The sequence below is a fragment of the Mus caroli genome, unplaced genomic scaffold (assembly GCF_978045245.1).
Source record: "Mus caroli unplaced genomic scaffold, Mus_caroli_1 scaffold_20, whole genome shotgun sequence".
Classification (NCBI taxonomy): Eukaryota; Metazoa; Chordata; class Mammalia; order Rodentia; family Muridae; genus Mus; species Mus caroli.
This window is the reverse complement of record NW_028227275.1, coordinates 24,138,950-24,373,672: the sequence shown is the minus strand read 5'-3', so window position 1 is coordinate 24,373,672 and position 234,723 is coordinate 24,138,950. Positions and strand designations below refer to the sequence as shown.

The following is a 234,723-nucleotide window of genomic DNA, read 5'->3' as shown; positions in this document are numbered from 1 at the left end:
ATCCCCAGAGTCTACAAAAGTATTAAGCTAGGCAGCTTTAGGAGTTTAATGGGAGATGTCAATATTCAAAGTATTTCTGAATGCTGGCAATAAGAATTTCATTTTTTAATATTTCAAATGTAACTACCAAAATCCATAAGACAGGTGCACTTCTTACAAAGTATGAGAAAATATACGCTGAGCCTTCTCGGACAACAAAAAAATGACCTTGAGAAATGGAGCTATACCATGTTCATGGATTAGATACATAACTGGGGCTGGGCATATAGCTCAAAGTATGCTCAAGATACTGAGTTTAATCTCCAGTGCTAGACACCGGAGTGTTCAGAAAAAAATATCGTTAGAATTCCAAATATGTATAGATTCAAAGCAATTACATTCAAAATCCCAGTAAGACTTTTTTTTAAAGAGCTGATTGTAAAGCTAAGAAGGCAGAGGGAGACTTGAAAGACTTTTCATACCCTAGAGGAAGAATGTTGCAGAGGGGCCTAAAAGAAGCTTGGACAGGCAAGCAGACACCAAAATAACAAAAAGCAAGAAGAAAAGCTAGATTGCTGCATGCCCAGGTCAGAAAACTCACTGCCAGATCTCAGCAACCAGGAGCAAAGAACTGGCATAAAAAAGACCCATGGGATGATCCCGTGGCTGCCTGCAAATTCACTCTGCTTATTGCTTGGGTTTTCTTCAATGGAGAAGGGACAGTCTCCAAAACTTGGGTCTATATGCCTTAAAAATATCTACAGATACATGTGTGCGTGTATGACGCCGTGCACATTCTAGCTTGTTCATGAATATATATTCTAAACTAAAATAATAAAACTTAGAAGGAAGCACGGGGCTTGGGATGTGGCTCAGTTGGCAAAAGCAGGCAGGAAGCCCTGGCTTTCATTCCCAGCATGGTGGCAAACGCTTGTGCTCACAACACTCAGCAGGCAGAAGAAGCAAGGGAATTTCAAGGTCATCCTAGGCTACCTACTGAGTTAGCCTGGGCTACATGAGACCCTGACTCCAAAGTATAAAAAAATAAAAGGTTGAACATGGTTTCTTAGACATGACATTTGTGACATCTCAAGGGAAGCTAAGGCAGGGGCTTGAGGAGAAACTGCAGGGTCACATTCAGCTAGTTTTACACACACACACACACACACACACACACACACACACACACACACACACCTACTTACCTACCTACCTTACTAGCTTGCTCCTAAGCTCCTAGGCTCACCGGCAGCTAGTTTTACAGCCCAGGCCCACCTGTGTAGGGATGTTACTGCCCACAGTGGGCTGGGCCCTGCTTCTACAAGTAACAACCAAAAAAATGCCCAACAGACACACACTGGCTAGTCTGATGGAGTCTATGCTTTAGTTGAGGTTCCCTCTTCTCAGGTATGGCAGATTAACAAGATTAGCCAACACAACTTCCTTTGCAATTTATTAACCAGTAAACCCTTTATAAACCCGGAAAGTGGGTTGTGTGAACCCAAGCTTAAAGCTGCTCAGTCAGAAGCTGAGACTAGCAACTGGTATCTAAAACTGGGGAAGATGGAGGTAGCCTTGAGGGCTGACTGGGCTCTCAACCTGTGGAAGCGGATGCTATCTCTAGGCAGGCAGTATGTGGCAGAACTGAATTGAAGCTCCCAGCTGTGGCCACCGCAGGTTACCACACACCTGATTGTCAGGAGCAGCTTGGGTTTCAGATTGGGGAGGGGGGGGACATATCAATCATTCCAATAGTTTGGAGGTTGGAGCCGGAGTTGTTGCATGCTCTAAGCTAGTCTGGGCTACATGGCTCGTACCAGATCTGCCAGGGTTAAGACCCTGTCCTAAAAAGAATTAATGCACACAAAAGGCAAAGGAGTACGCAAGACCTACACAAGGCTCTTCAAAAAAAAAAAAAAAAAAAAAAAAAAAAAAAAAGCGGGGTGCTCACTGGTGATGGATGCTTCTGGAAAGCATCCCCTCCGCCCTCCTCCACCGGCTCCAACAGTCGGGGCCAGTGCTGACCAGCTGCCTGCCGCCCACCAGCCCATCAGAGCTAAATGACCAAACCCAGAAGTTTCTGTCTCAAAGACACCTTCGCATACTTCCTCCCGCTTCAAGTGGCAGGGCAGCACATCAGATCCTTTTTCTGAAGGGACTAGTGCAGGTGTCCAAGGCAAATGGGCACCCTGAAGAGAGGACTCAGTTTGTTCCTTAACGTGTGGCTGTTCGTAAAGTAGACTTCAAAGGGGGCCCACCTTGGAGCGGTGCTACGGGCTCCACGGCTGAAAGCGGCCCACAGCCACGGCCACTCGTGGAGAACTTAAGTGGCCGTGGCTGTAGCCACACAAGGTAAGGCTAGCGCTCTTACCTGCAGGGCTGGGACACGGGAACCGTCTGGGACACGTGGAGGGCGACTTGGGCTGAGGAGTGGGCGGAGCCACGTGGGGGCGGCAACCAGACACAGAGGCCCCGCCTCCCGAGACGCCCTTCCGGTTTCCTTCCCTCCCTTACCCTCCCCATCCCGAACTGCGTAATGGACCATGCGTGATATGGGGTGGAGAGCCCGGAGCACTACAGTCCCGCATGCTCGACCCCAGGCCTTAGTACCGAACTGAACCGCCCTGGGTTCCGCATCCTTTTCCCAGAGAAAGCGTGCAGCAAGACCAGAATCCACGCCAGTTTTTCCAAAGCCCCATTTTCTGAAATAACTTAGGAGACGTTGGTATCCTTGTGAAAGCATAAGATGATGATAAGGAATTAGGCCTCAAAAGGCAATGGACTGGCAGTCGGGTGGCATCGGGTGGGGTGTGTGTGTGTGTGAATAGCTCAGGGGCAGGGCTCAAATTTACCTTGCCTGAGGCCTAGAAAGCCATCAACAGCACACACCCCCTCCCCCCCATGCGTATCACCTGAACCTACAAGTACCTTTCTGTTTCAAATTTCCTTGTGCATTTGAAAGTGTGGGCTCTGAGAGAGTGAAATCTGGTGGAATATGTGAACTGTTTGAAGACCTGGGGTTTTTGTTTTGTATGGTGCAAGTTAGGATTTCCTGATGGAAAGTAAACAGACGGAGATAGTCCTTAGCAAAAGATGACACGTGTCAGTGCTTCGTACAACTAGATTTAATAAGTTGTTATTACAGAAAAAAAAAAGTCCAAACTACAAAGTTTAAGCAGTTAAGCGGTAGCTGCGAGCGCTCCACGTTCAGTCACAGTAGCGAATCCGTACAAGCAGTGTTAGTCCAAGCCCCAGGGCAGAAGCCGAGGAAGGGTTACCAGCAAAAAACAATCCAAGAGAACAGGTAGGAAAAGATACAGTACATTTAAAATTAGTCGTTAGTTGGAAATCAAATACAGAGATCTGAGCTGTGAACATCTAAAATCATGTCCATCATTGCCACGGCGAAAATACAAACACCTAGTACTTTATACCCCAACAGCACTAATGTCCAGGAGCAGGCATTCCCGTGAGCACCCAAACTCTCTGAGTCCCAATGAACTACTGTAATCTTACAAAGTCAACATAACATCCCTGGATCCACTTCCTGACCCACTCTGGGGTATAAAGTCAACGGTATCAATTATAAAATACTCTGGTGGGATGGAAACTATGGCAGCTGAGTTTGACAAGTTTGGATATTAGAAAAGAAAAGAGAAATGTTAGCAGACACAGCATACAAACCAGCGAGAGAGGATTGTCCATACACATAAGCCAGTTTTAACAAAAAGACACTTTTGTTTTGTTATCACTAATCTGTGACTACCCTTTCATTCAAACCTTGCAAGCTGAGATGTCACAATACTCAAAATATCTAGGTAGGAGCTTTACCCAGTTAAATGCCACTTTGTTGCTAATATAATAGATAAAATGAAAACTAGCAGTTATTTGCTAATTGCATAAATGCAGTACACTGCATTAGCCCATGCCTCACTAACAAGCGATAAAACACAAGATATAGGCAGAGACCTACGCATAATCTATACCACTAAACAATAATTTCCCCAATTTCTCCTGTTCCTAATCATTTATTTGTAGTTAATGTAAAATTCCAACCAATAGGACCCAATTTGAGTTAAAATTTTACATCACAACTTGATCTAATCTATATATTATTTACAAAACTGAATACATAGAGCGAACCCAAGAGCCACCTCTGGACACACGCTTATCTGTTATTGATTGACCTCTCCACTTCAACAGAACTAGAAGAGGCCACCAACAACTAGCAGAAATGCACCATCTATGTAGAGCAAGTCCCTGGATGGCCTGTTTACACAACACCAGCTCTGCACTCAGATGTCTCTGCAGTAACTGCAGTGCCTTGGCAACAGCTGCCTTCCACAGTGCACTCCAGGGGGGTGGAGGGGGAGGGCAGCTGGTGGGTCGGGGGTGGGGTGGGGGTAGGGAACTGGGGAAGCAGCAGCAGGAAGGCAGACAGATCATGCACAGAGTGGCCCAATGTCACCCCAAGGAAAGGCAAACAAGGGGCACCATTACAGAGAACAGATGGGGAGTGAGAAAGATGCAGCTAACGCATAGACAGTGGTGACCCTATGCTTCCCCAGGCCTGCTGCCAGCCCTGCCTGGGGACACGTCAGGTGAGGCATTCAAGTCCTGCCGCATACAAGGTGGGGTCTTCTCACACATGTCACCACTGTGCATGCGAGTGAAAGATCTGGGGGGGGAAGGCACCAGCTCATACATACACTGACAGCAGTTGGTGGTGAATTCTCATTCTCTCTCTCTCTCTCATACACACACACACACACACACACACACACACACACACACACACACACACGCAGCATATTTTAGGGAAAGCACTGGACACTGCTGGCCGAGCTAGGCTTCACACCCAATGCTATTTCAGGAGGGGTGACTTTGTTATCTGGCCACAGATTTGGCTGCTTGACTGCATCTGGTGTTGTATAAACCCACTGTGACATCCTTAGAGACCTGTACTGTGACATCCCTAGTCTTACACTGAACACTGTAATAAAGGAAAAGGCTTGTCGAGATCTCGCACGTTCTGCTCATTCTGTCGTTTTATTATCCAATTGTCCGTTACAGTCCCAGTCACGTTACAGAACCAACCGTTTCCACCCTTGTCATATTGTAAACCACATCGGCAAGTTAATACATAAAGCTTTGCATTTCAAAAAACTAGACACTTTAGTAACAATATTACAAAGGTTTTTAGCTTCAAAAATAACTGAAATGAAAAAAATAAACCTTTAAAGAATTAGCATCATAAAATTAATTTATTCCAAGTAAAAATACAAAATAATATTATGACGTTGACCAGATATGAAAGTCCCTCCCAGAAACAACTCTAGTAATGATTGAGAAAGCACTCCTTAAAGAAAATACGAAATAAAATGAAAAATATGTAAATATGTTTAATTTTTTTTCTTAGCAAAAAATCTTTCTAAAAATAACAATGAAAATTTGTCTCAGTACAAAGGCTACGTTACTATTGAAAAAATACCAGCATGAGGAAAAGGTACATATCTGACAGTAGAAAATGAGTTCTGTGAGTCACAATGTCTAAAGTCTGCAATGAAAATAAGTCTGCAATAAAGGTTTAGGCCTTTTTTCTTGTCTTTTTTTTTTCTATTTTTTATACAAACAGTACAAACAGTATTGCACATAACAACAAAGAGTCGAGGTTAGTTACAGCCTTCAAAAAATCCACTAGTTCAAGTGTCCCATCAAGGAAAGGCCACAGCAGGACCTGTGTTACCCAGGGGCTTCCCAGTCAAGTTGCAGGGCAGAACACCTCTGTGTTTTTTTTTTTAAAAATAATTTTTTTGAAGGACCCTCTCTTTTAATATAACATTAAGAACTGGGGGGGGGGCACATTTATTTACAAAACAAAAGGGAACATGTTATAATTTAATAAACTAAAAAAGTTCTCTTTAAAAAAATACAAACAGAAGAGCTCTTTCACAGTCCTGGCCAGTCACACGATCAACACTTGATTATAAATATACAAATTAAGGGAAAGCAGTTTCCTAAGCCACAGCCCTCAGCACCAAGTGGAGTCTCTCTGACAACCTGGTCTCTGCGACACTGTGGCCTTCGCGCTGCGTTAGCTTACGCTGCGCAGTCTTCTGGCTCCTCTCGAGCTCAGGGTTATTTTAGTACATGAAAGAGGGGTGCTTCTTCCAAACATCTGCATGTTTCACATAATTAGGTAGATTTCTGTAGGTTAGATATGATCTTTAATATTCTAGTTATAAAGCTCTAACTTCTTCATTTTCAAAAAACACAAATAAGCATGAAAAAAATAAAGTTACCCATCTGTTAAATCATTTTCTTGCAGAATTAAATTAATATATATTTTCTGAATAAACTTACTTAGAAAATATCATTTTCTTTCCTATATTTCAAAATTGAGGTATTGCAAAAGATCATGTCAGTCAGAAAGCATGCCTTTTTCCTTAGAAACAAACAAGCGAAAATCATCAGCCAACTTTTGAAAACGTTCTAGAATATAAAAAGTAGTAGTGCGTAACAAAATTTCCCATACAGATGAAAACAAAGTAAAACACAAACATAGAAAAGGGAACCAAAGCAAAGCAAAGCACATCCGGGCTGCAGGAAAGCAGTGTTACCAAAGGGCCCAGGGGAAACCCGAAACGGGGAGGGGTCTAATAGGCATCTTTTAATTCAGTAAAAAACTATTTTGTTTCTCCATTTTTTTTTTTTTTTGAAAACAAACTGTAGCTGGAGAGCCAGTATTCACAATTAAACACTGGAGAGAAAAAGAGAAAGAAAGAACAAACTATAACAAAACCACACAACACTAACTTCAAGACAGAACAAGGACATCACAGCACAAAAGACACATTGACTTCTGTCTACTCTGCAGTGCCACATCCAGTCAGATTGTCCCCAGAATGCAAAACAAAGGAAGAAGGGTTTAAAAGCAAGCGTTACAGAGTCTTGCAATCACCACATGTCTCCGTTACTCTCTGCAGCCCAGGAGTGAACACTAAAAGGTCCGCGCTAGCACGAGCAGGGCTTCACTCTAGTCAAGCTACACAGGATGCATCCAGGGAACTAAGCAGTGACTGTCTCACAGAAGGCCCCTCTGCCCAGGCCGGCTCGCTTGGTGCAGACATTTCTTTAGCATCACCCTTACGTGGCCTCCTTAGCTATGTGCCTCCGTGTCAGTCTGCCGACTTATTCTAGACACTGTGTGTGTTCTTAGTGTTTGTAAGCTAAGATGAGCTCTTTGGCTGTCTGGACAAGGTCTGAAGCTGGGTGAAGTGGTGCGAGCACCAGGAGAGGTCCTAACTCAGAGCTCGTGTGTTAATACACCAGTTGTGAATGGTCAGGCTCATTCACGGCTGACACAGAGGCTTCAAACAGTTACGTTTGATCACAGTTAGACATAATCACTTTACTATATAAAATAAATTGCACAATATGTAACAGAGCACCGCAGTACTTCATCTTCCCCCACCCCACCCCCCACAGGGTTGCTGGAAGAGCATCCTACACTAGGTTGTCTATTGGTTGTAATAATGGTCGTCCTGCTACAGGCTCTCGCTGTCCACGGGCAGTCCACCCACTGAGGCATGCCTTCTTCCCACAGATTACCAAGTCTTTGAATGAAAAAGAAATTCTTTTTAAAAAATGAGTATTTTATAGCTTATATAGATTCTTAATTTGTGCACTGTGGGAAGGTTTTATACTAGACATTGGATATAAAATTTATTGCATGCAGCAACCGCATTAAGTAAACATGCAGTCAGGAACGGCGGCCTCTGATGGCTCTCTCTGGTCTCATATGATCTCCCTCCGGCAGCTGGCTCTATCCCTAAACCACAAAAGTGTGTTGTTGGGTTCTTGTTTTTGTTTTTAATTGATACCTTATCCTGAATAGAGTATTATGGTATCAACAATACCATTTTAATAGCAGCAAAAGCTATTGCAGCATAAATTTACATAACACTAAAAGATCTAACCCAAATCCTCAGCAAAACAAAAATCAAACATGAAGGAAAATGAAAGGCCCAGCCTGTGAGGTATCCATACACGTCAAAGTACAGAGCAACTACAGGCTTATTTTCATTAAGGGCTACCCTTACTCTACGTGACCCCATTGAGTGCTGATTGTAAAGTGTTTGCTACATCGGCCTCTACGTACATGTGTGGCCTTTGGTAAGTCTTGTCCTAGGGGTGACTCTAAGTCTCTGAAAATAAGCGTGCTCCAGTCAAGACCGATCAGAGCAACGACAACACAACATCAAACACAGAGTCACAGACGTCAACCTGACGGCTGCGGATGAGAATGGCAGTCTACGGAACTGTGGAGGTGACAGACAGATCAGGTGTAAGAAATCAAGGTACCAAGCAGACAAGGTGTGAGTCAAAGGTGCAAATGGGTACCAATACACACTCTGCGATTCTGCATTATACTGGACGCTGAGTTCAGTAATATGACTGTAAATGATAATAATAATAATAATAAAAAGACCCATTTCTTCTTTAAAAATCGAGAACGAATGCACAGATTTCCAGAACACCGTGAGCCCTGAGGCAGTGCCCTCTCTTCCTCCTTGTGATCTACTCCAGTACTTGTAGCTGTGGCGGCCTGGGGCTCAGCTCCAGCGGAACGGGACGTGCCGGGGGCGGTCGCCTCCCTCCTTCACCAGCGGTTTGTGGAACTCACGGCCGGCTCGGGAGTGGATGCTGGCCCAGCAGTATTCACAGTAGTACTGCAGACAGGTGACGTTGGCACAGAAGAATGGGGCAAACTTTCCCCCGCAGCGTGTGCCCTGACACTCGTCACACATCTGATCATCCAGCACGTACGGCTTCACTTCCACCTGGACCCAAAGAGGAGAGACAGGAAACGGGTCAGCGGGGCTTCCTTAGTCACAGCCTTGAGTCTGCTCATCTGAAGCTGCGTGGGCTCGCCTGGCTATCTCACTTGTAAAGCACACAGCCCACACCCACAGCTGTGCACCCATACAGGGGACCACGAGGCTACATCTGACCTTGTGCAGGACAAAGAACACTCCAGAGAGAAAATGCTTCAAAGGCCACCAGCTTGAAAAGACATCCATGTAAGTGACATCCGCTAGAAGCAAGCCTGATGGGGAGGTGGCAGGCTGAAGGGAGGCTTTGGGCTTCTGTTGTGATGGCAAGGCTTTTCAAACAGTCCTGATGCTATCCTGGACCCCCCGGACTGCAGGGGTCCTGGGGACAAGGGGACAAGGGGCCATGCTGAGGCGTCACTGCAGAAGCAGGCTTCTTACTCACTTGGATGTGCTCTATCGTCTTACTCTCTCCATCACAGGAAACTACAACAGAAGCTTATCGCAGCTCTTTAGGGAACATTTAATGGACCAAACGAAGCCAAGCTACAGGACATGAAAGCCTTTCAAAACCAAAGAAGAAAACACCTGCTTCCCTGTACCTCTTTCTAGAGCCTAGAAGACTGACTGACTTGTGAACTTCTGTGTCTTGAACATCAGCGGGAATAAGCACGGACTCTGATCAAGTCCCTCCTGCACCCGTGCTGGAGCCAGCCCCAGGGGAAGAGTGACCTGGGTACTCCAGTTCAGTCTTGCAAGATGGCTCAACTGTCTGACCCCAGAAGCCTCTGTGAGGGCAGGAGCCAGGGAGCTCACCAAGGGTGTGGAAGAGGGGAAGCAGGCAGGGTGGAGAGGTGGGGGGCTAGCACAGAGGCTGGGGGTTACCACAGTGCTCCTCTCTGTAGGCTCACTGCTCGCTGTGAGCTCCTGTGTCCAGGTCTGGCTAGCAAGGCAGACTTGGAGGGCTGTCATGAGAAGACTCACACCTTTGGTCACCCAAGGGGAAATATCTTTACTGCTGCCCATCCCACCCCCAGCAGAGGATTGAGTGAGGAGACTAAAAAAAATCCCTTCTCGTCATCTCTGTGTTAGGAGTCACACATGCCTGCCTGGGCTCACAGCCAGAAACCTGTTCCTCTCATCTGCACACCGGGAGAACAAGACTTTTCCTACTTCCCAGAGTCCTTACAAGGAGGCCGTGAAGTGGATTGCCCGGGGCTCCCCACACAGGAGGCACAGCTGCAGTTCCTAGGGCTTCCTGAGGCCAGGCCATCACACTCTGTGCTTGTATGTACTTAGTGTCCCTGTCCACATCTGCCACCATGATCTCTGTTTTCTCTGGTCTAGTTCTCTCACATATATGTGCCATCTCAGTAGTCCCTCACAAAGGCCTCCTCCTTGGTCAAAAGGTTCTGTACTGCCCACGATGCTGAGCCCAGCTACCTCAGGGAAACAGTCGCTTCCTGTCTTCAGTGGCCTCAGTGGGAGCCAGTCTGTAGTCACAGGCTCCCTCTCTAGGGACTTCCCTAGCAGACTCTTAACTGCTCCCTTACATCGCCAAGTCGGGCTTCAAACTCAAGGTCACCAGAGCTCAGCCACCTCCCACACTGGTCTTCCCTGCCTCTGTCCAACTGAAAAGCCGCCTCGTGCCTGCTGTCAGTACTCTGAAGCATTGCAGCCACTGACACACAACCACTATTTTCTTTTCTCTCTCTTGCATAAAATCAACACTGTGCATGTGCGCCGTATGTGCTATATACACTATTGTGTGTTCAGATGCATTGCCCAAGAGTATGCAGGGAAGCTCGAGGAGAAGGTGAGGTGTTCTGTTCCCCGCTTTATTCCTTTGACACAGGTCTCTCCCTGAACCTGAGCCCTACAAGCAGTCAGCAAGCCCAGGGAACCTCCTGTCCTCTCTCCTCCACCCAGTGCTAGGAGTACAGGATTATATTCCTGCAGAGATCCAAACTAAGATCCCCACACGTGCACATCAGACACTTTACTTAATGTGACATCTCCCCAAGTCAACCATTTTTTCCTTGATTTTGTGGAGCTTTGAATGAGAAAGGCTTCCATGAGCTCATATTTTGTGCTCAGTCCCTGGCCAATGAGCTGCTTTGGGAGGATTGGGGGTGTCCTTGGGAGGAAGTGAATCCTTGCTAGAGGAGGTGTGTCACTGCAATGGGTTTTGAGGTTTTAAAAGCCCAGACAGGCCCAGTGTCTCCCTCTGCCTGCTGCTTACAGACCAGGATGTAAAGGTCTCAGCTACTGCTCCAGGGCTATGCCTGTCTACTTGCTGCCATGAGGATCATGGACTGGCCCTCTAAACTAAGCAAGCCCCCACTTAAATGCTTTGATTTTTTTTTTTTTTTAATAAGAGCTGCCTTAGTCATGGTGTCTCCTCACAAGAATAGAATAGTAACTAAGACAGCAGCGCTGGTTTGTTGTTTTGAGTCAGGGTCTCACTATATAGTGCTGGCTGGTCTAGAACTTGCTATGTAGACCAGTATGGCCTCAAGCTCACAGCCTCGGAATGCTGGGATTAAAGGTGTGAGCCACCATGTCTGAAATCAACAATCTTAAAGTGTGCAATTCAGTGTTGCCCAATACCTTGACACCATGTGAAGACATTACCTAAGGTTACAAAGTATTTCTGACAGCTCAACTGTATTATGAAATCCTGTACATATTTTCTACATCTTTATCTATTCTGGAAAGTCTACAGAAATGGGTCCCATATGTGAGATCTGTTTCATCTAGCTTTATCATGTTTTGAGCTTTTCTGTATGCACAGAGCTCCAGACTCCACCTGAGTACATGTCATCCCCACTGCAGTGTGGAGAACACTCATCTCCTATGACTATGAGGTATTCCACTGCATGTTTTAACTCTAACATTCTGTTTGCTCATCTGTTGGGGACATTAGGTTGTTTGTAAACTGCTGTTATTGGTCTGCTTGGAGAGTGCATGCATGCACATCTGTGAGAGCACACACATCTGTGAGGGCACGGACATCTGTGAAGGCACACACATCTGTGAGAGCACACACATCTGTACACACATCTGTGAAGGCATGCACATCTGTGAGGGCACGCACATCTGTGAGAGCACGCACATCTGTGAGGGCATGCATATCTGTATCCACATCTGTGAGGGCATGCACATCTGTGAGGGCACACACATCTGTGAGAGCATACACATCTGTAAGGGCATGCATATCTGTATCCACATCTGTGAGGGCACACACATCTGTGAGAGCAGCTGTTTCCAGTGTTTTAGGGTAGATACTTAGGGAAGAACTTAGGCAGACAGCATCTGATTTTAACTTAAAAAAAAAAAACTTATGTGTGTTATTTATAGATGTCTATGTGTGTGCATGTATGTGTGGACACGTCTCTTGGTAAAGCTGGAAGCTAGCAAGTCTCAGCAATTCTCCTGTCTCTGCCTTCCTTGGAGCTGGAATTACAGGCATTTGTGTGTAAGTGCTGGGATGCAAACTGGTCCTCATGACTGTGAGACAAGGGCTCTGAACTGCTGAGCCATCTCCAGATATTCAATGTTTTAGTTTCTGAGGAACTCTCAAGTTCTTTTCCACAGCACTATAAAGTATTTTGCACTCCAACTCACAAAATAGCAGGGTGCCAATTTCTACACATGTGACAATAATTCAGGCTCCATTTCTGGGCTATAACCATCCTGGTGGGGAAGATGTGGACTGTGGACTCACCATGGCTATGATTGGTATTTATTTAATAACCAAGGATATTTAACTTTTTTCATCTGTTCGTTGATGGTTTGTATATGCATAGCCCAGGGAGTGGCACTATTTGGAGGTGTGGCCATGTTGGAGTTGATGTGTCATCATGGGTGTGGGCTTTACTACCCTAGTCCTAGCTGCCTGGAAGCCAATATGAAGCTAGCAGCCTTCAGATGAAGATGTAGAACTCTCAGCTCCTCCTGTATCATGCTTGCCTGGATGCTGCCATGATCCTGCCTTGATGATACTGAACCTCTGAACCTGTAAGCCAGCCCCCAAATAAATATTGCCCTTTATAAGACTTGCTTTGGTCATGGTGTCTGTTTACAGCAGTAAAACCCTAAGACACGCTCATTATTTATTTATTTTAGGGTAAGTGTGCGATCCATTTTCCTCAGTGTTCTTGGGACAGTGAAGGGCAGGTATGCACCAGTACCCCAACCCCAAGCGTGGTCATGTATGTACCTGTCCTCTATGGAGAAAGGTCTATTCAAATCTGTTGTCTTTCTGTCGTTGAGTTGGAGAGTTCTTTATATATTCTGGATTCAGCCTGGACAATGTCTGTTCTATCCTGTAAGTTGCCTTTTCAGTGTTTGGACAGTTTTCTTTGATACAGAAAAGTAGGACACGCAGCATAGCTGAAAAGACAACGTGATGTGACCAGAATGGCTTTTCTGGCTACTCGACTGGCTTCCAGATGAGCTCAGCAGCAGTAGTCTTTGTGAGGGTTTTGCAAGATCTAGTCAGCTCTTTGGATCTTTGTGAAGACCTTCGGGCTGGGCACAGACAGGCCTTATTATCAGCTGCAGTAGCTCTCCCTCAGCTACTTTTCCAGAGGACAGGCTTTCCCCTTGATCTTGACTGAAGAGGTCTTGACTTAAACATTGCGATGTGCCAGGCATGGTCACATGTGGATTCATCCATGTGGCGTATGTTCATAGGCTCACTGGCAGATTGCTGATTACCAGCCAGCATTGCTATACAGTGGAGAGTAAGACACAGCTCCTCCCTAAAAGAGTTTTTGTGGCTAGACGGTGGCTCAGTGATTAAGATGAACGTCGCACAGCATGACAGCCTGAGTGTAGATCCAGCACCCACATAAAGCCAGGCAGTAGTCATCTCCACACGGAAGATCTTTAGGGCCTGCTGCCTATTAGCCTAACCAATTAGTGAGGTAAAGGGTTAATGAGACACTCTGTTTCAAAAAAATAAGGTGGAGAGTAACTGACACCCCCAACACATCAACTTCAGGCCTACACAACACACACACACACACACACACACACACACACACACACACACGAGAACATGTACACCCCCCAAAAAAACAGTAAATTGAATCAGGCAGTGGTGGAGGTGGCAGTGTATGCCTTTAGTCCCAGCACTTGGGAGGCAGAAGCAGGTGGATCTCTGAGTTGGAGGCCAGCCTGGTCTACAGAGTGAGCTCCAGGACAGCCAGGACTATACAGAGAAACCCTATCTCAAAACAAACAAACAAGCAAACAAACAAATATACTAAATTGAATCAATAACATAAAAGTTTCCTAAAGGCATTAATTCCCCAATTCTCTGTAGTTTCTGGCATATCCCAACACCATCTGACTATTGTCTAGTATTTTGGGTGACTATCCAAATTAACTCTACTTTTTCTTTTCTTTTCTATTTAAAGATTTATTCATTATTACACATAAGTACACTGAAGCTGTCTTCAGACGCAGTGGAAGTGGGCATCAGGTCTCATTATGGGTGGTTGTGAGTCACCATGTGGTTGCTGGGAATTGAACTCAGGACCTTCGGAAGAACAGTCAGTGCTCTTACCCGCTGAGCCATCTTGTCAGCTCCTCTACTTTTCTTTTCCTTTTTTTTTTTTTTTCCTGTCCCACTACTTTTCTTGATAAAGAGATAAAATAGAAAAAAAGCTGGTCTCTCTGTCGGCCACCTAAATCACTTAGTTTTAGGGTATCAATTCAGCCATGACACTGATGACATCAGCATGGTAGGAACTGAACTACAGGTCCGTACTACCACAAAAGCCCAAATTCCCAAGTCCTAGGTAGAGCCAACCACACAGTCAAGTTGACCTTCTATTTCTAGGAGACTCAAGGGCATAGGACATGAGCATGACATACAGAAATAGTTAGATCCACTACCATATGGGCTGACCAGGCCCAAGGACACAAAGTACCGGTGGTGCAGTAATGCTCTCCGACAGGTAAGGAGAGCTGAGACAGAGCCTTGAATAGGAAGAGACTGCAGGAAGCTAATTATGAATTCTACAGACCAAAAGAATGTCAGACATCACAAAAATGATCTCAATGCTTGCTTTGTCTCTAGTGATCAAGATACTGACCTCCCAAATTAAGTAGACAAAATGCAGGAACTCCTAGAGGCAGAGATAAGTCACTAGGGAGACCATGAGCAGGTGCGGATTCCTCTCTCCCTGTGAGGGAAGGTTTTAGTAATGAGGTGAAGCCCTGGCTAGGGTCAGCTGCAGTGTGGCTTATGTTCTAAAAGCTGTATTAAGGGCGACCACAACTGTATACCCTTGATGAGAGCTATCACTCAGATAAGCCAATCAGATATCTAGCCATCCTGGGGCATGTAAGGGATGCGTCCAGGTGGCTGGAAGCCAATTAAAAGCAAAGATTGCAGATGAAGTGCAGGTGGACAAGCCAGGGTAAAGAGGCCAAATGGAGGCATGAACCAACCAGAAATGGATGTGAGGCTCGTCTCTGGTCATAATCATGTTGGCATGACTTTAGAACGGGGCAGGTCAAGTCATCTCCATCGGAGCCACACATGGAATTTCCAAGGTAGACACTGGTGGGGGTTGGAGAGGGGTAGGGAGGTGTGACAAGTAGGAACACATCAGATTCTTTAAGTCCACTATGTGAGGGTTAGAAGAGAGCAGTGTTGACACCTCAAGTTTAATATAATTGGAAAGTGTTGTTCGAAAGTTAAGGATTAGGTATAATGGTCCCTGTTTCCACACTGGCTTGAATGTGATTAGGGTATTCCATGATCAGGCCATGAAAGGCCCCTAGATCTCTTAGTAGGTCATTTCCTATCATCTTGAACAACATGTCGTCGTCGTCGTCGTCGTCGTCTTCTTCTTCTTATTATTATTATTATTTTTTTTGGTTTTTTTCGAGACAGGGTTTCTTCTCTGTGTAGCCCCGGCTGTCCTGGAACTCACTTTGTAGACCAGGCTGGCCTCAGACTCAGAAATCCGCCTACCTCTGCCTCCCGAGTGCTGGGATTAAAGGCGTGTGCCACCACTGCCCGGCACAACATGTCTTCTAAGAAGAAACATTTAATGGGAGTACCTTTAACATAATGCACTCAAAACTTGGCTCGAAACAGAGACTCTATCCAGACTTAAAACCCACACAGCCCATTAATACTCCCACTAGTTACCATAGCCACCCAGCGCTAATGCAGGTGCCCTGCTAGTTACCATAGCCACCCAGCGCTAATGCAGGTGCCCTGCTAGTTACCATATCCACCCAGCGCTAATGCAGGTGCCCTGCTAGTTACCATATCCACCCAGCGCTAATGCAGGTGCCCTGCTAGTTACCATATCCACCCAGAGCTAATGCAGGTGCCCTGCTAGTTACCATATCCACCCAGCGCTAATGCAGGTGCCCTGCTAGTTACCATAGCCACCCAGAGCTAATGCAGGTGCCCTGCTAGTTACCATAGCCACCCAGCGCTAATGCAGGTTTCCCACTAGCAGGCTGGCCAGGAATAGCTAAATATAATGCTAAGTTTCAACTGTCTGTGAGCTGAAATCTCACCGCTTAAAAAGCAGATGGCAGATGCCTAGGAAATGAAAGGAGTGATGTGCAAATAGATTTTTGCTAGCAACAAAAATCACCCACAACCTTCCAGATATAGCAAATTCACAGTTATTAATTTTAGAGATGCCCTGAGATAAGCTGAAAAAATCTGTATGGGGAATGGATTGGATTTTATTTTCTTTTGCTTTATAAAGGATAATAATTCTTACCATTTTTACAATCTCAGGTACTAGGAGATGAAAGGTTGAAAATGATCCTGATGTCATCTCCACAGTTCAATATGCCTGATTACACAACATGGACCTCTGTGTTTTATTGGGCGTGGAGCTCTGTGAGGTCTCTGGCTTTAAGATCATCGCTTTAGAAATAATGCATTTGAAAAATTCACTTGTGTACTGTGCCATGGCATGCTCACAGAGGTCAGAGAACAATCTGTGACAGCTGACTGTCCTTCCACCATGTGGGTCCCAAGGATGAAACTCAGGTCATCAGGCATAGTGGTAGTTGTGTTTTCATGAAAGACAGAAGAAAACCCAGCTAGCAGCGTCCCCGACAGCATCTGGGCTACTCCTGTCTTGCTTCTCCATGCTGCTTGGGAATGGGATTCAGATGTGAACATAAATCAGCTAAGACTGTACCACGTGGAGGACAAAAACCAAGACATTTGGTTGAAGTCTGCGAGCTAGATGACTGCCACAGTGTCTAGGCACAGAGCACGCTGGCTGAGCTAACTCAGGCCTGTTTCCTTTACCCTCGTGGGTGCTTATACAGCTCTTCCATGTAAGAGTAAGCACCCGCCAAGAGACTGCCAGCTGGCTGACGCCACCTACCTGTGAGTTTGGAGACCCTGAGTACTGTGCTAAAGTAAACAGCTAGGAAAATGCCGATGGTCTTTTGCTGGCTGGTCATCCCATAAGCCACGTCTATACTCAAGTGTGAGCTGGAAAGAGAGAGATTGTTTTGATGCTGCCTCTTACTGTGCTGCTCTCAAAGCTGTGAGTCGTCTTCCTCAGCCTCCTGAGTAGCTGGAATTAAAAGGCCTGCACTACCATTTATAGCAAGAACAACATATTCATCCTGCTAAAACAGGGTATTCACACTAAAAATGACTGCAAGCCTTGAGACCTGGAGAGACAAGAGAGGAGAAGCCAAAGTTCACAACTAGCAAAGAGAGCCTTGACAGAAAGGTCCCATGCCATTCCAAAATCTCACTGGACCACACAAATCAGTTCCCTTTAAAAAGACTTTCTAATCAGCGGCTGTGAGAGCCTCTGTGTTTCAGAAGAAGCCCACGTTGCATTTGTTCCTTGGTTTGGGGGTGCTGATTCCTCCCCAGAGGACCCACATAGACACAGCTACAGCTATAGTCAGGAAGTTTTTAAACCAGATCAGAAGGGACAAGTCCTAGCAGGCTGGGTTACAGGATCACAGACCTCAAGTCCCAGCAGAAAGCACCTGAAACAAGTCCTCTAAACCCTCAGACCTTTTGCTATTGAGTCATTTTATATATTCCAGGCCAGGAATAAATTGTAATATCAACACTGCACTTAGTATGGCAACTAGGTCATCTTAATGTTCAAGGAGCTAAAAATACAGTGCCTCTTAGCTCTCAGCAAAGTCAGGCTCCGTATGCTTCCAGTAAAGAAGATTAAAGACATGAACTACTTAAGGTGCTTGCAGAAGAAAGGCACAATAGCACCTCATGAAATGAAAAGGGAGTTGTTTTAAAGAATGTGGAAGCAAGCAGTATGTGCGTAGCTGTTACAATGTTCTTTAAACCAAACTATTTTTAAAAAGCCCCAATTTGGTTAATTGACATTCAGTGTCTCTAGCCCTCAATACTAAGCTAAAATAGTAAAGAAAACATTCGTCAATGGGATTGTGGCTGTAGCTCAGTTGGTAGAGTATGTGAATAGCATGTAGAGAGTTCTGGCTTCAGTCCCTGGCACATACCTGTCATCCCAACACCAAGAAGATGGAGGCAAGAGGATCAGAAGTTCAAGATCAGCCTTGGCTCCAACCAAGTTTGAAGCTGGCTTGGGACATATGGGATCCTCCGGGTCTCAAGGAGAACACAGACAGAGGGTCTTGTTGGGATGAGAGGGAATGAGAGGGTAACAACGGGTAAAGCAACCAGAATACATACACGTGGGCTAGAGACGGCTCAGTGACTAGCTATGTGCACTAGAGATAGTTCAGTGGTTAGCTATGTGCACTGGGCTTCTAGAGGACAAATTCTATGCCCAGCACCCATGTAGGACAGCTCACATTACATACAGGTGTGAAATCACCGAGGAACAAAGTAAATAAAAATAATATGGAGCCAGTTTAGATGCCTTAGGAAAAAAAAGCACCAGATAATCTCAAGTAACCAAAGAAAAGAGGTTAAGTTTTCAGGCGGGGACACAGCTCCATGGTGAAACTCACACCTGGTATTAAAGAGGCCCCAGGTTAAATCACTAACATCACAAATACATCATAAACCAAAGGCTATCAACTACACCTTCAATGTCCTGTCATCATAGACATGCCCAGAATGTTCTTGCCTTGCCCAAATAATCTGTACCTGGAAAGGCTACGGCAGGTGAAACAAAGAAGGAAAGGAAAGGAAAGGAAAGGAAAGGAAAGGAAAGGGGAAAGGAAAGGAAAGGAAAGGGGAAAGGAAAGGAAAGGAAAGGAAAGGAAAGGAAAGGAAAGGAAAGGAAAGGAAAGGAAAGGAAAGGAAAGGAAAGGAAAGGAAAGGAAAGGAAAGGAAAGGAAAGGGGAAAGGAAAGGGGAAAGGAAAGGGGAAAGGAAAGGAAAGGAAAGGAAAGGGGAAAGGAAAGGAAAGGAAAGGAAAGGGGAAAGGAAAGGAAAGGAAAGGAAAGGAAAGGAAAGGAAAGGAAAGGAAAGGAAAGGAAAGGAAAGGGGAAAGGAAAGGGGAAAGGAAAGGGGAAAGGAAAGGGGAAAGGAAAGGGGAAAGGAAAGGGGAAAGGAAAGGGGAAAGGAAAGGAAAGGGGAAAGGAAAGGGGAAAGGAAAGGAAAGGGGAAAGGAAAGGGGAAAGGAAAGGGGAAAGGAAAGGAAAGGAAAGGAAAGGAAAGGAAAGGAAAGGAAAGGAAAGGAAAGGAAAGGAAAGGAAAGGAAAGGAAAGGGGAAAGGAAAGGGGAAAGGAAAGGGGAAAGGAAAGGGGAAAGGAAAGGGGAAAGGAAAGGGGAAAGGAAAGGGGAAAGGAAAGGGGAAAGGGGAAAGGAAAGGAAAGGGGAAAGGGGAAAGGAAAGGGGAAAGGGGAAAGGAAAGGGGAAAGGGGAAAGGAAAGGGGAAAGGAAAGGGGAAAGGAAAGGGGAAAGGAAAGGGGAAAGGAAAGGGGAAAGGAAAGGGGAAAGGAAAGGGGAAAGGAAAGGGGAAAGGAAAGGGGAAAGGAAAGGGGAAAGGAAAGGGGAAAGGAAAGGGGAAAGGAAAGGGGAAAGGAAAGGGGAAAGGAAAGGGGAAAGGAAAGGGGAAAGGAAAGGAAAGGAAAGGAAAGGAAAGGAAAGGGGAAAAAAAGGAAAGGAAAGGAAAGGAAAGGAAAGGAAAGGAAAGGAAAGGAAAGGAAAGGAAAGGAAAGGAAAGGGGAAAGGAAAGGGGAAAGGAAAGGGGAAAGGAAAGGAAAGGAAAGGAAAGGAAAGGAAAGGAAAGGAAAGGAAAGGAAAGGAAAGGAAAGGAAAGGAAAGGGGAAAGGAAAGGGGAAAGGAAAGGAAAGGAAAGGAAAGGGGAAAGGAAAGGAAAGGAAAGGAAAGGAAAGGAAAGGAAAGGAAAGGAAAGGAAAGGAAAGGAAAGGGGAAAGGAAAGGAAAGGGGAAAGGAAAGGAAAGGGGAAAGGAAAGGAAAGGGGAAAGGAAAGGAAAGGGGAAAGGAAAGGAAAGGAAAGGAAAGGAAAGGAAAGGAAAGGAAAGGAAAGGAAAGGAAAGGAAAGGAAAGGGGAAAGGAAAGGGGAAAGGAAAGGGGAAAGGAAAGGAAAGGAAAGGAAAGGGGAAAGGAAAGGAAAGGAAAGGGGAAAGGAAAGGAAAGGGAAAGGAAAGGGGAAAGGAAAGGGAAAGGAAAGGAAAGGAAAGGAAAGGAAAGGAAAGGAAAGGAAAGGAAAGGGGAAAGGAAAGGGGAAAGGAAAGGGGAAAGGAAAGGGGAAAGGAAAGGAAAGGAAAGGAAAGGAAAGGAAAGGAAAGGAAAGGAAAGAAAGAAAGGAAAGGGAAAGGAAAGGGAAAGGAAAGGGAAAGGAAAGGGGAAAGGAAAGGGGAAAGGAAAGGGGAAAGGAAAGGGGAAAGGAAAGGGGAAAGGAAAGGGGAAAGGAAAGGGGAAAGGAAAGAGGAAAGGAAAGAGGAAAGAGGAAAGAGGAAAGGAAAGAGGAAAGGAAAGGGAAAAGGAAAAGGAAAGGGAAAAGGAAAAGGAAAGGAAAAAGGAAAGGAGGGAAGGAAAGGAGGGGAGGAGGGAGGGAGGGAGGGAGGGAGGGGGGAGAGGATTGAGGAAGGAAAAATAATCAACTGTGTATTAAATTGTGTTCTTCCTTCATGTAATTTGAACATGAAAGGAAAAAAAAGTTGAAAGCAGTATTTTTTTTTCTTTTTTCTTTCTTTCTTTTTTTTTTTTTTTTTCCGAGACAGGGTTTCTCTGTGTAGCCCTGGCTGTCCTGGAACTCACTTTGTAGACCAGGCTGGCCTCGAACTCAGAAATCCATCTGCCTCTGCCTCCCAAGTACTGGGACTAAAGGTGTGCGCTACCACGCCTAGCTTAGTATTTTTTCTAGAACATTATTCTCCATACACTATATCTTAGAAGAGTCCTATGATAAAAAATTGTGAATATTTATGAAAATGTCACAATGAAATCGTTATATGTTATATGCTAATTAAAATTTTAAATTTCTTTTTTATAACTTTTTAAAATTTAATTTATAATGGGGAAACTATTTGTGTGAAAACTTGTCTCTTTCTTGGTTGTTTACTATGAAGTTAACATGTCAAAGATTCTAATATGTCCTACATAAACTAGATACCTAACTACCTTAAGCAAGCATTCTCAAACTTTTTTGATGCTTAAACAGATTTTTAAACAAAAGATAGATTTAAAACAAATCCCTAGACTCATGGTTCATGGAACACACTTTATGTAGAAATGGTAGACTAGAGAGCTAATCACAGTGACATCCTGGATAGGCCAGACCTGCCTTCACAAAGTCCTCCTGCTTAAAAACTGAAAATCAACACATTCGTCCCTCGCCTGAAATTTGTGATTCCATTTATTATGCAAAATTCTAATTATAGCCTTTAGTAAACAACTCCCAGGTGATCTCTGATACCAACCATTCAGAGTCACAGAAATCAGTGTGTTATCAGTGCTACTAAATGTGGACAGTGCTTTATGGTTTTCCAAAATGCTCTCTCTCTCTCTCTCTCACACACACACACACTCTCACTCACTCACGGGAGTGGGGAGCCACTGTTCTTTTAAGATATATAGAAGAGCTAGGGAGATGACGCAGTGGATAAAGTGCTTATTGAACAACTCTGAGAACTGGCTTTGGATCTCCGGAAGCCATACATGGTAACTGCCTGTAATTCAGAGACAAGAGATTCTTGGAACAAGCTGGCCAGGTCTGCTAGTTGGATTGGTAAGCTCCAGGTTTACTAAAAGACCCTGACTCAATAAACCAGGTGAAGAATGACTGAGGAGCGTGGCCTGATGCTAACTGCGGGCCTCCACACACATGCATACATACATGCAAACATGTATACAAACCACACCCATGTTTGCACACCATAAAACAGGTCTGTTAGGACTAGAATGAAGACCTTATATTGGCTGGTTCTAATCTAGATCCTTCTCACTAGGGAAAAAGCCTTTCTGGGTTGAGATGGCAGAGCTTACCCAGTGTCTACCCACAACACTGTTCAGGCCTCCCAAAGCCAGCTTAGGCTCAGATTCTGACAAACAGACTACTCATGTCAATCCAGCCAGAGATTTTGCTAGACCGTGATTCAACTGACCTTTATAGTCTTTATACTGTTTATAGTCATCATAAAAAGCAGACAAGAGAGTAGGAAAACCCCATGGAAAAGAGTCCCCATTTTTAGTGGATTTCTTTCCCCATGGCAGCAGGAGTCCCTTAGGTGTGAGTGACACAGATGTGAGCTATGCAGAGGACTGGATTGCAGGGCTCTCTAGGCCTGGAAGCATTCATTTGTCATCACTTCTAAAAACACCATTAAAACAGACAGGAGGGGCTGGTGAGATGGCTCAGCGGGTAAGAGCACCCGACTGCTCTTCCGAAGGTCCAGAGTTCAAATCCCAGCAACCACATGGTGGCTCACAACCATCCGTTAACGAGATCTGGCGCCCTCTTCTGGAGTGTCTGAAGACAGCTACAGTGTACTTACATATAATAAATAAATAAATAAATAAATAAATAAATATTAAAAAAAAAAAACCAGACAGGAGCCCAGAGATCATCTTCTGCTCTTGTTATACTTAGGTAGTTTAAACTGGTTCAGTTCCCCCCTTCACACACACAAACATTAAAAAGAATAAAAGCAAAATTTAATACAAATTTCCACTCTAGTTAAGGTTCAAAAATCTTTTCATTACCTGAGAAAAGATACTGACTAGAAAAGCATTTCTTCTAAACAAGATAGAAAAGAAAACCCTCCAGTCCATTAAATGGTAAGTGAGAAGGGAACTTGAAATCCCTACTAGTGTGTCTTGGCTAATATCCAAACAGTGCTGGCACATTGATACCTAGGTTAAATGGTTTTAGTGCTATCTTCAACTAAGCATTTCCCTTGAACTAAGGACTCCACAGGTAAGCTAAAAGAGGGGGTAGGGCAGGGAGATGATAATTAGCTGTGAGCATAAGGTGAGGTATAGTTTAAGTGGGCCAGGTTCGTCAATAATACAAATAACATCTGTGTGCCCAGCAAGTGCCCAAACCCATCCATCTGGTCCTTCCTTCATCTCTGGAACACACTGGACACTTAGGCAGGTAGTCTATTACCACAGAACCCTCTGACCTTCCTTAAGGTCACACTACAACGGAGGAAAAGTCAGTCCTCAAGTTAGTAGAGCAATGATTCTCCATAGAGTAGAGACATGAGTGAGCGTAATTGATTATACCCTAAGGGTCAGAGTTCAGGGCCAGTCTGGAACATATCCTTAGACCTTGTCTACAAAAGATGTAAAAATCAAAATAACCGCCAAAAGCACAGGAAATCTTCAAACATATCTTGCTAATGCTCTAGGACATCCAGAAACACACTGGAGCTGTCCCAGCAATTCTCCATATCCCTTGTTCCACGCAGTAGACATTCTTGAAAAAGTTATTTAAATACTGAAACAAGTAAGAGTCATTTGTTGTAGTCTGTCCATCCATCTGTCTGTCTGTCTGTCTATCTATCTATCTGTCTATCTATCTATTTTTGAAGACAGGGTCTATCTATCTATCTATCTATCTATCTATTTTTGAAGACAGGGTTTCTCTATATAGCCTGGCTGTTCTGGACTTGCTTTGTAGACTAGGCTAGCCTCAAACTCAAGAGATTCTCCGCCTCTCAAGTGCTGGGATTAAAGCATATACTAACAGCACCCAGCTTTCTTTTCATTTATTTTGAAGAATGCCTCACCGTGCAACTCAAGTGGACCTCAAACTCACTACATAGCCTAGGCTGGTTTTGAACTTTTCTTCATTACCCTCCCCAGGATCATATGCACCTAACCAATGGTTCTCAACCTGTGAGTTGTGACCCTTTTGGCAAATCTCTATCTCCAAAAATATTTATGATTCATAACAGTTATAAAGTAGCAGTGAAAATCATTTTATAGTTTGGGGGGGGGTCACCACAACATGAGGAACTGTATTAAAGGGTTGCAGCATTAGGAGGGTTGAGAACCACTGTGCTAGACAAACACAAACTTAATAAGAGACCTATAGGCTTTTTGTTTTGTTTCTGTATTATGCTTTTTCAAGACAAGGTCACAGGTAGCTCTGGCTGTCCTGGAATTCGCTTGGTAGACCATACTGCCTCCCAAGTGCTAGGACTAAAAGTGTGAACCACCACCACCTGGCAGGACCTATGATTGTTAAAGTTAGGTTTGAGCCTTTATGGAGTTTGAAGAATATTTGGATCCTTAAGGGCGAGGTCCATGTGGCTCCATGGTAGAACCCGTTCCCTAGCACTGCACAGAAGGAACAAGTGGACAAATGACCAACAGAGTACTCGGCCTGAGACGAGCAGTGTGGCTGAGGCAAAGCTGAAGCAGCTCTGCCTGCCTTGCTAGTTACCTCAAGGAACTCTCTGAACATCTAGTCTACCCTTTGGTTGGTCAGGCCTATGGTTAATAAGGTTTAATACACTATTAAGTGCCAGAGAACACTTTATGATATTTAAAGTAGCAAAATCTACTTTTTTTTATTACTCAAGTGAGAATCTTAACGAAGCAGAAAAGAGAAGCTGAGAAAAGAGTGTGTGGTGGACAGACAGATATGCCGAAGGTTAGAAGAAAGGGATTTCCCATCTGGACTACCTCTCAATCAGCATTCAATCATTAGATCCCTCTATGATGGATATGCAACTGTCCACTGCATGTCATATTCAGAGTACACAGCAGCTACCCGACAGGACAGCCACTGCCCGTGTGGACTGTACAGTCTCTAGCAAAGCATGATTTCCTTACCCGATGCTCAGTGTCACAAGGGTGAGCTCTGTGGGCAGAGCTTTGAATTCCAATGACTAAATGATTTCTAAAATTACCACAATGATGGTGAGGCCTGAAGGAAAGGTATTGGTCAGATCATTGGAGGTTTGACCCTGAGAGATGGAGAACAAGGCCCGCTATGGCTGGCTCAGGATAAGGAAGGCAGGGAAGGAAGGTAAGTGTGTAGTGTATGAAGGGTCACTTAGGAAAGTTTAAAGTTTTTTGTTTGTTTGTTTTAATCTTCATCCAAAAGGCAGTAGAATGTAACCAAACGGTTTAAATAGGGAAGTGACTTATTTTAAGTTATGAGCTTGTTAGAATATTCCAATTTCTTTAGATGGGCCAGAAGAGGTGACAGATGACTATAACCTCAGCACCCAGTGGGCTGAGGCTAGGAGACTGTAAGCTTGTGGACATCCTGGGAGTCCTGTCTCAAAGCAAAACAAAAACAAAAATAGAAGAATGACTTAGAGATAGACTCTATACGATCAATGAGAGACAGCCCATTCACCTGAATTTATTCCACACACAATCAAAGCTCTTTCCTGTACCAGATACTCCCTGTACGTATGTGTCAGAGTCGAGATCAAGATGGGGGGTCTGTAAGGACTACCAGTCATGGCCCATTAGTCCTGTAAGTCCTCTTGTGGCTAGACATGCCACAGAAGTAACTCATTGTCGTGAGGATGTAGTAGCTCCTTCAACAAAGGATGCTGTCACATCTACAACAGGATTCAATACTTTGTTCCTGACTCTGAAGAGCACAATTAAGTAAGCAGGCTCCTCACCTGATGAGCCAAGTGAATACAGAGGATACAGGCAGTATGTGTCTGCTCCCTGTAGAGCTGATACACAGCTGATTCTCTTACCACACTCACAAGGTTGGATGTGAAAATATCTAAACCCCATCTTGGTGACAGGTGCACAATGGTACAAATATACTAAAGATATTTGATTTGTTGTTGTTGCTGTTGTTTTTGTTTTTTGAGACAGGGTTTCTCTGTGTAGCACTGGCTGTCCTGGAACTCACTTTGTAGAACAGGCTGGCCTCGAACTCAGAAATCCACCTGCCTCTGCCTCCCAAGTGCTGGGATTAAAGGCATGCGCCACCACTGCCCGGCTTGAATTTGATTCTTAAATAGGGTAATTATAGATATGAATGCCATAAAACAGCTAAATAAAGCTGTAATGACCCACCTGTCCTCAAAGATTGTAAGGTTAATGGTTGAGTGACAGGAAGGTGAAGTGAAGGGGACAGAATTGACTGTTTCAATGAATGTTGATACTGACATGTTTTACAGAAATACGTTGTCAGTAATTCTCTGGAGATGGCTAGAAAAAAAAAATTAAATCTACCAAGGTAATGATTCTCCATAAATTACTCCATCTGGAATATTAATCCTAGCAAGATAACAATAAACAAAAATATTGTCAAGAGATGTCTTTGCTAAAAATTTCAGTGGAAAGAGATGTATACTGTACCCATTTCTTCTTATGCACCTGCACTGATGAGAGCAGACACCAGCTACAGCCTCTCAAGGTTCCAGACACTTAATGATCTGTGAACCTGATGGGCAAACACAGCTGCTTTGAGGCTGGCCTCCATCATTCTTCTCTCAGAGTAAGCAGCACAAGGGGTGAAGGCTGCCAACACAAAGGGAGTGGCCTTAATGTGCCATTCTCCACTCAGTCTGCATTTATACCTTTGGAGACAGCAAAGGAGGTGATCAAGGCTGATGCTATTATTTAACACAGTCAGGGCTTAAAGGCAACTCCAGGCTCATAGAGGAAGGAAGGAGAGTGCAGCACCTCAGAGTCTGCAGTCGCAGCACAGATGGATTATGGGTAGTGGCGGACACAGCACCATGACTCTCTGCACACGTTTCAAAAGCTTGACTATGAGATTATTGCTAAAACCCTGGAAGGGTTATTCAGGAAAGATGTTCCCAGAACAGACAGTCTCTGTAAGGGCACTGTTTAAGGAAAGACAACTGTGCTTTTATATGGTGAAGGCTTTCTAGAACACTCAAATATAAAGTTTAGTAGAAAGAGTAGAAATAAAAGTATGAATGAGCCTAAAACACTTGAAGTGACAAGCATTGCGTGGCTATGCAGGGACAAGAAGGGACAGAATGAAGAGAAGGGGTTTGAATGTTTACAGGTCAACAATGGAAAAGAAGCCCACTCCTCCCAGTGAAGGAAATGGTCTTCACAAGGGTCAGGGCAAACAAAGACAGGATGAGTGGAGCTCCAAGAGAAGGAAGAGCCAAGAGGGGACTCAGTCACTCTCAATGACTCCCAATGCTCCCACTTGGATGACTATTGGAGAATAAATACCTCCCCACCCCTCATTTACAATCCTCAGAGGGGAACGAAGAAAGCTACTTTTGCACTGATGAGAATCTAATGTTCTCTGGGTAAATTTTATTGCCCAGATTTACCAGTGATAGGTGGGATTACAGTCTGAATGTAAATGTATCAGACTTCCAAATGAACAGGCATAAGCAGGCAGTCCTCAGAAACAGTAGCAGTAGTTAAGAGAACTTCCAAAAAGCACCACCATCTGTGAATTCAAAAAGGTTTATTGAAAATCTCAGACTGAACCAATCAATAGGTCCGCACTGGGGACAAGTCAAAGAGACACCGTGCCTCTCTTTCTGGAGATTAGTCTTGTGTGAGAATTACTGTTAGGAGAGAGGAAGCTTCGGTACTTGAAAAACCAGGAAAGTTGAATCTTTGTTATTTTTCTGAGTCTCCATGAACTCAGAATGTTTCAAGATTCTGAAAAAAAAAAATATTAACAAAAACCCACTACCACTTATTCTCAAGGAGGCCATGGAATATTTATTCTAATTTGGTCAGATACATGTGCTAACGAGACATACATCTTGGCATGGTAAGATGTGCCAACCGGTGCAGGAATGCATGACTGGTGGGAGAGTAAACAGTACTTTCTGGTTGAATTTAATGCCCACTCCATAAAATGGAACTCATAACCCATGACTGAATGAATATTCTGCTAAGTAGACAAAGCAGTAACTTGTCCTTCCATGCTTATCTTTACATCCACTGAAAATTGTATCTGCCAGCCCTCCCCACAGAGGCTTCTCCTGCAACAGATGGCAGTTAACACAGAGATCCATAGCCAGGCGGTGGTGGCGCACGCCTTTAATCCCAGTACTTGGGAGGCAGAGGCAGGCGGATTTCTGAGTTGGAGGCCAGCCTGGTCTACAGAGTGAGTTCCAGGACAGCCAGGGCTACACAGAGAAACCCTGTCTCAAAAAACCAAAACCAAAACCAAAACAAACAAAAAACCCAGAGATCCATAACTGGCCAGCATGCAGAGAGTAAGAGACTTGTGTAGTGCTCAGCTCTAGATGGGACATCTGTATCACACCCCCAAAACCCAAAGCTCAGAGAGCATCACAGAAGAGGGGCAGAAAGATTGTGCCAGAGGTAGCAGACATCTGTAGTGAAAGAGTGAAACAGTATGTGCTGGGCATGTATGGCCATCACACACATTAACTCATAGTCGCTGTGACCTGCATGCACAAAAGCCACAGGAGATCAAGCCAACCAAAATCCCAACACAGATGGGTGGGACTTCACAGGTCCCAGGCAGAGGAACTAGTGGCAACTGATGACTGCTGGGGAGGGAGAGTCAAGAGTTCTTCAGGGGCTATCCACGCTGTAGGAGATGGTTCTCCATCCACGCACAGATAGGCAGCACTGAGTGAACTCAATGGGTTTAAAAACAGGCACATGAAGTTAGGAGGGAAAAGGTTTGGAAGGGAATAGGGGAGGAGTTGGAGGGATGGCAGTGGAACATGTCTTTGATAAAAGCATTATTATAATGTATATAAGTTTAAAAAAAATCTAAATTCATATGAAATTAATCTATTCAGCTCCTTTCTCTTAAAAGTCTCTTTTAAAGACACTGGTACAGATTGGAAGCTCTTAACTGTTAATGTAGACTAACCTGAAGATGAACAGAATCATGGAGCAAGAACTACCTAAGAATCTCAGAAATTATTCAAGACTAAAAGTTCTTTGATAAAAATGAAAAAAAAATTAACAAAGAAACCAATACCACCCACTCTAAGAATATTATTCCATAGGATCATAGAATATTTATTCAGAACATGTTAACAAAACATAAATTTTTCTGAATATGAAAAGTATATCTATCCACTAAGATGCTAGGAACACTGCTACACAAAATCAGTCAAAGAGGACTGCAGAGCGTGTGCAAAGCCCCACAGGAGGATGCTACTCCATTCATTTCAGTGTAGTCAGTGCCTCAATGATCACCTCCATTTGAAGCACGAACAACACTGTACATTTCCATGGCAGGAAGTCAAGGCATGGTGCTTGCTCTCCTTTGTGCACTGTAATCAGATACATCCCTTCCATCCTCCCAACCTTCCTGACGGTGGAGAACTGTCTACAAAGCCATCAGAGCACACCAGCTCCCTCAAACCCCCAAGCAGGTGACAGCACTGAGTGAAACGGCAGGTGACGTAACATGCATGTGTGTCCCGAGCAGTAAAATTAGGTGAAGCTGGAGAGAAGACTGAAGGGAGTAGGATTTGGGTTCCACGATTGCTATTAAGTGTGATGTTACAATAAAAAAATGTAGGTTCAAAATATTATATATACTTCCAAAGATGTCAATTCATGTTTATTTTAAGAGCACGGCCTGGGTCCAACAGGTGACTGGCTCTCAGTCTTTATTAAGCCATTGCTACTGCTTTAGAACACTAAATTTTGCATATTTACTTCCATCACCCTGGGGAGAAAAAGAAGCAAGGCAGGAGGTTCATCCATATCTAAAACACTAAGGATGCTTTCTTCTTCAGACAACGTCCATGGACTCATAGCCTAACGCCATTTGAGGCACAGCTGCTCTCTTATGATCACAGAATACTGTCTGGCCCAGGGCTGCACAAACAAACTTCATTTCCTCCCCACCCTGAGTGGTTGCTTACCCGTTTGTCAATGTCGTTGTGTTGAAGTTGCACAAAGCGTGCACTGATGGCTGCAATGTAGCTCTGCTGATTGGAGAACGCAACACGCCCAGCACCTTTCGGGTACTTCAGCTCTGGGTCTGTGTCAATGCCAGCATAGCAAACACCACCGTACAAACGGTCCATTATCATTGCCAGTTCAACTGTAAGAAAATAAGCATGTCTGTGTTTAACTACTTGGAGCTACTCACCCAGGAAAAGGGGAACATGCAGTCTAACTACGAAAAGAAAACCCAGGAGAAGGCTGATGAGGAATAGCCACACTAGTCTTCCAATTCTGATCGAAGAGCCACTCACTGGATAGTTTAAAGTAAAATATAAACCAATTTACATGTTTGTACAGAGAGGGCGATGCAGTCACAACTAAAGCACAGTATTAAAGAAGCACTGTAGTGGTAATCTGTCCTAATGTCTAGAGAAACTATTTAGCCTACTGTCCTGGGCCTGGGAGGGGAAAGCAATCCATGGCCTAACAAGTTATGGCGAAGCCACTACTTACGAGCCTGAGACTGAACACAGCTTCTGATGCCTCCCTGCCTCATCAGAGCTGCAGAATCAAGTCCTTGCCCCATCTAGAGACAGTGTGTCCACAAATGTAGACGCTGGCATTGATAAAAACGAGAATGAAGAGTAGGTTCTATCCCAACTGAGAAATCTTCACAGCATCTCATACTGGATTCTAAATACTGACTAGTTAATAAGAATAGCAATGCATAGCCAGGAAGCTGTCTCCAAGCTGTTAAAAACACATACCCGGCAATCTTGTTAGAGGTCTAAGCTAATGGTCCGTCTACAGCCCTTGCCATGTTTCTTGCCTTGATTTTGGTATATTTACAAAATGCTTATAGAGAAGTTATTTTGGAATTGGAACATTCCAAAGGTCTGCTATTAAAAAAAATTACACCCACCGTCAATCAGGGCACCCCCGAGAGACATGTGGCACTTACCTGTGCTGCCAACTGCCTGAAGGTAACTGTTTACTTGAGCACCATCTCTGGCTATGGCCATCCCTTTTCGGGCCACAGTCTAAATCCAAAGACTCAGGCCTACCCCTCAGAAGTGACCTAAACCCATTCTCCTTCAAAACCTACATATGGCATTTGAAAAGGAGAAAACAGGAAAAAAAGAATGACCAGAGCCAATGCTGCAAATACCACCACATTCTTCTGGTGGGGTCAGGCAAGGGCTCTGTGGGCCCAATGGTGTGTTAGGATACCCCTGAGTTCTTCAAACAGATGTAAAACTAATTCATTCTGGCATAGTGAGGTTGCAAAGGCAGTAAAACAAAACAAAACAAAACAAAACAAAAAAAAAAACCTGTCATTGTGTCAGAAAGGCTGTCATTGCACTTCAATTTCTTTGTATACTAGACTGCCTAACACTGATTTTTTTCCCCCTAAATGCCCACTTTTTCTTTTTAAAGGAAGAATGACATAAAGAAGAAGTAAGTTTCAAGTGAGAAAATGAACTGGCACCAACTAGACCAAGAGTAAGTGGTATGGAAGTCCAAGCAGCAGAAAGCCATCCCAAGTGTCCCATTATTGTTAAGAGTTACTGAGTCCCAGCAGCTTGGGAGCACTGCTGGTTAAAGCCAAAAGCATTCACGTGCACAATGCAACGAGAACTGCACCTGCGCCCTGACTATCAGAGGTCAGTGGGTCCTCACTCTTCATCCTCTGATGGTTTCAACTTTTCCTCATGTGGACAATGTTATTATGAACAGAAAGCAGGCTACTGAAGGGAGTAATATAAATCATATCCATTAATGAATTTTTCTTGGAGAAATAAGTAATATGCAGGCCCAGGAAATTAGATACTAATTTTCCAAAGACCAGGTTTGCTGTGGAATAGGAAAGAGAGAAAACACTCCAGTGACCAGGCAAAGAAAGCCAGAAAGGAATCAAACAGCATTGTCTTCTATACTAAGTACTCAAAAGGGTACCTGATTACAAAGGAGGCGAGTAGCTGGGAGGTTAAAGCTACTTGCTCTGGTTAAAGAGGAGTTAGACTGTTTCTACATGTGTTTCTATACCACAGCAGTCTCCAAAGGGGCTGTAGGGGTCCTGATTCCAGAAGTCTCTTTCCATAAGCATAAACATTCCACTACTTTGTGAATCTTTCAGTTGAAAGTCATCTTCATGTGCCAAAGACTAGATCATGACTGGCATTACTGGCAGTGAACTATTTCTGATAAGAAGCAGGGGCTCTCATTCAATTATGCTTTTACAAAACTATAGAAAAATAATAATTTCCACTCAGGAGCTATCCAGTCATTGTTGTGTGTATGTGCACGTGTGGTGTGGTATGTAGATCACAGAGGTTAACCTCTCAGGGGAGGGGGAGGCGCATTCCGCTGGAGCTGTCCACTCTGGCTTTGATACAGTGGTTTCTTACTGGGCCCTAAAGCTTGCCTGGTAGGCTGGCTGGCTGGCCATTGAGCCTCAAAGACCCTCCTAGCACTGCCTCTGCACTGCTGAGATGTAAGCATCTATTACTGTGCCTGGTTTTCACTTGCTTACATGGGTTCTGGGGATCAAACTCTTGCTTTTGGATTGAGCTTTCTCCTGAATTCTACAGTATTTTCTTGGTCATCAAAATGTCTCTAGATATTTGAGCAATAATGTTTTACTGAAGTGAAAGGCAATTTGTTAAAAGGCAAATAAAAATAAAATAAACAAACCCGAAATAGCTAAAGGAATAGGGTTTTTTTTTGGGGGGGGGTGTGTTTCCCCTCAAGGAAACTGACACATTTTTATCTAATTCATGGGGGTTTTTTTTGGTTTGGTTTGGTTTTTTGGTGGGAGTTATAGAAGTGAGGGGCTAAAAACCTTTTTTTGTTGTTGTTGTTCTCATGTAGCCCAGACTGGCTTCAAACTTTCTGTGTAATCTTAAATTCCTTATCCTCCTGCCTCTATCTCTTAAGTACTATGATCACAAGTATGTGCCACCCACACCTAGCTTTAGTGGTCCCGAGGCTTGACCACAGGGCTCTACCAACTGAGTCACACCCTCAGCTCTCCATGTTTATATTTTAACTGCAGTAAGTCTATGTTATGATCACCTTTGAAGAAGAAGAAAAAAACAATAAAAAGCAAACAACTGTTTACAATGGGCTGTCTACTCGACTCACAAGTCTTCCTGAACTCATACTGAGCTTAAAAGCTAAAGTGATGCCCCTTAACTACTAACCAGGGTTTCCAATATTCAAGAGTAATCACCTTTTCAGTAAGTAATCCCTTTTCAATAATTTTAATACTAAAAGAAAGCAGAAAGAGAAACTTAATCCATCCTGTACTGGATGGGCGACTAACAGAAGCAGAATAATACACTTCTCTTAAGTTCTACAAATCTCCATTCTGCTAGTTTCCCATTTTTAGTATTTATTTTTATTTGTATGTGTTCAAGTGTCTGCAGAGACTAGACGAAGGTGTTGAAACCCTTGGATCTGGACCTGCTAGGCACCTGTGAGCCACCCAGTGTGGGTGCTGGGACTTGAACTCTGTCCTCATGATCAAACAGCAAGTGCTCTTAAGTGCTCGCTGAACTCTCCCTCCAGCCCCAAGTTTTTCTTTTCCTTTTTAAAATAGAGGATGTAAGTTTACCAGAAGTGTTGCAACATACAATTACTTTAGAGCATAGGCTTATAAGTTTCTCTACAGCGAGTATCGTTTGTGAATACAGGAGAGTCCTGAAAATGCCCCTTTCTTCTGATGAGAGGAAAGCAAGGGTGAAAAGACAGGCTGCCGTTTTGACTTTCTAGAAGGGAGAGAGGAAATTGAGACAATCAGTCATTGTTTAGACAGACAACTAAATCTTCATGGATTCCTTCATCTGTGTCCGCACAGACGAACCATAACCTTGCCGTGAAAACTGAGTCTTCAACCAAGGGTATGTCCTATTGAGTAAGCCTGAGAGTGAACCCCAGCCAAACCTCCTTCAGTACAGTGGATACGATAATTCCCTGGAAGACAGACAGTAAGAAAGATTAACCCAAGGAAGATGTGGGCTCAAGAACCAGGCATACAGACGAAGGAGTGTGGTGTCTACATGGCGGTTATGTAGGCAACAGGGAAGAGTCTACAAGGAAGTGCCTCAAACCGCTTCTGACCACTCCGAGTGTTCTCAGAGTCTGCCTGGTCACCACAAAAGTGAGAAGCTGGGAGGATTCACAGATGTGTGCAAGGGCATACTGCATTTTAGACCATATGCTCGTATCACTTCGTGGTCAGCTTCCATAGTAGCAGCAAGAGTACTGTGAGCCCTGTTCCCGTGATGGCTCCCACTGAGCTTCACTGTGTCACACACCAGAGAGGGAAGCAAGAATGATGTAGCTGTGGGAAGCATACAGTATTCTCATGAACTCTATTTTGTGGTGACTATACTTCTGAAGTTGAATCTGAACCCGTTATGGTTCCCTGGACCGGCTCCTGATTCTTTAGAGATTAAAAAAACAAAAACAAAACAAAACAAAACAAAAAAAAAACCCCAACCTTTCGTTCACCAGAAAGGAAGTCTTGCTGGTTCTCCCCACTCCTATCTACCTTGGGGTTCTGTTCCTCTTGTTTAGTTGCTGTTCAAAGCCGGCCTGAAGGGCAGTGTCTGAGACTGGGACACCGAGAACCAAGTAGGGCGGCAGAAGAAGGAGGATCCCGTGAACCCAGAAGTCCACCTTTTCTCTTTGGAAATAACACATAAAATGGGCAGGAACAAGACATGAAGCCCCTCAGGACGACAAGGCAATCCTGGCTTCTGGAAGGAAGGAGCATGCACATTCTGGGCTTCCCATAATCTTTATGCTAGTTCACGAGGGGTCAAGAGGAGGCATGTTCAGACCTGTACTCTGTCAGATGAGCCCCAAAACATTTTTAAATGGATGGCATTGAAGCACTCAGTCAGAAAGGGAACTTTAATTTCATTAAATCCAACTGGTGCCAAATTGTTCCTTTAACTAGACACCCTCCCAGATCTTCACTGGATAAAACAGTTTTCATCAGCACAGAAAGCCTGGAGCTGAAGCACAGAAACCAGAAAGACTTGACACTCTACTTGAATAATGGCTCCTACTTTCTAAAATGCCAAGTCTACTGCTTACAGCCTCTCAAGGTCATCATAAATGTGAATGGTGAACGAGCCGGCTCCAAGCACACAGCTGAGAACACAGTGGCACCTGACTGCTTAATTTTGTTTCTTCCCTGCTTGTAAATCTTTGCTTTGAATTAAGTTGGCTTCCTCTCTGCTCTATAAACATCAATTCATCCTAGCCTAACTTTGGCTTTATGCTGGCTCAGTCTGTAGTGGATATGACAATGTTTGGCAGGATCTGTGGGCAAAGGTTTGTTTGGGAAGAAGAGATAGAACACATACCAGCATTACAAAGTCCTTAGCTTTACAAGCACTTCAAACCTGGAGTTTATTTGGTCACTTCAGACTGAACTTGGGACTGGACAGAAAACGTCTACTGCTGAGAAATTTGATATCCAGCAATTTTGGTCATCTACCACCTCACAGAACAGAAAGGGATATGGTGACAAGTCAGAATGCGATCCCGAGTTCAGGTGAACTACCAGAACATTTGTGCAAAATGTCTGAAACAAATGATCTTGAGACACATTGAGATGTATACTCTCTCCAGCATTTATCTGGACCTAGAAGCCATCATACAGCATTGGGGGTAAGGAGAAGAAAACTTCAAGATCTGCCATGGACTATTAGCAGGGTGAAAAAGAAAGGAAAGGGGAGAATGATCAGAGCAATAGTTAACAAAGAACGAAGAAGCTATAATAGAGATGCCATAATAGAGACACCATAAGAGGCTCTTGGAGCTCAAGGCAGCAGCCTCTCCAGACGCTGCTGCTCTGCAAGGCCAAGTCTGATCAATGCTGGAAGAAGTCAAGTGAAGAGCATGGTTTGAAAGAAGAGATTCCAAAGCGTAGTTACTTTAGTCGTCCCCAAATCAGACACCTACATCAAGAAGATGGAATGAAAGAAGCGCACATGCAAATGAAGTCGAGAGCACTGGGGAGCGAGATGGTTCAGTCTCCTCCACTTGGTCCCTTCACAACCCTCAGCCTGACACTGACTTACTGTCTGAGTGAAGAGGTGTGCAGGCGAGTGTGTATTGGAGATGTCCTAATGCCGTAGGGCTTTTCCTGTATGGGCATTCAGGAAAAGATGTTGCTCCTATCACATGGCCAAAGGTCAGCATATGGTTGTCTCTGTAGCCAGCAGAAAAGCAAACTGCTTAGTTCTTTTGTAGACTCTCTAAAGAATATGCAAGCTTTAGCCACATGGGGGCAGGATGGATCTACCTACAGCTTTCTTCCCTCTCAAGGTGAAAGACATCCAGACCTAAGAAACACCGGATTTGGAGCAGCCACTCTTAGCTTGCTGCTATTACTCATAGGAGTAATAGAAAGGGGGCAAGAGATGAGAGCGATGTGCACTGACCTCTACCTACAACTGACGGATGAGAAATCTCATCCAGGTATGCTCTTCATTGGGTTTCTCCATGCTCAGGTTAGTTTCGATAGGCCTGTGACTTCCCCTACCAACCTGACCTGGGTATGACGGTTCATACCTGGCAGGAGGATTATGAGACAGTCACCAGAGTAAGAACCTGTCTCAAAAAAAAAAAAATAAAAAAAAAAATTTTAAAAAGATGAAAAAAGATTTTGTCAAAGAGTAGGAATATTTAATTAGATGGATACCCTAAGCCCATTCAGGACAGGACTTGCTTCTTAGAGGGCTTTCTATTAGGATGGATACAGGCTAAATTTAGGAAACCCATTAGTGATCACAGTTCCTATCTTACAATGTCAAAAGTAAAGCAAACAAGAACCTCAAAGGAGCTAAAGGAATAGTGTAGGTGGTGGCATTCCAATCACTCTGATGTGTTAAAGGACAGGTTTTGGCCAAGGATAAAGTGAAATTTATCCCAACAGCCAAAGCCTGACCTACTGAGTGAGGCCCAAGGAAGGACTTTAGGATACTTTGTAAAGAAAGCACTTATCATCTGGAGAGTGGCTCGGGGTTAGGAGCACTGACTGCTTGTGCAGAGGACCCGGGTCTGCTTTCCCAGCACCCATGTCACATGACTGAAGCACCTGTGCCTCCAGCTCCGCCCTCGGCCCCCACAGGCGCCCGTGAGCATGAGCTGCTCAAAACTCTGGCAGGCACAATAAACAAATAAACAAACAACAAACAAAAAACCTTTAAAAAGTCCAATATTTCAAGACCAAATTTCAAAATCTTAAAGAATATATATGACTCTGCTCTGAAAACTTTGGTTTCCTTTATTAAAATTTCCTGTTTAACACAACAGTGAGATACTCACTCAGTTCAGTATGGCACACCCTGGCTTATCTATTAAATAGTGGGCTTCCTATCCACCTAGCTACCAGCTGCCCTCTAGAAGTACTGTCAAGTATGCTGAGGGACACTTCCAGAAGACCGAGTGACTAGATCTCTGTTATATAGCCACCAAAACAAACTAATTTTAAGACAAAAATAGCTAACTTAAAAAAGAAAAGAAATCCAAGGAAAAAGAAAAGAAATCCAATCCTAATTTTAGGTATATTCTCTAGGCAAAGAACACAAATCTTATTTCTGATTAGATACCTGGATATGATTCTTTTTAAAAATACTTCCCCGGCCCTGCACTCTGAGAAGGCTTGTTTGAACTCACTATGCAGCTAAGGATAATACTGAGCTCTTGCTCCTCCTGCCTTCTTCCAAACACAGGGATTGCAGAGATGTGTCGCCATGCCCAGCTCCATAACCTAGCATCATTCTTGCCTGATCCTAGAGCTTGCAGCATCCTGCTGATATTGAACAGTGGGTATAATGTAGCTTATAAGCTGCACTTCTAGTGACTTAAAGACAAGGCCTGACTAGTTAAAAGCCAGTTGTACTTTTTATGATTGTGGGACATTGTTTTTAGACAGCTTCACTGAGGCAAGTTGGCCTGGAATTCAGGAGGCCCACCGTCTTCTGCTTAGGGTTCCAGGTGTGTGTCTCCATGTCCAGTTTCAGGACTTTTAAAGATTCTCATGTGGAAAGAGTGCAGGGGTCAAACCTTAAAACAACGTCCACTGCATTGTAGTCACTGCAGTGTACAGCAGTTGCTGTCCAACTGTAAAATCCATGTGCAGTGAAAGATATCATTGAGGTTTCCTGTCCTTCTCCAGCCTCGCACAGCGACAGTCACAAGGGTTTTAAGTGCTTCTTGGCACCCACCTGTTCACGTCACCTCTTTGTGCAAACACCCATCTAACTCAGACCAAAAGGCTGCGTCATGTTTCAGCCTCCTTGTTCCCAGTGAGGTGGCCCTTCCTAGATTTTACCAAGTGGTGCTGGCTAAGGAAGAGGGCTCTCACTGCTTTGCTTGCTTTCTTTTGGTATAGTTTTTCATTAGAAGAAAATGCAGACCCAAAAATCTCTGACTTTTAGAAATAATGTAAAATTACCATAATCAAAATATTTTAAAAGTTCCTCAGAATAGAATTATGATTATATCCCATTCGGTTTAGCCCAAAACTCAAAATCTCCCTGCTTCAATCTCTCAGCGCTAGAGTTACAAGTGTGAGCCATCAAATTTAGGAAGATACCTTTATAGAGTTATAAAGTTTTGTTTGTTTTTAATGTGTAGACTGGAGTTAGAATTCAAATAATGTTGAGAATTCTTCAGCGTTTTCTGTGTAGCTCAGGCTGGCTTTGTATTCACTCAGTAAGTGGTAGCTCAGGCAAGAGTCAGGTTTAAAAAGCATCTTGTGTCAGACTCCAGAGTACGTGGCTGACAGGCATGTGTCACTGCTCATGACTTGTCTCCAGGTTTAAACAGTGAAGCATCAGTTGAATACCCCCTCAAGTCTCTAGTTCATTAGGACTCAGCTTGCCCTCAGCAGCACAACTGTTTTATCCTTGGAAACAAAACAGCAGCAGCAGAGGTTGGGCCTGCAATCTCAGCCACTTGAAAGTTTGGGGAAGGAAGATTCCAAGGCCTGCCTGGTCTACACAGTGAGTCCAGGCCAGCCTGGCAACTCTGTGAGACTGTCAGAATAAATGCAGACTGAGGTGGGCTGAGGATATGAACACTTGTCTAGTTGTGTCAAGTCATGGGTTCAATCCCCAGTACTGCACCAAAAACCCACCACAAAACAAGAGCTTCTCCAAAATCATAATTAAAGAATTACGATTCATTTCTGGAACTCATAAGAACTAATCAGATCCCACCTTGCTGGGGAGGCTTAGAAGCAGAGTTTGATTCCCAGGCACAGTCCCCAGCCATAGCCTGGCTTCTGATTGCCTAGGCACCCAGACACATGGGCAGAATTCTGACAGGGTGCCTGTCGTCTGAAACAACACTAAGTGGCATGAGCGTACACACTGCCAGATATTATTATTTTAAACATGTGGGTATAAAGGAAAGAACTAAATAGACCTCACCCTTTCCACAGAATGGTTTAATGAAATTGACTCCCACACCATAAGAATACACAGCATTTGGGGGAAATTCTTAACCATAAGGCCGTCGCTCAGTGAACTGCCATGGCAGGCTTCCCTTTGGAGGCTGAGGGTGGCTGACTGGAGAGCCAGAGCTAAGGCATTGGGGACTCAGTGCTTTTGCTGTGCTGTTTCTATTTCCACTCACCAGCTCGAAGGGGTCGTGGAACTCCCCCAACAAAGATAGTTTTTCTGGGGTCCAAAGGCTGAGAGCCATCCATTACAAAGTCACTGTCACTTAGGTTCCACGGTCGGATTTGCACCTGAAAAAAAGGCGTTTACTTGGTCCTTACTTCATTTCCATCAACTCCAAATGAGAATAAGATGACTCAAGACACCCACTGTGCATTTCTACAACATCCAAGTTCCAAACAAAATCAAGTTAATTACTTAATACGGTCTGCATGAAGTGTCGTTAGTCTTGGGGAAGCCACTCAATGCTCCAGACACATACCATGAACCCCGCACAAACCACCCGTGTTATTAAGGGTGGTCTTCAGCAGATTCTGAGCTTTGAATCCAGGTCATCTGAACACATCACAGAGTGTTGATAACCATTTAGCTTTTTGTAATGAATCCAGCTAAAAGGAACAGAAACATTAGGACTATTTTCTGAGAATTATCTATATTCCTGGATTTTCAATTCTAATTACCATCCCAAGTTAAAATATTTACCTTTTAAACAATATGACTTAACACAGATTAACACTCAAGTTAGCAAACAATTACAGAGATGGCAAACCCTGACACTTAGAGAACAGTATCTAATTTAATTATTATACTGATTTTTCTACACAAGGTTGGTTAAATAAAGGCAAATGTTGTCTGTGTATGAACTCACATGCAAGAGACAAAGATGGACACATATACACACAGAGTGAGAGGAGAGGAGAGAGATGGAGACAGAGAAAGAGATGGGGAAGAGAGCTGTTGTTTGTTGCAGAAGTTGGCATTCTCGCTTTTTAGTATGTCAGTTCTAAGGCAGTAGCTGTTGTGGGAAGCACCTTTAACTGCTGTGCCATCTCACCAACCCATAAAAGTTTAAAGAATATAAAAAGAAATCATTACAACTTATTTTCTTTTCTAAATTTCTGAAAAATTTTCTTAATCAAGAGTGAATGTGTGTGTGTTGTATATGTATACATGCATAGGCATGCATGCATTCCAGGTGTGTGTGTATGTGTGTGTGTGTGTGTGTGTGTGTGTGTGGTGTGTATGTGCATGCATGTCAGATGAGTGTAGAAGTCAGAGGACAATTTTTGGACAATTTTTCTCTCCTTCCAGCTTTCTGTGGGTTCTGAAGATAGACCTCAGGCCACGAGGCTTGTATTCTGCATTGTCAGGTGGCAAGCATCTTTACCTACTAACCACTTCACTGCTTGCCCAAAGTATTTCTTTTTATTTGGGTTTTTAATTTTCTGCCCATAGTTTGTATTATTTTATCATTCACTAAGAAATGAAGTATATTAGCAGCTTACCCTTAAAACAAATTCCTTCTAATCATGACAGGATTACAAAGAACAGTTTAAAACAAACAAAGCAAAATCAATGCTACTCTTTCTATGCTAAAAGGTTAAGGGTGACACTGTCCCCAGAGGGGGAGTTGGCAAGTGGGTGGCCACTGGGGACCAACTGGGAGAAGCCACCTGGTGGTGTTTGCCCTTAAGGAATTAATGCCTTTCCCTGTCCCTCTCAGGTTAAGACAGGATACAAAACAGGTATTTTTTCATATTTTAACACCCACAGAATCCATTTCTGGTCTCAGTGGCTTAGCTCAGCATGCCTGGTGCTCCTGCCTTGCCAGACTCAGATTCTGTCTGCCTGCCCGCAGCTTTTCTAAAACTGGTACTGCTCCTTAGAAACAACCCACAGTCCTTCAAATGGCTAAGTTACTTTACCCCAGCCTAGGCTTTTTAAGTTTTTTTTTTTTATTATTTTACTGTTTCTCTTACTAGAAAGCAAAAAACCACCAAACTTTCAATTCTTCTTTAGACCCTGATGATGTAAGCCTGTTAGCCATTCTGTTAGTGCTACAGGATGTGGTCCTCCTTGCTGTACGAGAAAACGCAGTTATTTCTATAAGATGTGCTTAGCTGGGCTACATGACTGCTGCCCTGTCATTCCCACAAAGGTGGTTTCCTGCTTTCATGAGGGAGCATCACTAATTTTTAATTATAAACACAATAATTTCCTGATATTGGAGGGATGAAGGTTTAAGAAGAGGGATGTGCCTCTGGCATGGAACCCCTCTGCCAGCCTGACTTCTAACAAAGCTGTTATGGCAGCTCTGGACTCGCACACTGTTGGCTGACTTTGGTCATGGTCACTATCCCCCAACCCTCTTGGTGCTTCAGTTGCAGCCTCAACGTATTGCTCAGGGTGGTCTCAAAAACTCCTGGGCTCAAACATCCCCCAGCCTCAACTTCCCATCTAGCTAAGACTATCATTGTGCACTTCTGAATCCAGCTGGTTTTGTCAACTATTTAATATTACCCATATTACTGGGATTCCTTATAATCCTCAAGGACAAGGTATTGAGAAACCGGTAGTATGGAACTTTAAAACAATATCTTCATAAAATAAAAAGGGGGAGTTATATAACTATATACCACAAATTTAAATCATGGATCCATCAAAATGAAAATAAGTCCCATGACGTTTCCATAGAGATCTAGCTGGTTTCGTCTCATAAACATTACAGGAAACACATTGCACCTTCTGTAATAGCTGTAAGGTTCAGCTGGTCAAAGAATACTGCAGAAGCCTCAGAACCATCTCGATGACAGCTATTGTCAACAATGGTCTTCCTTCCACCTCCACTTGCTCTGCCCGCTACCTCATCACCTCACACACAGCTCCATGCCTTTGCTCTATTCTTGGCTTTACAGCTTAGGTAAAAACACAGGAAGAAGGCTTACAACACAGCACTGATCAACCCTATTCACCAAACCCGCACTTCCCAGCTGCTGCCAGGAAACAGCTGCTCAAAGCTGGCACCCTACAGAACTAAAGAAAAGTTGACAGGCCAGCATCAGTGCACTGTGAGTTGAGGCTTTCCCTCTCACAATGGCTGCTCTCTCTGAGATACAAGCTACTTCTACACAACTCGTGCCTCCCTGATGGTAGCAGTGCTCAAGAAGCACTTACAAAAGAAAAATACAAAACTTATTTTCTTTCAGTTTCTTTTTTGAATTATGCATTCCTATGAAGGCTTTCCTGAGGACCATGAAATTGATGTTTGGCTGAACTATGTGTCTTCTAAATTCTTAACGTTTGAATCAGTAATCTGCCTTACACAAAGCTTGCTGTTATAAACATTTATTTTATGCCACAGAGTAACCTCGAAGGAATGCGACACTAATAAAACCCACAGTTATTGGTAAACGTGTGAATCCCCCTTCTGAGGTCCCCAACGTGTCTTCTACAGAGTGCATGTCCTTGGGGTTGCTGTGTCAGACGACTGCTATTTGGGGAAAGCTGTAGATTATCTTCTTGGAGTTTCAGGACATTCATTGATGGACTTAATTGAAAACTCTAAGGAAGTCTACAGGCAAGAAATCTGCTAAACATAGCATATCCCAAGTTATTTCTATGCAACTTTTAAATATAACATAAACATAATGTTCAAATTTGGGCACCACTGTCCTACACCGAAGTACTCTACTGAGTGATGAACTGTTATTGTCTTGAAAAGGTTACTCTACAGAGATTAACTTTAAGTAGTTAAGAGTAAGTTTAATAGTAGCAAATAGTTAATATATTTAAATATTAAACAGCTGTCCAAAGAATTAAAAGTTATCAAACTAACCTTAAATATATGTCACCAAATCAGTTCAGTTATATTTACTATTAATAAAGAGCAAAATACTGGATCTAAATTAAAAACTAAAATTTTATTTACTGAAAACGAAAGGTGATTAATAGAATTAAGTGCAAGCCAACTACTAAGAAAAAACATTAAATGTGCAACATGGATCACTTGTTTAGACTTAAGGCATATAAAAATCACTAGCTAAAGAGTTCAATGAAAATTAACAAAAACTTTCAAATTAAAATGTAAATGTACATTTTTGTTCTATCTTTAATCACAGAATAAAAGAAAACACAATGGTCTTGCACACTGGCACAGGCCTTTAATCCCAGCATTTGGGAAGAAGAGGCAGGCAAAACTCCAAGTTTGAGCCTCGTGGTCTACATAGAGTTCTAGGCCAGCCAGGGCTGCATGGCGAGATCCTGTCTTGAAAAAAGGAAGGAAGGAAGGAAGGAAGGAAGGAAGGAAGGAAGGAAGGAAGGAAGGAAGGGAGGGAGGGAGGGAGGGAGGGAGGGAGGGAAGGAGGGAGGGAGGGAGAACAAACAGAAAAGGGCTTCAAGTTTTTTGTTTTGTGTGTGTATGTGTTCGAGTGTGTGTGCATGCACTCAAGTGTGTTTTAAAACATCATTTAGCCTTCCTACAATTGTAGAATTCTCTATTTAGATTCAAATTAGTGTAGATCACTAATTCTGGGCACTCATTTGGAACACCTTGCTTTATACTTCATCCTCCTGGTTACCACTGTACGTTATAAATGCCCACCACACAAATATTCTACTGCAAGGTGTCTTGTTCCATCTGTTTTTCCCAAAGGAACTCAAAAGTCAGCACTGCAGTTCCACGGTCAGCTCAAGTACCAGAGCTGATACTTCCTCCCCAGTCATCTGGCTATTAGCTCTCTCCTACAAAGCTCAGAGTTGAGACACTGTCAACTCTAACCCCCTTTTGTATTTCCTGGGCTTTCCCCACCATACCCTTCAAAGTCCCTACTCTTCAAGAAAAGGCTACCCCCCACCCCACCCCCATCCTACAATCCTTTCATTTTACGTGAAACAGAACAACAATAGTGCAGAACCATCAGGAATGCTCTCCACAGCAAGTGGCAGCATCCCAAACTCATCCAGCCAGGATGAGTCAGCTAAACCAAGTCCCCTGACATATAGCTGTAACGGGTCAGTTGAAGGGATGGACTCCGACCCATGTCAGCTGTCAGCAATTCTATTTTAAGTACCACAGCCGTCACCAAATCACTAAAGTGCGACAGCAGAAGCAGAAAGAGTCAGCAGAAGCAGAAAGAGTTTATAGTTTGTAAAGTGTCTTTGCCTCTTTCATGGTATAAGGGTTCTTTTTATTATTAAACACAGAAACTAACAGCCATAGCAGCAGTATTTGGGGAACTAAACTTTTCAAAGCACATATATATTTGGTATTTCATTTTGAGCTAATTTTCATTTCTTAGATAGTAATAAACAAATCAGCTAATTTCCAGGAGTAGATGCCATCTCTTAGTCTCAAGTGTTCTTCTCTACCAGGCGACAACCCGGGTAACTCTCAGGAGAAGGAGAAAGAACAGAGCCTGATAACTGATCAGTCCTTGGCTTTGGTAAGAGTTCTGTATTCTACATGGCTCTGGGGCTGCAGGCCAAAAGCTGTGACTCTAACCCTCTAACCCAGCTGTTCTCAACTTGTGGGTCACAACTCCTTTGGGAGTGGAATGACCCTTTCACAGAGGTCTCCTAAGACCTTCGGAAAACACAGATATTTACATTACGATTCATAACATTAGCAAGATCACAGTTGTGAAGTAGCAAACATGAGGAACTGTATTAAAGGGGCGCAGCATTAGGAAGGCTGAGAACCACTGGTCTAACTGATCCTCAGACAAGAAACAAAACAAAACAAAAACGCTCCAGGGAACTTCATCAAAAGAGCCAAAATTCTTTCTAGACAGGGAGCAATAAATAATACTGGGAAATTCTGTCTTGTGCTTCCAGAATGCTCCAGGTGTCCCACCAGGTACAGTAAGTTAAGCCCTGCAACGTGCACCAAGCTGTAGTGCTCACTCCATGCAAGGCTTCATAGCCCATCAGGGGCCGTCAACTACTAATGAAGCATGGCATTTTGTGTACTCTTTCATAGGGATGCTTAGCAAAAAAAAGGAGAGAGAGAGAATGAACAAATGATACTACAAAAGAGGTTATGTAATGCACACCCATGAGTTACTCTTGAGTTAGTAAAGTCATTATTAATGAAATACTACAGTCAAAAGACGCAAGCGAACACTTTCCTGACCAAGTCATAACCTCGGCACATTCTTCTCCATCCATGACTCCTCCCTATGGCATCTCTCAGAGTGCCTGCGGCTCCTTAGTTCCCTTTCCTGTCACACACCTATTTCCCACTGTTACAGCCAGGGTCCTTTGAGGCTGAGCTCATACATCTGTGTGTGGCCCAACTGCCCAGTAAAGTGCCCAGCCTTAATGAACTCTATGTGCAGATTTGAGGAATAATGGGTACTCTTTCTTCTGCACCCCCTTTTTGAGAGTGTCTCACTGTACAGCCCACTCTGTTCTCAACCTTGAGACCTTCTTGGTCTGGCCTCCCAAGTACTGGGATTACAGGTAGGCCCACCACACCAGCTTGGCTACTGCTCTTCCACAGCTCCTAAAACATGCTACTCATTCAACTTCTAAGGGCACGGGCATACACTATGTCGGTTACCAGTGGATACTGTAGGGCCTGGGCTCACTCTCTGTGCCTGCTTCTGATGTCGCTAAGTCACAGGCTAATCAGGTCATCAGAATGACTTTGGGCTCACCATCACCAAACGTCACTTAGAAAACATGACAGCTGATGTGGTTTGAAGCCACCAGCACTTGTCACACCCAAGTGCATGTCTGAGCTATACATTTCTTTCTCTTTTTGGTCCCCAAGACGGCACAAACTTTATTATGATTTCATTTTGGGAGGGTGGTTAAGATGATGAAACCCTTTTAAAAGATATTCACCTGTTTAATATGTATGAGTGCTTTCTTACACGTATGTGCCCTTTGTGCACGTGGGTGGTGCAGAGGGCAGAAGAAGGCTTTAGATGTCCTAGAACTGAAGTTACAGAGGGTTGTGAGTTACCATGTTGGTGCTAGGAATTGAACCCTAGTCCTCTGCAAGAACAGCCAGTCCTCTTAACTACTGAGCCGTCTCTCCAGCCCCTGGGTGACTTTTTAAAAGCATGTGAATTCCTTGTAAACTAATACTCACAAACACAAAGTAAGAGAAAATACATCCTATGTGTTTTCTAGCGTCACACTTAGCCTTACTAGAATTATATGCAATAAAAATGACTTAACAACCATGAAAATTAAGTCATTTCAAGACTGAAATCCAGGCTTTTCTGACTTCACATTAACTATCCTGCAAACCTGTGAGGTTTCCTGTCCTATAGGTCACTGGCTGGAGCCACAACTTCCTGGTGGGCTGAAAGTGTATTTCTACTAGTAAGCAGCCAGTTTCTTCCCTCCAAACTCGATTCTGCCTATCCTCTGTGCATTAGAAATGACCAGCAGTGGCTGAAGGCCCAGTAGCAGAGGACTTGCTTAGAATGACCGTGGTGCCCCATGCATGTGCCGGCACCACCAGAAAGAAAAAAGGAAATGGCTAGCAGAATATTCCTTGCTAGCACAAAACAGTCTCAGAGTCTCAGTCTCTCTCTCTCTCTCTCTTTCTGCCCCCCTAACTTAGCAATGGAACTAGCTCTGTTATTTGGCTAAATTCCAGACTCATGCCTCAAACAATGTTGTACCCAAGCAAAACATTTGGTCCAATGTTTCTATACACGTGTATTTACAGCTCCATGGTACTAAGAAGGGATGTTGTTAACAGTTTAGAGGAATTCACTTATAAACATTTGGGTTGAGGGTCTGGAGGAGCAATGGCTCAGTGGTTAAGAGCATTTGCTGCACTGGCAATGTTTGGCTGAGTTTGATTCCCAGAACCCACAGCAGACAGCCAGAAGTGTCTACAGCACCAGGGAATATGATGCCCTCTTTTGACCTTAGCATAGCACTACAGTTATGTGTATAAACCTACTCACTGATAGCATACATACACATAGTTTAAAAAAAAAAGAAATAGAAATAAAAATAAAACCCAATCAGGTTACGGAGTTTTTCCTGGGAGGCAGCCTATTGCTTGTTAGGGTTTCGGATAACTAATTTCACAGGGATCTATATAAGTGCCATGTCCAAAGCAGGGCTATACAATGAGGGTTAGAGAATAGTATACAATATTATATACATTTTTGTATATTGTAAGATACTTTTACAGCCTGAATAAAATCAATGTTTCTCAAATATTTTATGGATATAGAACTTTTAATTAAAGGAGAAACTTAACATAAAGTGCACAAGGTAAGTGCAATCAATGGTGAGACTTTCAAGATGGTCGTCGACTGGACATGTGTTCTTTAGCTTACATGTAGGTGAACACTGAATGCAGTCCCCGAAGGAAAGCACTGGCTGTCTTGTTCACTGGTCTCTGTGTGGCCCCCTGGCTACATAGAGCTGCCACTTTACCTTTGTGGAACAGGCATAGAGCATCTCTGAGAAGCTCTGGACCCACTTGCAAGTTCATAGACTAAGAGCAAAATAGGAGATTCCATACTCTTATTTCAGACAAGGATTTCCTTCTTTGGAGAAATTCTTGGAAGAAGGTGCCCAAATCATGATCAAGATTAAGAATTCAAAGAACAAATAAGGAAATTAAGGTAAAAATTGTTAATGACTTCCTAGGTGGCACATGACAATATGACTTAGCGGAGGGTTCTAAGATGGATTTACAAACCCAGATTTAACTGAGCCAAACCAAAACTAAAGCTCCGACTCAGAGGCAGTCATGAGGGGTGACGTGGTCTTAGGAGATAAGCAGTGAGCAGAGCTTTTACTTATTTTTCCCAGTTTCATTTTCTGGAAAGATTTTGCTTGTTTGTATGTTCGTTTTGATAGCTGCTATAGTAGGTATAATTTGTTATAGACAGTAACATAATCAGTGGAAAGTTCACAGCATTTGAGAAAGGTTTTGAAGTAAGGGTAGGAAATTGACCTTGAGACAGAAACAAAAATATTCAGTTTGATTAACATATGAGGGCACAGGAGAGGGAGATGGCTCAGTCATTAAAGGACTTGCTGTACAGACAAGAGGAGTGGCGTTCAGGTCGCTAGAATCCAGGTGGGCATGCCAGTTTGCCTATAATGCCAGCCTCAGGAAGTGGAACAAAGGAGCCCTGAGTAAGCTGGCTAGCAAGATCAGCCTTGTTGTTGAGCACCGGGTCTGACTGAGACACTGCTTCAAAGATTCAGTTGGAAAGTGATGAAGAAAGATTTTCACTATTTATCTTACGCCTCCTTATGTACACATTTGCAAACACACACATATCAAAACATTCTACATAAATGCATGCACTCCACACATACACATGAAAGAAAAGGGAAGGTAAATAAATATGAAGGTCAGAAAAAAAGCAAAAAACGGTTGGGAGGGAAACTGAAGCTAGACTGGAAAGCTCTCAATGCCTAGGGCAAAAAAATCTGGACTGTTTCTATAACTAAGGAAGAACAACTAACAGTGATAGAAATTCCACTGACAGGCACATAAGTAGGTCAAGAGAGACCAGAATGACAGACTAGACAGAATTAAGAGCTGAAACAAGGGGCCAGTCAGATGGCTCATCAGGTAGACACTTCACCACCACCTCTTGATGATCAGAGCTCCACTCCAAGGACTGACATGGTGGAAGGAGAGAGCTAAAGCTACAGAGTTATCCTCTGACCCACATGTGCCCCCCACCCCGTGCACACAAGCACACAAAATAAATCAATTAAAATATATTTGAAAAAGAACTGAAACAGTAATTAGCATCTAACTCCAGCTTCTCTGCCGCTATCATTCTTTCCGTTGAATTTTGTTTTTCAATGTGTAAGTGAATGGCCATGCTACCTGAGAAATAGTCCAAAAACCTAACCTACATAAGCACATGTCAGCTTGGTAATGCAGTTTAAATTCTTTTCAAGGTGTTTCCTGTCGCATAACTCAAGTCAGTCTATTTTAGAAGCAAGAATCACTGTCAGGCATGGTTGTTCACGTCTTTTGTCCCAATAGTTGGGAGGCAGAAGCAGGCAGATCTTTGGTATCAGGCTGATCTACAAATCAATTCCAAGTCAGCCAGAAGTCCATGGTAAGACCCAGTGCCCAATCTCAAGACAAAACAGCGAGACTCTTTATTATCTCCTTGCCCTCCTGTCTTCTGTCTGTGCTTCATCTCTCTCTGTGGACTCATCCAGGACACCTGCTCTATAGTTTGTTGTTTAGAACCTTCAGGGTCAGACTATTCATATTTTGTCACCTTCTTGGGAGAGACTGCTGTTCATGGCATCCCTTGCCTCACTGGAAGCACAGACATCACTGTCACGTGGGGTGCCTGGGACTGAGGAACTTGGAGCTCCTCTTTCTGTAGGAAGGAGGCAGTTACAGATCTTGAACCCACAGCAGCTCTGCCCTTGCCAAGCTCTCCTTTCCTTTGGGAATAAAGAGTCAAAATAACCAGGGAACCAACACAGTTCCTTCTGCCGCCTTTCAGACCCAAAGCTACACACAGACAATCTACACAGAATCACTTAAGGAAAGGAAACCACTGAACAAAACCACCTACCCCATATACCCTAAAACCCATCAGTTTGGGATTCAATTGATTTAAAACAAGCATCATCCTGGACAAGAGAGTTTAGAGCAGACTTTACTGTCGGGCTCTGTACTGGGAAAACAATCTAAATGACTTAATTCCCTAAACTGGAAGAGGGATTTGATTTGAGAAAAAGGAGAAAGGGTAGGAAAATCTTCAAGGTAACTTTGGAATCTGATATATCTCCACCCACTTTTTATTCTGATAGTCAGAAAGATTTAAATATCACAGTCAGGGCATTAGCATCCTGAAGAGTAGAACATGAAAGCTAGACAGCCTAAGACATGGAGCAATGAGGGGCCGTGAGCGCCTATTTCCAAGGTCCTCCACTGAGTCTGGAAGGCTAATTCCAGCCTTTGGGACATCCATCCGCATGAGCTGGGGTGTATATGAGCCACTAGCCAAGTGTGTCTAACTGAAGCTGGGAGTACTGGGTGGAAAGCTAACGCCCAGAAAGAAGTTGCAACACTAGCGACAAAAGCTCTGTGCTCTACCATGGAATGTATTTCATTCACAGTAGAGAAACCAATGGGGAGAGGTTCTCTTTCTATGTTTTATACCAACTATTAATGCTGGAAATTCTGAGTATGGCTGGATCAAATAAACATGTTTTTGGATAGTCACCATCAGAATTTATCTGCAGTACAACTCCTTCTCTAGCTCAGGTAAGGCACACTGTGATCAGGTGGAAATGTGAAGTAACAGTTGAAAGCTAGTGTCTCATAAACATTTCCAGGAGAGAAGATTATACTAACCATTTTCAAAGTCCTAACGTCTGGAGTAATGCACGTATTTAGAGTGCAAACACTAAGAAACAATGGTATTATCTCCATACCACATATGTTTGCAATGATTAATTTGCTCTGCTCTCAAGATACATCTTGTCCAGGTGCGGGCCTGCCCTACCGGACATCTCCTCCTCTAGCCTACGGAGCCAGTGACATGGAGGTTCTGAGCGCTGAGCTCATTTCGTCTCATCTCAGTCCTACAGTTTGCTCTCTAGTGTGGGCATGGTGATGTCACCATGCTCCTCTATCCATTTGCCTTTTTACATATAAAATGGGTTGTGCCCTCTCTGGCAATGCGTGGCCCCTTCTGCCATAGCCTTCCTAGTTCACTCTTGCTGCCTTCTCACTGAATACTAGGGGCATCTCTGCAGATTGACGGTTAAAGACAGCTCACTGCTATATTTGGTAGAAAGTTTCTAATCTCACACAACTCTAAAGGGACTTAAGTAGTTTTGGGTTTAATTGTTATTCAGATGATGAATTACAAGATCCTTCTCTCAGTAAGCCTTCACATCTCCCACACCATGCACGCACCTTTTAAATAAAGCTCAAGGTTAACACAGGTTCCCCACTTTCCCCCTCGCTATTGTCTCCCCACCTGTACAACATTCAACAATGTCATTACTGTTATCAAAATTTGGCAATGGACACAGAACCAACAATTACAATGACACTTTTATAATGTCTCAAATCCTTATTTCTTTTTCTCTATTAACTTTTCTGCCGTGACTCAATAGTCCCATTCTGTAGTAATTCCCCCTTCTACTTATATACAAATTCTCCTCTTTATAGGTGGTCAAGTCCCAGTGGGAAGCCCGTTCTTCCCAGAAGGTATGGCCACAGGGTTGAGCTCTAACTGACCTGTCCTGAACCACATCATTGTGACTGACTGACAGCACCAGAGAGTTATGTCTGTACAAGTACCTGCTCTCTACTGAGTGCTTCCACATTCATTTTTCTCTCAAAAAACCCAGCCAAGAATGACTTGTTTTTCCTATTTTCTAGTTTAGGAAATGACAGGATGGCTACTCAGAACCAAGCATATATTTAAATACTAGGTAATGGAGTCAAGACTCAAGCTCACACATCTAACCCAAGTCTTCACAGACACACGTCTGAGAATATACTTAGCTAAACAAGTGAGCCCCAATATCTCTGATGAAAGCGTGCAGTGGATGCTCTAGGTCCTAGATAGAGCTTTAGCCACTTGCCCACTCATTTCACATTGATATTTTTACTGTTTCCCACCCTAAGACTGAGCCTTTACATACAAACTCATCCCACCCTGCCCCTGCCAACTTCCCATGGATTCCTACCATTGCCAGTTAACTAGATTCCTTTCTTCTGCTTTGAACACAGTCTTGACCCTTCTCTACTCACTACAATAGCTCAGAAGTCACAGGCTCTTAGCCACAAACTCTGGACGAGCACACACTTGTTTACAGTGTCAGCGCCATGCTTTCTGCCCAGCCCTTCTCCTGCCCCGCAGAAACTGTCCATTTAGAGTGCGACCTGCTGGCCCACCCATCAGGTAGCTGTGATACAACCCAGAATAAAGCATATATTCAAGAACATTAAAAAATAAATTGTCCTTGATTTGAAATAATGACAGAAAAGAGCTGCCAGAACCACTAAGAGCATCGTCCACCTCAATTCGGTGTCTAAATAGCAGTTAGCTTACCAAGCTTTAAGTGAATGTCAAGGACTCATTTATTTACCCGTGGTCTCAAAAGAGAAACATGGAATTTGAGTACTTTTTACCTAACTTCTCATCATCAGCAACAATCTTAGCTCTACACAGCAAGGTCAACCCAGGTACTAGGCTCCTAATTACTGCATTTCTATGACCAGGAGAAGCTACATACACACTCTGGGAAAGCAGCAGCTGACTACACATCACTTACCGGTTTATCCTTGATGGTTGGGCTGGACACACACAGGTACAGTTTCCCATCCTCTTCTAGGCAGGCATCTATCAGAGCTTGCACTGAGCTCTCCTCCTGGAACAGCAGGAAAGCATAGCCTTGGGGAGAAAGAAACAAAAGGGTGGGAGAGATCAGTACTTCACCCTAAAAGCTGTAGTGAGAATATTATCTGTACTCTCAGTGCTCAGGAGGCTGAGGCAGGCAGGCACACAGGCAGGCATGTGTGCTAACCTGAGCTACATAAGGAGTTACAGACTAGTCTGGACTACAAAATAGGAAGCCTGTTGTATCACTGTTAGTAAATTCTTACTAATCCCTGGATGTTCAAGTGGGGCAAAGGGACCTAAGACCCTGCTGTGCTAGGCACTGTACTTGGTGCGTACAGACAATTATCTTGCTTAATTAAATAACATGCTACTATGACAGCTGGGTGCTCTAACATCACTTCGTTTAATTTTCAGAACTACTCAAGAGCAAGTTCAGATACCTTTATGGAATTTCCACAAAATAGGTCTCATCATTAAGGTACACTCTGAATGGTGCAAGCTACAAATAGTATCCAGGAAATAAGCATCATTTCCATCCAGCAAGCAACAATCTTGATTCGTGCACAGCAGGGAAAATACTAAAATACTGTACTAAGTGAAAGGAGCCAGACAGAAAACACCGTGTCCAGAAGAGGCAAATCACAATAAAACACAGATTAATGGCTACCTATAACTAGAGGAGTTGGTGTGGTGGAATTGATCCTGGTGACTGATGGCTGTACAAGCCTGAGAGCATATGGAAAACTACTGAATAACACATATTAACTTGATGAACTGTATACTATGTGAGTTATACTTCCCAAAGCTGCTGTTTAACCAGCCCAGCGAGCTGGTGCGTATTTGCACATTACTGGTGCTCTTTCCCCAAGGAGTATTCTCCTGAGGGAAGCTACAAACTACAAATGCAGTTTTTTCTCTTAAAGCTTTTAAAGATATATTTCATTATTATTCCTTCTTTGTAAGCTCCATACTTGTATACGATGCTTTAATTGTACCCACCTCCTCTCCTCCTCCAGCGCCCCAGACCCTTCCCAACAAGTCCCCACCCAGCTTATGCCGTTCTCTCCCTCTTTCTTCTTCTTTCTCCTCCTCCTTCTTCCCACTTCCTTCTTTCCTCCTGCTCCTTCTTCTCTCTTCTCCTTCTCCTCTCTCTCTCCCCCCCCCCTTTTTAAAACAACCTACGGAGTCCAATTAGGCATGCCCACATGTGTATAGGTGTGAGGCCATCCACTGAAACATCGGCAAACTACCAGTGGCAAACTCCGAAAGAAAAAGTAATTCCCCACGGCCAGTAACCACCAACGGCTAATAGCTCCTCAGCTGTTAGCTAAGGTGGGCTGGAATTTTGACTGGCTTAATCCTATGCAGATAACCAAAGCTGTGGTGAGTTCATGAGTGCAATGACCATGTCATATCCCAAAGACAGCAGTCATAGGCCTCTTCTCCATCCTCTGGCTTTTATATCCTTTCAGCCTGGAGTGAGATGTTCTCTGAGCCCTGGGGTGGGATGGGAGAGGACTTTGGTACAGATGTTCCATCTCTAGGGAATACCGACAGCCATTTACTATCTTCACTTTGACTGCAAACATCAATAGTAACTGAAGGATTTCCATGGACATAGCCAGTGGTGGGGGGTTGTTTTTCGTGTGTGTGTGTGTGTGTGTGTGTGTGATATTCCTTGTTGAGACAGGGTCTGGCTATACCAGGCTGGCCTAGAACTGGATGTGTAACCCTGACTAGCCTCAAACTTGACATCTTCCAGTTTCAGCTTTAGGAGAGTAGGCCTGACTAGCATGGGCCTTGACATCTTGTTTGCAACATAATTTTAAGCTGACATGGGATAGTTATATAGTCTGTGGTACCACGTGATGAGAAGCCGATGCATAAGCACAGTGGAGTGATCCAATTCTGAGACTTGGTGCCTCTCTCATCTTAAACGGTTTTTATTGCATTGTGTTCGGAGATCCAAACACTTCTTTTTCAGTTCCTTTTTTCTTTTTAAAGGAGAATTATCTTTCTGATCATCATGTCTATTGGCCATTGGAATGACAAATAATTATGGATTAGGAGTCAGGATTTGGGTGTAAGTCTTTTACTAACATTACATTTACTAGCTGTGTGATAATGGCGGCTAACAGTTAGTGAGCATTTAGATACACCAAGTACTGATGCAAAGGCCTTGTGCTTATGCGCTCATTCGGGCTTCCTGGCTTACAAAGAAGGTACTATTTTTAATTCTTTTTCACAATTCAGAGAACTGTATGTAGTGATTAAGTGGCTGGTTTAAGGTCATAAGTGATGAAAACATTTACTGTAATAGAAAACATTTGAATCTCATCGGCCTTTTTTCTGTAAAATGAAGAATACATTTGTCCTTTTATCTTACAGCAATATTAACCTGTTGGATAATATATGTACAAAAAATGGGAATATCACACTATCATACAAGTGTTGACTTTCTGTTATACATTATTTATTTTATTTTATTTTTATTATTCTTTAATCTTTTTGTTACAGTCCAGTCGTTATCCCCGTCCTGGTCTGCCCTGACTGTTCCTTGTGGATTGGTAAAATTAACAAAGTAAAAATGTCCATCCTACCAAAAGCAATCTATAGATTTAACGCAATCCCCATCAAAATTCCAACACAATTCTTCAAAGTCATGGAAAGAGCAATTCTCAAATTCATCTGGAAAAACAAAAAACCCAGAATAGTGAAAACAACTCTTAACAATAAAAGAACTACCAGGGCGTGGTGGCGCACGCCTTTAATCCAAGCACTTGGGAGGCAGCAGCAGGTGGATTTCTGAGTTTGAGGCCAGCCTGGTCTACAAAGTGAGTTCCAGGATAGCCAGGGCTATACAGAGAAACCCTGTCTCAAAAACAAAACAAAACCAATAAAAGAACTTCTGGGGGAATCACCATCCCTGACCTCAATCTATACTACAGAGCAATAGTGATAAAAACTGCATGGTATTGGTACAGAGACAGACAGGTTGATCAATGGAATAGAACTGAAGACCCAGAAATAAAACCACACAGCTAGGGTCACTTGATATTTGACAAAGGAGCCAAAAATATACAATGGAAAAAAGAAAAAATATACAATGGAAAAAAGAAAGCATCTTCAATAATTGGTGCTGGTGTAACTGGTAGTCTGTATGTAGGAAAATGAAAATAGATCCATATTTGTCACCTTGCACAAAGCTCAAGTCCAACTGGATCAAGGACCTCAACATAAAACCCGATACACTGAATCTAATAGAAGAGAAGGTGGGAAAGAGCCTTGAATTCAGTGACTCAGGGGGAAATTTCCTAAACAGAATTCCAATGGTTCATGATCAAGAATTGATAAATGGGACCTCATGAAACTGAAAAGCTTCTATATGGCAAGGGCATAGTCAATAGGACAAATAGGCAACCTACAGATTGGAGAAAAAAATCTTTACTAACCCAACATCTGATAGAGGGCTAATATCCAAAATATATAAAGAACTCAAGAAGCTAACCACCAAGAAACCAAACAACCCAATCAAAAAATGGGGTATAGAACTAAACTGAGAATTCACAACAGAGAAATCTCGAGTGGCTGAGAAGCACTTAAAGAAATGTTCATTCATTTTTCATGACTTTAAATTACATATGTGTATGTGTGTCTGCATTTGAGCAGTGCACATGAGTGGGGTGCCTGAGGAGGGCAGCAGTGCTGGCTTCCCTGAAGTGACAGTTACAGGTGGCTGCTGAGTCACCTAATGTGGATTCTGGAATTGAACTTGGGCCCCTCTGGAGGAACAGCAAGTACCCTTAACCACAGAGGCTCCTCCCAGCCCCAATTCCAATTCATGGTGTGTGTAAAATTAACATTGAGTTGTTGTTATGGCCTCATAAAATTGTAACTCATGTGAATGATATGTGCTCCTTTCTCTCTGCATTTACAAAGTATCTGGTGAATCGATGGAAATGATCTAGATATCAAAGTAAGCCTTAATTAAAATTACTTGATAGGCTGAATAGTACCAAACATTAAACTGGCTGGATATCTGCTTTCAATATCATTAGCCCATTTCCAAGAAAGAACTGACAGATGTAAGTTTATTTGCTAGTTTTAATATATACCCCTTAATAAAAGCCAATTATACCTATAAATAGTGTTCTGGTAATCACAAGTTTGATGGCAGGTTCTATTAGTTTGAAAGACATATAATGGTTTTTTGTTTAGTTTTGGCCAAAACCTCTCTTCTTTATTTCCTGTACTCTGAGTCAGTAACAGATACAAATTCATAAAACACCTCCAGTTTCATAAATGACAACTGAGGTGTATGGGGGTTTCTAAGACATAGTGGACAATGGAAAGCCCTCAGCTCAGAGCCAGTCTGAAGGATGAGAGGTGAGCCCTGGAGGAACTTGTGGTCACTGCTACTGTCATGACCCTAGGTTATAGACAGCATAGTTTGAATGAAATTCCTCATTTCCCACTGGTACCAAATAGGTTAGAAGTTCAGGGTTGGAACACAGAGCGAGTTTTAGATAAGCATGAATTGGCAGGAATAGAAGATATAAGGGCACAATTCCATTTTATTTGGCTAGGTTTCTGAAGGGTAAATTTAATTAACAGGACTTTTTCTTTTAATGCCTGAGAACATATTAAAAATTACCTCTGAAATATTCTTGGTTGGTTTTCAAATACAAAGCTTCCTGGGGTCTTAAATATCTTTCATGTTATAATTTAAGTATTTTATCCCTATGCAGATAGTACTTATTACCCAGCTTACTACCACAACTACCAGGCCGTGGGTGTTAGGAACCCACTGACTCATCTCACCCACACAGGCTCCACGCGGGAAACTCAGTTGTCATTATCCTGTCCCCAGGGATTCTTAGATTCAAAGCTAGGGGCTGAATTTGGAATTAAAACCTAAGCCACATCTGGAGCTCTCGCTGCTGCCCATTATCAACACTGTCTCGTGTAAACAGAAGATAAAGCTAATTACAATATCACTAAGAACGTACCTCTAACATGTTTTCTAATGTGAGAAGGACTTTTAGATGGTTCCTGGCAGCAACAACAACAGATGACAAGTTCTTGCCTTCTATCACCTAGGAATTCAGGTTGAGCCACACTAGACACAACCCAAGCAGGTTTCCTAGTGTTCCCTCTGTGCAGTCAGAACAGGCTGTTTTATGGCCACTGCTGTGCAAGTTACAAGGAACTGGTTATTGCTTGTTCACAGACAATGCCTTCAAGGAGATGTAAGGCAAAACTATTTTATCTCTTTCTCAAAGAACTGATTCAAATGGTATGTGAGTGGAAGACACAGGAAATAACATAAATTCGTTAAGTCTCTAAGAAATATGAAGTTAGATGCTATCTTTGGCTATATACTGAGTCTGCACAAAGGCTAGATCGGCTGTTCTCTAATGGAATGCCTGCCAAGAAGAACAGAACTCCAGCTGTGCTGAGGCTTCCTCTCCCATGAGGACATCAGTGCCACCTCTCACAACAGGCACATCCTTCTACCCATTTATGTAGTTGTTTTTGTGGCTTTCTAGCCAGATGCCACATACAAAGGTCATGACGATATTCAACAGCTCATCCCTTTCCTGCCATTAGTAGGTCTGAAGACATCTTCTGGGTCCCTTTCTCCAACTCAGGGCAGCAGACTCCTTAGCAAGGCCAACTCTCTGTGACTTTAGTCTCTGCAGACAGCATGGACCATTCACTTTCAGCCTAGACTGCTTCTTTGGGCTGCTTCAGACTCCAGTTCTTTCACTGGGAGTATCAGACAGCCTACAAGAGCTGGTGGATACACTCAGCAACTAGCTGGCCATGGGGGCCATGGAGGCCCAGAAAGACTTTCTAAATCCAAGCAATCATGCCATCTGACCAAGTGCCCTGGCCTGTACTTGCCTTTAAAATGTCATTGATTTACTTGTTTCAAGTAATAGCCACAAATGAGAAAAAAAATTCCAGTGTGTGGGGCTGTGTCCTGGTTTGTATTTATAAAATGGTAACCAACCAACATACAGACTTCTGATCAAGTCAGAGCAGCCTCAGAAAGACAGGCCCAAACCTTGGATAGTCAGAGAACTCTCTCTCACCTCACAAAATCCAAGCTCTTAACCACCAATACCCTTCCTAGAGTCTGAAGGGCACCGCCAGCCTGAGCTGCCTGGGTTCAGACCTTTTTTTAAATGACATAAGCCAGTCTGTTTCAAACATTCTCTCTGACCTTGAATTTCAGGTCATAGGACTTACCTGGTTTGCCTCAGGAGGTTTGTCTTTGGATTCATTTCAAGAGAACCAAAAATATCTAGGAGGTGCAAAGCATGATGGTAGGCATTGGCTCTACAAGGATGAATAGCAGCAAAGAAGGACCCTGCCCTGAAAGACCCAAGATTTCTATCTTCTGTGTATAAGGATGTAAACAATGACTGCTTTCATGGATAATATGGTGGTATGGTTATGTCCTACAGAACACTAGTAAGAAATACTGCAGCAGATTTGTCCAATCCAGAGAACTTACAGAGCAGAAGCCAGATCTAGCTGGAGAGGCCTATTTTTTTTTTTTTTTTTCCAAGAAGCGAGGTCATTCCAAGTTCAGGAAAGACAGCAGGCCACGGCAGGAACAGGCCGAGTTCAGACTCATGGTAAAGGAGCAAGTATGCGTCACGCCAGCGATCCCCTGCCTGCTGCCTAGAGCACTGAAGACCTAGCACTCCCATTTATTTTCCTGTTGGACTAGAAAACCTCAACTCTAAAATGGCTTGAACTCTTATGTGCCCTAGGCACAGGAACCTACCCATTAATATTCAGTGAGGTCATAGGGGCAAGTAGAGAGCTCTCACCTACAAACAGTATATTAGGGATTGGAGAGATGGCTCAGTGGTTAAGAGCACTTGCTGCTCTTCCAGAGGGACTGGGGTTCTGTTTCAAGCACCTAGGGTGGCTCACAATCACACCTGCATCTCCAGCTCCAAGGTCTTCTGTGACCTCCATATGCACACATGTGACATACACACACACACACACACACACAAATTGAAAAAAAAATACATTAAGTCCTTTAAAAAGGAAACTGCATTAAAAATCCAAAGGAGAAGCCGGGCATGGTGGCTCATGCCTTTAATCCCAGCACTCGGGAGGCAGAGCCAGGTGGATTTCTGAGTTCGAAGCCAGTCTGGTCTACAGAGTGAGTTCCAGGACAGCCTGGACTACACAGAGAAACCCTGTCTCGAAAAACCAAACAACAACAACAACAAAAACCCAAAACAAACAAACAAACAAACAATCCAAAGGATCAGTGTTTTAAACATATTTTTAAAAACTGAAGTTCACGGAGAGATGAGAGACTATTTTCAGTAAGCAAGAGGTGACAGAGACATCAGAAGCACACTCTGAGGCAGATGTCACATGGGCACAGCCCCTGCTCAAATGTAGAGATGGCCCTGCAAAAGCACTTGCTCACCTTCCTGGATTCCTAAACGTGCCCCTTGGAGTCAGACTACGTTTACTTCCCGGAGCTGAAATACACACTAGTTCCAGCCCATTTTCTGCTTCTTACTACACCAACAACTGCTTCTTGTAGGCTGCCTGTGGGTGAGCAGGGGTGGGAGCGGCTGGGAGTGACAGGAAAGCAAGATGCCTGAGAAGACGCGTGCCCAAAATGGAGACTGGTGGAGCACTTTCTGCAGTCTGGGGCAATGACGTGGAGAGTTAGCATTAAAGCTGTTTATGTAACTACACCTTCTCATCATAAAGAGGGCCTTGTGAAGCCTGCCAGCCTGTCCCTTAAAGTCACTGTCAGTTCTAATAAGCACCTGACCAGGGAAAACTGAGACCAGGCTGGGAGTTTAGGAGGAACTGACCAAACCAGTTGGGTGATTTTATTTAATAATAAAAGGTATTACATTTTCATGGAGGGCATATTATTTAACACCTACTGGTCCTAAAACTTGTGCTAGTGCTTGTGTGTACTGTCTTATCTAATCTGAAAAACCCAATGAGAGGCACTACCTCAGATGAGTACATTGGCATGCAGGGCTTAAATTACTCAATGCTAAATGTCAAATAGCTAGTAATTGTTGGCACCTCTTCCCGAGACATGATGTCTGATATCTGTCCACATATTTGTTGCTTTTCCTTCACCCTCAAACAATTGGCCAACTGTGTTTTCAGCAGACACATCCCTCAGTCATGTCCTCAGGCCTAAGCTCTGACACTAAATTCTTTTCTCCTCTGACTTTAATGTCCTCAGATTAGTTCTTGATTTCACTGACAATACATTTTCTCTCTGTACCAATTTCCCCTTCAAGACTATGGGCACCTACTCGGTTTAGAAGACAACCCAGGTTCACTGTTAGCATCAATAATTTTTACAGTTCCTCATAGCTGTTTCTCCTCCTCCTCTTCTCCCCACCTGTGTGGCTATGTGTTCATATGTGTGTGTGTGTGTGTGTGTGCACATGTGTATACATTTGTGCAAGACACAGGTCAACTTTGGGTGACCTCTTCCTGGCCTGAAGCTTGATGGTTGGACTACACAGGCTGCCCAACAAGCCCGAGGGACCCTCTTGTCTTCCCCTTTCCATGCTGGGATAAGAGGCACACCTGACCTTTGATGTGGTTTCTGTGAACAGATATCAGGTCCTCGTGATTACATGACAAACACTGAGTCATTCCTCCAGCCCCATGTTCCCATGTCCAATCCTTTTACTTAATATACTCTTTCTTGGTCATACTTTCAGTCTTGGTCCTACTAAAATCCTACAGTAAGTCCAGACCAAAACTGAAACATCTTCTCTCTTTCACCTGACAAATTTGCATTTCATTTCTGTTTCTGACAGGTGCTATCTTCCAAGCAGAGTCCTCATGAGGAGTACTTACAGCTTCCAAGCAGAGTCCTCACGAGGAGTACTTATAGCTTCCAAGCAGAGTCCTCACGAGGAGTACTTACAGCTTCCAAGCAGAGTCCTCACGAGGAGTACTTGCAGCTTCCAAGCAGAGTCCTCACGAGGAGTACTTGCAGCTTCCAAGCAGAGTCCTCACGAGGAGTACTTGCAGCTTCCAAGCAGAGTCCTCACGAGGAGTACTTACAGCTTCCAAGCAGAGTCCTCATGAGGAGTACTTACAGCTTCCAAGCAGAGTCCTCATGAGGAGTACTTACAGCTTCCAAGCAGAGTCCTCATGAGGAGTACTTACAGCTTCCAAGCAGAGTCCTCACGAGGAGTACTTACAGCTTCCAAGCAGAGTCCTCATGAGGAGTACTTATAGCTTCCAAGCAGAGTCCTCACGAGGAGTACTTACAGCTTCCAAGCAGAGTCCTCACGAGGAGTACTTACAGTTTCCAAGCAGAGTCCTCACGAGGAGTACTTACAGCTTCCAAGCAGAGTCCTCATGAGGAGTACTTACAGCTTCCAAGCAGAGTCCTCATGAGGAGTACTTACAGCTTCCAAGCAGAGTCCTCACGAGGAGTACTTACAGCTTCCAAGCAGAGTCCTCATGAGGAGTACTTACAGTTTCCCGGGATGAAGCACCTGCCCTTTTCTAGCATCTCTGCCCAGGCACAGCATGTACCACTGTGACCTTGTTCGTACACACTGTCCCTATTTCTGTAGTTGCTCAGGCTTTGTCCTGTGGCTTACATGCCCCGAATGCTGTTCTCCTTCCTGTACAGTTCCCTAAATTGTAAATGGTTCACAAAAACCAAGTTCACAGTTGGACTTTAGTACAATGCTGAGAAGACAGGTGTTTAATACCACAGTCTAAGTGGGAGTGTACTACGGTCTTGAAAGTAAAAATAGAAGCTTCTCCATCTGTCTAAGCAGGACAAGACAAAAAAAATCACCTCAGTACAGTCCAATGCAGGTTCAATGTTTTCACAAGAAAACACTCCTTGGAATGAAAACTGCAAGTATATAAAATGTTAAAATATATTCATAATTCACCAGAGTGTTAGAATTGTCAGCCAAGACCTACATTTATGAAAGGAAAATAAAAGAATATTACTCAAAGTATTTATTGTATTATAGAGTGTGAAAGATTAAATACATGCTAAATTCATTAGGCTTCCTGACTAATGTTTACATAACCCAGAAGGTGGAAAAACTTGGAATCTGAGACTAGATTTTATTTTCATTCAAATTATCTACATGGGGAAAAAATGACATTTGCAAATCTGTCTTTCCAAAGTCAGATTTTAGACCAACTGAAGGAAAATGAAATAGATGCTACACTCCAGCCTGCTATAGTCACTCAATGACCTGTTTGTCCCTTTCTTGTCCCTCAAACAGTATTACCTTAGCTGGCTGGTTCAAAGTGGATTGAATCCACGTGGCCTGCCTTATGCCAGGCTCACAAGTCATGCTGGTATTACATAAACCATCACAACTGCATGGCTTAGTCACAAGGTCAGCAGGCAAGCCAGCTTGCGCAGCATAGGGAACTCCAGGACTGCAGCTAAAAGCCGCTCAGTAGCATATGCTTCTGGTGCTCAGGAAATGGCTCTCTGCTAAAGAGCTGATGTTTCCAGAGGACCTGGGTTCGATTCTAAGCACCCACACAGCTGCTGTCAACTGTCTGGCCTCTTAGGGCACCAGGACATACATGATGCATGGACATACAAGCACAGAAACACATACAGGCAAAATACACACATAAAAAAAAGAATAAAAATATATGTTTTTTTTTTTTTAAGATACACATGCTTTTCTGAAAGTGGAAGAGAGTCTACACCTCAGTCACGGTATTACACTGCCTGCCTATGTCTACTTCTGTGCACCTGGACCTATGACCCAGATGGACAAAGCTTGTACCAGCTACCCGAGTAAGCTGTGGGTTATAGCCTCCTCCATTGCTGGCATCTCAGATTCTGCAGGGTTTCGGGGTACATAGCTATCTCTTGCCCAATATCTGAGGCTGGCTCCTGCCCCTGTGTTTGCCCAGAAGCCTCTGCCAACAATGGCGAAGTACTCTCTCTGGCTAGATTCTCTGTGTGGTCCCATGGGTTCCATTCCTTCCCAAGAGGTTAGATTAGAGCCATATCAGGAGCAGCTGCTTTGTGCAGAAAGGAGAAAAAGTCCAGGGCGGGGAGACATTTTTATAGCTCCAGAGGCAGCAACTTTGGACAAGAGACATTCTCCAGGAGATACTGAGAGAGGTTATACTGAATGTCTACCACTGCATTCATTGGGCCAAGTTATCTTCCCAGATGGAATATTCACAGCTCTGTGCTCAAGGAAGTTACGACCAAGCTTTTCCTTTATAGCAGTCATGAAATCCAGGGCTCTACCTTGGGAATAACTTACGTTATAGCCAAGTCTTCAAACACAAACTGGGCTAATCAGATGTCCTCTCTGGAACTCAAATAGAAACATGAGAACACTTGAGCTGACTCTCAGCAGAAGACTGCAATGGAGGATTAGCTCCCAGTACACACAGCCGAGCTGCCCTGCCACCCCTACCACAGCCTCCACACCACCTGCTCATATCCAAGCACCTCTTATACTCTGCTAGTCACTTACAGCCGTGCCCCTGAGCTGAGCCAGCACCTGAGCGTCTGTGATCGATCCAGGCAAAGGACTCCATCACAAAGCATCTCACCCAGGTCCAGAAGTGATGAGGTAGCACCAGAGGCAGAAGCCTATAGGTAAGCTATGGACAAAAGACAACTCAGACCTACTACACGCTTAAGACAGCTCTTTGGAAAGACTCCAGCTTATGTGAGAACAACAGAGGACCAGGCTATATAGCCTAAGCATGCTTTCCCTTCTAAGCAAGAATGAATTTAAAAGTTCACTTCCTTTATTTACTAGGTAAAATAACACCAACTACCGATATTCCAGGTTCAAGTCAGTCTAATAAAAACTGCACACTAATGAAAAGACATTTCTCTTCTATTTCAGCTTTAAATGAAGGTTGGGTAAAGTGATCGTAAGGAACTTTCCAGTTCTAGGATGTGATGGGCTTCGATTCTCTGAGCAAGGAATGAAACTATACATCACTTGCAATGCTGTAGTTCATTCATTTAAAAACTATTCGAGGCAAATGTGCCAGGGGTAGGAGGTGCTCAGTACAGAGCCATGAGTGAAACAAGAAGCAGCACCGGGCTCTTACATTCTAGTTTGCAAGGCAGACGATAGGTGCTTCAAAGAAAAGTAGGATGAGGTACGAAAGAACTATGAGGGGAAGCAGAGGGCAGGGGGATGGCTACTTTAGATATAGACGTTAGAACGACTGTTGTTGTTAAGGTGACATCTAAGCAGAGACCTGAAGGAAGAAAGGGAGCCTATTTAGAAACCTGACAAAAAGAAGGACCACTGTTCTAAAAGGATTCTTCTGTTCTGTTCAAGACAGTAGGGCTGGTCATAGTAGTGTACATCTGTAATATAAGTACTCAAAGCCGTTAGGACTTCAAGGTCACCCTAAGCTCCTCTATGAGACTCTGCTAAGATGGGCAGTGATGGCTGGAAGCAGCCAAGATTCAGCCAATCAGGCTGGATCAAAAAAAGACTGGATCATTTCAGTTACATGATTCATACCAGTGTGGCCAGTGTGGCCCTGGCTTCTGCAGAGGTCCATTATTTGCCGAACAAAGAAGCGAAAAGGTGAGTTCACAGCTGCAATGTGCCATTTATCTGACTTGGAACTAAAGAGAAAACTTGGTGCAGATGTCCAAATTAGCATAAACTTTACAAAGCGATTGCTTTGGGAAACCATGTGACATCAAATCCGGAGCCATTAAGATTTTCATCTCTACTTAAGTAGTTCTAATTTAGCCTAAAGGAAACAACTTGAAAGAAAAGGACACAGACAAGAATGCATGAACATAAGTATTATTACTAATGGGCTAAATTGCCATCAAGCAAATAAATTAGGGTATAGAATACGTGAAACAGCCAACAAAAGTCACTAGATGCTTGTGGGGAGATGAGATTGAAATGTGAACACAGACTGATCTCAGCTGTTATGCTACTGGCCCTGTGTACAGACAGATAGGTGTACGCAGCTAAAGCAATCCTACAAGGAAACAAGGATGCTGGCGATGAGTTCTGCTGAGGAGGCACCATCGTTCCTGTTGCTCACAAAGCAACACTTGCTCACTGAAAGCCAGAGTGTCTTGTTCTGGTCCCACTGCTCTGTCCACTTACTGGGCAGTTATAATACCAGGTATTTGACAAGAAGGCCACAGCTATCTCTATTTCCTGGTCTTAGTAACTGTTGCTATAAACTTTACTTATCTGCTCTTCATTTTCCTCTCCCTTCTCAAAAAAGATGACTGGAGACACATGCAATTCCAACCCCCGTCTCTGCTCCCCATGGCCTGACTGTAAACCAAGCACCCACCAGGGATCTCTTCTCAGATCAGATGTGAGGACAAGCCAAACTCTAAATCAAACTTTCAACACACCAGCCTGATTCCCCTCTGATCAACAATGCCAACTAGCAGCCCATTTTTTTATTATTTTTTATTATTATTAGGTATTCTCTTCATTTACATTAATGGAAGGAATGTCAGCACACCCTGCCATTGCGCCTACTGCCATTCCATCAACTACAACCCCCCATTCTTTTTTCTAATTTTAATATTTGTTTATTTATTTTATGTATATGAGTACACTATAGCTGTACAGATGGTTGTGAGCCTTCATGTTGTTGCTGAGAATTGAATTTTTAGGACCTCTGCTTGCTCTGGTCGGCTGCAACTCACTCCAGTCCAAAGATTTATTTATTATTATACATAAGTACACTGTAGCTTTCTTCAGACGCACCAGAAGATGGTGTCAGATCTCATTATAAGTGGTTGTGGGTTGCTGGGATTTGGACTCAGAACCTTTGGAAGAGTAGTCAGTGCTCTTACCCGTTGAGGCATTTTGCCAGCCCTTTCCCCCTATTCTTATAATATCTCATTGCTAGTATCCTAGGTCTTAAACTAAGAAAACCACTCCTCTGCTCACATAATCCTTCACTGATACCTGAGTACTATGTAAAATATTCATCTGCGATTTTGTTGTTGTTGTTTAAGCATAAGAAACGACATGAAGGCATATGTGTGGTTTGAATATGCTTGGCTCATGAGAAATGGCACTATTAGGAGGTGTGGCCTTGTTGGAGGAAGTATCTCTGTGTAGGTGAGCTTTCCCAGTCGACACCCCACCCCGGGGAAACCCCCTATCTCATCCCCCTGCTTCTATGAAGGTGTTCCCTCACCTACCCACCCATTCCCGCCTCCCTGCCCTGGCATTCCCCTACACTGGGGCATCGAGCTTTCACAGGACCTCTCCTGCCATTGATGCCCAACAAGGCCATCCTCTGCTACATATGCAGCTGGAGCCATGAGTACTCTCTGGTTGGTGGTTTAGTCCCTGGGAGCTCTGGGGGGAGGGGGGAAGGGGAGGTCTGGTTGGTTGATATTGTTGTTCTTCCTATGAGGTTACAAACCCTTTCAGCTCTTTCAGTCCTTTAATTCCTCCATTAGGGACCCCATGCTCAGTCCGATGTTTAGCTGCAAGCATCCACTTCTGTATATGTCAGGCTCTGGCAGAGCCTCTCAGGAGACACCTATATCAGGCTCCTGTCAGCAAGCACTTGTTGGCATCCACAATAGTGTCTGGGTTTGGTAACTGTATATGGGATGGAGCCCCAGGTGGAGCAGTCTCTGGATGGCCTTTCCTTCAGTCTCTGCTCTGCACTGTCTCTGCATTTCCTCCTGTGAGTATTTTGTTCCCCTTCTAAGACACTTTGGTCTTCCTTCTTCTTGAGCTTCATGTGGTCTGTGAATTTTATTTTGGGTATTCTGAGCTTTGGGGCTATTATCTACTTATCAATGAGTGCATACCATGTGTGTTCTTTTGTGACTGGGTTACCTTACTCAGGATGATATTTTCTAGTTCCATCCATTTGCCTAAGAATTTCATGAATTCATTGTTTTTAATAGCTGAGTAGTACTCCATTGTATAAATGTACCACATTTTCTGTATCCACTCCTCTGTAGAGGGGCATCTGGGTTCTTTCCAGCTTCTGGCTATTATAAATAAGGCTGTTATGAACATAGTGGAGCATGTGTCCTTTGTTATATATTGGAGCATCTTCTGGGTATATACCCAGGAGTGGTATAGCTGGGTCCTCAGATAATACTATGATTTTCTGAGGAACCGCCAAACTGATTTCCAGAGTGGTTGTACTAACTTGCAATCCCACCAGCAATGGAGGAGTGTTCCTCTTTCTCCACATCCTTGCCAGCATCTGCTGCCACCTGAGTTTTTGATCTTAGCCATTCTGACTGATGTGAGGTGGAATCTCAGGGTTGTTTTGATTTGCATTTCCCTGATGTCTAAAGATGCTGAACATTTCTTAAGGTGCTTCTTGGCCATTCGGTATTCCTTAGTTGAGAATTCTTGGTTTAGCTCTGTCCCCCATTTTTTAATAGGATTATTTGGTGATCTGGAGTCTAACTTCTTGAGTTCTTTGTATATATTGGATATTAACCCTCTATTGGATGTAGTGTCCTTTGCCTTACAGAAGCTTTGCAATTTTGTGAGGTCCCATTTGTGTATTTTCGATCTTAGAGCATAAGCCATTGGTGTTCTGATTAGGAAATTTTCCTCTATGCCTATGTGTTCGAGCCCTTCCCCACTTTCTCTTCTATTAGTTTCTGTGTATCTGGTTTCATGTGCAGGTCCTTGATCCACTTGGACTTGAGCTTTGTACAAGGAGATAAGAATGGATCAATTCGCATTCTTCTACATGCAGACTGCCAGTTGAACTAGCACCATTTGTTGAAAATGCTGTCTTTTTTCCACTGGATGGTTTTAGCTCCTTTGTCAAAGATCAAGTGACCATAGGTGTGTGGATTCATTTCTGGGTCTTCAATTCTATTCCATCGATCCACCTGCTTGTCTCTGTAATACAACTTGAGGTCAGGAATGGTGATTTCCCCAGAAGTTCTTTTATTGTTGAGAAGTTTTCACTATCCTGGGTTTTCTGTTATTCCAAGTGAATGTGCAAATTGCTCTTTCTAACTCTGTGAAGAATTGAGTTGGGATTTTGATGGGGATTGCATTGCATCTGTAGATTGCTTTCAGCAAGATGGCCATCTTTACTACATTCATCCTGCCAATCCATGAGCATGGGAGATCTTTCTATCTTCTGAGATCTTCTTCAATCTCTTTCGTCAGAGACTTGAAGTTCTTGTCATACAGATCTTTCACTTGCTTGCTTAGAGTCTACCTATCTCCAGAGGTCAGGATTTTATACATCCCACAGCAATCTCTTTTGAATGCCTAGAATAATTTTGTTCCCTTGATATGGATTACAGATTGTTCCATAGTTTAAAAGAAATACCATCATTTATAATACCATGTTATAAACAGAATTTACTCCTTTGAATTCTCATTACAGCATCATGAAATAGGTACTATTTTGTTCTTTCTTTGTTGGCAATACAACTAAGGCAGGGAAAGGTTAAATAACCAACTCAGGGCCATACAACACCTAAGAGCCCCATAAATCTACTGCCAGGATTCATACTTTACCACTCAAAGTTTACATTTATATCTTTGAGTACCTTTAAGAAAGTGCGGCCATTTAAAATCAAGAATGGTGTCTTCTCTAGATTCCCACAAGACCTAACACAGACTCCTTCAGAGACTACTAGACACATACATCTATACCCTGTATTCTGTTTGTACCAGGGCCCCGTCACTTGCCACTCCTTGTCTTCTCTGCCTCCCTTTGCCCTCCCCTCTTTCTTCTGTAACACCATGTTATTGTGGTACAGGCCTCCCACACTAGGCAAGGTTAGTTTCATCCCCAGCCCTTTTTGTCTATTTTATTTTGAGACAGAATCAAACTTGAATTTGCAATCCTCTTCCCAGAGGCTCCTCAGTAGCTATGGTTACAGACCTGTGTCACGAGCCTTGGCTCACCAGGGAGCTCCAGGCCAGCCAAGGCTACATAGAATCTGTCTCAAAACAAAACAAAACAAACAAAAACACATAAAGAAAAGTATTGGTGAAGCTGGAGAGATAGCTCAGAGGTTGAGAGCACTGACTGCTCTTCCAGAGGTCCAGAGTTCAATTCCCAGCAACCACATGGTGGCTCACAACCATCCGTAATGGGATCCAATGCCCTCATCTTGTGTGTCTGACGACAGCCACAGTGTACTCACATAAAATAAATAAATAAATCTTTAAAAAGTTGGTGATTTTACTGGCAATGCAAAAACCATATGGGCTTCTAATAGAGTGCTTGCCAGAAGACATGGAACCCTCAGCTTGACCTCAGAAGACGGAGGCCTGTGGCTGAAGGGCATCTTTAGCTATAGAGTAAGTCCATTCCAACCTGGGCTACTTCTGACTATCTAAAAGACAAAAGTCATTCATATAAAAGAAGTTTCCATAAAAAACCCAAATATCTAAAAGGTATCAGGAATTATTATCTTGTCTAACAATAGAAAATCAATGTGATAGTAAAGAAGGTTAAAAATAACTCCAAAAGTATAGTTTTTAACAATACAATTGGAAAAAATTAAAAAGGAATAATTTCCCTAGACTCTCAGCAAAACTGAGTTTTATAAACCAAGCACTAAGACTGGGAACAGGAATTTACCCTAGGAGGTAAAGACAGAACTGTAAGTCAGTACTGTTGCCCAGTGTACAGAGAAGGCCCTGGTTACAGCTTCAGCACCTCTCCCCTTGCAAAGAAAATTCAGAAAGGAAAAAACAAAATTAAAAATATAATACTAACAAGCATAATTTATGAGAGAAAAGAACTCTAACACCCACAGACTTGAATAAATAAACTATGCTCATTAATGATAATGTAGGTCGACCTCAGAAAGATGCTGACATTGTTAGAGGGAATATATAAAAAAAACAGCATACATTATATGTAATGTACATATGTAAAAAAACCCTTAAAATTCCATATAAATCTACATATTTATACGTACTAATAAGGAGGACATTTAGCAAAATGAGTATTTCTCACAGATATACACTTGGAATGAATATTTGAATGTGACCATATATATAATAAATTTCTCTTTTATTTCTCCAATGACCATTTGACAACTTCATGCAAGAATGATTTTCATTATCTTCTCAGTATGACTACTTTGTAACCTTTCATGTGTGTCATTTTATAAAGTGTATGACATATTCCATAGTGTGATAAACACATTCATTCATTCATTGATAAAATGCTGCATCACAGTATGTCCCACCACACCTGGCCTGAAAACATCTTTACATATACAACTTTACATAGTGTAGTTCACGCATCACAAGGTAGGGAACACATTCTTCCATTGAAATGATCAGTGTAATGATTTTTATCTCTTCTGATGAAATACACTTAATTTCAAAATGTAAAACTGTTCTGAGCCAGATATTGTTGTGTGCCTTTAACTCTAGCATCTGAGAGCTGAGGCACAGAAACACTGAGTATACTGCCAGCCTGGAATACAAAGCGAAGTACACATGTCTTAAAAAAAAAAAAAAAAACCTAAGAGGAGATATTAAAAAACCACAAGTAACCCTTCAGTGGCTAACTTCTTTTCATGGGCTACAGAGCAATGGAGGAGATGGCTAAGTGAGCAAAACCCCAATGAGTTGAGCACAGCAGGAAGCCAGTGGCTTCCCCAGCTTAAGCTCAAGTTTGTCCTGCACAGGGCACAAGGAAGACAAGGATGCTGACTTCCTCCTTCTGTGACGAGGAATGTTACACACAAAATGTATCACAAGTCACTTCTCAGGGGTGTCATCAACAAGATGAGTGGCACCTCTAAAACACAGGTTGCAGAACATAACACAGGAATGAGAAACCCACTCTCTTCAACCCAAAGTAGTCTATTATATGACTCTCCGAACACACTCAAACTGGGCATCAGCACAGACGTCCGCTGGACTCTGCAGCAACAACAATCTCTGAGCACAAGGCAATATGTTTGTTGGGCCTTAGTGGGAGAACCTCCCACAAGTTAAGAGAAGCGGGATGTTGTGAAGACTCTTTTCTAGTTAGTTCTCCACCTCTCAACAGGCCAAGCCACTCGGCATTTGGCTGCGGACAATGGGCACACGGCACAAAGCCATTCTTTAGCCACTAGCTTTCCCAATCCCCAGGACTGTGAGATCTATTTAAAAATTTTTTAAAAGCCACACAGCTATAGGAATACACATAAATCTAACTTTTACATTTTACCACTGCTGGCATCCTTCAAAACCCTAGGGAACTATAATCTTAGCCAAAGCTCCTCTATTACAGACTCGAAACAATCTCACTGATAATAAACTCAGGGGTCATCGCACACGGTACGCTCCTGGGGAGTGTCTCCACATGAAACTCACACATGATGATGAGCACTGTTAGGTTACTTGGGGAAATAGGGCCAATGGCTATTTCAAGACTTGGAAGACCATCTTATTTGGTACTGTCTGGCGTCTGACAGACAGAGGGACATCTTGAGTCCATTACCTTTAGGAGGGAAGTATGACTTGCTCTCGGCTTTATGAGGCCAGTCCACCACAAGGGGTCCAAACCTGCGAAAGCTGGCAGTGATCTCATCTACAAAACAAAGAAGAAATTTAGTAAAAGAGGGAAAACCTGCAATTGTGAGAAACATAAAATATATCTTTTCATTAAAAAATGTTCTAAGGGATCCCCCCCACCCGACTTTTACACTTATTTTCTTTTAAGAGCTTTTCTAAAGTATTTCTCAGAAGTAACTCTGCAGAATAAAATACCATTGCTAGGGAGTATATCTGGTTATTAGCGTCTAGTCATGAAAAAATACATTTCTAACTCTAATTCCTTTCCTTTTACTGCCAATAAACTTAATAAGAAACTTGGTAGAAAAATCTAGTTCTAGCTAAGGTGATCTTTATGTAAAGTAAAACAGATTTCAAAAACTGAGAATGTTTCTGTAGTTTTAGAAAAAAAAAGGTAAAGATGCAGAAGATGTTTCAAATATAATTTCACAGACAGAAGAGATGGCTCGGTGCATAGAGGATCTTGCCATGAAGCCTACCAACCTGAGTTCAATCCCTGGGACTCACATGGGAGCAAGAAACTCTTACAAACTGCCCTCTGCCCTCCAAGTACAGTGGCCTATACATATCACCCCAAAGTAAGAAATGTAAATTAGAGGAAAATGAAGTTCTGGCCACTACAAGTTTCATGTAGTGAGTCTAAAATAGCACATCCAAAGCCTATGAGAACTACAATAGCTTAAGTTAGCTTTGTCATAGTTTAATTTCATTACACATTCAACATGTGTTTACTGACCCTAGCTTGGAGAAGTGTCAGGGTATGGTGACACAACGCACAAAAGTCCAGCTCTTGTATAGTTGTTAATGAATGCATGTGGTACCTTCATCGATGTCAGGAGGAAGGCCTCCAACAAACACCTTTCTAGAGTAGCGTTCCACTCGTTCCCCATTTTGACATCGAGTAGGAGAACTTAAGCCAGATGATAAGGCCTGATCACCATGGCTGTCATCCAAGAAGGCGTCTTCAAAGGGAAAGAGAGAAGACCGACCTGAAACAAAGTAGCAGTTTCTGTAATCAGAATGGCTTTCCTAGAAAACAATGCTGTGAAACACATAGAACACAATGTATCCTGAGGCACGGCTTTTCCAACTGAAGACCACCAAGTACAACCATGTTTACATATAACACGGAAATGACTAGAATAGTATCTAAGGACAAAGCATCAAAACTGCATCTGCTTTCCTTGGTAAAAAAGATCACTGCATTATATTTATAGTCCCCATTGTAGCTACTAAGTACATGCCCTTACCAAAGAGGCACTCTCATGCCTAGCTGAAGAGCTGCTGGCAGGTGACGGCTGTATGGGGAGGGAAAATCATTTTTCTTTGGGGAAGTGTCCATTGGTAGGTGAAGGGACCCCACACACAATGAATGTGGTAAGCACTAGCTGGATTCTGACTTATTGAGGGGAGAAACATATAAAGTTGGGAGGTGCATATGTTGGGGATCTGGAGAAGGAGGGATAGGATTAAATATTATGCTAGTAAAAGAATGTAACCAGTTGGAGGTAATGGTATGTCTCTAATCCCAGAGTTTGGGAAGCAGAGGCAGATGGATCTCTGTGAGTCAGAGCTACACACAGAGAAACCCTGCCTCATATAACCAAAAAATGGAGAATGTACCCATAAGTTATTTTTTCCTTTCTTTAATCATTTTTAAAGTACATAGGATAAGCAAATAAATATTGCTCCACGATGATCTTTATCTGCTCTTGTTTATCCTATGTACTTTAAAAAATGATTAAAGAAAGGAAAAAATAACTTATGGGTACATTCTCTTCTAATAGCAGAGCCAATGATAGTTTTCCTGGCATCAAAGGGACTCCAATTTGAAAATAAGCACATAAATCAAGATATAGTAGTATGGGTGTGGCTATGACATATTAACACTGTTACTCTAGGCTGTATTTTAAATCTTTCTCTCTCTCACACACACACACAATGCAGATGATGGTGGCTCATGGATTTAATACCAGCACTTCGGAAGTCAGATGCAAGAGAATCTCTGTGAGTTCAAGGCCACCCTAGTCTACACAGTGAGTTCCACTTGAGTCAGGGCTATAGTGATGCCATCTCTCAGAAAAAGAAACAAACAAAAACAACAGCAACAACAAAATCCCTAAAGAATTATTTTCTGATTTGTTTTTTTGAGACAAGGTTTTTTGTGTAGCCTTGGCTATTGTGGAACTCAATATGCAAAACAGGCTGGCTTCAAATTCACAGAGATCTGACTGCTTCTGCCTTCCACTTGCGAGGATTAAAAGTGTGTACCACCATGACTAGAAATTATTTTCAATGTGGCATTCCAAAATAAGGCCCAGATTAAAAAATAATTTTTCTTGTTTTGAGTCTGTGAGTTCCTGATAAAACTTGCCACCAGTTTCTACTGTCTGAGGGAAGGTGGGAAGGAGGAATGGGGAAGAGAGAATAGATAAGGCAAAGGAGGAGGGAAGAGGAAGAAGAAGGACAGCAGAAAGGAGAGATGGAGGTAGGAGAACGTGAAAGGAGGGGGAAGGAGGTGGAGCAGCAGCAGGAAAAACAAAGGAGGAAAGCAGAGAAAGGGACAGGCACACAAAGGCCCTCTCTCCCCTCTCTTAAGTCGGCTCTACTTCCCTGCAACCCAGGCTTTGAGCCACTACAGCCATCATGCAAGAACAGTACAAACAGCCTTAGAAAAGTGGTAAACAACTTTTTGCCAAAAAGAAAAACGCTGCTAACATAACCATGTTATACTACAAGCAACTCAGGGGTATGAGCCTGGCGTCAGCAAAGGCCAAGGGTGGGGATAATGAGACACCGAAGGGTTCTTACTCATTCTTCCCAGCACTGCTACAAAGACAACGAGTTTCTCTCTCTGTGCCGCCTATCTTTACAGCTGGGTAGGAATGAACAATAGTAAATTCTCATCTCTTGAAGACTGTTTTCATCACAGGGAGTAAAAGAAACAGATCTGCAACAACTGCAGGCAAAATGAGCTTCCCATAGACATTTTCTGACAGCAGCCAGTTACATCTGCCATGCAGGCCACACTCAGGATCAAATTAGCAATTCCCACAGAATGTCTATTCCTACCTCTTAATTCCAATTCAAGAAACATGAGAGGTGCAAAAGACAAAGGGTGGTGGAGAAGAGGCAGAAATGAAATGAATGAAATGTGTGTCAGGCTCCACCTCGTGAGAAAGCAAGATGCTGCTCTGCAATAAAGAAACATTAACTCACTCCAGCTCCATCCAGAAGGAGGATCACAGGAGCCTTTAACACACAACACTCAGTGGGAAACATGGAGGGAAATGTTTATCCCCTTTCCAAGATGGCCAAAGTGCTTCCTGACAAAGGACTCTGTCTAATGAGGGACAGGCAAGTTAGTGCATGGTAATTATGAGAAAGCAGATAATGAGAAAAGCCAAGCAACACAGTTTGCAGGAGGACAATTTTCAGCAAAAATTTGTGGAGTGGGGATTTGAGTAAAATAACTAAAAACCATCACATAAGCTCCTGATCTTCCACTTTAATCTGCTTCTCACCAGCGTTCCTTAAATGTCAATATAAAGACCATACCTGGGAGATTGCTCAGTGGATATACCATACAAATGTGGGAGCCAAGGTCAGAACCCCAGCACCCACATAGATACCTGGTGGACATGGTGGCCACCTGTAACCCTAACTAACCCTTAGGAGGCAGAGAGAAGGGATCACTAGATCAAGCTGGCCAGCTAGCACAATCTGGAAGCTCTGGGCTCAAGTGAGACATCCTGCCTAAACAAGGATAGTTCAAGGTGGAGAATAATCAAGGGAGACAGGCAGCATCAACCTCTGACTTCCACGAACCTGCACACATGCACACATACATCCACACATGTGGGCTCACACACTGCACATTACAGACACAGCAAAACATAAATGCCTTTTATATATACCCAATTCAACCCAGTAATTTAGTATATAGCCTTCATATTCGTTCTCTCCCCCTCCAGCCCACCTCCCTCCCTCCCTCTCTATCTAAATCAATTTCTCACTAAATTCTGCCAATTCAAGCTTCAAAACACACTTTCACTGTAAGTCCTGTCATCACCAGTCCTAATGCCCTAATCCAAACCACTATCTTGTTCCTTAACTCACAGTCTGAGTAGCTACATAAACACCTTTTCTCAATGATTTCTACCTAGAATCCAGCAATGCTTTCTTAAGAAAGAAAGAAAGAAAGAAAGAAAGAAAGAGAGAGAGAGAGAAAGGAAAGAAGAAATGTGACTGTAGGATGGCAACCCCATCCCTCACTTGATGCCCTGTCTTCTTGCTCTATAAGAGCAAGAGGTGGGCTCTATAAGTTCCCTCTCTCTATTGTAGGGCATTTCATCTAAGGTCCTTCCTTCCCTTTGATTCCTGAGAGTCTCTTACTTCCCAGGTCTCTGGTGCATTCTGGAGGGTCCCCCCAACCTCCTATTTCCTGAAGTTGCCCGATTCCACTCTTTCTGCTGGCCCTCAGGGCTTCAGTCCTTTTCCCTCACCCAATACCAGATCAGGTTCCCCTCTCTCCCACACTCCACCCCCATCCCATCCACTTTCCCTCCCAACTTGTGATTGTTTTCTTCTCTCTCCCAAGTGGGACTGAGGCATCCTCACTTGGGCACTTAAGCTTGTTGACCATTTTGAGTCCTGTGGACTGTATCTTGGATATATATATATATATATATATATCTTGCTAATATCCACTTATCTGTGAGTACATACCATGCATGTCCTTTTGGGTCTGAGTTACCTCACTCAGGATAATATGTTCTAGTTCCATCCATTTGCCTGTAAAACTCATCCCTCAGTCACATCTCTGACCCATAATTGTTCCTGTCTGAAAGAATTACAGGGATGGAAATGGAGAGAAGCCTGAGGAAAAGAAGGTCCAGCCACAGACCCAAAGTGGGATCCAGCTTAAGGGAGGGTCCAAGACCTGACACTATTTCTGAGGCTATGGAGTGCTCACAAAAAGGGACCTAGCATGACTGTCCTCGGAAAGACCCAACAAGCAGCTAAAAGAGACAGCTGCAGATATTTGCACCCAATCAATGAACAGAAGCAGTGGACTCCTGTTGTTGAATTAGGGAAGATTGAAAGAAGCTGAGGATAAGGGCGATCCTGTAGGAGGACCAGCAGTCTCAATTAATCTGTACCCCTGAGATCTTTCAAACACTGGACCACCAAACAGACAGCATACACCAGCTGATATGAGGCCCCCAACACACATACAGTAAACTTCTTCCAGGTCTGTGTTCATTCAGAGATGAAGCACCTACCTAACCCTCAAGAGACTGGAGGCCCCAGGGAGTTTAGAGGTCACGTGGGTTGGGGGGTGGGGGCATCCACGTGGAGACAGGTGGGTGGAGAGGAGGTGTGGGATGTGGAGCAGTCAGAGGGTGGATGGGGGGGCAGGGAATGGAATATGGAGTGTAAAAAATAAATTAATAAAAGAAAGAGAGAGAGAGAGAGAGAGAGAGAGAGGGAGAGAGAAAGAGAGGGGGCGGAGAAGCTGAAGAAGTGATGTCCCTACATTAACCTGAACATGTAACCACACCCTACACTCCTTCTTCAAAAGCTCCCGATGGCATTCTACTGCCTTTTGGATCACATACAAAACATTGCTATGAACTACCAGGTCCCCGCTTGCTTCTTCCCTGAAGCAGCTGCTGCTCCTTGCTCAGTGACCTCTCTAATCAGAGTCCTGTGGGTTCCTGATTACTCTTGCCACCGGTGCCAAGGACACAGTGTTCCTGCTAACCTAAGCATTCTTTTCTCCAATCATTGCTAATTCTTATATTTGTACGAGTGTTCGACTGCATGTATGTGTGTTTATCATACTTATGCCCTGGTACTGACAGAGGCCAGAATATTGCATCAGATCCCCTGGAACTATACATACATACATACATATGTATATGTATACATACATATATATACATATGGTGGACACTGGGGATCAAACCCAGGTCCTTTGGAAGAGCAGCCAGTATCTTTAACTGCTGAGCCAGCTCTCCTACCCCATAGTTAATCCTTAATTCTTGAGGTCTCAGTAGCAAAGTCATTTTCTTGTGTGGAACTGTACTGAACCTTTAGATCAGGCTCCTCCAACCCATGCCTAACATCCCGTGCTTCTCCCTCCAAGCACTTTCCCCAGTTACCGCCATAGCCTTTCTTGGGTTTTATTGAGTATTATGCTTCCCCACTCCATTACATTATAATTTCCATTAGGATAGAGGAGACCAAATTAATCTTCTACCTTAGAGTACATTAGAAGGACCTAAAACATGTTAAATGTTTTCTTAGGCAACATCTAAGGAAACAAAACAGTGTGTGCAAAGCTGACCATGGTGGTTCACTCCAGTAATCCTAGCATTGGGGAGAATGGGGAAGGAGGATCATGAGTTCAAGGCTAGCCTGGACTACAGCATAAGACCCTATCTCAAAAACAAACAAAAGAAAACAGTATGTACAAAAACATGCATGCCTCTGAGCATATTCACTGAGTCTGAGAACGTGAGAAATGTGGCCATTCCCTAGGAAGGTGGGGCCCTAACTATTAATGCTTTCACATGCACAGTATTATGTCCCATACTTTGTATTACAGAAAGCAATTTTCCTCTTTCCAATGTAATACTTCAATCTAATATGCTAATACTGGTCTTTATTTTTTTTAATTTAAAGATGGTATCATATATTCCAGGCTGGACTCAAACTCTATGTAACTGAAGATGATCTTAAACTATTTATTTGTTTGTTTTTTTTCGAGACAGGGTTTCTCTGTATAGCCTAACTCAGAAATCTGCCTGCCTCTGCCTCCCGAGTGCTGGGATTAAAGGCGTGCCCCACCACGCCCAGCTGATCTTAAACTTTTTTTAAAAAAGATTTATTTATTTTTTTGTATGTCAGACACACCAGAAGAAGACATCAGATCCCATTATAGATGGTTGTAAGCCATCATGTTGCTAGGAATTGAACTCAGGACCTCTGGAAAAGTAGTCAGTACTCAACCTCTGAGCCATCTCTCCAGCTCCAACCTTTATTTTTAATGTCTGTATTTAGCCTGCATGTATGTCTATATACCATGTGAATACCCGATACTCTTAGAAGCCAGGAAGTCTGTCAAATACTCCAGGAATTAGAGTTATAGATGGTTGTGAATATACTGTGGATAATGGGAATTTAACCCAAGTTCTCTGGACCAGTGAGCCATCTCTCTAGTTTTGACCTTGAACTTCTGCTCTTCTGTCTCCCAAGTGCTAGGATGCACTACCACACTTGCTTTTCTGTAGTCTTGGGGGTTGCACCCAAGTCTCTGTGTATGTTAGGCAAGCACCATACCAACTGAGCTATAGCCTCATAAAACATTTTACACACAGGGCTTTTAACACACATGCCCTGGAGACTATTACACTTGCATCAACTCCATTTTGTCTTGCCAGAATCACTTCTCTGAGCTACCGCTGACTATTTTATGTCTCAAATCCTACAAAAGCTTTTATCCTCTCTACTGGCAGTTTGAACCCAGGGAGTAGGGAGATGCGTTGAGATTTTGAATAAGTCAGTGACTATCCAGATGGACAATGAGGAAGTCTTCAACCAGAGCAGTGAAAAAGTCACAGCGATTCCAGACATTCTTGAGCAAATAAAACCGTGTTTCTCATGACCAACATAACCACAGACAGCTTCCCCAGAGGAAAATAAAACCAGGAGCTGTAAAACTCTGGAGAGTTTTCAGAACCAGTCTGGGGAGTCAGGCAGTTCCTACGGCTTTAGAACAATGCTGCTGTCTTAGCAGTAGTAGTGTTTAGGGTGTTACTGGCCTTAGCAATGGAGGCAGCCTTGCGAACGAAACTGCACATGGCAAGCACATAGATGACGCTTCTCTAACTGCAGTGGGAACTAAGAATGTGGGTTCCAGAACCCAATCCTCAAATCCACTAATCTGAATTTGTGGAAGCCAGGCTTCAAGCTCTGCACCCCTATCCCAGTGATTCCTCTGCTAAAGTTTAAGAACCACGGAGAGACGATGTTCTCTGTCTGCCGCAGGCGGCCACTGAAAGAGATCTGTATGAAATGTATGAGCCTTAGAAACATCTGAGTTAAGGAAAGTATAGCCTCATGATTGAGAATAGGAGATCTCTAATCAGCTTTACTGTGACATGACGGCCTGGTGCCTAATAGGTGAGAAAACTGCTTCAGGAAGCAATTCAAAGACACTTTTGGGGATGAGGGAGAGTTAAAGGTATGGTTCAGTGGAGAGGACTTGCTTAGTTTGCATAAAGATCCCAGGTTCAAGACCCAGCAGAAAAGAGATTGTCAGCCTAGTACTTAGTTTACATAGCGAATTCCAGGCAGCCAGGACTACATTTTGTCTCAAAAAGAAAGAGAGAGAGTGAGAGTGAGTGAGAGAGAGAGAGAAGGGAAGAGAGAGAGAGAGAGAGAGAGAGAGAGAGAGAGAGAGAGAGAGATGCTAAGAAGGAGCACTTCTGTGGCTAGAGTGGTCCCACGCTCTGACAGCCATCTGTTTCCCTCTGCTCTAGTCATAAGCTCCTGAAGGACTGTTTACTTATTTACATTAGAATGTATGTGTCTGAGCGTCTCTCTGTGTTTGCCATGTGTGTGCAGGTGCCTATGGCCACCAGAAGAGGATACCCTGGAGGTGGAGTCACATTACTGGTTGTGGGTGTTGAGACAGAGCTTCAGGCCTTTGGCTCTGAATGTTTTGTTACTGTGAGGGGTGGTCTTGGAACAGGCCAGTGATGCGTTCATTGCTGCACACTCTCACCAGGGTAAGGTAGTGCAGTGGCATTCTGAGCAGTCCACTGAACCCTTGGGAGGCTATTATTCATATAGTCATTTGGTTGGCATATATCCATGCTCAAAACAAATTGTCCCAGATGGGTTGTTTGGCACATGCGGGAAACCTCAGCACTTGGGAGGTTGAGTAGGAGGCTCTCATGTCTGAGGCCACCCTGGCCTGCAGAGTGTACCTGAACCTACCCAGGATAGCAAGACCCTGCCTTAAATGTGAGCAGTAGTGACGGGGTCTGAGATGTGTGTTCGGGATGGACTATATGAGATACTGTCTCAAAAAAGGCTATTCCTAGCGAAACTGAAGTTTTAGTTTCTGGACATGTAACTAGTAACTGAAATCTTATGAAGCTGCACGGGAGCTACCCTGTAGTCCTGCCTCACTACCTAGCACCCCTCTGAAATATTTGTTTTAAGAAAAACATTCCCCAACACCAAAATGCTTTAAACAATCCATATTATAGCCTAAAAGATGTATACTCCTATGTGAAGATAGCATAAATCTGAATTAGAACCTCAGATACTTCCACAGAAAATTTATATACAATATTTCAACAGAAGAAAAAGAAAAGGCTTCTTGACTGTTCTACCTTGGCCATGTGGGTTTCCACCTGCTCCTGGTATATACTCTTAGTTATTGCTCAGAATGTGCAGTCTATAAGTCAATGAATAATAATATTTGAAAATGGCAATGACCTGAAGCTAAAAGAGCTGCAGAAGCCAGTGCCAGATGACCTGCAAAGTGCTAATACGCAAGGCAAAGCTTCAAGACTGTCCTCGCCAGAAAGCGTCTTCCCACAACAAATGAAGGGGAAACCAGAGTAATGACCATGTTGTGCTTCTAAAGACATCATACCAGCATTTGCTGAAGCCCCAGGACCGCAGCTGTCCAGGACATTTCTGGTCCAACTGTTCCACTCTCGGGTCCTTTTGGCTCAGTCTGGCAAGCGGCTCAGAAATCAGCTTAGGAATTTAACAAAAAGGGATGATGAGAAATGTTTCCTAAAACTAAATAAATAATCTCCACAGAAATTGAAATAGTTTCCAGCTTCATCTCCAGTCTTCAACGTTGGAGAGGACAGATCACCTCTCTGGGTCTTACTTTATAATGTAGTAAGAGACTCCAGACTCTCTTATTGAGCAGTTTGTTTGGCTTTGCTTCTTTGTTTTCACACAGGCCTCACTATGTAGCCCAGGGTGGCCTCAAACTCTTGACTCTCCTCCGGTCTATAAGTACCTCAGCATCAGTGTGGGGCTTGCCACCATGCCTTGCACAGAACTCTTACATAATAAAAACTAATTTTACTTTATATTAAAAAGTGGTATATCTGAGTCATCATATGCTTACTAGCAAATTCCTATTAAATAATTTTTGAGGCAATGTCTTATAGCCCTTGATGACCTGAAATGAACCATAAAGACCAGGCTGTTCTCAAACTCACAGAGATCTGCCTGCCTCTGCCTCCTGCATGCTAGGATTAAAGATGTGTGCCAACACATCCAGTTACAAGTAAACTCTCAATATCTACCCTAAATTCTGTTTTCCCACTGCCATTTCAAGTCATGGCATTACCATTCACCCCACAGCTTCTGCCAGATCACCAAGGTCACCTTCTGAGTGACTGCTGCATCCCACCCATCTGTGCAATGCTAGTCTTCTGGTTCTGCAGCGTCTTCTCTCTAGGATGCATCACTGTCAATGTCTCTACACCCTCATTGCCACCATACTAACCTACATCCCACCATTTCTTGTTATCTTGACATCTTCTAAGTAGACACACACTCTCCTTTCTCTTCCTCTCCAAGCAGCAGAGCCCTGTTTTCGAAACAAAGTTAATCACTAGGCTCTGCAATGATCTCCTTCCATACTTGGACCAAGCTCAAAATCCCTACACGAAGTAAAAGGTCAGTAAAAGCAGGCTCCCATCCTCCGTCCAAACTCCTCCTAACACTCAACGGTATCAGCCATTTCCTTGCCTCGAGTCTTCTTACAGTTTTGGTTGTGAGCCTAGTCTAACAGCTGAGCCAGCACCTCCCACCCCCTTTAAAGATTTGTTTGTTTTATGTATATGAGTACACTGTTGCTGTCTGCAGACACACCAGAAGACGGCATCGGATCCCACTACAGACAGTTGTGAGCCACCATGTGGTTGCTGGGATTTGAACTCAGGACCTCTGGAAAAATAGTCAGTGTCCTTAACCGCTGACGCCATCTCTCCAGCCTGTCTCAAGTCTTCTTAAAGACAACAGTCTTACTGAAATATAATTCACATGTCACATGCTTCATACATTTAACCAATTAGAAGTCACTTCTATTTTCCTACAACCACTCAGTTCTAGGTCATCACTATTCTTTGTGCTCAGTAGATTTTCTTCATCTGCAAATTCAGATGAGTAAATGCTGTGTGACTGACATCCTTTCTGGGCATAGAGTATTTTCAAGATCTTTTCTACAAGCTACTTCTGCCACCGTCCCTTCTTAAAAGCTGCCTTTATTTCTATTAATGGGTGCTTTACCTGACTGTATGTACGGGCATTGAATGCATGACTGGTGCCTGCAGAGGCCAGAGGAGAAGTCATTAAACTCCTCCACATTTTTATACGCTTGAAAGTTTCCATAATTAAAAAATTAAAAGCCATGCATGGTGGTATATGCTTGTAATCCTAATACTCTAGGAAAGACACTGGAGACGGGAGAATCCTAAATTCAAAGCCAGCTTAGAACAGACAGTGAGACACTATCTCAAACAAGAAGCCCCAGATATCTCCTCATCCTTTGTGCTTCACTTTAAATATCATCTGACCTCTCCATCGCTGAAATAGGTCATCTCCCATTCTGTCCTATTTAAAAACAGATGGAGAGAGGAGAGAATGGAAGAGTTAAAGTTTCCTGTGCCTCAGTCTGACCTGGAATTCACTATGTAGCCAAAGGCTGGCCTTAAACTCCTAATCCTTCTGCCTCTACCTGCCAAGTTCTATAGTTACAATCCTGTAGCACCATTGGTCTTTCTAAAACAACTACTTTACCTTCATTTCTGTGTTCTGTAGGCTCATGGGTGATGGTGCACATGTGGAAGTTGGGGACAATTCAGTGTGACTGGTTCTTTTTACATCTTTATGTGGGGCCTGGAAATTGAACCCAGGTCACCAGACTTATGCAGCAAGCGTCTTTACCCAATGGGCCGACTCACTAGTGCCTGGATTTTATCAAATGAATAAAAATTAGTCTCATTTATTTACCATCTCTGTCCTACCTAGAGAAAATTCCAAGCAAAGTGAGAGACCATGTCTAGAGTGTAAGATGGGGTTGGCATGCAGACACTTAGTGACCACAATGGACAGAAGGCCCAGAACTCCATCTTCATTCTTCCTCTGCTTCCTCTCACACCGATTTCTCACAACAGTGAAAAGCGAGTGACCTGACTCCTCTCCCTCTCTTTCTTGTTCATCTCCTTTCCCTCTTTTGTGTTCATATTTTTCCACCACTACACTTACCAATAACATTCAAGAGATTATAATCACAAACATTTCATTCTTCAACCCATGTCTGTTTCACTCTAGAACCATTTATTTGTGTCTTTCACTCACGGAGCTCAGCTGTACCATAGTCTCACCAGCAAGCAGCAAACCCCTCTCACAGCGGGCTTGCCACAGAAAGATGCCCTCAACTCAAGAACCTTAGAACTTCTTAATTAAGGCCATCCACTAGAGTGCATGCATGTTTATGGCCTAAATATGTATAACAGCAACTCGAATCATGCTTCCCATTTGCTCATTTACACTGTTCAGATAGACACGTGTGGATCACCCTTGCTGCTGTATAACTGAAGCATTCTGTTAAACCGCAAGAACACTGGTGTAGAGCTGGAGGTCCAGCTCAATGGTAGAACACATGATTATCATGCATATCAAAACGGGTTCAGTCAAACCCAACAGCATGAACACACACACACCCCACTAGCATGATTAAGCATCATGTAGACAGATGTCTCCATGAACCCACAAGAATTCATGTTCATGTGAAATCTAGTAAATGTGTAAGCAGCAAGCATGGTAGCACCTGCCTGCAAGCTCAGCTCTGGGGAGGCTAAAGGTAGAAGCATTGTCATGAGTGTGAGAAAACCTGTACACAGCACATACAGGGCTACAGGGTGACGCAGAGAGACTCTATTAAAAAGGAGACGGAGGAAGAGAAGAAAGAAGAAAGGAGGCAAAAGAAGAGAGGCATGTAAGCAAAGATCTTATATGGCACCACCTAGCAGACTAGTTTCCAATAGGGTTGAGCACACATTACACTTGTTTCTTTTCTTTTCTTTTCTTTTTTTTTTTTTTTTTTTTTCCCGGTTTTTCGAGACAGGGTTTCTCTGTGTAGCCCTGGCTGTCCTGGAACTCACGCTGTAGACCAGGCTGGCCTCCCTCGTAAATCAGAAATCCACCTGCCTCTGCCTCCTAAGTGCTGGGCTTAAAGGAGTGTGCCACCATGCCCGACTTCACATTACACTTGTTAGAGGAAGAATATTTCTGAAGGATAATGCTACGATCCTTTGATGTAACAGACACCAATTTCCGCAGTAACAAACTAAAAATGGGCACTAATGAAAAGACTGACTCTTATTTCCCGTCTCATTCTTTCACACATAATCCTCTACCCCACCATCACCCCTAGTGCTGAGAATTAAAAGCCAGGACCTCAGACATGATAGGGCAGGGCTCTAACACTGGGCTACAGCCCCACCTAGTCCTTCCTGTCCACTATGTTTTCCTTAACCCCTCCTTTGTCAGCTCCAACATATCTGTGCCCAGAGACTCGCCTTCTGATTCAAAAGCGACAGCAAGGGCCATCTCACCACCAGGTTTTCCTCAGTCTGACTCCATGCAAACTCAGGACATGACAGTCTCATCGCTACCCTCTCTTCTTAGCTGAATCACACACTAGGTCTCTTGCTTCCAGCTCTTCGTCTAGTATCCAAAGATTCCTGAAATTCTCCCTATTCCAGATTTACTGGATTCCTCTGGCATAATTTTTGTTTTCAAAACTCAAATCATTTACATATATTCCCATTACTTCCTGTTCCTAAAGAATTCACCAACATGCACATATACCACAGAGAGTTAGTTCGAGGTACAGTAAAGCTCTATTTCTTTCTACTGTGTTTTGAGTGTTTTGTGTTTACTGTGGGTGAGGAGTGTGCAGCGGACAACTCTTGAGTCAGCCATCCACCCCTGGGAGTTCCTGAGAGCAGGCTCAGGTGTCAGGTGTGTATGACATGTACTCAGCCTGTGAGCCATCCCGCTTGCCCTCCAGTTCTAGTCTTAAGCATAAGTAGAATGACGTAGTTAAGATATATCAATCACTTGTTAGACTGTTTTTGAACAGTCTAGACGCTAACTTAATCCTTCCACATGAATGGACAGCATTGCAGAAGCCTATCAATTCATCAGAATTACATGATATGGGGCTGGGAGTAACAAGGTTAGACATGAAAGCACTTGCCCCACCCCACATAACTAAATCACTATATTTAAAGAAAGGGATTTCTGCCCCTTCTCTCTTAGAATGGAAGACTAAATTAAAAGCATGGATCAAACATTGTCACCTGCTACCTGTTTCTTCTACCCAACACCCCCATTCCCTACTTCATCTCTGACAAGCAATCTGCAGACTTAAGACAAAGGTAATCAAAATATTATAGGTGGTAATTAGCACATCATCTGGTACAAGGAAGATTAAGACATTCAAAATGATAAAAGTAAAGTCTTTCTTTCCTTACCCACTCATTCGTTCATTTAGTTATTTGAGACAGGGTCTCACCTCTGCCTCCCAACTGCTGGGATTAAAGGTACGTGCCACTAAACCTGGCTTTTACGAATTTCAAGAAAGGGTCTTGTGGTGGATCTCTGGCTAGCCTGATACTCACTATCAGTCTCAAACATGAGGCAATCCTCCTGCCTCAGCCTCCTAAGCATTAGAATTACAGGTTTATGCCACCAGGTCTAGCAAATAATTTTTAATTATTATTTATTTATTTATTTGAAGATAGGAGCTTATGGTACTGCTTAGGCTGACACAAAACTCCTAGCTCAAGTGATCCTCCTGCCTCAGCCTTCTGAGTGGCTAGGACTAAGGGCAAGTACCATTATTTCCAGCTAATGACTGAAAAAATATAATGCCAAACTCTTCTGCATAGATGAATGTTATTTCAAAACAATCCTAATCAACAGAGCATAGTGTTTCACACAAGTCAAATTTATCCTCAGATTTACTTATCTTCAACTGAAGAATCAAAGAAAACACAGGAAGAATACAAGGTAGTAGAAGCAGAGGGAAAAACTGTCTATCAGACCATTGGACAGAGCTCGGGCAGGGTTGGAGAGGTGGCTCAGCAGTTAAGACCACTTGCTATTCTTGCCCAGGACCTGGGTTCCGTTCCCAGCAGTTCACAACCATCTCTAACTCCAGTTCCAGGGGATCAGATGCTCTCTTTTGACTTCTGCAGTCACAAGGCTGACATAGGGTGTACACACACACACACACACACACACACACACACACACACAGAGGGGCGGGGGCTTGAGTTTGGTTGACACTGATGAGATAGGATAGAAGAAAGGATGAGTGGTCAGTCAGCACTCGGCAATGAGCAGTGGACAGCAAAGCGCACAACTGACCAGAGAAAGATGAGAGAAGAGAGGCTGCACCTACTAGATCATGGGAACCCTCAGTGGGGAACAGAGTGACATGGCAGCAAACATGAGAGCAACTGGGAGGAGAGGCAAGCTTAAGAAACCAGAGGCAAGTCTCGGCAAGCGACTGATTATGCGTGAGGAAAGGCAGTCCTCATGTCTACTTCCATGGAAAATTTTCTAGTCCCCACCCATCCTGCACTTTCTACCAACATGAAACAAGTATGGCGTAAAAAGGAATTAATAGTTATTTCTAGCATTTTACTTTTTGAAATTAAAAATAAGAAAGGCAGAGATAGAAATGGCACTTAGTGTAAGTCATTGCCTGGTGTGTATGTATGTATGAGGCATTGGCTTTAAGCTCCAACATCAAAATAAATAAATAGGAATGGCATTTATGGTATTTACTCCTATGGATTAAAGCAATCAACTCCCTCCAGCCTTCACCCCAAGTGCTGGGATTGCTGGAGTGCACCCCACATCTGCTTTCATTCCGTGCTGGGAGCAGAGCTCAGGGGCTTCAGGAATGCTAGGCAAGCCTTCTACCAACTAAGCCACTTCCCCACTCGGGGCCGCAGCTTTCTTATCTGCAGCTCAGGTCTGAATGTTGGAGGTCCCTGTCGTACATGTTGTAGGAGGTGCCTAAGATTAAAAACTGCTGAACGCAAAAACTGTGTTGAATGATCAATATTTCAACTGGAGAAATATTTTTACATCTAGTAATTTTCATCTTCATGTGTGGTAAGATGGAGGCCAGTTCTCAAGTTCCTAAGCAAAAGAGGATAAGGACTCACCCGGTGTGAGAGCCAGGCCAACTCACCGAAACCAGCTGGGAGTGTGCCTCTCATTCCATGGTTACGGTAAATTTATGGTTTAACTTGTTATGAAGGAAGCTCTATAAATTAGGTAGAAATTCTCAAAAGTATGCCTCTATTTCATGTGACTAATGTCACAAAATCACGGTGTAAGTTACATTGCTATTTCAATGCTGTTTTTGTAAATTTTAAAAATTCTGTGTTCTGAAAAGGTATGATCTTCATACTAGTTGGGTTAATTTACTATAACTAAATTATCTATCCCTGCCTAATATTTGTATTTTAACCTCTATTTTTTTGTTTGTGACAATGAAACAATTTAAGAAAGCTGTCATTTACTGTACAGAGAACACAACTGCATCTGTTGTAGAGTCCAGTGAGGCAACTGTCCTACTTGTCCTCTCTTTAGGACAAGTGCTGGGAGAAGAGAGACATAATCAGTGTACCCAGCTAGCAAGGTGGATAATCTACGTGATGGCAAGACAGGAGATATGGAGATCTGACTATAAGGTCTTCACCTTTATGATTAGGTACTTCTATCTACTGTCTACCACTATATTATTTTAAATGCAAGTGACCCTGTATACTGTTTTACCTGAAGAATTTTTTGACAAAAAAAAAAAAAGAGAGAATTATCCATTTGTAAATTTTCTGGTTCTATAGATATATTCTATAGATAAAAATATATATAAATAAAAGTTATTTTATACCAAAAACAAATACAAAATATAGTTCCCCAAAGAGTGATTATAAATTAATGTTCCATCATATGTATATTAAATTCAGCCAATATGCATTTATCTAATCATATTTACACTGTAAATATTTACTCTGTAAAATACTATCAATTTAATATTCTCTTTATTTGCTCTTTATAACAAGCAAAGTCAAAAATATCCTGATAAAAGGTAAACATTAGCACATATGAGACAGACAGACAGATTCTAATTTTGGCTCTAGCTTTAACTGAGGTCACACAGCAAGCCAGTCACACGTCTTCCCCAGCTTCTGCAACGAGCAGCAGACACATCTTACATTTGTGGAATGCTTTGCAGACATATGCGCCTTTTCTTAAAGCTACAGCTTCTGATATTATGAAGTTGGACATGATTGGATCTATTACCTCATAATTTTCAGAGAAGGAAATCAGATCTGAGTCACAGATTTTGACTACAACACAGGTGTTTGCCCTAAATTCTCCCTTTCCCGTCTGCTAGGTTTCCTCTGGCTGCTACTTAAACCATTCATAGACAGCTACAGATATGGAAATATTCAAAAGGATTATAGCATTACACAAATGAAAGTTATATTAATTAGTTCAGGTTTTACAGGGACTAGAGCAAATTTTGTGGTACCTCTTAAAAGAAAACCACAAGCACAAACACACAACTTCTAGGTAAAGACCTTAAAACGTAAGCTCCTCCTAACTTTAGGAGAAACTTGCCTTTGATGCAATAGAAAAAAATTCACCAGACAACTTAGTAAAATCAAAAATTGCCCCCCAAAATTAGCTTCTACCCTCTATGAAAAGAACATAGAAATACAGGGCCAAAACCCACATACACTTGGCCTTTATTTTTCCCAGGTCCATTCACAAAAATCCAAACAACAAAAACTTCCAGATACTTTCCTGTATCTTTATTATGATTAAAAAACAAATTACTGATAAACAGGAAAATAATTATAATAAAATAATAACCTTTCTAAAATAATTACATTAGGACATCAGGCCATACATTAATTACTGTCTTATACACACAGGCATTAACACACACAGACTCGTACTTACTCACAGTTTGGCAAGCAAAAGATCTCATTAAAAAAAAAAAAAATTACCTCGTCTCCGCCCATAGCTCCTGGCTGCATGTAAACACAGAAGAAAACCATGGGTATTTGTATCAAAATGCTGAATTTAGAAATTTTAAAAAGATGTTCACACAAACGTTTTCTAAGTATTCTTGACATTGTTAATCTGGAAACACCATTCAACTTCACTGCTAACACACTGGGAGCATCAAGCCAAATCCCTGTCAGAGCAAGTCACCTGGCTGTGGCCACCGGTCCAAGTGTGCTGGGTTTCCCCAGTCTTGTAAGAGAGTCTATTGGGTGTACTGGGGCCTGCTGTAAGAGACTCTAGTGGGTGTAAGAGACTCTGTTGGGTGTGCTGGGGCCTGCTGGCTGTATCAGACACAGAGAAGAGCTCAATCTTAAAATTGGCCAATCTTCATTTGACTTTCTTGTTACAGTCAGGCTTCACTCAGGAAAAGTATTATTCCAAATAACTAAACGCTGTGGCCTGCGATGGGCATTCCAATCTTCTACCTACACACACACATGCTTCACAAATGCCCTCAAAGTAGACGGAAATTATGTCATTAGTTTTTTGTTTAAAGAATCAATTTCTGTGAATTTTTCATGTGTGTATGCATGGTCACATGTATGTGGGTGCACATGTGTGTGTGTGCACAGAGGGAGTCCTGAAGCTGTCATCATGTGTCTTCCTTTACTGTTCACCAGGTCTCTTGTTGAACCAAGCGCTTGCTGAGCCTGACTAGTCTATAGCAGCTTAGCCTGAGGATCCTGACTCTACCCACTGCTGTGCTGAGATCACAAGCATGCATGCTGACTTCTACATAAGTTCTGGAGATCTAAGACTCAAGTCCTCTCATATTTGGCTTGGCAAGTGTTTGAACCCAATGAGCCATATCCCAGCCTACTTTCTGTAAATTTCCTAGCGAATTTTCTCTTACTCTCTGTATTTGCAATTATATATCATATCATATCATGTCATATCATATATCATGTCATATCATATCATGTCATATCATATATCACATCATATAGGGAGAAAACACTACGTTTTATATTTGTAAAATGAAAAGTAGCAAAGATCAAGGCTCTGGTTCTACAAAGGTGGTTTGCAATAACAGAATCTGAAGGTTGGCATCTTCACAACTTAGGCTTCATGTTTAGCAGCTAGACTGTGGCCTCTATCTACAGTGATTTTTCAGAATGCAAAGATTTTAAAATTTGAAACCTCCAGTTATATAAAAACAAATGAGAACTGAAACGGAATTGGATCTATTTTTGAAGCATAAAATACCACAAAATTCATTTGTACTGAAAAGGTTCATAATCTGGAGTCTTATCTGTAGATAGTGAGAAGGGAACCCCACATTCCTTGAAGACTCCAGACTTCCCAACAACATTGAAACCACTCACCACCTCAGCCCAGCTCACTATGACCCCACCTTTGCCCCCTCTCCTTTCCTCCACTCAGAGATGAGAAAGGTTACCTCGTTCATGTCTTACCTCCTCCTTCCCTCATACTTCCCCAACTTACCATAACCCACAATGAGCAAATCTCATCTGAATTTACACAGTGATCATTTCATGGAGGAGAGGACATACCCTTCTCATTAGCTGGAACCTGGTCAAGTGTCATAAGTCATAGTTGGCTTCCTAGCAGGACCCCACAAGAGCTTGTTACACGCACAATAAGATAGACAACTCAGTACCGATGGTTAACTAACACTTTGAATGAGGCAGAGTAAATCTGACACTATCCTTGCCCCTTCCTTACTTCTCTCTCATTCCCAGGGATTGCCTGGAAACCACTGAAAAAATCTCTACTGAGAGAAAATAAAAGTATTCTGTGTTTCAAATTTATTCAGTGTTCTCCCCAACAAAACCCCTACCACCATTATCTCTGATTTGGGGACAGATCATGAAAAAAAAAAAATCTGGTTAGAATTCAAAAGTACGAGTGACCACTGGTTCTTAGCAGCTCACCTAAAGAATAAATGAGAATGCTGTCCACTGGAGTCTATAACAGATGAACACCAATATTTTATCTGTGATACCTATGGTGTTATCAGTATAGAAACTAAAAATGAGTGCTCATTGTGTGCTTCATACTTATTAATATGATCTAGTGTAACATCCAAGCATATGGCTTTTCTTTGTTGTGGTGGTTTTTACTTTTGCTTTTGTTGAGACAGGATCCCAGTGTACAGCCCCAGCTGGCCTGGACCTCACAGAGGCACCATAGCATCTGGCCCACTATGCCCAGCCCTGTGTGTGTGTGTGTGTGTGTGTGTGTGTGAGACTCAATTACATGGCTTTCCAACATGAAAGCTGTAGATGACACTGTTATGATACAACACATTGGGTGGAGGGAGAGCTCAGTTGTCCAAGTGCTCGCTGTGAAAGCACGAAGCCCTGTTTGAATTCACAACACCCACATAAAAAGCTGAATATGACCACATATGCCTATAATCAAAGCACAAGGAAAGTCAACTAGCCTAGCCAAATTAGTGTCCTATATATAGGTTTAGCAAGAGACCCTGTCACAAAAACTAAAGAGTCTGAGAGAGGAACAGACCTGATGCCACCTCTGCCTGCCATGCACATACATGTACCTTCATGAGCACTTGCACATGCACACGTGCAAGACTGGATACCACATTGGTTCTGAGCAAACACAGCCTCTTCTAGCAGAATATACAGTCAAGGGGAAAACAGTACAGTTTGATCGTCTGTAGAACACAGGCCAATCTGACAACAATTTAAACTTGATAAACTTGTTTACATGAGGACTATTTGTGAACAGCTTAGTTAAGAGTCAAATTCTTCCATTAGAGAAAGGTAATGAATTCTGAAGAACGTGGAAATAAGAAATAGTGCTTTCCTTTAGAAATATATACAACATTAAGGAAGAATGCTGGATATAAAAACTTCAAGTGAGAGACAGGAGAAATGATGTGATTATATTATAGTCTTTAAAAAAAACCCAGAAAAACAAAAACTTCATATCAGCCAGCACAAAATGAACATCAACAACAAGAAATAGGGAGATCCTGTCTGTAGATATGTCTAATATACCCCTCCTTCTTCCACTTACTATTAGAACCAATGAAGACTGTACCACAAAAAAGTCAGCTGTGGTTCATTCAGCCTCACTGAACCTCACTGTGTTTGTTTAATCACAGCCTCAGAAGGCAGGGTAGACAGATAGATCACTCTATGTTCAAGGCCAGTCCTATCTATACAGTGAGTTTCAGGACAGCGAGGGCTACAAGTGAGACCTTGTCTCAAAACCAAAACGAAACAGAGGAGTGTGGCTGTAATCACATGTTCAGGCTGTCGTGGTTTAGACACCAGACTGCAGGGCAGTGAGGGTTGCCTCCGCCTCTGAAGTGCTGGGATTACAGGTGTGCACAGCCATGCCCAATTTAACCCTTCTTCATGCACCACCTGTGAACACATTAATACAGTGAGATGCAACTTCTTCTATTTACTCCAAGAACCTATTCTTTTAAAGCAGTGCTGGGTGCTAGAATAGCCATGAGACCTGGTGTATGCCAAGCAAACACTGGACTATACCGCCGTCATTGATTTTTTTCCTTAAGGTTTTGTGTGAGTGCATATTTGTGTGCTGCATGTGCTTCTGTTGGGTCCAGAAGACAACCTTGGGTGCCAGTGCGTAAGCATTGCCCACTTGGCCTAGAACTAGACAACTGGCTGTCCAGACACACATAGGTATCCACCTGTCTCAGCTTCCCACAGCCAGTATATAGACTCACACCACCATAGCCACATTATTTACGTGGGGCCTGAGGAGCAAACATAGGTCAGGCCTTGCAGGACAAGCACTTTACCACCAACAAGCTAGCCCTAAATGTTTTTAATTTTTTATTCTCGGTTATATACACAGAAATGGGCTTCACTGTGACATTTCCAACATGTGGACCCCATGCTGCCTTGTTCTTGTTTGCCCCACACTGTCTTCCTCCGCCTCTCCCTCTTGTTGGTCTCCTTCCTACTCCCAAACAGTGTCACCTTCTACTTTTATGACACGTGTGGTTTATTCTCTCTGGTTCCCCCCTCCTCCTCCACCTTCTTTGGTGGCGATGGCCTTGGTGGCAGTGGTGTGTGCACTCACGCATGTGCTTGGGTTGATTCTGCATGAGAGGAAATGATCTTCTAGCATGGGCTTATTTTATTTAACATAATTATTCATTCATTTCCCACGTGTCATAATTCCACTTGTCTTCATAACTGAAATTTCATTATATATATATGTGTGTACCACATTTTAAAAATACAGGCTCTTACTGTGTATCCCTGACTGTCCTGCAACATTCTATTTAGAAACTCAAGAGCTCCGCCTGCCTCTGCAGTGCTGGGGTTACAGGCATGTGTTATAACATCTGTGTTCCACATTTTCTCATCTACTGATGGACACTTAGAGTGGCAGCAATAAATATGCATGTGTCTCTACCTCTGTGGAATCCTGACTTTGAGTGTATACCCAGGAGTGTTGCTGCTAGGTAACTGCTAGATTTGGGGTTTTTAGGAGTCTCCATACAGAGTGGCATAGTGGCTACACAAATTTACACTCCTGTCAGCCATGTACCAGGGTTTCTCGAACCTCTGTATCTCTCCTTTGAGACAGGGTTTCTCACTCTGTAGCCCATGCTGACCTCAAACTCCTTCCTCTGCCCCTCCCAAGTGGCAGGGTCACAAGTGTGAGTCACCACACCAGGCTGTTTCCATTTGTTTTCTTGCTGTTAGCCACACTGCTGGGGGTGAGATAAAACCAAGGCAGTTGTAGTTGGCATTTGTTTTATGGCTAAGTTTGTTGAACACTTTTCTGGGTAGTTATTGGCCATCTGCAGTTCTTCCTTTGGGGTGAGGCATGCCCATTCAATTTGTTACTTCCATTCAATGTTTAGATGAGGGTTTTTTTTTTTTTTCAATTTTGACCACATTCTGGATATTAATCCCCTGCTGGGTGTACAAACAGGCTTTTCCCTGTTCTATAGGCCGTCTCCTCACTCTGTCAGTGGTTTCTTTGGCTTTGTAAAGAACTTGAACTCTTGGGATTCTTCCCTAGGCTGTGGGAGCCCTCTGCAGAAAGTTGGCACCACACACTCCTATGTTTTCCTAAACAGTTTTGGAGTGGCCTTAAGGTCTTTCATCCATGTTGAACATACATGTTTTTGTTTCAGTTTGATTTGGCTTTGTTTTTTTTTTTTGTTTTGTTTTTTTGGGTTTTTTTTGGTTTTATTGTAGACTGAAGATAAGAGTCTTGTGACATTCTTTCATATGTGGACACCCTGTTTCCTCAGCACCGTGTTTTAAAGATGCTTTTTTTCCTATGTATATTCTTTTTTTTAATTTCTTTATTTTATTTTATGTGCATTGGTGTTTGCCTGCATATATATCTGTGTGAGGATGTTGAATCCCCTGGAACTGTTGTTATAGGCAGTCGTGAGCCACCATGTCGGTGTTGAGAACTGAACCCAGGTCCTCTGGAAGAACAGCCAGTGTTCTTTAACCACCGAGCCATCTCTCCAGCCCCTCCTATGTATATTCTTGATTTTGTCAAAGATGAGATGGCTCTATCCATCTGTGGTTTGTTTGGTTTGAGACTAGGTCTCATGGAGATCAAGCCCCAGCTCATGTTAAACTCCCAATCCTCCTGCCTCCACCTACAGAGTGCTGGGATGACAGGTGAACACCATTACGTCTGGCTTCCTATTTGTTCCTGTATTTAAGCCAGCAGTAGTTTAGGCTAAAACACATGGCAGACCTTATGTGGTAGTAGTAGTCCAGGCTTTTTGCCTGTATCCTTTTGCCATAATCTCCAGGGTTCTGAGATTACAAATATGCACCATGCTTGGCCCGAGTCTCCTATTCTATTCTATTGGTCTACCTACAAATTGTTTTTGTGCCTGTACCATGCGGTTTTTTGTTTTTCTTTTCTTAGTCTAGCTCTGTAATATTTGAGATGGAATACTGTGGTACCTACAGCACTGCTCTTTCTATTCATGATTAACTTTTGTGCTCAGAGGAATTTTAGGATTTTTTTTTCCTCTTTCTGGGAAGAATGCCATTGGAATTCCAATGACAACATCACTGAGTCTGTAGATACTTTTTGGTAATAACAGTCATTTTCACAATATTAAGGCTGCCAGTCCATGAGCAAAAGGATAATGTAGAAACCCTTCCGTGCTTTTTACATTGCTATTACGGGCAATGGGGCCAGGCGCACAGGTGGGAGCGAGAGAACAATATGTGGAGTTGTGCTCTCTGTGCATGCCCATGGGCCCGGGGCTGGGCTGAGGCCACCAGACTTGTACAGCAAGAACCTTCCCATAGAGTGACTGCACCAGCTGGCTCCTTCCCTGTATTAAAGCTTTCATGTTAGAGTCTTTCAGTTCTTTGGTTAGGGCTATTGTAGTATTTTAGGTTTGTTTTGGTTTTTCAGACTGTCTCACTGTGTAGCCCTGGAACTTGCTATGTAAACTAGAATGGTCTGCAACTGAGCTCCTCCTATGACGTCTCCTGCCCCAGTGCTGGGATTAAAGGTGTGTTCTACCACACCGCGCCCTACATGTTGACTTCTTCCTACCTTTCTTACCGTGTTTACCAGCTCTGAGTTTCCTGAGGAGTTTTTAGGATCTTTGAACACTATCATCATTATTATTATCATTATTATCATCATCATTATTTTGAGAGAGGGTTCTCTGTGTGTCCCTGGCTTTCCTGAAACTTGCTCTGTAGACCAGACTGACCTGGAACTCAAGAAATTCACCTACCCTTGTCTCCTAAATGCTGAAAGCTTAAAGGTATTCACCACTGGACCTGGTTCCTGAACTTTAATTCCTACCAACATTCTTTTAAACATCACTTGTTTTACATGTATGATGAGTGTTTTGCTTCCATGTTTGAATGTATACTACGGTAGTATTTGGATTTCATGTATTAATTCATTGTAAGAGCCTATAAACTAATAAATATATCTGCCATGCTGTTTGGCATACATATCAAAGTTACAATATGGCAAAATGCTACTTGACTACTTTCCTTCTATCCTGTCTCAAACACACAAAAAGCAACCCCCGTCACGTGCTAGGTATGAGAAAACAGGCCTGAGGCCCCAGCATCTGGAAGGCTCTCGAAGGAGGAGGAAGGATTCTAGGTCATCCTCCGCTAGCTACTCAGCAATGCCCAGGACAGCCCAGGGTATCTCATAAACAAACAAGCCTTGCAAACAATGGTTTTTTTTTTTTTTTTGGTTTTTCGAGACAGGGTTTCTCTGTATAGCCCTGGCTGTCCTGGAACTCACTTTGTAGACCAGGCTGGTGGCCTCGAACTCAGAAATCCGCCTGCCTCTGCCTCCCGAGTGCTGGGATTAAAGGCGTGCGCCACCAGGCCTGGTGCAAACAATGTTTTTAAACAGGGCCTCATGTAGCTATAACTAGACTCAAACTCCCTATCCAGTAGAGGAACCTACAACTTCTAATCCTCCTGTTCTACCTCCATGAAGTCTGGGAATACGGGGACACAAACCCAGGACATCCTGTACGCTAGGCACCCACTCCACCAACTCATCTGTATCTTGAGACCAGCAATCATTGTGTGTTTAATTGGCAACTGAATTTTTAAAGGATTTGTTATTTTTTTTAGTTGTGTGCATGTATATATGCACACATGTTTGGGTGCCCTCAAATGCTGAAGGCCTCAGATACTCCTGTAGCTAGAGTTAGAAGCACTTGTGAGCTATCTACATGGTGAGTTTTGGGAATAAAACTTGGGCCACATGGGGGTTGGAGAGATGGCTCAGCGAGTAAGAGCACTGACTGCTCTTCCTAAGGTCAAATCCCAGCAACCACATGGTGACTTACAACCATCTGTAATGAGATATGACACCCTCTACTGGTGTGTCGGAAGACAGCTACAGTGTACTTACATATAATAATAAATAAATCTCTGGGCCGGAGTTGAGTGGGACCTGAACAAGCAGAGGCCCTGAGTTCAATTTCCAGCAACCACATGATAGCTTACAACCATCTGTACAGCTACAGTGTACTCATATACACAATATAAATAAGTACATCTTAAAAAAATAACTAAAAAAAAACCTTTGGCCCCTTGAAAGCAAGAACGATATGTGTTCTAAACTGAGCCTTCCCTCTCCAGCTTCTACCAGTTTGTTTTTTGAGACAAGGTCTCACTGTATTGCTCTGATTGTCCTGGAACTCATTATGTAGAGCAGGCTGGCCTCAAACTCATATTGCCCAGCCTCGGCCTCCAGATAGCTGGGATAAACCACACTACACCTGGTTCAAACATTTGCTAAAATCACCATTTTAGTAGGCAATATATTAAGTTATAATCAGTGGACTGGGATTGTAGCTGGTGGTTGTGCACTTACCTAGCATGCATGAGGGTCTGTGTTCAACCTTTGCTCACTTACACATGCCTACACACACACACACACACACTCTAACGTTGTCGTTTAGCTTCTACCGGAAGTTAGTCATAAAAAAATTCCACATAAAAGCTTAAGGTTAAGACCAAAAAGTTCCCATTCCCTTCATCAGATTGTAAACACCCAAAGAACAGGAGGGTGAGGGTTGTCCCCAAGTGTTCTACCTGTTTCTTCATTGTAATAGTAGCCGAAAAGATACTTCTCGTCCAATGATTCTCAAACCAAGGCAGCAATAGCAGAGACGGTAGAGTTCTCCATAGACACAATGAGCACATCAGGTAGAAACAGCACATCTTTAGCTACTACACTCACACTTTATTATAAATTACTTTAGTCCTCTAAACTCCTTCTCCATTTCTCTGATTCTAACCCATCTTTCTTAGGAAGACCTTTTTCTCTCTTTATAAACTTCAAAATTAACAATAATGATTAGTGAGCACGGTAGTAGTATTACTGAGGTACTTTATAAAGGAGGATTGAGTAAATAGTTTTCATGTTCAAGTGTGCTGAAGAAAACAGAGGATAGTCTGTTGATGATTTATGCCCCGGGAACTGTATCCAACTGATCCAGCATTGAACTGGCCTGAGAATTTGCATACTACAGAGAAAGGAACTCAATATTTAGCAGTCGGCCCACGGTGGTAGCACATACTTTTGGCCCATCCCGAGGCTGAGGCAGGAGAATCAAGAGTTGCAAGAGTTGCAGACCAGGGTGTGTTATGGTGCCAAGACCTTGCTAAAAGAAACAACAACAAAAAGCTGGAGCATCTCACCAAGCAATCTTCTCCAGACCACTATGTCAAAAACCTCGTGCCATCTCTTCGAACGTTATATAAATCTTCAGTTTCTGATTACTTGAGCCAACCAATACTTGCTAATTCTACAGTTATGAACCTCCAAACAGAGTGGTGAGTTACAGAGAGTAGTCAAACACATGGCTGCTGATGTGTTCAGGAGTCAGCAGCGTCAGTGCTGGACCCTCTCTCTGGTCCGTGTTCCATGTCTCTTGCCTCCTGCAAGGCTTCTCTCACAGGAACAAGGGTTCCTTCATAGAAGGAGGTTACCAAAAATAACTTATTTGGGAGTTTGGGAACAGCTCCAGCCACAAGCAGCAGCTCCTCATTTGCCCCACACCTGGCCTGACTCCTAGCCTGAAGAAAAGCTACTTTCCACTTGGCTGAAACATGCGCAGTGAGGAGAAACACCAGAATTAAAACTACATCCCACAAGGTACTTGTGTGTAGGTCATAGGACAATCTGAGGAAGCGGTCCACTTTCCACATGCAGATCCAGGGACTGAACTCAGGTTGCTAGGCTTGGCAGTAAGTGATTTTACCTGCGGAGCCAGCTCACTGGCCCTGGTATTTCATTATTTTTTTGGCTGAGTAGCAGTCTACTGTGTATTCATATCTCACCCATCCTTTCATAGATACCTGGTTACTGTGGATAGTGCCTTGATGGTCATGGGCATGCAGGTATAATTTCCTTTGGATCTATACCTTTGACTGCAGGGTCATGTGACAGTTCTATTTTTAATTTTTAAAAAAGAACACCCATACTAGAGCTGTACTATTAATAGCTGTGCTAGTCAATGTTGACCACTGGCAGGATTGGGGATGTGTGCCTATGTGTATGAGGGGGGGTTGGTTTTCTCCACATTCTGCCAATCATTCACTGTCATTTTGATAAGAGTCATTCCAACAGAAATGAAGTACCACCCCATTATGGTTTGGATTTACAATTCCTGAGTGTTAAGCAATAATGAGTTTTGGGCTTTGTCTTGTTTTTAATTCCTATTGGCTATTATGTGAATGTCTTCTTTTGAGAAATGTTGAATAAGAACTTTCATACATCTTAACCAATTTCTGCATATGTGTTCATGTGTGCACACATATGCAACTGTGTGTGCATGTGTGTAGAAATCAGAGGTTGACTTCAGGTGTCTTCTTCAGTTGTTCCCCACCATATTTTTAAAGGCAGGGTCTCTCACTGAACCTGGAGCTCACCAGTTAGGCTAGAGTGGCTAGCCAGCAAACTGCAGAAATCCTCCAGTTCCTGTCCAACAGGCACATGTTGCTGTGGTAAGTTTGTATGTGGGTTTTGGGGATTGAACTCAGGTCCTCGTGCTTGGATGGAGGCATTGAACTAACTGCGGCATCTCTCCAGTCCTGATTTGGTTTTTATGTGTGTTCCCACTCACGTGTGTGGGTGCACATGCATGTGTGTACACATGTATTTGAAGGACAGAGGACAACCTTAGATAATGTTCCTACTCAGGTACCATCCGCACTGTTCTGGAGACAGGATCTCTCACTGGCCTGTGGCTCACCAATTAGACAAGTCTAGCTAGCCAGGAAGCTCCAAATATCCATCTTCCCTGGCTCTGGGATTACAGTGCATGCCATCATGTGGGGCTTTTGTGTAGATGGTGGAAAGTAAGCTCAGGTCCTCAGGCCTGTGTGGCACGAGCTTTACCAACTGAGCCATCTTCCCAGCTCCTAGTATCTCTGAGTCCGGTCCCTCAGCCCCTGTCTCTGTTCCTCCTCCTCCTGGCACAGGGTGACCTTGAAATTGCTCTGTAATCCAGGCTGGCTTGAATTCATGATCCACCTTCCAAAGTCTCTTGAGTCTCTGGGATTACAGGCCTCTGCCATCAGCCCCAGCAATAATCAGATTTTTGAACATTTTCATCACAAAGAAATGGCAAACATGTGACGTGATGAATATGCTAAATATCCTGAATTTTTGCATACTGTATACCAGTATCAAAGCATCACAAAACATCACATGTCTATTACACATATTACACCCATGAAAAAAAAGTAAGCATTTTTCTTTTCTAGTCATAAGAGTAAGGAAAAAAAGGTTGAATGTCTTTGTATAATGTATACAGGTGCACATACACACTTTCTCTTCTGCAGCATGGGATCAAACCAGAGCTTTGCTGCTGACAGACTACTGCTGTATCACTGTGCACCAGCTAAGGTCTTGAAATACATTTTGTGTTGTTCTTCACTGAATTATAATTGGCATCATGAGAGGTCTTTGAAATGTTTACAGATTAAGCTCTGAATTTTTAATTAATTACATGTGTGGTGAATGCTGCAAACAGGAAATCCAGGATACACTGTTTACATAAGTAGAGAAAGCTATGAGGAAGTCCATAAGGAACAGTAAGAAACTAGCTGGTTCCTACATCATTACTATGAGAAAGAAAATCAACTCCTGTTACCAAGGGATTCCATATACAAGAGGAATCTCTTCTAAAACCCATTAAAAATCACAAGACAATTTCAAACTTAACTTATTTATAGTGTTCAAGCTATGTAGACCAGGCTGGACATTCTATTTTTCAGGAGAGGGAGAGGGAGAGGGAGAGGGAGAGGGAGAGGGAGAGGGAGAGGGAGAGGGAGAGGGAGAGGGAGAGGGAGAGGGAGAGGGAGAGGGAGAGGGAGAGGGAGAGGGAGAGGGAGAGGGAGAGGGAGAGGGAGAGGGAGAGGGAGAGGGAGAGGGAGAGGGAGAGGGAGAGAGATTACAGTAATAAAAGAAAAGGAATTTTTACACAGGTACTAAATTATATGCTTGTGCTAAAACTGTGTGTGTGTGTGTGTGTGTGTGTGTGTGTGTGTGTGTGTGTGTGAAGTATTTAAAGCAAAAAGAAGCACCTTCAAGCTGGAGGCAGAAAACTTTGATCCTGGTTCCAACTTGTCACCTTGGTTAAGTCCTGCACAGCTTCTTGAGTGCCCCAGTTTTCCCATCTGTAAAGACCCAGCCGCACACAGGGACACAGGGACCACTCTGTTACACTCTGTTAGGACAAGCCCACGCCCATGCTCCTCTTAACACTTGTGCCTGAGCCCATGTTAAATTATCTTTATTAGTCCACATCTTAGTAGCATAAAAAAGAAAATCTCTCAGGCCCCTTACAGTATTGTTTTAGAGCATCTATCCAAATCTATTTCAAATGTATTTTAAACATCATATATTTCTCTAATTACTATTTAATTATCCATTACTTATAATGTGTTCACATTATACTTGTATTTTAATTCATAAGTCTGCTCAGATTTATAAAGAACAGCAAAGGATATCTTGTCTACAAAATTTTCAAAATCTCAAAGATTTACTTCTGTTTGTGAGTGTCAGAAAAACTATTTCACTATCATATTACCATCTGAAATTATTTTCTGCTTGGTGTGGTGGCTTATGCCTTTAATCTTAATATTCAGAAAGCAGAGGCAGGAGGATCTCTGTTAGTTCCTGAGCCAGATGGAGCTACATAGCAAAATCTTGTCTTAAAATAAACAGATTACTATAATGAAATTATTTTCTTTGCTGGTTATCAGTTTAAGGGCAGCCTCAACTACATAGCAAATTCAAGACCAAACTGAGCGATATGAAACCCTCTCTTAAAAAACAAAACATAACAACAACAACAACAACAAAAATCAAAAGCCAAGATCAAAACAAAACAGGGCTGGAGATATGGCTCACTCACTAAACTGCTCGCCTTATAAGCAGGAGGGTCTGAGTTCAGTCCCCAGGACCCACACAGAAGTCAGCACAGCAGCACATGTCTGGTGCCAGGGCGTGGGGTATAGGAACAGGGAAGAGACAGAAGGCTCAGTGAAGCTCACTAGCCAGTCAGCCTAGAGGAATTGGTGACCTCCATGTTCTGTGAAAACACCAATCTCAAAAGTAAGGAGACTGATGAAGACACCATACAAATACACACAACCCCACAAACACACAAAGCACATATCCTGAGAACCAGGTATGGCCACCCAAACTTGTAATTCTACCACTTAGGAGGCCAAGACAGGGAATTACCTCAAGTTTGAGGCTAGCCTGGACTACACAGTAAGTTCCAGGCCAGCCAAAGTTATATATCAAGACCCCGTCTTAAGGAAACAAAAAATATTTTTTACATATATCACTCACAGTGAGCAAAAATAACAACAATGTGCTTTTCAATTTTTAAAAATTTCCATTAGGAATTCTAGCAAAGCTGGCTTTCTTCCTATTCTGGCACAAACACATGCATGTGCTCAGCTCCCTCTGCCACTTCCTCTCAGCTGATCCTCCCCAAGGAATTCACACTCAGCAAAGAAAGAGACGCAGGGAGGAGAGACCAAGCAGCCACACAGGAGGCTGCCTGATACAAAATGCACCAATAACCTTCAACTTTTCTCTTTTAGCTTAACAAATGCACTGTCAGCTCCCAGTTCTAACACAAATACAGACAGGCATTCCAAAATATTGTCAAGCTGTCAGTTAAGAAGCGACATGGAGAGGGCACCTTCGGCTAACATTCCAAGTGCCCAGGGCGTGGGCTATGGACAGGCGTTCAGTGGTCAGTGAACGACGTGGGACCTCTCGAGCAGCTGCGTGTCCTCACCGGCATTGTGCTGCTGTAGTTTTGTCTTTTACTGCAGTGCCGGGCGATGGAACCCAGGGCTTCCAGCTTCTCAGGCCCCACCCTCCCCAGCTCCACACTCCCTTTTAAGATATTAACATTTTAAGAGTTCAAGCTGTCCAGGTTGTCCTCTAGAACTCATCAATCCCTAACTGCTTTGGGCCCTCTGATGAGGAAGAGTGTGGCTTAATGCCCCTCCTCTGTCAGAGGGTCACGGCACGACTGCTTTTCCACTCACCTCAAACTTCAAACAGTCATGGCAACATGGAAGATGTCAGAATGAAATGACAATGAAGACTTTAAATGCCAGGCATACTAGCACATGCCTATAGCCCCAACCTTCAGAGGCTAAGGCAGCAAGACCAATGGCTGGGAGTTCAAAGTCAGCCTGACCTACATATGAAGGCTCTATCTCAAAAATGAAACAAGCAAAAACCAACAACAAAAAAACAGGCACAAGCCGGGCAGTGGTGGCGCACGCCTTTAATCCCAGCACTCGGGAGGCAGAGGCAGGCGGATTTCTGAGTTCGAGGCCAGCCTGGTCTACAAAGTGAGTTCCAGGACAGCCAGGGCTATACAGAGAAACCCTGTCTCGAAAAAACAAAAAACCCAAAAACAAACAAACAAACAAAAAACAGGCACAGTGGCTCGGAAGCAGGAGGATCTTGCAAATTCAAGGTTGACTCAAAAACAAAAATAATCAATATATCTTTTGCACGCTAACATGCAAATCGAGGGAGAACTTTAGCAGGCAGCTATAAAACTTAGGCAAGTCGCAAAGGCAAAGCATACAAGCTTGCTCTACAAGACCCTGTGCTATGGCCCCACCTTTATGATCTTTACCTCTACTTTACACGGGAAGAAATCGGAGACAAAGAGGTGTTAAGACTGAAGCCCTAAGCTGATGAAGCTTGTAAAAGGTGACATGAGACAGGCCTGATCCCAAACATGGCCACCGCAGCTGTCTTACCTCCATGCTGTGTAAGCAGGTGTATGTCTTGCACTTTCAGATGCTCAGCACCCCGAAAAGCACACTCCTCTGTGTGCTCACCACACATCCTCCTTACCTCACCAGATCCCCACAGCCTATTTTCAACTTCGAAAGGGAATAAAGTCCAGAGGAATAAACTGCATACCCTCAGCAGCGACGCCTTCTAAGCGGGTACTGAGTGTCCTGGCTTTCAACATGAATTTGACCTTAAATTGGTTGACTTGGACCAGTTATAGAGGCACTTTTCTGAGAGGAAAAACTACCACAATTCTATGGGAGGCCACGACTGCTAAAACAACTGCATACTCAGTGCAGAGAAGCACAGGTCTGCCTGATACAAACATTACTACAAAGAGCACCCTCAAAGGCCTCCCTCCTTTTCTGGAAGGGAAAAGGATGTATTATGCAAACTTAGTGTCTTTGGAGTAAGAATAAGGAAGATGGTTCAATGGATAATTGTTACAGCAGGAAGGGAACATACTCCCCACTCTAGAGGGAAGGGCATACTTGTTGTTCATGGTAAGAAAGGAGGAGCTACGTTCACATGCTTCCTCCAATCTACCTTTCAACAGTGACACTGTGCTGCCCAGGCTCATCTTCAACTTGCTATCCTCCTGTCTCAACCCCCAAGTGCTGGGATTACAAGTGTGAGCTACCGACAAATCATTTCTCCTATATCCTACGTTTTCTTAGCCACTCCCCTCCCTCTTTTATTTTATATATTTTATTTGGTTTTAAGAGACAGGGTTTTTCTGTGTAGCCCTGGCTGTCCCAAACCTTGCTCTGTAAACCAGACTGGCCTGGAACTCAGAGATCCAAGTACTGGAATTAAAGGTGTGTGCCAATACCACCCGATTCCCTTTCTTTGTTAAAAATATAGTTCAATTTATATTTAGTCCCTTTCAATGATAAAAAATTGTGCCAGGCAGTCGTGGCACATGCCTTTAATCCCAGCACTTGGGAGACAGAGGCAGGTGGATTTCTGAGTTTGAGGCCAGCCTGGTCTACACAGTGAATTCCAGGACAGCCAGGGCTACACAGAGAAACCCTGTCTCGAAAAACAAAATAAAACAAATCCAAAGGGAAAAAAATAAAAAATTGTGAAATGATAAAGTTTTAGTGATTTTTGTTTTGTTTTACTTGAGACAAGGTCTCTCTATGTAGTCCTGGCTGTCCTGGAACTCACTGTGTAGACCAGGCAGACCCTGAACTCACAGAGATCTCCCTGCCTCTGCCTCCCAAGTGCTGGGATTAAAGGCAACCATGAGTTTTAGTGATCTTTAATTTGATCTCAATCATTCCTAAGGGAAAGGGAAAACTGGTTTCCACAGGACAAGAGCTCTGGGATGACAAATGATAGGGGGAAATAGAGGACAAAACATGCCTATGTGTTGCTGGACACTGGGCACACAGCTGCAATGCCTGCCCTGGGGTCTGGGGCAACAGTGCTGACAGCTACAAATTGGAACTAGTGAGTCTGAGACTGGCCCAAGCTAGTCAGACACTCTCAAAGAGACCAAGTACATGTTTGGGTTTATCTGACGGTGGAGGTGAGATGGACAGAGATTACGAGGCTGTATATGGGGGCACATGGGTGAAATCCCAGCATTTGGGAGGGGGAGGGAAGAGAATCTAACTCCCAAGCCAACCTGGTCTCTAAATAAACAAACACCATACTCACAAACATGACTGCCCATGTCAGATACATGTCACTAAAGGAGCTGGGCTCACAATACATATGAGAAATATTATAACAGCCAAAGTATCAAAGTATGCAAACACGGCATGCAATACAGAGATTATGCTCTTGTCCAGATGAGATGACTGTGAGCGAGAACTGACGATAAGTAATGCAAACGCATACATCCGGTTGTTTCTAAAGTGTGCTTTGAGGAGACAGCTGGATGTGTCAGCCTTCTGGAACACCCAGAGAGGCATGGACACTGGTGTACTCTTCTCACCACCACGTTCCACCTATCCATAGGCAAGATGGCCTTCTGACCTCCACACCTATACCATGACATGCAAACACTCCCTCACCCCGCACACACTATCCATACACAATAAATCCATTCTGAATGGTAATCGGCCTTCTTTCTCTAAGAGATGAAATTGATGCTAAAAAGGAGACTTAAGCAAACCACATGTAAATGAGGTCTCTCATTTTATAAACCAAAGATAATCGAAACCTTTTCAAAAGAAAATGTCTTTCGGTTTTATTTTCTACACAGAAATAAGCAAACTGTATCCTCTGCCCCTTGGATGTCAAATTAGGTCATTTCTCAGATACACAGAAACTGCTTCAAGCAGACAACACTACCACACTATTCTTTCTCAGGCAATTCCCATCATCGAAAGGAGTATCCTCATAGTTACTAATGATGCACAGCTAAGCATGTTATCAATTACACACACACACACACACACGCACACGCACACACACGCACACACACGCACACACATGCGTACACACACACAGGGTAATCTCAGTTTAAAGTGTCCTTTCTTTCAGAAATTAGGAAATGAGAGGTGTATACATACTTTGGAATCTATATTGTCCTCAAGGCTCTCCAGACAGGACCATGCCTAGCATGGATCAGGACTTGACAACAAGCAGTTCCAGTGGTTTCCATGTGCTTGAGGCATGTGTCAGATCCAAGGAAATGTATGGGTATTTTAGATGTGTATTTTAAGTGTGTATATATTTTAGAGAATGTAAAACCTGTCTTAAGAAATCTAATGGTATTTCAAGAAGGGGACAACACACAGCCCTATGCTTATTCAGTATGTCCCCCCCTGGAGACCAGGAATTGGCCTGCACATCTGAGAGGTTAAGAGGTCACAAATCAGTATCACTCACTTGACGAAAGAGAAAACTGCGATTCTGGGAGTCAACAGCTCACCCAGGCCTTCTGGCAACAAACAATTCCCGTGCAGGCTCCTTTGCAAAGTTTTTGGTCTATAGATGCTGGAGAGGCAAATTGGCCAGACACTTCTTCCAGGGCTTTTGTTTTTGGAAACAAGGTGTGGAGATCACACTGGCCTCTAAGTTTTTAGGCTATGACTTGCCCTTGGCGACTTTCATCTCACAAGGAGCACTGAGCACTGAGTAGTAAAACAACAGCAGGGGTTCTGCAGCTTTCTGATCACATAGATATCGCGTCTGCCCAGTACCACCCATAAGGCATGGACTGATACCTTATTCCCCCCAAAGCAAATAAGGTGCTGCCTATAAACTGATAACGAAGCCTGGGAACACACGAGCACACAGATACATACTAAAATTGTATGAGAGAAACCAGGCCCAAGAGTGTATGGAATATATCAGAACAAAGAGTAAACTCCCTCCCCTGGGTTCCATAAGGACGAGGACACCTAACAGAGCAATGGCACTGGCCTGTTATCTGACCACCCAGTTGTGCTCCAAGGAACCCATAGGCTGAGAACTCCTGGCTGTCCCTGGGACTTCATTTCAGCTATAACCCCAATGGTGATGAAGCATACTCTACCCGTGGCCCTGCCATCATTTGTTCATTGGCTCCCATCCTATGCCTTGCTTCTAGGACCTCTATAGTCTCAGACCTCACCTCTGCAGCTCTGCTCAACCCAGAGACCTTGTGGCTTGGCTCTGTGTACCTCAAGCAGCTCTCCAACTGAGCCTTTCTTCTGTCTCTAGCTACCAAGGGACTGCTTCTGTTTGTATTAGCTCTCTTCCTCTGCCTCCAATAAGAACTGCTTCAACTCCTGGACTCTGCTGTAGCCTCATTTACCCTTTTCTAACCTACAAATATACATGTTTATAGAAATATTTGCCGTGCTGTGTGCAATGAGTGATATGAAATATTCAGGCACAGTTCTCTTACACCAGTCTCTAATAGCCTAAGCTGGCCTCAGGGACTCTACATAGTGAGTATAACTTTAAACTCCTGATCTTCTTCTGCCTGTATCTCTCAAGTGCTGGGATTACAGGCATGTCCCTACCCCTGACTAACCAAATCACTGAGCAACAGAGCAACATTCTGGGTAATATATATATATATATATATATATATATATATATATATATATATATATATATGTGGCTCTAGAATGTAATCTCATAATTATACTGACAAAACCACGTTTGACCAGCAAAAATGCTAAGCTGACATCTATAATATACAAATTTCATTGAAATCCCTAAATGTCTCCCTTGAAACATCTATGACTATTTACCACAATGAGAAACTTATGAGTTATGTGTAAATGAGGTAATTTATTTACCCGGGCTTTCTGCTTCCTCCCCTCCCTATACCTCTCCTTCTTTTATTACTTCACCTACTGGTATTGAGAGACGCTGGCAAGTATTTCCCGTTATTAATATAGAACTTTATTTACACACACAGGCAGCAGGCCAGATTGGTTCCCGGGGTTGTGTTCTGCCAAGGCTGGTTCAGAGCAGCAAGTTTTCAAGCTTTTGCTTACTCAGAATCACCTACTTGACTCCTAACGCAAACAAATCCACCCTTGAACTTCCCCATTCAGCAGGTCTGCAGGAGCCCCCAATAATGTGTGGTTTTAGTAAATTCCCAAGTAATGCTGATGCTGCTGGTACAGAAATCCTGCTCTGGGAAGCACGTGTAAGGCACAGTAGTCTGTGCCACGCTCGCTCGGTGAAAGGTGAGACAGTGAAAATCTAAGTAAGCAGAAACTGCATGTTGCAAACCTGACTGATACTTTTATAAAGCTTTTTCGTATGAAGACTTACTGTTAAGTGCCATAATGTTATCTGTTCCTGGATGGTGGAAATTTATTCCCATGCGTCCTGGAAAATAAAGCAATTTTATTTTAAGCACAAAGAAAACATTGTTCAATATAATTATTTCAAATACACTGCAAAATATAAACATTACAAAACACTACAGATTAAATCTATAGCAACGCTATCAAAGCCAAAGCATTTACAACAACTTTAAAATCAATTCATAAAACACAGACATAAAAAGTCTTAAAACAAAGCCAAAGTCTCAACACAAAATACAATCAAACAAAAAGAAGCTTCCATTATAGTCTGAAATTTGTACATCTCCAATGTTAAAATTTCAACAAGTCAAATTCTTGGACTAGCATTTTATTTAAACAATCATTCATTAATGCCCTTCAAATTAAGGCATCAAAAAAGAAGAAAAAATTTACAGATGTATATATAAACATGAAGTTTAGAGAGAATAAAAAAATACAGTTTCATAATGGCTCAAAAATACAACATAATTACCAGAGGAGCAAAATGAAGATGGTAAAATGTTTCCAAGTCAGTGGGGAAAGACTGGCATAAAAATCCTGCATTATTATGTTGACCCAAAGCTACTTCTGTTTCTGGGGGTTGGTCTCTATGGTGGGTTGCTGTTTCTTTTTTTATGACTATGTAGCCCTAGCTGATCTAGAGCTTACCACATACACCAGGCTACCCTCTAACTCACAGAGATTCGCCTGTCTTTGCCTCCCACAAGCACTGGGATGTACCACCATGCCTGGACCCACAACTAACTACTCTGTGACAAATGTGACTTTCCAGATTGTCATCTTTATGAATAATATGGGAATTGAAACTTCTGACCACATCGGTTGATTTCCTATTTTGCATACCTCGGAGATTAAGAATCATTTTTTTTTAATTTTTAATGAGCTGTGAAACTGAACTAAAGCAAAGAGGCAACAGAGGCCTGTGTCCTGTGCACCCTAAAATATTTACTCAGTAGTCCTTTACAAAGATGGAACCACTGATCTGTAAGGTCATAAACAGAATGATGCACTGGGGTAAAGAGTGAGAGCCGTGGGGGATGGGGTGGGTAGGATGAGAGGCAGAAGCACAGAAGGAAGGGTTCAGAGGCACAGAGGAAGAGGTGCAGGAGTGAAGATGACAGATGCAGGCATTTGCTGCTTTTTTTCATTATCAGAGACAAAATGGATGTAGCAAAAATAAAAATTAAACTCAGAGAGTCTTGTATAGGAGGAAAATGTACTATGTAAGATTTCATGACCAATTCCTTCAACAAAATAGGTACCAGTAAAACTAGGTGTGGTGGATCACCCCTGTAATCTAAGAACTTGGGAGACAAGAGCAGTCTATAGTTACATAGTAATACCCTGTTTCAAAAAAAAAAAAACAGTCAAAAAGATATTAAAATAATAACTAGGCATGATTTCTATGTATTTGACTCTGTAATCGAGAGTTACTTTTAGACATGTACTCTACATGTACTCTACCACTGAGTTTTCCTATAGCTCTAAAAACATGTTCATTTTATTTTATAGCCACTGCTTTCAAATGTCAGTCATAGCTGGGGAAGTATAGTCTGTATAAAGCTAAAGATAAAGGTTTCGAGGTTTTTCCTTTGTTTTACAACAGATACAGTTTTATATATAATGGTCCAAGAGGCAGTTTCGACTTGGTATTAAACTCTGTTTCTGGGGACTGGAGGCAAACATCACATTACCAAGCTCAATACCAGGGGAAAATGAAAAAACAAAACAAAACAAAACTAAAGTCCTCGTTCAACTTCACTACTTTGTGTGTGTGTGTGTGTGTGTGTGTGTGTGTGTAAAAGAATGGGAAAAAATCAATGCAATTCTCAAAATATAATAAGGGAAACATTCCTAAATATATGGTTTCTGTAGAAAAACTATTTGATATTAGCTACAAGCTAATTACTAGGAGTTTAAAACGTATCCCACTGTTGACGACATATTTCTTATAATTCTATTTGTGGCTGTCCCATAAGACTTCTATGGTTTTCTAATTCCTAGGTCAGTTTAGGGTCTCTGACAGAGCCTGTATCACACGCAGTGCTTCCTGCTACCACCACCTAGATCAAAAACTACTCACAAACACTTGTTACAGTGACAACCTTGACTCAATAAGAGAATTTACATTCTGGTCTCAATTAAGTCAATGTTCTTTACACCAAAACTAGCATTTATGAAAACCAAAAGTGATATCCTCTAATTCTGCTTCATCATATTCTAGGGTATTAACCACAACAGCCAGTTGCTGAAGTCTACATAAACTCTTATCAAGACTTCACACTCACTGTCCATTAGAACCTAAGGAAAAACAGAATCTCTTTACTTAGACAATGGCATGCATTGATGGCCTCAGCACACAGGAGACATAGGCAAAGTAAAAACCACAGGCTCGCTGGGTGTGGTGGCGCACGACTTTAATCCCAGCACTTGGGAGGCAGAGGCAGGTGGATTTCTGAGTTTGAGGCCAGCCTGGTCTACACAGTGAGTTCCAGGACAGCCAGGGCTATACAGAGAAACCCTGTCTCAAAAAAACAAAAAAGAAAAAAACAAAACAAAACAAAAAATCCACAAGATCAAGGCCTGCCTGAGCTGCACAGTGAAGCCATCTCAAAAACCAACCAATCAAACAAACAAAAAAACAAACAGTACCGGGAAAAAGTCAGATATAGTGGTGCACAGAAGAGATCTGTGAATTTTAGGCCAGTCAGAGTTACACAGTGAGACCCTGTTTAAACAAAACTTGAAAAGCAGGACCTCTTCAGTCTTTAGTGACTATTCAGAGGACAGGATGGGTCCTTAAAAGGCATCAAATGGACCTTAATATTACTACAATCAAGAGGATTTGTCAAGAACAAAAAATAAGCTCAATTTTAGTTAATCTTCATTCAGTTTAATTCCTGTAAAAATTTTTTCCAGCTTTACTGCATCAAATAACTTTTCTTTCTATTTTTAGATATTTTATTTTCCTTTCCTTGTTTCCCTTCAGAAACACCCCCTATCCAATCCTCCCTCCCCCTGCTCACTAACTAACCTGCCTTCCTGTCCTGGCATTCCCCTACACTGGGGCATTGAGCCTTCACAGGACCAAGGGCCTCTCCTGCCATTGATTCCCACAAGGCCATCCTCTGCTACATATGCGGCTGGAGCCATGTGTGCTCTTTGCTTGGTGGTTTAGTTCCTGGGAGCTCTGGAGGTACTGGTTGGTTCATACTGTTGTTTCTCCTAGGGGGCTGCAAATCCCTTCAGCTCCTTGGGTCCTTTCTCTAGCTTCTCCATTGGGGACCCCGTGCTTAGTCCAATGGATGGCTGTGAGCATCTGCTTCTGTATTCATCAGGCTCTGGCAGAGCCTTTCAGGAGACAGCTATATCAGGCTCCTGTCAGCAAGCACTTGTTGGCATCCACAATAGTGTCTGTGTTTAGTAACTGTATATGGGATGGATCCCCAGGTGGGACAGTCTTTGGATGGCCTTTCCTTCAGTCTCTGCTCTGCACTGTCTCTGCATTTCCTCTGGTGAGTATTTTGTACCCCCTTCTAAGACACTTTGGTCTTCATTCTTCTTGAGCTTCATGTGGTCTGTGAATTTTATTTTGGATATTCTGAGCTTTGGGGCTATTATCTACTTATCAGTGAGCGCACACCATGTGTGTTCTTTTGTGACTGGGTTACCTCACTCAGGATGATATTTTCTAGCTCCATCCATTTGCCTAAGAAGTTCATAAAATCATTGTTTTTAATAGCTAAGTAGTACTCCATTGTATAAATGTACCACATTTTCTGTATCCATTCCTCTGTAGAGGGGCATCTGGGTTCTTTCCAGCTTCTGGCTATTATAACTAAGGTTGCTATGAACATAGTGGAGCGTGTGTCCTTTGTTATATATTGGAGCATCTTCTGGGTATATGCCCAGGAGAGGTATAACCTGGATCATCAGATGGTAATATGTCTGATTTTCTGAGGAACCTCCAAACTGATTTCCAGAGTGGTTGTACCAACTTGCAATCACACCAGCAATGGAAGAGTGTTCCTCTTTCTCCATATCCTCGCTAGCATCTGATGTCCCCTGAGTTTTTGATCTTAGCCATTCTGACTGGTGTGAGGTAGAATCTCAGGGTTGTTTTGATTTGCATTTCCCTGATGACTAAGGATGTTGAACATTTCTTTAGTTGCTTCTTGGCCATTTGGTATTCCACAGTTGAGAATTCTTTGTTTAGCACTGTACCCCATTTTTAATAGGGTTATTTGGTTCTCTGGAGTCTAACTTGAGTTCTTTGTATATACTGGATATATATCGAATGTAGGGTTGGTAAAGATCTTTTCCCAATCTGTTGGTTGCTATTGACAGTGTCCTTTGCCTTACAGAAGCTTTGCAATTTTTTTTTTTTTTTTTTTTATGGTTTTTCGAGACAGGGTTTCTCTGTGTAGCCCTGGCTCCTGGCTGTCCTGGCACTCACTTTGTAGACCAGGCTGGCCTCGAACTCAGAAATCCGCCTGCCTCTGCCTCCCGAGTGCTGGGATTAAAGGCGTGCGCCACCACGCCCGGTGAAGCTTTGCAATTTTATGAGGTCCCATTTGTCAATTCTTGATCTTACAGTATAAGCTATTGTGAACACACACACACGTATGGTCACTTGATCTTTGACAAAGCAGCTAAACCTATCCAGTGGGAAAAAGTCAGCATTTTTCAACAAATGGTGCTGGCTCAACTGGCAGTTAGCATGTAGAAGAATTCGAATTGATCCATTCTTATCCCCGTGTACAAAGCTCAAGTCCAAGTAGATCAAGGACCTCCACATGAAAACAGAGGCACTGAAACGTATAGAAAAGAAACTGGGAAAGAGCCTCGAGCACATAGGCACAGGGGTAAATTTCCTGATCAAATAATTTTTCTGTTTTCTAGGATGTTGCCCTTTTAGCCTGAGTTTGAGCACAGCTACACGTCCCTTTGGGCTCTTTCCTAAGGAGATAGAAAATCTCACCTTGGAAAGGGGGTTATCGTTGCCTGCCCTCACTGGATACTTGCAACTCCGTCTTTCTTAAGAAGCAGAACAAGAGGCTCCGACAGTGTCTTGCAGGCAGAAGGCATCACTATTACAAGAAAAGCCCTGTAGTTTTTAATCATTCCTGGACTTCTCCCTAATTTTTTTTTCAATGAATTTTGGATAAACCGGAACATAAACCTTGTGAAAAGCTCCAATGCTAGATCCCTAGAATCAATCACCTAAATATAATCTAAGTTTCCTGATAACTAGAATTGTGTGTGTGTGTGTAAAGTTACATATGAATATTTAGGTTAACTCTTCTATATCTTAAGCTATAGTGATTAGAATATAAAATGTAATCTATTTTCATTGAATAAAAATTAGGATATGTGGAAAATAAGATCACTAAAGACAAACATAGTCAGTGTTTATGTATCTCTTTTAGTATGGAGGACGTGCATGAAGCGTGCAACCATTGCATAGTCTTTTCTTAGTGCAATGTACAGCCAAGCTTTAACTCTTTTTAAAGGATTTGGGAGAGAAGATGTGTAATGGCAGAGAAAAGCCTGATGCTCAACTCAGACAAGGCCATTTCTTTTTACTTCATTTTGCCCAACAAATGCTGCTGTTGAATCAGCTGTGAAAACAGAAGCAAGTGTGTGACATCTGGTGATTCTGTTTCTGCAGTCTGGTGCTGCCAGTGTGACATTCTGTCACCTGTCCAGGAGTCTGCTATTTTTAAAGTGTTCTTGTCAGCTAGCTATCTTTTAAGTGTAGTGTAAAGTGTAAGGTTTCAAAAGCCGGAGGGCATCCTTGGTCTTACTAAGTTAAATGCAGATATGGAAATAAATCCAAGACTGCCCTAATTTGCCCACATCTCAGGACATAACAGACAAGAGTCAGGATGGAGACCAAGGGTGGAGAATGGAGTTACATTTGTTTATTTAGAATGGGGAAAAAAAATCACAACTTTATAAATTCAATTTATTCATATTTCAAAATCTACCTTATTTCAGAGCCCAACTAAACCCAACTAAATTAAAAGCTGGAAATTTTATTAAATTATGATTACTACTATGAAAGCCATTTCTTCAGCACACTAACACATCTTTCTCTAATCACCCACTACCCTTTAAAAGGTACTCAAACAGCTACAAAGCGAATGTCAGTGCTTCAAGAAAATATTCTACTAGATTTTTACCTATTTTCTCTATAAAGTTAGAGATATACTTCTAGAGAAAAAGTACCATAAGGCATAAAAATATGATATGTAAAAAAACCACCAAAAGAAACCCAGTAAAGTTGGATGTGGTCTCAAAGGCTGAGACAGGAGAGTCTTGAGTTTAAGGCAGGTTGACTCCACACAAGACCCTGCCTCAGAACAACAGAAAGGGGATGCAGGGGATGCTGAGGCTGGTGAGAGAATCAGCAGGGAAGTGATCCACTAAACCCAATGACCTCAGCTCGGTACCCAAGGTGCTCACCAGGGGAAAAAGAGAACAGATTCCTACAAGTTCTGTTGTGAACTCTAAAAAAACAGATAAATAAGTTATTTTTTAAAAACTAAATTTCTTTTACATGGTAATGGCAAAATCTGGTACTATACTATAGTACTATAGATCTGCTCCAAATAACCAATAAGCAAAACCATGAGCTCAGGACTGAAGTCAATGAACAATTTTGGGCAAGTTTTTGTTTTGTTTTGTTTTATCTCCTGGAAGGGCAGGCTGCACTCTGGGCTCCAATCACAGAGTTCCTAGACCTAGGGCGCAGACATGTGCTACCGTCACATTGTGACACCCATAAATTCTTAAGTCCTTTGTCCTTGTTTCCTTAATTAGCTCAACTGAACTAGAATTTCAGAACTTAGTGCCCAGGTATAACCTTCCTTCTATAACTGCTAAATGATGAAAATGCATCAGGCAAGGTAATGCACACTTTTAGCTGCAGCTACAAAGGAAGCTGAAGCAAGATGGATCTCTACCGAGCACGAGTCCAAGGGCAGCCCAAATAACCAACTAAGTCTCAAAGAGAAGAAATGGTTGAGAATAGATGGACAAGAGCAGTCACTGCTGAATCAAAATCTGCCATGCCCTTGCAGTTTGTAGGGTCTTTCTGTCTTTCTTCATTTTAGGTGCTAGGAATCTAACTGAGGTTCAAGATGCTTGGCAAACTGAACTACGAACATAACTCAGAATTAGACAACTGTGTAAAGGACAAATTGGCATAGGCTTAAAGAAGTTGACATTGTGATTCAAGCTACTAAATAAGCCACATATTGTCTTCTGGAGGAAAGAAGAAAAATTCTTTTCTAAAACAAGGGAAGCAAAAATTCCCAAAGGGAACCAATTTTGTGTAAGTCTCTGTCGTGTACCATTTCAATACAATGAATACAGAAAAGTGTCTCTACAACAGAAAATGGGTGGCATTCATATCTTCTAAGATTCTGTCGATTTAAATGTGCTAAGGCACTATTACCAGAAATGAGCTATTTTTTTCCTCAGACTTTTTCGGTATACCTTTGAAAAGCAGTCCCTCAGTCTGGGTTCTCAACCAACACCTGTTCTTTTCATTTTTCAAATCTCAGTTCCATGAGTGACAAAGGAAGAGAAAATTTAAATACTAGAAACAGTTCATCAGGGACCACCCCAGTGAGCAGACAAGAAAAGGGTACATGGGATGAGGGAAGCCCATCCCTTCCTCTTGTTGCCACCCACCTGCTATATGGTGCTTTCCCAGACAGAGGAGATAGCTGCTGCTTCCTTACTTAGTATAGCAGGGAAGGTGACAGATCCATCAAGCCTAATGACCACAGGTTTCCAGGTCAGGAGACAGTCTTATACAAAGACAGAACTGCTCCCCTTATTTCCAATACTGGAAGTTTTCTTTTCCTCCCACTGCCTGACCTCTGTTTCCCAAGGATTTCTGTCATTAGAAACCCATGAGTAGTGGTATCACGCCTTCAGTCTCTTCTTGAAACCCTCCGTTCTCTTCAGATTGAGGCGTCTCTCATACAAAGGGTGTATAAAGGGCAAAACACAAGCCCTTATTCTGTCTCTCTGCTACAGCCAGACTGAATTGGCCCAGTGACTGTAACAGAGTGCACCATTCTCCTTTCCTTTTCCCTGAAGGCTATGTGTGCCGGGATTCAAACCAAGGGCTTCATGCACACAAAGCAAGTGCTCTACCATCCATCTATATACACTTATACACTATATACACTTATACACTTATATGCACAGAAGGTATTGCTCTGTGATACATCTAGACTGACCCAGCACAAGTACAAAAACAACAGAAAAATTGTGAGGTGTAATTTACTGAAATAGAAGTCTTGTTTCCTAAACTTCCTGTTCTCTCACACTAGCCCTTAAAAGAATGACTAAAGCCGGGCAGTGGTGGCACACGCCTTTAATCCCAGCACTTGGGAGGCAGAGGCAGGTGGATTTCTGAGTTCGAGGCCAGCCTGGTCTACAGAGTGAGTTCCAGGACAGCGAGGGCTACACAGAAAAAACCTGCCTCGAAAAAAAACAAAAGAAAAAAGTAAAATAAATAAATAAAAAGACTGAAAGCAGAGCAGTGGTGGTGCACATCTTTAATCCCAGACAGAGGCAGACAGATCTCTGAGTTTAAGGCTAGCCTGATCTACAGAGCAAGTTTTAGGACAGCAAGATCTTCACAGAGAAACCCTGCCTTGAAAAACAAACAAACAAAACCCACAAAAACCCCAAAACAACAAAAAAAAATGCTTGAATAAAATGATTTTTCACTAAATATGTCTTAAATAATAGATACTGATATCTTCTCTATGACTATCACTATGAATATATACCAGGTCCATTTTAAGTATATCATGAAATAATTCATGTCTTATTTGACTGCTTGGTACCTAGTTGGTGGAACTATTTTGGAAAAGATTAGGAGGTCGTCTTGTCGGAGGAGATGTGTCACTAGGGCTGGATGCTGAGATTTCAAAACCTCACACCAGGCCCAGTCTCCCCGCTCCCTCCCTTCTCTCTCTCTTTCCTCCCTGTCTCATTGAATCTCTGACTCAAACTTAGGTTCAAGTCTCAGCTACTGCTCTAGCTCCATGCTTGCCTGCCATAGTGGTCAGGAACTCACTCTCTGAAACTGTAGCTAAGTGCCCAATTAAATATGTTCTTTTATAAGTTGCCTTGGTCATGATGTCTCTTACAGCAATACAACAGTAACTAAGAAAACTATGCTATGCAGATGTACAGTTTTAAAAAGTCAAGTAATGGTTGTTTTTCTTTCTCCTACATGTGGCTTTTGAAAATGATGGTTTAGCCCTCAATAATCACTACTTATTTAAGGAAAATAAAAACAACTATTTGCAGCCAATATTTAGCTGTAGTCTTCTCAAGAAATAAATCTGTACTGGCATGGCTTAATTTACTACAGAGATCAAGTAATAAGCATTCCGTGCTCCTCACAGAAAATCACATGATACCTGCAAAGTTCCTTTGCTAGGGAACCCATCTTCCCATCTTTTTATTTATTTATTTGGTTTTCGAGACAGGGTTTCTCTGTGTAGCCCTGGCTGTCCTGGAACTCACTCTGTAGACCAGGCTGGCCTCGAACTCAGAAATCCGCCTGCCTCTGCCTCCCAAGTGCTGGGATTGAAGGCGTGCGCCACCACTGCCTGGCTCCCCATCTATTTTATATGCTGTTTTATCTTAATTAAGAGGCTTTAAAGAGGCTAATATATCCAGTTCACTAGCCAACTAAGGGCAGATAAAGAACTCGAATCTAGTTTGGATCAACTACAAAGTTAGAAAGGCTGTGTTTTGAAACTTCATCTCCTCTATAGAAAATGTAGAACACCTGGGAACCTCTTAATAAAGACTGCTAAATACCGTGGCTATGTCTAGGTACTAAGCCTTCTGCAGGCTTTTTACCACTCTTATTTTGTTCTACTATGTGTTGTTTGATTTTTTTTTTTATAGAGTTAGGCAAGAATGTGGGGGTTTTTTTTCCTATAGAAGAAAAGAAAACTGAGTTCTAAGACAAATAACACCAGTGTAAACAAGCACCCCAAAATCCAACTCTACTTGAGTTTTGAGAACCCTTCCCGACACAGATATCTGCAAATAATGTTCCCACATTCAAGAGGGAAAAGATCAAGACCAAGAACCTAAGGAGGCACAGGCAAAGCATTTCCTAGAAGCCACACAGTAGGCACCCAACAGGTCATCTATCTCCTGATGCTCAACGCATTCTGCTACTTCTATCTTTGGACCCATGGACTGTCACTATAAATGTCCCTCAAGCAACTTATTCACAGCAGTACTACCTAGGGTAAAGCAAAACTGGAAAGTCTAATCTTAAGTTCTATCAATAAATTATAAAACCCAGAGAGAAACATGGGTATTTACTACCATGGAAAATAGAAACAGAAAATAAAAACCTATGACTACACCATCACAATGTTTCTTGTGTTTTTAGTTACTTATGTGTATATGCATGTTCATGTGTGCAAATACATGTGTGTACACAAACATGAGGATTCACTATTGTGGAGATCCAACAAGAGGACAACCTCGGGTCTCCTTCCTTAGGTACTATCCACATGCTTTTGGTGAGGTTTTGGTTTTTTATTTGTTTTTGAGATGGGTCTCTCATGGCCTTAAGCTCACCAGGCAGGCCAGGCCCATGGACCAGTGCATCTCAGGGATCTGCCCCTCTTCCCAGTGCTAGGATTGTGAGCACAGGCTAGCACACCCAGCTCTTTTTACTAGCTTCTGGAGACTGAGATCAGGCCATCATGGTACAAGACAAGTACTAAGACTGAGCTCTCGCTCCAGCTGGCTTTTTATTCTGTTTATGTATTAATTATTACCTTCCTATTCTGACAATTTTCTTTCAATTTAAAATTAAAAGTACCTTAAGCATTTTCTTTTCTCCTCCTCCTCCTTTGTTGTTCTTTGTGGTTTTTTGAGACAAGTCTCACTACACAGCTCTGAGTTGCCTAGAACTTGTTATGTATAAACCCAGGCTGGCCTTGAGCTTGTATCATCCTCCTGCCTCTGCTTCCCAAGTGCTGAGATTATGATGTGCACCACCATGCCCAGTGTCAAAATATTTTCTTAAAGGTGCATGTGATGTCATTGACCACAGGGACATAGTGATGTCACTGACCTCAGGGACATAGTGATGTCACTGACCTCAGGGAAGTAGTCTGTTTATAGAAAAACATGCAGTAGAATATGAAAAATTGGGAAGTTGAAACCATATTCAACTATAAAGTACATACTCAAGGTCTCCCAACTCGTGGGGCCATAATACATGTATGGTGAAGCAGTCTATTATCTCATATTTGCTAGTAAAGAAAAGGCTGCAGAGATAGTGGGGCTGTAATTTTAAAAGGCCACCCACTGTGAATGGAAAAGGCATTTACATTACTCTGTGATAAGTTCCTACCCTCTGTCACTATGCCAGCGCTATGCGTAAGGAGGCACAAGTAGCTCCTGTTTTACAAGCATACATAAGATTCTAAAAAATGTTGTAGTGACCATAATCTGAATTCCTCTCCTAGTTTTTACCTGGCACTCAGGAAGATGGGACAAGAGGGTTGTCCTGAGTTCCAAGATCAGTCTGTTCCAGGATAGCCTGAACTCCATAGTAAGACCAGACTCAAAAAGAAAAGAAAGCAGAGCAGAACAGAGAAGGCAGACCAGAAAAGGGACCAGGAGCCAGGAGGGATACACATGTGAGGATAACCAGGGAGGCTCTCAGGGCAGCGACAAATGACAAGTGTAGCCTGAAATGAGTCTAAGAAACCAAACCATCTGTGAATATTATTATTTTTACATCATTCACACCTCTAAGTGTAACATGCTTCAAATTATCGTGGACCTAATCTTTAACTGGGGAAAGATGTGGTAAGTGACTAAATTTAACAGCAGTGTTTCTCTTCTTTGCATAAGGCCTTAAGAATCTAGCTTTCCCAAGTCATTTTATGTTCTCACGGCCTCCTAGGACTACTTCTCTTCACTGGGAATTAAGAAAAGCAGCCAATTATGAAAAGGATTTCTGGTGAGGACACCTTAGCCATGTCCTTGATAATGGCCTAGGCTGCCAGAGAGGAGAAAATCCTCACAGTTCCAGAAGAGGAAGAGTTCACACAAGATGGGCATCCCTGGGGCAAACTGTTTAGCTTTTAATTCAAGTCCTAACTCAAAATGGAGTGGAGATTTCCACATCAGGAACTTGCATTACAGCATTTAAGATATTGTAGGGTCTCTAAAATGTTAAATAATCTATAAAAAGAACTATTTGTAATTTATGAGTTTGCATGGACTCTAAAATTAGGAAGTTCTACTAATGTTGATCCTGGAACGTTCTGCATCATACTGATCTCAAACCATGCATATACTTTAAGACATCTTCCTTGTACTTTAGCCCCCACTTGGCAAAGGGCCACTGGCTGCACATAGGCTGTGATCTGATGCTCCTATACTGGGAAGGGATAGACTATAATACACTGGAAGCGCAGGATGAGAAACTTTATGAAGGAGCCTTAGAGACTGATTTACTAAACATCACTTTCTTGAGGTACACCTGTACTTAAATGAATTCTGCAGATTCAGTGAAAGATTCCAAATGTACAAAGCCCAGAAAATTTGGCTTCTGGTTTCATGCTTATAACCATGACCTCAGCTACCCAACAGAGACTTCTGGCAGATAAACAAATCAAGGTAACCAACCATGATTACCATAGGTAGCTGAACCCAGGTTAAAAAAAAAACTTTAAATACATTCCACAATGCTTTACAGAAGCAAAACAAACAAACAAACAAATCAAATCAAAACAAAAAAAATCACAATTATTAAAAAGCTGATTTTTGCTTAAAACACCAAGCAAGAATGGACATATGAATATTCCTAACCTGCAAAATGATTCCTCCACATTATATCAGCGAAACTCATTGGTGGGCCACTGGGAGGGTAGTGTTTACCTTTCAGAGGCTCATGGTCAGTCCTTATCATATCCATTAAGGAGTTCTCCAAGGAGTGCAAGTTAAAAGTGTCATAGGGCCTACTCCGGTCCTAAAAACAAAAACACAGAACAAGACGATACATAAAATTACTTCATAAAATTAACATATTTGTTCTGCTTCCTGCTGCAGATTGGCAAGTTGAATGGAAGTTACAGACAATTCTAAAAGCACATTCACCTTTTATTAGGAATAATGTCTTAGCACCAAAATATTCAGAAGCAGCGTCTACGGTTAGGTTACAGAGCCTCCTTTTCCTAGTCTGCTGTGTAAATGCTCTGTTCCTTCAGACTGACTTTCTCTCACAGGAAATGGGTCAGATGTCCTACTACCTTTGCCTTCTACCATCCACTCCCTGTCTCCAGTGAACACAGACTTCCCACGCTCCTAGAGAACCACAACAGAAGACTTAGTGTAAAACCAGAGCCACCTTTCCGAATAAACACCTTCCTTCAGCCTCACCTTTGAATGAAGAGGCTGAGGCAACAGGACCAGCAGTTTGCAACTATGTAGCAAGTTCCAGTCATGTCTGAGCTATGGTCACAGGCATTGTCTCAAAATAACCAAAGCAAAGTCATGACAATGATTTCAATGTAATTATAACAAATCACTTTAATATTTATGACCAGTAAATTCCATACGTGGGTAGTTTTATTTTAAAAAAAAATGTAAAGAGAGAAAGATAAGCTTAAGACAGCTGACAGTGGAGAACTGACCCCTACAAGTTGCCCTCTGACCTCCCCATGTGTTCTGTGGCATGCACTTGTACACACACACCCGTAAATAAATAAATGAAAAATATTTTAAAGCAAGAAATAAAAATTCATGGTGAAGAGGAGACTAAATGACAACTGTCTGTTCAGGCTGTGTGACAGTGTGGTGAGTCTTGGTTGTTATTCTAGCAGTTAGAAGGCTACGGCAGGAGGCTAGCCTGGGTTATACAGAAGACCCTGACCCTCCCTCCATTTGCCCTAAAAGAAAAGGTTGTCTCACAACATTCAAGATTCTTTCTGGCTAAGACAGTCTGGTTTGGTTGGTTGGTTGGTTTTATTTTTTTAAAATACTTAATGTCATCTTTCAAGGTGAGTAAAAACATACTACCTATTGTATGTTTTTACATACAATTTTAAAAATGAATTTAACAATGATTAGAACTCAAAACCAGTACCCTTAAGGAGTATAAAATTATGTCTCATGAAGTTGGCCCAATCCACCCAGGACAGTAAACAGTAACTTCTATGGAAGCATCATATTACATGCAATTACTGACAGCACAGTGGTCGTGAGTTCCTACAGGAGAGGATATAAAGATTAGGTGACTACCTAGCAGGAAAATTGGTGAACATATTCAGGGGAGTGTTTGATGTATCTAAATTGAAATGATCCTCAAATCAGTCAAACTGTCAAAATCACATGAGGTTCTGGTTAAAATACAAGTTCTTGGGCTGGGGAGATAGTTCAGTTGGCAAAGCGCTTCGAGATCTCCCAGACCCTCATAAAACTACAGTCTGTGATGGCATGTGCTGTGAAGACAGAGGCAGGAGGATCCCTGGGGCTCACTGGCCAGCCAGGCTGTCCTGCTGAGAGTGTAGGCTGAAATGAGACACCCTACCTGAAGAGAACAGTGGATGGCTCCTGAGGACCAGCATCCAAAGTTAAACTCTAGATCCTACACTACTGCACTCTCTCCCTCTCCCTCTGTCTCTGTCTCTCTTCCTTTCCCTCTCTCTCCTGGACTCCAGATCAAAACATGCTTAGTAATATTTTATAAGAAAAGCCATCAAGATGGTCAGTGAGGAAAGGTGCTTGCCACTGAGCCCAACACTTTGGAAATGGTGGAGATGGTAGAGCATGTGTCCCAAAAGCTGGGGACTTTAGTCTGGATCCATCACTCAAATAGAAAATTCATCATAACATATTGTTATGAAATAAAATTCAGCAAGGGGGTATCCTTGGCGGCTTGAGCCAAGGTGTGGCAGATGACGACTTAGGCAATTGCTAGGTCCCTGGGGGCAGGTCAGCAGAGTCTCCTGCATGCTAACACCTATAATCACAGCACTCAGTAGGCTGACACGGGTAAGTGGGACTCCCTAGGCAGTTAGTCTAGCTGAATCAGGTTCAGGTGAGAATCTGTCTTAAAAAATATGGTGGAGACTGACGGACAAGGATTCCTGACATCAACCCCTAGCCTCTACAAACAACCAAGCACATGTGCACACATACACAAGAATGCACAACAGCTACCTGTATGGTGTACATGACAACAATGGAAAGAACACAAAATGTCGGTGATGCCACATCCCAGTACTGGACACAGATTAAACATCTAGAAGACTAGAGGAGCCGAGGAGCCAACGCTTCTCTTTTCCCTGTCCTTTCTTCCCGGGTGCCTTCCCCAGGGGAGGAGCCCTTCTTGAAAAAGGTATGCTTTCCCCAGAATCCCGTTCTATACAGAATTCAGTCCATTCTATTCAATGAGCTTACTATTGAAAAGTTTACTAGGGGAAAGGGCAGCAACCCTCGTCATGTGCACCACTGGACAGGGAGCCTTGAGGCCACGTCAATCTGCTCTAGCTGGCATGGATCACTATCACCCAGTGCACCCTACACATCTGCTTCTGCAACCCTGAGCTTAGCCTATCTAGAGCAGACCATTATCTTCTCAGTGCCATTATCTTCACATCCTGTTTCACAAACAGCAGGCCTTGAGCTGCTCCACCCACTGTTGTTTGTCCTATCTTGTCCTGCTGGTCAGTCCACTTAGTCTATATGTAGCTAACAATGCTTAACCAAGGAAGCTGGTCAGGAAAAACAGAAAGAAAAGAAAAAAAAAAAAACTAAAAACTTTGCAAAATTGTTTAATAGAAATTATATATATACAGAAAAATAATCTACAATTCATAGATCTCAGAAATTACAAATGGTAACGAAGACTTCTGAGTCCAGGCCAAATTAAGCTATGAGTGTGAGACCCATTCAAAAAGGATGGGGAGGCAACGGCAAGATGGTTCCTTGGGTAACAAGTTCTGTGTGGCAACCCTGAAATCCTCGGCTCAATCCTGGACCTCTAGGGAAACCAACTTTTAAAACTGTCCTCTGGCCTCTACATGTGCACTGTGGCATGAGAGCACCCACACACAACAACACACAACACCACAACCCAGAAACCAATCAGGTATGCAAAGAGCAACCAACTCATAAAGTTTCCCCACAGAGGAGAAAAGGAAACCATTTTCTGTTTGGCTTCAACAAGCAGCTCCCCAGAGGACTGAGAACACCTGTAAGTAACACAACTCATTGTAGGAGTTCTCTGAGAATGACCAAAGCCAGGGAGACGCTTGCACACAACAGTCTTCTCTCCCCATGCATGAGCCCCGCTCTCTCTCCCCTGCCTGACTCAATGCATTTATCAAGTGTTTAAAATGACCTCCCTACTCAAGGAGGCAAAGGTGAGGTGCTTCTGCAGTGCAGCACTCCAGGGAACTGGGCAGCAGGGATGGAGGGTATGAGTGCAGCCTGGGCTGAGCAGAGACTCCCACCTGAAGAAACAGCCTCGTCCCCTTCTTGTAAATTAAGCAAGTAAGTCAGTAGTGAAAACTTAGAGTGGTTGTACCAGGGTCCAAATTCAATCAAATCCATGTGACCTCCTCTTCTCTCCTCCCATACAAGCAACCTGGCTCACTTGCCTTTGGCCACTTACCCTCATCCAAATGACAACGAATTAACCCCAAGAAGAGGCTTGGTCACTCTCCAGCCCATCCATGGCTCTGACTCTTAGTCCTACCTCATTTATGCCCTGTCTGTCTGGCTTGTCTATACTTAGGTATATCCTTTCCCAGAAACATAAAGTAGAAGACCATAAAAGCCAACAGTAACTGAAAGCCAAATGATGGAAAATAACCATGGCAGGTCAGCAAGATGCATCAGTGGGTAGTAAAGGTTTAGGCTGAGCCTACTGGCCTGAGTTTGATCCCCAGGATACACACACACATGGTGAAAGGAGAGAAAAAACTTCTTCAAGTTCTTTGACTTCCATAGGCAGGCAGGCAGGCAGGCAGGCAGGCAGGCAGGCAGGCAGACAGGCTCCCTCTTGCGCTAGCTCTCTCCCATCTCCCTTCTCTTCTCTCTCTCCCCTCTCTCCCCCCTCTCCTCCCTTTTCTCCCTCTCCTCTCTCTCCTCTCCTCTCCTCTCTCATAAACACACACACGTGCACACACACAAACTACCTAAAAATAAAGTTATAAAATAACCATTGTACCTTGTAATATGCTAGGCAACTGAACTTGATGTCTTCAGTTCTCCACCACCCTTGGGATAGGAATTACCCCACATGACAGAGAGAAACACTGAAGTAGACAGAGTAACTATTCAAAGTTAGGCTGCAAACCTACCAGTCAGATATATAATTGGCAAAGTTTTTTTCCCCATTTAGTAAGCTGCCTCCTTGCTTGAATGATGTATCCTTTGCTGTATAAAAGTCCTTTTAGTTTCATGAGGTCTCATTTATTAATTGTTGATCTTAATGCCTGTATAATCAAGGTCATATTCAGAAAGTCCTTTTCTACGCTAATGAGCTCAAGCCTATTCCCTACTTTTTTGTTTTTAAGATTTACAGATTTATTTTATTTATGTGAGTACACTGTAGCTGTCTTCAGACACACCAGAAGAGGGCATCAGATCTTATTACAGTTGTGAACCACCATGTGGTTGCTGGGAATTGAATTCAGGACCTCTGGAAGAGCAGTCAGTGCTCTTAACCACTGAGCCATCTCTCCAGCCCTATTCCCTACTTTCTTCTGTTAGGTCTTTGCTGTTACCCCAATCTGTAGAGTTGATTTCTAGTCTTCAGGCCACTCTGAAGTTTAGGATTCAGACTAAGACTGGTCCCTGATCAGCATGGCAGGCAGGGTAGCTTAAGTTCCAATTGGAACTTGATTTCAGAAACCCTAAGTAGTCCCAGGTTGACATGGTGGGAGAGGTAGGCTATGTGAAAGCAGGCAGGAAAGGAGACTGACTTGGGGTAAAGGCAAGGGTCGTTGAAGTAGGGATTGGGGTCTAGCTCCACATGGCCTCAGGCCCAGAACCTCTGGGGTTGGTGGCCTGGCTGGAAGTGGGGCTAGGCATCTAAGCTGGCTCTGTGAATCCAGCCTGCAGCTCTTTCGACAGACAAGCCAGGGAGGCCTTACACTTGGATTTTCCTTAGCTTCTCTGGTGCTAGGATCATAACAGGTGCAAAACACCGGCATGGCCTGTCTTTTTAAAAAGTGGATATTTACTCTATAACTTAATTGATGAATTTTTCTTCTCATACACACATACATAACACTACAAAAAAAAAAAAAAAAAAACTAAACTAAAATCTCCAGTCCTATCTTCTTTTTCAGATCACTATAAATATTTGGCATGTATTTTTGCAAATGTTTAAAAACATGAAGTTGGCCCTTCCGAGGAGTCATGGATTTGGTGTCTATAAGCTGGAAAGCAGGGTATAAATGCTTCAACAGAGGTCAGCTATGCTGTAACACATGTAGGCATTTTACTTCCCCAATTTCTCAACAATATAACAGCTATTTACACAGTGGGTCCTGTAAGTAATCCAGAGCTGATTCAAAGTCTCATGCACTCAAATGACCAAGCAGGTAAAGGAGCCTGGCACAGCTGGACAGACAGCCTGAGTCTGATACCCTGAACGCACATGGTCAGGAGAGAACTAATTCCCACAAGTCACTCTCAGACCTCACTGAGCACCCCCACAACAACACTAAGGAAATAAAAATATTCTAAGAAATTAAAGTTTCAGTAGGATATGCATAGGCTGTATACCGATGCACCGTTTTAGGAACATAAATTTGGTTACCTGCACAAGGAGCCCTGAAACCAGCCCACCAGACACCAAGCACTGTGTTTCCATCACTCTGTTCTCCATTGCTTCTCTCTAACATGAAGATGCACGGGTCATGTCGTTTACTTTCTTTGGCTAATACTGTACTTCGGTGACAGTTCCCTTTTAATAAGTTGGTTATATTTAGCCTCGCTTTCCCCTCTTCTATCTTTCCTACAAAGTAATTGAGTCACTATTTCAGTGTACGATCTATGAAATCATTTCTGATTTGGGGGTTTCGTTCCTTCTCCCTATTTTTCTCAGCATGCCCACTTGATCCTTTAACTCCACACTTCTCTGCTCGCTCTACTTTGGCACAACTGTCCCTCAACCCATGGTTCCTATTAATATCAGTACGAATGCGGGAACAAGGATTTATGGACCTTTCCAGCCCTGAGTAAAAACCAAAGAGGTAATAAAGACATACGAGTCCAGCGTAGAGTAACTCTGACCACAGACGCGACTAAGAGAACTACAGGGAACAGATCCGACACCTCGAGCTGGCTACTCAATAGAACCAGCAAACAATCACATAGGTAGTAACATAACATTTCTATGGATGGCAAAGTGTAGGATTTATACTTCTAAACCAACTATTGCTATAGTCTGTTATAACCTCTCAGAAAAACAGGGTTCAGAAATGACAAGCAGTTTACTGAAATGACAAGCAGCCCAGCATACGTTACCCTCACAGGAAAGCTTCGTATAAATAAAGGGAACCCTATCTAACCTTGTAGGGAGAGAAGAAAAAAGCTCACCCAATACAGAGTTTCTTTTCTCCTTAAGTATGGAGTCCCTCAGTCGATAACCTCTTTGAACCATCTCCACTGAGACTGCTATAGCTGTAGCTGGAAAAGGTGCGGTGAGCCCACACCCTCTAGCTCACTGGAAAACTCTACCTAACCTCATGCCTTTATACAATGGACATTTTTCTTCCTTTTCGGGTGGGAGCTGAGAGGAGAGAGTCTAGCTGTGGATTTGGATTTCCTTTTTCATTTGTTTTGTTTTGTTTTCTAAAACAAGGTTGTTCCTGTATATCTCTGGAATACTCTCTATAGACCAGGATAGCCCTCTAACTCACAGATCCACCTGCCTCAAATCTGGCTTGAATATCCTTTAAATCTGTTTTGGGTTGTTTTGGTTTTGTTTTTGTTTTTTTTTTTTAAGTCTTTGGTGCAACATTTTTTCAACAATCCTCAATATAGACTTGAATAAGATTAAGGCCTACACAGAAATTATTAGTTCCATCTTCTATCTTCTCGAAGATGACTAATTCCAATTACCTTAACCTTTTACCACATTGTGTTTTTCTGGCTGTGCCAACAGCAAACCAAGATAACTGAAGTTCTTAAGTGGTTTTGTAAAACTCAAGAAGGCTGAGGTGTAACACAGAGTGCTTGCATAGCTGCACTCAGCCCCAGGCTTGACTCCTAGCACGCACTGCTTAAAAGGGATTGTTTGCACACGCCCATAATCCCAGCACTTGGGAAGCAGAGGAAAAGTCGGGAGTTTAAGGTCACCCTCAGCTATTTATGGAGTTCCAAGCCAGGCTAGGCATAAGATCGTCTCAAAAGCAACAAACAAATAAACAATGAAAACACAAGATAGCAGTCTTTCCTGGTTTGAGCCTGCTGGGTTTCATGAACAGGACTCAACTTGAGGCATATTTCTGCCTAGTCTCTTCCTGCTCAGTCCAGTTCTAAATTTTTCTTCATGAAGCTCTTAACATTGGGCTTTAGCAAAGCAGGTAAGAGGAGAGACTCCATACATCTGCTATGGGGAAATCTCTTATTCATCTGAAATGGCCTTACATATTGAGGCCAGATTCTGCAAGGAAAGTTCTTGAGAAATCAAATGTACAAAAAAAAAAAAAAAAAAAAAAAAAAAAATTGCTGACTGTGGTAAATAGATCACACTTAAGCAGTCATGCATACTTTTGTCATGTGATTACAAGATCAAGGGGGTGTGGCTCAAGGATACAGTACTGTTCTGCATGTATGAGGCCCTTGGTTCAATGTCCAATACTACAAGACAAAAAGGGAAAGGGAAGAAAGGGAAGAAGAAAGGGAAAAAGAAAAGGATAGAGCCAGACATATAAAGCCAGGTACATGCTTGTAATCTCGGCCCTTGGGAGGCTGAGTCAGAAGGGTCGTCAGCCTAGGCTACACAGTGTGTCCTTGCCAACCAAGGCTATAGAGAGACCCTGCAAAAAGCTAAGGGGGAAAGAAGAAGGTGGAGCTATATTGGCAGTATACTAAATAAAAGGCAGAAATCAACCCTAAAGGGGGTACAGAAAGGGCCAGCAGTGACTACAATATAGAACAGACTTATGGGGCTACCAACATCAAATCTTTTCCTTTCCTGGTTTATTTCATGTATGTATGTGACTTTTGCAAGTGACTAGCTGGGACTGGCAAGATGGCTCAGCGGGTAAGAGCACTGACTGCTCTTCCAGAGGTCCTGAGTTCAGATCACATGGTGGCTCACAACCACCTGTAATGAGGTCTGACGCCCTCTTCTGGTGTGTCTGAAGACAGCTACAGTGTACTTATTATGTATATGTATAATGATAAATAAATCTTTGGGCTGGAGCGAGCAGGGACTGAGCAAGCAGGGTTGATCGGAGCAAGCAGAGGTCCTAAAAACTCAATTTCCAACAACCACATGAAGACTCACAACCATCTGTACAGCTACAGTGTACTCATATACATAAAATAAATAAATAAATAAATCTTTAAAAAAAACCAAACAAACAGAAAGTGACTAGCTATTACATTCCAAACCATTGCTTGTTAGTCAGCAGACTATTATCCTGAGCAGTTCATTAACAGTGTAAGGGGAAGCTTGGTCCTCACTGACAAATCCTATCTTATGATGACATTATGCAGCTCTCCATAGTCTTCCTTTTTACTGATTATAAATGTCAACCTTTCTACATGGAGCAAATTCAGGTACAGCTAAACATTCCCTCCCCACCCCAATCCACCTCAATATTCTGACTACACTGTATCTTTTTCTTCTTTCTTCTTCTTCTTCTTCTTCTTTTTTTTTTTTTTTTTTTTTTTTGATATACCGTTGCCTTAGGTTGGCCCTTGTGGTCTCCTCCTACTGCTGGTCTCCAGCAATCCTTCTACCTTGACCCTGAGTAGCAGCTGCACCTAGTTAGTCCCTCTTCCTCTCCTACTCTGTCTCTTCAGACAGGATCTCACTTTGCAGCCCTGGCTGGCCTCGCCACTCTGTCCTACACTCACAGAGTGCCTCCTCATGCTGTCCCCACACAGCACCGCTTCTGTTTTCCTTACATACTTGCCACCCTCAGTAAACATTAAGTCCCATGGAAGGGGAGATGTGCACACAACAACTTGTACATGGATGCTTACAACAATGTTATGAAGTTTTTCTAAAAACCAGAAACTACCTGAATGTCTATCAGGGGGTGCACAAAATGAGGTACACGCAGGACTGCATATTACCACTAAAAGCAAATGAAGCCCTTGATACCTGCCAGAGGAGCCAAACTCAAAGAACCTTATTACACTGTTTCAATTTTCTGAACTGATCAGAATAGGAAATTACCCATATAGATACAAAGAAGACTGATTGCTGGCTAGGAGGAGGTAATCTGGGGAAACCGCAAATGACAGCAATGGATACAACAGAGCAGCTTCTGGAGAAGATAAAATATTCTAGAACTAAATAATGATCCAGATAGTTTTATAATCACACTACAACCTAATATTAAAGGGCTGAATTTCATGGTGTATAAATTATACTTTGATCAAATTACATTAAAACAATGTTACACAAGCTAGCCAGGTGTAATGGTATACACCTGTGATCTAAGCACTCAAAGGCTAAAGCAGAAAGGTTGTAGGTTGTAGGTTAGTCTAGACTAATAGTGAAATCTTATCATTACAAAGTTAAAAAGAGTGCCCAGTGGCACATATCTATAATCCTAGAACCTGGGAGGTAGGCAGTAGGATTAGGTCAGCCTAAATTATACAGTAGTGTGAGACCAGCCTGGGCTACATAAGATCTGTCCCTTAAAACCAAACCAACAACAATAAAACAATTCTAAGTCTTTCTGGGGCTTTAATAGAAGCTATGACACCAAGACACCACCTGTAATCACCTATGTTAGGAATGGGACATCAGATCAAACTCTTTTGACCAATGACTTTGGAAGGACAAAGCCAAAGCCTTCATTATTTGCTCCATTCAAGAGCCACTAAAGGATTTGAGAAATAAAACCTAAAACAGATGGTAGTGAAATTCCAGAGTCGACATCCAATGGCAGATAAATAAATGACTATCACCATCTTACTTGTGTCACATCGCTAAGATTGCAATATGTCTTTAATGTTCCTTCAGGAACCTGCATACATGACCGTACAGCTACAAGTAGCATCTTCTCGTGCCTTCTATTGCTTCTGATTTTTTTAATCTAAAAATTTATGTTGTTTTGTGATATACTGTGTTCTTCAGTGACTCCCCTCAACCCATTTAAGACCAGGGAGTGTTTTGGTATGATCCAACAACTCCCTAGAAGCATCATGAGAACATAAATGATACATCAAGTCTACCATCTTCTGTTCACTTCAATTATTATCTGACCTGACGGCGAGATGAGGAAATGTACAGCAGAATTCGCAGATTCGCCAGAATCTGACAGGGGCCGCGACGTGAACGCTTCTGCTGTGGCCCCCTGTTATCCTCTTGATCTTAGATTTAGGACCTGTGCTGCTGCTTGGAGGCAAACAAAACCTAACTGACAGTTTTCTAGGGTTCTCCCAGAGCCTTACAGATAGTAGTCTACCCAATGTACAGATTGACACCTCTGAAATATAGCTCTTCACTGTCACTTCCTGGCCACCACTGAAAAAGTCGTCAGTGTGGATGAATGTATGTTTAATGTGCAGAACCTGCTAATTACCAGATAAACAAACTCCCTCTACACTGACAGAGTAGGTCCAAGGAATTACCTGAGCATTACTTATTACTCAGCTTCTATATGAAGAAAACAGGCAAACAAACAAAAATTTTACATCTCAAGTTTACCGGACAGTTCTAATTACAAATAAAATGAGGGCAGGTGAGATGGTTCACCAAAAAAGATGTATGCCTCCCTAGAGCCTGGCCACCTGATTTCCATCACTGCATATGAATCCCTGAAGTTCTCCTGCCAGCCACACATGTGCCAGACTCACAGACTAAACCATAACTACCATGTAATGGACAGTGCAGTGCCTTCCTGTGCTGCACGGCTCACTTGCATTATCTCAACATTTTACCATCCTAGGAGGTTGATGCTGCAATTCCCCTTTTGTTTACAAATGAAGATGCTGATATTAAATTCAATCCTTAATACGAATCAGGCAGTCTTGAAGCTGGTTTAGCTACACATAAACTATTTCAGAACAAAGTGCAATCTCCCATTCTGTTTAAATGTTAGCACATATAAGAGACATATTAGAATCGCTAAACATAAAGCAACCACATTAATTAAAATAGTTAGGTTTGGAAGGCTCCATAACTTACTTCCAAATAAAACTGCATTACTCTGGTAACAGTAAAGAACTTTTTAAAGACCATAAAGTAAACTTAGGAAAGATTTGGTCAGAAATTCTAAAATGTCCACATCACAGAGTGTATTCATTGTTTGGAGACAAGTCTTTTGTAGGCTATTCTGATCTCTACTGTGTTTGTAGCAGAGAGTGACCTTGAACTTCTGCTCCGCCAGGCTGCATCTCCCAAGAACCTGGATTACCAGCATTTGCTACCACACCCTGCTTATAAAATATTTCTTTAGAAGAAGAAATGTCTCTGTTTACTTTGGGATCTTATTGCTGACAAATTTTGCCAAGGGTTCCGAAGACTCTTTGTCCGAGCCGCCTTTGCTTCACATGTGCTTGTGGGAAGTCTTAATGAGCCAAGGATTAACGATGAAAACAAATGAGGCACAGTCTCTATGAGAAGCCCTGGCCAGCCATAGTTAACAGATAACAATTACATAATGAGATAAATGCAGTGACAGCTGTGTGCTTGGGAATTATGGGAGCAACCGCAGGAGAGGCCAGAGGCAAGGAGACTGGCTCAGCTTCCTCAAGGTAAGAGAAGGGCAGGGACTAAAGGACGTTATAGGCTGAAGGTTGAAAATAGGTAAGGGCTGTCCATAAACAACACTTGATTTTATGTAATATTTACTTGCCAAATCCTTTGGTGAACCCACCAGGGTAGAAAAGGTAACTTCTGGCGTGAATATGCGCAATTCCAGAATGACTCTCTTTCCAGAATAACGCTCTTTAGTAGAATAATTCTGGAATTGCGCATATTCACGCCAAAAGAGAGTTGAATTTTAGTGCAGCCTTAAATTTTTCACCCAGCACTCAGCTAGGAATTTGAAAGGAATATATATCCATACTGTTATCTGTTGAGGTAGATAACTTCGTGCACACCGGGCTACAAAAAGATACAATTTCCTCCTATTACCTCTTATTTATTGAGGTATTTGTGATGTATTTTTAAATGCAACCTAGATCATCTGAATTCTACTTCAAGCTTGTCTTGGACATTATTTATCTCACTTGTTAAGAGTACCCCAGAACCTTTCTCTTATTACTAAACCAGAAGCGCTTGCATGCCACGGTTCAGGCAATAAAGTGTTCTGAGGATGGAGAGGATCAGCTCCAAAGCTGTTCTGGGAGTTCCCTACTTGTGGTGTGGGGCACACACACCACCTCCATCACCTCCATTGAACACACATGCAATAAAATTTAACAAACAGAAGTGAAAAACCTCCTTGGGATTTGAGGCTGGGAATGCAGCTCTGCTACTGCAATGCTTTCCTGACACTCATAAATGCTTGGGATCAACATGTGTGACCTGTTCTGTTGGCAGTGTTCAAATCTCAACACTCAAGAGGTGGAGGCAGGAGGGTCAGGTCATGCTCTTTGACCTAGAGTAGTGGCTTTCAACCTGTGTGTTGAGTCGGGGGGGGGGGCGGAGGAATCAAGCATATCAAATATCCTGCATATCAGATATTTACATTTAATTTATAACAGTATCAAAATTAGTTATGAAGTAGCATTGAAATAATTTTACGGCTGGGTTCACCACAACAGGAGAAACTGTATTAAAAGGCCGCATCATTAGGAAGATGGAGAACAGACCTAGATGATCTGAAAACAGTGTAGGCTGTAGGAGACCAAACAACAAAACTGGAGATCTCAAGTATCAAGTGAAACCTCCGGAGCCAGGAATGACTGACTTCTCGCTGAGCTTGTTGGACAAGGGGACCCTGTGGAAACTCCTAAACATCGCAGGCTGTTTCCAAGGCTATTGGTTCAAGCTGGTACCTGACTAAAGGCCTCACCCTACTGACTGACATGCACGATGCTGGAAGGTGCTTGGCTCGATGCCAGGAGAAAGGTAACCGTCAGCGATTACAAACCCTGTGGCCTACAAGGTTTACTTGATCTCTCCACATGACCCCATCTCCAAGAGGCTTACAGTTTATTTTAAGGAGGCAACAATATTAGTGGAAGAATTCCACTAATTCAAAAAAAAGGGGGGGAGGGGGGAAGGACTTTCGTGACGTGGTGCTGGAAGGAGAGCAAGGGCTGATATTGGGTTTAAAGGGAGTAAATAAATTTAATAAAAATAAAAAATTTTTAAAAGAAGGCATTATTACTGGAAAGAACATTTATGGAAAAGAGAATTAAAAAGGAAACATAGAGGGTCAATGATTTAAGGCCACCCTAGACTATACAAGACTGTTCAAAAAGCATAAGAATAAGAATAAAAAACTCAAATGCCTAGGACTCTCTTTAGTTATAATAAATGTGAATATATAAAATACCTCTGTTAACAAAGAACAACAAAAAAAAAAACTAATAAAAGACATGCCTGCTACAAGCTGTTCTACCACTTACAAGACCTGGTCAAGTCATGTCCAAATGTGGATGCTGACCACTTGCAATACTTTTCGGATAAAACAAACAGATGTGTTGCAGGTAAAAAATGCACACTGGATTTCAAAGACTTAGTATAAAGTATGTAAAATATCTTGTTAGTTTATATGGTCAACATATGTTAAAATAAGTTTATTCATAATAATTTTTAAAAGTAAAGTAAAATATATTATTAAAAACTACACATGGGCTACAGAATAATATCTGGCCTCAAAACAAAGTTATGTTCACCTTTTTCATCTGCTTTTTTTTTTTTTTTTGAGTCAGGGTTTCATGCTGTAACTCTGGTACCTAGAACTTGTCATATGGCCCATAGCAGAGGCAGGAGTTTATGACCTCCTGCCTCTGCCTCAGGTATGTATTGCTACACCCAAATTCTTTTTTGCTTTTTTATTGGTGCCCAGGCTAGACTCCAACCTATTGATTGGTTGCTCCAATTCAGGTGCTCTAACCCATGTTTGAAGACACACATCCATATCTCAGCACTCAGGAGGTTGAGGATGGAGGATTGTCTAGAGGGTAAGACTATATTACACAGCAGGAGGCTTGTCTCAAAATAAAGAACATCCTTGGCTATCTAGGCTCAGTCAGTCCTCCTGCCTCCGTCTCCTAGTAACCTGGCTACAGGCACGCCCCACTGTACCACCTCTTTAATTTTATACAGTCTACTAGAATTTTTAAAAATTGTCTCTGTGGCTAATGGTCTATTTCTTTGAGCAGTTACTTTAGACAAATACATTTAATAGTAACTGCTTGGACTCTGGTATCCCTAAGATAAGGCCACTAATTATTCTAGCAGCCAGTTCAATTTGTAAACTTAGCCAACCCTTGCCCCAAATTTGGCTCTTCGATACCTCTCGCACTAAAATTGTTCTTTGCCACAAAACTTTTCTTAAATACACTAACATTCCCACCTCCCAGGTCAAGGTCACTCCCCAAGCTTAAGACACTCCTTCCTGGTCTTTACAGGAGCTTCTACAGAAGCCAATGAATTGTATTTAAGAAGCATTAAAAGCACTAGGAGGTGAAGCTGGGTGGTAATAGTGCATGTCTTTTATCCTAGCACTCAGGAAGCTGAGACAGGCAGATCTCTGAGCTTCCCTGAAAAACTTTGTCTCAAAAAAATAAAAAACAACAAAAGAAGCATTAAATGTTTAATGAAGAAAAACAATGAAATTCAGCTAATTATGTAATTTATACATAGTTTTTATGTCCAATGATTTATAGTATCTGAATAAAAACCCATACCTATAATAATAATCTATTTTATTTCAAATGAGCAAATCATATGGGCACTAAATCATATGTCCTGGTATGACAGTACAAGACCATAAGAGAGATACAAAGAATCAACATCATTGAAACCTAAATCTCACAAACAGGCTAGAAACATGGTACAAGTTTTTAGACTCTACTAAATAATCATTTTTATGATTTGATACCTGATCATAAATAGTTCAAAGCAGAGGTGACTAGAATTTCATATCAAACACAAACATGGATGTCTCCACTCCATTTTCCTACAGCCACAGAACTCAATTTAAAGTTAAGTGGCGGGGCTGGTGAGATGCCTCAGTGGGTAAGAGCACCCGACTGCTCTTCCGAAGGTCCAGAGTTCAAATCCCAGCAACCACATGGTGGCTCACAACCATCCGTAACGAGATCTGGCGCCCTCTTCTGGAGTGTCTGAGGACAGCTACAGTGTACTTACATATAATAAATAAATAAATCAATCAAAAAAAAAAAAAAGAATACTCTAAAAAAAAAAAATAAAGTTAAGTGGCTGGAGTAAAATCTCCTAGCCTAACCCTGATAACAATGTGGCAAGTTAGCAAGACCCCAGCATCTCCAGGGCAGAGAGAATCACACCTTGCCATGTGACTGTAACCAACAGCCACATATAAAATCCAGAATTACAGAAATAAAGGCCACCTTTACTTTTCATCTTTAAAGCTGTTAAGTTTGAATATGAAATGCTCTCTCCATGCTCCTGCCTTAGAGCCGTGGTCCACAGCCGCTGACCTAACGTTTGGAGAGTCTAGGAACTTGAAGAGATTAAAGCCTTCGTAGAAGAAGATCCTTGGGAGCAGGTCCTTTTCTTGCCTTGACCCCCTCCTATCTTCCTCTTTCTACTTCCTTGACACACCAAGGGAAGTACGGGACTTTACTCTCCATGCGCTCTTGCCACCATGATTCCTGCCTCCCCACAGGCCCACAGCAATGCAGCAAATCAATCATGGAGGAAATAATGAGCTGAAATCCCTCTTTCCTCCTTTTGTTTTCACATATTTGTCACAACAAAAAGACTAACTTGTTAAAAAGCTGATTTTATCACCCAGATCAAACACACTCAAACACACACACACACACCTATACCACTGACTCATTTTCAACCACTGAACACATTACTCTCAAGCAATACAAATGCTTTTATTCATCTCACCTGCTGTGCTCTGGATATACCCTAAAATGTCCATACTGAAACTGAATCCTCACTGTGGTAATACTAAGAGGTGGAACAACTTCAGAAATGATCAGTGGACTAGAAAACAGGGCAAGGACCTGCCTCGGTAGGACTTTTTGTTTTCTGTCTCTTTTGCCATGAGGCCATAACATCACACTCTTGTGAGGACACAACAGCAAGAAACCCACTTGGAAACAGAGTAGCCGTTACCAGACACCAAACTAAACACATTTATCAAGTATGATGAAGTAAGTGTATGTCCACTGGGTGGTGACCCAGTCTGTGGTACTTCATTACTGCAGCCAATGGGCCTGTGCCGCTAAAACTTACTGTATCTATTTCATTTCCACATAGGTTTCCGTTTACAGTAATTATTTCTTTGAGAAGTCATCGGACTAGATCATTGTTAATAAATACAAGACAAATTATGCTGAACATACTGTATTTCTTCCTTTGATGGTTTAGAACAAACATCAAGTGTCTTAGGGGCATTATGAATAATATTATGATTATGCCACAGGAGACTAAAAGCTGGGTTTTGAACTTGCTTATAACACTCTGTAAGAGAAATTTCTTAATATAAATGCTTGATGTAAGCTCGTTTGCCTATAGCTTGCTTGAAGAAAAAAAAGAAAAGGAATATAAAATGAGCAATTGCTTAGCTTCGTAGCCCTGTAGAATGGCTGACTTTCTGAACAGTTAATTACTGTAACAAAAGCTGAAGCACCCTCCTACTTCCTTCGTCCTCTTTGCTGAACCTGCTTCACTGGCTTCTCTGTCCTTTGATCTGTATATATTCAATACAGTCTCGATTATTTATGTCCCTGTAACAGGATGTATGACTGGTCTGCTTCACCCCACTGCACCCCACAACAGAAGGAATGTCCTCACTGTGGGGGATGTACTCACTGAAGACATTTTCTCCCTTGCCTCCTCACGCCAGGCCTTCATTTTTTTTCCATGTTTCACATTTAACAGAATCTCAGCCTAAATTAGAATATCAAATATCTCATTATATTTTAAAAAGAAAATCTTACATTATACCTGCATGACTCACCTGTCTTAAAATAGCTACTCTGAAAACGTATTTTATGTTCTGCATCGCTCCAGAGCTGATGGGTGAAACTGAGTGCTCTTTCTACACTGGCAAACAGGTAGAACAGAGCAGAAAGCTCTAAAGCAGTGATTCCTTTATCTTCTGGTCACTATCTTTAGAATGTTGAAGACCATTTAGAATGTCAAAATATGGCGAGACCAGTGCCCACATCAAGCCCCAGACTTTTATCAATCCAAACCTTTGAAAGAATTTACCTTTTAAAAAACTTTTTAAAAATCATCTAAGTCTCAAAAAACTGAAAAACCAAAAAATAAAAATAAAAATAAATCATCTAAGGTTTAACTTTTTAATCTAAAGTAGTACCAGAAGTCCAATTAATTCCATTTAAAATCAAAGCAAAGTTTAATTTAACAAGCACTGTAAAAAAACTTTTTCATCAACATTGCTGAATAGTTCAAAATATTCAGGTTGTATTTTTCAGTATTAATACTGCACTGTTTTAACTTGATTCAAAACTATTGATAAACTCATGACCTAGATTTAAATAAAACTGCTTCTCGAATGGAGTTCGGTGACACATAACAAATTGTAGCTCCTGGGAGGTAGAAAGAAGCAAGAGGGCCAGGAGTCAATCTTAGTTGCACAGCGAGTTTGAGGCCAACCTTGGCTATGGAAGAGTCTAGGAATAAAAGAATGAATAAATAAATACATTTCTTTCCACTCCCTGACAGGTTCCATCTTGAACAGGCAGTGTAGTGTCTGATCAAGCATTACCTTGAACTACTGTATCAAAATTCACCTAGTTGGATACAGTAGTGCACACCTGCAACTCCAGGACTTGGGAATCAGAGGTAGAAGGATCAGAAATTCAAAGCCATACATGGTTACACAGAGAGTCTGAGGCAGCCTGGACTATGTGAGACCCTGGTATTCATAAATGAACATGTAGATAGAAACAAAACCAGGCCATGCGTTAATGCAGCAGAACTAAAGCCCGAAAGTCAAATCTCAAGTTTGCTCAGGTTTTACGTACGATGTTCAGATTCGCCAATAATTCTGGGACACTGACCTCCTAGTGAGTTCATTCAACTCAAGTGTGCCAAGTTTCACTTCTCTTATTCTCTACGATCTTCCCATGACTGACTGGTGAGCAATCACTTACAGTTCTTTACAGTGCCAGGCTACAATCTACAAACAAGATGACTAATCAACTAACAAACTCTAAATTATCAGGGTATTAAAAAATCAGGCCAAAAAAAGGTCTTGACTTAGAGCTACTTACTTCTTCTCTTAGATGTAGAGTTTAAATCAGTTCTTTTGTTTGTTTGGTTGGTTGGTTTTGGTTTTTTTTTTTTTTTTTTTTTTTTTTTTTTTTTTTTTTTGAGACAGGGTTTCTCTGTATAGCCCTGGCTGTCCTGGAACTCACTTTGTAAACCAGGCTGGCCTCGAACTCAGAAATCTGCTTGCTGCTGCCTCCCAAGTGCTGGGATTAAAGGCGTGCGCCACCACGACTTGGCTTAAATCAGTTCTTGACTTAGAGCTACTTACCTCTTCTCTTAGATGTAGAGTTTTAATCAGTGGCCATGAAGCCGTCTGCACTAGTAAGGTCTCCCTTCTAATGTATTAGGAACTACACAAGAGCAGGAGCAAATTAGATGACAAATCACCTTCTCAAGGATTGCAAACTGACAGCGTTCCCTTCTGGAACTCCTCTACTGTAAAATGCAGCTGGTCTATAAAGCACGACCATTCTCACCTGCCATCTGCCACTACTAAGCACTTTCACCTCTGAGTTACCTTCCCAACTATTTAAACCCTGGAGCCATTTCAGGTACACCCCCCTTTTTATTCCCTATGCATAAGTGTACCCCCTAGTTATTTCTTGAGGTCATTCCTTCCTTTCAACCGACTGATTTTTCACCTGTGCTCAGGTCCTGACAACCTAGACCCCAGAGTTATCTTTCTGAATAAAAAGTAAAAATCACTTCAGTCATCAACTCAAAAGCCTCACCTTTAGAACCCATCCATGCGATGGCTCCGTAGAAAAAGGAGCTTGTCTGATGACCTGGATTCAATCCCCAGAACCCCACAAAGGTGCAAGGAAGAGAACCGACTGACTCCATAGGCTGACCCCTGACTTCCACACATGCACCATAATGCACGTGAACACACACAAATAAACAAGTTTTTACAAAGTCTTCCTTCAGTCTGAGTCTGCAGTGCAGCTCACAGGTAAAGAATGCATGTGTAAGGCTCTGACAGCCCCAGCACCACCAAGGTTGAAAGCACAGATGCTACACCACCTTGTAAGCCTATGTTCCTGCTTGCCACGTCACTCATTTGCCTCATTCCTGTCCCAGATCTTCTGCTCTACTCAGCACACCATACTCTTTCTTGTTGATGCACCTGCTCCTCCTAATGCTCAACAAAGAATCATGGTGCCAGCTCCAATCCATTCTCTTGTCGACTATGGAACTCTACCCATTCCATTCTACACCAAGTGCTGAGAAAGCCAAAGCCATTTATGACACTGTGTTTAGTCATTAAAAACTAAAGTTTGTGAAAAGCAAGACCCAGGACTCCAAAAACTAAAATGCACTTGAAAAATAATCTAAATTTACTAAATATAAAGACATTTTGGCAACTGTAATTGATTCTTGTATGAAATAGTATGTAATGATCAAAATCTTCATAAATTTAATGATATAAAATTATAAAAAGGATCTGAATAATGTTCACAAATTACCTCTACTATGTCAAACTCATTATACATACACATAAAAGAGACAATTGAAGCCAGGCATAGTTGTTTTTATCTTTAGTTCCACTACTCAGAAAGCAGAGTATATAGTGAGACCCTGTCTCCAAAACACAAAAAATAAAAAAGGAAGGAAGGAAGGATGGACAGATAGGTGAATGGGTAGATAGATGGGTGGACAAACAGGTGGGCAGGCACACAGACAGATGGACAGATTTGTGGGTGGGTGAATACATGGGTAAATGGATGGATGGAGGGACAGATGGATAACTGGACCAGCAAGATGACTCTGTATGTAAAGGTGACTATTTTCAAAAATTATTTTAAAAATTGAAAATACTTTAAACTATGAAGATTTTCTGAAAGTTTTCCAAGCACTACACATGAATTTAATCATTGTTTTCCTTTGGTTCATGAGTTTGCTCTCTGTGGGCATATCATATTCTATTTTAGGCCTCATTATTTCCTATTTTAATACATGTCTAGGAGTGGCATGAGACCAGAACATGGCTCAGCTTCATCCCTAGTTGCCAAGCCCTGGTAAGCCAGGAAGTGTTTACAAAAGTCAAATTACTTTTCATTGGTAACTACATGTAAACTCAGCAATAAATTCATTATCAATTATCTACAACTGTGAAAAACTAATATATGTAGAAAATACTTATTTACTTAACGGCTCCCAGGTTACTGCCACAGGCTATGGAGACATTGCAGTAAAAGGCCCTCTGCTCTAATGTGGCAGAGAGCCCTCACACAATAAAGTGAGACAAAATTGCTCACTTCAGAGTGTCAAGTGCTATAAACAATGCGGGCTGGGGAGGAATTGGAGAAGGTCTCACTAAAGCAACAAGGGACAAGACCAGGAGCAAAGAGCTGGGGAACAACAAGAGTTACAAGCACTGAGCTTCCATTCCTACTGCTGCCTCACAAACTAGTCTTAGTGAAGATCATTAGCCCTAATTCACAAGGCCGTGTAAGGATTAAATGAGATGATTCCGTGAGAAGAGTGAGGCCAGTGTTGGCCTCCTGGTCTACTGAATCTGTGCTAGCTGTTTCTGTCTGGAGAGGAAAAGCAAAGTGATAATACCCAAATGACAGAATACGTAAATGATTTTGAGCAAACATGCCAAAAAGAAGTCAGTGTAAAGTTTTCAGTTAACAAAAATGCCATGACAGCTCACTCCCCTTAACTTTTTGTCTGACTCTATTAGGAAACCACAAATGATGCTGTGGATCACAAACCTCACTGGTCCTCTCACTTCAGTCCTCTAGGATCTAGTTTATATGTGCCCAGATGTGCCTCACTTCTGGGCACATCCAGTATATATATGTATGTATATATGGATATACACACACACTTTAGTTTTACTTGATTTATTGGCATAAACATGAAACTTCATAAAGAAAAATAGGATTTATTCCAGGGATCTGAGTTATTACAGTATTTTAGTTCACTAGTACTATAGTATTTTAGTCCTGTCTTTTACTGCTGTGAACAGACACCATGACCAGGGCAAGTCTTATAAAGGACATTTAATTGGGACTGGCTTATAGGTTCAGAGATTCAGTCCATTATCATCAAGGTGGGAACATAGCAGCATCTAGGCAGGCATGGTACAGGAGGAGCTGAGAGATCTTCATCTGAAGGCTGCTAGCAGAATACTGGCTTCCAGGCAGCTAGCCCACACCCACAGTGACACATCTACTCCAACAAGGCTACACCTAATAGTGCCACTCCCTGGGCCAAGGATATATAAGCCATCACATCTCCTTATGATTTTTACAATCACTTTTATTAATTACTATTATGTTGCTGTGCAGGATGAAATCTGGGGGCAGAGCACTTGCTATGGCCCCCATGTGAAGCTAGAGAGCAGCTTTATGGAGCAGTTCTCTCCTTCCGCCTGTGCGTGTGGATGCTTTGGACTGATCATCAAGCTTTCATAGCAAGCTCCTTTCCCCACCCAGCCATCCCATCAGCCCTCTAAGGATTTCTCAGAGTTATGAGAGTCATCCTGACACTAAGTCTACTCAGTTCTATTAATGACAGAATAAATTAACTCCAAAAGAATAAAGTGATTGGGCTGGACAAGGTGCACACACCTTTAATCCCAGGACTCAGAGGCAGAGGCAGGCAAATATGAGCTCAAGGCCAGTCTGCACGACACAGTGAGAGAAAAGGGAATATCTCAGCTAAATGTGGTCGTGCACATCTGCAATCCCAGCACTCTGGAATCTAATGGAAGAAGTACCTTGTCTAACAAGCTCTAGGCTACACAGCGATGCATACATAGCACACCATGTTTCCTCCCCTTTGAGTGTATTAATTCTATAATCATTTCAAGTGATATAAAAAGCTCATTTGTGTCTCTCTCCTGAGATCTGCCCACAGAGATTTATGTCATAATACATATTATTTCTAAGAATTACGTAAAAGTGCTCTCAGGAAAGAAAATGAGGCTTTACTCCAAGGATGTGAGTTATCATCGCATTTTAGTTCACTAGGACTTTCCTATTTCAACTATTAGAGTAGTTTCACTCAAGGAAGTTTATCCAGCACATATAGAGGGCACTAAAGTGCAGTAGTGCATGTCGATAATCTCAGTAGTCAAGAAGCTAGGGTGGAAGGAATACTACACGGACTTCTTCAAAGCAACCTGACCTCCACAGTTTTAAGGCATCCAGAGCTACACTGTGAGACCATCTCAAACACCCACATGCAAGAACACACATGTGCAAACAGATGAAAAGAGGTCATTTGAACTCCCAGAGAACAACCTACCTAGAAGACTATAACCATGAGTCTGCCTCCCACTACAAGTCCAATAACCTCCCCAGGAATGTCTGCTTGATTCATGACTGCATTTCCTAAATCCTCAAGTTGTCCAACTTGTCAAGAATCAAACTACAGACTATCCTGAATTCTATCCTTTACAACCACACTGGCCTCTCCCCATCAGAAATACAGATAGAGCCTCTAAAAAAGTATTGTAAGAATTTCCAGTTGGAGCATTGGTTTCTCTAAAAAAAAATTGAAAATCGGCCGGGTGGTGGTGCACGCCTTTAATCCCAGCACACGGGAGGCAGAGGAAGGTGGATTTCTGAGTTCAAGGCCAGCCTGGTCTATAGAGTGAGTTCCAGAACAGCCAGGACTATACAGAGAAACTCTGTCTCAAAAATAAATAAATAAATAAATAAATAAATACAGAAGCCAGATGGCTAAACATTATATTTAAGCTACTGTCACACTAACTCACTGCAAAGTTGTAGTTTATACAAAGGTTAACCACTTTCCAACATGCAGCTTTGGAGTATACAATTTAAATCCCTACTGTTTCAGTAGCATAGAAAAATCTAGTATTTCCTAGCCTCAACCCTCTTTTCTGTATAATGAAGAAGAGATGAGTTTGGGTGTGTGTGTGTGTGTGTGTTCCTGTATAAGGGTAAATCTGCACAATATGACAGACTTTTTTTAGTCTGGCTCTTTTGTTTGTTTTCTGGGACAGGATTTTTCTGTGTGGCTCTGGCTGTCCTGGAACTTACTCTGTAGACCAAGATGACTTCAAACTCAAGGGAGCTGCCTGCCTGTGCTGCCTCTGCCTACTGAGTGCTGGGGTTAAAGGCAGGCTTTACCACTGCCCAGCTTTTAGTCTGGCTTTTACACGGGTGCTACACACTGAACTTAGGTACTCATATTTGAGTGGCAAGCACTGTACTAAATCATCTTCTCCCAGACCCTTTCAAATAGAATATAGATAATGAGCCTTTGCTGTCAACTACATAATAACAGGTTCTGAAACACTCTGGGGTTAGTTAGATCTTCTGTAGTTTTGCATTAGAGCAGCAATAAGAATAACAACAGTCTCAGTGGTGCACACCTACAATCTTACCATTTGGGTGACAGAGGCAGGAAGATAAGAAATTCTAGGCCAGTTTGAAGTCAGTCTGGGCTCCATGAGACTGTATAACTGGTCTCAACAACAAAGAAATCAACTACAGCCAAACTTCACTTTTAAATAGCATTCCTTCTATCCTTATTTGAAGACAAATATAAACTAGACACTTAATATTCCTTTCTAAAAAGATAGTTAATCTGGAAGAGATCTGGGAGCTTTTTGCTTTGGTTTAGTTTTTGAGATAGTTTTCTTAAAATGTATGTATTTGGATCTGTTTGTAGGTCTGTAGACATAAGTGCTGGTGCCAGCTGAGGGCAAAGGTGAGAGGTGCTCTGGAGCTGCAGGTACGTCTAGGGGATCAGATGCCACGTGACATGAGTGCTAGGAACCTAACTCTGGTTCTCAGCAAGAGCCATCCCTCAACCCCATTTGTTTGTTTGTTGTTATTACAGGAGAATTAAAAAAACAAAACAGATGTTCATTATATAAAAATTCTGAGTTAACATATTTATTTTTAAATGCTTTGGGGGAGAAGGTAAAATCCAGGCTTGACACATACAAGGCATGCACACTTCTATCAAGCTACATAATGGGTAATATGTATAATATTATTTTTTGCCCCACAACTCATGTAAGGAATTTCTTGTTAACACTGACATTTAAGTAGATACAAACTAAAAAAGACAGAATTTTCTATAATCGTATCCATGTTGGAACAAAGCAAGAAAGAAATAAAGATGTTAAGATGGGAAATAATTTGAAAATTTTCCAAAAATATATAAATTAAGAGGGAAAGCATTGGTGATTACTGATTTAAGTAGTAATGTGTGCATCAGCAATATAGTTTTCTTCTTCTACCTCTATAAACCCTTAAAGAGCCTCAGTTGCAGGTGGCACCCCAGTTACTGCCCACCCACTGATCTCTTACAGTGTGGTACCCCAGTTACTGTCCACCCACTGATCTCTTACAGTGTACTCAATAAACTATTCTTTTTTAGACAGGGTCTATTTACATAGTCCTGGCTGTCCTGAACTCACTATGTAGATCCGGTTGGCCTTGAACTCATAGAGATCAACCTACCTCAGCCTGGGATTAAAGGTGTGTGTCACCACAACTAACTCAATAAACTATTCTTTAAAAACTTGTGTGGGCCAGACGTGGTGACACACCTTTAATCCCAGCCAACCTGATCTATGTAGAGTTCCAAACCAGCCAAGAGGGACAAAGCAAAACCCTGTCTTAAAAAGAAAAGAAATAAATTTATACGATATATTACCAACAACTATAATTGTAGTCTCTACAAAATGTCAAAGATTTGATCTCTGATGCAACTTTGAATAAAACACTTATTTAGTGTTTTATACTTATTTAGTTATTTAGAAATAACATTTTTATTGTTATATAACTTGATCACATAATTAAAATAATTTTTTGAATCTCCAGGGACCCTCCTAAGATGAAGTATAAAATCAGTCTAGGTGCCTTCATCTACACTGTACTAATGTATAGAGGCAGTACAGAGGAGTAAAAGCAGCCATAACTGGAGGTAGAGGGCTTAGATTTTCTTTTGTTTTGTTTTGTTTTGTTTTGAGACAAGGTTCTGGCTATCCTGGAATTCACTGTGAAGACCAAGCTGGTCTCAAACTCACAGAGATCTATCTATATGCTTCTGTGAATGCTGTCATTAAAGGTGTGCACCTCACTGGGCAGAGTACCTGGTTTCAAATTCCAAATTAATGAATTATTATTTATAAGATCTTGAGCAAACAATTCAAATGTACTGGCCCTGAATTTCCCAGTCAACATCAGGAAGACAGAGTCTTTCACCTCAAAAAAGCTACATATGAAATGATGAACATAGGGCCTGGCCCATAGGTAAATATTGCATTATCAACTGGAACACCAGGTCAAGAGGCTTTGATAATGAGAATACTATCACATAGAAAAAAGAACACATAGAATTATATGGGAGAATGCTATCATAGGAAAGAAGAATACATGGTATTATATGGTAGTTTGAGATATTTAGATTGTGTTTATGCACTCATCCTATTATGACAACACAATCCTAAGCAAACAGAAAAGAAGAATAAATAATATCACACAAAATTTTGGAGTTATTCAATAGATGGCACTAAATGGAAACACTGGCCATTTATACTATAATATGTTTACACAGAGACACTGATAATCATGACAGTATCAATTACTGTAATCCAACTCAAAATAAATCTTCATCATTTCCATTTTATAGGTGAAGAAATATTCACATAATCTGCTCACATAATTGTGATGGAGAGTTGAATCCAAATCCTACTTTTGACCTAATCTACCCAACTGAACTTGGGCAAGTCACATACTAGAAACCTGATTTTCTACTCTGTAAAGTGAACTGTATGGTCAGAGATTAAATGCTTTCAAAAGTCCCTTCTAAACTTCCTTGGACAACGATGTTGTTCAAATATGAATTTACCACATAGACAGAATACCTTGGTTCTAGCCCTTTCATATACCTAGGCTCTCCTACCTCATAACACAGAGTGGTACATGGGTGTAGTTCCCTTAGAAGAAGGGTCCCACTGTTCTTGAGCTCTGCTGACAAGACACATCAAGATGTGCCAACCTACTTCAATAAAGCTAGGAGTGGATGTATTTGCCTATAACCCCAGGTGAAGCAGGAAAACTTTAAACTTGAGACTAGACTGTACTGAATGGCAAGACCCTGTTCCTCTCCAACCTGAGGATGGCAGTCCACACCTGTAATCCCAGAAACTGGGACTCAGGGAGAAAAGCAACAGGAGTTCAGCACCTACATTAAAGGTGGGACAGAGAGAGGCAGAAAAAAGACATAGCCTAGGGCTGGTGAGATGGCTCAGTGGTTAAGAGCACTGACTACTCTTCTGAAGGTCCTGAGTTCAAATCCCAGCAACCACATGGTGGCTCACAAACACCTGTGATGAGATCTGGTGCATCTGAACTCAGTGACAGAGTAGCTTAGTGGCCATCTAGTCTAGCACAGTGTCATATTCAATGAAAGACCCTGTCTCAACAATTAAAGTGACCAGCAAATAGAGGAAGACACCAAAAATTGACCTCTGGCCTCCAAATTCATACACAAGGGTGAGCAAAGCTGTGAATAAACAAGCATACCCACACACATACGCACACACACAATAAGCCTCATTAAATAGTTCTATCACAACATCCCTTTGGAGTTCAAAGAGAACCTGACTTAAATGAACTCTGACAGCTCCAGCACTGCAGAAAGTCACAGACACATCACAATAAAATTGCTCCAGTTCTAGGACGCCAGTGACGTCACTGTCACTCGCATCTCAGAACCTTATTTACAGAAACGAAACAGCTTTTAGATATAAGTAATCCCCAAGGCAGCAGCCACCTCAAGGCAGGAAAACCAATCACGTTTATTAGAATAAGAAAGCCCGTGTGGCTTAGAAAGCCACACTGAAAACAGTGATTGCTTTACAAAACAACCGCCTAATAAGGTTACTGTGGTGGTAGGAAATGTCAAAAGAGAGGGGAGAAAAATTGCAAACCAAATGATGTGCTTGAAGCCAGCATTCAGGAAGCTGAGACAGAAGGATCCTGGTCACCCTTGGCTATATAAGCAAGTTTGAAGCCATTCCGGAAGCACTACTAAAAAACCCTGTCTCGCAAATAAACACACTATATAAGATACTGAAAGTTTCTTTTCACTCAAGGAGTCTGTTAAAAAGAATATAAATTAAAGAACCATACCTGGTGACTCACATTTTGTAACCCAAGCACTCTAGGGGCTGAGGCAGATGGTCCCCATGAGTTGAAGGCCAACCTAAGCTATAAAGGGAGATTCAGGACAGTCTGGACTACATAGTCCATCTCTATCTCAAAATAAAAAGTAATAATTAAAAATTGAAAATAGAATCAAGGTTTGGTCAGATGGCTCAGCAGTTAAGAGCACCCACTGCCCTTCCAGAGGTCATGAGTTCAAATCCCAGCAACCACATGGTGGCTCACAACCACCTGTAATGAGAAATAAAAAACCTTTGGGCGAGCAGGACCAGAGCAAGCAGGGACTGGAGCTAGCAGAGGCCCTGAGTTCAATTCCCAGCAACCACATGATGGCTCATAACCATCTGTACAGCTACAGTGTACTCATATACATAAAATAAATAAGTAAATCTTTTATTTTGTTTGTTTTGTTTTTTTGGTTTTTTGTTTTTTGTTTTTCAAGACAGGGTTTCTCTGTATAGCCCTGGCTGTCCTGGAACTCACTTTGTAGATCAGGCTGGCCTTGAACTCAGAAATCTGCCTGCCTCTGCCTCCCAAGTGCTGGGATTAAAGGCATGCACCACCACCACCACCTGGCTGTAAATCTTTAAAAAAAAAAAAAAGAAAGAAAGAAAGAAAGAGAAAATAGAGTCAAGAGAGATGCCTCAGGGGTTCAGAGGACATACTACTCTTGCAAAGAACCCAAGTCTGATTGCCTGCACCTAGGAGTTAGGTGGCTTACAACTACCTTCAACTACAGCTCCAGCGGATCCAACTTTCATTCCAGGGACAGGCAGGTGGATCAGTGAGTTTGAAGCCAGCCTGGTCTACAGAGGGGCTTCCAGGACAGTCAGGGCTATACAGAGACACTCTACCTGGAAAACATCAAAATAACATACATACATACATACATAGTGTCTTAGGGTTTCTATTCCTGCACAAACATCATGACCAAGAAGCAAGTTGGGAGGAAAGGGTTTGTTCAGCTTACACTTCCATACTGCTGTTCATCACCAAAGGATACAGGACTGGAACTCAAGCAGGTCAGAAAGCAAGAGCTGATGCAGAAGCCCCATGGGATGTTCTTTACTGGCTTGCTTCCCCTGGCTTGCTCAGCCTGCTCTCTTATAGAACCAAGACTACCAGCCCAGAGATAGTCCCACCCACAAGGGGCCTTTTCCCCTTGATCACTAATTGAGAAAATGCCTTACAGTTGGATCTCATGGAGGCATTTCCTCAACTGAAGCTCCTTTCTCTGTGATAACTCCAGCTGTGTCAAGTTGACACAAAACTAGCCAGTACACATAGTAAGGTAAAATCTTTTAGAAATTGGCATTCAATAAATTAAATCTCTCAATTTAGGCCAGGGACAGAGATGCATTCCTGTAATCTAAGCCTTCAGAAGGAAGAAGCAGAAAGGGGGAGGGCTCCAGGTCCACCTTGGCTGATGGTGAGACTGTCTCCAAACAACAGCAAAACAAAAACCAGACGGACATGGTCGGACATACCTTTAACCCTAGGTTTTGAAAGGCAGAAAGACAGGAGAATTTTGGTGGGCTCTAGGACAGTCAGGGCTATACAGTGAAACTGTTTCATAAAACAAAACACAAAGAACACCTTTCCGATCTAAAGAAACAAAATACATACAGCCCTAGAAAAAGTATTTAAATAAATGCACAAACATGAAATTCTGCCCATTAAGAATTGAGATACTTTGCTTTTTAAACATATTTGATTAGGGGCTAGAGAAATGGCTCAGTGGTTAAGAGCACTGGCTGCTCTTCCACAGAACTTGGGTTCAATTCCCAGAAGTGGCACAGTCATTCACAACCATCTGTTACTCCAAGGCCTAGGGGATCCAATGCCCTCTTCTAGCTTCCAAGGGCATGGAGGTAGAATACAGACATACATACAGGCTATACACATAGTCAGCATAGTTATCAACATAAACCATGGTGGCAAACTTACAAGCCAAAGCACAACCAATTTATTTTTCTGGTTCTACTTATATTTTCTGTTTTGTTGCACTGAGACATTATCTTACTCTATAGCCCAGGATGACCTCAAACTCATGGTAATCCTCCTGTATCAGCCCTCTGGGTCCTAAAATTACAGGAATGAGCTACTACTCTAGAATCTAAAACTGTTTTTAGAAACAGGATTTTGCCAGGCTAAGGCGGGGAACAACTTTAATCTCAGTACTTGGGAGGCAGAGGGAGGGAGGTCTCTCAGTTAGAGGACAGCCTGGTCTACAAAACATGTTCTAGGAAAGCCAGGGCTACACAGAGAAAACCTGTCTTGAAAAGCAAACAAACAAATTTTTGCCAGATATAATGGCACATGCCTTTAATTTCAGCACTTGGGATTCAGGAGGTAGAGTCAAGCAGATCTCTTGAGTTCCACAGCAGCCTACTTTATGTACTGAGTTCAAGGACAGCCAGGAATATCTATGCAGAGAGACCCTATTTCAAAAACAAAACAAAACACAACAATAACATAACCCAGACTTTTCACAATGTTGGCCAAAGTATCCTCCTGCCTCAACCTCTTTTGACTGAATACAGGTATGCACCACTCAGTACAATGCTACTTAAAAGCCATAAAGGTCTAACTGGAGAGATGCAGTGGGTAAGAGCACTTATTATTCTTCCAGAATCCAGGTTCAATTCCCAACACCCACATCTGAAGGTTACTGAACATAATTCTAGCTTTAGGGAATCAGATGCCCTCATCTGGCCTAGGCAGGTACCTGCACATACATGGCATATACTCTCACAGATAAATATATATAAATAATAAAAAAACTAAAAAAAAAAAGGACCCTAAAGAACTGTTTTAAATAAGAAATAGAAATGAGACACAGAGTACATATAATTTTTCTTGAAGCCAAACAAAAAATGTTTAATTTTAATCAAATGATTCAATCATTTTGCCCACACAATAATATTTCTATCTATCACAACAACAAAAACGTGCAAAGTACAATTATGTTTTGCCTTAGAAGCATCATTGGCAAAGGATTTGAGAAACACTAGCAATCCTCATGCTACTAGTACTCCATACAAGGGAATGGTGAAGAGGGAGGGTGGGAGGGAGGGAAGGGGAGAGTGTGTATTTTCAAACATATGTAGAGGCCAGAGGTCAGTGTCTGGCATCGTCTTCCTCTATGAGAACTCAGTTTTCTGAGTCAGGTCCTCCCACTGAACCTAGAGCTTGATGGCCAGAAAGCCTTGGAGTTCCTTCTGACTCCATCTGCAGTGTGTTAGGATTACAAGCATGAGCCACAATACCCAGGGTTTTAAATGTGGATGCTTCAGACCAAAATTCAAGTCCACATATGTTTTTGTGGCAAACACTTTAGCAACAAAGCTATATCTCAGGCCCCTCTCCAAGATTGGTGAAATTTTGGATTGTATTCTTTCCAACCTCTTCCTTCTCTTCCTCCTCTCCCCCTGGACTTTCTTTTTCTTTCCTGTTTTGTTTTGTTTTGTTTTGTTTGTAAAGACAGGGTTTCTCTGTGTAGCCCTAGCTGTCCTGGATCTCACTATGTAGATGATACTAGTCTTGAACTCAGAGATCCACCAGTCTCTGCCTTCAAAGTGCTGGGATTAAAGCTATGCATCACCATAGGTCCAATCCCCTTTTAAGGAGCTAATTAATAAAGATTGGTCGTATTCAGTAGCCAGATTTGACATCTCATAACTGCAATCCTACTTGCTGGGGGGAGGGGGGGCTGAGGTGAAAGGACTATTCGAGTCAGGTTTTCAACGACAGCCTGGGCAATGTACAAAGACCTCTCGTCTCAAAATAAATAAGAAAAAAAAAACTGTATTCAGAATAAATAAACTTCTGAGAGTTCAAGAATTTAGACAGATGGCAAGATGGTTCAGAGAGTAAAACCCCTTGCCTTAAAAAACGGTCCGAGTTTGATGCCAGAGCCCAGATAAAGGCGAAGGAAAGAGTGGACTCCATAAGGTTTTCCTCTGATCGCCAAACATGCACCAGGCTGTCTGTCTCTCTCTCTCTCTCTCTCTCTCTCTCTCTCACACACACACACACACACACACACACACACACATTCACAAATTCTTTAAACATTAAAAAGGAATTTAGATGATCTTTTCTGAATGGGTTTGGATAGAGAGCCTCAGAATAAAAAGAGAAACTGTGAAGGCAGACAGCCCTTCCTTCCAAGTACCAACTACAGCAGAACCTGTCCTGCTCACCTCCCTCTGCCTACAGAACTAATCCCAGTCATGAAAATAAACTTTAGAATGGAAAGAAACAAGATATGAAAGTGGTAGCAGGAGTCTGCAACCCTAGGAGGTGGAGGCAGGAGGCTGGAGTTGAAGGTCATCCTCAGCAATCAGCACACGTTGAGACGAGCACAAGCTGTATGGAAGCGTGGCCCACAATCTAAAACTGTGTCTTAATATTAAAAAACCCTGTTCCTGGAGGACCCTTTTGAAGGCATGTGAGAGCCGTGCTCACTGAAGCCTCTACTTAGGACTAAGAGTGTGTTCAACATGAGCACCAGCCTGAGCACCACCCAGAAAAACCCAAACAACAAAACTCTCCTAAACACAATTTAGAGCTTTCATGGGTCTCCTTCAACTGTTCAGAACAAAAATTCTTGCTCTAGCCCAGAGACATCCTTTCAATAATCCCATTTCCTTCGAAATGATACAACCCACCCCACAAACATCTGAAAGGTAAAACCCAGCAAACGGATGGCTCCATCTGTGCCAGGTTGAGAGCCTTCAACCTCTGTCAAACGGCCAGGCTAGCATCTGTCAGCAGGGGCCAAAGGATTCCTTTTCTTTCCTCTTTGAGACAAGATCTTGTAAGAAACACAGACTGAGCTGGAAGTCCCAATCTCATCGCCCAGCCTTGGTGAACTACAAGCTTTTACCACCACACCCAGCCTTTCTCTTGTAGGGAAGCTTATGGCCAAATCACTTCACAGGTCCAGGGTAAGTGCCTATTAGACAGCAAGGGTTCCCAATGAACACACACACTCAGTTCCCCTTTCTGATCCAAAGGCCCAGAATCCTGTCTACTGCTGTGGCTACAGACCACATGAGAAAGCAGCAGAAACAAGGACACTTTGTCCATTCAATCTTTTCGTCCGGGGCACTTCCTGGATTTTTCACTGGCATTTAATACTGAGGGACAAGACTCATTTTTCATTAAAGTTGCAAGACTTTCACTTTGCCCAGTTTCAAATGGTGTAATTGATCTGCATTGTCTTAAATAACCCAACTGGTGAAGGACACTGCAGCTTTAAATATTTCAGTGCTAGTTAGCAAATAGACTCCATTGCAATATGGCTCTGAAGGTCGTGTCCTATTGTCTCTCTCCTCTGGGGGAAATTTTTTTTAAAAACCTTCCTTTAAGTAACATGGGAATAGTTCTCCCTAAAATTTCCACTCTTTCCACTTCGATCCCTTATAGTTCCGGGTATTCATTGGATTCTCACACTCGTAGTTTTCCTGGCAGGGCAATATGCTGATTATTAATGATTCCAGCACCTTAGACATAAACACATGGGTTCACATTAGTTTAGTTGGGCATATGCAACTATTTGAAATAGCACCACTCAAAGGCTGTTAACAAACCAGGGTGATTTGGGCGTGGATGGCTTTTGGTCCGCACCTTGAGCCTAGTATTGCGTAACCTGAAAATGTGTAGCTACTTAAAATGATAGGAATTTCAGCCTACTCCTCCTGGGACTACTCCCGCACCTGACTATACACTTGCGGCTTAATTTGTCAAGGAAGGCTAAAATAAAAAGCACAAGCACAGTGAAGGAGGAAATGAACTGGGGGAAAAAAGCCCTTTCCTACCCTCAAGCAGTCACAATGTCCACTCAACTTCGCCCCCACCCCCACCCAGATTGTATGGAATAGACCCGGTGAACCAGAGGATTTGGAGGGTGCTGGAATTTGCTGTGCCTTCTAAATAACAGCAAGTGGACCGATTAAAATAACTAGGACGAGGGGAGAAACATGCGAGAAGAAGGAGTGTGCAAGAGCACAGGGACTTTACCTGAAAAGGCAACAGATTGTTACCATTATCGGTCCGGAAAGCGTTATCCTCCATCCAGGACTTGGAGGTGAGCGGAGCTGCACGAGGGAACTTGGGTGGAGCGATCACATTGCTGGAGAAAGGCTTTTTGAGCGGCGAGATGGGGTTAAGCGGGGAGGGTACCCCGACACCTACACCCACGCCCACGCCGACCGCGCGGCGAGGGTCTCGGCCCGCCTGCAGGCCACCCCACGGGTTGGACGGAGCACTCCAGGCGGCGTTCACGCTCTGGTGCGTGTTCCAGCTGGACGAGGCCGAAGAGGCAGCGGCCGCGGCCGCAGCAGCCGCGACCGCCGAGGATGAGGACGGCTTGCTGGTCATGATGGGCTGGTGGCCGTAGGCAGCGGCGCTCCTCTGCGCATAGGGCGCCTGGCTGGGGCTGGCGGGCGAGCGGCGTTGCTGCGAGGGCTGCGCCTGCGGGGGCTGCGCGGGCTGCGGCGGCTGCGGCGCGGGCGGCGGAGGCTGCTGATGGTGCTGGGTCTGCGCCAGGCCGATCTGCGGCGAGAAGGTGCCTCCGAAGACTGGGTTGACGTGGTGCGGGAAGTTTTGGAAGAGCATGGTCCCGTTGACTGGGGTGATCCCCTGGAAGAAGCTGTCCTCCACCGCGTTTGTAGTGCCCGTGGACCAGGTGCTGCCGAAGGACGGCGACAGCGACGCTCCGGGCGCCGCGGGCTCCTGCGGCGGCGGCGGCGGCTGCTGAGGGGGCTGATGGAAACTCAAGCCCGGCAGGAGCGGCGACTCCATCTGCATCTTGTCCGGGCCGTTGGGGGCTGGCGGAGCCGAGGCGGGGCTGAGGGCCGGCACTGCGCTACTGTCTTCGGGCTTGGGGGTCTCTGAGGAGAGGGGCGTGGACGGGGCTTCAGCTGCGCCGGGCTCGGGCTGGAGCTGTTGCTGCTGCTGCTGCTGCTGCTGCCGCTGCTGCTGCTGCTGCTGAGACTGGGGCTGGGTTTTGCTTTTGTCCATCAGTAAATCATCCTGCATGGTTTGCGCAGCTGAAACGGGAAGAAAGAGAGATGCGTTATTGTCAGTGTGATCATGAATGCCCCTCACTGAAGCGGGCGGGTGTTTTACTTGCGAAAATCCAGTGCCACCGCCACTAGCCAATTGCAATGCAAATCCATAATCTCGCTTTTAGAAGAACAAGTCGGGCTGGGAGGGGGGTGGGGGGAGCTGGAGGGATCGAGCAAGGTCTCTAAAAATACTGTGAGAGCGTCTTCACCCTTTCTGACGTCTCGGCCCCTTTTCTGTGTTAGTGAGAGATGTGCTTATAAGACAGAAAGACAGCAATTTCGCCACGTCTCTTTTCCCTTCACCGGAACTCAGAGCGTTCACCCTGCAATGAGAAACTGATTCTGGTTCCTGTTTTTTCCCAAGCACCACCCTCCCCCAGTTATTTGCATACGTCAATAAATAGTGCTGCGTCCTTCAGCAAGGTTAAAAAGACTTGGTACACGACCCTCTTTCCCCTTCCCCAGCTGGAGCACTTAGAAACCATTTTTTAAGCCGACTTAGCCCTCTTGATTAGCAAACTGCCTTCTTGCCTCGGATGATTGTTTCATTTGGCTGCAGCGAACCTCGAGAGACAAAATCTTTGGCATTTGTTGGAAGAACTCAGCTGCACAATCATTCTCTGGCCTCTCAGTAGCGGCAGCTACTCCATTTTGTTAGGAGACGTTTTAATATAAAAGAAACCTCAGTTTTTAGAAAAATGAAAATCGCCGGGCGTGGTGGCGCATGCTTGAAATCCGAGTACTCTGAGGGAGAGGCAGAAGGATCAAAAATTCAAGGTCAGGCTTAACTATTTAGCCAGTTCGAGTCCAGCCTGGTATATAAGAAACCTGACTTAAAAAAGAAAAAAAAAAAAAAAAAGAAAAAGAAAAGAACAGAAAGAAGTAAAAGAAAAGGAAAAAACCTACTGAAACGTTTAGAAGTGTTTGCTTCTTATTACTGTAAGGATTGTGGGTTTTCTGCTTATTCTCCGATTTTCTCCTCTCCAGTTCTGCCGCCCAAGTGATTTACTGGCTTCTTGGCATTTCAGGTCTCTACAGGAGCCTGAGAAATTCTCTGCAGAGTGGAGAAACGCTTCTGCTTGGATTTGAGGTCAGAGGGAGGAAGGTGGGGAGGGAGGAGGGGAGGGAGTCTGTGAGATGGAGAGGGGGCGGGACTTTAAAAATGCATCTGAGATTTAAGTAGACAGTCAAGATAATTCTGGGGTTGCCAGATTTTCATTTTTGAATCCTCCTGCTGCTGCCTCGGTCACAAGACTGGCAAATTTAGAATCCATTCTTTTATCACTAGTATTAGCAATGAAAGACTATGGTTTGAGGACCCTGAATTACCATATGCTAGCAACTGTTAAAAATAGAGGAGTACAAAGTCCCAAATTCTCATACATTGTAATTATAGTACATTACCCTCACTGCTTCATTTAGCCATATAAGGAGTGTATGGTATTTTCCACTTCACATAGAAGGGCTATATTCACCTCTGTCATACAACCTGTTTTCTTACTCAAGGGTGAAAACAGTAATCACTCAAAACCAAGAGATTTCCATGCATGTAGTTATCACTGAATGAGCTTGTCTCAGAATATGCTTAATTGCTTTAAATATCTGAATATTACAGGGCTGAGACCTTGCAAACAAATATTTTGAAATCTTAAAGGAGCTATGACCAAACATATAATTATTTTTAGATGATGATTCAGTACAATTGCAATAAAGTTATTAATATATTTAATATAGTTAATTAACTCATATACTGGAGAAGCATCTTCCTTGGGACATTTGTAAAGGGCATTCAGACACACACAACAGTTCTGCCTTTGGACTATTCAAAAATATCAACTCTTAAAATGGAGGTGGTATCGCTCTTAACTATTACACAAAGGATAACAGACAAGAAGTTGGATTCACAGTTCTTTTTTATTAAAGCCATGATTAAAGTACTTAACAGATACCATCTTTCATTTCAAAGTTTTATATACGAAGAGCATAGTGAGCTTCAGGAAACACTTCACTTCTCTCAGCTGCCTTACTTTCCTTTTTATTCCTCTCTTCCCCTCCCCTAAAAAAAAAAACAACCCAGCCCAGTATAATAGAGCATGCACCAGGGATTGTCTGCTACTATCAATAAAGCCTGCTTCAGATTGCTTTTCTTTTCCTCAGTTCCCTCTATCTGAAACAATGGCTTTGATTAGTGTTATAAATAGAGCACAGAGAGGAGAGTGGACCTTGGAGTCAGACAGCACGAAGTTCCATCCCTGCCAAAGAGGGTGGCCACAGAATCATTCTCCTACTTCCTTCTTACAGTGCTGCAGTAGACCATTGTACCTCTGGAATTTGAGTGCTTTGATAAGCTAGAACTTTCTTTACAATAGCTTTATCATCATGGCTGAAATATGTACTGGATTATAATTCTAGTATCACCCAGCTATTCTCATTGCTTGTAGTTAACACTTTTGTTAATGCCTTTAGCTTAAACTGCATTAAAACCCCAAGCCAAAAAGTAACCAAGGCTCAGAATATTTTATAATGGCTTTAATTAATAGTAATACTATAACATTAAATTCTCAAAATATTCTAACAAAACACTCCATGTTTTTCAGAATGCTCTTTAAAAATAATACAAATTTAACTTTCTGTATTAAATTCACTCGGTCAAGGTCAAGACCCACCTTTTAATATGATCTTTTAAACAAAAGCTAAGTCAGTGACTAATATAAAATTTACAAAGTCAATATGTAACATCCTTAAATAACTGCCTGTATAATTTGATTTGGAGGGTTTTTTTTTTCCTTTGCTTATATATAGCAAAGTCTGAGAAATAGATTCCTGTTTCCCCTCCCCCACCGCACACAATAGACCGGCTTTTACATGCAATTGCCCAATTTCAAGTAACAAATTCATAGCAGCAGTTACCTTTAAGTGTCCAGTTTTTAAAGATCGATAAAATTGGGGAAAAAATGAATAGTATTTATTTCTTCTTTCGGGTTGATTATGTGACCGCTCCGGAAAAGCACTTTGACAACTGTAAGAAGAGTGGGCATGCGCACACAGAGAACGGTGGGGCTGAAGTCCTTCACTCGGTACTCTGCCTCTGCCCGGCTTCAGCACGTTCAGTCAGGAAAGGAGGAAGCCTCGTAAATACAGATTCCAAGGGGGAGAGTTTGTGCCCGGATTATATTATCGCCTTCTAACCAACATAAATCAGGAGTTGTTGAAATAAAAGAAGGAAAAATAAATTGGATTGTCAACTTGATTTAGGAAGCAAGGCTAAAAGAGAAAGTAGATTGTAAGACTCAGAATAAATAGATCCTGCAGAGCTACCTTAAATGGTATTATGATGGTAATGCCTGGGTAGCCAGCAATAGGAACCCTACCAGAGAGAAAGAGATGAGGGTGTGGAAGAAAAAGAATAGATGAAGAACTACTAGGGAATGAAAACAGTTAAAGCCCCCACCCCTGCTGCTTTCCTGGCAGGCACAGCAGACAAGACAAGACTACATACACTAGGCTAATCTGGATCCTGCAGCCTCGACCTCCTAAAAGCTGGGATTATAGATATGTACTGCCACGCCTGCCTAAAGGAAACACTTTTAATACAGAATCTTTAAGCATACCTTAATACTAAATGTACTACTGACCTTGAAGACAAAAATCCGTTTTAATCACCAATGCTGGACACCTTATGTACCAGAACCGATGGATTGAGATGGGGCCTCCCTATGTATGCACCCCTGGCTGTCTGGAAACTGGCTGTGTAAATCAAGCAGGCTTCAAAAGTGGACCAATCTTCCTGTCTTTGCTTCCCTAGTGCTGGAATTAGAAGTTTGTGCCACCACACCCAGTTCAGGATTTTTGTATTTAATTTTTTACTGGATGAGCAAAGCCCACATTCATAATCCCAGCACTGGGATCCCAGGCTGGGAGTTCTGACAGCCAGGGCTATACACAAACCATAAAAGGGCTGAGGAGATAAATTAGTTGATAAAGTCTTTGCCCTGAATGTACAAATGTATAAGAACCTGAGTTAGATCCCCAGAACCCATGTTTAAAAACAAACAAACACCTAGGCAAGGCAGCATAGCACTCTTATAAACCCAGAGCTGGGGAGGTGGGAACAGGTGGGTCCCTGGGTCTCTCTTGCTGGCCAGCCTAGCGTAATAGGCAAGCCCAGTCCAAGTTGAGAGGTAGTCTTTAAAAAAGTCTATGGCCATGTTACCCTGACCTCAACCTATCTCTTCTCATCTAAGCAAGGCTTGGTTAGTACTTAGATGGGAGGCTGCCTAAGATAACCAAGTACTGTAGGCTCTTGGCCTCCCAGTCTTTCCATTTTGGCCACAACCTAGGGCCACTCTAACATGTCCCCACCTATCTGTACCCCAGAAAATAAAACAGTAGACTGCTCCTGAAGAAGCAACCTGAAGTTGACCTCTGGCTTCAACTACGTTATACACACATGTGTATAACTCCCACATATATAAACACTCATATATATATATATACATGCAAAAAAAAATTCTACCTGTGGGCTGGTGAGATGGCTCAGCGGTTAAGAGCACTGACTGCTCTTCTGAAGGTCCTGAGTTCAAGTCCCAGCAACCACATGGTGGCTCACAACCATCCGTAATGAGATCTGATGCCTTCTTCTGGAGTGTCTGAAGACAGCTACAGTGTACTTATATATAATAAATAAATAAATAAATAAATCTAAAAAAAAAATTCTACCTGTATGTTCTGATTCAACACACTTTATTTTTACCTAGTAAAATGAAAGTGTACCTTGCATTATTGATATAGTAATCAAATAAAATTCAATTCTTTCACTGCAAAATAATATTTGATCACATACTAATTAGTAAGTAACTTAAAACTTTAGGCGGACAATGACTTCTTTGTTTTATTTTTATACACACACACACACACACACACACACACACACGCAGGTACTAGTTAGGGAGAACTGTATTGGGGAGATACTTGGTTGTCCTGAGACAGAAGTTTGTTTAGTCCTGGCTAGCCTTGAACCTGCTATGTAGCTGAGGATGCTCTTGAATTTCTGATCCTCCTGTCTCTACCTCCCAAATGATAGGATAATAGTTGCTACCACACAGAGCCCTTAATTTTTTTTTTATTAACTTAGTATATGATTTCCCCTATTTTTACCTAATTTTTCCGAGGCCAGATCTTGCAACATTAGCATCAACTGTCATTAAGTCTCGCTCCTGAAAGCAACAGCTCAAACGCTAAGGTTGCTCACATAGGCACAAGGTAATGCTTCTGTGGGATCTGGTTTCATGCGGTTCATCCATGGGGTTCAGAGTGAGCACCACTTAATGACTGTGCTGATTGAACTTAGAATTGAAACTACCAAGGATCATTTACAACTGTCACAATTTTCTATTTCCCTTCCTAACTTGTAAATTAAAAGGACGGTGTTATCAGACACTACCAATTCCCACCGTTAGTAGTCTTTGTGTCTAGTTATTTTGTTTGTCATTCCTTCCTTTTTGGGGGGGTTTGTTGGTATTGTTGTTGTAGTGAGTTTTTGGTTTTGTTTTGTTTGAGAAAGGACCTAACTGTGTAGCCTTGGCTGGTCTAATATTTTCTATTGACCAGACTAAGCTCAAACTCAGAGAGATGCATCTACCTCTGCCTCTCAGTTACAGAGATCAAAGGTGTGGGCGGGCATCACACAGATTGTTTTTGTTTTGAGTCAAGGTCTGGCCTGGCCTGCAACTTGCCATGTAACCAAAGCAGACTTTGAACTTCAGGTCCTCCTTCCTTTTCCTCCCCCTCTCATGTGCTAGGGTTACATGTCCCCACCCATCTCTACCCCAGAAAATAAAATGGCACACTGCCCCTGAAGAAGCAACCTGAAGTTGACCTCTGGCTTCAACTAAATGATGCACATCTGGTTTATACAGTGCTGGGATGAACTCGGGGTTTCATGTGTGCTGAGCAAGCACTCCATCAACTAAGCCACATCCTCAAACTCTCTGTCCAGTTATTTAAGGAATATGAAGTTATATAAGAAAAAAAACAACCCTAATAATTTAGGTAGAAGTTAAGTGCAGTGGTGTATGTCTGTAATCCCAACACATCAGAGGCTGACACCGGAGGATTCATACTAGCTCCAGCCTTGACTACAGAGACTTTGTTGCCTAGCTCACTACCTTGTACCACCCCACAAAAGATTTTCTCTATTTTTTTAACCATTCAGATGCATGTTTGAAAGAGTTTACTTGAACATTTAGTAATCCAACTAACCTCAAGTGCAGATCTACTGGTAATTCACAGGCTAAAAAACTAACCTCAAGTGCAGATCTACTGGTAATTCACAGGCTAAAAAAAGATAAACTCTGCTGAGTGCTAATGAGCACTGGCTGGAAACTTACTGTACTTAAGAGTGAGTAATTAATCTTTGCTTTTTCCCCCTAAAATGAACACTTAGACCTAAAAAGAAAATCGCTCAAGCAAGAATACCAAAGCATACATACCAAGACCCTCAGCAAGGACAAAGGCGCTCTCTCAATATTCAAATATTGGTTGTGTGTGTGTGTGTGGTATTCATGTCTGCATGTATAATCACACATGTAAAGGCCAGAGATTGACACTGGTTTTGTTGTTGTTTTTATTGTTCTCCACTTTATATCGAGGTTAAGTCTCTAGTCTCACACTTGATCCTAGGATGGCTAATTCTGCTGGTCCAACTAGCCTGCTTACTCCAAGCCTGCTTACTCAGTCTCCTAAGCTCTAGAACCACAGGCAAGCTGCCATGCCATCCTACCGTGTACATGGCTTCTGAAGATACTTGCATAGCACATGCCTTTCCCACTGAGCCATCTTTCTAGGACCTCATTTTTTATTTAACCAAAATAGTCAAATACATTTTTTCGAGACAGGCTGTCTGTAGCCCAGACTGGCCTTGAGCCTCTGCCTCCCAGGCATGAAACAGCACACTCACGTACATCTTTCTGGGCTGCATTCCTCTCTCCTTACTAGCACCACACTGCTTATAAATAAACATGGACAGTGTGTAAGGTTTCTCTTTCTTTTTAGACGAGGGTCTCACTATGTTGTTCAGGTTAATCTCAAACATAGGGGCTCAAGCAGTCCTCCCATCTCAGCTTCTCCTGTATCTAGGAACAGCATTGAACTCAGGTTGCCTTCTGAGAACTGAAAATAACAGATATGTACCACCATTCCCAGTTCCATATGTAAACAGAGAAGTGGATGAATGGGTAGGTTTTTAGATAAAGGATATATTTATATAGAACAGCCAAAATTCTAGTATAAAGTACACTTCACTTAGAAGGATAATTACACTAGGTGACTACAGGCACAAGCCTATAATCCCCAGGACCTAGGAGATAGAGGCAAGAGAACTAGAGGTTCAAGGTCTTCCTTAGCTACACATTAAATTCCTAGGCAGCTTGGGCTACATGAGACACTGTCTCAAAAAACAACAAAAGAAAGCTAGACAAAAATAAATAAATAAATAAATAAAGCAAAAATGTAGAAGAACAACTAAGAAAGTGGCCAGAGAGCAGAAGGAACAAGAAAGAGCAATACATAGGGAGTATATATAGTCAAAGTATATAATATATGCGTATTAAAATGGTGTAATAACGCCTGTTGTTTTGTGCAATGAATATATACTAATTTTTAAAGTATTAAAAAAGTTTAGAAACATAATCCAGAACTGAGAATATATTTCAGTGGTACACTGTTTGCCTAGCATGTTCAAGGCCCTGGGACAGATCCCCAGTACCAAATGAGAAAAAAAAAGAAAAGAAAAGATCTAGAAGAATATCTTCACAGCATTAAGGTAAACAACAATGTACTTGTTTGGGTAGAGGATTGAATCTAAGCTCACATACACTGAGGACATATTCTGACCACTGAGTTACACCTCCAGCCCCATCAGTCCTTTAAAACAAATCACAAAAAGATAGCCATAAATAAAATTAACAAGATGGACTAATTAAGATTATGCTTCACTAGGTGTGGTGGAGCACGACTTTAATCCCAGCACTCAGGAGGGAGAGGCAGGCAGATCTCTGAGTTGAAGGCCAGCCCTATCTACAGAGAGAATTCCAGTGCAGCCAGGGCTACACAGAGAAATTCTATTTGGAGGTGGGGGGAAAAAAGAATCTGTTTGCTACTGGACCTACTGGCCTGTGCTTACAATCCCAGCATTTTGGAGGCTAAAGCAAGAGGGATGAAATAGTGAAGGACCCAGGAGTTATAGAGTTCAGCAAAAGCATCTGATCTGGATCTGAGGTATGGGGAGCCCTGTGGATACATCTGGGGGTGCAAAGTAGGTGACATAATATCCAATTTTCTCTCTTTCTTTTTTTTTTTAAGACTTAGGTTCTTTCTTTCTTTCTTTTTTTGAAGATTTATTTATTTAATGTATATGAGTACTGTAGCTGTACAGATGGTACAGATGAGCCTTCATGTGGTTGTTGGGAATTGAATTTTTAGGACTTCTGCTTGCTCCCGTCAACCCCGCTTGCTCAGTCCCTGCTTGCTCCAGCCCAAAGATTTATTTATGATTATACATAAGCACACTGTAGCTGTCTTCAGACGCACCAGAAGAGGGTGTCAGATCTCATTCAGGATGGTTGTGAGCCACCATGTGGTTGCTGGGATTTGAACTCAGGACCTTCGGACCTTCAGAAGAGCAGTCATTGCTCTTACCTGCTGAGCCATCTCACCAGCCCCTAATATCCAATTTTCTAAATCTCCGGGGAACACATCTGTATTACCTCTCCCCTTAGAGAGGCAGAGCATCTTTTCACATCCCTTTGTCCACTTTGATTCTTTTGTTGTCAAAGTCTCATCTCTACCCTTGTTGATTTGTAAGAACCCTCTATAAACTCAGATTAAAAGCCTTTCATTGGAATACAGAGATAGAAGTGTGTGTGTGTGTGTGTGTGTGTGTGTGTGTGTGTGTGTGTGTGAGAGAGAGAGAGAGAGAGAGAGAGAGAGATGATTTTGTATATACTCTTTCACTATGTGGATTTTTACTCTAACACTAAAAAAGTAAACAGGTTTCTGTTTGTGTGTAGTTTGTGTGTTCACCTGCTGCCTGGAACTTGCTATATAACCATGTTGGTGGCTGACCTATCCTGTTTAATGGTCCTGCCCTCAGTCTCATTATTCAGTGTTATGATAAGAATCTGGACAGGATTCTGTCCTTCCTCTTCTCCCTTACTGAAGGAGTCTAATTGGTCACTAAAACTTGTTCATTCTGCCTCCTCAATTTCTGCTTGCATCCCTTCCTCTTTTTTTTTTTAAGATTTATTTATTTATTATATGTAAGTACACTGCAGCTGTCTTCAGACACTCCAGAAGAGGGAGTCAGATCTCCTTAAGGATGGTTGTGAGCCACCATGTGGTTGCTGGGACTTGAACTCAGGACCTTCAGAAGAACAGTCAGTGCTCTTACCAGCTGAGCCATCTCACCAGCCCACATCCCTTCCTCTTTATTTTCAGCCAATATAATCCTGTCCCTTAACTCCCTACAGTAATATAATATATGTCTCTCATACCTTTCAAATGTGGCTTCCATACTAAATCTTGAATTATCATTTACATGTGGGTTTCCCATGGAATCACCTTCATGAAACTATTCTTTTTGCTAAAAAAATAAGCTATAAAATTCTTCTACTTTTTCCCCAGCCATGCCAACATTGGCAGTTCCATAACCACGTCTCTGCCTTTATCCTGGAATACCTTTCTACCTCTGAATAATCTGCTTCTATTCACTTCTGCTCTCTGAAGCTTATCCTGACCATGTGGACAGAACTGCCCCACTCCCTGTGCACAAATGTGCTTCGAGGACAATAGTCCATATGTTTTGCTTATAAGTCTGTTCTTGGTTTGGTGCCACTGTAGAGGTGCTGGATGGGAGTTTGTTGACCAATCAAAGAAAAAGGTAGGTTTTCCCTCATGAAGACTGAGAGAATTTTTTTCAAGTTACAGTAGATGAAAAATTCTTACTATTCAATGTATTTCAAAAATACTATGTTTAATGAGCATAACATGATTTTAGTATGACTAGTCCTCCCTTTCTCCTGCTGTAGGGTATTTGTTTCTAGGTTTTTACTATTTTCTAAACCAATTGTTTCCTTGAACCATATTTCTAAAGAAGGATTTACTCACTAAAGAAAGAGAAAATTAAAGTTTTCATATGTGCTAACAAATGCCTTAAGTAAGGTTCCATCACTGTAGACTTCTACCAGAGAAGAACCTCTGAAACATCAAATGAGCCAGGTATGATGGTACATGCATGGAGTTCCAACACTTGCGAGGTGAGGCAGAAGGACCAGGAGTTCAAAAGACCACCTCAGCTACACAGTGAGTTTGAGGCTGCCTGAGGTACAAAAGATCCAATCTCAAAAATGAATAAATAAACATGACAGAGGAGAGGGAGAAATTAGAACAAAGTATAATCACACTTAGATATGAAAATTCCATAATGAAACCTATTGCTAACTTACTAGATATTTCTTTATTTTCTACTGTTGTTATTTTAATATTTTATGCGCATAGGTGTTTTGCCTGTATGCATAGCTGGAAGAGAGCATTAGGTCCCCTAGAACTGCATTACAAACAGCTGCAGTTAAAGACTGTTGGGAACCACCATGTGAGTTCTGAGACTCAAAGCCAGGTCCTCCAGAAGAGCAGCCCGAGCTGAGGTGAACCACCTCTCCAGCCTCCCCTCCCCCTCTCCCCAAAAGAAAGAAAGAGAGAGAGAGAGAGAGAGAGAGAGAGAGAGAGAGGGAGGGAGGGAGGAAGGAAGGGGGTGTTCACATGAGGAGACAGAGAGACAGAGACGGGGGGGGGGGGGGGGTGTTCACATAAGAATGCAGCTATACAGATGTCATGGCATGTGGAGCTCAGAGGTAACCCAGGTCCTTATTTCTGACCCTGTTTGAGGAAGGGCCTCTCTCGTGTTTGCCATTGTGTATAGCAGACTAGCTCAGACAAGCTTCTAAGGGATGCAGTCTCCACCTCTTAGTGTACAGAAGGAGCTCTGGGATTATAGATCCAAGTCACTGTTGACAAACATAAGCAGGCTTTTGCAAGAGTTCCACAGATCTGAACTCAGGTCCTAGTTTGAACAGCAAGTATTTCACCCATTGAGCTCAGGCCTTCTCATGCCATGCTGGAGCTTGAGTGAAGGGCCCTCTCTACACGTGCTAGCTAAGAGTTCTTCCCCTCCTATTGTTCCCCTTGTCATTTGAGTCTCAGAAAATCCACGCATAGTAACACAAGCCTGCAGTCCCAAGTCAGGGGGTAGAGGCAAAAAGATCAGAAGAGAAGATCATTCTGAGCTACACAGTGAGCTGCAAGCCAACCTAGGCTACTAAAGACCCTACCTATTTCAAAACAGAAAGCAGGCTGAGCGTGGTGGCACAGGCTTATACGACCACCACTTGGAAGGCAAATGCAGGAGGACTGAAATAAATCCTACCCAGTTCATGCTTTTAATTATTCCAGAGGCTGGGTCTATAGCTCAGTAAAGGGGTGCCCATCTAACAAGACTCCGTGTTCAATGCCTAGCACTGAAATAAAAATCACTATGTGGTCAGAGGGCAACTTAAAGGAGTTCATTCTCGCCAGGCGTGGTGGCTCACGCCTTTAATCCCAGCACTTGGGAGGCAGAGGCAGGGGGATTTCTGAGTTCAAGGCCAGTCTGGTCCACAGAGTGAGTTCCAGGACAGCCAGGGCTACACAGAGAAACCCTGTCTCGAAAAACCAAAAAAAAAAAAAAAAAAAAAAAGAGTTCATTCTCTTTCCTTAGGCTCAAACTCAGATCCAACAGGCTTGGTGGCCTGTGCCTTCACCCACTGATCTGTCTTGATAGAATTTCCCCATCACACACTAATTTTTGAGAGTCTCCAATAGCCACTGGCTGGATTAGAATTCACTATGCATACAACACCAGCTTCTAACTTATAGCAATCTTCCTGCCCCTGTTTCCAAGTATAGGCATTCACTACTAAGCCCAGCCAAGACTATCTATCCCTTCACAAAATTTCAGAAGTAAATTCTACACAGTTCTTAATCATACCAGCTTTTAATTATTCTAGAGGCTGGGTCTATAGCTCAGTAATGAGGTGTTTACCTACCAAAGCCTATGTTCAATTCCTAGGGTTTTTTGTTTTGTTTTCCTTTCTTTTCTCTTCTTTTCTTTTTTGAGACTGTTTCTCTGAGTAGCCTTTGGCTGTCCTGGTACTCACACTCTGTTGGAGACCAGGTTACCCTCAAACTCAAATCCACCTGCCTCTGCTTCCCAAGTGCTGGGATTAAAGGTGTGTGCCAGCCCCACTTGGCTAAAACTCTTTATCAGTTTCAACCTTTCATTTGAAATGTTGTTCAAAAGTTGCTTCACAAACCAGGTATACTTCTATAATCTCAAAGCTCAAGAGGTCAAATCAGAACAATCTTGAATTTAAGGATAATCTGGGCTATACAGTAAGACCTATCTAAAGCAAAGCAAGAGCTGGGAAGCCGCTCAAGAGCAGGATGTTGTTTGTCTAGCATGAATAAGACCCCAAGGTTTACCCCAGGACAGGAAAAAAGAAGTTGTAGTCATAAACTTGACACCGAGAGGAACCCTCAAGGGACAGGCTTTAGAGGGATTTTATTAGCTTTCATAACTTCAGCTTCCATTGCAGAAGCTGAAGCTATGACTTTGATGCGATTTAAGGATTTCCTCCGTCTATCTATTCCAGTTACATCTTGTCTTACACTGCTGTCTATAGGGTATGGTCAAACACTCACCCTAGAATTCAGGACTCTATCTAGTCCCAACCTATGATTCCAGGTAGCATCACCCCTACTCCTCCAAGCGAGCTAGTCCACTGAGAACCCTGAGTCTCCCTGGGGTTCCAGGTTGTACCACTAACCCTGCTGCCTGTTGGTTTAATGTGATAATCTTCAGATCTATCCCTTTTCCTGCAAATGACATACTTTTGTCCTTTAGAGCTATATAGGTAGTATACTTCCTTTATCCAGTCATCTGTAGGAGGACACCTAACTCAGCCTTTTCACCTGGAAGGGCCTCACTAGGTTGTCCAAGCTGGCCTTGAACTCATTCATTAACCTAGGCTGATCTTGAATTTGTGGTCTTCCAGCCTCAGCCCTCTTGAGTGATTGGTGTGGCCTGCCTGTCCAACCAGGCCAGGCTTTGCAGTTAATATTTATGGGGCATACATTATGTGCTAGACACAATGCTAGCTGCTTTCCACATATTAATTTAGTTTTTTGTTGGTTTGAAATAAAAAATATTTTTCTTCTTTGTTTTTTACTTTATTTTTGAAACAAGGTTTGACCATGTAGTTCAGACTGGCCTGGGGACTGCCTGTGTAGGCCAAGCTACGCTTAAAGTCCCGATCCTTCTTCCTCAATCTTCTGAACGTTGGAACTACAGAACTGCAGCACCACATCTGTTTTAATTCATTTCATTCACCCTTGCAATCCTTTTCTCCCCAAATCACACAGCCACAGAAACAGTTTGACCTTTAGAGGTGAAGAAAGAAGGCAAATGGTGGCTTAGCAACTTCTCTTTCTACCATTGAAACAAAGCTGTAGGAAAACCAGATTCTATCCATGGCAAGAGCATCTCTCTGTGGGATGTCCTAAAATAAGCATGACTATCTCCCAGAAAACAACTCATCAAAGCCCAGTGCAGTGGCACATCCTGATAATTCCAGCACTGGAGGTAGAAGGAAGCAGGAGGATCCAAAGTTCAAGGTCATCCTCAGTCCTGTAGTGAGCCCAAGGTCAGCCTGGGCCCCAGGAGGCCTGCTCTAAAAGTAAAAAGACAACTGATTTGTCTTAATAGATTGGGAGAAGAGGCTCGTCAGACTAGAGGCAATGAAGCAACCTTTTCTTTGCTACCATGTCTGCAGTGGCAGCCAGCAACTAGCAGGTTCCACAGGAACCTGACGAGTCACAGGAATCACCACAACAAGGACAAGGTCCATGTGTCTGTCCAGGTAGCCCTTGGATCCTCTCATTTGGTACCAAAGTAGTGTCTGTATAGTATCCGTGCCTTTCTTACATGGGGAATTGGACTTTCCCAAACTCCTCTACTTTTATAATCTGACATGATGCTAATAACTTATGCAGTAACTAGACTGCACAGAGCCCTCACTTTCCCTTTCACAGACTGTAGAATATACCCCTCAGCACCAGAAAGTGAGCAGTAGGGACTGAAATCCAGCCCATATTCCTCTAAGCAAGGACATGAATCTTATTGAAGAGCTGCATCCTGAAGGGACAATCCAAAACAGGATGCATGAGTATATGAGCGTTTCCCAATGGGAAAGTCAGGGCTAAGCTCAGAAGAGTATAAAATAGTTCCTACACAGGACATCTGGACTTTCCCTAGGGTGTTGGGAGACCTTGGATCTGATCTCCATCATGTAGAAGGATCAAGAAGAGATGATAATTTAATTCTCTTAATTGACATGTGAGTTTTGTTTGTTTTTGAGACAGGGTCTCAATATATAGGCCAGGCTAGCCTTGAGTTAACTCATAGGTGTACCTACCTCAGCCTCCTGAATGCTGGCTTAGAGGTGTATGCCACCTGTCACTTTTGTTTCTCACACTATAACTCATGTAGTAGTTTGATTTATGGTAGGCTATCTTTGTCTAGTATTGAAGATTGGCTTCCTTAGGGTTTTGCTTTAACCATATGAACCAAAATCCAGAGGTGTTTTTACATTTTATTTGCTTGTTTGTTTGTTTGTTTGAGACAGTATTATCCTAATGACCCAAACAGGCTTCAAATTCACAAGCCTCCTAATCTTAGCCTCCTGAGGGCTGGAATTCCAGGCAAGTGCCACCATACCTGACTCTCTGATACCTTCTTGGGGAGTCTGAGAAACAAATATGTGTGGCAATTATCTCTACCACCATTTTGGGGGGAAATAGACTACCTGCCAAAATGCTAAACAGAAAATGACATTATCACAGTAGTAGGGGGTCAACTTAATATTGTAAGAGCTGACATGTGGAAAGGGCATGAGATTATCAAATTTAATTCTCATCAGACATGGTAGCACATGGCTGCAATACCAGCATCCAGAAGGCTGACACAAAAGGGTCAGTAATTCAGGGACGGCCTTGGCTCCCTGGTGAGTTTGAGTTAAGTCTGAGATAAATGAGACCCTGCCTCAAAAATAAACAAAGAAAATATATCTCCATCTGATTGTATAAGCACAGTTATTCCCACTACCACTTGCCTGGTCCTAAGTAATAACAGTAACAAGTAAGCAGGCAGCACTCTGCTCCTACCCGGCCCATTGTCCTCTTGCAGAGAACGCAATACCCTAGTCTTCCTAAAAATCTCTTTAGGAGCAGTGGTGGACCTCATATTTCCAAGCACTAAAAGACCAATACAAGAGGATTCTTTGAGCCCAGGAATTTGAGGCCAGCCCAGGTTGGCCTTGAGCTCACTCTGTAGACCAGGTAGGCCTTGAACTTGGTGCTCCTCTTGCCTCAGCTCCCCACATGACTTTGATGACCAGACTAAGCAACCAGGCCAGTTACAGATTGTAACTGTGGGAAGCAAAAGTGCCTGAACTTATACATAGACACTATGCCTAAAAGGCCCATGTTCCCAGTTTCTTAGTTAGCTTCCTCTAAAAATAAAATGGAGGCAATTTTAACCGCTGCTGTATCTAAATATCCAAAATTATGTTAGTATGTATAAAAGCATTTTTAACAAACTAAAAGTAAAAGCCAATGTTTACAGTCTACCATTAATACTGGAAGGCAATTGAGCTTCCTAGAAATGCTATACTGCTCTTTCTCTCCTTCCTACTTAACACTGACATCACCCACCAGTCATGTGAGTCAGCTTCACGAGTACAACAATAGGATCCTACTAGCCAAATACTTTTCTCACTATATAGTCCTGGCTGGCTTTAAACTCCCAGAGATTCACCTGCCTCTGCCTCCCAGCTCTTGAATTAAAGACAAGCACCACCACATCTGGCTCCACATCCTTCTTATACCTCTTCTTCCTACAACTGTATTTCCTACTTCTGGAGGAGAAAACAAAGTATGAGGAATGACCTCAACCACCACAGAAAGCAGATATTCTTAATAAGCTTCTATTTCTTTTTTGTGTATTAGCTTTAAACGTTTACGTATAGAGAGTTTCTTCACCATGTTAATGATGTTTATAATAGCTGACATCATGTACTACGTAAGAAGGTCTTATGCCTTAGGGCAGTAGTTTTCAACCTGTGGGTCTCAACCCCTTTGGCAAACCTTTATCTTCAAAAATATTTGCATTATGTATGAGAGGTGGCTCAGTGGTTAAGAGCACTGTCTGCTCTTCCAGAGGTCCTGAGTTCAATTCCCAGCAACCACATGGTGGCTCACAACCATCTGTAATGGGATCGGATGCCCTCTTCTGGTGTGTCTGAAGATAGCTACAGTGTACTCACATAAAATAAATAAAATCTTAAAAACAAAAAGAAAGGAAAAGGAAAAGGCCAGACAAGACTTTTATGGCTGGGGGTCACCACAACATGAGGAACTATCCAAGTGGGCTATAGCACTGGAAAGGTTGAGGATCACTGTCTTAGGGAGTTAATCTTCACATCACCCCAAATAATAAAAGTTGTCATTCTTTTGCTGGAGTTTTCAATTTTGTTTTATATTAATTGGTGGGGGGCGGGGATAGAGGAAGGGAGAGAAGGAGGGATGGAGAGAGAGACAGAGCTAGCAAGCTAGTTCTCTCCCTCCAGCACCAGAGTCCTGGGCATTGAACTCAGATCATCAAGTTTAGCAGCCAGTGATTTTAACTGTTGAACCATCCCTGTCTGTTTGTTTTAAGGAAATTCAGGCTTAGGAATGCTAGATAAAGGCTGAAGAAATGGCTTAACAGTTAAGGTCACTAAGTTCTGTTCATAGCAGCCATATAAAAAGTGGGGCATGATGGGACATGCTGGGGAAGGAGAGATGGAGGACTCCTGGGGCCTACTGGCCTAGCCTAATTGGTGAATCCCATGTCCTGGTGAGGGATCCTATCTCACAACCTCAGGGAAGTCCAGTTCTGGAGGACCCTATACCTCAGGCCTGCTCTGGCACCCACCAAAACATATACATATGCCAACACACACACACACACACACACACACACACACACAAAGGGGCTGAGGACATAGCTCAGTTGTATAGCACTTTCCTAGCATTTTTGGTTTGATTTGGTTTGGTTTTTTTGAAGTGGGGGTCTCATGTAGCCAAAGTTAGCCTCAGACCACTATATAATTGAGACAGTCCTTGAATTCTGGACCTCCTCCTAAGATCCCAGTACTTGGCAGCAGCAAGCGCCCTCCCCTCTGAACCATCTTGCCAGCCTACCCCCATCAGTTTTTGAACATTTCTCTTTCCTGTGCACCCATGGTTTCAAACTCACTATATGGTTCAGCAGCAGCATCCCTAGATTCGGGGATTACATATATATGTCAAACACAATCAACTTGGACAACTGCCCTTTGTGAGTGGATATTCCTGACTTAGGTCCTTTTCCTGCTGCAGTTAGGAGTGAACATTTCCTCCAAAAGCCCTTGCCGTCTTTATTGGAAACAGCACCAGACATACCTGCACTGTTCTGCGGTGCCCTGTCTAAAGCACTCTGAGCACAGAGAGACAGACAATAACCAGGGGCCTGTTAAGCTCTTACAACATTCTGCAGCTTCTCTAGCCCCAATCACCAAACTGCTCAAAAACAAACAACCCCAAAGGCTTGTGAACCACATGCTCAGGTTTAGTCACAGTTATTGACTGGCCAATTTTCTGTGTTAGTTACTTCTGCCTCATTGTGACCAAAATAACCTAACAGAAAGCACTTCAGGGAGGAAAGGTTTATTTTGGCTCATGTTTTCATCAGTTTAGTCAATCATAGCAGGGATGGCATTACAGAGCTCACAGCAAGCATGTGGCAGGAATGCCTCCCATAGTATTGAACAGGAAGCAGAGAGCACAGTCAGAACTCGGGTAGGAATTGTGTCCATTGAACCATTTGCCCCGGAGACCTACTTCCACCAGACAGGATCCACCTCTTAACATCAAAATACCACCATGAGTCCATTTTAAAGAAATTTTCATGGAGACCAAGGCGTATTCTATAATGTGGAGTGGAATATTCTATGGACATCTAGAAGGACTTTTGAGTCATAAATTTTACGATGGTGTTTCTGGTTTGTTGTTGTTTCATTTGATCTGGAAGACATGTCATTGGGGAAAGTAGAGTATTAAAATCGCCCTCAGCTTCAGTGTTGGGGTTAATCTGTGGTTCAATCTCTAGCAATGTTGGTCTTATGTAGTTGTATGTAATGTGTGTTATGTCTGGAGCTGTAATCTCCTCCTAGTGGATTTTTAGCAATGAGAAGAAACAGAAACTGTATCCCATGAGATACTGTGGTACAAGCAGCAGAGCAGCGGAATCAGATGCCCTGTGTCACTTACTGACAGAATAACCATACACTGCTGTGCTGCTAACGAGCATACTAAATGACATTCTTACTCACACTGACGATCAAATGACCAGGTTACTCTGTTGTGCTTAACCTTAAATTTAGGATTTTAGAAGCTTGATCTGCTCAATTACAGCTCCGAGGACAAAACTATGAGGAGAATATACAATAAGTTTCTTAAACATTCTACGTAAGTCAGGAATTGTTATCATTACTATTATTAGAAATATTTAGTCAATTGGGTATCAACTATTAAAATCCTCTTTAAACAAGAGAGAGAGAGACAGAGATGATGATGATATGAGATAAACACTCAGCAGTGAAGAGCACTGGCTGCTCTTGCAGAACGTTTGACTCCCAGTACCACACAACCATCCATCCATCATTCGAGTTCCAGGGGACCCCATGCCCTCATCTGACCTTTATGAGCACTCTGCACCTATGTGGTGCACATACCTACATACATCCAAACAAAATAAAATAAATCTTAAAAAAAAAAAAAAGAAGAAAGTACCACAAAGACCACGTGTGGCGATCCATATCTGAATACTTGATATTCTACTTCCCAAGGGCTGAGATTACAGGCATGGATCACCAAAGCTAGACTGTCTCAGGTATTCTTCATAACCCAAAAAAAAAAAAATATCTGACTAAAACCCCTCCTTTATAAGAGCTGTTAATTTTTATTAAGCCCAGTTTGTTCTTCCGTTCTCACTCATGGTGGTGTTGTCATCTGTGAGAAAGCAGAGTCTGGTCCCAGGTCCTGGGCATTTATGCTTATGCTTTCTTGAAGTGGGAACTTAATGGTTCTTTGGAAAGATTTTGGATGCTGTTTTGCTGAGGCAAACACGTGAAGGAACATTTCATTAAAGTAGACACAGGTATAAAAGGCTAAGGCAGATTTGTGAAGGAACTTCACTGAAGCAGACACTGGAGAGAGGCCATTCTGCTAAAGCAAGCACGTGAAAGGTCACATGAAGAATTTTTTGCGAACAACACACATGTATTTGTCCACCTTATATTGCATAGTTGGGCTGCCTTTGTCAGGACTCCATAGAGAGTAACACACCAAAAAACTTCTAGTGGTGTGCTGCCGTTTCTTGCCACTTGAGCGGTCTCAGGCTGATTGGATGCATGTGCTAAGGCAAGGCACATGGAGGGCACGTGATGTTTGCAGGGTATAAATAGAGCTTCATGGGCTGGCAGAGCTTGGTTTTGCTGGTATATCTAACTGTGCAATGCTTGTGGGTCTCATGTCTTCACTGAGCTTCCCTTCTCTGAGAGAGAGGCACAGCTAACAACTTCTCCTGGTCCCTCCTGGTCCCTCCTGCTGACTTGAGCCAGGCTGAGGCCTGGCTGTCTCTTTCTAGATCCTGTCACTGCTGTTGCTAACCCAAGTCTACTGAACTTGACCGCTGGTGTATCTGGAATGGATTGAGCTGCCACTGCCTGCTAACCTATGAACTGAACTGCTGATTTCCAGACAACGCAGATGAGGTCACTACAAAGAACCTCTCTAAACAGGTCCACTTCCCCGCCCAACCCCCCACACCCCTGAATCCTTTCTTTTCCATTACCTCTGGTGGGTGCTGGGCTACAAGGGAGGTTTAAGAACCATAATTAAAAATAAGGTTTGGGGCTGGAGAGATGGCTCAGCGGTTAAGAGCACTGACTGCTCTTTCAAAGGTCCCGAGTTCAAATCCCAGCAACCATATGGTGGCTTACAACCATCTGTAATGAGATCTGATACCCTCTTCTGGAGTGTCTGAAGACAGCTACAGTGTACTTACATATAACAATAAATAAATCTTTTTAAAAAATGTTTAAAAAAATAAGGTTTGAAAAAATTAAAGTTATACTTTCTTCTACAAATTTTATACTTTTGGCTCTAACATTTGGGTTTTTTATTTGTTTTGTTTTGTTTTTTTTATTTATTATATGTAAGTACACTATAGCTGTCTTCAGACACTCCAGAAGAGGGCGTCAGATCTTGTTATAGATGGTTGTGAGCCACCATGTGGTTGCTGGGATTTGAACTCCAGACCTTCGGAAGAGCAGTCGGGTGCTCTTACCCACTGAGCCATCTCACCAGCCCTTGGGTTTTTTTTTTTTTTATCAATTTTTAGTTAATTTTTCTTGTAATGTGAGGTAAGAGTCCAACACCATTCATTTGCATGGACTGCCTAGCTGAAATGGAAATATATCCATTCTGCCTATTAGATTATTCTGGTGCCCTTGTTGAAAATAACCTGACCATCGGAATGTCAGGACTTAATTCCAGACTTCCTGGTCCACTAATCAAAACACCTTAGAACACTATTACACCATCTTCATTATTGTGGTATTTTAGTGAGCTTTAAAATCAGGAAACCGACACCAATAAGAAGGCCCAGCAGCTAAAGGCAATCCCTGCCAACTTTAATAACCTGAGTTCAGGATCTGCAGGACCCACATCACCAAAGGAGAGAACCAACTTGTAAAAGCGACTCTCTGGGCTCCAAATACCTGTCACGGCGTGCGCGCACACACACACACACACACACTGACACACTCGCACACAATCTTTGATGAACTCTGTCCATTTACTGGATGTTTAATGGTTGAGTTTTCAGATGTTATTCACTGCTTTTGTTAAGCTGATGCCTTTGTGTTGTGTTTTCACTTACCATCTTCTTTGTATGTACATCTGGCATGTGAGTGTGAGTATGGACGCAGGCATGCCGAGGTGCACATACCGACACAGAGTTACCTCGCTCCGCGTACCCTGGGACCTAGGGATCAGAAAGGAGTCCCTCCAGTGCTTCTACCCACTGAGCCATCTTGCCAGCCCAATGTCACTGTTCCCATGTAGCCCAACTAACCTTGAACTAACTATGTAGCTGAGGCTAACTTTGAACTTCTAATCCTCCTGTCTCAACTCCCCAGTGCTGTGACTAGTAGCATCCACTGCCACAGCCAGGTTTATGTGGTGATAGGGATTAAAGCTAGGGTACTGTGCATGTTTAGAAAGTATTTTACACACTTAGCTGTATTCCCATGCTTAGTGTGTTCCTTTTGATGTTTTTATAAATACAACTACTTTTTCTTACTTTTATTCCTGTATTGGTCACTGCTAATATACAGATATACAATAGATCTTCCATTTTGATCTTATAACTTGCAATCTTGTTAAACTTGCATTTTGGTTCTAATATGTGTTTTGTGTAATTCCTTGAGATTTTTTTTCATTAAAGTTTTCATAGTGTTCTGTTCTGTTCTATTCTGTTCTGAGAGAGGGTCTTACTATATATATCCGGCCAGCCTTGAACTCACAGAATACCCACCTATGCTTTCTGAGTCCCACTATGCCAGGCCTCATTAAAGATGTTGTGGGGTGGTTTTTTTTTTTAAAGATAGATTTATTTATTTATTTATTTATTTACAGTGTACATATGAGTACACTGTAGCTGTCTTCAGACACACCAGAAGAGGGCATCCGATCTCATTACAGATGGTTGTGAGCCACCATGTGGTTGCTGGGAATTGAACTCAGGATCTCTGGAGCAGTAAGTGCTCTAACTGCGGAGCCATCTCTCCAGGCCTAAAGATGTTTTAATAGACTTTAAACACAAAGGCAAAGGAAGAGTTCTCAGGAAGAAAGGCTCGCCCCCCAGCACAGGCATGTGTTCCCCTCACAGGGAGCAGCAGAAAGACAGAGCAGAGTCAGCTCCTTTGAGGTTTTAAACATAAGATCATTTCATCAGCAAATAAAATAGTTTTTCTTCTTCCTTTCCAAAGTGGATGCCATATTAGTCTACCTGTCTGTCACTCTGATAAAATACTGACCAGAGACAACTTGGAGAGAGAAGGGTTGACTTGGCTTCCATGTCCCAGTCCCAGTCATCATTAAGTCAGGGCAAGAACTTAAAGAAGAGAAGAGTCCTCTGGCACCATGGAGGAGAGATGCTTATTGGCTTGCTTTCCTCTGAAACCTCACAAGCCAGGCCCCCATCATCTGCACCTCTCTCCACATCCCTATCTTCTGAGCTTTCATAGCAGCTCATTAAGTCCTGAGAATTCAATAGCCTTTTCTAGCCCAGAGCTTCAAATGCTCCCACCCTCTTCCCATAAAACAACAGTCTTAGTTACAGCCTGGTCTAGAACCAATTTCTGTTCTAGTTTGCATCTGCCACTGTGATTAAACAGCATGACCAAAAGCAACGTAGGGAGGTGCCATAGGTAGGGTTTCCATTGCTGTGAAGGGGCACCATGACCAATGCAACGCTTATAACAACAACATTTCGGGGCTGGAGAGATGGCTCAGTAGTTAAGAGCACTGACTGCTCTTCTGAAGGTCCTGAGTTCAAATCTCAGCAACCACATGGTAGCTTACAACCATTCGTAATGACACCTGATGCCCTCTGTTGTATCTGAAAACAGCTACAGTGTACTTACATAAAATAATAAATAAATCTTAAAAAAAAATAACATTTCACTGGGGCTGGCTTACTGGTTGAGGTTCAGTCCATTATCATCATGGCAGGAAGCATGGCAGTATCCAGGCAGGCATGGTGCTGGAGAAGGAGCTGAGAGTTCTGCATCTTGTTCCAAAGGGAACCAGGAAAAGACTGAATCTGTCAGGCAGCTAGGAGGAGGGTCTCCATGCCCACCCCCACAGTGACATATGTCCTCCAACAAGGCCACACCTCCTCCAAGAAGGCCACACCTACTAATAGTGCCATTTCCTAGCCAAGCATATTCAAACCATCACAGAAGGAAAGTATTTATTTCTCTTTACTTGTTATAATCCATCATCAAAGGATGTTGTGATGGCTTGCATATTCTTGGTGCAGGGAGTGGCACAATTAGAAGGTGTGGTCCTGTTGGAGTAGGTGTGTCTCTGTGGGTGTGGGTTATAAGACTCATCCTAGCTGCCTGGAAGTCAGTGTTCTGCTAGCAACCTTCAGATAAATGTAGAGCTCTCAGCTCTGCCTGCACCTTGATGATACTGGACTTAATCTCTGAACCTGCCAGCCAGCCCCAATTAAATGTTGTTTTTATAAGATTTGCCTTGGTCCTGCTGTCTGTTCACAGCAGTAAAACTAAGACAGAAGTCAAGGCATGAATTCAAATAAAAACCCAGGAGTCAGGAACTGAAGCAGAAACAAGGGAAGAATGCTGCTTACCGGCTTGCTCTGCATAGCACACTCAGCTTGCTTTCTTATATAACCCAGGCCTACCTGTTCAGGGGTAACACTTCCCACAGTGGGATGTGGGCCCTCCCAAGTCAATTGAGAAAATGCTTACAGAGAAGGCCCACAGACTTTGTGTTAACTTGACAAAAACTAACCAGCACAGATGCCTTTTGTTTCTTTTCTTACTTAATTGACCTGACTAGAGCCTCTAGGACATTGTTGAAAACAAGTTTCAAGAGCATACATCCTTGTTTTATCTCTGAGGGAAAATTCAATTTTTCACCATGTGGCATGGGGGGTGGCTATGTGTTTTCCATAGATGTACCTGGCAGGTAAAGAAGAACCCTTCAAGCCATTAGAGGTGGCATACACCTTTAATCTCTGCACTCAGGAGGCAGACATCTCTGAGTTGGAGGACAGCCTGATTTACAGAGTGAGTTCCAAGACAGCCAGGAATACACAGTGAAACCCTGTCTCGAAAAAAGCAAAAACCAACCACATACACATACACAGAGAGAGAGAGAGAGAGAGAGAGAGAGAGAAGAAGAAGAAGAAGAAGAAGAAGAAGAAGCAGCAGCAGCAGCAGCAGCCGCCGCCGCCACCACCTTCAAGGCTGGAGAGATAGATGGCTCAGAGTAGTAGAATATTTACCTTTCCCATGGGGGACCCAAGTTGGGTTCCTAGTACCCACTTGGTGACTTAGAACCACATTTAACTCCAGAACTTGACACCCTCTCTGGCCTCCTCAGGCATTGCACACATAGGGCACAGACATACATGCAGGGGGAACTCCTATACCTGTAAAATGAATGGAAGAAAGGATGGAAGGAAAAAGAAGAAAGACAGACAGAAAGATAAGCCCTCCTCCTAATTGTGGGGTCCGGTTTTCTCCCTTTCAATAGCTAACTGGGACTGAAAATAATAAATTAGTAAATTTGACTTTGGTTTCCAGAGCGTACATTTAAAAACTTATGTATGGACAGCAAGGTGCAAATGTGGAGATCAGCAGACAACTTGCAGGTGTCAGTTCTTTCTTTCCTGATGGGGAGCCCACCTGCTCAGAGGAGACGGGGGCATGAGGGAAGGGCTGTGGAAGGGGGGCAGTGAGCAGGATGTAAAGTGAATAAGTTACAAAAAAAATCTGAATACTGCCTGCTTTTTCTAACTTTTCAGCAAATTATCTCCAAACTGTTTGAATTCTGGGTAGCTGCAGTCTGTGTTTTTCTAAACTCTATCTTCTCCCTTTAACAGTCTATTTTTACTTCTGCATGGCACCTCCTGTTCCAGGTTCACTGGCATCATTAGGCCTCTCAACAGAGGCTCTATCTAGCTGCCTCTGAATGGGGCACTCTGAATGTTGGTGAGAGTCTAAGATTAACAGAGGGCTGTGGAAATAGCACACCTTGAAAGTCAAGTTCCAGGAGCAACAAGCAACTAGTAGTCAATTTAGAGTCAAGAACTTCTCAGGAGGAAAAAACCCAAAACCCAAGCAAATGTATACAGTAAAAGAAAGCCCACGTGCTGAGAAGAGAGCCCACTGGTTCAAGTACTAGACTCAATGCCCAGGATCAAAACCCAGAACAAACCAAGAAAAACTCCTAGATCCTAAGGATTCTAACAGTTTCAGATGAAAGAAAGCAAGTCAAACGTCACTTTAATCCATATGCTATATAGGCTAATGAAAAATGAACATCTTGGGCTGGGGAGATGGCTCAGCAGTTAAGAGCACTGACTGCTCGTCCGGAGGTTCCGAGTTCAAATCCCAGCAACCACATGGTGGCTCACAACCATCTGTAATGAGATCTGATGCCCTTTTCTGGTGTGTCTGAAGACAGCTAGCTACAGTGTACTCACATAAATAAATAAAATCTTTATAAAAAATACAAAAAAAAAAAAAGAAAAATGAAAATCTTTTCATTTGCTCACTATCATTAAAGAAATGTCTGCTCAGCTCTTTTGTCCATTTTCAATTTGGGCTATTTGGGTTTATTTTTTATTTGTTTTTTGAAACAGGGTGTTGTTATGCCCAGGCTGCCTCCTGAGTGCTAGAATTACAATGCTTGCCCCAAGACTTCTGGCTAGCCTCAAATCTCTGTGTTCATTCAAGCAATCTACCTTCCTTCTATCTCCCTTGTCACAGGGCAGGGTGGGGTAAGTGCACACCACTGCGCCTGGCTACCATGCTGGAGATGCAGGAGAAGGGTGCATCATACCTGCTCAGATACAGACAATACAAATATGAATATTAAAGTGTAAAGACTAACACAATAAATATTTTTAACTGCTTAAACTTGTAAAGAAAACTATTTGGTTCTAATGTTTAATGCACACATGCTGTGGTAAATATACGACCATTAGTGCTGTCTGAGTCCAGTGCTTTTTGAACTTTGCTCATGTGCAAGGAATTTTTATCTGCAATTGCTTATGCCATTGCAATGTAAATGTTAATGCAATGGAAATGCAAATGATGTTTTCCTATTATTATGAAAATATCCTTTTTTTTTTAAAGATTTATTTATTACCATAAATAAGTACAGTGTAGCTGTCTTCAGACGCACCAGAAGAAGGCGTCAGGTCTCTTGTTGTGAGCTACCATGTGGTTGCTGGGATTTGAACTCAGGACCTTCGGAAGAACAGTCAGTGTGCTCTTACCCACTGAGCCATCTCACCAGCCCATGAAAATATCCTTGACTTCACAAGTTCTCTGGAAAAGATCTGGGGAAATTCTAGTTCTACAAGACATTTTGGGTAGCTCTATGAACACATGGCTGTTTGAAAAAGAAAATTATTTTCCATATACATTTTCTCATAAAGTTGACACTCAAGCCCATAATCCAACCACAAAAAAAGACTGATACAAGAGAGCGCTCAGAGTTCAAGGCCAGCCTGAGCTACAAAGTGAGTTCCAGGCTAGCCTAGACTACAAAGTAAAACTTGTATAAAAAGTCAAAATAGTTGGGCAGTGTCTCACACCTTTAATTCCAGCACATGGGAGGCAAAGGCAAGCAAATCTCTTGAGTTGGAAGCCAGCCTGGTCTACTGAGTGAGTTCTAGAACAGTCAAGGCTACACAGAGAAGCCCTACCTTGAGAGAAAACACACACACACCAAAACAAAATCAAAATAGCTAAATAAAATGGACATTACAGGGTTAAGTTACAGAAGGGAAAATATACTATACTGCCCTATAATTCTTTTCTTTCTGTATTGACTAGTTTGATGTCAACTTGCCACAATCTAGAGACATCAGAAAGGAGGGACTCTCAATTGAAAAAGTGCCTCCATAAGATTCAGCTGTAAGGAATTTTCTTAGTGATTGATGGGGAAGGGCCCAGCCTATTGTAAGTGCCATCCTGGGCTATGGTCCTGTGTCCTATAAAAAAGCAAGCAAGCTGGCAAGCTGTGAGGTGCAAGCCAGTAAGCAGCACCCCTCCATGGCCTCTGCATCAGCTCCTGCTTCCAGGTTCCTGCCCTTACTGCTTCTGATGATCACCTGACCCATGCAACTGTGAATCTTAAAGAACTAGTAGTGAGCAGACCAGGAATGATGGCGTATACTTAATCACCTCAGATCTAGGAACGCAGAAATTTGAGGCTAGCCTGGACTACAGAGCAAGACCTTATTAGAAAGAAAGAGGACAGTCAGTATGTAGTGGTACATGCCTTTAATCCCAGAACTCAGATGATAGAAGTAGGTATATCTTTGTGAATTTGAGGCCAGCCTGGTATACAGAGAGAAACCCTGCATCAAAACCAAACAAACAAAAATAGAGACAGCAGTCCAGGATCGCCAGTTTAGTTTCACTGAAGGGCACACTGATCAAAATTTCCAGGACAAACCTCTAACTATGAACTAACCTAATTTCCTTACACAATGTGTCTCTTTCTCACGTCAGGCCTACCCCACCCTTGTGAGTTTCCATCTCTCCTAAGGGCAAAATTCCTAACACAAGCCTGTGGACTCTTCATTACGGGTCACTTGAACTTTAGGGATCAAAGTTACTTTAAAATCTCTTTGTTTCAATGCTTTTATTTATCAAAGCACTTTCCTCCTGGGGCACTTACACATGTTCTTTGGCCTGAGTACTCTTTCCTCTCTTTTCTAGTTAATGACTGCTCTTCTTCTGTCCTTAGTATTCTAGACAATTCCTCAGAAAAGCTTGCCCTGGCCTCCCTGTCAAACCCCTAATTATAATTCCTTGTAAGTGCTCAATTCCAAGTTACCATTTCGGATGCTTCTCCCACCAATCAGTAGACCTCACAAAGGCAGAGTGGACTTGGTTTTACTTCTCACTGTATTCCCACTGCTGCGTGACTTCAAGGCCTTTTCATTATATCATACATCCTCAGACAAACATATTTTCCCACTTAGGCAACAGAAACCTACACTTGAATCAGAGAAGTTAACTCCTGTCTTTAAATCTTTTCATTTAAATCCAGGCCCAAACTCTTCTCTGTCTAATCTTAAGTGACATATCCCATGTCAAGACATTCTTTTTAACATGGCAGCCCACATGGGTCTTCTACAAACTTGTGAGTTCCTTTGTATTTCTAGGCTAAGCTGGTGACTTTGCACACACTGCCACATTATCATTGCATAATGTTTTATGTCTGCGTACCTTTTCATTTAGTAAGCACAAACATTTTCTGAGCTCCTAGAGGGTAATTACAGTTTAATTTGCTATTCTAGTGCCCATTTACATTATGAATTCTCTGGGCACATCTGCTGAAGGAATTAACAAAGAACTTCCCATAGCCTGAAATGAGGGCTCCGCCCACAGCTTATCGCTAACCTTGGCAATTGACAGTTCTTTGGAGGATGCCTGAAGATGTTAGATTATTTCTCTGAAAAACCTTCATTACCCTTTTTGGCAGACAGTTCAAAACAAGTGTGATAGAAGAACATTAAATCATTCATTATTCTACATTTCTGGATATATTTAGAATAGTTCATAACCAAGTATTTTTAAATAGAGAATATTAACATATTCTATAACTCTTAAGATTAATCCACATTGTCAATTCTTATTCTTCCCATCTATGGCATGGAAAATCTTTTTATATTTTCAGTAAATTAATTTCTGCTAAAACTATAGCAATGGGCAAAAACCAATGTCTATAGTCATGCTGGTTACTGCCATGGCTGACTACCATTCACCACAAATTATCTATGTACGAAATACATTTATATTGTTTCTGATGGTGGGCCAGCATACATTTGACAGCGCTTGTCGTGGTGGTCAGAGGACAGAGTAGGGTGTGATGGGCCATCCCTACAGATCTCTGGCAAAAGGATTACCTCCAGTAAAAGGACATCGTAGGTTACATAGACCAGCCTAGACTCCAGGGTGAAACCCAATCTTTAAAAAGGAGGAGGGGGCAGGCATGGTGGACCACACCTATAATCCACAATTCAGGAAGCGAGGGAAGAGGGCTTCAGCAAAATGGAATACAACCTAACCATCTAGTGAGTTACATGCCAGCCAGGACTACGTAGCAAGATCCTGCCTGAAAAGAAGTACTAGTATGTATGTGTGTGTGTGTATGGGGTTGGGGGGGGGGGTGAATGATGACAAACCAACAGAAGCTAGAGAGATGGCTCAGCTGTTAAGAGAGCTAACTACTCATCTTGAGGACGAGGCTCGATTCCCATTACCCATGTGATGGCTTGCAACTATCTGTGACCACAGTCTCAAGAGATTTAATGCCCCTTTCTGGACTCTGTAGACACTGCATGCATGTAATACAAAAACATACATGCAAGCAAAACATTCATACACATAAGAATAAATCTATTTTTTTAATTAAAAAAGAAAAGAAAACCAACAAGAGAAGAGCTGGTCATAGGAGCTGGTGACCTGAAATCCTATCACTTGGCAGATGCAGGAAAATCATGATCTAGATCACACTTTACTTATGTTCCAGGCCGACTGTGCTATGTAAGATCCTCAGGCAAACATACAAAACAACATTTAAAAAAAAAAATCTAAGAAGAAATGGGAATTCCCCTTAATATAAACCACAAAGCTAAATGGACATGGTGTCAGCCTATATCCCATATGGTTAACTGCTTAAAAGAGAAACACACACTAGAAGCAGGCTTGCATAGCACACGAAGCAAAAAAAATAATAATAAGTTAAATATTACACACCCTGCTTAATCTACTCATTTTCCTTCCAAAGGTTGGCGGCCTATTTCTCTTTCCATGAGAAGGAGTATTAATTATAGTATCCTAAAATATTTCATGAAACCATGCTTCTAGAGGCTTGTCTTAGTCAGGGTTTCTATTCCTGCACAAACATCATGACCAAGAAGCAAGTTGGGGAGGAAAGGGTTTATTCGGCTTACACTTCCATATTGCTGTTCATCACCAAAGGAAGTCAGGACTAGAGCTCAAGCAGGTCAGGAAGCAGGAGCCGATACAGAGGCCATGGAGGGATGTTCTTTACTGGCTTGCTTCCCCTGGCTTGCTCATCCTGCTCTCTTATAGAACCCAAGACTACCAGTCCAGAGATGGTCCCACCCACAAGGGGCCTTTCCCCCTTGATCACTAATTGAGAAAATGCCTTACAGCTGGATCTCATGGAGGCATTTCCTCAACTGAAGCTCCTTTCTCTGTGATAACTCCAGATGTGTCAAGTTGACACAAAACTAGCCAGTACAAGGCTCTAGATATAAAGTACTTGTAACCCAAGCATAAAAACCCAAGTTCCAGCCCCTAGTACCCACACAAAGGCCATGTGTACCTGTGGCATCTACAATCCTAGCCCCAGGGAGGACAAGGGTAGGCAAATCTCTGGCCAGCTGGTTTAGGTAACCAACAAGCTCTGGGTTCTTTGAGAAAGCCAGTCTGGAGAACAATAGATCAATCTACCCAAAGCTGACCTTAGACTTCTGCACACATACGTGTACCCTCCCCCCCAAAAATAATAAAAATAGCCTTGTTTGTTGGTACAAGCCTTTAATCACAGGAGACAGAGGGAGGCAAACTTCTGAGTTCAAGCTCAGCCTAGTGTACCTAGTGAATTCCAGGGCTGCACGGTGAGAACGTGTCTCAAAATAAATAAATAAACATAAAAATGCATATTTCAGAAATTGGAGGTCGAATAAATTTATGTATTTTATTTATTTATCCTGACCATGTACACACTAATACAAAAATAGATTTACACAGGTAAGAGCTGGTTGTAAAAGAAATCTACCTTAAGCAATAATTTTGAAAGCCTTTCAACGGTTCTGGGTGTGGTGGGCCATACCTATATAATTCCAGATCTGGAGAGCTCTATGCAGGAGGATCTCCGAGTCCAGTCATCCCTGTGCTGCAGATACAAAAACTCAAACAAAAGTAGCTTTGATGGTTACTGTTTTGGGATAGGATCTCTCTCTGTAACCCGGACTGATTTTGAATCTGTGAAGACCCTCCCAGATCTGCTGGCCATGCCTACGCAGCTTTTTGTGTGTCCTTTTGAGCGAGAGTCAAACTAATTAGTATTAGAGGTTGACCTTGAACTCCTAATCCTTCTGCCTCCTCCTCTCCTGTGCTGGGGTTACGGGATTGGACGCCTACCATATCCTTGATTAATTGATTGATTATTTATTTACTTAATCTAGGCTACTCTGGAATTCATTATACAGACCAGATAATCCTTCTGTCTCAGTTTTCCAAGTCTGGGATTATAGGCCTGAGAAACCATTCCAGGCTCAAATTTAAAGAAACATTTTCATTTAAAGAAACAGCAAACGTTTTGTAGAAAAAAAACAAAAAACAACAAAAAACAAAAACCCGTAGGCACAACCAACGGAAAACTAGCAAAACATCCCACCAATCACAGCGCTAAACAACGCCACAGGTCGTCCAAATTACGCATCGGTTTAAGTCAACAACAGCTCTTTTCCCCGCTCCAAAGCTATCCCTTCCGGCGGCGTCAGAGAAGACAGAGGCGTGATTTGTGACTTCTTCCCTTTTTGATCCCTCGCCCCGGACCCACCTGCTTAGAGGTGTCAAGGAGCCTAGGAATGGTTCACGGTGACCAGCTGCGGAAAGAAACAAACACTCCTGACAACCCACAGCTGAGCAAGCAAGGGCTGTTTATTCAGCAGCGCGTCCCTTTTGGAGGCTGCCCGCAAGCCCTCGAAGGCTGGGCGACAGCACCAGAACCGAGAAGGTTCCTGGACAGGCAAAGTGGTTGCTCGCGTCCCACCCCCATGCTCTCCCATGTCCCCAACACACACACAGAGACGCCGGTGCGAACACTCGGGTTACCCACACGCCCCTCCAGAGCAGCCCCGCACTAAGCCACCCGTCCCGCCCCGAAGATGGGCTCTGACGCGGCCGAGGCTGACCCGAGCGCCCGGCCTCGCGCCGCCGCGGCCCGGCGTGCTTGACCCGGCCCAGAAACTGGCCCTCCACGCCGCCACCCCTCACCTGGCTCTGTCCCACCTGAGCGCGAGAGCTGAGGGGACAAGACGCGGAGAAGGGGCGCTGACCTTGTTGCTACTGACAGCGGAGCGCCACATGCTGCCGCTTCCCGGACAGCGGCCCGAAGGACATTTTTTTTTTCCCCCTGGAGGAAGGAAACGGGAGGGCGCCGGCCCGGCGGCGACGGGCACGGCGGCGGGGGTCCCGGCGGGCTGTGCAGCCTCTAGCGGGGACGGTCCGAGGACTACATCTCCCAGGCTGCTCCGAGCCGCCCCTGCGTCGTGACCCCGGCGCGCACGGAGGCGGCGACTCTTACCTCACAGAGGTAGCTCCTCCGCCGGCAGCAGCTCGGCGACCCGGCGGTCCATGGACCGGAACCCTGGGCGGACCGGCAGGAACCCGGGCCGCGACCGCCGCCTCCCGGCCCCAGGCTCCTCCTCCTCGCTCCCCGCCGCCCTCTGCGGTCGCCCGCCGGCCGCGCAGCGCCACCGCGGGCCTCTGGGAGCCACGCCGGGAGGCTGTGTGGCGGGTCCGCGGCCGCCGCGGGACTGAGGCCTACTCCGCCGCCTCTCAGTGCTATTGTCCCGGGGCCTGGCCCTGAGCGGGGCTGCGGGCGAGGGCCGAGCTCGCCGGCTCCGCGGAAGATGCCGGACCAAGCCCTTCAACAGATGCTGGACAGGTAGGAGCAGCGTGGGGCCGGGAACTGCCGGCCTTCGTCCTGGGCCTGCCCATGCTGGCCTCGAGGCCCCGAGAGCGGAGATCCTGGCGTCCGCCGAGAGTTCCACCGCCCGGAGGCTGGGAGAAGGGCTCTGAGTTTGGAGGTGGCACTGGGGAGAAGAGCGGGCGAGCGGCCTGGGTCGTAGACTTAGAAACTTAGTTAAAGGAGGGAGGTCTACTTTGGCCGCCAGCCTGTTTTGGTTTTTTGTTTTGGTTTGGTTTGATTTGTTGAGGTGAAGAGGCGCATTGTTAACCCATAGTATTAGCTTCTATTTCTCCCCTTCTCCCCGGACAATGTTGTAAAGGGGTTGGCAGCGACGCCACTGGGAAGAACCCGATTATCATTCTGGAGAATGGTCCCTTGCACTTTCACAATGCAAGAATGGGCATTCCTTTTTTTAAAGCCTGGGTTTCGTTTCTCCTTCCAACTCCCCCCCCCACCCTCCCCCAATCCCATCCCTACCCCCAAACCGTAAGGTCAGAATATCCACAAGGGAGCCTTAACGGTCGGTCACACTAGAGTAGAGGTTATGGAAAACAGCCACAAGCATGCAACATTAAACACGTAGCACACTTGACGATCGTTGAGTTCCCAGACACGTTTGGGCTTGTACTGGGACCAGTTGCCCATTCCGGGGGTCTCCAGCCACTAAAACTCTTTGAAAAAATCTTCTGCACTGCCCTCTGCCGTTTAAATTCCAGCCAGTGAGTTTTTGGAAACTAAATTAAATCCACCTTTTCACCAAGGCAGCTGCTTGCTGTTCTGACCAATTGTTTGATCTAATTCATAATGTTTGAGATTGCTTGCAACTCTAAATAGACTAACTGGCCACCCACTTCAGCAGGTGATGCTCTCTATGCAGTTAAGATCCAGCTTTGAAACTTGTTAAATGAAGGCCCTCTCTTGATTGAGGTTATAGCCATTAACTACTGGGGCTGGGAGGGGGGCGTCAAAGATCCATCAGGGAAGGTAAGAAGTTACTCCCTCATAATTTATGACAGGATTTAGCCTAAATCTCTGGTACTTAGCAGCTATTCTGCTACAACTAATGAACTTGTCAGTTTCTCCAGTTGTCTAGAAGTCTGGTCACTTCTCAAGTTTTCCTTTCATTATAATTTATCATACTTGACTAGATGTGTCATACTAAATATGCCCAGAGAGATTACTGCCTGCCACACCGATTCCAGTTATATGAGACGCAATCCTTGTATTGCGTAGTTAATCATTTGCTCTGATGACATCCCACTTTCACTTTTCCTTGACGACACTTAGAAAAATTCTTCTGCCTAGATGTTGTCTTGGCTTTTCATGTATTCTTCAGAGGTTTTCACAAAAGCCAGTGAGTGCTCATGAAACATTTACAGAAACTGGGAATTCTGGCTATCCTTTTTAGAATGTACATAACTTAAAATGGTCATTTCCTCTCCCATCACCCTAGCTCACCCCCATCCTCTACCTACCGTTTTCTTCCCAAGTCCTTTCCCATTCGAGTCCCATCACCCCCTTGTTTCTGTGTGTGCTCCACTAAACTTAATTAGGATTGTTTGCATAAGCATGGGTCCAGGTTATTTACAAGAGCATGGGCGAGTTATTAGCACAACACTAAATTTACTCCCTCCTCCTCTAGCAGCAGTATCCAAAGTTCAGGGTAGGCCTGGGGCTTTGAGTCCCTCCTCTCTCCATGATGCAATAGTGTGTAGATCTTACACAGATAACCACAGGTACGGTAGGTGCGTAAGCACAAGGCCAGAAGACCAAATGCACAGCGCTCCTCATCTCACAACTCTTACATTCTTTCTGCCCCCATCCAACTGTCCCTGCCTCTGCCATACTCTGTTTATCCAATGCTGGGAGTTGAACCCAGGGCCTCATGCACGCTAGGTAAACACTGGTACAACTGAACCACATTCCTATTCCTTACTTTAACACTGATAATTATTCTGGTAACGAAGCCTTACTTGTCTACTTAGGCCCTCTACTGGTGTGTCTGAGGTCAGCTACAGTGTACTTATGTATAATACTAAATAAATCTTTGGGCCGAAGCAAGCGGGGCCGACCAGAGTAAGCAGAGATCCTAAAAATTCAATTCCCAACAACCACATGAAGGCTCACAACCATCTGTACAGCTATAGTGTAAGCACATACATTAAATAAATAAATAAATCTTTTAAAAAAAAAGGGCCTCTTGAACTTGGAAAGAAATTGTTGTGATGTCCTTTTTCTTCCTATAGCTATCCTTTACCATTAAGAAAAGGGAGTCGGCTTTTTAAAAATTGTTTGGTTTCCTCAGTTGAAAATTGAATGGTCTGAGAATATGGCTCAGAACATTCTACCTAGAATGTTTGTAATCCTGCCCTGAAGGGTAGGGGAACTATATATGAAAACACTAACACTTTGTTTTTCTAAGTTCAAGAGGTCTTAATAAACAGAAGATACTTGAAACTGTTCCTGTATGCTAGTTCACTAGTCAGGGGAAATTACTAGAAAGATGGAGTCCAAAAAAAGATAAATAAAAACAAAGTTCAGAAAATAGGTTCTGTAGTGGAAGATAAAAAACAAACCAGAAGAAAAGCTCTACTGGAAATAGATTGGTTGTTTGGCTCTGTCATTTTTACAGGACTTCTTCAATACTGCATGATAGTTCCATCCCATTAGCTAAGAGCTTCATGCAGGAAGGAGACTGGAACCCTAAAGATAAAACTTGTTTTTCTTAATTTACAGAAGTTGCTGGGTGTGTTTTGCCACCGATGAAGATGATAGAACAGCTGAATGGGTGAGACCATGCAGGTGCAGAGGATCTACTAAGTGGGTTCACCAGGCTTGTCTCCAGCGCTGGGTAGATGAAAAGCAGAGAGGAAACAGCACAGCCAGAGTGGCCTGTCCTCAGTGCAACGCCGAGTACTTAATAGTGTTTCCAAAGCTGGGTAAGGACTGATGGAAGAACAACACAGACGTGTTCACTGTTGTATTTCTGTGTGTGTGTCCCCGTAATTAAAAGCTTTTGGGGGTGGGGGGAGGAAGAGGTGAAGACTTGAGATAAGGTCTCACTCTGTATCCCTGGAATTCATGACAGTCCTCCTGCCTCATCCTCCTCAATGGCTGCCATGAGGAGCAACAACACCCAGCTCGTTGCTTGGTTGGTTGGTTGATAGGTTTTTATGTGTATGAGTGTTTTGCCTACATGACTGTATGGGCTGTGTGCATGCCTAGTGCCCAAGGAAGCCAGAAAAGGGCATTGGATCCCCTGAAGCTCGAGTGTGATGGTTGTAAGCCACCATGTGAGTGTTGGCAACTCATTCTAGTTCCTCTGCAAGAGCAGTCAATGCTCTTTACTCTGCAACTCCTTGGATTTATTTTTAAATGATTTCTTTATCTTTGCTTTTTTGTGAATTTATTTTTTCTCTCTCTAAATGTCAGACACTTATTTTGCTAACAGTTTACAATATCTTTAACAAGTCCTCAGACTTGCCTGTTTGTCAGTGTATTAACTATTTTTATTTGAGAAGAAAAGGACTTTATGACACACTATGGATGTAACTGAACAAGAGAGGTGACTTAGGGCAGGGGATTCAGCTTCATCAGTAAAGTGTTTGCCTGGCAAGCTTGGGAACCCGAGTTTCGTTTTCATAACACATGTAACCTTAGTGCTAGAGAAGCAGGAACAGGATAATCCCTGGGCTCACTGCCCAGCTAGTCTGTGCTAGCTGATCAGGCCAGTGAGAGACCCTGTCTCAAATGAGATAGATGGTCTTTCTGCGGATTACACCTGAGAGTGCATATACATTAAAGGGGGTAAGGGGTGGACATAAGGAGCACCGTTCTTTGGAGACCGTTTAAGAGAAAAAGCAGCAGTGAGTATTCCAATATTCTTTAATTCTTGTATTAAGAAACAAAAATAGAAAATTAAAGTTTTGCTTTGGGTTTGGCTATGCTAGGCACTGAACTCTGAGTCTTTCCCATTTTAGGCCAGTGTTCTTGCTCTACCACTGAGCCAATACAGTTAAATTCATTTTGAGAATTCAGCTTATATTGTAATCTTTCAGGAAAACTGCCCTCTTTTCTGGGCATTACTGGACATGAAAATAACCAGAAGTCTTTGAGAATGGGACTAGCCTGGAAAAAAGTATCACTCTGTTCATTTATAGCCATATGTTTCTGAGCTAGTATCATTTTTGTAAGGAATGTATTCCTTGCTATTCATAAAAATATTTTTTTTTCGAGAAGGGTTTCTCTGTGTAGCTCTGGCTGTCCTGGAACTCACTCTGTAGACCAAGCTGGCCTCAAACTCAGAAATCCGCCTGCCTCTGCTTCCTGATTAATACTCTTCTGGGATTAAAGGTGTGCGCCACCACGCAGGCTTAAAAATATTTTTAATATTAACCTTACCAATAACAAAGAGGTATGGAGGAGCCTGGCAGTGTTGGCGCACGCCTTTAATCTCAGCACTCTGGAGGCAGAGGCAGGCAGATTTCTGAGTTCGAGGCCAGCCTGGTCTACAAAGTGAGTTCCAGGACAACCAGGCAGGGCTATACAGAGGAACCCTGCCTCGAAAAACAAAAACAAAAAAACAAACAAAAAAACTGGCTGGAACATCTCTGTAATCCCAGCATTTGGAAGAGGAAGAAGAAGATAGAGAGTTCAAGGCCACCTTAGACTATGAGGATGTTCAAGAGTGGTCTGAGCTATCCAGTGGGACCATCACAAAGGAAACAATGACCTAAGGAGTTTTCTTTTTTCTTGTCCTTTTTATGTATACATACCAGAAAGGGGCATGGGTCCTCATTAGAGATGGTTGTGAGCCATCATGTGCTTGCTCAGAATTGAACTGAGGTCCTCTAGGAGAGCAATCAGTGCTCTTAACCACTGAGCCATCTCTCCAGTCCCAGGTATTTTCATTTTTAGTGCAAAACAATATTTTAAAACATTGTAAACAATCAGGAGGCAAACAGATATCTATGAATTTAAGGCCAGCTTTGTCTACTAGCAAGTTCCAGGACAGCCATAGCTATGTAATGAGGCATCCTTACAAAAGAAGGAAAAAGAACTTTTTAAAATAGGTGGGTGGACAGATGGCTCAGTGCTCAGGTGTGCTGGCTGCTCTTGGCTGAGGAGAACCTGAGTTTGAGTCTCAGAACCTGTGTTGGACAACTCACAGCTCTAACTTGAGCTCCTGAGGATTTGATACCCCCTTCTGACCTTCTCAGGCACACACACAAGTAAGTAATCTTTAAAAATCATTCAGCCTTAGCCTTTGGATGGAAGTACAAGATTTGAAGGTTTGTGGAACCACACCCAGCTCCACTGAATCTAAATCACTGCTGTAGCAGTTATGTTTGTAATGTCTTGAGGCAAAACTGATTACTCCTTTTTGAGTAGCCTAATATGTTTACCTAAAAATTTTGGTTTGATTTTTGTCACTTATATTTGAAATGCGAAAACTTAAATTTACCTAGAATATTAGGATGTTTCTGTCTTTGTAAGAATCTTTGTTATTTAAGAGAATTCACAATAAGCTTTTTTTTTAATTAAAAAAAAAAAGCTTTTCTAGTACCCTTTAAATTATTAGATTTCTAAAAGTTGGTGTTGATTCAAAGCTTCGGGTGCCATCCATTGTGTAATGGATGTACTGTTGAAAGTGCCGGGCCCACCCAGCCATTGAAAATTGAATGACGTGGAGTGGGGAGCCGGGGTGTTGTTTAGTGGCAGAACACATGCTTGGCATGGGTGGGATCCTGAGTTTAATCATCAGTCAGTGCCGAACGCTAACACGTCGTGTCTAAAGTCCTGAACCTTTGTGTCCTTAGGGAACTGGTATTGAGCATTTATTCATGCTTTCTCTTTCCTATTAGGACAGGAGTTTTTAAGGGCTAGGATTTTGTCTCCTCCAACACTCCAAAGCTCTTTGTGTTGTTACCTGGTGCTATTTTTCCTAAAATTATGATCCCCTACCCCCATCCCCTGGTCATGAGACAACTTCACCAAGTTCCTGATTAGCACACAGAATTGGGGATTTACCATTCAGAGGATTTCGGAAAAAAAAATTTTAACAAAAGACTTGCCTTAGATAATCTTTTGTTTGTAGAAATATCTCCTCTGGCTACCATTTTATCATAAAGGTATGTTTGATACTAAGTATTTATTTCTTCCTTCCAAATATTAAAACAACCTTAGACTGGTCTCTCAGGAGTAATGAAAGATTTGGGTGAAATAAAATTAAGATAAAAGACAAGACAAGAATCATGTCAGGAAATATCTAGATCTAAGTAAATCAGCTAATTCCTTAATTTTTCTAGGCATGTGTTTTACCTATAACCCAAGGGATAGTCACAAAATTTCCAAAAGAAAGTATAAGAATTTGGGGATTTTGTAAAATTAAAAAATTCACACCAGATAATTAATCAGGAAAGTTTAGCATATTTTCTATAGTTTATCAGAAAAACAATTCAGACATCTAGGCTATTGTTCATGGTCTAATAAATAAAAGTAATTGTGGCCTGCCATTTAGGAATTCTTTTCACCCAAGTACATATGGCTTTTATATAAATTATATCACCGAACTACCAATAGTTTCATTTACTATATACATACTTTAAGAGAAATTCAGTTAAACAAATACTTGGGGATAATAAGAATTTGGAATATATCAGTAAGTAAATCAGATCTTTCCCTTTTTGAGTCTGTTTCAATACAGGAATAAGCAGGTCTCTTCTATAAATATAAATATGTTTAAACTCTGCAGCTGGCCATTTTTCAGTAAAACATTAGTTACAAAAATAGCTGTTGGATTTGGCCAAGGGCCAGTGGTTCTCCAACCATTGTTCTAATACTGAAAATAGATAAGGAAAGTATGTTCTGCCATGAAACTGCTTTAGGAAAAAAAGAAATACCATGAAGAAGAAAATGTGGTGTGGTAGGAATTGGCAGAGGGAACTTTATTGAAGTAAAGACAGAATCAGCAAAGGAAACTGAAAATTGAGTAATGAAATGCTCTGGATCAAGAAAAACCAACCATATGTCAGAAAGAAAATATGTCATATGTAGCTGCTAGTATAACTAAATGGGACTGAGATTAGACCACTGAATTTAGATAAGTGGAGGTTGTCAGTGATACCAAGGAATAGCTTGGGTGGAATAGGTTCATGGAAAAATTAGATAATTATTCAAATATTTTACTCAGAGGAAGCAAGGAAAGGGAATAGTAGGACAGAAAGGATCAAAAGGTTTTAGTAGGCTGATGCCTTTAGTCCCAGCACTGGGCAGGTAACTCAGGCCAACCTTTGTGAGTTCAAGGACAGTCTGAGCTACTCAGTAAGATCGTATCTCTAAAGACTTTAAGGGGGTTGGTGAAAAAATTCAGCAGATAAGGACGCTTGCCTCAGGCCTGCTCATCCTTGGACAACCTGGTAACGGGAGAAACCCAGCTCCTCAAGTGTCCCCTGTCCTCCTTGGAGCACTGCCTACCCCAGACAGTGTAGTAACATTTCTATCATGATTGTCTGAGAGAAAAAGCTGTGGAGGAAGGGATTGGTGGAGGAGAATGGGAAGAGAACAACTGGAGCGCTGACCTGAGTGAGTGAGTGAGTGAGTGAGTGAGTGAGTGAGTGAGGAGGAGATAAGTGTGCTTTACAAGTGAGTGGCTGGGTTTTGAGATGTGCACTGTTGATCGTGGAGCTGTGCAAAGGAGGAACTTTGTAGATCTTGTTGTTCATAACAAAATTCAAAATCGGAGCTTTTATTATGTAACCCTGGTTTCTAGCTTCCAGTGCCGTCATCTGGATCTTAAAAAGCTCACTAAGATGAAATGTGTTGTGTCTTCTGAGGAAGTGATAAATCTAGCTGTCTTAGGTAGATTGAGATTAGATGATGCACACAGTACCGATAGCATGGCACTTGGTGGCCTACAAGACAAATGCTAGTAGAGGTTATAAAGTTAGAAAGCACTAAATTAAGCTTACTCTATCTCTTTGGCCCCCAAAGATATCTTATTGGGTTTTGGGGGGAGGGTTGGATTGGTTTTTCAGATTTTTTAATTTAGTTTTACTAAATTACTTATTAACTTTACCTGCTCACTGGCTCCCTCCCCAATACTTTATTATTTTAAATGTTAAGTTATAGCTTGCAAATGATGAGTAGCTACATTGGAGCCAGAAGGCCTTCAGCATCTCTCCTCATGCTCTCTTTACTTCACAGCCACTGTTTACAGTGGCAGGCTCTAGAAGCCAGTAGGGAGTTTTGATCAGGGGCTTCAAAGGATACATTTTTCCCCCTTGGATGTTTAGTTATTCCATCATCAAATTACTATGCTAGTTTCTTTGCACAATGATGGTAACTGCTTTTGTTTCTAGCATTGTTTAGATTGAAGGCTCCAAGAAAGCAAGTGATAGAGAGTTCATACATTTCTAAGAAAATGTCTAAAATAACAGTTTGTCTATAAAGGTATTCAATAAATACAGTAACTTAGCCAACAAGTTACATATACATCTGGTTAAATGCAGATGTCAGTTCCTTGGTTTTGTTTTGAACAAATCTAAGACACTTTTTCTTCTCTGGAAAATTCCAGAGCTAAATTAAATTGGACTTAATTGCAAGTAAAATACCTCCAAAAATAGTAAGCATTTAATTAAGAATTGGCACATGTAGCTGTTGAAATATTATAAATACTGGCATCATAATTTTGTTTGTTGGTTTGGTTTGGTTTGGTTTTTTGAGACAGGGTTTCTCTGTGTAGCCCTGGCTGTCCTGGAACTTACTCTGTAGACCAGGCTGGCCTCGAACTCAGAAATCCGCCTGCCTCTGCCTCCCAAGTGCTGGGATTAAAGGCATGTGCCACCACCGCCCAGGCATAATTTTTTTTTAAAAGCTTGTTAGAAGCCAGGCATGGCGGCACATATGTAATTTCAGTTTCAGAGGGCCCAACACACACTCCTATGACTAAAGAAGTCTAAAAGTACCTGTTGTTTTAACAACTAATTTTAGCTCATCTAACTTCATACAAATGTTTTAGCTATAGAAAATATTGAAGAAGTCATTTTAAAGCCCTACCTTATGTTGAAACTTTTCTCTTTATATTGTAGGTCCAGTCGTTTATGTCTTGGATCTTGCAGATAGACTGATCTCAAAAGCTTGCCCTTTTGCTGCAGCAGGAATAATGGTTGGATCTATCTATTGGACAGCCGTGACTTACGGAGCAGTGACAGTGATGCAGGTTCACCATTCTCTATTCAGTGACACTACTTTTGATGTGAAGGTCTATTATATATTTGCTAGGAGTTTTAAAATGTATTGTTTTAAATAGTGATGCTATCATGATTAAAGAATAAGAATTTATATAAAAAGGAGACTAGAGCTGACCAAATGGCTTAGCGTGTAGAGATGCTTGCCACAGAACCTAATGACCAAGTTAAGTCCCCAACACTCACATGATAAAAAGTGACTCCCAAAAGAAATTGTTCTCTGAACTTGCACATGAGCTGTAGCATGCCCCATCTCTGATAGCATGCACATAGTAAATAGTGCTGCACAAAGCTGGCTAGTGAAAAGGTCTCCTCCCCCTGTCCTTCATTTGCCTAGGCCTCCCCCCCATCACCTTTTCAGATAGGCACTAGAGCTAATTTCATACTAAACTGCACTGTTTCGTAATGAATCTTGATCTTTTCACATAACTATAGAGATCTGCAAGCATTCTGTGTATATAATTACAGCATGTTATTAGCCATTCTGTTTTTATTTTTAGGTAGGTCTCAGTATTTGGCTTCAAACAATGTGTACATAAATGAAATGCTAGAGAACAGTTACATAATTATGTAATAAATATGAATCAAATGCAAATCTCCGTAAACATTTTATAACTCAGTAAAGGGAATTTATAGTTGTTATTATAAGTCCTAATCTGGTACTTGAAAGTTTAAGTTATTTGAATTCATAGAGTGGAAGTATTAATATCATGTAAGCAAGAAAACACAAGTTACAAATATATATTTTGCATAACTGTTTAGAAATCACCTTTGTATGCACCGCTTTAGTTGATGCGTTTATTCTAGGAGTGAGTGATTAGCTGGAACAGTAGCTAGGTACTATGTAACTTAATGGTTTGGGAGGACATTTTTACCTAAGCATGCATATGGGTATGTAAGCATAGTTTTTCATGGTAAAAAAATCTAAGTAGCTTGAAAATCAGAAGCAAGACAGAAATATATATTACTTCTGTTCCTTCACATTATACTGGATATTCTATTATTCCATACAACACTTTATTTATTTCTATGCAGCATTTTTGTAAAGATTTATTTATTTTATATAATGTGAGTACACTGTCACTGTCGTCAGACACACCAGAAGAGGGCATTGGATCCCATTACAGATGGTTGTGACCACTATGTGGTTCTTGAGAATTGAACTCAGAACATCTGAAAGAGTAGTCAGTGCTCTTAACCTCTGAGCTCTCTATGCAGCCCTCTATACAGCATCTTTAGAGGCAGTTATCTGAGCATTTGATAGGGAGTATGTTCCAATAAATCAGTATTTAGAATTTTCTTTTTTTGTTTGTTTTTGTTTTGTGTTTGTATGTGTGTGTGTGTCTCCCCAGGAGTACAGACTAGTTGATTTGTAGCCCAGAACTTCAGAACTTTGTTTCCACCTCCATCTTACCAAGTCATAATAGTGATGGCTGATGTTGCTTGTGGACTTGACAGGAACTAGCCACTAAAATACAAACCTCTGGGCATTTCTGTGAGGGATTCTCTAGACTAGGTTAGTTGAGATGGGAACACATACCTTCAATGTGGGGCAACACCAGTCCTTGAAATGGGGTTCTGGATTGTATAAAAAGAAGAAAAGGAGCTGAGTAGCAATCATTCTCTCTGCCTCCTGCCTGTTGCCTGCCTTGCACTCAGGTGCTTCAGACTCCAGTCAACATGCCCTTCCTACTATGCTGAGCTGTATCTCAACCTGTGAGCTAGAGAACCCCATAAGTGCTTTTGTTGGTATTTAATCACAACTAAAAATAGCTAATACAGCCACCATGCCCAGTTTATATGATAGACCAACTGAGCTATATACATACCCTTCCCTAGGACTTGCCGTTGCCAGGGACTTACCCTTACACTCTTCAGTTTGCTGTGAACTCTGGAGTTAATATAAATCACTAGGCACATCACTGTGCAGTCTTGTTAATTGCCATTACTTCTCCATGTCTCCAGTCTTAGTTATGGGATCTGAATGAGATTTTTCACTTGGTTTTGTGTTTGTTGGGTGTTGGTTTGTTTGTTTGTCTAGCTGATCTCGAACTCAACAGAGATAGCTCTATATACCACTACTTCCCAAGTGCTGGGTTGGGGGATCTGTTTGTGTTTTGATTGAAGATCCCACTCTTATGTAGTCCTGGCTATTCTAGAACTTCCTATGTAGATCAGATTGGTCTCAAACTCAGAGCCCCTGCCTTTGCCACGTTCAAATCAGATCAAGTGCTGGTACTAAAAGAATATGCCACCACACCTGCCTCCCGCTTTTTTATTCTTTAAACAGTGTCTTTACTTAAATTCCTTATCCTCCTACCTTATCCTCTCAAGTACTAAGGTTACAGCTTTGGGGCACCACTTGACAAAATTGTAGTTTAAAAAAAAGTGTACAGGTTTCACTGTGGCATTTCATGCACATATGTCATATTTTGTTCTTAGCCCACTTCCCTACTACCTTTCCCTTCCCCCTCTCGCCTGTCTTGCTGAATCTCTTCTTTCCTACAAGGAGACCTCTCCTAGTTTCCTGTCAAATAGATGTTCTGTTGACCTTACCACCACCAACTTCTACCCTCTTTAAAGACCTTCTCACAGTCCCCCTTTTAATTCCATAACAAAAACACACACAATACATACACAGATTTAAATCTAGATTCTGCATAGACTAGGAAACAGCAGTATTTTATATGTCTGCTTTACTTTGTCTAACATAACAATTGCCAGTTTTGTCTATTTTCTGTAGATATCACTGGGGTGCTGGATACAATGTCATTGTTTATGTGCACCACGGTCACTTTATCCATGGGGATGAGGTAGACTTTCAGAGCAGCTTTGATTTGATGTGTTAACAATGTTGAACACCTTTTTAAATATTGATATGTATTGGACATTTGTATTTCTTCCTTCAAGAAGTATTACTTGGTTCATTAGCCCATTTAGGGGTTAGAAAAAACTCCATTCACAAGAGCTTAAAAAATACACTATTTAAAAATAAACGTAACTTTGGACCATTAAAAAAAAGATAATGAAGGGTCTAGAGTCTAGATGGTTCAGTGATTAATAATGCTGCTCTTTCAAAGGACCTGGGTTAAATTACTAGCATCCACCTGGCATCTCACAGCTGTCTGTAACAGTAGTTCCAGGTAATGCAATTCCTTATTCAGGCATCAGGCATGCACATGATTGGCAAATGCCATACACATAAAATAAAAAAAAAAAAAAAAAAAATACTGGAATCTAGAAAGACTCCCTTACTCATGGATTGGCAGGGTTAATACATAAATGTCTGTATTATCAAAATCAGACTATAGGTGCAACATAATCTGCATCAAGTTCCATTGTCTTCACAGAGCTAGAGAAGGCAATCCTGAAATTCATAAGCACTAAAAGACCCTCGATAGCTAAAACAATGCTAAGTGGAAAGAGCTATGGTGGATATATCACTGTACCTGGTCTCAACCAGAGGTATTGGGTCACACCTTTAATCCCAGCATTATGAGAGTTCCAGGCCAGCAAGAGTTATGTGGTAAGACCCTATCTCCAAAACAAACAAACTAAATTAATCTCAAACTTACCTCAGAGCCATAGTAATAATACTATGATCCTGGCACAAAAAAAAAAAACAAAAAACAGATATGTAGACCAGTGGAATAGAATAAAGAACATAGACGCTTGTATACACAGCTATATCCTCCTAATTTTCAACAATAATGTCAGAAACATGCATTGATTTAGATGTGATGTCCAGCGTGTATAACCCCACTGTTTGAGTAGAAGCAGGAAGATCTAGTGTTTAAGGTCAGCCCCACATACATAGTGAGTTTGAAACAGCTAGCTTGGGATATATGGTACTATGTCTCAAACAAAAACATACATTGAGGAGAAAAATCCAGCTTTTCAAATAGTGTGAAGAAAACAGGGTATCCGCTTGAAGGAGAGTGGAACTAAATCTAAGTCTGTCAGCTCATACAAAAAAAAAACCAATTCAGAGTGGATCAAGGGCCTTTAGTAAACCATAGGTAAAACTCTTAGAGGTATAGACAAGAATTCCCCCAGAAGGACTCTAGAAGCACAGGAATTGACAAATGAAATTACATTAAATTTACATTTCTAACAGCAGAGGATACAATCGCCACAGTGAAGATAAAGTGAGTCTCAGCATATAGAGAGAACAGTGGAAATTTTTCATTTGCATTTTTCAATTTTAAAAATACTTTTGTTTATGTGTGTATGCATTTTGTATAGGCCTATTTGCTGGTAGAAGTCGGATGACAACTACTGAGAGCCAGTTCTCCTGTCTCCTTTTAGAATCCTATGATCAAACCTCAGCTCTCTGCAAGTCCCTCTACCAATGAGCATCCACCCATCCTCTGTATGAATTTTTATTGAAAAGACAGAATATTATTAACTCACCCAACACTGGAATGACCACCTTATAAGTATTGATGCATTTAAATTCTACAAACAATGATGTACTGTAAATAACCTTGTTCTTAGTTTACTGACTTAGGGGATTGATTGTGTCGTGTGTCACATAGTAAAGACACAACATTAGGCCCGCCCTCTAGGGTAAAAATCACCTCCGTAAACACTGAAGTTTTGCCGGGCGTGGTGGCGCACGCCTTTAATCCCAGCACTCGGGAGGCAGAGGCAGGCGGATTTCTGAGTTCGAGGCCAGCCTGGTCTACAAAGTGAGTGCCAGGACAGCCAGGGCTACACAGAGAAACCCTGTCTCGAAAAAAAAAAAAAAAAAAAAAAAAAAAACACTGAAGTTTTTTACCTTATTTGAGACAATCTTTTGAACATCTAAATAGCAAGAAGCTAGGAGTTACTAGGCATGTGCCATTACAGTTAGGCCTCACACATGCAAAGCGCATACTGAGGCTGCTGAACTACACCCTCAGCTACTGGCTGTGGTGTGGGCCATCAAATTGAGGACTGGAAGTACAGGACAGATCTCCCACACTGTGTGCTGGTGCATGCCTTTGTTTGATAAGGAAACTACAGTCTCCGTGCTTTTCTCCTCACCACAGACTCAGGGAGAATGGGTATCTCAGGCTTCTTGTCTCAGCTCTCAGCGTACTTAATATGCTCAGTGAACACATCCATTCTCTCTGACAAGAATCTTGCCCTTAACTGCTTGTTTACAGGGACGCCCAAAGCATGCTAGCTAGAGAACATTGTAAACTTTCGGTTTTGCTGTGGTAACGCTTGAGAATTCCTTTTGGTACAGTGCCCGTTGTTCCCTTGATGGTCTGGTAGATTCAGATGTTATGTAGCCAGAGGATACCTCTGTTTCTTAAACAGTCTAGAGAACATACAGTGGGGGCCTTTCCTCTTTCCCTTTGTGTTTGTCATTGTGGCCAGTTACTGGAAGATGGCTGCCGCACTGAAGAGCAGTGTGTGCCTTTAATCCCAGGAGTTGGAAGGCAAAAGCAGGTAGATCTCTTTTAGTTTGGGGCCATCCTGATCTATATGGTGAGTTCCAGACCATCCAGGGCTACACAGTGAGACCCTATCTCAAAAAGTTAAATAACAAAACTCAACCGTCCCTTCACGACTCTGTTGAGATATAATCAGTGCATTTTTGTAAAGTTCTTTTATCCCAACATAAAATTAAACAGCTTGCAGATTTGCACCACCTTAGATGGTGATTTTGTATTTCATTTTATTTGAGGCAGGGTCTCAGTGTGTAACCCTGGCTGACAGAGCTATGTAGTCTAGGCTGTTCTCACAGTCATGGAGATCTACCTGCCTCAGTGTTCTGAGTACTGGGACTAACGGCATGTTATGGGTGACCTTCCTTCCTTCCTTCCTTTTCCTTTTTTTTTTTTTTAATTTTTTTGTTTGAGGTTTGTATATGTACCAACTATATGTAGGGCCTGCCAAGGCCAGCCCAGCTTGTCAGATCCCTGGGAACTACAGTTACCCTAAGTGGCTGTGAGTTGCCACATGGGCGCCGAGACTTGAACCCAGGTCTACTGTAAGAGCAGCTAATGTTCCTAACCACTGAACCATCTCTACATCACCAGTATTACTTTTTATAAATAATCTAAGACTAATAGCTTTCAGGCTTTTGTTTCTGTGTTTTGAAACTAAATGTGCCTTAAAAAATGAATGGAATATGTACTTAAACATGTACCCCTGCTTTAGATAAGAAAGTAACTGTACCAAATGCTGTCTGCTTCCCAGGTTGTAGGCCATAAAGAAGGGCTGGATGTTATGGAGCGAGCTGACCCGTTATTTCTTTTGATTGGACTTCCTACTATTCCTGTCATGCTGATCCTAGGCAAAATGATTCGCTGGGAGGACTATGTGCTTAGACTATGGCGCAAATACTCAAATAAACTACAAATCTTGAACAGTATATTTCCAGGTAAGGTCCTGAGTTGTGGCTATATAAAGTGCATGTTGGATTGATGTTTAGAAGAGCCAACACAGGATTTTAAAAAAAATATTTAAAGCTTTTTTTTTTTTAAGCTATTCCTAAGATTTAAGCTTTAGTTCTAACGTAATGCTTCCCCTCTAGGGATTGGTTGTCCTGTTCCTCGAATTCCAGCTGAAGCTAATCCTTTAGCAGATCACGTCTCTGCTACCAGAATTTTGTGTGGAGCCCTTGTCTTTCCTACTATTGCGACAATAGTTGGTAAACTGATGTTCAGTAGTGTTAACTCAAATTTACAAAGGACAATCTTGGTAAGATGGATTTAATATTACTTGTTTCAAGTAGTATACAGATGAGAGCTAACTATTTGTATTTAAAGGGAGAGATGTTATGTAGGGGCTCTGTCTGCTCCCTCCATCAACCCCCACTGTCAGCATAGCTTGAGAGAAATTAAAAAAAGAAAAGAAAGCAGGTCCTGCTGCCAGTCTAGCCTCCTGGACCCTCTGTGGGTACCTTCTCTTCTGGACTATGCTCTGGGTTCAGTCCCCGGGACCAGCATCATAAATAAACAACTGACATGAAACTGGCTCATACTGTTGCCTGTCATCCTGTTTGCCCTCCTTGGTTGCAGCCCATAGTGCCTGGCATTCTCCTCTCTCTCAGTGTGTAGAACTCCATGGGAAGAAGGCTACACAAGTGATGTAGGGACAGGGCCTCTTCCTCTGCTACTTGAAGTCTGCTTCTTTCCCAACCTCTGCCCTCACAGAAGAGAATGTTTCACTTGTAATTATCAGCATTTACTTGGCTTCAAATCCTGTCTTTTGTGATAGGTGTAAAATTCTTTTTCTTGTTTATCTGATCCTGCATTATAAAAACATTAATTTCCCTTTTTATTTTAGGGTGGAATTGCTTTTGTTGCCATAAAAGGAGCATTTAAGGTTTACTTCAAACAGCAGCAATATTTACGTCAGGCACACCGCAAAATCCTAAATTATCCAGAGCAAGAAGAAGCATAAAACTGACTTCTGGTTGTTCTGAGGCCTCTCATCCTGACGAGTCTGTTGTGTTCTGATTCCATCATTAATGCGCTAGTGGAGACTTGTGACGCTGCTCCTATATTCTAAGAGATACAATAAAGCACGCAGGGCCGGGCAAAGCCTCCCAGTAATCACGGAACCTAAGGACACGCGTCAGCTCTGTCATTTGTATGTTCTACTTTTATGGCAGTCGGCTAAACCATTATTTTAGCATGGTAAACCTGGGTTTGTTCATATTTTTCCAGACAAGAATGTAAAGATAAAACTGTACAAATATTAAAAGTGGACATGTTTTATTCTGACGCCTCTTTTGTATATACTCAGTTCAGTGTTTTCTTAGGAATAGCAACTCGATGAAGGAACTGTGAGGACTTTTCTCACTGGTGTAATTTGATTACATGCTACAAAGGAGCCTCTGTTAACATGAGGAAATGTAAACTAGTTCTGAATAAATAACAAACCCAGAAATGTATGTCAGCATTGAAGTGATTATCTGCACAAAAGAGATTTTGTTTTCTTTCCTAAACCCATGTGACATCTCAGATGTGAAGGGTCAGTTTCCAGGGCTTCCAAAGCACTTTTTCACTATTAAACTTTATTTATGCAATGTTGACATCTCATAGTTCATAGTGTACTTTTGACTCGTAGTCGTCCTGTGTGTGTGTGGTGTGAGGGTGTGTGTGGGGGGGGGGGGGGGACTTCAGAAAGAAGGTAGGAGGGAGGGAAGCAGAGGATACTGATAGGGAAATGAGGTGGAAGGCCCTTTTATCCCTTGGTATGTTTTTAAATTTGTATTTCTACAAATTAGAGCTGCTGATTCATAGGTTAAGCAGAGAACAACTTGCAAAAAAAATGATAATAAAATTATTGGGTTTCTGTTGATTCCATTACTCAGATATTTGTTAACTGGCTCCCATTTACCTAGTCACTGTGCGGGTGCTGTGGGATAGAGTGGGGGAACAAGACAGAGTCTGCAGTCTAATAGAACAAGCACTGATTGAACCCAAGGCAGCTCTTAAATATCAGTCAGTGAGGTAATTATGGAGTATTGATCAGGGTCATTGGTTTCCACTTTATCTGCTTATAGGATAGCTGATACTGGTTTTAGGGTATCTTGTTTTTAAATCAGGGTCTCTAGCATAGCTAACCTCAGACTTCCTGTGTATCTGAAGATGGCCTTGAGCTCCTGATCCCTGAGCCTCCTAACTGCAGGTGAGCCCACAACACCTGCTTTTCTAACTTAATGCTGTGGGTTGAACCTAGGGCCTTATGCATGCTAGGTATACACTACCAATTACACTACATCACCAGCCCTCCTTTGAGATTTTAATTGCCATATTAAGGGGGCGATCTCCTTACCAGTCATTGTTTAACTAGTTTTATATTCATTGTTCAAAAGCAATTATTTAGGTCATGTTTAATAGTGACCGTTACAATGTTCAGCAATCTGAATGTTCTTTTCACTTATTTTCATTGATTAAAATGAAAATTTTTAAAGTTTAAAACATAATGCTGTTCACAGTATATGATGCATGATAATGTTCCCCCTTTCTGAGAAATGGATACTTCAATTTAGAAGTGTAACAAGTATAGATTGAGCTGTGTTAGATTGTAAATAAATATTTTAGTAAAGACCCGTATCTTTCTCTAGGTTGATTATCTCAGTTTTGAGTTTTACGGTGTCTGTGGGAATGACTCTTGAACATCCAGAGTTGTAATTATCTAGGGTATAAGGGGCAATTTGACTGAGTTAACCTTAACACTGCTGTAATTCTGTAGAGAAAATGTGAACCCTGATTATATATAAAAATAACTAAGATCTACAGGTGTAATTATGAAATTGGCTTCTATCATTGCCAGTGTGAATATATATATATATTCTGACATTTCCTGGATACTCCTGTTAAGTTGAGCAGCTTTTACACAGCCACAGCGCTCAGCTCCCTGTGTACTACTTTAATGTCCGGGCGGGGTGGGGGTGGGGTAGCTGCCTGGATCGATCTATTGGTATCAAGGCCTGTGAAGGCAGAGGTTTATAAAGCTATGGGGAGGGAGCCACACTTCTCTGCAGTCCAGAGTGAACACTAGCCCTGCTGCATTTGAACACCACATGACAGGCCTCCCTGGAACCACAAATCAACAAAAGACATGAGCAGACTGAAAGCTGAATGGGTTATGTTGAGCTCCCATCAAGTTTTAGTAGCTGTAGTGTATAACCTTGGCCAGGTGGCTGTTCAGCCACAGTTACGTTCGTCTCTGAAATGCAAGTCACACCTAGACACTTTCTAGGATTTGGTTGAGAAAGGACAGGTACTTTAGGCCTCAGTAGCTCCTAAAGGTGGTAGTCCCATCTAGGACAGGGCAGTAACCAAGGGTAGGGCCCTAGATGACAGAGCCAGCACAGACTTGAGGATTTGTGAGTATGCTGTTCTCCGACTTATTTTCTTTCTTTCTTTCTTTCTTTCTTTCTTTCTTTCTTTCTTTCTTTCTTTCTTTCTTTCTTCCTTCCTTCCTTCCTTCCTTCCTTCCTTCCTTCCTTCCTTCCTTCCTTCCTTTCTTCCTCGAAATGTCACATTTAAACCTTTTTTTTAAAATAAAATTCAGTGATTAGTAAAATTCTATTGTAGAAGTTAACTCCATCTAAGTGGCTGAAAATGTTCATTACTTATCAAATGATTGAAGAATATATAATTAAGTGGCTTCATTAGTCACTGCCTTGCTAATTCTGCTGTATTTTTTTTCTAATTCCTTGTTTTTAATATAGAAAACTCAATACTGGCTGAAATAGGTTGAATAAAGAATTTTTATGCTCTCTAAGTGTATTTTGTCTGTTGAACCAACCCTAAAATTAATTTATACTTATTTCACTATTTTGAAGTTAAGTTTTAAATATTTTTAGTTAAGTGTATCTCACTGTGGGTGTGTGCACATTGAGTGCAAATGCCTATAGAATCCAGAAGGGCACCAGACTCCTTGTGGCTCACAAGTAATGGTAAGCCACCAGACATGGGTGCTAAGAACTAAACCTGTGTCCACTGTAAGAGCAGTAAGCACTTTGTTTTTCTATTTATTCACTTTACATCCTGAACAAAGCCCCACCTCTCCCTCCAGTTCCCCCTTCACATAACTCTTCTCCCATCCCCGCTTCCCTTCTCCAAGAAGGGGGAGCCCCTTCCCACAGATACAGCCCCTGGAACTTAGTATATAAGACCTGCTTCCTCTAAGATACTAGGATCTTCAAAAATAGTGGAATAATGGGGGTGTTGAAAGTTTCATGTAGCCCAAATTGACACCTAAGGCACTTGCATCTTAGTAATTCTGTTGTTCTAAGTTGCTTTATTGCCCATGTCCGATATACAGACTAGTTGGTGAAACCGTTCAGTGGCCTTGGGTGCATGCCCCAGCTGGTAAGGGGAGATACCTCCTAGACCCAAACCTGTTTATTTCCCGGGTTGTTGTGAAGATTAGGTGAAGTGGCTTTTTATAAAGTTTGATATTCAAGAGAGTCTGTACAAATACGTATGCAGTAGAAGTTTGTCCCTAAACTTAGCTTGGGCCACTGCTTCCCAGCTGCCTGCCTTCTTTAGGTCAGGCAGGGAGGGCTTGCATCTGATAGGGAGCAGTAAGGACCAGCAACAGGCTAGACTCAGTCTGTTCAAGCTTATGAAGCTTTCAAGCCTTTGTGGTTAAGATAACTGTATCCAAAGCAGTAGATACTTGCTGACCATGCCCCAGGTACTGGTGGATAAGCCTGCATTACTGATACAAGTCTCTTAAAGGTGTTTGTTTTTCTTTTTAAGTTTTATTTACTATTCAATTCTAGCACTAGAATTTCTGCTTCTGGAAGGGGTGCATAAACACCTTGTGAGAATGGAGAAAACATTCCTTTCATGATCAAATCCTTCCTCAGTGCTAGTTCTTTGTGTGTGTCTGTGTTGGGTCGGGGAGGCAGTGTACTTTATATGGAGGCCAGAGGACAACATCAGGTGTCTTCCCCAACTTCTCCACATTAATGTGTTGAGTCTCTCACTTAATTGGTCAGCTAGACTGGCTGGCTAGAAAATCCTAGACTCACTGGGGTTCAGGCTACACATGGGTGCAGGAGGTGTGAACTCAGCTTGCTCGAGCTTCCACAGCTTGCTCGAGCTTCCACAGCTTGCTCTTTGCCACCTGCAGTTCTCCCCAGGCCCAGCATCCTTACTTCCTCTGGGGTCCTGGTTGGTTTTGTTTTGTTTTTGTTTTATTTTTTTATTGAAAATAGACCTTTTCATACAATTTTTTTATCTTTAATCTTTTTTTTTACAGTCCAGTCGTTATCCTCTTCCTGTTCTGCCCTCCAATAGTTCCTCATCTCATTCCTCCATTCCTGTCTCCAATTGGATGGTCCCACCCCCATCCCACCAAAGCCTCCCCACTCCCTGGGGCCTCAGGTCTCTGAAGGGTTAGGTGCATCTTCTCACTGAGGCCAGACCAGGCAGTCCCCTGCTGTATATGTGTTGAAAGGCCTTGGACCAGTCAGTGTATGCTGCCTGGTTGGTGGCTCAGTGAAAGAGCTCCAGTGACCAGCCCAAATTGGGATCCACCTCAAGGCCTGACACTATTACTGATGCTATAGTATACATACAGGCAGAAGCCTAGCATGGCTGCCCTCCAAGAGACCCAACAAGCAGCTGATTGAGACAGACATGGATACTTACACCCAACCAATGGACTGAAGTCGGAGACCCTTGTGGTTGAATGAGGGAAAGGCTGGAAGAAGTTGAGGTGACCCCATAGGAAGACCAGCAATGTCCTGGTTTCTTGCAGTTAACCTTAGCACCATCTTCTTGGGTGGGGAGTGTGTGTGCTAGGTCCAAAAATGGTCCAAGATCTGTCTGTCTCTACCTCCTGGAGCACTGGGATTTAAAGACAAGGCCACCCACCATACCAGCTTATTTTTTATGCAATGCATGCTTTGCCTGCATAATATATGCATGTGCAATACATGCTTGCCTGTTGCCTGCAAATCCCAGAAAGGGCATCAGATACCATGGAGAGCCTCCGTGTGGGTGTTGGGAGTACAACTCTGGTCCTCTGGAAAAGCAGTCTCTCCTCTTCCCCACAGAGCCATCTCTCCATCCCTGCAACAGTTCTGTTTGTTTCGTAACTATATAACACTTTGGAGTCCGGCATGGTGGCGCACGCCTTTAATCCCAGCACTCAGGAGGCAGAGGCAGGCTGATTTCTGAGTTCGAGGCCAGCCTGGTCTACAAAGTGAGTTCCAGGACAGCCAGGGCTATACAGAGAAACCTTATCTTGAAAAACCAAAAAAAAAAAAAAAAAAAAAAAAAAAAAAAAACTTTGGGGCTAGAAAGATGGCTCAGCAGTTGAGGGTATTGACTGCTCTTCCAGAGGACCCAGGTTCAAATCCCAGCACCCACATGGCAGCTTGTAACCATCTTTAACTCCAAGATCTGATGCCTTCACACAGACATGCATGCATGCAAAACGCCAATGCACATAAAATGGAAATAAATAATTAAAAAATAAATAAAACTGCTTTGTGCCACATAAATGTGGTACAGGGTTAACCAGCATGCCTGTTAATGAGTTTTGCTCTGGTTACTCTAAATGCTGACGATGGCAAACCCCCAGTCCACTCACTCGCTCCGGACACCTTGAAAGAGTGCTCCTTTTAAGAATGTAAATGTAAATGAAGCACTGGCAGCCATTTTACTACCCTTGACATTCGGCCATTCAGAAATAAGTTTGGTCAGTGGGATCTGCTTGGGAGGTCACAGGTTGTCAGGATTTGTGGCATACTGTTGGGATTAGGCTCTGTGCTCAGCCAGTCACAATTTCCCAGGAGAGACTTGGATATAGGTAGAAGGCTCTCAGCTGTGCCATGTTCATTCATTAAACTACTTTACACCCATGGCAGGACTAATAGAACTGTAGCAGCCAGGGTCTGTTTCAGCCCCTGAAAACCATCTCAAAACCTCTAGACTAATATCTACTCCTTTACAGGGTCCTATGCCTGTTGTAAAAACAACAAAATAGGGCTGGTGAGATGGCTCAGTGGGTAAGAGCACCCGACTGCTCTTCTGAAGGTCCAGAGTTCAAGTCCCAGCAACCACATGGTGGCTCACAACCATCTGTAACAAGATCTGGCGCCCTCTTCTGGAGTGTCTGAAGACAGCTACAGTGTACTTACATATAATAAATAAATAAATCTTTAAAAAAACAAAACAAAACAAAACAAAAAAAAAACAAAATAAAAGTTCTACCCAGTTCAAAAGTACTGTTAACATCAAAGGGAAAAAAAAAACTTAATCTGTATGGATATTTCATTTGTCTCTGTTACTGGCAAAATGCTGGCCACTTTACACCCAGTTTGTATACGTCCATATTTCCAGAAGCCCAAACTTACCATCCTCAATGTGGTCTTTCCAAATGGCACAAGAAAAGCACTTCAAAAATATTACATTTTCAGCTATACTCTTAAAATTAGTATCTTTATGGGTATGTACCTGCTGTCTGTATGTTCACTGTGTTTCTGCAGATGTCTGTGACTGTGTCCATGGAAACCAGGAAAGTTCATTGGGGCCTCAATCTATGCAAACAAAACAAAACAAAAAATCATGGTACTGAAACACACACACAATGCTCAGTTTGCCCATAATAAGAATAAGCAGGGCTGGAGAGGTGGCTCAGCAGTTCAGAGTACTAACTTGGCTGATCTTCTGGAGATCCATGTTTACTTTCCAGCGCCTGTATGTGGTTCACATCTCCATTCTAGAAGACTCGACACCTTCTTCTAACCTCCATGGACACCTGGGACCAAATGTGCAAGACAAACATACATGCAAAACAACCGTACACATAAAGTATCTTTAAGAGCCAAATTAAAGCTACAGTGATGTACACTTTTATAGCCTCTCAGGACACCAGATACAAGTCTTGATGGAGCCGGATGTGGTGGCACACACCTTTAATCCCAGCACTCAGGAGGCAGAGGCAGGCGGATTAGTGAGTTCGAGGCCAGCCTGGTCTACAGACTGAGTTCCAGGATAGCCAGGGCTACAGAGAAACCCTGTCTTGAAAAAACAAAAACAAAAAACAAGTCTTGATGGAGAAGCATCTCTATGTGCCCAGGGATGTTCAGGATTCTTCTCCCACCAGCAGAAACCCAGCCTGAGTTTATGTTTCCTTTATTATTATTTTTTTAATTTTATGTGTATCAATGTTTCATGTGCCTGTATGAGTGTGTCACATCCCATGGAACTGGAGTTGCAGTTATAAGCTGTACCATGTGGGCGCTGGGAATTGAACCCAAGTCCTCTGAAAGAGCAATGTTAAGGTGCTCTGTGGTTAACCACAGAGCTATCCATCTCTCCAGCCCCACTTTATTTTTCTTTAGGGATTTCACTATGTAGCTCTGGCTGGTGTAGACCCAGTCCTCACAGAGACCACATGGTCTTGGTGTCCTGAGTGCTGGGATTTAAGTGCTGGGATTTGCCGGGTGTGGTGGTGCACGCATTTATCCCAGCTCTCGGGAGGCAGAGGCAGGAGGATTTCTGAGTTTGTGGCCAGCCTGGTCTACAAAGTGAGTTCCAGGACAGCCAGGGCTATACAGAGAAACCCGGTCTCGAAAAACCAAAAATAAATAAATAAATAATAAAGTGCTGGGATTTAAACCCCATGCAAAACCATGGGGGGGGGTGGCTTCAATTTTATGGGGTTTATATTTATTTTGGTTTTGATATTTTGAGACAGGAGCTTTTCTTAAAAGTACCTCACCAAACCAATTCATGAGGGAAGACTTGTTTTGGTCCACTGTTTGAGGGCATCCAGTCCTTCATGGTCTAGAACACATGATGTCTATGGCAGCTAAGAAACTGGAGGAGAAGTGGGAGACAGGCTGGCAGTGACAGTGGTCCCAGCTCTTCACAACTTTGAACTGGGAAGCAGAGAAAAGATGGGAAGCAGGGCCCTGGAAGCAGAGAATGGACAAGAGGAAAGGACCTGCCCTAGCCCTCAAAGGCTGGCCCCCAGTGGCCTACATCTACCAGCTAGGCTACCTGTCTCAAAGGCTCCAAAGCCTCCAAAAATAGTGCCACCAGCTGGGAATCAAACATGTGAACCTGTGGGAGGTTCAGATTCCAGCCCTAACAGGAGAATGCTCATTATGAGATTCGCAGCATCCTGTCCTGCCCTGATGAAAGCTATAGATATCACTGCAGCTTAAATGGATATTCTGAAGCCTGCATTCATCCTTGTCAAAACTCTACCATTATAAGCTCCTTAAGAACAAAGAGTACACGAGTCTCCAGGACAGAAGAGGGACAGTTTCAACTGTTTTTCACCGAGAGGACTCATCTACAGACCAACGCATGGAGTGTGTGTCTTCAGCTGACTTCCAAATGCTTCATTATTTTCAACATTTAGCACACGTGGTTTGAAAACCATTTTAAGGTTTGTTTCCATTTTACTTTTAGATGTCAGTGCGTAGGGTATGCACAAGTGAATGTGGGTGGCTGCAGAGGCCAGAGGTATCAGATCCCCTGGAGATAAAGTTACAAGCAGTTGTGATGCTGAGAACCGAACTTAAGTTTGGTTCTGCAAGAGCAGTAGATGCTCTTAACCACTGAGCCATCTCTCCAGCTCCTAGAAGATGATTTAAGACATGAAGAATAGGGCTGGTGAGATGGCTCAGTTGGTCAGAGCACCCGACTGCTCTTCCGAAGGTCCAGAGTTCAAATCCCAGCAACCACATGGTGGCTCACAACCATCCGCAACGAGATCTGACTCCCTCTTCTGGAGTGTCTGAAGACAGCTACAGTGTACTTACATATAATAAATAAATAAATCTTAAAAAAAAAAAAGACATGAAGAATAGTGCTTTGAGCGCCTTACATTTCTCTTTGTGTGCTTTATTTATTCGCTTCTCAAGGCTTTAGCATCTACACATGCCTCAGATTCTATTGCTTTTTAAGTCATGTTTTGGTGGTGGTGGTGGTGGTGGTGGTGGTGGTGGTGGTGGTGGTGATGGTGGTGGGTGTGGTGTGATCATGTCATGTCACACTCTGTGTATCAGAGATCTGGGAAGTCTGTCCTCTCCTCCCATTTTGAGGTCTGAGGATTGAAACTGTCTCTTGTTCAGAAAGGCTTTTAGCCACTGAGTTATCCTACCAGGGCATACCCCTGATTTAAAACTGATGTGGGTGTTTTTGTATTGTTTTTTGTTTTGGTTTTTTTGAGACAGAGCCCCATATCTAGCTGGCCTTGAGCTAACTCAGTGCTACCTAAAACTACCCTCGAACACCTGGTCCTCCTGCTTCTACCTCCCAGAGTGCAGATTACAAGCATGACCACACTCAATTTTAAGTTTGATGCCATTCTTTCTTTATTGCATTGCATTGATTGGTAAGGGTATGTGAGGATGTCTGTATAAGAGAAAGAGAGAAAGAATGTGAAGATAAGAGGACAATCTACAGAAATCCATTCTCTACCTCTACCATGTGGGTCCCTGGGGTTGAAAGAAGGTCATCAGACTTAGCAATAAGGCCCCTTTACCTGCTGAGCCATCTCAGTGGAGCGGATGTCATTCCCTTTCGAGTGATACACAGTAAATACAAATCTTTAGAGGTAAAATAACTCAGTGGATTTTTAAATATATGTACATGTACATTCCATATATAACTGCAACCTCCTCCACACTGAACATCTCCCTAGAAGATGTTCAGTTAAGCAAGATGACATCAGACTAACCCCACCACTTGGGAAGTTGAGGCAGGATGATTTTTGTGCATTCAAGGCCAGCCTGGGATACATAGAAAGTTCAAGAACTATGTAGCAAGTTGAAGGCCAACTAAGGGCTAGGAGCGTAGCTTGTAGTAGAGTGCTTGCTTGTCTAGCATTTGTCCCGCCCCCCATTACAACCCTGAGCATCATAAAAAGTGTCCCTCCACACCTCCTCTGCTCTCCCCACCTACATCTGTCTACAGTCTTACAAACTTTAGCCACTCCAGTGATAGAGTGAGCCTTCCATTTTGGCAGTGTAATTCTTTTTAGTTTTTAAAATTATGTGTATATATGGATGTGGAGAGGGTATGTGAGTGCAGATGCCTGCAGAGTCCAGAAGACAGAGTTGAAGCAGCTGAAGCTGGAGTCACAGGCAGTTCAGAGCTGTTCGATGTGAGTGTTGGGAACTGAACTTCTTAAGAGCAGCACAGACTCTTAACCACTGAGCCATCACTTGGCCCCTTCTGGGGTTTTTTGTTTTGTTTTTATTTTTTAGCCTTTTAAAAAGATCTATTTATTCTATGTATGTGATTATACTATAGCTGTCTTCAGACACAGCAGAGGAGAACATCCTGCCCCATTACAGATGGTTATAAACCACCATGTGGTTGCTGGGAATTGAACTCAGGACCTATGGAAGAGCACTGTGCTCTTAACCGCTGAGCCATCTCATCCGTATTATATACATATAATACGGATATATATATATAATACGGATATATAATACGGAGTCCTCCCCACCGTCTGTCCGGTCAAGTGAAGTATAAGGAGCTACACTTCAGCATCTTTATCACAACTTTTAAGAATTCTCTTCTATAGTTTCCTGTTCTGGACTGTTTCTTTTGGTGGGGTAGAAAGAGGCTGTCACAGAAGCCTTCGATGTTTCTCATTCTCAGTTATGAGTCTGCAGTCATTGATATCAAAAAAAAAAAAATACAGAGCATTCCATACATTTCGTGACATCCTTGTGTAGGGTCATGCTAATCTTTGTATCATTCCAATTTTAGCATGTGTTCTGCCTAAGCAAATATATATATATAATATATATAAAACAAAAAATAATAAATTTATTTTATATCTAAGAAATTTTATTATATTTAATATATTTAATACTATATTTAAAATATTAAAAATAGTCATTTGAATGAAAACTAATGGACAATGCCGTTCTCTGAAGACATGGGTTATACAATGAAATTCTCAAGCCGCTGCGGCGGCTGCGGGGCGGGGGTATGGACCAGGCCTGGTAGTGCACCTCGGGCCAGTGAGGGCGCCCCGCCTCCCAGTGAGCGCTAGGGCGGCGGCGGAGGCCGGAGCCGACCCCTGCCACCCGGAGCCCCAGGAGAACAGAGCCAAGCGGTTTCCTGAGATGACTCTGCGGCCGAAGAAGCCCTGCAAATCCAAGGCCAAGGGGCTAGCTACTGCTGGGAGCTCTCTTTACCAGCTTCCTGCTGCTTCTGTCCTTCCTAAGTGGTACCTCCACCGTATCCCAACATCACGACCTCAGAGGCCACAGCGTCCTGCTCCCCTGTTCCCAATGAGCCGGTGGCAGCCACTCCCGCCAACGGCTCTGCTGGAGGGTGCCAACCTCGGCGAGATTTTGTGTTCCTGAAGACACACAAGACCGCCAGCAGCACGCTGCTCAACATCCTCTTCGGCCAGAAGCACGAGCTCAATCAAGTTCGCCTTCCCCAATGGAGGAAACGACTTCCACTACGCGTGGTACTTTGCACGACCCCTGGTGCAGGACTACCGACCCGGGGCGTGCTTCAGCATCATCTGCAACCACATGCGCTTCCAGTACGAGGAAGTGCGCGGGCTGGTGCGGCCGGGTGCCGCCTTCATCATCGTCATCCGCGACCCTTCCACTATTTTGGATCCGTGGTGCCGCTCACCTGGAAGCTGTCGAACCGCGACAAGCTGGCCGAGTTCCTGCAGGACCCCGATCGCTACTACGATCGGATCAGCTACAACGCTCACTACTTCCGCATCCTGCTCTTCTTCGGCCTGGACCCGGGCAGCCCGCGAGTGGAGGAGCAGATCCTGGAGGTGGAGCGCCCCTTCCACCTGCTGCAGATGCAGGAGTACTTCGACGAATCCCTGGTCCTGCTCCGGGAGATGCTGGGTTGGGACCTGGAGGATGTGCTGTACTTCAAGCTCAATGCGCGGGGCCACTCGCCGGTGCCGTGGCTCTCGGGAGAGCTATAACGCCGAGCTTCCGCCTGGAACCTGCTGGACGTGCGCCTCTACCGTCACTTCAACGCCAGCTTCTGGCGAAAGGTAGAGGCCTTCGGGCGTGAGCGCATGGCGCGCGAGGTAGCCGAGCTGCGCCAAGCGAAGGAGCACATGCACCGCATCTGCATAGATGGCGGTCAAGCGGTTGATGCTGAGGCCATCTAGGATTCGGCCATGCAGCCCTGGCAGCCCCTGGGTATCAAGTCCATCCTGGGTTACAACCTCAAGAAGAGCATCGGGCCGCAGCACGAGCAGCTCTGCCGGCGCATGCTCACACCCGAAATCCAGTACCTGTCTGACCTCCGTGCCAATCTCTGAGTCACCAAGCTCTGGAAGTTCCTTAGGGACTTTCTAAGGTGGTGACGTACCCTGCCCACCTCCTATCTGGCTTCCTTATGCAGAAAGGCCGGGCAGGGAGCCTCTGGCACCTGGCCTTCCTCAGCCACGTTTAGTGCCACCCTGGGGTCCCTAGGGTCATAGCTGTCTGGGACTGGTATCTCTACATGAGAGGGCCTAACCGAGAGGTATTTAACACGTTGTGCCATTTTTTATTAAATTCCCCTTTATTTCCAGCCTCCTCTTACAAGATAGACTCAGAATTTGGGAAGGAAGGAAGGAAGGAAGGAAGGAAGGAAGGAAGGAAGGAAGGAAGGGAGGGAGGGAGGAAGGAAGGAAAGAAGGAAGGAAGGAAGGAAGGAAGGAGAAGGAAATTAATTCTCATACAGTTACCCCAAAGGTCTCCAAAACAACCCAGGCTACTGCCATTTCTCTTGGTTGTTCACTATAACTATATGTTAAGAGCCTATTGCTGAATACACTACATACTTTGTCTATGGGATGTGGAGAAATCAGTATGGAACTGACTGAGAAACGTCTTCCCTCCTGGATAGCTTTCATAGTGCTGGAGCGTACCACGCAAACCTCTGGGGAGACATGACAATAAAGGTCTTACTGTATGCAGGACCCTGCACGCTGCAATGCTGACTTAGCAGGCAAAATGGGGCCTATTGCCTCAGAAGGGGCACAACTTAACTCACCAACCACCTTCTGACCAGCTTTAAAGCCTGTTCTACCGGAGAGAATTCATGCCCTGTACTGTAAACACGATCAAAATCTAGTCTGGGAAGCTCATAGATCCTATGGGATAAACTTACTACTGTTGTTTTGCTAAGTGTATCCACATGTGTAAGGCATGTGGGACTGTGCTACCAGACAGACATAAGAACTGGCAAGGCTGAGTGAACTCAGACCCCAGAAATCTCCGAGATCTGATGTTGCCGGGAGTGGAGCTGCTCCCTACCTGTCTGTGTACTTGCTCTGGGACATGTAACCATGACACCCCACTGAGAGGACCACTGGCAGTCAGTCACATAAAGTAACAGCTGGAGTTCTCCACGCTAACAAGGTACCCGCAGCAATAAATTTCCTTTCCTGGGTATTCCTTCCCCACAAAAGATATGTAATCCCTGGTTCACCCTGAATATAAAGTGTATGTATTTATATTCACCATCAAATAAACCAGTATAAAAAAAGCAAGGACCATCTCAGAGAGCTGGTCCTCATTAAGGATCACTGTGGGAAAGCCGGGTGTGGTGGCGCACGCCTTTAATCCCAGCACTCGGGAGGCAGAGACAGGTGGATTTCTGAGTTCGAGGCCAGCCTGGTCTACAAAGTGAGAGCTCCAGGACAGCCAGAGCTATAAAGAGAAACCCTGTCTCGAAAAACCAAAAAAAAAAAAAAAAAAAAAAAAAAAGGATCACTGTGGGGAAGGCCTTCAACTATGACTCCTGAGAAGTCTTTCTTCCCTCCAGCCCCGCTGGTACACTCAGCCCTAGCTCCTAATCGAACCACATTCTGCTGTCCTGGGTTCTACCTCCCTTCTCTGCTAACGGGCAGATGCCCCAAGGGGAGAAAGATAGACTGCAGACCCCGGATTCCTGCCTCCCTCTCCTTGCTGTAATGCTGATGGTGGGAACCACTGTGGACTCCCTGTTTAGGACTTTGCCCTGCCCCTTCCTGGCATCTTGCCAGTGGTGCCGGCGCACCAGCAATGGAGAAGCAGGATGTAGTACAACACTCATGTTGTGAGATTGCTTCTAAATATTTACGCCTGTATCCACAGATTAGTGCTACTCTCAATCTTTGGCCAGACAAGTTTTATTTTACCGTGAGTAGCAGTTCATACAGACTCGTAAGTGGTCCACATGGTGATAAAGTGATTGTGCGTGCTTAGTCCTAAATGGTATATCTATATACAACCTCACTATAGGGCTCAGAGAACGTTCTGGAAGAGGAGACAAAAGGATGAGAGAGCCAGAGGATCGGTAAGAGTGCTGCGAATTACTGTCTTTTAGATATAATATGGCTATCACACTCACGAACTCAAAGCACCTATGGTTATCTGCACAGCATCAAGAGTGGGTTCCTCATGAGGCCATACCCCTAGCTGAGGAAATATTAGCAGTTGACAGCTTTTTGGGAAACAGAGTTTTTCTGTGTGCATGTGTGTTGCAGGATATTTGACCACAATGTGAGCCCCGAGATTGTGTTATTTACTGGAAAAACCCGTTTTTGTTTTTGTTTTTTTCAGTTATGGTGTAGCTCAGCCTTAGCACACACCTTTAATCCAAAAACTTCCTGCTTGAATATTTATTGTAAACATGGTTAAATAAAGTCAACCATAGGTCAAGAGATGGAGCTAGCAACAAATTGAAGGGAAGTGAATATAGAATTATTAAGAAAAAAACACAGAGAGTAAGAGAGAGTGAGGAGGATGGACAGAGAGACGCATGGGAAGTAGAAGAGAGGGACCTTCAGTTTGAAGGAGGTTGTTTGAGAGAGGGGTGTTCCTGGGGGGACATCAGCTGAGGAAGAAGGTCAGCTGGGTCTTTTCTCTGCCTCTCTGAGCTAGCAGGCTTTCACCCCAGCATCTGGCTCTCGAGTCTTCATTGGAAAAAAGTCAAGCAATTGAGATTTTGTTAAAATCAACAGATGTGACCGAGGTTGCCTCTGCTCACGTGGATGGCTCCACATGTGCATTCTGCCAGCACTAATTGGACTCACTGAATTATAAAAGACAAAGATAAAAAATAGGAGTGAGGAGAGGAGGAGGAGAAGGAAAAGGAGAAGTAAGGAAGAAGATGTGTTGGTTTATCTGGGACATGTTAGGGGAAGTGGGGTGGATATGATAAAAATACATTGTATATGAAATTATCAAAGAATAAATAAAAAGGTTTTAAAATCAATCTCTTAGCTGAAAGGTTTTCCCCCTCTGAGGTCCTGGGGATTGAATCTAGAGATAGCTTTCATGGTTTGGTGTGCTGACTAGTTTTATGACAACAGCAGTTAGAGCTATTTGGGAAGGGAGAGCTTCAGTTAACATAACGTTCCCACCAGGTTGGGCTGTAGGCAAGCGTATGGGGTATTTTCCTAATTGATAACTGATGCGGGAGGGTGGTGCCACTCCTGGGTTGGTGGATCCAGCTGCTTTTGAGAAAGCAGGTTGAGCAAGCCATGGGAAACAAACCAGTAGGTAAGCACTCCTGCATCAGGCCCTGCCTCCAGGGTCCTGCCCTGCTGAAGTTCCTCTTTCAACCTTCCTGAATGATACATAATATAAAATACATAATACAAAATAAACCTTGCTGCCACAACTTTGTTTTTTTGTTTGTTTGTTTTTTGGTTTCTTTGTTTTGTTTTGTTTTGTCACGTTTTATCACACCAGTAGCAACCTAAAGACATTTGGGAAACTGAGGCAAGGAGATCATGTCATTTAGACTTTCTGCCTTACATCATCAGAAACCAAGACAGACTGATTTAGGTGATGTTTAAGGCAGGGATGCTGAGAGCTGGCGTGGCTCCTCCTCCTGTGTTGGCTGGAGAGTTTGGACCAGAGCTAGGGGGATCAGGAGGTGGAGACAAGAAACCAGTCTAAGAGCAGGCACATCTAGCCAGCCTCTGCCTTGTCAGAGTTTTCAATATGCTGTACAAATTCCAGTTAGAGGAGGAACAAAGTAATTGCCAAGTGCCTGAGGAAGAAAACAGCCCGGCAGCCCTGGACATGTAAGAGTTGCCGAACCTTGAGCTCCACCCTGGGCTTACCGAGTTGAGAACTGTACACATTATCAGTTCAAAACACACGAGCACCGCCCCCCACCCCCAGCCCCCGTCATTTTCCCCATGGGGAGGAGCTGATAATCCCAAAACAGCAGCCCTGAGTGCTGGTGTGTTTATAAAAAGATAAAGAGAGGAGGGGATATGTTTGGTGGAGGTGTAGTCAGGTGTGGGGGAAGGGAGTGTCTCCACCGGCCCATGCTGAGGCATCCCTTCCCCCTAAGGGACCAGTCACAGAACGATGTAGTATAGAATAGTTTATTCAGGGCATGGGGAGGGGAGTTAAGAGGGTAGTATGGGTGGAGAAAGGCAGAGAGAGAGAGAGAGAGAGAGAGAGAGAGAGAGAGAGAGAGAGAAGGAGGAGGAGAGAAGTAGAGGTCAGCCATGAGCCCATGGAAAGAGAGGGGGGAAGGGAATGGAGAGAGAGAGGGAGCAGAAAGGCAAGAGCAAGTGGCGGGGGGGGGGGGGGGAGGATGACGACAAGCAGCCCCTTCTATAGTGAGTCAAGCACATCTGGCTGTTGCCAGGTAACTATGGGGCGGAGCATACCTGGCTGTTGCCAGGTAACTGTGGGGGTGGAGCTTAGACAAAATGCTAACAACAAGTGCTGCTGCCAGGCACAGGCCAGTCTTTGTTGGTCTTCCTCTTTTATTCACCCTTACACTGTGGAACAGCCAAGCCAATTCTTGTAGACACTAGGAAGGCCCCACCCCCACCGCACCCCCACCCCCAGTCAGTTGGAATTTTTTCAGGGTCTGACGACATCTGGAAGCCCTGAGAGAAGCTTTGCTGTAAAAACCCTTGATTCTTTTTAACTGCTGAAGGTTAGAACCCCCTTTTTTCTTTCGCTCTTATGTAACGTTTTGGACAATGGTGGTATGTTAAGCCAGCAGCTGCTTTTTGTCTTTTTTCTCAGTGTGCCTCTCTCACAGGGACAAGCTAAATAGATTCCTTGCTATATTGAGGGGATGATGAGCATGAAAGTTGTGTCTGGAATCCAGGTGCCAGGAACGAAGAACCTGGCTTTGACAGTGTAATAGCTCTGAAATGGAAAAGGGGACACAAATTCAGGAGTGGCCAAGAATGGAACTCTTAAGGCCTACTGTGGAAATTCCCCGCTCCTCCTAGAAGTCCCCTACTTCTACCCAGCCCTGTTGAGTGCTGAGACGGGTGGGTTGCTATCCTTGGTCCTGAACCATCGTTGTTAGTTGGGTCAACAGCTCACTTTCCTACTGAAAATCATAAGCAACAGAGAGGCGTGACAAAAGAACTCATTGCAAAGTCTGTCCCCCGGACAGTCTGCCTCAGTGGGTCACTGAATTTCTTAACATTCAAGAGCCCAGCTCAGCTCAGTTGATAAAGTGCTTCCTGGGCAAGCTCAAGGACCTGAGTTTGAATCCAGAACCCATGTGAACATCAAGGTGTGGCGTATGTCTTTGTAATTCCTGTGCTGCAGAGGTGGAGACAGAGAATCCCTAGAAATCACGGACCAGACAATCTAACCAAATCTGGGAGCTTTTGTTTCACTGAGAGACGCCGGCTCAGAAAAGAAAGTGGAGAGCAATGGAAAGCACAAGATATCAATCTCTGGCCTCCCGGGACATGGTACACACACCTGTATACATGTGCACATAGACAAACATACATGCAGGCATGCATACCACACACACACATACACACCACCATGCACACAATATTTCATTAATTATACACAAAACAAAACAAAACAAAACAAAACAAAGGCTGGGTAGTGGTGGCACATGCCTTTAATCCCAGCACTTCGGAGGCCAGGGCAGGAAAATCTCTGAGTTGGAGGCCAACCTGGTCTACAGAATGAGTTCCAGGACAGCCAGGCTTACACAGAGAAACTCTGTTTCAAAAAAAAAAAAAAAAACCAATAATAACAATAATGGTTATAATAATAATAATGGAATTCATTAATTACCTTGAAAACCAAAAAGTTCAGAGGTAGCTCACCACCGGCCCATGGCTCACAGCAGCCACTCTGTGGTGGCAGGTTTCTGTTTGTAGCTCCAAGCAATGGTCATCTGCTGATCTTCTGTCATTGATTTTGCATTTGGCCCTGTTAGAATTCATTCCATGACCTTCTAAAATACCCCCTGGTTCTTAGGAAAGTCACCCCTTATCACCCTCAGATTCAGGCAAAAGGTCACTGGGGAGAAGAAAAAGAAATTATCTTAGGTGAGTGGGAGGTATACACCCATAATCCAAGCACTAGGTCAGCGGAGGCAAGAGGATCTCAAGTTCAAGGCCAGCATGGGCTATATATATATACATAGTGAAATCTATCTCAAAGCAATAACAATATAAAGTAATTCTGGGGCTGGAGAGATGGCTCAGTGGTTAAGAGCACCGACTGCTCTTCCAAAGGTCCTGAATTCAATTCCCAGCAACCACATGGTGGCTCACAACCATCTGTAATGGGATCTGACGCCCTCTTCTGGTGTGTTTGAAGAGAGCAGTGGTGGTGTACTCATATATAAAATCAATCAATCAATCAATCAATCAAAGTGATTCTGATTGGGAGGTTAATTTCAATGCTCTGAAACCCACTTTGCTGAAGGCAAAGGGGAGCCAAGCATGGCCAGAGTCAGAGCCACATGCAGGGGTGATCTAGATTCTCACCTACCTGTTCTCAGACGTCCTCCATCTTCCATCTCATGAAAATGTTGCTACTCTCTCCCTGCTCCCAACTGCTTTCATTTCTGCAGTGTGGTCGATCTTCCTGAAGCTGTGCTTCAGACGTTCTCGGTGTCTGTGCTCTCTGAGGAGTTGGAGTAGTGTCATCCGGGCATCCATACACTGAGTTCAAGGTCAGCTTCCTCCTGTGGTCGAGGGCTATACACATACAGCGCCTACATTCCCAGGAGGATAGGAACCATAGCAACAACAATGAAGAAACTGTCTTTAGGACTGAAGGGAACAACTCCCACCGTGTAACCCCAGACTGTCTCTGAGCAGGGGGAACCTTTGGGAATAGAGAAGCCTAAGAAGTAGCTGGAGAGGGCCCTGCACCTCATCTGGACAGCACAGCGAAGCTGAGTTTGGTGACGGGAGCACAGGTGAGCTGGCCTGTGCCTCTCATCATCATGGAGTGGTGTAGGTGCAGGGGTGATGCCCTCCCTGCTCACCCCCCTCCACCTGCAGCAGTCGGGAGAGCTGACCCTGGGTCATGAGAGCTGGGGAGCTGGCCCTGCCCCTCGCCAGCTGCAGCACACGGGAGAGTGGTCCCTGCACCCTGTCTGGACAGCAGAGTACGGCTGGCCCTGGTTGAGGAGACACAGGTGAGCCATCCGTGGGGGCGAGAGTGAGGGAGAGCTGGCCCAGCCACTCAACAGTCTGCAGCCCTTGAGAGAGTCGACCCCATCCCCCACCTTGTCTGGGCAGCACAATGGATCTGGCTCTGGAGGCTTGGGTATGGGTGAGCCAGCTGAGGGCAACATTGAGTGGCCTAGCCTGAGCAGTGCTGGAAAGCTTCCCCTGGTGATGTGTGTGGGCGCACGCGTGCCCTGGCGAGGCGGGCAAACATAGGAAGGACGTATCCATCTAGGAATCCACGTGGCTTGGCTCATGGACACACCCCTCTCCCAATAATGCACTTGAGATTCTCACCCCATGAACCTGGCACACATGCCCCTCATAGAACGACTTATCTAGCAAACTGCTGGTAAGCCGAGAGCCGCTTACGTCAGGCTCCACGTGAGTCTGCTTTAAACAACGGAAATGGGTTACTTCCCCTAGCAATCTGTCAGTGATGGCTTGTTTCTACTCAAACACATCCTGGAACACAATGGGGAACTGTGGGACTAATCCAGACTGGCCTAGATTTAGGCACATGTTCAATGAGGGGAAGTGACCACCTGAACTATGACCCTTACAAACAAGAACCACGGGAAAAGAAGCCCTGAACCGTGATGTGGCAGTTGAACACTGTCTCTCCAGGGGTTTCTATCAACTGGGCATTGCTCATCTGTAGCATAGTTTCATTTGTGAACAAAGTTTCCTCAATACTTTTTCAAATCAATGAAGGCCTTTGTTCAAATTCCTTGGTTTAAGAGGCCAAGAATCTAGAAAGACCTGTCCTGGGCCTAACCACCAGTAACACTGGGTCAAAACGAGGTGCCTAGCTAGCTACAGTTCACTCTACCTGCAGTGGCACCAAGTCCCATTGGCTCAATATTCCTGATACTGCGTAGGCAAAAAGCTTTGGTGATTCTAGCCAATGGGCTATTTACATGGACTTAAAGTACCTTTCTCAAGATACTAACGGGTTGCCAAAGGAGCTGGGTATAGAGGGCCTCATGCCTGTAATCTCACAGTTGAAAGCCCGAGGCAGGGGAATCACAAGTTATAAGCCAGCCTGGAGAAAGTTGCAAGGTAGCCTGAGATATAGTGAAATCCCATTTCAAAAGCAAAACAAAAACTGCAAAGAGGAAAATAGTGTTATTACCGTTGAAAATCTGCCAGATGCCACTTAAATAACAACATGAGTCCTGTGGTACTGAAAGACTCGGAGAGGAGCCCCTCACCCAGGCCTCAGGACAATAGCGGACACCCAAGAACTCAAGATAGGGGCTGGTGAGATGGCTCAGTGGGTAAGAGCACCCGACTGCTCTTCCGAAGGTCCAGAGTTCAAATCCCAGCAACCACATGGTGGCTCACAACCATCCGTAACAGATCTGGCGCCCTCTTCTGGAGTGTCTGAAGATAGCTACAGTGAACTTACATATAATAAATAAATAAATCTTTAAAAAAAAAAGAACTCAAGATAGACCGAGCTTGTTGCAAACCACACGAGGCTTTATTCGGGGGACGACTCATATCCCACGCAGGGGTAGAGGAGTCGACCTCGAGGGGAAAGAGGACCCAGTATTTATAGGCCCTCAGGGGCGAAAGGAGAAGGAGGTAGTAGGGGATTTCCAGATCTAAACAATATCTATTCTAAAATGATTGATTCCTCAAGAAATGGTATGGGAGGGAAACAAGGAAAGAGTCTAATGAAGGTGCAGCAATGGGCACACACCTGGTCAGACACACAGGTTCGAGGAGCGGCCAAAGCATTGTGCACCTTTATTTTTCTAAATCAGTGAAGCTAGTTCTACTAACAATAAAATCTATTTTGCCAATTTCAGGGCTCCTGTGACCTTTTACATTCTGTCAGGATCTTTCAGTACCAGTATCACACACCTGAGATGACAGGGAAGTAGGCACAGCATCCAGTCTGCGGCATTTTGAAAAATATTTATCTATGTGTATATGTACATCTGTGTGTGTGTGTGTGTGTGTGTGTGGTGTGTGTGAGGGGGGAGGGTGGGTATTTGTGTGTCCAAGGGGGCCAGAAGAGGAAGTGGGATCCATGGAGCTGGAGTAATGGCAGTTTTGAGCTGTGAGGCATGGGTGCTGGGAATCTTTCAGATTCTCTGAAAGAGCAGCTGGCACTTTTAATCACCGAGCAGTCTCTCCAGCCCCCTGTGGGGTTTTTTTTTCCCCCCCGTAAATGTACAACCTGAATTTAATCACGAGGAAACATCATACAAATGCAAACTGAGAGACACTCTGTAAATTACAGGATGGCGCTCATTAGAAGTGTCAAGGTCATAAAGATCAAAGAAGGAAAAAATAAAAAATAAAAAGGAACTCTTCTAGACCAGAGAACATGAAGGGAACATAAAAACTAAATTCAGTGTATGATGTTGGGTTTGATCCTGAGCCAAAAAAAAAAAACCAAACAAACAAACCCAGCATTAGTGAGATAATTGGAAGCACGTGAACAAGATCAATAAATTACTTAATAGCATTGTGTGGTGTCAACACTGACTTCCTGTTTGGAGTGTTCTATGGCTCTGTCATGTTAACGTGGAGAAGCTGTAGAAAGGTCACACAGGACTCGCCTTTTCTGTTTGTGCAGGGTAATCTTTAAGCCTGATATTATTTCAAAACTCAAACCTAACAAGCTAAAAGGAAAAGAAAAGAAAGTAATTTGTTGGTACTAAAATGATATCATGCCGGGCAGTGGTGGCGCACACCTTTAATCCCTGCACTTGGGAAGCAGAGGCAGGCAGATTTCTGCTCCAAGCCAGCCTGACCTACAGAGTGAATTCTAGGCCAGCCTGGCTTACCCAGAGAAAGCCTATCTTGAAAAACTAACCAACCAACTAACCAAACAAAAACACAAAAGCCACCGCCGCTGCCACCACCACCACCACCAAATTTCTAAAATGATGTAAATATTTAGATAAGACAATGAAAAAGTTACATGGAGTCTTGCATTGCCTTCTGTGTAAGGTGACACTTCACAGGCTTGGAGTCACATAGGAAACAAAGACACACAGGGAACTGAACTGACTGTACTCAGATAAGGTGTCAACGACCTGACACGTGGGATATCTACACCTTTCCAATTTCTTTGTGATATTTGATATGTTTAAGAGTTTTGTTTGTTTGTTTGTTTGATCGAGACAGGGCCTTCCAAGGCTGGACTGGGTGGCACATAGAGATCTGCTTGCCTCTGCCTCTTGGGTACTGGGATTACAGGGATAAGCTACCTACCAAGCCAGGCTTAGGGTATGTGTGTGTGTGTGTGTGTGTGTGTGTGTGTGTGTCTGTCTGTCTGTCTGTCTGTCTGTATGCATATATATTATACATATGGATATGGAGATATATATCTGTCTGTCTGTCTGTCTGCATATATATTATACATATGGATATGGAGATATATATATGCATGTTTGTCTATATAAACATGCATGTATCTCTAAAACACTACCTAACAACTATGAATCCTGGTACATGTCAAGAGGCTGAGATGGGAAGGGATGGAGTTGGCGGTCTGCCTGGGTCACATAGGTACGCCACATAGTGAGACCTTGTCTCAAAAGCAAAAACAAAAACAAAAAAACCAAATAGTTGAGAAAACACATTCCTGAAGTCCCAGATCTTCGAGGCAGAGGCAGAAGAATATATGCAGTTGGAGGTCAGTCTAGTCTACATAGCAAATTCCAGGCCTGGCAGAGGACTACATAGCAAGAAAAAAACAACCCCAAACCCCGTATAAACAAACCAACCAACCTCACCCAATCAATGAGCTACCCAAATCCATCAGTCAATAAGCTACCCTAACTTGTCTTTTAACATCCCGATCAATCCTCGTCATCAATGTTCCCCAGAAACAGAGGTGCCCTTTCCGAGCCATCCTCTCCTCAACTGCAGAAGACAAGCCACTGTGGTTAGAAGCACACTATGGGATTCTTCCCTTAGACTTATTTTCATGGAAAATGAAAAACCAGAGATAAAGAAAGAGGGTGGATAGCGTGACGATCTGAATTCAAACCCTACAACCTGCGGTGGGAAGAGGGACTCTGATCTTGAGAGTAACCGCTGACCTTCACTGCCACACAGGAATTCATATACAAGAACACACTAATAACGACAATAATAAACACATTCGAACATTTTTCTTAAAAAGAGACTAAGAAAGAGAAGTATAAAGGCCAAAAATGTTGACTGATAATTAACTCAATTAATGAATTTTTTTTTAAAGATTTTATTTTAAGTGTATGGGTATTTTTTGACTGCAGCCATGTCTGTGCACCATGTGTGCAGTGCCCATGGTAGCCAGAAGGGGGAGTTACAGATGGTTGTGAGCCTCTATGTGGGTGCTGGGAACCAAACCTGGGTCCTATGGAAGAGCAGCCTGTGCCTTCAACTGCTTGGACCATCTCTCTAGTTCCTAATTCAATTCTTTAAATCATTGATTTCTACACAAGATCCACAGATGCTTCAAAAAACACAAATGAGAAAAGTACCTGTTTACGGAGACAGTCTCCCTGGCTGGCCTGGAGCTCAATATGTCATATAGACCAGGGTGGCCCAGAAGCTCAGCCATCTTTCTTCCTTTGTCTTCCAAGTGCTGGGATCAAAGACATGCAGCGCTATATCTGGTGAGATTTTATTTTAAAGTAAGACCTCTCTGGCCCTAGACAATGTTCTGGGTGGGTTATGCTTTCGATTTTCATCTTGGCTCCTACATCTACTCTGCTAATTCTTAGCCTACCACACTCCCCTCTCTGCATAGGATCTTACACTGTAGCACAGGATGGCCTGGAACTTACTACATGTCCCAGGCTGGCCTGAAATTCACAGCACCTTGTTTCAGACCATGAGTGCTTGATTATATGACCCACTACTCTGACCTAAGTTTATTCTCTTGATCAATCCCAGAGTTCTTAGAAGTGATGATGCTGTTTTTAACTAATATTTGTATATTGCATTTCCTCTGATTTGTGCCCTATCCCTGATGCTCTGTCTTCTGCTCAGTCGAGTCCACCTAGGGTGTTCTCTATTGTTTGTTTTCTGAGTTTTTATTTTCTTCTTCTCTTTTTCCAAGTATCAATTTTTTGCTGAGTTTCACTCCCATGTTGTAAATAAAAAAAATACAACAGACCTGTAGCCAGCATTATACCAATGGGGGAAACAGAAAGAATTTTATTTAAAATCAGAGCAAAGCAAGGGTACCTATTCTCTACCATGTGTATGTATGTATGCATGTATGTATGTATGTATGTATGTATGTATGTATATATGTGTGTATGTGTGTGTATATATATGTATATATACATATATATATATGTATATATACACACACACATGCATGTGATATGTGTGTATATGTGGATATGTTATGTGGATATGTGTTGTATCTTTTGTTTGTTTTGTTTTTTGAGACAGCGTTTCTTTTTGTAGCATGGTTGTCCTGGAACTTACTCTGAGGAGCAGGCTGGCCTCGAACTCACAGAGATATGATTTCCTCTGCCTTCAGAGTGCTGGGATCAAAGGTATGCACCACCACCACCTGGCTGTGTGTGAGCATGATATGGTGCATGTGGTGTGGTGTGGAGGTCAGAGGTCAACAGGGGCAGGGTTTGTGTGTGTGTGTCTGTGTGTGTGTGTCTATGAGTGTGTATGTCTGTCTGTGTGTCTGTGTGTCTGTGCTTGTGTGTGCATGTCTGTGTGTCTGTGTGTATGTCTGTGTGTGTCTGTGTGTTTGTGTGTATCTCTGTGTGTGTTTGTGTGTGTGTCTGTGTGTTTGTGTGTATCTCTGTGTGTGTTTGTGTGTATGTCTGTGTGTGTTGTGTGTATGTCTGTGTCTGTATGTCTGTGTGTATCTCTGTGTGTGCTTGTGTGTATCTCTGTGTGTGTTGTGTGTATGTGTGTGTGTGTGTGTGTATGTGTCCTTACCTTCCACCTTGTTTGAGGTAGAGTCTCTTTTTCTTGTTATTGTTGTTGTTGTTGCTGCTGCTGCTGAATATACCATGCTAATTAGCCCGGAAGCTTCTATCTCTACTTGCCATCTCCCTGTAAGAGTACTGGGGCTACTGATAGAACATGGAATAACTCAAAAACAGCTAAATTGCCAAAAAGTCCCACCCCATCCTGGGTGATAACCTATACAGCCTCTGTACCAGGATCTCACCTTCAATAGCCTTGTACCTTCCAGATAGCCTAGAATTTCCCAAGTCCAGGACAGCTGGGAGACAGATATTTTGAGAGAGTCTTGTTACGTAGCCTAGACTGTCCTGGAACTGGCAACAATCCTCCTGTCTTAATCTCTGAGTGCTTGGTTTACAAATGTGCAGTACCACACTTGGGTTATTTCATGTTTACCCTGCCTTCCTAAAGAGCACTGCTGTGTCTTAGCATGGTGGTCAGCCATTGATTTGGGCAGGGCTTACGTTCAAACATAACTTGCACTCACTGCTGGCTGGCTGAGTGGACACAGTCCTCACTCAAAGTTCAGGCAGCTGTCAGGTTAGCCTTGGCCTTCCCGAGTTCTTCTGAGCCAGCCCCAGGCCTCCTGCATAAGCACTTCATTTCCTTTTCAGGCAGAAACACGTGCAGAGATTATCTAGACCTCTTATTCAAGAAGCGCCATTATCTTCCTAGTTAGTTTCTAGCTTAGTAAGTCCCCTTCCTGGCTGGAGCTACAGCCTGGGGCCAGCACAGCTGTGGGTTTCCATTTTCATTTTCTACTTAGTCTGCTGCTTTCTCAGTCTGTGCTAGCAAGCCCAGACTCCCCACTCTCTGTTGCAAATCACCTGCTCCCTTTTGCTGCCAAGCTGGCTTTCTCCTCTTGCCCCAGTAGAAGGATAAACACTGTCACACGGAGTCAAGAGGAAGGATGCTCAGAGGAAGACTGCAGCTGCATGCCGGTCTCACCCAAACCAGCAGACGTCTCCTTGAGTATAAACTCTACTTATTTTGTGATTTACATCGTCGGAGCCCTGAAGTGGCTGGTTTTTCTCTTCTAAATAGATCAGAGCTTTAAAACCGGGTGGGAGAGGCTCAGTGAGGGCATGTGCTGCTTACTCAAGAGGACCAGAGTTAGAATCCAAGCACCCATGGGAGATAGCTCACAAATGCCTGTGACTTCAGCACTCGGGAAGCCATTTCCTCCTTCTGACCTACAAGAACACCTGTGCAGGCTTGTGTGCATACACTCACGTGTATGGACCTGCAAACACACATACGCTCAAAAATAAAATTAGTTAAAACCTAAGTGAAGGATTCTGGTTTCATGGAGAATACGTTTTGAAAAATCAGCGATCCATCATAACCACACGGAAAGAGCTGAGCAAACAAGAATATCCAGAGTCAGAGTGCTGAACTCAGTTAATCCCAGCACTTGGGAGGCGGTGGCTGAAGGACAGGGGAGTTCAAGGTAATCCTTGGCTACACAGCAAATGTGAGACCCTTCCAAAAGAAAGAAAGAAAGATCAGTGAGTCTTCACACATCTGTGCAGAGAAATGAGGCCCTAGTGTAAGCCACTATGCCCAGAATTAGAGAGACTGGCAGGTTTCAGAAGTACAACTTAGGGAAGCTCCATTAGAAACATCAGGAACAACTTCTTCTCTTTCCTTCTTCTTCCTTCTCCTCCTCCTCCTCACTTCCTCCTCCTCCTCTCCTCTTCCT

At 42.8% G+C, this 234,723-nt stretch overlaps 2 protein-coding genes, 1 long non-coding RNA gene, 1 other non-coding gene and 1 pseudogene across 15 annotated transcripts; 3 read left to right on the top strand and 2 right to left on the bottom strand.

The window, feature by feature from the left end:
* Nucleotides 1-5,854: 5,854 nt before the first annotated feature.
* Nucleotides 5,855-190,645, bottom strand: Cpeb3 (cytoplasmic polyadenylation element binding protein 3). Of its 11 annotated transcripts, none has more exons than XM_029472535.2 (11): nucleotides 190,546-190,645; nucleotides 157,082-158,112; nucleotides 123,128-123,287; nucleotides 110,199-110,255; nucleotides 90,599-90,622; nucleotides 73,265-73,432; nucleotides 72,370-72,459; nucleotides 52,832-52,950; nucleotides 39,744-39,858; nucleotides 30,056-30,237; nucleotides 5,855-8,822 (listed from the first exon to the last, which is right to left on the bottom strand). In XM_029472535.2, the coding sequence occupies exons 2-11, from the start codon at nucleotides 158,099-158,101 to the stop codon at nucleotides 8,595-8,597; spliced, it is 2,163 nt and encodes a 720-aa protein (XP_029328395.1). In that variant the 5' UTR covers nucleotides 158,102-158,112; nucleotides 190,546-190,645; the 3' UTR covers nucleotides 5,855-8,594. The 11 variants fall into 11 exon arrangements, with proteins under 11 accessions (XP_029328395.1, XP_029328392.1, XP_029328391.1 ...); XM_029472532.2 differs by lacking the exon at nucleotides 190,546-190,645 and adding an exon at nucleotides 190,298-190,506; XM_029472531.2 differs by lacking the exon at nucleotides 190,546-190,645 and adding an exon at nucleotides 190,236-190,428.
* On the top strand, nucleotides 158,520-179,818 carry LOC115029984 (uncharacterized). Its single transcript, XR_003835557.2, has 3 exons — nucleotides 158,520-159,069; nucleotides 159,159-159,220; nucleotides 178,007-179,818. It is a non-coding gene; the product is annotated as an uncharacterized LOC115029984 (long non-coding RNA).
* Marchf5 (membrane associated ring-CH-type finger 5) lies at nucleotides 190,546-208,215 on the top strand. Of its 2 annotated transcripts, none has more exons than XM_021152384.3 (6): nucleotides 190,546-190,908; nucleotides 193,669-193,871; nucleotides 200,022-200,194; nucleotides 206,373-206,556; nucleotides 206,710-206,876; nucleotides 207,465-208,215. In XM_021152384.3, the coding sequence occupies exons 1-6, from the start codon at nucleotides 190,874-190,876 to the stop codon at nucleotides 207,579-207,581; spliced, it is 879 nt and encodes a 292-aa protein (XP_021008043.1). In that variant the 5' UTR covers nucleotides 190,546-190,873; the 3' UTR covers nucleotides 207,582-208,215. The 2 variants fall into 2 exon arrangements, with proteins under 2 accessions (XP_021008043.1, XP_021008044.1); XM_021152385.3 differs by having other exon boundaries at nucleotides 190,547-190,908; nucleotides 200,022-200,152.
* A 10,097-nt stretch (nucleotides 208,216-218,312) lies between these two features.
* On the bottom strand, nucleotides 218,313-218,414 carry LOC115030030 (U6 spliceosomal RNA). The gene has a single exon (XR_003835622.1). It is a non-coding gene; the product is annotated as a U6 spliceosomal RNA (small nuclear RNA).
* A 138-nt stretch (nucleotides 218,415-218,552) lies between these two features.
* Nucleotides 218,553-220,183, top strand: LOC110286101 (galactosylceramide sulfotransferase pseudogene; annotated as a pseudogene).
* Nucleotides 220,184-234,723: the final 14,540 nt, after the last annotated feature.

Excerpts from the sequence above, each read along its gene's own strand:
- Cpeb3 (XM_029472535.2), bottom strand. The coding sequence starts at position 158,101 with ATGCAGGATGATTTACTGATGGACAAAAGCAAAACCCAGCCCCAGTCT. Across the intron at positions 30,238-39,743 it reads TCCACGACCCCTTCGAGCTG|TTGAACTGGCAATGATAATG; the intron begins GTGAGTGGAAAT and ends ATTTTCTTACAG. Across the intron at positions 8,823-30,055 it reads ACAACGACATTGACAAACGG|GTGGAAGTGAAGCCGTACGT; the intron begins GTAAGCAACCAC and ends CTTTGGGTCCAG.
- Marchf5 (XM_021152384.3), top strand. The coding sequence starts at position 190,874 with ATGCCGGACCAAGCCCTTCAACAGATGCTGGACAG. Across the intron at positions 190,909-193,668 it reads CTTCAACAGATGCTGGACAG|AAGTTGCTGGGTGTGTTTTG; the intron begins GTAGGAGCAGCG and ends CTTAATTTACAG. Across the intron at positions 206,557-206,709 it reads CTTGAACAGTATATTTCCAG|GGATTGGTTGTCCTGTTCCT; the intron begins GTAAGGTCCTGA and ends CTTCCCCTCTAG.